Raw genomic sequence first — 288,358 nt, 5'->3', positions numbered from 1 at the left:
ACTACACCAACTAGCTGTCCCTCTTGATCTATTTTCCGTGTCAGTTTTTCCAATGAAATGTTTTACATTTCCTTCTATATATATATTTTTTTTTTTTTTTTACTTTTTGACTTTGTCTTGTTTCTTGATGTCTCATGGAGCCATTAGCTTCCACTTTCCGAATTCTAATTTTTTTTAAGGAATTATGTTCTTCAGTGAGCTTTTGTACCTCTTTTCCTATTTGGCCAATTTTGCTTTTCAAGTAGTTATTTTCATCAATGAAGTTTTATAGCTATTTTTGTTTTTGGATAGGAGGTAGAGAGATTGAATATCTTTTATTATTTCTTCCTTTAAAAAATGTGAAATTTATTTTATGTGCACAGATAATATGACTAGTTCAACTGAAAAAGGCATATAAAGTACAGAGGATACCTAATGAGTTATTTAACTTCTGTATTTACAGTATGGTATAGACAAATTTAAAAGATACTCAAAATAAGCAAATGTTCTTACTTATGTTGGATATATATATATATGTAATATATATCTCTCTATATATGGAGATAGAAAGAAAGAGAGATAGAGATAAAGAAGGGGGTGTGGGAGAGGAGAGACAGTGAGAGAGACACACATTAGAAAAAGATATTTCACAGATAAATATTTTCTTGTTTCCAAAGGTGAGAAATATATATATATATATATATATATATATATATATATATTTTTTTTAATAGCCTTTTATTTACAAGATATATACATGGGTAACTTTACAGCATTAACAATTGCCAAACCTCTTGTTCCAATTTTTCAAAAGGTGAGAAATATAAGCAAACTCATACATATTATTTATTACATAGCTTATGAAAAATCTGTACAGTTCAGTTACTATAAATATAGAATATAATAGTATCTGTTTTGGAAGAGTTATGTATTTAGTAAAAGGTCAGGGTAAGTCTCCATTTGATCCCAAAATGAATGACATAGGATTTGCATAATAGACTGATTTTTCTTCTTCTTCAGCTTATAACTTCCCTTCCTACATTCTCTTTGTAGCTAAGAGATTGTTGGTAGAACCTAGTTAATTAGAATAAGGTAGGAATTTTAAAGGTGTGTGTTAGAAGAAAAAGATGTATGCACCTAGTATAAATTCAAGTGGAGATTTTTCTGTCTTAGAAGAAGCACCCATGAAAAGCAGATAGAGGGCATCTGAGCTGCTAGAATGTTAGAATGCTAAACCCCAATTGATCTTGTTGACCTTTCTTGGCCCTATGCTGCCACTTGTTAGTTATGACTTTAGGAAAAAGTTTCTTCTCATACTGTAAGATTTTGTTGGGGATTTCTTTGGACTTTTCCTGATCTTCTTCCATTCTGCAGCATTTATTGCAATGGCAATTCCAGGGGCATCTACTCAATAGGTACCACACTCAACAGATGGTGTGAGAACAAAAACAATAGTGTTGATGATAGCATTTGCCCATGAAGACAGATACCAGCTTATCATAGAAATACAAGAAATATATTCACAGGGCAAGAATTCTTAGTTTTGCAACTTCTTAGGAAGAACTTCAGGATATCAGGTTTGGAGGAACCAGCATCTGGAGCAACAGAAATAGGATGAGTACCCTTGTACTCAACAACAAGGATCAACCTGTAAGGGAAAGACCAGACATCACTGATAGTCCCAGGAAAAAGCAGATGATCAGGTACAAGATAGTTAACCAACAGTAAGTAGATATGATTTCTTCTAGACTTTTTGGTTAGATCAACAGGCACAGAAATGGGCTTGGGTACAATAGGAAGACCCCAGAGATATTGAAAAAGAAATGGCATGAAATAATTCAAAGTGAATTTTTGTAAAGTATTTTTGGGACTAGCTAATGTAGTCAAGATAATAATGCTTGTGATAATATTGGAGCCCAAGGGTTAAAGAGTAAACTCTCTCAAGGTTGTTCACCCAAATAACAATCAGAGGATGAATTGCACAAGTGAACGTAGAGTTCCCAATAAAGATCATCCTATCACCTACAAAAATGATGTGAAGGAAAAAGGGAAGTCTGTTTTGATGGTCTTCTTAATCACTACAATAACTTGTCTCTTGAGCATATAGTTGAGGACCTTGAAAAACAAGGGCATAGGACTAGCAAGGAGGCTAAAAGAGGGTCCAATACTCAGATATGAAAGGTTGATGTGTTTGGACTTTGCAGTGTTACCTCTTTGGTCCAGCAGATACTAGGAGAGACACAATTTTCTAGTGAGGGAAGGGTAACATTGCATAAAGTCACATTTTAAAAACCCAAGCCTTTAGCAGTCTCCCATTTTTTGCTGCTCCATTTCCTGTCGCAGTCTCACCTATGACTTTTTTTAAAATCCAGGATGACTTTCAGAGGTTTGGAGGCTTCATACCTATTCTTAATATTAAAGAATTTCACTATGACATTGTGAGATGGTTGAGGTATTCTGTGATCACCTCTATAGGCAGCAGCACCAGTTCTAACAACTAATTAAACTAAACAACCATGAACAGTAACTCTTACAAAAGCCCTTCTAAATTCATCTCTGATTCCAGTCTGTATAAGAACCACCACTCTGTTATTGACGAAAGTCGCAATATTGACTCCCTGATAGCGGGGATTGCTGCCTTTACTGAAAAGAGTAAAGAAGACACTGCCTGGGGATGATAGATGTGGATGTGCTTAAACTTCACACCATGACAGGAATTAGCATGTAAATCACCAAGGCAGCCATGGGGTTGTTCACCATTGAACCATCACACAAAATCTCCTTAGCTATTTTCATCTATCTAGCTCTAAAGCTCTGCTAAAAATGTCTAAGGAATTGACCGGAAAGTAGAGAAATCCCAGGAGAAGAATCATTTTTAGGAACCTTTGAAAGATAGCATTTCCTTAGGATATCTCTTTCTGACTACTTAATCTCTAAGTCTTTAAAGTTAGGCATGTCCTTGTAGTCTTTCTCTCCCACAAGCTCTTCAATTAGTGCTATAGTAGAATAAGGTGAGAGAAGTTCTATCTTGCTTTCAGAGACAAGGGAATCATTGTTGGAGATGGGGGAATGTTCTTTTATCTTTCCCAGACATAGTAGATTGTTGCATGAGGAAATGTTTGACGGATTATTCGGATCAAAGTGGGAGTTTTACAATTTAGGTCAAATTGCCATGAATCATCATCCATGTAGTGAATCCCTGCAAAGCAGAGCTTTGTGCATGGAAGAAAAGAGCAATCTGATAGCCAGGTGAAAACTTCCCATTGGCTCTCACACTCTCATTTTCTCAGACATCAGGGACCATTCTCATTCCATTCATAAGTTTTCCCAGGAGTTATGAATAAAAGTCTATACCATTGACAATTCTAGAGGCTCTGAATGTTTTGTGGCCTTAGAAAGTTCCTTCTAAAAAAAGGATGGAAAATACACCATTGTTCTCAGCCTCTTTTCTTGTACCTTTTTTCTATTTGGCAAATTCTGGTTTTTTTTGTAAGGAATTATTTTCTTCAACATATTTTGTGCCTCTTCTTACCAACTTGTTAATTATTAATTATTTCTTCATAATTTTCTCTCTGTGACTTTATTCCTTTATTTAATTTTTGCTGTATTATTCTTATTTGGTTTTAAAAGTAATTTTAGCTCTAATTCTCATTGGGCTTGTGTCTAGTTCACTTTTTTCCTTTGAGGCTTTGCTTGTAGTTATTTGGACTATATTGTCTTCTGCTGAGTTTGTGCCTTGATCTTCCCAATCACCATAGTAACTTTTCCCCCATTTATCTACCCTTTTTCTTGATTTGAAACAATGTTAATGGTAGACTCTGTTTCCAGCATGGTAGGTGGAAGGGTACAGTCTCAAATATTAGGCTTTTTTACATTACTGTTTTCACAGCTAATTCTGGAGATATGGAAGTTTTGGGTGCTTCTAAGATGGTGTGATCTAGAGAACGATATGGTTACTCTTCTACTGTCCTGATCTCTGGTCCTTACCCAGGAAGGGCTCTTGATCTCCTGAAATTTTTCTTTTTGGATCACAAGTGATATTGTTCCTCAGTGATATTGCCTACTCCCTCCTAACCAAAAAAAGCTTCTCTTCAAATACCATCTGATCCTCCATCTCTATCAACAGCATAGGATTTCCCTGTAATCTCTTTCTGATCAGTAACCAGATCTTCTTATTATTTTTGGCATGAGAGCTCTCAAAGTTGATTGCTTGTCAGCACAACTTAGTCCTATGCGTGGTGTTTCATCAACATGAGCTCATGTAGATATTTTTGACTTCTTAAATTGTCTTGAGCTGGAATAATGTCTCAGAGATGTGACCTTTTGTTGGCTCTTCTACTCCAGAATTCAATTTGAGAAGTTATCATAAAGCTATTTAGAGAAGAATATTAGGAGAGCTTGGCTCATTGCTTTCTTTACTTCTCTATCTTGGCTCTACCCCCAGAAATTTCCCCACTTTCAAAGATGAAAGGGAAATGAATTTTCTTGATGTTGCTTCAGTATCAGATTTAATCATCATAATTATATAAATTTCAATTTCATTTTTAAATGATTTCCATTTATATTATTGTAGTAATTTTGAACATTAATTATGCTTATTTCATTTTGTAACAATTCATAAAAGTCTTTCCATGCTTCTCTAAATTCTTCACATTTGCCTTTCCATATTGTATATGATGTTCCATTAAATATGTATATCATTTCCATATGTACTTCCCTATGTATTTGGCAGCCCCAAAGGATACTTAAATTAATTTAAGGCAATTTTCCCATTCCTAAATATGTGGGTATGCAGTTTATTTACAGTTTTTTGACACCAAAAAATTGGTTGCTATGAATACATTGTAATGTATAGAACCTTCTCTTCTGTCTAAATATAGTCTTCTTCTCAATACACTATTATCATATTAACTCTTGCAGAGATTGGGTTTTTAGGGATTGAGAAACAGAAAAGGTAAGCCTAATAGTTGAATCTGTAAGTCAAAAGACATGTTCATTGTAACTACTTACTTAACGCGATTTCAAATTGCTTTACAAAATAGTTGGTCCAATTTACAGCTCCACCAAAAGTTTATTGTTTTTCTATTTTCTCACTGCCCCTTCAGCATCAACTATTTCCATTTTTTTGGCATCTTTTCCAATTTCTAGTACATCTTTTTCTTATTTGTCATTACTTCTAGTTCCTCTGGAATCTTCTTTCATTCCTGACTCATTGCCTGTGTCCAGAAAATGGAGGAGGGTCTTTATTCCTACTGAGTTTTTATAAATGTGTGGGAGTGGATCATAAACCTCCAAGTTCAGTTGTAACCATTGAGTTGGAAGAAATGGGTTAGATGCAGCTTTGCTCTTGATGAGCCTGGTCCAAAGAAGAGTGTTGAACCATGATATAGTATCTTCTTTGCTCTGTCCCTACAGCGTCTTTTCCAAGTTCATTCTAGGCTTTTAGGGAGACTACCTATTCTACTTTTTCTGTTTGTAGATTGTGGTATTATAAGAGTGATTCAAAAGAAGAAGATGAACCACAGACATGATCTCCAGAGGTTACTAATTCATCCCTAGGCTCCAAACAAGATTACATCCAAATTTGAATATATATTACATATACATATATAATATACATATATTTACACATACATATATGTATATATGCATGTATATTTGTCCTTTAAAATCTCCAAGGATTGACATTGTATAGCTGTAGCAAAGCCTGAGGGGACAATGCTAAATTATGCAGCACCTTAGTGTTCTTGGATTAAAACTACACACAGGAAAAAAAATGTTAAATCCAGAAAACCAGGGAAGAAATGCTGAGATGTTTCTAAATAGTGAAATAGTTTTATTCTAGTAACAGAAATTCTTTTAGTGTGAACATATTTAAAGCTTGGCTATCACCAAAGAGAAGTATGTGTCACAAATAAAACTGATGGCAAGGCAGTACAGACTGGGATCTGAAATAGTAACCAGCCTGCTTTAAATAGTCACAATGCCAACTGTTTCGGTGCCAGGCTTATTGATTTTTTTCAAAGCTATGTTACAAAGAAGCACAGCCCTCCTCTTGGGGCTTTTGTCTTCATGAATAATGCACCTATTTGGGCTGAATAGATTCAGAATGTGCTGGTTGGAAGCTAGGTAGATTTCTCTGTCCTCAGGCCCTTAGAACTGATCAATATATTGTGACACATCTTCTTCCCCCCCCCCCCCCTTTGCTCTCAAAAGTTAAAAATTGAGCCCTGGTTCTATAGATCAAATGAAATTGTGTTTAAAAATCCTATATAAATGCCAGCTATTATTATTGTAACAGTGGTGAGGTCTGGGTTTTCTCAACTGGCAAGAAGGACCCTGGGGCACCTAGCTATTAATCACTCTACCCCCCATCTCCCCAGGCTCTTTACCTAAGAATATGTGTCATTTATGACAAAGACTCAAATGGCTCTGCCTTCACATATGGGACATGACTTTTCTTTCCCAGGCCCAGAATGTTACTTTAGTCATTCACTCCTTTTCAAGTTCAAAATTTAATTAGACTGGATAAAAGCATAGTAAAATTTAAAACAACAGACATACATGTTATAAATCGCAACTTTTTCCCAATTTCTACCTCCCTTCCCCAACTGTCACAATGGAGTCCTACTATGAAGAAATAATATTGTTCACACTTTTATCTCAATGCAATGTTCTCTTCCAGCCTCATGAATGAAAGCTTACCTTTCCTGTTTCTCAATCCCAAAAAATCCAATCTCTGCAAGAGTTAATATGATAATAGTATATTGAGAAGAAAACTATATTTAGAATCAGAGAATCTTGTTCAACTCCTTTCTAAATTGCTGACTCTCGATGTGATCTTGGACAAGTAATTTGAAATGTCTGTCCTTTAGTTTTCTCATTTGTAAAATCAAGGAGTAGGATTTTATGATCTCTAAGGTCTCTTATAACTCTATGTTTTTTGACCTATGATAAATTAATTCTCATTGAGAAGATGCTGATCTATGATTCCACTGGGGGTAATGAGGGAGGAAGGGCTCAACAATCATGGTTATTCCCTAGTTGTCCCTAATCTGAGTTTTTATCTCACTGATAGATCTACTTTCTTTGATTTATCTTTAATCTTCTCCTTCTTGTCCCCTATCTATAATCTACCCACCTAAATAATGTGCTTTCTTTTCCAAAACCTCCATTTAACTATTTACTAAATCTATTCCTCTGTTTCCTACAAACAAAAACAAAAAACCCAAAACAAAACAACAACAACAACAACAACAAAAAACCCTACAGCCTTTGCTCTACCCAACAATTTTATTTGAATTTTGGAAGTAACCTATTTGTCTTCAGTGAGGGTGTGAGCATATTAGGATTTGAGAAGTTTAGTGAATGAAGCATGGGGGGAAAACAAATAGTTATTCAAAAACAATCCATCTTTTACTTAGATTTGGACTAAAAATTTGTGCCAGTCACACAGGTAGGTCTGTATTTCATGGTTAGACAGATAAGCATATTATAGAAGGTCACCATAAATTTAATATTATTTTATTTACTCTAAAGCTTCTCTATACCAAAACCCTATACCAATATAGGTTTCAAATTGAACATAAAATAACATTAAATAAATCTCAGTAATTGCTTAGCAAAGGAAATTGATCTGTATTTTATATGCTGTCTTGCTACACATTGTCTTGTTACAAACTAATGAAATTGATTCCATAAACCATAAATAAAAGTAAGTGTCATTATTTTATGCTACTGATCAAAAAGTTGTTGGTTTATGTTGAGCCTATAGATGTCTATGACCATCAACTCTTTTTCTGCAATGATTGTGGGGAATACCTTCTAGTTTTTGTAGATGATTTTTTTTTATTCCTAGAGTCCCAGAATTGAGTACACTTAAGAGATTTTTTTTTAAATGGAATTTCTTCTTTTATATGTTCAGCAGAGATTTGAATTTACAATACTGTAGGATGAGGATAGAAAGTCAGGGGACTGAATTTTTACCCCACTATTAATTCCAAACATTTAGGTTTATCAAAGCCATACTTTCTAGTTAAAGAATGAGAATAAAAGACCAGACAGAATAAAAAGGTATTACTTATAGTCAAGATATGCTATATTTCCCAATATTTCCCCCCTCACAATTTTTGTTAAAATTTAGTCTTTAGGCTCCTCATAATAGCTCCCAATTTCAACCATGATTTCAAGTATTCAGGATTGAATAAAAACAGAAGAGAAAGAAAGTCCTTTTGGTAGAAATTGGGAAGTCAACAGCTAGATTTTAGGGAAAGAGTATGAGCTCAACATTAGACATGTTGTATTTGTATTAACAGTGGAACAGCCAAGTAGAGATTTCCTCTAAGCAGTAAGATATGTGCAACTAAAATTTGGAAGAGATTTCACAGCTGGTACTATTCTGGTAGAGGTGATAAAAGAGCCATGGTAGATGAGTTTTCCAAGCTAAAGAATAAAAAAAGTAAAAAAGAGGATTAAAGACAAGATCCTCCGTAACTTTTTTTTAATCTATAAAATAATAGGTTTAGATGCAATGGCCTCTGAGATCTCTGCCAGTTCTAAATCTAGTATTTGGCAATGCTATAATTCTTAAGGGACAGGACAAAAATATTGTGAGACTTCGTTATTTTTCTGATGGAAAACATTTGGTGGCAGAATCCAAATCACCTTTTCTAGGAACTTTTTTTCCCCCTTTTCTCTTATTTCATTCTCTAGCTGGCGTCTCTCTCACTCCAAATCCCATTTAATCTCTTCAATGTGCATTTTTAGCAGTGGTGCCTGATCCACATCCCTTGCTAGTCTCATCCATGTGTCATCCATCTTCTGTTAAAGGTAAAATTCAGAGTGAGGGTTGAAGTGCTGCATCTGGACCCGCATTCCACCAGTCATAAGAGTGTTGAAGACATTCAACATAGAAGTACACCATAGCATTTGCCAAAACTCTGAAATTGATAGTTCTCTCTTAGTTGCTAGATGCAGACCAGAATACATCCCTTTGGGACATTAAAGGGACCATCTGGCATTTTTCAGACTGAGTGATAATCCTTTGCTTTTAATTTTGCAGAGAAAAAATTCCGCCTTATTTCTTCACTTGAATAATTTGAGAGACACACGTTTTTTCTTTCTTGTTTATAACCTTTGTGAGAAATTAATCACAAATCCTCCATTAATTAGTTCACTAATTCAGTAAACATTTAATAGATACCCTACTATGTGCCATAAAGGGTGATAGATTCTTGGAAAGATACATTTTTGCGCTCAGCTTTGGACAAATAGAATCATCTTTGAAACTGGCATGGATCTATAGTGCTAGTGTAGCCTGAAAAATTAAGCCACCCCTAAACATCCTTCTATTTAAAAACTTTACCCCCCAAAGAGTAAGTAGAAAAGTATGCAGAGAAGTCTTTTTACACTTTCAAAAGTGAAGACACGGCTTTTCAAGATCTCTTATAACTTTTCATTGTAGCAGAAAATAACAGGAAGAAGAAAGTTCACTGACTTTAGGGTGTTCAGTGACCTATACAGCTTAAGGTGCCAAATTTTTTTTTTCACTGAATTCTATTTCTTTTTGGTTTTTACCTATTGCTGTTTTACTTTCTTCCCTATTCTCTAACATTTCCAAGTCTTTTTTTTTTTTTTTTTTTTTACTGTTACAGTGAATACTTTATGGGATCTTTTTTGTGCTTAAGCACTTTTAAGATGAATACCTTATGGCAGAATAATAATAATAAAAAATACAAACAAAAGAAGTTTATTAAGAGTATAAGTAAGGGTAGGAATTGAAAGTGGAGGGGGCATCCCCTAGTATAGTCTTTATGAAGGAACATAAGAATGGGTTTGGAGGTACAGATCTCTAGCCTAAGTCCTTTTAGATCAATGAAAACCAGTCTCTCCCTAGATGCTAATATTTCAACATTAGTAATATCATTATATGTTGTGACATTAAGATGATGATTCACTGAATCCAGAGCAAATGTCATGTCTATTACAGAAAGTTCCTTTTACATTCTTCACTCCCCACCCCTCAAAACTTCTCTATATATAGTATATTCCTACTCTGACTTCCATCTACACTGAGCAAATAGTTCTATTCAGTCCATTTGCTTTTCCCACAAGATCATTAAGATTTCCTTAGGTCTCAAGTGTCTAAAAGAGATTGAATGAAGGCCACTTACCAATACATAAAGATCCCTGTGGACTGAACATTGATTTAATTTTAAAATTTAATGTTATCTATATTTAATTGTATTTAAATTTTTAAAAATTACATTTCCATCTGATTTGAGCTGTTCTGGAGAATATCGTAGGCTGAATCAATGGCCATGTATTTGACACCTAACATCCATTTTAAAGGCATCTGTGAGGTATTAGGGACTAGAGCTTACAAACCCAAAAACAACAGTTTTATTTCTCAAATAAGAGGTAGCATGGTATAGTGTGAGGTTTTTTCCATGACCCCAAATTTCTACCTGAAACAAAGGCACATGTTTTTAACACCAGGTTTCTTCTGCTGATGCCACATGGCAGCAAATGAGGGAACAGTATAGTCTCTAAAGGAGTAAAATCAAGAATCACCCAAAGGTCAATTGTAATGTTTTCTGTTCAGTGTTTTGGGGTCTCTGGGAGCAGCCTTTATTTCAGTTCAGTAACCACCACAAGAATAGCCAGGTGTTAAAGTCTAGATTCTTTATTATCTCCTTCCTGATGCTGGGCAGCTTTCTGGAGAGCCTTTCAGACCGGTCTTGGTCTTAGTAGAGAAACACAGGAAGTCAGGCCAGCCACCAGGAGCCTGACTGAAGGTGAAATGAATTTCTGGCTCTTTGGCTTCAAGAGCTTCTAGTGCACTTGTCTTCGGTGGCTCTCAGTTCCTGCTTATATGCTCCACGCTGAGTATAAACCAATCATTATATCTCTAGGAAACCATTATTTGTTGTAAGAGTAAATCAATCATACTGAACCATGCTAAACTAGATAACCATTGTCTCATTAATTCCACTTAGTATCTTATAAGCACCCTTGTTTCAAGTTCAGAGTTCTGGCCCATAACAGTCAATGGAGAGATAAATGGGAGTTAAGAACAGACCAATATGTTGTAAATGAGAAATGTTGCCAGAGAAGCAGAATTAAGGATTTTATCAGGAAAAAAAAATGATCTATCAATCAACAAAGATTTATTAAGTTTTATTTGAGGCATTGGAAAAGCAAATACAAGAAATGAAATAATCTATAAGGAGTATAGGTTCTAAGGGAGAAACAGTAAGTACATTTATAAATTTGTATAGAATAAAGAAAATACGTGCAAATAATTTCAAATTAGTTAAAATGTCTGATCATGTCAGAATAACAATAGCTAATGGGTAGCTAGTGCTTATTATCGTAAAAATAATATTGCATAGGTTTTCTGTGTTGAATTTAGGAGAGAACTTAATAGGATTTTGCATAGAATGAGAGAATGTAGGTGGGTTGCAATATGTATTATTAGAGCAAGTACCCACATTGATGAAATCAAAGATCCCTTGAACACTATATATGTGTGTGTATATATACATAGACACACATGCATATATATATATATATATATACACACACATACACACACACACTGACTTCGGAGTTAATGATGTAGGTTCAAATACCATGTCTAATATTTATTATTTTAGGTACTTTTACTTCTCTGGGCCTCAGTTTCTTATTCTGTACATTGAGGAGGTTGAAGACTCTGAGATCCCTTTCAGTTCTTGATTTAAGACTCTAGTTACTAAGGAGCTGTGGTTTAGAGATGAGATGTATCTATATATGTATACACATATATGTGTACATGTGTGAATATATCGTTATATATGTGACTATATCTCCATATATGTGTATGCATGTGCATATACAAATACATTTTGGAATTTTTTATTTCATCTGTCTGAAATGGTTTAATATGCAAGCTTCCAAAAATAATTTTATACTTATAATCTATGTTTCTTTTGGACCTCCATCTATCTCCCTTTTTCCATAGCTGATCCTACCTCCTCCAGATTCTTATAAGCTGATAGAACACACCCCAAAAAAGAAACACATAATTCTGCTTAGAGCTCCCTCCTAAATGATTGCCATAGAAAATGGAACTAAAGAGAAGAGATGGAAGACAGAGTCAAAGATCTCTCTTTTATTTCCACTGTCTGTTTCTCAGGCCTGCCCTGATTTCTCCTAGCCTGTGGGCTTCTGAGTCAATGTATATTTTCATACCTGAGAGATAAATGTAATTTTCCTTGGAGACTAGAGGGTATGAGGTAACTTCTCCAGCTTCTTTTCAGAACTTTAGCTCTATGAATTCATTCTTTTATTTGAGAGACTGCATAGTGTCACGGCATGATGGCAGCCTTGGATTCACAAAGTCGTGGTTTAGATTCCAACTCTACTACTTAGAATCTGTGTGACCTTTGGCAGTTCACTTTACCCAAATAGCTGTTTATTCATCTAAAAAGTGGAAGTCCAGAGTCCAGGATTCATCTTTGGCAAGCCCCATGACAGCTTGCCTGCCCCCTTTCACTTCTCCCCCTAAAGATCAAAAGGACTTTTGATTTATCCTGACTCTGGCTGATCCTGAGGGAGCTAGCCCATACTTTATACTCATGGGATTATGATTAGGAAAGCACCATATAAAAATTTAATTCCTCTAAAAAGTAATGTGTTACATACATTTTTGTATAATAAATATATAGCATTTAAACCTCTGATTTCATTGGTATGAAGAACTCTTGCTACTGAAATTTATGCCATTGATCCGCAAGTTCTTAATAACTGGGGTCATAAGTCTAGAGCCTGACAGGGACTCTTTATTATAGGGACCAAGAATCTGAGGCCCAGAAAGCTTAAGTATATGCCAAAGTAAATATCAGTACAGGTTTGGAATCCTTTGTGACAAGAGTTCTATTTCCACAGTTGACGAGGCACTGAGAGGCAAATTGACTTGAGACAGGTCTTGAATCCAGGTTTTCTCTTTCTGTGCTCACTATCCCAAGCTGCCTTCATATGGCATAAGATTTCTTGCAAAAGATGTGTGAGCTGTTCTCTATAAATAGCTCCCAGATTTTATGGTTGTGAGCATTAAATTAGACTGGATATAATGATGAATTCCTCTGTAGTTCTCACACCCTCCCCCCAACACTAATTCCTTTATCTTTTCTTCCTCCAGACAGGTTCATTCATTTTATCTCTCCTTTCTAACCCCAGGTAGTTGATAGGGACTAATAACCAAGTAGTAAACATCCATATCCATGTTGGAGTCCTGACATATTTTCATTCATGATTAAAAAACAAAAAGAAAGAACAGCTATTACCAATATATATTATATTTATTGTTATGAAAGATTTATTATGATAAGATTTATCAAGCTTTATTATCTCCTTCTAGGTCACCAGTCTCTTCAGAAGATCAAGGTAAGAATCTGTTTTTACCAACATTGACATAGGATTAAGCTGTGAAGTTGTTCTTACCTTGGCTCTCCAAGTATTGGAAAGAGACTGAGCAGGTGATTGGGTAGGGAGAAAAAGCCACAGAGATGGAACCCCTGTATTTTTCAGTTTATAAGCACCAATATTTCTTTTCTAAACTTAGTCTGCATTAATTATTGGGGCTGCAGCTAGCTTCTATTTTATTAAATTTATTTTGCTTAGAAAAATGACCAGACTAAGTTTTTTTTTCTTTCTTTTCCTTCCTTTATACACCCAGTTCATGTGGGACCTTATAAAATGCTTAACTTAAAATATGTTGGGTAAAATCAAGATTGAGACTGAGGATCTCCAAGGTCCGCTATGGTTTAAACATTTTAGAATTTATGAACTATACAATTCTATCAACATTAGTGTTCAATTGATGGGTGGAAATCCTAGATGAGAAGTATTTAGAATATTAGGATGATGAGATAAATTGTTTTGACAAATCAGCCTCAATCTAGTTCCAAAGAACTGAACTAAAAGATGGTTTATCTTCCCAAAAAAATTAGGCAATAAATAGTTTGTTAGTGTAACTACTAGATAAAGCAGAATGTTTTTGGAGGCATTCCTCCACTGGAAATTTGAAGACATATGGCTTATTTGAATGTTAGAATATATCTAAGATGGTAAAAGATATTATTGGTTAGAAACTAGCAGGTGATATGAAGTCGAACCAGGCTATACTTTTCTAAGTGCATTAAGCAGGTTTGGTTTCTATACAAAATTGTGAAGTTAACTCATGTCACTGCCTTCTTCCAACCTTTCAATTAAGGGTTTCTCCACTATTTAGTAATACTTCCAGGTGCCCCTTGTGTTAAGGCTTCCCCAAGGCCTAGATCTTTCCATGTGCTGAGGTCATTTCTTCCTTCAAAGTTTCATTAAATATCTAGAGCCTTAGAACCATAGGAGTCTGTTCTGTTTTCTTTTAAGGGTTATTATTTCTCTTCTTTGTCATAGATTCCTTTGTAAAATCTATGGACCTCTTCTCAATAAGTCAAAGCAAATCAACAAGCATTCATTATCTTTTAGGCAATAAACTAAGTTTTTGTTATATATATATATAAAAGAAAAGTCCCTGCTGTCAATGAGCTCACATTTTAATTAGAATATTCATTAGAATATTCTTATGTCCTCTCTTAAAATCCCATATGAAATCTGAATGGAGGGTCATTGCTGAAAGGTTTAAGAAAGACTTCCATGACACACTGAACATACAAGTTGGGCTTTAAAGCAAGGTAGGAAAAATGGGTGATGATAGACAGAGTTTCCACATTAGTGAAAAAACGCTAGGCGTATACATGACTATTTGTCTGCTGAGAGTAGCCAGCTTGTCTGGAATAGAATTCTTAGAGGAGATTGGAAAGACAAGGTAATATCAAATTTTGAAAGGTCTTAATTGATGGTTCAGGCAGCTGAATCCCTTGTCCTTTCCATAGTTTGAGCTATTTTATGCAATAAAGACTTTCTTCATGAAGCCTCATAACAAGATGACAGAATTTATGTCATTCTGCAGCCTTTCTTAAACCTTTCAGCAATGACCCTCCATTCAGACTTCATATGGGATTTTGCTTTGCACATCTTTCTCCAGTACTCAGTATATGCTGTTATATAGCATTAAGTATCTGTGGCTATGTCTTATCTCTCTGCTATAGTACTTCCATTAAGGCAGCATATATCATATATCTCTTATCTAAATTTTGTAATCTCCTACCCCTTCCATGTTTAGCACAATGTTCAGTATCCAGTTGGCCCACAGTGAATATTTGTTGGATTTAATTATGTTTTGATGATAACCAGGAGAAATATTAGACAGACTTTGTGCTTTTAGTAACATTGACCTTCCATCATTCAATAATAAAAATATATTTAATATTCTATCAGAGTCCATTGAAGAGACTAAAAAGATAGTTGGAATAAAAAACACTTTTATTTAACATGTTTCTGGGAAAACAAAGTGACTTGACTTGATATACCCAAAGTGGTACTAAGAGGGAAATAGGGATTCTGGAGGAAGGATACTATGTCACCATCTCCCATCTGCTCCCAAACCCACACAGTCATTGACACTTCCAAATTAGAGGAGCCTCTACACATTGGAATCAAGATTGACATCCCAGACTCAATTGATGGGAGGGGGGCTGACATTTCCAAATGGGAATAAGAAAGGCAGAGTGGAGACACAACTAAAGATTTTGTTAGATGCCTTAATGTCTCTCTCTCTCTTTTTTTTTTTTAATAGCCTTTTATTTACAGGTTATATGTATGGGTAACTTTACAGCATTCACAACTGCCAAACCTCTTGTTCCAATTTTTCCCCTCCTTCCCCCACCCCCTCCCTCAGATGGCAGGATGACCAGTAGATGTTAAATATATTAAAATATAAATTAGATACACAATAAGTATACATGACCAAACCGTTATTTTGCTGTACAAAAAGAATCAGACTCTGAAATATTGTACAATTAGCTTGTGAAGGAAATCCAAATGCAGGTGGCAAAAATATAGGGATTGGGAATTCAATGTAATGGTTTTTAGTCATCACCCAGAGTTCTTTCTCTGGGCGTAGCTGGTTCAGTTCATTACTGCTCCATTAGAACTGATTTGGTTCATCTCATTGCTGAGGATGGCCAGGTCCATCAGAATTGGTCATCATATGGTATTGTTGTTGAAGTATATAATGATCTCTTGGCCCTGCTCGTTTCACTCAGAGATACTATAATCTTTCAAGTAAAGGAAACCTGGGAATCTCTTACAAGAAAATGCTTCCAGAACTTGGCACTTTGCTACAGCAAGATCTTCCTGGACAGCTCCTGAGTTAATAACTTTTATTAAGCATTTATTATGTGCCAGGCACTATTCAAAGCCCTGAGAACATATAACTAAACAAGATAGTCTATGTACTAAGGAGCTTACATTCTTTTTTTTTCCCCAATTATTCTGCTCTTAAGAAATAGAATGCATCTCTATAACAGCAGAATAAAGAATAAAAATCATTGGACATGAAACTGCAAATCTATTTTGTACAACTTGTTATTCTTTTTAAATATGTAACAAAAGTATCAAGTAACTTTTTCCTTTTCTCCCTTCCCCCAACCTTAGAGATAGCTACCATTAGATACAAATATGTATATATATATATACACACACACACACACATATGTATATATTTGTATCTTATATGAGTTAGACCATTCGATATGCACTTCTAGTGATTACTTCTTTCTCTGGATATAAATAGCATCTTCCTTTATGTGTTCTTTGCAGTTAATTTGAGTATCTATAATAATCAAAATGACATCACTCAAATTTGTTCTTAAAAACATTACTGTTACTGTACAGAATATACTCTTGGTTTTCAAAAATTCTGATTGATTTCCTACCCTTGAAGTCACAGGCAGGCAGAAATCAATAAATTATATAACTGAAAATTATGAACTTAGAAATTTCTAACTATAGACAATTTCATAGGGATGGAGGCAGAAAAAACATCAAGGAAGAAGGAAAGAGGTATCAGGAAAGAGAAGAAAGTGGGACAGGAGATAGAAAGTTTTTTAAATGAAGATAGACTAGGCTCCTAGAAATCAGAAGTTTTTCTACACAACATACTCATATTCAGCCATACTTCTGAACAAGATGTAAGGAATATATTTTTACTACACATACACAACTTTATCACAAATTTATCTTCTCCTTCATACAGTGGAAAGAGCATTAAGTTACTCATGATCAAATCTAGCCTTTTTCAATTCCTATCTCTGCTAAATTCTTCAAGTCATGTAACCTCCCTGTGCCTCAGGTATACAATGAGGGGGTTGGAGTAGATGGTACCCAATTTATGATCTAGAATCTGATATCAGTGTGATGATGATCCTGCAGCCTATTTCTGCTGATGCACTGAAACCATTCACATTTTCCTTTGAAACATGAGAGATCAGGCTTCTGAAATGTCTTCTACCTGTTAGCATCTTTCCACTCTTGGAGAGAAACAAAATTTCAAAATGGAGTTCAATTACCCAAAGTTCTTTCCAATGAATTTTTAAGTTTTTGTAGGACTCCCGAGTCCTATGATCTTATGAGTGGCTTTTTGATGAACTTTCTCTTTTTCCTTGTTGTCTTCCTTTTACAAAACAAAATGCCTGGGCTACAATCTACATGTTGCTGCCTTCCTAAGTGAAAAGTTTCTTAGGATTGCTATTTTGTACCCCCATCAAGATACCAATTGCTGGAAAGCAAATGCCCAAGTTTCATCAGTTGTCCAAATTGTATCTTGGTGGTTGTGCTTCAGGATTTAGTAATTGCCATACTGGTTTATGTGACTTGTTGAAGTAACACCATCACAAAAATAAAAGGCTTCCCAACTGCTGCTTTGTTTGACTTTGAACGCTTTTTATTTAATTCCATTCTGGTTTTAAAATGTTTTAAATAGATAATATAAAAGAATTGTATTAATCTGCATATTCTAAAAATTTGGTGGGTAGTATTTCCCTTTTTTATTTCTCTTTGGAGAGAACAATCTTTCATTATCATCATTATTTTTCAAGTATCCTCTTCTTTCTTTATATTGTCTTATATTCAACTAGTTTATGGTAACTAGTTAGTTGTCATACAACATTCTAAATCTACTTCATTGATCATCTCTAGCCATTTCATTTCTAGTGTTCACAATTTATGTAGTCCAGATAATCTCTTTTTATAGACCCAATATTTTTATATTATACTTGTTATAGAGGTATGCAATAGTTTTGTTCTTTTCCTTTCTTTTTTATTTTCTCCACTAGATTTGGGATTTCATCAGTTCCCCATGATGTGTCTCTCTCTAGCAAAGCAGTTTATCATGTGCTCTGCAGTTTACTATTTAAAATTACTTGGAACACTGAGGTGAAGTTACTTGCCCAGGATCATACGTCAGACACAGGAATTTATTTATCCCAGGTTCTTTTCATGTTATAGATGAAGTACAAAAGCAGAGGGAAACTTGACTATGGTTACACATAGAAAAAAATTTTTTTTTAATTTTTATTGTTAAATTTCCACCATCAGTGTTAGCTTTATCTGACGGATTTCTTTGACAAAGAGACCTAATTCAGTTTCAATGGATGCCCATCTATTGGAGAATGGTTGGGTAAATTGTGGTATATGAATGTTATAGAATATTATTGTTCTATAAGAAATGACCAGCAGGATGAATACAGAGAGGCTTGGAGAGACTTACATGGTCCCTGGGTTAACTACAATAATCTTTTCAAAATTACAGATTAGATTTTAATTCTCTAAAAATTCTAAAAATGTGACAGTTTGGCAGTCCATATTTCCTCATCTCCCTCTCATTAACAGAGAAAATCTAGATATTATAATAAGTACATGCAGTGGTGTATGATTGCATTTATGGTCAGGATAATATTACATATGAAAAAGAACTGGAAAATGTAAGCTCCTGTTTGTAGGCTAAAATCTGAAGAACCTCATCAAAATTCTGTTAGAGAGGAAGGAGGATCTTGGACCTGTGGTGCAATAAATGAATAGATGCAAGTTTTCCTGAAGCAAAAAGAGGGTTTTTTGTTTTTGTTTTTGTTTTTTTTACTACAGTATAAATACATTTGCTCTCCCATGTTCTAAAAAAAACAAACAGCCTTCCTTCACCCAGGAAATTATTTTCTCTTTATATTAAGGAAATAGAAACATGTCTAGTCTTTCAATTTATTGGGTGTGTTTAAAGCTTTAGGGAAACCTGCCAGGCTTCACCTCCCCAAACTCGCCTCCAAAAATAATCCCACTAGAAACATTGAATTTTAATATTGTGTTTGAAATCTTTACTTGTCTAAACATACACTTGTTAATGATATATGATACTGAAAAAAATTCTCTTATATTTATCCTATTACCCCCTCATTTTAGCTTTTCTTTGAATTGAGGTCAGTACATAGATAGCTAGACTTCATCCTCTCAGCGCCTACCCCTGACCTCCCCTTCTCTGTTTTTCTGGTTACTTTAATTGGATTGCTTTTCAATTCATCAAAATTTCTCTCCTATCTCAATCACCTGTACCAATACCAATATAGCTGCAGCCTTCCTTGCCATCAGGGTTTCCTGTCACTTCCAAAGTAAAAGATATTTCATAGTTGTCTTTGAAATGGAGTGCTGAATCAGAAAGCACTAATGATCTGCTTGCCTTACCCCTGGGGTGTCTGAAGCAGGCATCCATCTCTTGCTGTTTCCCAGACCTGTTAGTCATAAAAATTCACTCCATGTCAAGTCACCTCAGCAGCACAGTGATGTGCAAAATAAAACCATATGACAAGCAATTTGTAACATGATAATGGGGGTCACAATGATGGAACTACTTTTAGATTTTGGTCCTGCTGCAATAACATTAGGGCTTTCAATACTAAACTTGATCTAAATTTCACATACTGGGTCACAAGCTCTTTGAAGTTCTGATAATAAATAAACCATTTTTGATCATGAGATAACTTCCTTTTCTCCACAACATCCTTTCAGAACTTTTGTATAGGAAAGCAGCCTGATATGTTGGAAAGATTAAGACTGGAAATCAGAAAACTTAAAGACCAGTCTACCTCAACCTCTATTATTTTTTCCATCTATAGGACTAATGGCTCAGATGCTAAGTCCCTTCAAGGTCTAACAAATGAATTCATATTAACACTGCTGTGGATAGAGTTTTTTTGTTTTTTTTTAGCAAAGATTTGCAAAGACATGGGTACTTGCTAATGTTAAAAAACAATGATTAGAAATTATTGATCATAAATCCTTGATGTTTAGATAAAAAATTCAAACTGATATTCCTAATTCCTAACTGATATTTCTCCCCCATCGTAAAGTATGATACATACTTTACACTGTCATTTTGAGGGCTTAGTATAATTTTTATCTATTTTTCTCTAGTGAAATTCAGGCATAATAAATAAATGTATCAAAAGTGATCAAATTAAAGGAGTTTGATTCTTAATTTTACATTTTTCTAAGCCCAGTTCTCTTCAGATGCTTTACATGTCCATCTCCTCCTAACAATTCTGGTCTAAAATTTTCTATATTACTATTTCCAAGAAATTCTATTGTATAAAGCATCACTTTGTTTCTTTGGGATGATGTCATGTAATGCTAAAATGTTATTTTCAGCATTACTTGATATGGGTGTTAGCTTTGCTGAACTCTTTTATTTTCCCTCTTTATGATTTTTTTTTACAAGGAATATTTCAGTGGTAGGAGAAGAATAAATGCAGAAATGAAGGTGATATTAAAACAAAATATATGAATAACATTTAGATTTCTTAAAAAATTATATCAAGCCATTAGAAAGAAATTCATTAGCGGGAGAATGAGCCAATTAATCAACAATGAAGCACTTAGGAAATACTAAATATTATAATAAACATAAGGATACAAAGAAAAAAGTGAAATAGTTCTTCTGTCTTCCAAAGGAGCTTACATTTTAATGGAGAAGCAACTTGCACACATGTAAAACTTCAGTAAGACTGTTCTTAGAGAAATTCTATATGATACTTCCTGAGCAGTACACTTAAATCTATTTGTTTCAGTTTCCTCTTCTGTAAAATGAGCTGGAGTAAGAAATGGCAAACCACATCATGAAAATACTATTAAAAATAGTTCAGAGAGGGGGATAGTAATAGCTGGGGAACCAGAAAAGGCTTCAGGCAGAAGGTGGCACTTGGTCTGAAACTTGAAGAAAAGTAGGGATGAATGAACCCCAAAGAGTTTTTGTCATTGAAGTAATTTAAAAATAAAATGTTTAAATTTTCAGATGATGAAATTGAAACTATTACCACTCATATGAAAGAGTGTTCCAAATTACTATTAATCAGAGAAATGCAAATTAAGATAACTCTGAGATACCTCTACACACCTGTCAGATTGGCTAAGATGACAGGAAAAAATAATGATGAATGTTGGAGGGGATGAGGGAAAACTGGGATGCTGATGCATTGTTGGTGGAGTTGTGAATGGATCCAACCATTCTGGAGAGCAATCTGGAATTATGCCCAAAAGGTTATCAAACTGTGCATACCCTTTGACCCAGCAGTGCTACTACTGGGCTTATACCCCAAGGAGATACTAAAGAAGGGAAAGGGACCTGTATGTGCCAAAATGTTTGTGGCAGCCCTGTTTGTAGTGGCTAGAAACTGGAAAATGAATGGATGCCCATCAATTGGAGAATGGTTGGGTAAATTGTGGTATATGAATGTTATAGAATATTATTGTTCTATAAGAAATGACCAGCAGGATGAATACAGAGAGGCTTGGAGAGACTTACATGAACTGATGCTAAGTGAAATGAGCAGAACCAGGAGATCACTATATACTTCAACAATGATACTCTATGGAAATGAGCAGGACCAGGAGATCATTATATACTTCAACAACAATACTATATGATGACCAGTTCTGATGGACCTGGCCATCCTCAGCAATGAGATCAACCAAATCATTTCCAATGGAGCAGTAATGAACTGAATCAGCTACGCCCAGAGAAAGAACTCTGAGAGATGACTAAAAACCATTACATTGAATTCCCAATCCCTATATTTATGCCCACCTGCATTTTTGATTTCCTTCACAAGCTAATTGTACAATATTTCAGAGTCTGATTCTTTTTGTACAGCAAAATAACGTTTTGGTCATGTATACTTATTGTGTATCTAATTTATATTTTAATATATTTAACATCTACTGGTCATCCTGCCATCTGGGGAGGGGTGGGGGTAAGAGGTGAAAAATTGGAAGAAGAAGTTTGGCAATTGTTAATGCTGTAAAGTTACCCATACATATAACCTGTTAATAAAAGGCTATTAAATTAAAAAAAAAAAAAAAAAAAAACAATGATACTCTATGAAGATGTATTCTGATGGAAGTGGATTTCTTTGACAAAGAGACCTAATTCAGTTTCAATTGATCAATGATGGACAGAAGCAGCTACACCCAAAGAAAGAACACTGGGAAATGAATGTAAACTGTTTGCATTTTTGTTTTTCTTCCCAGGTTATTTTTACCTTCTGAATCCAATTCTCCCTATGCAACAAGAGAACTGTTTGGTTCTGCACACACATATTGTATCTAGGATATACTATGACATATTCAACATATATAGGACTGCTTGCCATCTAGGGAAGGGGTGGAGGGTGAGAGGGGAAAAATGGGAACAGAAGTGAGTGCAAGGGATAATGTTGTAAAAAATTATCCTGGAATGGGTTCTATCAATAAAAAGTTATTATAATTAAAAAAAAAAATGTTTATCAGGACACCAGACTGAAAAAGTACATGAAGATATCTGAAGACCTTTTAATTAACATACAAAAGACCATTTCTAATACCTCTGTTTCCAGGGATAGGGCTGCAAACTGGGTAATAATGAATCTGAGTTTCTCCTCCTCAAAGCCAATTGATTATCGCTATTTACTGGGCACAGTCCAGTGCTAAGCCCTTAGTGTAACTGTAGAAGAGAAAGCACTAGTGATTGGAGAGAAAGGGAGCCAGGAAAGATCTCCTACAGATGGGAGCTCTTGAAGCCCTTTCCTCAAGGAATTTCCTCAAGGAAATCAGAAGCTATTAAGTAGTAGAGTTGAGATGGGAAAGAAGAGGCATGGATGGCAACCAGTACAAAGACATGAAGATGGGGAAGTACCATATATGAATAACAGCAATTAGGTTGGATGGTTGAGTGGATGCAGAGGAACAGTGTGTAAGAAGTCTAGGAATACAGAAAATGGCTGAGTTTTGAAGAATTTTTACATTCCAGATGGATTTATCTTTGATCCTATAGAAACAGGAAGTCACTGGATTTTATTAAGTGGGACATAGGAGAGAAGATCTGTTATTACTGTGGCTTTTAAATTAAATTACAATATCGCCTTACTCTAGACTCTCTGGTATTGTAATATTGCCAATATCATTTTACTCCTTTCTCTCTTGCCATGATAGACACACCTCTGACTCTTGCCTTCTTTGGGTCATTTGACCTTCTTTCCTGCTATCTATCTAGCAATTTGCCTTCATTACAACTTCTCCCAGTCTCTTCTCATGAATCAGTAGTTATATGATGTTTCTGACCACAAGTGAAATCCAAAGATAAGCAGTGATAAATGTAATTAATAAATCAAAATTCCCATTAATCTCTCTCCCACTTTTTATTCACTTTTTTCTTGATTCTAGTCCAACCTTTCTTCCATGTATGTTATGAAGTTTTTATTTCAATTCTAAGCCTAATAAATAGGGGATTTTTTCCAAATTCCTTATCAGCATTCTAGCATATAACTGATATTTACTGCACATCTATGTTAAAACTGATTTCCATAGGCAGAAAATTATAGTTTACCTGTATGCTTTCAGCTAATACCACTTCTTCCCATTCCTTTATATCAGGGGTCCTCAAACTTTTTAAATAGGGGACCAGTTCACTGTCCCTCAGACTGTTGGAGGACTGGATTATAGTAAAAACAAAAACTTTGTTTGGTGGGCCTTTAAATAAAGAAACTTCATAGCCCTGGGTGAGGGGGATAAATGTCCTCAGCTGCTGCACCTGGCCCACAGGCCATAGTTTGAGGACCCCTAATTTATATCATCACTAATGTCAACCCTGCTATTTTGTCATGTTATTTTTAAGGGTCAATCTTTTGAAAATCAGTCATGGAAAGGCTTGTATTATACCTGTGGAAAGAAGTTCTTCTATTAAACTCACCTCCATCTTCATTTTAATATGATCTCAGAGAAGAGCTGGATTAAAATAATCTCAGTGCTGCAACATCAGCACCTCTTGCTCCCCACACGTAAAAAAAAATTCCTGTGGGGAAAATGCTTTCCATTGCTCTGGTAAACAAAAGAGGCTATAAATTAAGGTAGGTAAAAAAAATTCAGGGCAGCAAGATGGCACAGTGGATAGAGTGCTGGCCCTGAAATCAGGAGGACCTGAATTCAAATTTTACGCCACACACTTAATACTGCCTAGCTGTGTGACCCTGGGCATGTCACTTAACCCCAGTTGCCTCAGCAAAAAAAAAAAAAAAAAAAAAAAAAAAAATCCTAACTCCTGATATGATAATATTAGCTTTGTAACTCTGCTTGTGGAAAAATTGACCTTGAATTCACTTTAAAAACAAATTGTTTTCTACAAGTCTTTGAACTTTGAACTTAATTCACCAAATATTTTAAGTACCTATTATGAAAAATAACATGGTCCTTGCATTCAAGGACCTTGTAATCTAGCAAAAATTAATATGATATAAAATAAATCTGATAAAGGCAAAGGAAAGAATTAAGTAAAATAGTATAACAAAATTTTGAGGCGGTAAAGATCATTTTTAGCTGTTGATACTGGGAAAGGTTTCTTGCAAGAAGAAATATTTAATCTGAGCCTTGAAAGAAGAAAAATTTCAGTCTTTAGATGTGTGAAGGGATTGTGGTCCAGGCAGAGGAATTTCTTTGGGAATGAATGGAAAGGGAGGAGACCTGTTGAACTTGGGGAACAGTTCATGATTCAGTCAGACTTAAACAGAGTATATGAAGAAGAATCATGTGTTAGAAGCTAGAAAAGTAGGTAAAAACCAGATTTTGAAAGGTCTGAAATGTCTGGATGAGTTGCTGTTTGACAAATGTTGTTGTTATTTGCCCTTCATTCTTCATTAGTTTTGTTTGTACAAAAACTTTTCAGTTTGGTATAATCGAAATTTTCTATTTTGTGATCAGTAATGATCTCTAGTTCTGCTTTGGTCATAAAGACCTTCCCTTCCACAGGTCTGAGAGGTAAACTATCCTATGTTCCTCTAATTTATTAATAATTTCATTCTTTATGCCTAGGTCATGAACCCATTTTGACCTTATCTTGGTGTATGGCGTTAAGTATGGATCAATGCCTAGTTTCTGCCATATTAGTTTCCAATTTTCCCAGCAATTTTTATCAAACAGTAAGTTCTTATCCCAAAAGCTGGGATCTTTGGGTTTGTCAAAGACTAGGTTGCTATATTTGTTGACTGTTTTATCCCTTGAACCTAATATATTCCACTGATCAACTAATCTATTCCTTAGCCAATACCAAATAGTTTTGGTAACTGCTGCTCTATAATATAATTTTAGATCTGGTACAGCTAAGCCACCATCATTTGATTTTTTTTCATTAATTCCCTTGAAATTCTTGACCTTTGTTTTTCCATATGAACTTTGTTGTTATTTTTTCTAGGTCATTAAAATAGTTTTTGGGAGTCTGATTGGTATAGCGCTAAATAAATAGATTAGTTTAGGTAATATTGTCATCTTTATTATATTTGCTTGCCCTATCCAAGAGCATTTAATATTTTTCCAATTGGTTAGATCAGACTTAATTTGTGTGAAAAGTGGTCTGTAATTTTGCTCATAAAGTTTCTGAATTTCCCTTGGCAGATAGATTCCTAAATATTTTATATTATCAGTAGTTACTTTAAATGGAATTTCTCTTTGTAACTCTGACTGTTGGATTTTGTTAGTGATATATAAGAATGCTGATGACTTATGTGGGTTTATTTTATAACCAGCAACTTTGCTAAAGTTGTGGATTATTTCTAATAACTTTTTAGCAGAATCTCTGGGGTTCTCTAAGTATACCATCATGTCATCGGCAAAGAGTGATAATTTGGCTTCCTCATTGCCTATTCTTATTCCTTTAATCTCTTTCAGCTCTTATTGCTATAGCTAGCGTTTCTAATACAATATTAAATAGTAACGGTGATAGTGGGCAACCTTGTTTCACTCCAGATCTTATTGGGAATGGTTGCAGTTTGTCTCCATTACATATGATGCTTACTGATGGTTTTAAATAGATGCTGCTGATTATTTTAATGCCCTTCATTCTTGATGAAGATCTTTGTCATCAAGAAGGAGATGTCATGACTTTCTAGTGAATTGGATTTAAGTGAGAGAGGAATATGCAAAGTCACCAACATCACTTTCTCTTCAAGAGCCCTCTGGATCCAGTGGCAAGATATAAATCAAAACCACTGGAAATGGCCCTGAATACAGTGGGAAATCTTGGTCTTTCCCAGTTCTCATTTTGTCTGAGACAATTCCCATTCAGTGATTAAGGCTCAGTAAGAAATAAGGCAAAGAATGGACTCTTATATAAATAAGTATAAAAATAAATAAATAAAATCAGTTTGGGATGGGAAGACCCTCAGGGATCTTCTAAATAAAGTGCCACAGGGATTTTGAGTAGTGTTTTTGAACAATATCAGACCTTCTCATTAGGAAGATTATTTTGGCAGCCTGGTGAAAGATAAATCAAACAGAGGAGAAACTGAAGGAAAGGTAGTTAATTAGGAAATTTTTTACAGTAGTTCAGGTGAGAGATAAGGGCCTGAACCAGGGCAGTATTAATGGAAATGGAAAGGAAAGGATAGACATTACAGATATTATTTAGATTTCATGGACAGGATTTGGAAACTGATTAAATACAGAATAACAGAAAGAAAAAGGAATTAAAAATGATCTTAATGTACTATGTCAGGGAAACTGAGGAGATTAGGATACCATTAAAAGAAATAGGGAAGGGCAGCTAGATAGTGCAGTAGATAGAACAGCAGCCCTGAAGTTAGGAGGACTCAGACATTTATAACTTATTATCTGTGTGACCCTAAGCAAGTCACTTAACCCCAATAGCATCACCAGAATTAAAAAATAAATAATCAAAAAAGAGAAGGAAATAGGGAAATTGAGAAGCACTGGTATGTTTTATTGAGAAAAGATTCAAATTCTGGGCATGTTCAGTTTGGTATGATGGGAGGTTATTTGGATAGACATACACATAAGCCATTTGGAACTGATTGGAAAGATTAAGGGCTAAATCCATAGATTTGGGGCTTCTTAGTATAAGGATGAGTGTCCATGTCATAAGCTTATATGATATTGTCAAGGTAGATAGAATAAAAAGGAATGAGGCCAGACTGTTAGTGAGTAACCATGCACAGGTCCATCAAAGAATATTGAGAAGAACTAATCATAAATAGTTGTGTTTTTTAATCCACTATGCTACTCACTTTTGTTTTATGGGAAACTTCATCCCATTCACATTCACAGTTATGATTACTTGTTTTATATTTCCTTCCATCCTATTTTCTCTTGTGTATGCACTTTTGTTCTCTCTTCCCACCCAGTCCTTAGGCTTGTGTTTGTTTTTACCTGCTCCACCCACTACCTTATCTCCTATCACCTCTCCCCCTTCTCTTGGTAGTTTTTTTTAATCCCATTCTACCCCACTACCTTATCTTCTATCAACTCTTCCCTCCTTCTCTTACTCTTTTTTTCTCTAATGTTTCTGCCTTCCTTTCTATCCTGTCCCTCCCTTTTCTTTTCCTTTCTCCTCCTTCTTCTTTATAGGGTTAGATAAATTTCTACACCCAACTGAATGATTAAGTTATTTTCTTTTATAGCCCAAACTGATAAGATCAAGCTTCAGACAATGCTCATTCCCCCTCCCTTTTTCCCCTGAATTGTAATAGGTCTTTTGAGCCTCTTGGTGTGAACTAATTGTCCCATTATACCTTCCTTTTCCTCTTTTTCCAGTACAGATCTTTTCCCCCCAGCCCCTCCCCCAGATGGCAAGATGACCAGTAGATGTTAAATATATTAAAATATAAATTAGATACACAGTAAGTATACATGACCAAACCGTTATTTTGCTGTACAAAAAGAATCAGACTCTGAAATAATGTACAATTAGCTTGTGAAGGAAATCCAAAATGCAGGTAGGCAAAAATATGGGGATTGGGAATTCAATGTAATGGTTCTTAGTCATCTCCCAGAGTTCTTTCGCTGGGTGTAGCTGGTTCAGTTCATTACTGCTCCATTGGAAATGATTTGGTTGATCACATTGCTGAGGATGGCCAGGTCCATCAGAATTGGTCATCATATAGTATTGTTGTTGAAGTATATAATGATCTCTTGGCCCTGCTTGTTTCACTCAGCATCAGTTCATGTAAGTCTCTCCACGCCTTTCTGAAATCTTCCTGTTGGTCATTTCATACCAAACAATAATATTCCATAATATTCATATGCCACAATTTATTCAGCCATTATCCAATTGGGCATCCACTCATTTTCCAGTTTCTAGCCACTACAAAGAGGGCTGCCACAAACATTCATGCACATACAGGTCCCTTTCCCTCCTTTATGAACTCTTTGGGATATAAGCCCAGTAGTAACACTGCTGGATCAAAGGGTATGCATAGTTTGATAACTTTTTGAGCATAGTTCTAAACTGCTCTCCAGAATGGTTGGATTTGTTCACAACTCCACCAACAATGTATCAGTGTCACCGAAGAAATCTCAAAAAGTGATATGAATTGGTCTCAAATCCAAAGAGGCTTCTTGGAAGTGCCCATAAAAGATTTTAAAAGGCAAACAAAAGAAATAGAAGGAAAAATGAGAGGAAATGAAAAGTATGCATGAGAGTATCAACAGCTTGGAAAAGGAATAATAAAAATTGTCTGAAGAAAACAACACCTTGGACAGTAGAATTAACTAAATGGAAAAAGAGATACAAAAGCTAACTGAATCTTATCAGTTTGATCTTATCAGTTTGGGCTATAAAAGAAAATAACTTAATCATTCAGTTGGGTGTAGAAATTTATCTAACCCTATAAAGAAGAAGGAGGAGAAAGGAAAAGAAAAGGGAGGGACAGGATAGAAAGGAAGGCAGAAACATTAGAGAAAAAAAGAGTAAGAGAAGGAGGGAAGAGTTGATAGAAGATAAGGTAGTGGGGTAGAATGGGATTAAAAAAAACTACCAAGAGAAGGGGGAGAGGTGATAGGAGATAAGGTAGTGGGTGGAGCAGGTAAAAACAAACACAAGCCTAAGGACTGGGTGGGAAGAGAGAACAAAAGTGCATACACAAGAGAAAATAGGATGGAAGGAAATATAAAACAAGTAATCATAACAGTGAATGTGAATGGGATGGAGTTTCCCATAAAACAAAAGTGAGTAGCATAGTGGATTAAAAAACACAATCTTACAATATAATTTTTACAAGAAACACATTTGACACAGACACATACAGAATAAAGGTAAAAGGCTGGAACAGAATTATTATGCTTCAGCTAAAGGAAAAAAAAATCAGGGATAGCAATTCTGATCTAAGATAAAGCAAAAGTAGAATGAGATCTTATTAAAAGAGATAAGGAATGAAAGTACATCTTGATAAAGGGTATTGTAAATAATGAAATAGTAATGATACTAAATGTGTATGCACCAAATGGTAAAGCTAGCAAATTGCTACAGAAAATTTTAAGCTAGTTACAGGGAGAAATAAGATCAAAACTATTCTAGTATGGGACCTCAACCTTTCCTTCTCAGAATCTTACAAACCCAACTACAAAATAAACAAGAAAGAAACTAGGGTGGTTAATAGTATCCTAAAAAAACCTAAATATGATAGACTTCTGGAGAGAATTGAATAGGGACAAAAAGGAATGCATCTTTTTCTTAGCGATATGTGAGACCTGTACAAAAATTGACTATGTATTAGGGCATAAAAACTTCATAATCAAATGCAGAAAAGCAGAAGTAGTAAATGCTTCCTTTTCCTACCACAATACAATAAAAACTATATTCAATAAAGGACCAAGGAACGACAAAGGACCAATTGGAAATGAAATCTGATTTTTATTGTGCAGCATGATAATTGTAGAAATATGTATAAAAGAATTGCAATGTTCAACAGATATTGGATTATTTGCCATACACATTTGTTTTGAAAATAAAAACCTTTTTTAAAAATAAGCACTTTTTATTTTCAAAATACATGCAAAGATGGTTTTCAACATTCGCCCTTGCAAAACCTTTGTCTTACATTTTTTTTTTCCCTTTCTTTCCCCAACCTCACTTCACCTAAAGGGCAAGTAGCCCAATATAGGTTAAACAAATGCATTTCTTTTCAATGTATTTCTATATTTATCATGCTGCACAAGGAAAAAAATCAGAAAGGAATAAAAAACAAGCAAACAATAACAAAAAAGATGAAAATACTATGTGGTGATCCACATTCAGTCCCCATAGTCCTCTTTCTAGATGCAGATGGCTCTCTCCTTAGAAAGTATATTGGAATTGGCCTGAATAACCTCATTTCAACACATTTTGGTAAAACTTTGCATTCCAAATTTTTCTCCCTCCTTTCCATCCTCTCTCATCTTCCTCTTCCCCAACTCAGCAAGCAATCTAATATAGGTTAAATATGTGCTATTCTTTTAAACATATTTCCATATTTATCATGTTGCTTAAGAAAAATCAGCTCAAAAGAGAAAAAAAATAAGAAAGAAAATATAAACAAATAGAATAGAAAGATGAAAATAGTATGCTTCAATCCATATTTAGTCTCCATAGTTCGCTCTCTGGATCTGATTGTCATTTTCCATCTCAAGTCTATTGGAATTGCTTTGAATTGCCACAATGTTGAGAAGAGCCAACTCCAATCACGGTTAATCATCACATAATCTTATTGTTCTGTGTACAGTGTTCTCCTGGTTCTACTCACTTCACCCATCATCAGTTAAAAAGATAAATTGTTGCAAAAGTCCAATGACTGGGAAAAGAAATACCAGGAAGAAGTGAGTGTCAGCGGATCATGGGGATTGAGATGTGCTATGGATGTGCTATGTTTGGAGAAGGTGACTTTTTCTTTGATATTTAACAAAATCCATGTGATAGAGAGTCAGGCTGAAATTGCACTTATCATACTGTCCTTCAGTGGTTCTTCTGCTATGGATGATTAATACTGTTTTGTTCATTTATGTAAAACTAGAGGTTTCTTCCCATATAAAATTAGCTTATAGATTTTTTGCCTATTAGCACACCTTACTGAGCTCAGTTGTATTTGTAATCTTATCTGACTCACAGGTAATGGTTAGAAGAGTTATCCCATGTACTACAAATAAAATTGCCTTCTCTACACATATCATTTTTCAACAATCCTTTTAAACCTGTGATGTAGTCATGGACCTTTGGCCATTTCTTCAGCCCAGTCTACTTGAAGTGATCCAATTTTATTCCTTGCCACATGCCAAGGAAATTCATCATCTTCTAACCTGTATATTGGCTAATATGTAACGATGGGGAAAATGAAAGAAGGAAGACGTTCCTTTATTCTCCAAACTAGGTCCTTCCTTTCTTAGTAAGTATGTAGTTGAATACAATAGATTTGAAGATCTGAATTCAAATCTTGGCTCTACCAAATGTGAGACATTGGATAAATCATTTCCCCTTTCTGACTATCTTCTGATATATAAATGATAGTAGCTCTCCCAGTAGCAATAAGCTTCTTGAGGGCCAGGATTGTTTGTGCTTTGTTCCTTGTATCTTCAACAATTACCACATAATCATCATTTAATAAATTCTTGTCAATTGATTATTATTTGATGAAGGAGTTGGATTCTATGATCTCTAAAATGCTTTCTGGCTTAAAATTTTATAGTCATTTTAACAGTGGGCTTCTGGAAACAGTAACTTAGGTATTTAACCTAATGGAATAGTTCTATTAATGGGACATGTAAGAGGGCTAAATGAGGTAATATTTGTAAAGCACTTTACAAATATTATGAGACATATTAAATATGTCTCACATATCTAATATGTGTGAGACATTAGATACTTAATAAATACTGATTCCCTTCCCCTATCCCTTTTAAAACAAGAAAAGGAAGGCACTATGACAGGCTGATGAGAACACTTTGGAAGCAGGCAGTCCTTTATAACAATCTTCAAATCACAGTACTCAAACTGCCATGTCCTTTGTCTAAAAATTGCCTTGATCTTAATCAAATAGCAACTATTTCAATGTATTAGCCATTTTGGAGAAGAGTTTAACTGAATTGACACAGTGCATGCCATTTTTATTGCCATACTTTTTTTTTTATATTTCTTGTATTAATAGGGGCAAACACATTATTTTTGGTGTTAACCACAAGGTACAAAGAGAATTGCTTGCCTGAGTCTGGCAACCGTGGGTTTGAGTAAACCCAAGTTTAATTTAAAAAATAGTTATTACACATCTACTAAAATCAAGGCACTTTGCTAGATATTAGAATACCTTATAACCTCTGGTTTCTTGGAGCTTATAGTCTAATTGGAGAAAATATAAACAATTAAGAAAAAAAAAAGAATCAAATAAGTATACATACTGGAGATTCTGCTCTAATTGCTGTAAGTCTTAGGGAATCATACCACTAGGTTGAAGTTAAATTTCTAAGCTCTCTTAAATGTGAGTCTGTGTGTGTATGAAAAACATTCATTAGAATTTTTATTATTACTTTATTTTATTTTTAGTATCTCCACAATTGAAAATAAACAAATGAGATTTTATATTATGTACCACTCTCTGTGCTAAGCCACAAAGATATAAATATTAAAGGGGAATAGTTCCTGTCCTCTAGCAGCTTACATTTTAATGAGAAAGATCCAGATGGTTGAATGTTGGCCAGGAAAAGGAGTTATGGTCTGGAAAGTCACAAGTCATAAAGATGGTTAAGTAGAACAAAAGAGTAATCAATTAATGTGTCATTTCAAGAGACAGTGGTAGTATGGGTTTGATTACTAGATTGGAATGTTTGAACAATGAAATAAATGAATAAATGATTGGAAATGTAATTTTCACCTTGAGAGAAAACACGGGCAACTTGCATTCCTACAGGAGTTTCACATTCAGCTTACTTGCATGAGGTTCCTAACAGAATACCTTCATCCATTTCTTCTTGGGGTGACAAACCATGAAACTATCAGCAAACTCCAGCAACTAGCACTTTGTGAAAAGAGAGGAAATCAGCTTTGTAAATGAGTAAATGCTGCAGGCAGCTTTCCAAACAGTTAGTTTGCCTTAAAAACACAACACAACACATTATTGTTTAATTATGCTGCCTGCAGTTCTCTTCTAGCCAAAGCAAAGCCATGCTGCATGTTGATAAATTGCCTTGGGAGCCGCCAAGATCCTCCCTTCCACATTCCCCCTCAGTCCAATGACATTTTCCTCTACTCTATCACTTTGAAAAGTGACATTAATTACTCCTGTTTATGCATTAAAAAAAAAAAAAGACAGAAAGAATGGAGTTTTACAATACAATAAAGATGTCAGCCAAAATGGTACTGTTTCTGTTATTATTTTCTCTGCTTCTCTGATCATGTATTCAGGTTGATGGTATCTCTAGGCTGTATCTTGTTTCACAACAATTGGAGCTTTTCCTTGGCTTCTGAAAATATGGTCTTTCCTCTGAATAATCCAGAGCTTGTTCTCATCTAATCTGAGATTTTAGAACTAGTCATTTTGCCCCAAAACTCTCTTTTCTCAACTTTCTTATTATTACTGAGGATACCAGCATCTTTACAATCACCTATGTTTCCTACGTGTTTGTCTCCTTGTCACTTTCATCTACCCCATATATCTAATCATTTGCTAAATCTTGTTTCTGCATTCACATCGTATATGTTCAGCTATAATTAGAGTTCCAACTCCTCATTGCTTCTTGTTTGGATTATTGTAATACTCTTCTCTCTCCCACTTAATAGTATTTTATTTTTCCAAATACAGGTAAATATCATTTTCAACATTTACTTTTACAAGATTTTTATTTTTTCTCTCTTCCCTCCCCTCTCCTTAAGATGGCAAGCAATCTGATATAGGTTATGCATGTATAATCATATTAAACATATTCTCACATATAGTCATGTTATAAAAGAATAAGAATAAAAGAGAAAAACTGTGAGAAAGAAAAAAAAGTAAAAATAATATGCTTCGATCTACCATAATTCTTTCTCTGGATAGTCAGCATTTTCCATCATGAATCCTATGGAATTGTCTTCGATCACTGTATAATTGAGAAGATCTAAGCCTATCATAGTTCCTTATCCCACAATATTACTGTTACTGTGTACATTGTTCTCCTGGTTCTGCTCACTTAACTTTGCATCAGTTTATGTAGGTCTTTAAAGGTTTTTATGAAATCCTAATGTTCATTACTTTTTATAGCACAATAGTATTCCATGTAATAACCTTCTAAATATTTTCCTTTCCTTATTGCCAGTCCGTCTTTCCCTTATTTCCAAAGTGATTTTCTTAACATGGGTTATCTCACCTTCCTGCTCATTAAACTCCAGTGACTCCCTATCACCTTCAAGAAGAGATTGAACATCCACTGTTTGTAATATGAAATTGTTCATTTTTGATCCCTTCCTATCTTCTTCCATTTTACTTCCCTTCAGGTATTCTACTGCCCAGCTCCTTTGACTCACTAGCTATTTCTCATACATGATATGTATCTTTGAACTGGTTATACCCCATGCCAAGAATGTTCCACCTCCTTGCCTCTCTATTTTTATTTAAATTACCTTCCGTAGATTTTCTTTTTATCTTGCATGTACTTCTTTATGTGCATACTGATTCCCCTATTAGAATGTAAACTCCTTGAAGGTAGGAAATTTTTGTACCCTTCTTTGTATTTCAATGCTTAGCATAATGTAAGTTCTTAGTAAGTGCTTAATAAATGCTTGTTGACTAACTTATTTCATCACTGCCAGGTATCTTCATCTGTAGGAAATAGGTACAGGTCATTTCAAAGTGATTCCTAGGCACTAAAGTATTCTTTAAATTTCACAAAATCAGAAGAATTTTCTTGTTTTTTGTTTGTTTGTTTTTAAGATAAGAATGGTAAGAAGAGAAGAGGAATTTGAAGTGGGAGATGATGCTCTCATGACTTATGCAGGGGGATCCTGGGTTTTCCAAATATATGCCAGCAGAGGGCAAACTCTGCCAGGTCCTATGAAGGTTTCTATTGGAAACCTAGTACCAGACTATCTTCTTAAGACTAGTTTGGCCAAGACTAGTTTGGGAGGATCGTTATCAAAATATTGATTATCAATATTTTGATTCAAAGAATAAGAAGTACAGGGGAACTGTAATCTGAATTGGTGGAAGATGTAGCCACACTGCTAAAATCACAATTATTTTGAAGTATTGAATATTTAAGTAGACGATAAGATTGAGGATGCAAGATTCCTCAAGATAACTACAAGACATCCCACCTTTCATCTAGTTTTTCCCCACATTTTCATAGTAATTACTAATTCTCTTTTTCATTTTAAAATTTTTATTTTTTAATTCACAAGCAGTCTTTTTCTCTCCTCACTTGCCATACTGAGAGAAAGACAGACAGATAGACAGACACACACACACACACACAGATGGACAGACAGACATAGAGAGAGACACAAACACACACATAGAGAGAAACAGAGAGGTGGGGGAAAGGGGAGAAATAAATCCTTGTACCAAATATAAATAGTCTGATAAAACAAATTCCTATATCATTCATGTCCATGTGATCTGTAATATAAGATAATAATAGTACCTATCTCAATTGTGTTGTGAAGATCAAATGAAATAGTAGTTGTAAAGCATTTAGCCCAGTGCCTAGCATGTAGTATTATATAAATGTTGACTATTATTGCATTGTTTCTATTTTTTTTTTTTTACTATCACAAAAAGTGCTGCTATAAATATATTGGTGTATATAAAACTTCCTTATTTATCCATGGTTTCCCTGAAGTATAAGATCTCTAATGAGATGCCTGGTTTAAAGGGATTGCTTATTTTAGTCACTTTATTTTTAATACTTGCAAATTGCTTTCTAGCTTCTCAAATAATGTATTAATGTGCTTAGTATTTCACAATCCTTCCATCATTGACTATTGCCATTTTTTAGCCATCTTTGCCACTTTTTTGGGTATAGGGTAAAACTAAGGATTGTTTTATTATTTATTAATCATTTATTATTTATGTATAAATGTAATATAAATATTATTTATTAATCATTTGGAGGATTCTGTTATGTGGTTGTGACTACTTTGCAATTTTTTCTTTAAGAACTGTTTATTTCCTTAGGCACTAGTTGAGTGATTCTGGACAAGTCACTTAACTTCTGTTTGACTCAGTTTCCTCATACGTAAAATCACGATAATAGTGTCTTCCACATTTTTTAGAAATATGAAGTGAGATAATGATTGTAAAGTATTGAGTACAATGCCTTGCATGTAGTAATTGCTACAACTTTGCTGAAGCTATTGTCTCAATTAGTAACCTTGCTGATTCCCTAGAATTTTTCTTAGTATATTATATTATTAAAAAATAATGATAGTTTTAGTTTTCCTATCATTATGTCTTTAATTTCTTTTCCTTATCGTACTACTTTTGCTAGAATTTTCAGAATAAAATCAAATAATTGTGGGGAGAAAGGGTACTTTTTCTTCATTTCCATATTTATTGGAAAAGGTACTAGTAAGTTTTCATTGTGCATGATTCTTTTCATTTTAGACATTTGATTTTTATGACAGTAAAAGGTCTTTCTTTGCCTCTATTTTGAGGGGGTTTTAGCACTAATGAATGCTTTATTTTGTTCAAGGTTTTACCTGTTGCATCTATTAAAATAATTATGTGGTTTTGGTTGTTTTGATTTTGATATGATTAGTTATCCTATTGGTTGGTTTCCCAATATTGAACTATTCTTACATTTCTTATAAATTCTACTTGGTAACAGTGAATAATTTCTTGGATAAATCATTATAATCTGACAGAATTTTTTTTAAATGAGTCAATTTTTATTAATAATATTGGTTGCAGTATTCCTTCTGTGTTTTGGCCTTCCCAGGTTTAGGTTTTAGAACTATATTTGTCTCATAGACAGTTATGATAGGGTACTTTCTATCTCAAATTTTGAGCATAATTGTTCTTTAAATTTTGATAAAATTCTCCTGTTAATCCATCAGGATCAAGAGTTTTATTTGGTATTTCATTAACTACTAGTTCTATTTTTGTTTCTGAGATTGGGTTATTTAAGATCTCTATATGATATTTTAATAATTCATTTTATTTTTTGAAATTATTTATCTATTTCTTTTGTGCTTATTTTGTTAATCTATTACTGTGCATGATATATTTTTAGTATTTTTAAATTTTCATTTTATATCTTTTACCATGCCTCCTTCAGATCGGTGATTGTTCAATAAATGTTACTAAGTTAGTAGACAGAACAGTGAGGTGGCACAGTGAATAGAGTGCTGATTCTGAAATCGAAAGGACCTGAGTTCAAATCTGACCTCGAACACTTACTTTCTTTGTGACTCTGGGGAAAACCCTTAACCTTATTTGCCTTAGCTCCTCATCTGTAAAATGAGCAGAAAAAGTAATGACAAATTATTCTTATTATCTTTGCTAAGAAAACCCCAAATGGAATCACAAAATGTTGGCTGTAACTGGAAATGGTTAAACAGAGCAAGTAGTAGACAGATAAACTAGGTTTAAAGTTTACATATAACTTGCTAAATCCTTTATAATAGTTAAATGAGAAAGAAGTTGGTAGTGAACAGATCTGATTGTGGAAAGATAATGTGAGTTGATTATAGAAGCCACCAAAGAAGTCATCTTCCCCAACCTTCAGATGAAGGTACAGATGAAGAAAATGAAGTCCAATAGGATTTATCGATTTACCCAAGAACAAACAGTTGAAGAGTCTAATCCAGGTTGAATTTCTCCAAATTCAACACTTTCACTTTATTGTGCTGCATTGGTATGAGAGTCATGATACTTCTTAGTCCTGTTCTATGACCTGAAACTAATCACTTAGCTTTTCTCCAAATCCAGCTGCCACCTGCCTTGCATGGACATTAGTAAGATTAATGGCTTCATGTTTGAAAATAGCTCAGGTTGTAAATACAAGTTATGTTTCCAAATATCTCTTTGCAAATAAGGCTAGGATGAAGGAATTTTTTTTCTCCCATTCTCCTCCTTCCCTACTCCTAGGCATTACACATAGTGGTGAAATCATCTCCTGAGATGATTTCTTCTATATTAATTCTTTAGGTTTGTTTGATTTAGTCCTGTTGAAGAAAACTTTGTCCAGCTCCATCTGCTTTCTGAGTCAAACTGCCCTTGACTAACAATGATTTATTCACTAGAGTTTACTGATAAGGCTTGTAATGTGCCTCTGATGACCAGATGACCTAAGAGCTCATAATCTTCTTAAATATAAAGGCACACTCATCACAGCTATCTCAAATCCTGTCCTTGGAAAATAAAGATTGTGCTACTTTGATTCAAAACCATTTCCATCCATTTTGGGAGGGTTATTACTGTCTGAAATATGGGTATACTTTTTAGCCTAATTTATTTTTATAGGTATAAAGTATAGAAGTAAAAATTTTAAGATAAATACAGAAAAGGTAGCTACTTGTGATATAGTAGATAATGTGCTAGACTCAGAAGCAGGATATGGATTAAAATCATACCTTTGGTTCATACTAATTCTGTGACCTTGGACTTGATCTCTTTAAACCTTAATCACCTGATTTATAAAATGAGGACTATAGTTTCACTTATTTCATTAAGTTGTGAGGGGCAAATGAGAACACATGTAAAGCTCTTTTGCAAACTTTAAAGTGTTATATAAATGCTAGCTATCATAATTATCATATGGAAATGTCAAGTGGAAAATTTGTCTATATCTGAGTGGAGATAAAAAACTAAATCTTTGTTGTTTGGCTCTTAGATCTTTCAGTGAAGTTATTAAATATGGGAATAAGGATGTATTATAAAATCATTGACTCAGGAAAGAACATCAGAGGCTAAAGAATCTACTTTATTGTTAAATAAACTGAGATCTAGGGAAATTTAAAAATTTGCCTAAGATCACTAGACTTAATCAACAAAAAGTGCTGATTCAGGACAGCAAACACTGCTACTTATTGCATAAATGGCATTAGGCAAGTCCTTTAACTTGACATGAGTGACAAAGCAGAAGTACTTGAAAAAGAGTACAAAGGGATGTAAGGTAGTGCTGTGGATAGAATTCTGGAACAAGGGTCAGGAAGGTGTCAGTTCAAATCTGGCCTCAGATAGTAGCTGTATAACTCTAAGTCACTTAATTCTGCCTCAGTTTCCTCATTTGTAAAATGACTTGGAGATGGAAATTGTAAACCTCTCCAGTATATTTGCCAAAAAAATCCCAAATGGGGTCATGAAGAGTTTGACATGACTGAAATGACTGAAAACTAGGAGTACAAAGCAGATGAAAGATATAATCCATTCAAAGGGCATGCAAAGAAGTAAAAAGCGCCTTTGCCAGAACAAGAGTGTGTGTGTGTGTGTGTGTGTGTGTGTGTGTGAAAGAGAGAGAGAGAGAGACAGAGAGAGAGAGAGAGAGAAGTATTATGCCTTTATTATCTTATTACATTTATAGTGTGCTTTCATGAGAACTGGATTTCTATTTAATATTTAATTTGGGGCCCTCTTGCCTCTGGGGAGGAAGGGGAAAGCAGAGAGAAAGTCTATTCTGGGCACAAAATAGGGTAAGTTTCCATCCCTGGAGGTCCAAAGGGGAAATGACAGAAGACTGAATAATCTTTGATGGGGTGTGGGATGCTCAGAATGGAGTAAGATACTACCAGTATAGAAAGGTACTGTAGCTTGCAGCCAGATTGGGAGGGCTTTCTATGTCAACCTATGGAGTTTGTAAGTTATTCAGAATCCAACAAAAGTCCCAGAAGTTTTTGAACAATGTAATGACAGTCAGAAATCTTTATTAGGAACATCACTTTTGGCAGCTATGTGAACAAGGATGGATAGGAAGAGAGAGGAACAATTGGGGATAGAAAGTCTAGACTATTTTAATAGTTTAGGTGAGAAAAGGTAAAAAACAATGAGGAGTTGGACTAGGATGTTACTACTGTGAGTGGAGAGGAAAGGAATGGATAATTTAGAAGCAGAAATGGCAACTTTGCAACTGATAGGACATGAGAAATGAGGGGAAAGGAACAACCAAAGACTATAACACCTATTAAGAAGTAACTTATTTCAATTGAGATGTCCTAGACATAAAATATTTATGTTTATTTTAAAATGTGTCTGAATTATAAGTGTAGGAATAAACCTATGATTTGAAGACAAGGGAATTCTTCTATGAGCAAACTTCCTCCACTCACATAGGTCAGTACCTTCTCTCTGACTCAGCCTTGAAGCATTTCTTAGACATTCAGAGATAAAGTGTCTTGTCTTAAGTATGTGTCAGCAGTGAGACCCCACTTAATGTTTTCCTGGCTCTATCTGCCATAGGTAGTCTTTTTAAAACTTGTACATGCCTGGAATCAGGAGAACTCATCTTCCCAAGTTCAAATCTGGCCTCAGACTCTTAACTGACTGTGTAATCCTGGGCAAGTGACTCAATCTCGTTTGCCTCAATTTCCTCATCTGTAAAATGACCTGGAGGATGAAATGGCAAACCAATCCAGTATCTTTGCCAAGAAAACTCCAAATGGGGTCTTAAAGAGTGGGAACAAAAAGATGAGAGTGCAAATATTAATAATCAGTATTAGCCAATATGTGGAGGCACCTAGGCATAGAGGAAAAAAAAAAAAAAAAACTAGCTTGGGAATCAAATAACATAGGTATTTTTCTTGACTATGCTACTGATCAGCCATGTAATTTTGAACAAATCACAACCTCCCTGTGTTTCATTTTCTTCACCTCAAAATGAAGGACCCAATCTATATGATTATCAAAATGCCTTCCAGGTCTGAGTTCTTAATCTAAAAACTTGGAATTTATTTCCTACAGTATAAGTTTTGACAATGTATTTTAGTACAATTGTTTTCCTTTATAACCCTTTGACTTTAAAAACATAATTTTAAGAAAGGATTTATAGGCTTACTTAACTGCCAAATAAATGGGTCCAGGAAACAAATAAACAAAAAAAAAAAAAAAATTAAGAACATGTTGTAGCTCCTAATTTCAAATTTTTCTTACTCTGCCTTTACTGTAATTTTAATAATTTATTTAAAAAAGAAAAAAAAAAAAAAAACAAGTGATCCTGTACTTATCTATGACCTCCCATTTACCCATAGTTGCAGAAAAATTAAGAGTGGTCCACTCATCATAGATGGTATCCGATTAGACTTCACTTAGGGGTGACTCTTGGAATTTCAGGCAAAGGCCCTAAAAGAAAATAAACTACTTTCAAAATGTTACTACTCTTGATATCCTTAACTGCTAAAATGATATTATGTCACAATTCTCTATCTCCTTGCTCTCTCCAGGTAATCTTTTCCATATCCCTGTACCTGGGCTGTCCATTCTTCAAGACTCAATTGGAAAATCTAACAGTATTTCCCCTGCTCAGTAATCTTTACTCCATTAACAATTTCACTTTGGGAAATGTAGTTTTTTTCTTATGGGGAAGTTTTATAGCAGGCCAGACTCTAGAATAAGTGTTAAAAAATGGTTAAAAATAAGATACTCTAATCATAACAGCCTGTTCTTTCTTTGTTCTTAAGACTTTTTTTTTTCCAGGAGAAGTTGTCTGGAGCAGAATACTGAGCAATTTAGATTTCCTCTTTATTGGGAAGAAATCTAAAGCTTCAGTTCTCATAGGAAATAGCATTAGTCAGAAGAAGAGAAATGAGCTTTGTGCCAGTTAATGTTTGCATAATGGTTGCCCTGGGGCAGTGTGCAACTTAAAAATAACCCTTCTTGCTTCCCATACTGAAGCTTGGCACTCAGAAATTATTCATGATTACATTTGCTGCTTGTCTCTTGGAGAACTGAGTCTGGGCGGGAGTGAATACTCGAATAGAGATGATTAGGGATGCTTATACTGTATTCAAAAAGCTAGTAAGACAAGGAGGGAGAATGGATGCATTTTGGGGCATTTGTAGTATGGAGGTACATCTCAGGTTTCAGAACTGTTATAGAAACAAATTTATAGGACTAAATAGGTCATGCTTGAAGTTTCTTATGAAGACAGCTTTATGGCATCTCTGAGACCAATCTAATGAGAAGACTGAGCAACATGCATCTCAGTGAGGTGGGGACATTTTCTATAGAAAAAGAAATGTAAATTTCTTTTCATGTTTTTTAATCTAGGGATTACATTTGAAACAGAGCAAGAGAGAGAGTGTGTGTGTATGTGTGTTATATTTCCCTCTTGTGTTCATCCCAAAATCTCTTGTGGATAAAAGATCAAGACATTACCAGAAAAAACAATGAATGTCATAGTTTTTCTTTTACCTTATGCCCTGAAATGCTTACTAGTGTTTACCCTCAAACATTGCATAGAGAAAAACTAAAAATCAAACACAAATAGTCTTAATGCCTTATAGGAAGGAGTCTAGTTATTTCTGTCATATATACATTCTCACAATATATCCAGCAATTGTGATGGTTTTCTCTAAATACAAATGGAGAAAAATTAAAGGAAAGAAAAATATTCAACATCCAAACCTCCATTTAAAAAATTTAAGATAATATCTTGGCAAGTCATTAAAAAGAAATGCTCCTGCTTTTCTTTTTCATAATCACACTGTCATTCTTATTACACACACACACACACACACACACACACACACATGATTTAAAGTATGCAGGCATTTCCTAATTTACTTTCCTCACAACAATCTTTTGAAGTAGAAGGTGTTATTCAAGGCAAATTCAACAAACAAAAAAAAAAACCACATTTGTTTTCAAATTATTTATATTCTGTTGGGAATAGGAAGAAAATGAGACAGGAATTCTGCATATAAGATAATAAACAACTATAATTAACAACAATTAATAACAATAGTTCAAATTTATCTATCACTTATAAGTACTTATGAAGTACTTGTCAAAAAAAAAAGATATTGCTAAGGGAAAAATGACTTTGACAGATGATTGGAGAAAAGATTTTAAGTAGAAATACCCACCAATCAACTATTATAGTAGTTCATGTGTGAGATGATAAAGCTGTTGCACCTGGATGATGACAGGGTCAGAGGAGAGGAGTGTGCATATTAAACAGATGTTATAAAGACAGAATCAACAGCCCTTGTTGATAGATTGGATATGGGTACTGAGAGTGAGAGACAAGCCAAAGCTGACATCTAGATTGCAAGCCTGGGTAACTGGGAGTTGAAAAGAAGACCCAGGACAGAACCCTGGGGGTATCCACATTTAGAGAGTTTAATCCAGGGAAAAAAGAGACTAAGGAACAGTTAGATATATAGGAGGAAAACTAGGATAGAGGAGTGTCATGGACACCTAGAAATATCAAAGGATAAGAATGCAATCAATTAGGCCAAAGACAGCAGGAAAATCAAAAAGGATGCGGATTGTGATAATTTGACAATTAAAAAATCATTGGTAACTTTGAAGAGAACAATTTCAGTTGAATGTTGAAATTGGAACCCAGACTATAAAGAGTTGAGAGAATAAAAGGAAGGGAAGGTGAGGTATCAGTTGTGTCTCAGGCTAGGGATTAAATTCGAAACAGAGAAGGAGTTATATTTCTGTTATGTCATCTATCATGCAAGTCCCAGAGCCTCTTGGGGTTAAAAAGGAGCCAAAAGACAATACATTGAGGCATTATCAGAAAGGATAATGAATGTACATTTTTCTTTTATTCCCTGAAATGACTAATAGATTAGTGTATACTCCCAAACATTGCATAGAGAAAAACTCAAATCAAACACAAATAGTCTTAATACCTATGGGAAGGAGCCTAGTTGTCTGTTTCTCTTTGTCACACATACATCTCAAGTATAGCCTCAAAAAATTGATACAGAATGGCATCTAACAGTATCTTTACCTGTAAAATGGGGATAAGATGAACAAGATGACAGTGCAAAGCATTTTGTAAACCTTAGGAAACTATATAAATGCTAGTTACTACTATGACAAAAATGACAACTACTACTTCTCCTCCTCCTCCTCCTCCTCCTCCTTCTCCTCCTCCTCCTCCTTCTCCTCCTTCTCTACTCCTCCTCCGCCTCCTCCTCTTCCTTCTTTTCCTGCTCCTTCTTCATCTCCTTTCTTCTTCTTCATCTCCTCCTCCTCTTTCTTTCTTCTTTTTCTTCTCATTCTCTGCTCCTCCTAGTTCTACTACATTTACCTTGCTGAATCTCTAGTTTTCTCCCCTTAGCTAAGATTACATTTTTTAGAAAAAATCATTTGATATTTTGATTCACAAGTCACTGAAATCCAAGACAAGCATAAATGAGAAGGCATGACAATGATAAACTCTAGGTATTAGTATCATATACTAATGAGTATAAAGAAGCCAAATAAAAAGGGTATAAAGTGCCATGGGAAGGTGGCTGGAAGGGGTAAAAGCTAAGAATAGGATGTAAAAAACTAATCAGTTTCACAAATTTTGCCCATTTCTGTGGTTCTTCCACACTTCTTCCTCCTTTGTCCTTCCTGCCCTACAGTTATATGTATTTCTGGAAAATGAGGTCTCTATTCCTTGAAATATTTCAAAAGGAGGTCTTAGAACTAATAGGAAGTCTCTCTTTTGTCTCTTACAGCACTTGTACAGGCAGTCATAGCTGGAGATCTAATGAAGGTAAGAAATATTTTTTAAGAACTATAAACCAATACCATCCATCATTCCAAGCCACCAGGCTTCTGTCATGAGCAAGACCCATCTGCCATTTGCCTTCTTTGAATAAGTTTTTTCCATCTTAACAAAAAATATGGACTGCTAAGATTAGAGATGGGCTGGGGGAGAGTATAGCCATAGTTCCCACATTTCTTATTGGGAGAGAAACTTAAGTAGCCTCCTTAACACAATTACCTTGATCAATTAAAATAGATGGAGTGCCTGCAGAAAATAATAAGCATCCAATATAGTCTCTAATCTCTGAATATGCTTGAAAGACAGAGATTTCTTTTTAGAAACCATCATGATGTGTTTTTTCAGGCACTACCCAAACAGTCCCTGAAACATAGTCCCCAGAGGGAAGATGGATAGTCTAGGATTATTTCAGCCTCATTTTGGGGAGGGAGGGTGGCAAAGCTTTGAAAGACTTGTCTTCCCTCTTGTGGGAATAAAGTTGACACTTGGTAATTATGGTACAGGTAAAATTTGCTTAAATGTAGAGGAAGCTTTTACTTCTGGCTTCAAGGCAAAAGGTTTTTGGTTATAGGTTCATAAAAAAATAAGTTAAAAAAACACTTCTCTCCTCTTAGGAAAAGAGGGGAAAGACCTCTAGGGCAGAATGCTATATATGTTATAATACAAGGTTGTTTTATCTGTTATTTTTATTTAACTGTTTTTCTTTGTTATAAGGGAGGATTAAACCAGGGAAGGATAGTACATGCAGAAACACAGTGATATAAAATCAAAAGAAAGCAATAAAATTTTTTTAAAGCCAGCAAGTAGGTGTTAATCTACATTTTCAGCAATTAGAAGAGATCTGGGTCTGCCTACAGTATAAACTATGCCCCCTACCACTTTCCACTGTATAAGAAATGCATCCTTTTCTCTCCTTTTCATTATTTACAAGCTGTTATGTGTGGGAGATCCAGTGGACAATATGTGCCATCAGGCTGAAACATATAATAGAGCTTCTCGGAAATGACAATTCTAACACAATTATTTGAGTCTAGAAGCAAGAAAAAATAAATGACTTATGGAAAAGGACAGAGAAAACATCAGAGGGAACTATGACCAAGAATCAAAACAAATAAGCAACATCACCATTGGAATACATCCTCAAATCTACATTGGATGTGTTTCATTCCATCCACATTAGCCTTGAACAATTCTAGGAGCATACTTCTGAAGCTTCACATGAAAATTCTCCTCCTCCAGGATGCCCTCCCCTAATATCTAAACAACCATGCAGAATTTTTCGCTTTCTTCACTTAATGCTCTGTCTTTTCCAATTCTTTCCTTCCATTATTATAGTCATGAATTTATTTTTAAAGCCATCTCATCTTTGTCATCAGTTATCATGATTCCTACCCACAATGTGGGCCACAAAAATTTTTAATAACTAGGGGACTGGATTCAAAGTCAGGAAGATAAGGATCCATGACTCTTTTAGTCACAATGACTAGGAGATAAACACAAAATTTGGAGTTAACAGAATCAGGACTGAGACACTTATTAATTTTGTGACTTTGAAAAAGTCACTTAATCTCTTTGTAACTCAGTTTCCTCATCTAATTTTTTTGGAGGAGGGGATTAGACTCAGTTTCCTCAGAAGTTTCATCCAATTTTCAATCTGTGATTCTGTAAGTTCAGTCTCTGACACATATAAGCTATATGACCACAAGCAAGATCCTTTGCCTTTCAGTAGCTCGGGCTTAAAAAAAGACATATAAGATATCAATTCTCATTGATAAAGAGAACCAGAAGTTCTCTCTATATATGAAATTTTAGACTTGGGCATATATAAGAATGCTATAGAATAAAAAGCTTGAAAGTATAGTTTCCCTTGCACATTTGAAAGGTGTAGTGTCCAGGACCTAGCAGCATACCTTGCATATAGTAGGTGCTTAATAAATGTTTCTCTAATCAAAGTAAATCAAGTTTAGAAATAGCCTTTAAGGAATGTTTTTATTGTGTTAAACTAAGGTACAAATGTGTTTTTTTTTAAAAAGCAGGGTGCTATTTTTTCTTTTGATTATTTTTATTCAATTATATTTTTATTTATAGGTCCATTATCTCCTTTTCACCTAAACCTCACCATCATTGAGAAAGCTAGATAAATGAAATATGTTACAAGCACAAATAATCAAGAAAAGCAAATTTCTTCATTAGCCATGTTAAAAAAAAAAAAAAAAAAGGTTTCATTCTGTACTCCAAGTCCATCACCTATCTATTAGGAAGTGGTTAGGAAGCTATTTTTTAAAAGGTAAATTTAGAACCAGCTAAAAGTTCAAAAGCTAAATGATGGAGATATTGGAGTGGTTTGCCATTTCCTTTTCTAATTCATTTTACCAGAGGAATAACTAAAGTAAATAGGGTACAGTAACTTGCTCAGGGTCACATAGCTTGTCTGAGGCTGGATTTGAAGTCAGGAAGATAAGTTTTCCTGATTTCCAAATCAGTGTTCTATCCATTTCATTATATTTGTATGTATATGTAGGTATAATAGTTATATTCACCTTTCTCTGTAGTAATCAAAGTATGCTAATAGTATTTGTTCTTTAGTGAACATCTCTTTCAGTGATTCTAGTTTGCATGCTGTCCTTCCTATAATTAGATTAGGCAGCTAAGTGTAATAGTGGATAGGGTTCTGGATTTAAATGTTAAGAAAAATTGAATAAAAATCTTCTCTTAGATAATGTCTAGCTGTGTGACACTGACCAAATCCTTTAACCTCTCAGAGGTTTAGCTTCTTTATCTATCAAATAAAGCTAATGATAACAACTCTCTCATAGGGATGGTTAGAACATGGACTTATAGTCATGGAGATATGAGTTAAAATATCAGAGACTTATCAGTATGTGTGACCTTGGTTAAAACACTTAATTTCTGTTTGCCACAATATCTTCATTATGAGGATCAAATGAGATTGTATTTATAAAGAGCCTTTTAAACCTTAAAGTATTGCAAAAGATTAGTTCTAATTGTTATATACACAATTGAACACAAATGGTCTTTTCAAACACAGGTTCGAAATGGAATCTACTTTCTATTATCCCAAACCTGCCACTCCTCCCATCATCCCTTACTAAGTTGATGGCAATTTGATGCGAAAATATCAGATGTTCTTTTACTTTTCCCTCTCCCTCACCTCACTCCACATCCAATAAGCTAACAAATTCTCTCCATTCTACCTCCACAGTATCTCTGAGACATCTATACACACACACACACACACACACACACACACACACACACATATATATATTTCTTCATAACTGTTCATACAGCAACCATTATAATTCAAGGATTAATCACTCCTGAGGTAGAGTACCTTGTCTCTCTCTGCCTTTGGTCTGCCCTCCTCTCTATTCTATCATTTACATAACAGTCTAAATAATCTACCTAAGGCATATCTGAGCAGACTGTCCACAGGTCAAAAATCTTTAGCTATTATCTAGTATAAACTGCTTAGACAGTCATTTAATTGCATTGATAATCAAGTTCCAATATAATTTGTTTCTTATTTTCTTTTACTTCCTTTCATGTATTCTATATAGTCAGTTAATAAACTTTTATTTCTTACCTATTATGTCCCAGGCACTGGGCTAAGTGCTAGGGGTACAAATAATAGATAGATAGATAGATCTATATCTGTAGACCTATATATAAAAAAAGATAGTCTCTGTCCTCAAAAAGCTTACAATTTTAGGAGAGAAGAAACTGCACAAAAGGAAGCTAAAAAATGTGTGTGGAGAGCTTCCAGGGAAGATTTCGTTTTTAGGGTCATGGTAGAGGAGTTAGAGAAGCCTTCAAATGGTACAGCCAGAGAGCTGTTCCAAGCTTAGCTTCCTCCTTAAATGGAGCCTTTGGAATTCATGGCCCCAGTCTCCAATCAGAGAGGCAGGGGCCAGTGAAGGAGGGGAGTTCAAAGGCTGATGAGATTATACAGGTTGATGAAGTATCAATCAAACATATGTAGCCAGGCTGTTTCTCTATCTCATCCAATTGCCTTCCCTTAGCTCTGTGCAGTAGTGCAGGTCTATTTCATAACAAAAACATCACATTACCATGTGTTGAATCCTTTGCCTTTAGGGATTAGCCCAGTACCATGTGCTCATAAAGACTGTGCTATTAGCTCTCCAAACTGAATACCACCTCCTCATTCCCTCTCTCCTCTCCTCTCCTCTCCTCTCCTCTCCTCTCCTCTCCTCTCCTCTCCTCTCCTCTCTCTCCCTTCTCCCCCTCTCTCCCTTCCTCACATTTTCCTGTTACACCACTTTCTCTGTATTTCTTCTTTGTACTATATCACATTCTATCTTTTATCATTAATGTTTGCAAACTTACATGTCCTCCTAATCGTGAACTTCTTAAAGGTGAAGGTGGTTTAATTTTTTCACTTTTCTATTCCTGGTGCCTATTATAGTGCCTTACAGATAATAAATAGGTTATTAAAAAGGTACTAATTGAATTGAAACATGAACATACTCTTAAAGTTTAATTTATTCTTGCTTTGGGGAATACATGTCCAGTACATACACCACTGTAAGCCAGGGATAAATAGGACGTTCCCCCAGTAGAATGTAAGCTCCTTGAGGGCAGGGGCTTTTGTTTGTGTTTTTATCTTTGTATTCTCAGCTCCTAACACACACTTTTCATGTAATACAAACTGTATTGGAACTACATTGTGGAAAAATACAAAACTTGCCCTACTTTCCATGGCTTGCATATTTACAGGACATATTAATTTTGCATGAGAACATAAGAAATATCTTCCTGAGTTAACCTGAGGGCTCAACCAGCCTTGTATTCATTTATTTTATTTCCAATTGAGATCTCATGGGGCAGCCCATAGTTACCCTTTTTGGTGTGATATTAAGCTCAGATCTGTGCCACTCTTTCTCCCTAACCTAAAATATATTTTGCTTCTTCATATTAGCCTAGTCTGTATATATCATCAATGAATTATTATCTTTATTAAATATGTGAGTATGTGTGTCTGCATTATATATAGCCTCTCTGGATAAAAGAATTATGTGTGTTTACTATCTACTGGATGAAGCAGAACCTAAAATTCCCTTTTCTAAACTTCAAAAAGGATTCCATAACTCTAGTAATCTAATTTTATAAATGTGAGTTTGTTTGCCCTTTCTTCATTCTTCCTTATTAGATTGTGTCATCATATTCCCACTTAGATTTCTCATCTTTCTAGATTTATATTTCAGATATGATTTTATTGTATTTTCAAAAAGTCTACTTTCATACAGAAGTTACTCCATCCACTGAAGGAAATCTTCACAGCATTTAGTATTCTAGTTTTTGGTATACCAGGGACACATAACAATATGTTAATTTGCCTTTGGCTTCTCATTCATCTTATAGGCAGTTAAATAATAATAACATAATGATAATAATAATAAACATTTATCTACTCCTTTGAGTTTTGCAAATAATTTTATACATTATCACTTTTAATCTTTACAGTAACCCTACGAGAGAGACACCATTATTATTCCCATTACTTCCTTTGAGGCAACTGAGGTTCAAGGTGTGGACTAAGTTACTTGTGTAGGTTCACACAGCTAGTAAGAGTCCGAGGCAGCATATGATAGCAGACCTTCACTGCCAATCCTTTTTGGCCAAGAAAACAAAACTCTCTTATATTATCCTGCCTCCCACTAAACTCATTAATGTTCAATAACTTTTTTATGAAGGAAATACACCTGGACCTGGAATCCAAGAGTTAGGAAGACCTAAGCTACTTCTTGCCACTGCTATACATTGTGACTATGTTGACTTCCCTAATGCCGTTTTCTCTTCTATAAAATTAAGATGATAATATCTATAGCATCTACCTCACAGGATTGAGAGAATTGACTAAAATAATGTCCACAAAGCACTTTACAAAAATTACAGTGCTATATAAATTATTGTTTGTACTTCATGCCATCTATGGGAGGCTACAGAAAACAAGAAAGCTTTACTCTTGGAGCAACAACTTAATTATGGGTGAATTCAGCTGTGCCTATTTCAACTAATCCTTCTTTCTTTTTTTCCCATCCAGAGAGTGGTATTAGATTTTTGTAGCATATATGTAAGTAGGTGTACAAATGCACATGCATGCATGGACACACACACATACACCCCTTTTAAAGTAGAAAAAAAAAAAGAGCACAATGCACATAAACAAAATAAAGAATAAGTAGTTAGGGGTAGCTAGTGGATAGAACAGACCTGAAGTTAGGAGGACCTGAGTTCAAATTCAGCCTTGGACACTTGACACTTCACTAGCTGTGTGATCCTGAACAAGTCACTTAATCCTGATTGCTTCACAGAAGAAGAAGAAAAGAAGAAGAAGAAGAAGAAGAAGAAGAAGAAAGAGGAAAGAAGAAGAAGAAAGAAGAAAGAGGAAAGAAGAAGAAGAAAGAAGAAGAAAGAAGAGGAAAGAAGAAGAAGAAGAAAGAAGAAGAAGAAAAAGAAGAAGAAAAAGAAGAGGAGGAGGAGGAGGAGAAGGAAGAAGAGGAGGAAGAGAAGGAGGAGGAGGAAGTGGTTAATCTCGTGCATACCAATTTTATTTTAGCTGTGTAGCAAATATAATTATCTTGGGACCAAGATAGGGATAGCTGAGCATTCTTGGCTATCTGTTTATTAAATGATGCAACTAAGGAATGGGATTTCTTTTTGTTTGGCTTCCCCTCTGGGTCTTTTGAGGTAGATAGCATTTGTGATTTGCCTCTTCTGCTCTACCACTGGATGCCTTACCTCCAAATGCTGGCTGAATTTCTGGGTTTCTGTTTTTCAGCTCATAGAATGCTATAAGAATGGAGGCAGTCTACTAATCCAGGGACCAGATCACTGTTCACTCCTTCACTACGCAGCTAAAACTGGGAATGGCGATATTGTGAAATACATCCTTGACCATGGTGAGTAAGCAGCGCTTACCTGCAGACAGAGTGGTTCTTACAAAGCCAACTTTGACTCAGGAAACTCTCAGAGTGGGATCTTATTAATTCTGTGCACCTCTTTACTGTCCATGCTCATCTTAGAGTCTTTTGCCATTTTGTTTGTAACATTTATAGGATTTTAAAGCTACCAAACCCTTTCCAGATATTGTCTTTACTGAGTCCTGCAATTTTCAGAAAATGGTATTTCTAGAGATATCTTTCAGGAAATAAGGTGTCATAAGCAAATGAAACAGCTTATGACTCAATTTCAGCTTTCTATGTCTGCACAATGTAGATCTTATGGAGATCACAGAAACTATCTGAAAGAAGTCATAGGATCAGGGCTTTATAGCTATAAAAAACTTTTAAAATTATCTAGTGCAAACTCATTATGCAGTTGAGAAATGATGAAAAACTTGCCAATATTCACCCAGGTCCTGAGTGGTATGTTGAGAATTTGTGACCAAGTTCTCAGCTCCCAATCCAGCAAACTTTCTGTACCATGTACCATGCTAGAATGTCCTGATACAAAATGACATTGTCAAATCAGAAAATCTCAAAGTTGGAAGGTACCTTACATGTCTGCTAGTCCAAATCATACTTGACCAGGGCTACCTTCTATATTCTATCATGGGAATTCAGTTAAAAACTTCCAGTGATGGGAAACTCATCAATTTCTAACTCAACCTATTGCAATTTTCAAAAGCTCTGAATGTTAGGATTTTTTTTTTCTTAAATCTCTTTAAACTTTGCCTCTGTCATTTCTATATGTTTCTTATAGTTTTGTCATCTAGGACCAAGCACAATAAATCTAATACCTCTAGACCATGATAGTCATTCAAATACTTGATCACAACTGTCATGTTTCCCTTCTTTGCCCTAATGAACTCTCTAGACATATCTTCCCTTCTTTAACCGCAATTTACATGTTTTAACATTTCTCATTTTAAAGTATTACCTCATTCCATCTGGCTCATCAGTTCTAGCCTTCAAAGGCAGGACATATGGGATTTTGATTCTAGATCTGTTACTTATACCTCTCAAGTTCATGCTATCTGACAACATGGTAAGTAAGCTATCTATGCTTTTATTCAAGTCATTGATAAAAGTGTTAAGCAGAAAAATGGCTAAAATTAGAACCTTGTGGTATTTCACCAACCTGTCTCAAGTCTCACATTAATTTACTAATCACCAGTATTTGGGTCTAGACATTTAGTTGCTTCTGAATCAGATTGTACCATTATCTAGCTCCTTTCTCTTCCCTTCAAGTAAAGAATTTTTTCTAAACCTTGCTGAAATCAATGCATATTGTGACATTGCCCCAATACTTTAATCCAGTGACTTAATCACAAAAAAGTAAATGGAATTAGTCTGACATAAAGTATAACTTGTCTTTGATAATCTTATCTTGTATTCACTGATCTCTATTTCTCTTTCTAAATGTTCATGATTCCTTTAACAATTTATTTTAACTTGTTATCAAGAATCAAAGTTAAATTTAGTGGGTCTCAAGTTTGAAGAATCTACCTTCTTTCTCTTGTTTTGCAAATTAGGACTGTGTTTGCCTATCTGTAGTCCTACAGAATCATTCTTTATGATCTTTTGAAGCTAATTGACAACAATTGAGAATCAAATCTCCTAGTTCTTTCCAGATTTTTATATACCTTTTATCAGGAATTGATGACTGCATCTCATTTAGGGCAGCTGAGTACATTCTTACTATCTCCTGGTCCCCGTTAACTACTTGGGTTCTATCCTTCTGAGCTTGAAGACTATCTCACCTGATAGAGAAATAACAAACAGAAGGTATCTGTTTTTCCTGTCTTTGGACTGCCTTTGTTATCACTTTACCATTTGGTGTCCCACCCAGTAATTTTTTCCTTTTTTGGCTTCATCTCACCTCAACATAGCTTAAAAACACCGGCCTATTGTAAATTCATCTTAAATCTTAGCTTATTCTACTCTTTTCTGGATACTTTTGTTACAGGACTTTGCTACACTTTGGTATTCTGCAATTATTTGCCTTTGCTTTCATTTTCTGTACTTAGTATTTTGTAGTCTGTTGGAAGGGAATTCTCTGTACCACCACGTTGTTATCTTTGGAAAATTCTTCATTTCGTTCTCATGTGAATTCTTTGTGTTTGTGTTATAAGAATTTTGCACTGAAGAGTATATACTATCCTTCTTCCCTTGGGGAATCTTAAGCCATATGATATGATCTATCCTTCTTCTGAGGTCTTGTCTATATCCTGTGCCTCAAAGTCTTGGTCAGATATTAGGCCATGCTTGGACTTTACTTCCTTACCTGCTACATTCTCTGAGGTAGAATTATCCCTCCTTCAAAGACTTGAGTTATTCTGTTTCTGCATTACATTTTCTCTTATTGGTTAAAATCAGGTTGAGAAAGATAGCTCCCTTCACTACCTCTTTCATCTTCTTAAGGGTGAAACTTTCACCAAGGTAAGTCAATCATTTTTCAATTGCTTTGCTTTTATCATAGGGAGACTGTTCAGATAGTTGAAGTCCTCAATCATTATTATATCATGTCTTCTTGCCAGTTTTTATAAACTACTCCCACAATTCATCATGAATGAGGCTCCTTTTGCTTAGGCAGTCTTTAATATATTTCCTTTAATATTACTTCTGTTTCTCTCAGTATTGATTCTTACGTAAATATGTTCCACTATATTTGCCCCCACTAGTTTTATCTTTTTTTTAATCTTTACCACTGAGTTAATCTAATCTGCTCATTTCAAGTATGATATACATTTCATACATTCTAGTCTTTTATCACCTCCCACAAGATTTGAATATTATTTATGCCACTGAAGTTTTTCTTTTTCCTTTACTTTTTCTAGCCATATCTTCAGGCTAGTATTCTGTAACAATTTTCAAGCCATGTGGATGGCATGTCTCTTTTGTCTTCACAATCTGTCCTTTTATACTTCAAGCTCCAAAAAGAGTAATCAAATCAATGCTACCATTACTGAACATAATGGTTCAATTCTTATTCTATAATTCCATTTACCACCCTTACGACTTCCTTGACTACCACTCCCATTTGTGTGGTATCTTTCCATATTAACAAGGTCTTTCAGGACAGAGATCTTATTTTGTGTGTGTTTATTCCTAACACTCAGCGCAAAGCCAAGCATATAGTAAATACTTGATAAGTACATCATCAATTATTTAATTCACTCATTGCATTAAGATCTTTGGCTCATTATTTACTATATTGTACATTTGTGTGTATTCATATCCATCTGAAACTATGAGTGTTTTTATTGCCATTCTTCAGGATATTGGTGTCTATGAATGACTAGTCACTTAGTTATACTGCTTTTATTCTTCCCATAGCATACCTACTCTTTATTCTCACAGTTGACAGTTTTTCTCCCTTTTTCCTCCTCTTTTCTCAACCATATAACAGAAAAACATACTTTTACCAATCCTTGTTCAACATACTTCATCTTTAGGACCTGCGTTATTATTTGCATATTAAATTACTATCCAGAAATTCAAATCCCATTCTCTGATCACACCATCTTGTTAATTGGCTATTGATTTTTCCAAATGTTATTTTTTTCTCTAAATTCCCTATTTTCAAACAACACCAGTTAAGAAAACATTTCCTATGCCTCTAACATCCTCAGTTTCCCATATAGGGCTTCATATTTCCTATCCTTCAATGGATTCATGTTCTCATTAATTTAGATATTACTTTAGAATATACAGATTACAGTCTATCTAATTCTTTCCATTCTGGACAATTCTTATTCATTCCTTTCCATAAATCTTCCATAGAGGACCTGCCTGAGTGCTAGAAGCCTTACTTTAGGTTTTTAAACATTTTGTATGTATTAGTGAAGTTCTTAGTTTGGCTGCCTGTTACACCCCATTCTTATTCCATAGCTGGCATGCCTTTTCTTCTTATCTTACATTATTTCCCTGAAGGATAGACCGTAATTCTTCTTTTTCATGTGACAAAAGTAACATGTTACAGCCTATTTATGTCACAGGAAACTCTCCATTCTCCTCTGAGTCATAAGAATTTTTGTTTCTTCAGATATTGAGATACTCCATTATTCACAACCATTTAACATTGTCAGGACCATATTGGTGCTATAAAAATGCTTAATAAAAACAGTTTTATTTCAGATGGTAGTTTGTTGAAAATGTTTTGTAATATCAACTCTGAAGTCAGGAGGATCCAGGTTCAAATCTGGTCTTAGACACTTAACACTTCTTATCTGTGGGAAATCACTTAACCCCAAATGCTCGAGCAAAAAAAAAAAAAAAGAAAGAAAAAGAAAATTCTTTGTAATTTTCTTTTTTTCTGTGCTCATTACTTTATTTTCTCAGATGTTGCTCTTTTTTCATTTTTTCACTTTTTTATTAAAAGGTTATTTTATTTTCAAAAGATATGCATGGGTAATTTTTCAACATTAACTCTTGCAAAACTTGCCATTTTTTTCACCCCTTTTCCCCACCTCCTCCCCCAGATTGCAAGTAACCCAATATATGTTAAACATGGTAAAATATATGTTAAATTCAATATATGCATACATATTTATACAATTATTTTATTGCACGAGAGAAATCAAATCAAAAAGGGAAAAAATAGAAAGAAAATAAAATTCAATCAAACAACCACCAAAAGAGTGAAATTGCTATATTGTGATCCACACTCAGTTCCCACAGTCCTCTCTCTTGTGTGTAGATGGCTCTCTTCATCACAAGATCATTGGAAGTGGTATGAATCATGTCATTGTTGAAAAGAGCCACTTCCATCAGAATTGATCATCTTATAATCTTCTTGTTGCCGTGTTCAATTGTCTCCTGGTTTTGCTCATTTCACTTAGCATCAGTTCATGTAAGTCTCTCCAGGACTCTCTGAAATCATCCTGCTGATCATTTCTTATAGAATAATAATATTCCATAAAATTCATATACCATAACTTATTCAACCATTCTCCAATGGATGAGCATCCATTCATTTTCCAGTTTCTTGCCACTATAGAAAGGACTGCCACAAACATTTTTGCACATGTGAGTCCCTTTCCTTCCTTTATGATCTCTTTGAGATATAAGCCCAACAAAAACACTGCTGGATCAAAGGGTAGGAACAGTTTTATATCCCTTTGGGCATAGTTCCAAATTGCTCTCCAGAATCGTTGCACCAGAATGGTTCACAACTCTACCAAAAGTGTACTAGTGTCCTAGTTTTCCCACATCCCCTCCAACATTCATCATTGTCTTTTCCCATCATCTTAGCCAATCTGAGAGATGTGTAGAAGTACCTCAGAGTTGTCTTAATTTGCATTTCTCTGATAAATAATGATTTAGAGTGCCTTTTCATATGACTAGAAATGGATTTAATTTCTTCATCTGAAAATTGTCTGTGACCATTTTCCAGCAATTTTCTAAGTGTACTATAGTGTACTTTCTTAATCCTATTCAATTCTAGGCCCACCTCATTGTCCATTGTCAGCGGATGTCCAAAATACACACACAACTAGCTCTCAGATTCATCTACTATGAATTCAAACTACCACCTACCAAACTACAAATTCAAACTACCATCCAAATTCATGTTATAGTCTGGGATTACCCCCACATCTCTGGATAGTATGTAATTTGTCAAGGCAAATAGGTACTACCATTGTTATTTTTTTCACTTGTAATATTGGTGTAAAAAAAGACTCACTTGATAAAAAATGTATTGCTAAATCTAGAGAAGACACAAAATGAGGCTGAGAGAGACAGAAACAGAAACAGACAGGATTGGAATATGTTAAATACACTGCATATTTTAATCTGGATTGGAGAACTCAGTGTGAGCATAGAATTAATGAGAACAAAACCTTGATTCCCATATGACCCAATTAGCACCATATCAAGAAAAACACTGTTCCCATGGCTATCAACCATACCCTGTGTTCCAGCCAGCCATCTCACTAATGTTAGTCTCATTGGTTACAAAAAGACTTGATAGAATGTGAATGGTGCAGCATAATTCACCGCCATTGTTCAAACAAACCAACTCAATATATCCCATGGACCAAAGTTAATTAATAAAAAGTGAAATGCGATCAGTGTTGATCTCAGATCCACATCCTGCCAAGTTGGTACATAATATCAGTTTCACCTTTAATGTCCATTTTACTCTGTCATTTTGTTCATGGAGCTGGATATGACAAAATCTGAATGTATAGATTCACCAGTATTTGATGTAAGTTCAAATTGACTCTTCACTTTCCATTAGGGTCTGTGAAGTAAAGTCTATATCATCTGTGGCTTTGGTAATAAATCACTGGAATCTCCTCCATGCCATCCCAAGTAAATTATTGTTCCCTCTGGGGAGGGCACAAATTGCCTAGAGCAAACCATTCTCCTTACACAGCAGGCACTCCTTAAATGCCATCTTATGATGAAATTAGCAGTTGTTTTCTAGATTAGATATTAGACAAAAGCTGTTCAATTTCTTGATTCCAGCAATGAAAATGGACTGTCTATTAAATAGCAGTCAGTAAGGCTATAAGATATGGATAGAGATTGAACTAATAATGGTGTAATGACCAAAGCTTTCCTTGACTTTGTGAAGAGCTTCCTTTCCCACTTTTCAATCTTACAACAGAAAATATACACTTTTAACAAATCTTATTTAATATACATGCATACTGAATCATATGCTGACATTAATATTATGTCCCAAGATAAATCGTTTAACCATTTAATACCACAGGCTTTTCTAAGGCTAAAGTTTCAGAGATTATGACAATTTGGAGGAAGTTCAACATTGATAGTTCACCAAAATGATGAGATTACTGAGTCACATTCTACACACACTCAAAAATATATATGCAAATTTAATCATTTAATTGAAATATGACTTGAAATTTGGGATAGAATCAAATTGGACAAAATAATTGAATGTTTTGCCTAATATACCTTAGAAAGAAGAAACAGATAAACAATGCAAAAGAAAAAAAGAAAATGGCATAGTTGGTACATTGGATCTGGAGTCAGAAGATATATATATATATATATATATATATATCCACTCTGCTAATTAATGCCCCGGTAACTTTGGATAAGTTCCTTGAAAACACCAAAAGACTCAGTTTCCACATATATGAAATTAAGGGATCAGAATAATACCCTTTATGATCCTTTGTAGCCATATTCTTCTGGAGCCACACAGTGAACTCTGACTCTTACAAAGGTTTTCTGATTTGACTTAAGTCACCATTATAGCTTAATATGGTCAGTATCCAAGGTGCATGTTGAGACTACCTGACTTTTTACAAAGACATCATTGATTATTGTAATATTAAGAATTTATCAGGGCCCTTTAGCAGTGAACAAATGACATGGCACCTGGTTCTAGCTTCAGCTACTTTTCATGCCTTTTTCATCATTACCACCCCAAGCCTCCTTGTCTCTCCTACCTCTCAATTGTGGTGTTTGTGGTTGGAGATTGTGGTCCCAATCAAAACTTCAGCTCACTAAAAATACGACTCCATTTCAAAAGGCAGAAATGAGAGATTAGTGACCCTCTTAGACTCAGTAATCAGTGATTAATTTCTCTTCCAAGGATTCTTTTAAACACCAGACTTTTGAGCAATGAGGCAAAGGGAGGGGGGCTCTGCACGGATTCCAGCTTGAAGGATGTAATACATTATAGGGAAGTCTATGAAATGTTGAATCTTTTTCTCCCTTCATCTTCTCTCAGACCTCTCTCATAGCCACAACCTGCTGCTTTCCTTTATGAATAACTCAAGTTTGGGTATTTGGAGGGCTGAAAAGGGAATCAAGGGAGAGGGGGAGTTAACAATTCCTCACAGACAGTGGTGAGAGACATTAAGGATGGAGAGTCATTCCAGCTGAGTTTACCCCCAGTGGTTCCTGCTTTTCAGCTCCTTTCAACCATATTTTCTACCCCCCTTTCCTCCTCCCCATTTGGCCCCTTTGAGAGACTTTTGTCTTGTTTTATTCTTTTACCTCCCCACACATTTTGTTCTTTTGTTTTTGTACCCCCCCTTCTTTACGCTCCCTGCTGTTTTCTGTGATAGAAATCTCACTCATGCATTTTCTTTTGGATTTCTATGGGGTTATTCTGTGGTCTTGTGCTGCCTTCAGTTTCTTTTTTCTTTCTCTCCCTCTTGTCCCTAAGAGAAACAGCCACCTTCCTGCTGGGACAGGATGACAGTGCTGTTAGCGTTCCCAGTGCCAGCTTTCCCCACATCTGTGCAGCTTTTGTCCCATGGCAGAGGGGGATTTGGAATGGTCGGGTGGCAGCGTCAGGGAGACTAATGGAAAATGAGGGCCAAAGGGAAGAAGGGGGCGGGAAGGTGGGAGGGGAAGCAGAGGGGATTTAGAGGAGTGGGTAGGAGACACAGGAGAAGCACACAACCCAGGACAGAGTTAAAGGGTCTTCACTACAAAGACTCAGAGTTCTGGTTTCACTGCAAGGAATCCAGCAGCCCAATGAATGCCCTCTTACAGGGCCTGTACAATTGCTACTAGATGGTGAAGCTATTTAAGGAGAAAAATTGATGTTTAGAATAATGCTGTCTTTATACTGGAAAAAAATTCTCTCAAAGGTATTGCTTTTTCCCTCAATGATTTTTTACCTGGATACCAATCTATTTTTATCCCATTTCACTTTGACCTCATTACCTTCCTTCCTTCCTTCATGATTCTTCCACTTTGTAGAGATCAATATCTTTGATCTTTAAAAAAAAACAAAACAAAACATGATATGGCTGTATAACAAGAGGACTGAATTACAAGGTCTCAGAGTGGAAAGCAACCTCAGTTTAACCTCTTTTTGAGCAATCTATCTCATAGCTTTTACAACAAAGAATTTTTAGGCCCCAAAATCAAAACCACCAGTGACTGGGAATCCATTACCTCCTTGAGTGATCCATCCCATCCTTGCAAAAACCCTAAATGATGTATTTCTTTTTATTAGGCTCTCCTTTGCCTCTCAGAAACTATCAACCAATGGTACACCTTTTGCACTCTTTGGCCTGTACTTTCTGCCAAATGACAGGTCATCACAAACTTGAAGACTGCCATCCTATGCTTCAAAGGCCTTATGTGCTTTGAGCTAAAAATTCTTTTTCTTTTCACTTGAAGTACCCATGGTCTAGTTTTCAGTCCCTCATCCTCCTCGCCATCTATATCCTTTGAGATCTTGAGAGATGCCATGTAGCATACTGGGCAGAGAGCTATAAATGGACTGAGGAAGCCCTGGCTTCAAACTCTGCCTGAGACATTAGAGGCCAGTTTCTCATCTACAAAGGTAGAGGTCTAGGACTCTGTGGCTTCTAACATCCCATTCCAGATGTAAAAATATAATCCTTAAGACAATTCAGTTTGTCATTATTGAAATATGATTCTTGGAAGTGACCTAGTACTCCGGGTGTGGTTTTATCAAGTTAGGTACATCAGGTGATCACTATCCTCATTCTGAAGACAGTGCTCCTCTTAATATAGTAGAAGATTATGTTCACTCAAATTTTGGTTGCCAAATAATGGCATCGGCTTGAATTGAGCCTTCTGATCTCTTAAATCTCAGCACTTTTTTGAAATAAATTGTTTATACTATCTTTCTCAGACTTAGATAATTAGTTTTTGATTACAAATGTATGACTTTATATTTATTATTAGTAAATGTAACCTTATCTGTTTAGACCCATCATTCTGTCCGGTAGAAGTTTAAATGGATTTTTAAAATCAAATTACATTCACGTAATTCAATTTAATTCAATGTATACTTATCAATTTCCTGCAGTGTACATGTGTTAGCAATGCATAAATAAAATGAGACATTCATTCATTAATTACCAAATATTTATTGAGCCTTTAATATGAATAAAGAGCTGTGCCAAATGCTGTGGAGGATTTAATGTTAAAAAGACTTTTTTGCAATTTAGGGTCTTACAATTTTGTCGGGGAGATAAAATATTCTCTTCCCAGATATCTTCATATCATATTGTTTTTGCTTCAGTCATCATCTTTAGGTCTAACAATTGTAATCTTGGACTCTGACAATGGGACCCTAGGCTCTGATAGGAGAACTAGGCCTCCACCCTACTTTCAAAAATCTCAATACCATACCATCTTCTTGTCTGTTTTTTCCAGATTCCCTTTTTATATATAGTTTTCCTTATTAGAATATAATTTCCTGTAAATTAAGACAACTCTGAGATAGCACTACACACCTGTCAGCTTGGCTAAGATGACAGGAAACGATAATGACCAATGTTGGAGGGAATGTGGGAAAATTGGGACACTGATATATTGTTGGTGGAACTGTGAACGGATCCAACTGTTCTGGAGAGCAGTTTGGAACTATGCTCAAAAAGTTATCAAATCATTGATCCAGCAGTGTTTCTACTGGGATCATATCACAGAGAGATCTTAAAGGAGGGAAAGGGACCCACATGTGTAAAAATGTTTGTGGCAGCCCTTTTTGTAGTAGCAGGAAACTGGAAAGTGAGTGGATGCCCATCCATTGGGGAATGGCTGAATAAGTTATGTTATATGAATGTTATGGAATATTATTGTTCTGTAAGAAACGACCACCAGGGCGATTTCAGAGAGGCTTGGAGAGACTTACATGAACTGATGCTGAGTGAAATGAGCAGAACCAGGAGATCATTATACACGGCAACAACAAGACTATACGATGATCAATTCTGATGGACGTGGCTCTCTTCAACAACGAGGTGATTCGGACCAGTTCCACTTGTTCAGTGATGAAGAGAGCCATCTACACCCAGAGAAAGAATCATGAGAACAGAGTGTGCAACACAACATAGCATCCTCACTCTCTCTGTTGTTATTTGCTTGCATTTTATTTCTTTCTCAGTTTTTTTTTTCTTCCTTCTTGATCTGATTTTTCTTGTGCAGCAAAATAACTGTATAAATATATATATACTTATATGGGATTTAACATGTATTTTAACATAAAAAATATAATTTCCATAAGAGCAAGTATCTTCTTCACTTGTAAGAACTTAACATCATTCCTGAGACATAAACAACTTAATAAATGCTCTCTGCCTCTTTCTTCATGCCTTTCTCCCTCAGTCTATTCCTTCCCCATTCTTCCCTGCCATTTCTACCTCTTGTCTCTCTGTCTTTGTTTCTATCTCTGTCTCTCTCTGTTTCTGTGTCTCTCTCTGTCTCTCTCTGTTTGTCTTTACATTTCTCTCTGTGTCTCTCTGAATAGCTACACTACAAGAATGTATGTTAAATCTCATCAGTGTTCTGTGCATTGACAAGAAAGAGTAGATTATTTCTGGGGCTGAGGTAACCAGGAAAGGATCAGAGAACATGGAAGATCTGTGCCTTCAAAGTCGTCTTTGCTTCTCAGATTAGATGATTTAGACAAGCCATCAGAGGATCCCAAGAGCATATGAAGAGTTAAAACCATCTTCTCTGTGCACAGACCAGCAGGGAAGTGATCTTTGTGCCCTATCTTTAACATAGGGCAAAAGCCCTGCTTTTAAATTTCATCCTTGCTCATTGATAATGATACATTTTGCCCTATACAAAGCCCTCTTCTTTCCATCCTTCTTCTCCCCCTCTTTCCTTTCTATTCTTGCTAAGAAAGAGTCATTTTGGGAGCAACTAGACAGATTATTGGTTCTGGAGACTGAGTTCAGATCCAGCATCAGGCACTGGACTTTGTGACCCTAGAAAAGTCTCTTAACTCTGATTGCCTCACCAAAAAAAAAAAAAGAAGAAGAAGAAGGAGGAGGAGGAGGAGGAGGAAGAAGAAGAAGAAGAAAGAAAGTCATTTTCTCTCCCCAAGAAGAATTGTTTTATTCATTTCTAATATTTTCACAACCGATTCTCTGTGCTATTGCTGATTGATCCATTCTTATTTAACCACTCATGTTTCTTCTTTGGCATATTTACTAAGAAGGGCCACCCAAACCATCTCTTTCCCATCTCAATTAGAAAAATCTCAACGTCCACTTTCATTTATATCATGGAGTATTAGAATGTCTCAAATTGGGACCCAGAATAAATCCATGAGTTTTTTAATGCCCAGAAAGTGAGGTAGGAGAAAAAAATGAAAAATAATTATTCAAATGTTAAGAGTACCCACTTGCCCAGTATCCAGTCAGAGAAGATGGAAGTTTAGAAAATCCTCTTGAACTTTTGCAATCCAAGCCAAGTTTTTGGCTAGGCTTATTCCCTTCCCAACACTGATCTTTTGATTTCTGCCTCTTTCCCTTGATGATCTGCCTTGTCTTGCATATTTCTACACACAGGGATATAAGGGTATTTTAAGAAAAAGTGTTATGTTAGAAATCTTAATCAGCCCTTGGTTCCATTCTTATTCAGCAAAAATTTTACTAGAGATACTAATCATTTCTGTTTTTTTCTCATTTCTGTTGAAGATGCTAAGGATGAAAGGGAGGTATTAGAAAAAAAAATAAGCATTTTATTGCAAAGAAAAGAAATCTCTCTCACAAATGATCAGAATGAACCTTCTCTTTGTTCCCTCTCCCCATTCCTTTCCTGTCTTGCCTCTCCCCAGCATCATACTACTGATACATTACACCAAGAAAATAATTTTGCAGGCTTTTTCCTCTTACTGGTGGGGAGACTTTAGAACTTGGCTTGTATGGCTTTGGCGATCTCACCAATTGAAACAGCCCCCACTGCCCCCAGTGATACAGCCAAATGAAGGAGGAAGCAGCTGCTTCAATAAGACATTGCTTCTGTTGCTCAAATATTTTTGCAATTAGCAGTAATGATGGGAACAGAACTACTGGAGAGATTGGATCACTTGTTTTTCTGCCTTTCCTTTCAGAGTGAATGGCTCCAGAGGTTAGCAGAGGGCGTCAGTGGCTCTTTAAAAGACTGTTGGACTTTGGAAACCTTCCTGCTCCTGGGTCTTGTTGAGGCTGCCCTGTCAAGAATGAATAGAATTAAAGTGGCTAGTTCTCAGGGACTTGTAATTTAAGGCACCAAGAGGCCTCATGCATAGTAGAGAGGAAAGGAGCCCGGTGGGGGGTTGAGGGGAAGCAGAGAGGGCAAGAGTAAGCTTTCTCTCAGGCTTCCTCCCCTTGCTGCTTATTGCCAACTGCCAAGATGAGGCCTTCATTATATGGGATAATCTTATTATTTGATGAATTTTTGTCAGTTCTAGCTCAGACATTTCTCTTGTGTCAGCATCCTCTGGTCCAGTTACATGGACAACACCCTAATTAGATCCTCATAACCTCTCACCTGAACTATTATAAAAGTTTTCTAACTTGTCTTCTTGGCTACAGGATCTCCTATTCATTATGTCTTTTATGATAGTTCAGGCAATATTCTTAATGTAGTAAAATCACATTATTCTTCTGCACAGAATCCATCATTGGTTCTCTTTCTGTTAACTGGATAAAATTCAGTATTAAAATATTTACTTAGGCTGGTATTCAATACCCCCTATAATCTAGGTCAGTGCAGTGGAGAGGGAATTGGTTTTGGAGTCTAAAGAACTATCTGACAAGATGAATAGTTAAAATCTGATTAGACCGAGGTCATTAATCCATGCATGAAGACTCCTGCTGTCTGCATATTTAAATTGTGATATTATCTATGTTTAATTGTATTTTTATTATTTTGTTAAATAACTTATTTTCATATGTACATAATTACACATGCATAATTGCATAATGTACATAAATACACATACATAATTAATTATTCAATTACATAGGGACAGCTAGGTGGCTGCAGTTCATAGAATGCTGGGCCAGGAAAATTGGGCAAGTCATTTATCTTTGCCTCAGTTTCTTTATCTGTAAAATGATCTAGAGAAGGAAATGGCAAAACATTCCAGTATTTTTGCCAAGAAAATTTCAAATGGAATCACGAATAATCAGACTTGACTAAAAAAGACTGGAGAAAAATTACATTTTGATCTAATTTGAGCAGCAGTCAGAAGTATTATGAGCCATGTGTGACTCACAGGCCATACATTTCTGAAGCAGGTAATCTCTAAGGTCCCTAAATCTTTGATTCTACTATTCCATCCTTCTCTCGCATGAACCTCTATTAGGCTTATTCATCTTATCTGAAATCATTTCCATTTGCCCTCATCTGATGAAAGTCAAGGAGCCACATGCTTTATTAACCTTTTCCTGATCTTCCTATCTGATAATTATGCCGCCTTCTTCAAATTTGTCATAGGATTCTTTGTCTCTCCTTTTTATGTAATCACATTCTATGTTGTATTATAGCTGTTTTTGAAAAATCTTATTTCCATATTAGATTGTAAGCTTAGGTCTGGGGTGTGTGTGTGTGTGTGTTTAATCTTTGTATTCTCATACTTCCCTAGTTTCTTGCATATAGTAGACACTTAACAAAAATTATTAAAATGAACTTAATATTAGATTAATCAATTTACTAATTTTAAGGCCTAATAGAAATATAATATGATTGAATAGAAAATCCTATTGATTCAAAGCATGAAGTACATGCAGACAGAATGGAGGAGATGTGACTAGAAGCAAGCAGTTCATGTACATAGGTCTTGGAGGGCAGGAATGAGGTGAGTTTAGGATGCTTTACTTTCCATTTTCTTAAGCAGGTTTTGGTAACTCTAGTAGTATTTCATGAGAACTTGGTCTTCGTGAAGACATATATAAAATCTTATGATTTTAGAGCCTTAAAGATCAATCATATAATTCAATTTCCTCATTTTATGTATGTGTACTTAGCCAGTGCAAGACAGTGGTGGAGTGAAATGTGCTTTATAGACAGAGGAGGGTACAAAACAAATAAAAACGAAGGATAGACGTAAATACCATGTGCTTTTTTGTTTTTGTAAAGGATCTAGTCTCTCTCTATATATATATATTACATATATGTATATATATATAATACTAAATGATTTATAAAGCAATGGCATAAAGATCCTTTGGAAGAAGAAATCACAATGGGCTAGATTGGCTTAAGAGTAGATGAGCAAGGTAAGTGTCAAAGTGGATAGAAGGGGAAATAAGGAAGACCTGAACTCAAGTATAACTCCAGACAGTTAGTAGCTATATGGCCCTGGGCGAGTATGTCACTTAACCTTCCTCATCCTCAATTTTTTCATTTGTAAAATGAGAGTAATTATAAGCACTATGTCTCGGGATTGTTATATCAAATAAGATAATATTTGTAAAGTGCTTTGCAAACCTTAAGATATTATGAAAATGTGAGCTATTGTTATTATTACTACCTCTAAGTATCATTGAAATCATCATTATATTAATAACAAATAGATAGGAAGAACACTAGGGAATGAAATGAGCAAATGAATGCAAATGATAAAGGATCAAGCATGGCTAGGATTTAGAAAGGAGAACAATTTGACCAGATCATACATTTCACATAGGAAAATAGGGAATGCCTCATATTGTTTTTAAAAGCACATTTTAAATGTTAAAAAAGTAAAAAAAAATATTTATCCTCTCTTAAAATTCCATTTTATTTTCTTCTATGTATTTTGGTCTTATTGATGGTCCTTTAGTTTTTACATGTTTAGAATTCTATCAATATTAACAACCTCTCCCCTGTACCCACTTTCAATAATAAAGTATAATTAAGCATAAGAATTTAAAACATTATCCATATTCAAAATTCATGTCTTATTCTGCAATGGTAGTTCATCACGAGACATGCAAGGTATGTTTTGTCAGCAGTATTCTTCTATTATGAACTGACTAATACCATTTTTAATTAATCAGAGTTTTCTTGTCTTTTAAAATTGTTTTTTTCTTTACATTAATTGTGATCATGTAACTTGTTCTTCTGGTTATTCTAATAGGTGCCAAGTTATACAGGTCTTCCTGATTTTATCTGGATCTCTCATTTTCATATTTTCTTAAAGTGTAATAAGATTCTATTATAGCAAATACCAAATTGGTCTGGCTATTCTGCAATTGATTCATATCTATTTTACATTTTCTAATTCTTTCCTATAACTCCAAAGTACTGATGTAAATCCTTTCTCTCTGTTTTCAGAATATGTATGTACTTCATAGTCCTATACTTGGTCCAAATATATGTTTTTTTTTTTAAAGAAAAAATTTACTATATTTCAGGAATTAGTCAAAGTGCTGAGGATACAAAGAGAGACATAAAATGTTCCTACCCACAAAAAGCTTATATTCTTATGAGGATGATAACATGTAAATGACTGTGTACAGGAGATGAATACAGAGTGGATGGAGGACAACTCAAGGTGAAAGCAATAGCAGCTGGGAGGTTCAAGGAAAGCCTCTTGCAGAAAGTGGGAGGAAGCCAGGGAACATGGATGTATATCTAAATTATTTTCTAGAAGATTTAGACCAATTGACAACTATACTCATAATGTGTATTTGATCTCCCAAAACCTTTCTCATAATAGCCGTTTCCCTCTTTGCCAATTTTGCCAATCTAATGAGTTAGAGATGGAAACTCAGACATATTTCAACTTTTATTATTGCTAATTTGAAATTTTTTATATGATTGTTGATAGCTTTCATTTCTTCATTTCTGAATTGTTTGTTCATATCCTTTTACAGTTATCTATTAGGGGACTGGTTCATGATTTTTTTTTTCCCTTTCCTGTGAAGTAAATTCATTTCCTTTTGTTCCAGTGTGCATAAAAATGGAGAGGAAGTGATCATGGAAGGAAGCCTCTGTAGAAAATATAGGGTTGCTATTATGCTTTCTATGATAAAATATTGCACATTCACGGAGGGCAAATATCAGAAAGAATTCTCCTTGCTATTAAGTATATCAAGACCTCACAGTCTCCATGGGAAAAGTTTATCTACAGTGTTTTCTATATCTTTCTCTGGGCGTTACTTTTCTTATTTGTAAATGAGGGGTTTGGGCTAAATGATTTCTGAAGGGTTTGGGCTAAATGATTTCTGAGGACTTAAGATCTAATAGTACACAGTATTATTATATTATTGCAGGGTTAGCTAATGGTGAGTTCAAAGTTTGCTATATAAGCCACCTAGGTCACACTGGTTTCCTCTCATCCTTGGATTCTCCCATTGCATTTATAAATGGAGTCATTAAATACTAATTATCAACTATTTCATATATATTAGTTTTGTAATATATATTATCTCACTATATATATATCTCACAATGATAATATATATTATACATATAATATATATTATCTCACAATATATATATCTCACAATGATTAGTGAGATCATTGGGAGAAGATATCATATTTTATACTTCTTTTATATAGCCCACAGATAAAATCAAGCTTGGAATTTAGTAGGAATTCAGTAAATATTTGTTGATTGATAGGGAAGGCAGATTTTGAGTATTCAGACTTTTTAATCTATTCTCCTCACTTCCTTCTAGTTTTCATTTGATTTTTCCAAGGAATTATATATTGGGAATTTCTATAATGTTACCTGCCTCTTGCTAATTCTTTTGACTTCTTCATGTAAATGTGTTGTTTCTTGTACAGGTCCTTCTGAATTATTGGATATGACAGACAGTGAAACGTAAGTACTTGTCCAGAATTTTATGACATTTGGGTTTCTTTTTGGAATATGGTTGGGAAAACGAAAGAGAGAAGAGTCTGTGGGATATTTAAATACTGGAGATACTTAGGGATACTTAGATACTGGATGACCTGGGTTTAAATTCCACCCTGATACTTATTAGTAATGTGGCCATGGGCAAACCATTTACTCTTTCTGTGGCTCAGACAATTCCCTAGGAGTTTTCTACTAAGCTGTGGATTCTACTAAGCATAAATATGTTATTAACAAATAAATATTAAATTTAAATATAAATTTTCAGTCAGTGGACTGAACTGACTAATACCATTTTTTGAAAGAAAAGAAAAACACCTACAGGAATAAGATACAGTTGAAAACAATGTATCTGGAGCAAGGTGAGATTTTCCCCTCCACGGTTAAAGTTCCTCATTGCTAATTTCTTCTCTTGATATGTGTTGGTGGAAAGACTTCCCATAAAATCACATCCAAAAAGTATCTGTGATATATACAGATTTCCTGATATATATGCACAATGATGTAGTGAAACACACAAAGAGAATATAGTATACAAAAAAGTTCATTAGACTAGGAATCAGATGTCACTCCTGGCTTATTTGTTAATCTTTTGGGGTCTGATACCTTGATATATCACATGATGTCCAGGTGAATGAACACCATATGTCCAACAGGGACAGAAACTTTCTGAGCAATGCTCTCTATAATTGAAATTCAATCCAGAAGAGTTCTTGCATCAAGAAATTAGGAAGAAATCTGAAATAAAAATGATGATCTAAACTAAAACATTATTTCATCGCTAGAAATATAAGGCAGGATGGATTTAAAGGAGCATATTCATCCTAGCAATCTCTGGGTCCTATAATTTGGATTCTCTCTCATAAACCTCCTCTGTCAGCCCACAAGCACCTAAAATTAGGATCAGTGAATCACAGAATTTTTAAAACTGGAAAAACCCTCAGAGATGTGCTTCAACATCTATATTTTAATAGACCAAAATTGTGGCATAATAAGAAAAAGCATTGGTCTTAGTCTTGGAAGCTGGAGTACTTAGGCTTGAAACCTTCCTGGAACATTCATTAGTAGAATGGCTCTGATGTATCATTCAACCTCTATGAGCCACAGTCGATTCATCTATAAAGTATGGGCATTTTATTATATTATTGTATAATATTATACACTCCTAGAGAGTTAGAGCTAGAAGGGACTTGAGAAACCATATCATCTAAATATCTTATTTTACAGATGAAGATGCTCAGAGAGGATAATGGATTTGTTTAAGTTCAGACAGCTATGAAAAGTTGGAGGTAGGGTTTGAACCTCTGATTCCTGACCTAGTGTTCTTTCCACTGGACTAAGCTACAGCTACTTCACATTCATAGAATATTCTGCAACTTTTCAGGTGCTTTCACATGCATTATATCATTGGCGCCTCCCCATATTATCTGCTGCTTACTGAGAAAGTCATTTCTTCCCATCGAGCCTCTCTTCCCTCATTTGTAAAATATCTTCTTTGAGATCTCTTCCATTTTTAAAGCTGTGATCCTCATTTTGTATATGAGAGAGATCTGGAGAAAGCAAGTATCTCTCCAAGGCAGTCCTAGATATCCAAGAAATTCTAGATTTGTCAGACCCAGTGCCCTTCAATCTAATTATCTCCCTACCCAATCCAATGACTTTCTACAATATGCTGCCTCCCTAGGAAGCATAAATACGTGTTATTAATAAATACACATTAAATTTATATATAAATTTTCAACCAGTGGACCAAACTGACCAATACCATTTTTTAAAAGAAAAAACTTTATACAGGAATAGGATACAATTGAGAACATTGTAATCTGGAGCAAGGTGGGATTTTCCTTTCCACAGTTAAAGTTCCTCACTGCCAATTTCTTTTCTGGTCTGATTTAGAGGAGAGACAGCATTGCATAAGGCTGCTTGCCAGCGGAACCGGGCTGTCTGCCAACTCCTGGTGGATGCAGGGGCATCTCTGAGAAAGAGGGATTCCAAGGTAACCTGATGAGTGAGTGGAAACATTCTCCTAGCTGGGCACGGCCACTGGCACCATAATCTTCAGTTGTGCACACAGCTAGGGTATCCTTTCTATGCCCATGGCAGTGCCTGGGGCTTTGGGAAAAAAAGGAGGAAAAAATAAAGTGCTTTATTTAGAGAAACAGCAATTTAAATCTATAACCACAAAGAAAGGGTGTGTGTTTGCATAGGTACATTTATAAATCTCCATGTGTGCCTGGCCTTATTTTGGCTAGTCTGTTACCTTGGCTGAGCCCTGGCAGCCAGACTGTGAGGGGAAAGATATCCAATGTCCAAGTATGGAAATGAGGGTCATTCTAGTGAGGTGATGGCATGGGTATGGAGTACTATTACCCTTCAGGGTTGTAGAAGGGAGCATGGGAAGGAAGACAGAGGAATGCGATTCATCATTCAGTCCAATATTTATGTGCTCCAGGGTTCATGGCAAAGAGTTACAAGAAGGAACATAGAATGTAAGTTCATTTAACATGCTTGTATAAGTAGCTACTATATGCAAAGCATTGTGCTATGGTTTGAAAAAAAATAATCTCTGCCCTGAAGGACTCTATATTTTACCCAGTTTTGTGGAGGGGGATAAAAAAATTGACATAGAGCAAATACAAAATAATTCATGAATGAGAACTGGGGTGGTATTGATGGTAGAAGAACATAATAACTGGAACAAAAGAATGGCCCAAACAATGAAAATCAATACTAAATAATAAATCCCTTTGTAGTAATTAAAAAGATTCAAGAGACATAATTTCTGGGTAATTTAATCACTTTATAAATAATGCCAGCATTTTAATAAAAGGATGGTAATTTAGCCATTTCTTTCTTAGATTGCAAACAATCATGGTGGGCTCATATATGCCCATTGGAAAGGGGGAGGGGGTGTTCCAGAGGTTAGCGATCAACTCTGATTGGTTAAAAATTAATGAAAGAACAAAAGCTGGACCTGAACTTTGATTATGTCATTTACTTCTAGGTTTGCTAGCCTTGGGCAGTCTATTCAAAGAATTGATTTTCACCAATCTGAGTGGAGTACAATAGCTGGGTCGCATAGGTGGGGTTTGGGCAGAAGAGAAGGTTAACTCAACCTTCAAAGACTGAGGTCCTAATAAAATGATAAAAGAAAAAGGGGAAAACCTGAATCTTTCCAAATCAATGATTAGCAGCTATTTTTTCACTTTGTATGTATGAAGTTAATTTTTTTCCCAAAATGCTTGATCATTTTTTATCTCTTGATTTCTACAAGTATTCTATGAGCTAGATAAGGTATATATTATCTCTATCTTACAGATGAGGAAAGTGAGACATAGATTGAATTTCCAAAAGCACATTTGTAATACACAATAGGTAGATGTGAGGCCAGAGACTAACTTTAGAAATTCCTAACTAACTTTCTAGATCCAGCAATAAGTGTAGGGGAAAGAATACTGGATCTGGGGTCAGAGGACCTAAGTTCAAATATTTATTACCTGTGTGTTGGTGGATAAGTCTTTGAACTTCAAATAATCACCTATAAAATGAATTTGTTGGATAGATGACCCTTCTACCTGTAACTCCATGATCTTCTAAAACTTTTAAGGGAACAAGTGAAGTTTTTGTTTGTATTGTGTTGTGTTTGTGAATATGGGGAAGATCTAAATATTAGGGCATTCAATGATGAAGAGAAATACTAGCATTCAGTAGCAAGCAGAGCACTGGTCATCTAATGAGACAGGTAGATAGTTGAGGGATAGTGTCAGTTTGTGAAGGAGTACTACTAACTTCCCCATTCTAAAAAATGTGTAGCAATAAAATAATGATATTGATTTTCTTATGTGGCTCAAACTATAAAGTCAACCTTATATATTGTAGAGGTGTATATGTGTGTGTGTGTGTGAGTGTGTATATATATATATATATATATATATATATGTACATATATATACATAACATAAAAATAATTTTACATATACTAAAATGTGAATGTGAACTCCTATTTTTCCTGTGGTAGGTGAAAGATGAAATGACCAAAGAAACAAAGGTTTGATTTATTAGGCAATATATATTAATTGGGATTAGATCTCTCCTTCAGTTTAGGATTGGATCCCCAGTACAGGAAGAGACATATTATTCTGCATTAAAAACAATCAAATAAGGCCAGTTAATTTAATAGAAAAATTAAATAGGATACTTTAGCTAACTTGATTTTTAATTGGAGGAAAGATTAGAGACTTTTCAAGTTGGAAGAGGGATAATTAATAGATACCATTCCTTGAAATCAGGAAAAGGTATCCCACTCACCTCAAGTGTCTGTGGTTAATCTGTATAGGTCTAATTTTCAGCTAATACATATGGAGTACTTGAAATGTATAATTGTGAGAAAACTCCTTGTATCAATCTTCAAGCCTTGTCTGGGTTTCAGGTCAACATAATTTAAGTCCTTAGTTAAAGGTTTCTAAGCAATATATAGGGGTGGTCTAGCTTCCCAGACATGCAGGACTAGGTTCAAATAATGCAATAAAGTTTTCTCACTGTTCCCACAATTGAATAAAGTTTTCTCACAGGACAGATATTGGACTGAACCCACGATTGAATAGACAGAGAACTGAGCTAGCTCCAGAGTTGAGTCACATGATGGAGTCAGTGTGGTTCACTCAATTCCCACTATCACTTACTTCCAATTCCCCCAATTCCTTCAGTATTTTTCTATAAATGTGTTTTTTTATATGTGCTGCTATTTTACTGAAAGGATAGCAAGAATAAGACATTCAGATGTGACCTTCATGACATCTTGTGAGTAGGAGTTACAAATGGCAGGGATGAAGAGTAAAAAAGGGAAGTTATATTAGAAACATGAGATTAAAGTATTATATGAGCTAGTTAAGGCTAGTTAAGAAGATTCTCAGTAGAATTGACCTAAAAGTTATGTACCCAGAAAAGGGAGACACAGCTTCAAGAAGAAGATGTGCTTGATAAAGGGGAACAACTGGAGTTTAAAGGGAGATAAAACCACCAAGGTGGGCTTCTAGTGGTTATAGGGAGAGAAGATTTGACATAGAACAAATAGGACTCATCAAAGAGACTCATCAATGAGTAAGCACATTTGGGATTTAGTTATTAGATAATAAAAAGAACAACCTAACAAAACTGAATTGAGCAAAGTACTGAAACTGTATCTTTGCCACCTAGCCCTATATACAGTTTGAATCTTAAGATTTCTCTGTGTCCACAGTGAAGGGATTCTGTACTCTGACAACTGGAGTGTGTCCTGTACTAAAGATATATTAAAAGGACACAGAAGCACTAAAGGAGAATTATGACCCTCCCAAGGATTTAGGCAAAAAAAAAAAATAAAAAAATAAAAAAAAAAGGAAAACCAAAGAGCTTTTTTTTTTTTTTTGGCTGCAGTGTAGACAGTAATAGTGAAAATGTGGAGGGGGCCCTTTGATTCGGGGTTATCCTGGGCCCATTTCATCTACATACCTTTAGCTGTTTAAATTTCTCATTACCATAAGAATGGGGTGGAGGGGGTAGGGGTGATGCAATGCCTGCAAGAACTAAACTTTATTGAAGGGAAGAGAATAATGAAGAGCTTGAAAGAGAAGATACTACATAAGGAAAATACATTTCTGAAAATTGTATACTTAAGCAAAGAGAGCATTAGACAATATTAAGGAAAAGGGTGAATTGGTTTCCATGGCTGCTCTTCATCTACTTTATGAGCCCTCCTACTCTATTTTGGTTCCAGTTTCTTTTATTTGAACTATGATATAGTTGGAAGAGCAATGCCTCCTTAGAGGCAAAGGAACTAGATTCTGCTTTGTCCCTCATTACTTGTATAACCACTACAAAGTTCTTACTTTTTCCATCTGTAAGTTAAGGGGGTTAGACTAGGTGCCCACAAAGGTACCTTCCAGATCTAGATCTATGATTCTGTTGTTTTCTCTATTTCTCTCTTTTACTGCTCACATTATTAGATAGATGCCCAGTGTTATTTGATTCAAGTGTTGTCTTCTGACCTTTGCTTCTTTTCTTCTCCATATGAAGCCATCAACACAAGTCAAAAAGCATTTATTAAGCACTTTCTATGTGCCAGGCAAATCATTTGTTCCCTCAGAGCTCTGTTATGTCACTAATTGGGTCTGATCGACCAAATTAAAATTAGGTGTTGATGGTAGATAATACCTCCCAGATAACAATCATATTCAGGGATTTTCATCCATTATTATGTTTCTTTTTAATAAAGGTTAAGGAAAATAAGTAAAAGAGAAAGGATAAATAACCCCCTACCAGCTGCTTCTTTTTGCTGTAGATTGTAAATACTCCCAGGCAACTAATGTTCTGCACTGGGAGCTCCATAGTCTTTTCTTGGAATTGACTTAAAAAATCCATCCAATTCAAGAACCAAGAGTATCTAAATGTGTTAGGAATATTCTAGAGAACTTTAAAATCATCAGAGAAAACTCCCATTCAGTCTTCTATGATCTCATTTATCCCCCTTAGCTTTTGTTTATTTCTTTGGAAAGCTGCTAACATTCATTTTCTGAGCAGCTACTGTATGTGAAGCTCTGTCCTTGGGTGTTCATCTGATATTCTACCTTTTGTCCTTGTGTCTTTTTCTTTCCATCTGTAACCTACAGGGCAAGACCCCTCAAGACAGAGCCCAGCAGGCTGGGGACCCAGATTTGGCTTCATACCTAGAAAGTCGTCAGAGCTACAAGATCCTTACCCATGAAGACCTAGAGACTGCAGTTTGACTCAGGTAGAAGGAAGAAGGGAACTCTAGTGAGAATATCGACGATGCCCCTTGGCAATCCGGCAACTCCTGTGGAAGAAACTGATGGAATCAAAGTGTCTATCTTTATCACTCAAGATATCTATCTGAGGACATGCCACCAGTTTCTAAGGGCTACTGAAATGCACCATGAAATACAGTAGCCCCAGGGAATGAGGAAGGATTCATGGAGGTTTGTGGAATACCTGGTCCACGAAATTTGATCCTTATTGCTTCCAGCAAGTAGCATGAACTTCTGTGTTCACCTGTATAATTTATTTTAAAGTCAGAAAGGATGTTCCTATAAATGGCACTGCTCCTCTTCCCCTTTTGCACAGAATGGTCCCCCACATCCACACAGCCCTACCACAACTATCTGTCAGTTGGTTTTAAATGGAAAGGATGTCTGTTCTCTTAACAGAAAAGCTTCACAGCTAATGTGGTTTCTGGAAGGACTTTCAAGGAGCCCACAAAGAAATGACTCTGCTTCAGTTTCCTATGACTAAATTCATCTAAAATATTTAGTGACTAGGGAGCATTCTCCCTTTTTTTTGCATGGGTTCCTCTCTTCCTTTTCCATCTTATGGGAACTGAGAAGTACCTCATGGATTGTGTCAATGGGTAGCAGAATTGGGTTCTGATAAATCTCTAAGCTAGAGTGAGGTAGCATGAAAATATGTCGGTTTAATTATGTGGTCAGTGAGCAGGGCTCCGGGGTACCTTACTAAGACACTCAGAGTGGTAGATTGGGGTTCCTGGTCTCTGCCAAATGTAACAAAGGAATGATTCAGCTTGGGCTTTTTTAATAGCTGAGTACTGCCTATGTATAGCCATTTTTGCCTTCTGGTGCAATGGAATTGAAGGATGGATGGAACAAAGGCAGACAGTTGGCATATCTACCTACTTCTAAGAGCTACAGCAAAAAATTGGGGGGAAGCAGACAATCATGAGTTTGGAAACGTGGGGACAGGGAAAGGAATATTGTGGCAGACTTTATTTCCAGACATTTCTGAAAATAGAGAACAGGCCTGTTTCATGGGGAGGTGTGACCTAAAGCACTGGAAAAAAAAATTACAATTTCTAAGAAGACTCATTAAGCAAAATGGCAGCCATTGGTCTTCTAACCAGTGCTACCCTAACCTACCATCCTGGGTACAGTAGTCTTAAGGAGCCTACTGTTAGGTATCTCCTCCAGCTTTTAGGTTTTTTTAATTGCTCTATTCCAAACATATTGCCCCCCCCCCCCAAAGTGAAAGAATTACAGCCTCTGTAACTTCTCTTTCTGTTTTACTGTCACAATTTGGCAATATCCAAGTTTCTTTTTTCCACACTGCATGTCAGGTACCAAAGTAGCATCTTTAATTCTCTTGGCTCATTGTTGGCACCATTAACCACCTCATTTTCCAGGAAAGAAGAAGTGCTTGGTATCCCTTTCTCTTCCTTTTCTTTCCCACAACCTGTCACTGGAGAGATCTTAGAAGGAGGGTGCATGACAGTGTTGCTTTCATCAGTGGAGTAGGGCTGTTCCATCTCTACCACCTCAGCTCATTCTGCGCACACAGATCTCTGTAGGTTTATACTGACCAGGATTTTAACACTTATTAGAGCCCATGAAAACACCTATGGCTTTGGGGCAAACACTCTTGGCTTTGCTTCTGTATGAGCTACAGACATGGAATGGTTCTAATTCCTTTACTGGGTGTGCAAAGACTTTGCTACTGCCTAAAAGTGACCCTGTCTTAGTCCCCATTTCATCCCCTCTCATTGGACATGAATAAAGTGTTTTCCTAGTGTTTCTGCATGTGAACTTAAATTATCGTCTTTCTATTGTTTACTTACAGGTCCAGTGGTGATGCATTGATCCACTGGTTATTTGAGTCACATTTTGATTATATATCACAATTTTCAAGTACAGAATAAATGCATTATGTAAAATAGGGGTTATCCCAAATAACTTGGCGATTATAACCTAAATCTCCCTTCAAATTGCATCATTGGCATTATTTCAACTATGGGAGAAACAGGAAGGTTGTGAATGATCTATTTCTATTTATCAGCCTTTACAAAATTGAGATTGGGGAGGATGAATGGAGAAATTGTAGTAAAATATTTCCAGAAGCTGGAAAAAAATTACTACAAAAGAATTGAATCCCTGGTGCTTCTCTGCTGGCTGGAAGTTTTTCAATTGGTAAGTCTGTAATAAAAAGGGAGTGATGAAAAATATAATTCAGTCATAAAACCAGTTTTGAATCTGGCTTTAGTGGATGCACTTGGCAATGTACTTGCTCCCATAACTAGCAGTGCTCTGTGTGTGTGTGTGTGTTTTTCAGATTTGTAGTGAGTTCTGACTACTGAATGTCTGAAACTATTCTATGAATGACTCCCAAACAGCTCCTTCATAAGTAAAGGGTACAAATTACTAAAGACAGCCTCAGTTCTAGAAGGAAAAAAAGTTTCTGTTGTGAAAACTAAATAAAGTATGAGGTCCTGGGATCTTCAGAAAATGTTCTTTATGAAACTAAATGCAACAAGATTTAGGATTCCATCTTATATAGTTGAGGAAATATTTTTTTTTCCCTTCCAAAATCAACACTAGGATTAGGTTTTCCAAGCAAACATGTAAGAAAGCCCCAATTTTAATATGACCATATCATTAAATTAACCTTCAGTGGTACACTTTGAATTATTTCATTAGTATAAGGAACTTTTTCATTGGGAATTTTCTCTACCAATACAAGTTGATCCTTTCTTTACAATATATAGTCTTAGAAGAATAGAGAACTAAGAGGTTAAATCACTTGTCTAGAATTGTGCAGACTGTATGTATTCATCAGACCTTGAATTCAGGGCTTTCTTGCTCCAAAACCATTTCTCCATTTCACCATGCTGTCTCTCACTTTCCATGGCATTTGTTCAATTGGACAAGTGGGTGTATCATAATACAATGAAACCTTGTGATTCAAGAATTTACCACTGACTGCCTAAGTATCTACATTCTCTAAGATGGGATATGTGCCAAGTGCCCAGGCAAAACTAACTCCACTTCCCTGGAAATTCATTTAAAGCTTAATTTAAGATACACACCTATAAAAATGACATTTCCCCAAAAGCACAGAGACAAGTCCTTTGGATGGCTCCAAATGCTGGTGGTATCACTTTGTGGTTTGTGTTCTAAGAGTCTTTCCTGTGGTGGCCTTATCAGCTCCTAAGTTCCATTTTTAGCTTGGACGAGATGGAGAGTTGAGAAATAGGCTGTTTTTATTCAAACACAACTTTATATAACTTTGAAGTGATGTTAGCTATTTTTGCAGCTTCTTGTTCCGGTATTGCACATTTAAAAAATAGAACCCAATGATATTGTATTTTTTCACATCTCTAGGGACAGGATAAAGGACAGAGCTGAGTGAGCAGGCAGGCAAGAAGGAAATAGACACAACAGGCAGAGAATTTTCAATGGAAAGTTCTATTTACCTACATAAGTGATGAGAAGCTGGGAACAAAAGCCAGCCTTCAAGTGAATAGCTTCACTGGCCACATTGAAACAAATTGAAAATATCATTGCCTTCAAACTTTGTCTGATAACTGGATTTGGTGTTATGAGAACTCTAATATGTTATTTAGCCCTGAAAAGGATGGATTCGCCTAGAGCATTTCTGAAGCTTATTTACTAAAAGCCATGCAGTACCCATATGTGAGGAAATATGGGGTTTCAGCCTATATTGATTTAGAAAAGAAATGAAAAGGCCATAATAAAGTCAAGATGTTACTAGTGCTGGATGGCATTGCCTTGGTTATGGCCTCGGAATCAAACAGCTAAGTTTCTAATATGTGTGGTTGAATCAGAGACAAGCATACTTTTCCATTCAGCTATGACATTTTAAAATATATTAAAATAACTAATTATTACCATCATATAGCACTACTATATTTAAATAGATTATTAAAAATTTAGATCAAGATATAGAGAAATGCAAATACCCAAGTAAAATTTAATATCTTTCTTACTACCTACCAATTATTCTCTTTTACAGCTTAATCCCACCTTCTTCATTTTCCTCAGACCTGAGCACCCTGACTCTCTACTTGAGTTGAGAAACTCTTAGGGGTTGTGTAACACTTAAGTACCTTTGGCTAACTAACTTCTTTGCATCAGATCTCTTTTCAGATGACTTCCTTCCAGTGTGTGATCTTCTGTCTATTGTGAGAACCCAAAATGATTGTTTATACCTTAAAATTTAGAGTGTTACCTTTTCATAGCTCAAACTATTTACACTATTTAGCCTCTTAAATAAAGGAGGGACAGGTCTAGCTGACCTATTTGATATCCCTGGTTATGTAGAAGATACCGTGCTTTCTTACATCTTACCCCTTACCATAACAAAGCAGAAAGGGAAGTCAGAGTTATATGGGATCCCATGATCATTTTTTCCGAATCACTCATTTTCCTATCACCCAACTCCTGAATCTAAGCTCCTGCTCTCATCAGTCACCTATCAAGGTGCTTATCAATAAATACACAGCTAAAATTTCCCTTGAAAACTATCACTTACAAAGTCAGTTTATCTCAGCTCCCTTATAAAGGTTACTAATCAACTCAGAATATAACTTTAAAAACATAACTAAGAAGATAACTTCTTAGAAATATATTTTTCCTTATAACATATTAGTAATGTGATATACACCAAATGTCCAAGTACCATATATTTATATATCATCCTCAGTAAAAGGAAAGCAATTATTTTCTGTGTCAAATAAATTTCATATATGCTTATAATTACCTGAGGTATCTGTAATCACTCATTGTGGTTGTGGTGTCCAAAGAAAAGTCAGAGCATGTAAAGTTCAGTTTCTTCAAGAGAAAACTCCTTTCTTTTCACTTCCCAAATTAGATAATTCCTTTTGTTTCAAGAGGAGGGCTGGCTACCATGGGATGAATATTTTTGGCTGTGATTATGGATGAACTAGAAAAAAAAGCTGCAAACAATTTTGCACTTCACATAGTGACTGGCACATAGTAGTTGCTTACTAATGTTAATTGAATTGAATTGAGTCTCTTACTGCTCCAAATTAAATCAATCATATATATATATATATATATATATATATATATATATGAAAAATTCAATTTTATATTCAAATTCAATTCAAATTATATTTTCCAAATGAATAATATATTACAGTAAATTACTCAATGCTTTGAGTGAACCAGAAAAAAACCAGGAAGTTAGCAGTGATAATCACCATAGGACAACCAAAGCTTTTCCTAAGGATATAATATCATAATTCCTATCAAAAGTGAATGAATTTTCTGTGTCTTGCCTCAAGGAACATTAGTAGGGCATGTTATAGTTACACATGCTTGCCTGTGTCTGTCATCATATCAACCCCATGGTGCTGCTTTCTCAGGCAACAGCTATGCTCTCTGGAAAGATTGTACCCTCAGTGAAACTACCCTCCAACAATCTTTAGGTCACAGTGCTCTTTCATTTGTGTCCCTAATTATCCTCTGTAATATCAGAGGTGACACTTAAATCCAAGTCTTCCTGGCTCCAAGGCTAGCTCTTTATCCACTGTGACAAACTACCTCTATATAATGACATATATTATACAAATGTCAAATGGAAGAGAAGAACACAAAGGCTGAAGTAGTCAGGGAAAGGAGTGCTATTTCTTAAAGATAGGATTTTAATAAGTGAAATAGAATTAAATTAGTTTGTGGTTTTTCATGTAAAAGAGAGACTATATTTAGCAAAGTATGAAATAGGGAGCTCTTGAATGTTTCTGTTGAGTAAATCAATATGTGAGCAGAGCATCAGTGGGAAATGATTCATACTGGGGAAACCACAAAGAAGTAGGACAAGAATGAGGTAATGTTGTCCTGGACTGAGGTGATAGCATTAGGAGTGAAGAGGAAAAGATGGATATGAAAATTTTCAAAGTAGAAAGCAGCAGCATTCATTGATTAACCTTAAGGATAGAGAAAAATAATGAGTCAAAGTTGATTCTCCAAGGATTTAATCCTAAATCCCTGGGATTTTACTTATGCCACTGACAGAGGGGGAGATAGATAGATAGGGGGAGAGAGAGAGACAGAGAGACAGAGACAGAGACAGACAGACACAGACACACAGAGAAAGAGAGAGACACAGGTGGGGAGGGGGGAGAAAGAACCAGAAAGTCAAGAAACTGGACCTTAGGGAATGGCTACAATTAGAACATGAAAGGAGAAAGAAAAGCAAAGAAGCAAATAAAACAATTATGAAGAAATATAAAAAGAGTAAGGACAGAGCAGAGAAGAAGAAGGAAAAGAAGAAGAAAGAAGGAAAAAAGAATAAAAAAGTGAAGAAAGAAGAGGAGGAGGAAGAGGAGAAAGAGGAGGATTCAGCGAAGATGTCAAGGAAAACGTGTTCTACTATTCTACTTATACTTTTAAAATATCACCCTATCATACCTCAAAACTTGCATAGCTACCTCTTTCACCACACATTCATGCAAACTACAAATATTTCTTATTATTTTTGAACCTTTGATGAATCTGTAATTTCATTAGAATGAATATTCCTCCCAATGGGGAGGAATTATAAGTTCTCCACATCTCCTAATCCTATGTGATTTTCATCCATCTCTCATATCCTTTGTAACTGCTCCAGATGGAACTCACTTATGCTGGTAGTGTTTCATTGGTTCTTTTACTTCATTGTATTTATCTGTATGAGAAAGAAACCCTGAAATTCATTGGAAGATGGAGACGTTATTAAAATTCCTAATTGTGCTTTTTAAAAACAATGGACTAACAATGGAATAAATATTTCTTTTAGAACTAAAAATCAAGCATTGGAAGAAGATCGAACATTGAGAATACCAACAGTTGTTATGTTGAATAAAATCTTCCCTTCTTTCTGCCTTGCTTCAATGCATAAGAAAAAAGCAACTGGGTAGGAATGAGGGTTGTTTTTCCATTTCATATATTATGATGGTCAATAAATTATTGGATGTCCAACTCTTTGGTTATAAAATACTACAGTATTAGAGAGAGACTTCATTAGATGAGGCATAGGTTGCCACTAAGCTTATACTTAAAGTCTTTCCAGCCTCATATGACCTACTAGACTTAAGTGGTACTTAACATGGGGGTCCAAGTATAGATAAATAATAGAGATAGCTATACATGTATATATCTCTATATTTATGCATATATACACAGAGAGAGTTATCTCTACATATTTCTGATATAGGATGTACTATTTTCTTGGTGGCTGAAACATAAATTGTTCTGAAAGTTTCCCCACTTCAACCTTTTTCTTATTTTAAAAAGAAAGTGTGGTCAAAAGCTGTTAGAACTCCCATGGATATTGAATACTATACTTTCCATAATCAAGAAAAAGGATTCCCCAAATAGTAGAGATTTGTTGATGACTTATCAAGAATATCAAGTATAGGTTGAATTAGATACCTTCTAGGGATCTAATCTTTGGGGATACCTTCAATCTCTGAGATACAATAAGTCTTTAAAAGCAATCCTTATGTAATCACATTGTTGTCTTTTCCCCAAGAGATAGCCAGTTACACACACACACACACACACACACACACACACTTTTAACAGTTCAGTTAATGGGGGAGTTGTTTAACAGGGACCAAGAAATTTTGATGTCAACCTTTTATCATCATATAGTTTTTCAAGACCCTAAATAGTCTTTAAAAATCATCTGATCCAAACAACTCATTATATAGATTAGGAAAGTGAAGCTTATTTGCATTTAATGATTTACCTGAAGCCCTAACAGCCAGCTGGAGAGTTGGAGCTTGAAATCTCATCTTCTAAAGCCTAATCTAAGATTGAACCATATTGATTTGATGTTTTTGACTTTTCTTCTCAATTTTGTGCTATTTATGTAAGAATTCATATGAATTTAAGAGGCCATATTTATACTTCAATTATTCTGAACCTGTGGAAATGAATTTAGTGCCTTTAACAATAGTTCTCCACTTTTTTGTATGTATGCCCAATTAATTTTTCATGAAGAACACCCAGCTTTCACCTTCTCAATCTTCTGTATTATAGGAAGGATGTCCTGAAGCCTATGAGAAAAGAAAAGTTCTTTGTTGTTCTTCTTTTTTAAGGGTCTAAGAATGTACTAAATATTGCTGTTAACATTTTGTTATGAGATTAACACTCTTATACATTTCTTAGCTAAGGCAAAGTAGACACATGCATTGCTTGCTTTCCACAATGGAAATTCTTTATTTTCACCCTCAGATTTAAGATACACACACACACACACACACACACACACACACACACACAGACACAAATCAAGTACCAGGGAAAAATCATTCTTAAAGGAATTTGGGGGCCAGAAAATTTAAATGGAAGAATGAAAAATGCGTTGGAACATATGCCAGCATCTGCCCACAATTCAATCCATATAAAATTGGAGCAACAAGAATCTAACATAAAAAAAGATATTTACGTCCATGGATTGGCTCAGAATTTTGTATTCTGTGAAATTAAAAGTGAATGGGAAACAAAGTTTGGGTTGATGATTTGACTGGTTTAATGATCTAAATGCAGCATCTTCTCTGCAATTTCTAGTTCTAGACAGTTAATTTTAGTAGTGGTATCAAACTTGAATAAAAAGGGGGCCACTAAACTATACAGAAGAATCCCTGTAAGCTGTATAGTAATTTATAAAACCTTATTGTAGCATTATGTTTTGTTTTTAAATTTGTTTTGTCAAATATTTCAAATTATATTTTTATCTGGCCCAGGTCACACTTGGTTTACCCACAAGGTTTGGTGTGTGATACCTCTAGCCTAGAACACTGCATGATTAAGTGATTTACTCGGAGTCACATCTGTAATATGTACCACAGGAATGGTCACGGGCAGTTCTTTCTGACTTCAAAGCCAGTTTTCTAGTCATTAAGCCACATTTCATATCTCTCACAGGTCTGAAATACCTTCTGCAATGACCCATATTCTTAATTCTAGACAGAATCTGTAGCGTTGTAAACATCTACTTAATACATTCTCAGGAATTTTTTAGCCATTGGCTATAGTTACTATGAGATGGCCTATTTCCAAGAACAGTTAGATTGCACAGTGGATAGAGCACCAGCTCTGGAGTCAGGAGAACCTGAATTTAAAACTGGCCTCAACTATTTGACATTTACTAGCTATGTGACCCTGGGCAAGTCACTTAACCTAAATTGCCTTGCTCAAAAAAGGGTGTGTGTGAGAGACAACTATTTCCAGTTCTGTAATTAAGTGCATTGAGAAATGACTTGTGCAAGCTCCCAGAAATAGCTATGGTCAGAGTTCAGAGTTGAGCAAGACAGTGAAAACACCTTTTTCAGATCTAGGTTATTTATTCTCTTAACAAGAGCATCTGTAATCCAAGATGGAATAAGAAAGTTAGATAGAAAATTGTAAATAAGAGTACAGGTTAGGAGGTGATTCAAATTTTAATTTGACTTCTTGTATCTTCTGCTATCTTGTTTTATAAAGCGCATGATCTTTACAGATTTTAAATTTTCTTCAGTGCTTTTGGTTATTTGTTCTAACTGCAGTTACAGAAGCAATAAGTCGGGTTTTGGTTTTTTTTTTTTTTGGCTATTGTTTGTTTATTTGTCTTTCTTTTTTAATTCTCTGAAATTACAAGTGTCACAATCCATGGGGATTATTTTCTTTCAGGGTGCTTCTCCTAAAACTCTGAAATTTGTGTTTTCATTCCTGCCACTGTTTCCCCTATGTGATGAGTTTTCCAAGAAAGTAAACACAATCTTAAGCTTTATTTACATAAAGAAAGGTTTCCTAGAAGTCACAGCTTTCTGATCATAGAATTGGCTACTTTTTATGAAATGATGAGTTTCATTATAATTTCTAAAAGAGACTTAATGACTATCCAATAGACTTACTTTGGAAGTGATTCCTATAATTGTTGGACAGCTAGAGTAGATGATGTCTGATAAATAAAAATTCTGTGATTTAAAAAAAAAAAGTTTAGGATTCTGTGATGAATCATTTTTCCTATACTCTAAGGACATGTGATTGTATTTGTGTGAACAGTCACCTCACTAATTGCTGCCCCTTTATGCCTTAATAGATTGTCTTTGTGAGTTCTTGAAGCCAGAAACATTTATCATCCATGCCATGATGAAACTCATTCTTAGTAGGAGGAGATAATGATGGACCCCATTTTTAGTGCCTAAAATTTTAGATCTAGAAGAGATTTGAGAAATCATTTAGTGCACCTCTTATTTTGGGGATCCAAACTTAAGATTTGGAGAGATGAAAATATTTTTCAAACGTCTTACAGTTACTAGCAGAGTTGGAATTAAAACTGAAAAATCCTGAATTCCCATATAAAGTAGTAAGACTGTATGGTGACAATGAATTCAATCTTGCTAAATAATTCTCCAAATGTCCAGGCAGCCATCTCACAGGATCACAAAGCTTAAATTGACTCCATCCTCATATACTTATTCTCTCCCTAGGTACTTGCCAACACCACTCATTTCTCTAGACATTGGTTCAATCCTTTCCACCTCTTTCTCCTAACTGGAGTAAATCATCTTACTCACCTGCTGTGGGAAAGGTGGTCATTGATGTAGAGCCTGAGATGGGAAAGAGAGTAATCACAATACCATCATCAATATCCAAACTCTGATATTTTGGCAGTGCTAGAGGATGGCAAGAAAAATTAAAATTAATTAAAGATACTAGGAGAACAATAATAGAAAGCATTTTACATTCTTTTTCTTCTTCTCCACTCTCCCAACTTTGTCCATGCCATCTACACTCATCTACATATATCTAGAACATGCCCTATAATTAACAATCTCAGATTCTCATGGAGGCTAAAATCAAAATCCCATAGAAAGGAAGGTAAAAATTTACTTCATTTCTCGTTGTACTTTTGCCAGGTTTGCCTTATCACACACGCAGATGCTTACTTATTTTCTAGAGCTAACCGTGAATCATATTGCTCATAGAATTCATCAGTATAGCTCTGGGTGTTTTCCTAGGTCTCCGACAATATATCTCTATGACATTGCTCCATGATGTACTGTCTCTGGGACACAGAAATTGAATTTTGCTCATAATGAAATGGATGCAAGGAAAATTAGTAGAGATAACATAGATTTTTTTTTTTTTTTTTTTTTTTACAAAGGGTTATATTCTTCAGTTTAGAGAAAGTGATCTTAGAACTCTTAAATCAGAACACAAAAGAATCAAGGGAAATTGTGAGTCTGAGTATTTCATGAATAAAAGAGAAGGTCTAAAGTGATTAAAATCCCTCTTTTTTGCCCCCCTCCCTGAAAAGAGAAGCTCAGAAAGAGATTGGTACCCTCAGGAAAGACATGTACAATTTTATTCTATGTAGATGTTTCATGACTATCCAGAGTTCCCATGCTTTTTCACATCCTCATTATCAAAGGCTATATCTATACCAGGAGTTGCAATGATGTCATAAAGGGTTCTTTCATGCTTTCTAATCCTACTGTCTCACCCTTTTAATAGCCATGCTACTATAAAGCTGCCAGCTGGCAGGTGGAGTCCGAAAAAGGTGGCAGGGATGGCATACCTATTAAAAACAAAAACAATAACAGAGTTTAGGTCATCTGCCGGGGAGGGAGAGAATGGGATAAGTCAGATGAAGGAGAATGAATTTTTATTTTGTTTCAAAGTCATAAAGTATTTTTCCCCTTTTCTCTTTATACAAAGTATCTTGATCACTGTGTTGCTGAAGACAGATTTTAAATTTGAGTCAATTTGGGACCTGAATAATCTCTAAAGGAAAACAACTGGTTGCAATTACTTTTGGGAACTGTGTGTTGTGACTTGTGAGATGTACAGAATAAAAATGAAATACAACTAGACCAGTCTATTTCTGTTAACTGTTGCGTGTCCTACATGTGAACATTTTGCATGAAATAATGCTGTTAAGTTGAAACAGCTGAAAGAATTGTTGGGACCTGGAGAGTAAATAGGATAATTCCAGTGATTTTGTATCATAAGAAAATTCTTTTGAAGTTTAGTTTCAGTTTATAAAAGGGTAGAACTAGTCTGTCATTTGTGAAAAACAGAATGTCATACTTGGAGATTAAGTATATGATAGTAAAAATTTCCTTTGGGTATAGATTGAACTAAGTGAAAGCTGAGATACCTACCAATTCTCAAATTCTGTGATCATGGGGACCAAGTTTTTGATAAATCATGACTCTGATTCTTTTTCACTGGCTCTGATTCCTTGTCTGGAAAATGGGGCGGGATTGTATCAGATGATTTCCAAAGCCTAGTCTAGCTCCACATCCTCGGGGCCTGTAATTAGTTTCCTTTTCTGTAAAATGAAAATAAGATTTGGGGCAAGGTAAAATAGTTCAGAGAATCATAATGTTTTTTCATGGTGAAGTTCCGGATTCATCTTGGAAAAGGCTATCTTAGAGTCCTTAATCAGAATTTACAAAGATCTAAGGGGCAACTATGAAGCTGAGTACTCACTGAATGAAAACAATGGCACCAAATGAGGAAAGTCTTTCCTCTTTCTTCCCCTTTAAAACAAAACAAAACAAAACAATCCAGAAAGACAATGAAAGTGAGATCAGCAAGGTTAAGTGAATTAAATATATTTAATTTGAGGGCTGCAATTAATTTTTTTAAAAAAAACTTATCCTGCCAAATTCAGAGTGGCATAATGAAAGTAGCACTGGATTTATAGTCAAGGATCTAGATTCCAATAGTAGCATCTAGGTGTGAAAGTAGATAGAATGCCAAGCTTTGAGTTAGGAAGACTGATCTTCTGAGTTAAAATTTAATTCAGATACTTACCAACTGTGTGACTTTGGCTAAGACATTTTACCCTGTTTGAGCTGGAGAAGGAAATGGCAAAAACTTCAATATCTTTACCAAGAAAACCCCAAATGGTGCAACAGAGAGTTGGATGTGACTGAAAGGACTGAATAATAATAATGCTATATGACCTAGAAAAATCCATTAAACTCATTGAATCTCATTTTCCCTACATGCAAAATTAATTTAATATTCTCTGCAATTTAATATCACTGTGTGAAGCTATGGGACCATATATTTTAAAAGTATTTACAAAAAGTAGAAATAAATGTCAGCTACCATTACACATCATAATAGTGCAAATATTTGAGGGTTGCTCACAAGCCTTCAAAGTTACAAACCATATGTGTTCAGAATTTGAGTTAAGAGGAACCCTGAAGTACAGCTACAAACAGGATGGCCTCTGCAACATATCCACAAATCAGGGACCCAGCCTTCCTTAATGAATTCAAGAGATGTAAAATCATCACTTCCTGAGGTAGCATTTTGGGACAGCTTAAATTATTAGGAAGTTTTGTTTTGTTTTGTTTTGTTTTTAAAACCATGACATCTAACCTAAATCTTTCTTCTTGAAACTTCCACTTATTGATCCTAATTTTGTACTAAAGGACCAAATAGAAAAATATAATCTATCTTCCCCCATGATGATCTCTATAGTGTTTAAAAATAACTATTATCTATCATTTAAGTGTCCTCTTCCAGTTAAATATTTGCATTTTTTTAACTTATCCATAAATGCCATGATGTCTAGTCCCCTGACCATCTGGTTCAGCTTCATATGGAAAGGCTCCAGTTAGTCAATGTCCTTTCTAACATATGGCACCCAGAATAGTACTCTATTTTAATTGTTTTTGATACTTGAAATTAGTTTTTAATTTAGGGGATGAGAAAGTACATGTAGTCTATGAACTCTCTTTCCTCTCAAAACAAATCTTTTTCATAAACTTGTTCATTTGACTGGGATTCTTGATTTGAGATTTTTGTCTAATTTATCTCACAAGGTATCATAAACCCAGCAGAGTACCTAGGACATATTAGATTAATAATCAGTGTACGTTAAAATAAACTGAATAAAATTTTAGTCTATACAATGGCAGCACTACTTGAGTGAAGGTTTAGGATATGGACAAAGACCTACAAAGCAACCCCAGGTATAGGAATCCCTTTAACTGGATTATGCTCATAAGAAGATATAATCATGGACCTACAGCTGGAAGATGATATAATCTTATGTATGAGGAAATTGAGATCCAGAGAAATGAAATGACATGACAAGGGTTACACAAGGGTAACAAGGGTTACAAATCACATGTTGGATTTGAACTCAGGTCCTCTGATTGCTTTTAAAATGCCCTTCCTTTCTTGGCTCTCTTCTTCAACAATTCCATTCAACAATTTATAAAGCAGCTGTTGCATACAAGGACAGAAAGAAAGAGAAATACAAAATTATTCTTTTCCTCAAGGAGCCTTCATTCTCAGTATTACAATACACAAGCAAATAAGCATATGCAAATATATAGAGTGAAATCAGAATTTTTAAAGGGTGAAAAGTAGACATAAGTGAAAGTATGGATAATAGGATAAGAAAGTCATCAAAAGAACATTGTATACCAGAATATTAATATTGTTTTAAGAACAACTTTGAGTAGATAAGTCATTTTGACTATTATAAATACCCGAATTAGCTCCAAAGGACATATGAAAGAAGATGCTATGTGCATCCAGAGAAAGAACTAGTAAAAGGAAGGACATGTAAAATGATTTTACACACACACACACACACACACGCACAAACATGTGGTGGTAGCCATCTCTGGGGGAGAAGGGGAAAATCTACATGATAACCTTATATTTTTAAAAGGAATAATAAGTGTACATAATAGATTTGCAGTTTCATGTTCAATCATCTTTTTAGCATATGTCATGAAAATGACTTTTTCAATCTATAAATTTTAAATTAAATAAATAAAATTAAAAAAAAAAAGAATGTCATCATGTAGAAAGAGATAGATACCTGTTTTGAACCTTGAAGAAACCCAGGCTTTTCAAAAGGCAGAAGTAAGGCTATGGGATGCTTTCCCCCAGAATATCCTTGTGTGTTTTTCAGAAAGTATCTACTTAATCCAAAGCCTGATCTTATAGTGGGGGCTTTACTAAAGCCACACCAGTTAGGCTTTCTCACTGCTACAGGTGATGATTATGAGACAAAGGCATAAGAGTTGCTTTCAATTATCTGAATAGAAAAATCAATGGCCTGAGTTTATGTTGGCTGAATGATCTGTACCAGGCCCTTGTAGGGAGTTGTTACAGCTGTTCCCACTGCCAATGAGAGTTTCATTCTTTGGATAGAGGAGGTCAGGAGGAAATTATTCAGTCTCTCTAGCATCAACTTTCCCCTATGTCTCTTCTCTTTCTCTTCTCTCCTCCTTTCACCCAAATAGTTCAGTGAGAAAATGTAAACTAATGTAAACTAACCACCACACTTAAAAGGTAGACTCTGAATGTTTGAGACATCTGGCTATTTGACCTCAAATCTAGATGAAGTAATTAATAATTTAGTCACACTATTTTTCTTGTGCTTAAAGAGGAATGGGGTAATGGTTGTCAGGGAAAACTGCCCTGAACATTTAGGTCATGGTGCAGTGGGAATATTATTGGATTTGAAGTCTGGACCGAGGTTTGAATTTGGGTTCAGCCACTTAGTGCTTGAGTGATTTTAAACAAATCACTTAATCTCTATGGATCTTCTTTTCCTCATCTATAACACAAGCAGTTTGCCTTAAATGGTATCAAATGTCCCTATCAGCTCAAAAATCTATTATCCTGTGATTTGGCATGACTCTTTCACTATATAGCAACTCATATCTCCTCATTTGTCATGCCAGGGAACATCTCTCAAAGAGAAGAAGGAAAAAAACATCACTGGACTATAAGTTAGAAGTCCCCACTCTTCCAAAATTACTCATCTGTGACCTTAGACTGTCCCTTCATTTCCTTGATTGCTTTCCTCACCTGCAAAATGGAGCTGACATTTACCCTGTATTACAATGCAGGTGTTAAGATTGAATGAACTACACCAGCCCTGGAATTAAGAGGACTTGAGTTTAAATCTGGCCTCAGACATTTAATACTTAACTAGTTGTGTGAACTTGGGCGAGTCATTTATTGCTTCAGTAAAAAAGGAAGGAAGGAAGGAAAGAAGGAAGGGAGGGAGAGAGAAAGGAAGAAAGAGAGGGAGGAAGAGAGGGAGGGAGGAAAGGAGGGAGGGAGGGAAAGAGGGAAAGAGGAAGGGAGGAAAGAAGGGAGGGAGAGAGAAAGGGTGAGAGGGAGGGAGAGAAAGAAAAGGAAGGAAGGAGGGAGGTAAGGAGGGAAGGAAGGAGGGAGGGAGAAGAAAGAGGAAGAAAGAAAATAAGAGAAAGAAAGAGAAAAAGAAGGAGGAAGGAAGGAAGAAAGAAAGGAAGGAAAGAAGGAAAAGAAAAAAATGAATGATCTATTTAATGGAAAAGTAGCTGGTAAACTGAAAAGATACACACATATACACATGGGAGATATTATAATCATCACCTTGGTGCTGTGGGTATGTATTTTGGGGCCTTATTGCTACATGGGGTCTTTGTTATGACACTGAAGAAACATCCCCTAAAACCACACATATGAGAAGAGTGAATGATTCAGGGCAGATCAGACATCTAAGATAAGCTCTTAGATGAGGTAAGCTCTTAGATTTGGTCCTTTAAGAAAAGAAAGCAGAGGTAGGCAGACTTGGAGAAGTGCTAGATAGAGAGAGATCCTAAAGACAGAGAAAGATGATAGGACCACAGATAGATTGGACTTGGTTCCTGATGTGATAGGTGAAAGAAAACCTAAATATCTTTGTAGGACCTCCCCAAATTGCTGAAATACAAAATTCATGAAAAGGAATTTCTGAACCAAGAATTCTGGAGGAAAGGGAAGTTCCTGAACAATGCCCCTGTTCTTGGCCCAGAGCCAGAGTGGAGGACTAGTGAGGGACAGAACTGTGATGTGGAGGAGCAGGCTTTATTTAGAGTTGAGGCTGCTTTCTCTCTATGTCCTTTTCTAAGTCCTTTTCTGCCTTTCTCCAGTGGCTCTCCATTTCTGTCATCTTTTTAAAAGTCAGATCCAAGGGTGAAGCATTAGCTGTGATGTACCCTTAATGATGTTAATTATTATCTTTGGATGAATGATTAAAAAAATAAAAACAAAATCTAATAATTATTTCACAGAAGCACAGAACTTCAGTGAGAAGGCATTTCAGTGTCCATACATACAAAGAATACACACCATTACATTCCAAGTGGATGTCACTTCTGTTGGTCAACCTCTAAAGAGATGGATCTCTGCATCTGTTGAAACAGCCCATTCCTCCTTGGGATGCCTCCAATTTTAGTGAGGTTTCTCTGACATCAAGATTATGTTGACTGCTTTTTAATTCCCTACTGTTCTTGCTTCTGCCCTCTAGAATCATAAAGAATAAATCTAATCTATTTTCCCCACTATTTCCTTACTTTCCTGGTCATCAAGACTCAGCTTAAATTCTACATTCTGCAGATAGTATTTTTCTCCTTATTGCTGGTGCTTTCACTCTGAAGTTAATTCTCATTTCCACTGCATCTACATATAGGCATATATGTATTTATTATGGAGATAGTGATCTCCTTGAGAGCTGAGAACATGTTTTTTCCTCTCTTTGAATCCCTAGTGCTTTACACAACACCTGGCATATGGTATACTTTTAATAAATGCTTATTGATTAATTTATTGATATGAAAGCACTTCAGATTTATAGTATGACAGCAGCTGTCATGTTCCCTGACTCCCTTAATTTTCTGTTATTCCCAACAAATTTCCTCAGTTCCTATATCTGTTCTTCACATGACATGAACTTAAAGTCCTTTACTATTCTGGTTCTTTCTCTGAAAAGCAACTTGCCTCCTTGAGGAAGATTTAGGAGACATCCTTCCATTTAGGTCCACCTTCTTCCTAACTTTTAGTTTCATTTATATCAAGAATGCCAAGGTTGATATAATTCACTTCATATAGCAACAGTTCCATTAATCAGTCACTGGACAGCGATCCTAAATTTGTGCTTATGGATAACCTAAAAACTTTATGATATTTACCATCTTCTGCCCATTTATACCCTCTTGACACTGTAGATATAAGAATTGAAGGGTTAAAAAGACTGAGAATCATTTTGAACTTTTCTTTGTTTTATGGGTTATTGTGGCCAAAAAGTCATCACAAAGGCAGTTTCCACTGATGATGAACTTTTCTGTATCAAGTCAATCAGGTGCTCAAAAAGTGATCAAAATTTTTTGTTAAGACTGAATTCAAAGCCTTTTCAGCATGGTAGAACCTACCAGAACCGGTGCTGCAATGGCACATGCTTCAAGGTAGTAGTGTCATTCCCATCCTACAATGAAACATTAGAATATGACTTTGTGGAAATTCATGACTTAGGGAGAAAATAAAAAGAATGCTTACCTGGAACACTACATGATATTTAAAAAATTTAACTATAATTAAATATGGCAATTTTCAGTTCAAATTGTTCCATAGGTTTGCTAAAATGTAAAGTATAATATGAGTAATGATTAAAGAAAATTACAAGTGTAAACCTTATCTCAGTGATAAAGTCCCTGAAACATGAAACAAGATTTTATCTTTCCAAGCTTACTTATAATAATCACTCTAATATACTTTACTGTGAACGAGAGTATTGAATGAGAAAGTATTATTAATCATTTACTATTTAAATGTCCAACACTTTGGTAATTATTGGGGATGCAAAAAGAAAAATCAAGAGAATCCCTGCTTTCAAGTATCTCATGTTCTAATTGGAGAAGTTAACATAGAAAAGAAACTTTATTTACAAGGTAGATAGAAAGCCCTATAAATCCTAAGGATTTAGTGGATGGTCAAGCCAAACTGGCCTTCTTTTGAAGTTATTTATGCATGGTTCATCACCTCCCATCTCTGTTCTTTGCATCTTTGTCCTGGCTCATCCCTGGTGCTTAGAATGCATTCTTTCCTATGAGTTCCAGGTGCTAACTAGAGCCTGGTACAAAATAAACCCTTAACAAATGGCTGATGAAATATTAACTTCTTCCTCACCTTTGTGGGTATGTCTGATTTCCTTCAAAAGTCAGCTCAAATACCACCTACAAGAGTCTTTTTCCTGGTCTCACTAGCTGCTAGTGTTTTCCCTTTCCCTTACTGCTTCCAAATGACCTTGTATCCATATGCTTTTTTTTAATATGTAAATGTTATCTCTCTTGTTAGAATGTAATCTTCTTGAGAGAAAGGACTATTGTCCTTGTCTTAGGTACTTAATATAGTGGCTGCCACATTGTAGTCACTTAATGAATGCTTGTTGATTAACTGATTGATTATATTTTCCATCTTTCCCCTAAGTTGACCCAAATATCATATAGACTAACTAGAGTTAGTCTTATAGAATCCATTTCTTCTAGTCCCAGGGCCTTTTTTATACCTAATTTTTAAGCTTCACTTTTCTCTAACTCAAGGCAATTAGGCCTCTGAACTTTTTGGTCTTTGAGCCCATTTGGCCCTTTAAGTTACAGAATGGCTGTCTAAAATCTGATTCCAAATTACCTTGTCCTTTGTCTTCCTTATTTTATTGCTAATGCAGAATCTTGATGTCAGTTCCTAGAGGCCACTGCTTCTTTCCTCTGAACATACTCTAAGCTATAAGAACATGCTATCTGGGATTTTCTTATAAAATAAAAGGGGTCTTCAGAAATGTCAAGGCTGAGATTGTTATAATAACCAAAAATTCATGGAATAAGATTATCTAGCTTAAATCAGATGGCACCTTAATCTTGTCATTTATATGTAGTTAATGTTCCCCAGACCTAGCATGGTCCATGATTTCCCTGATCTCCAGTCTTCTTCATTGCTAGCTATATTCTCTTTCTTGGCTCCATCATAAAGATGGCAAATCTTGCCCAGAGCACCCTAGCCAGTTTGTTATTGGTCCATAAAGGCACTCTGGGATGAGTTTGTTCTTTGAAATGCAAGCCACATTTACTCTCAGTCTATTATGAGTGTTCTTTATTTTTGGAAGATTTTTGTTATTTTTGCCACAATCTGATGTAATCACTTGGCTAACCGGTGCTTCTAGGCAAAATCTAGATTGGAATATAGTGGGGAGAATTATAACTGAGTAGGATCCATAACATTGATTGATTCCTCTGTTTGGGCAGTAGGGAAAAGAGGAGGAGAAGTCCTAGTGTAAGAGTAAGTCCTGAATGTGAATTCAGCATTAAGTATTAAGAAAAATGATTAAGGAAGGGTCAGAGTCAGGAGTGCATGTTTGAAGTAGAAAAAAGTATAAAAATGAGTCTTCTACAACTATGTCTGAGATATTAGTGCTGAAGCAAGTACTAGTGTTAAACTGCTGAAACATTGAGATAAACAGAGATCTAATTCTTCACATCATTATTCTTGTCCAAGGCCAAGCAGATAGTAATGGTAAAGCTGGGATTTGAATCCAAATTCTTTCAACTCCAGATCACATGTACTTCATGCTATATAATATGAGTTAATTCCCATTTAACTCACAAGTACACATAGAATAGCACGTATCCTTCTTCTGGTGTCTTCCTCTTCTGGCTCAATTAAAAAAAAATCTTTTCCTAGATCAATTCCATTTTTTTTTTCTTTACCAGTGTCTTTCAAATATGCTAACCCATCTAGACTGAACATAATGTTTAGTGGATGTAATCCGAGTGCTAAGAATGTAGCATCCTAAGATTCGTTTTGCTTATTTATTTTCAATTTACAAAAAATGAAAATAATATACTAGAATTGCTTTCTTTCAAGAGTTGGGATTGGAAACAAGCTGTGATTTTGCATGGTCTTTATGAATATCTGTTTCTTTAAATTTCCAATGTGCTGTATCTCACTTTGCATACTAGACAAGTATGTCTGCCAACCTCATTCTTGGAAAGTGGAGTGGTTTTTTTTTTTTTTTTCCTTCCTCAAACCATGCAAAATTAAAGCAAACATGTTGCAAATCATATATCCTCTGTCTATTTTCAAAGACAGCGTCTGGTTCAAGCCCAATGTAAAAAATACTAGGAGAAAAAGTAGTATTGAAAGCAACTGATTTGGGAGTTCAATAACCACTAAATAATTCAGAATCTCTAATGGAAATTGGATCCAATGTTTCCCCAGTAGAAAAATAGCCAATCCTTGTTCTTCAGTATGAAGGGCTAGGAACTTAATAGCTTTGGAGAACAGCAATGGAAAGAAAGGTAAAAATCTTTAAATGGTGGTCAGCTTCTCTTGTGTACTTTCCTGGAATTAAGTTCCCCACTTCCCGGCAGCTGCTGCTGTTTGGAAGAGTCAAAGAGAATGATGGGGGGCAGGGGGTTGGGAATCAATATTCAGATCTAAAGCAAGAAAAAATGGTTCAATGTGAGATGCCTGTATTAACTTGCCTGAGAAAAGCATGCACTGTCTTTATGAGGACAGAAGGCTTTCTAAGTAAACAACCACACAGGGCAAGGTTTAGTAATCTCATCAGAGGCATATTTCATTTAAATAAAAGGAATATTCATATGGCACCTTTTGTCTGGAAACCTCAATAATGGAATGAACTGTAGCTGAAAATGACATGTTTTGTTGTGTTTTGTTTAAAGCATAGAAAATTAATTTTCCCCTCTTGGCCACCAGTTCTATCCACAAACTCACTGTAAGCATTGAGATTAATGAGATTGTGTCACTAAAATCATGGTGGAGATTCTCAAGAGAGAACAACTGTATAAATAAAATAAGCATTATGAGTATCTTGGAGAAACATTTGAGAGAAATTTGGAGCCCTTATCAAAGGCTGTTGGTGCCCTGACATTCAGTGTTAGTTCTGAAAAGGTGGCTTTGAAATGCATTGTATCCAACCAGAGTTGGCTCTGGGCCCAGCATACAGTGGGACTTCTGGCCAATGGTCCCCATACAGTGGGACTGCTGGCTCCTGGCCCAGGGATTAGAGAGCTTTTATTTCTGTTCTCATTGATATTAGTCACAGAAGCTCCCTCTTGATGTAAAATCCAATATGGCAGGGATGGCAGGGGCAGGGGTTGCTACAAACCCAGAGCTTTGGCATCTCAGGAGAAAAGGAAATGTCTCCATTTCCAGTAACTTCTCTACTATCTGCAGTGTTACCCCCTGCATGCAGTTAGCAGGAAATGAATATTCTGGGTACATTCCTGAAAGAAAAAAAAAAACTGTTTTATGGTCATCAGATTCTTCCATTTATCTCTGAGAAAAGCAAGGGTCTGTTTCCTCTGAATACCATTTGTTGATAGATTTCTTCCATTCCTTCATCTTCTTAGTGTCCTTGTACAATAATGATATGCCTAAGTCATCCTGGTCCCTGAGACCTAAGCCATCCTGGTCTCAGGGAATTCTCCAGTTAGCCCCCAAGGATAAAACTTGGGAACTGCACCAATAATGCTGTTTTATTAGGTATTCCTACCCAAAGGACCATGAAAGCCGTTAGGTAGAGTGTAACTGAGATGATGAATCACTGAAACACAACTTTTATTAAAATGAGTCCCAGACCTTAGATACAATGTAATGAAGCATTGCATGTCAATACAATATAGACCCATGTATCCTTTGGCTGGTTCTGAAAAAATAAAAGTAGTCTATTGTTTGTTCTCAAGGAAACTAGCCCAGAGAGAGAAAACAGAAAGAAACTTTCCATTTTAGATTGAGTATGAATGTATACAAAGTCAGAAAACTATGTCCAGAGAGCTAATCCTAGAAGGGTACTCAAGAGCCTAGCTAGCCAAACCTCCTCATTTTATAGATGAGAAAACTGAGATCCCAGGAGAATAAAAGTTAGTTCATATTCACATACGTAAGGTCAAAAATGGCTTTGGAACTCAAATCCATTGAATGTAAAACTAATGCTTTTGTGAGGAATAGAAGGGGGAGAGGGAGAGAAAAGCTGGATCTCTATTGACTCCACTGATTCTTCACAGAGAAGACCAGTAAAATTCCTAGAGAGAAATGCTGATTTTATGTAGGATATATATTTATATTTATATTTGTTCAGATGTAGTATATTTTTGGATTTTAAGAAGAAAATTTTTTTTAAAAAATGTACTTCTTCAAATGGTTAGTCTTAGTTCAAATGGTTAATGACAGGAATCCAGTTGATTTCTCAAGTCATTGAGTCAGGATAATAAAAATTCCTTTAGTTTGCGTTTAATTTCAGTAATTAAATCATATAAATTAAAGGAGGTTTATGTTCATGAAGCATGATATAATCATCATCTAATGGAAAGAACATTGGGCATGGAATCATCACAACTTGATTTTGATCTTTCTTTAGGCAATTATCAGCTGTGTAACCACAGGAATAATTTAATTTCTCAGATCCTCAGTTTCATAATCTATGAAATGGAGGTAAAATATTTATATTATTCACTTCACAGGTTGAGGAGAAAAATAATTTGTGAATCTTATTATTTCATTAGTAGTTTGTCTCAGAATCAGGAATATTGGGGGGTAAAGATGGGGGAGTTCAAGTCCCATTTCTTAATCATTCTGGCTACATGATCCTGGGCAAATCACTCAATCCCAAAATTCTCAGCCAACTCTTTTAGATTTAGGAGTTGAAGAACAGATGCTGGTCTGCACAGGTAGTGGGAGCTTCTCATCAAGAGTACTCTAAACCAATGAATCACAGGTCCGGTGTCCCAAAGCAATATACACACACACACACACACACACACACACACACACATATATATATATATATATATACACATTTTATTGTATAGACAATGTCTTCTTGAGATTCAAGGAAGGAGTTATTAAAACCCAGGGAAGGATATTGTTGGTCTTGTAAAAAAAAAAAAAAAAAAAGATAGGATGTTTAGAAATTGAAAAGATGGGAAAGTCTATTTCAAAGTGGGAGAACAATATGATCAAAAATGGTAAGGCAAAAATCTTCTAGAAATAAATAAACCCCTTTATTTAAAGGCAGTTCTCTAAGAGGAGGCTAAATGAGACAAAGAATAGACCACAGAAGAAGACAGATTTGTCAAATCCTCTCCTTCAACACACTCTGAGCTTTAATTTTCTTCATCTATATGAGGAATGAATAGTGGTCTTCAAGAACAATCAGTGGATAGATTTCTAGGCCTGGAGTTTGGAGGAACTGAATTCAAATCCAACCTCAATTACTTACTAACAGTTGAACTCTGGACAAACCTATTTACCTTAGTTTCATCATTTGTAAAATGAACTAAAGAAGGAATGGCCAACCACTCTAATATCTTTACCAAAAAAGAGAGGTTACATTAAAAGAAAATTAAAAAAAAAAAACACATTGAATTTATAAGAAAATCTAATGCCCGTTTTAAAAAACCAACAACAATAAAAACCAATTAGAGGGAAAAAATCTTATGCAAAAAGAGAAAGGAAAGACAAATAGCTGATTTCAATAATGAAAACAAACAAAAAAAGAATTCACCTACAGATGAAGAAAAAATAAAGGAATTTATTAGGAACTAGTTTCCCCAATTACTTATTAGCAAAAAATGATAACATAAAATGGATGAAGGATTCAAAATATATTCAATGTATATAAAATATTGTTTTAGGGAGATTCATTAAACCCTAATAAAGTATATTTGAGGGAGGAGGGACTGAAGGTAAAGAAACCATTGGGGAGACTATCACTTTTGTCTCCTCTTCACATTAATAAAGAATTTGTCTATAATAGTGAAAATAGAAAATGAAGGGAAAGATGTCTGTGGAACAATATTATTAAGAAAGATGTGAAAAGATTTCTTGACAATGGCTGTAAAAGAAAGAAAGACTTAAAGGGTAAATGTTTAACAACTGACTCTGAAAAAATTGACTTATTCTCAACATATTTTTAAATTCAAACTGCATTATTCAATATTTTCTCTATTACATTCTTAAATCTAGACACCTGGCAAAATAAATCAAGCCCTAATTTGTTGTGATTGTTGGTTTCTAAGGTGTAAATGTTCTCATGGAAAATTTAATTCAATTCCTGTGAGTCAATATAAGCTGGTTTTAGCATACTCCTGTTTCTCAAACTTGGAGAATAATGGACATTGACAGAAATTTAGAAGCCAGGACCAGGGGGTAGGAGTTGAAGGGGGTAGAGAGTGGGGAGATAAACTGAATAACAGATTTTTTTTAAAGCACTATTGAATCTGAGATTGTGACAAGATGCCAGGTGAAGATACCTAACTGCAAGATAGAGTTTTGGGATTAATGTACAGAAAATTATTAATGAAAAATGAAAAAAAGGTCTAGATTTAAAAAGAACCAACTAAGCTGCAGCCATGAGAACTGATAACATTTTCTGAAATTGGAAGAAAAGAAAGAACATCCCAATTAAGGGATGGAAAGGTAGGTGAACTTAGCAAAGGTGACATAGATAGAAGAGTTAGAATTGTAGGAAGAGAACCTGGATGGTGTAATAACATAGAAATCAAAAAAGAAGGAAAAATCCTAGATGTAAAAAGGTGCAGAAGTTGAGGAGAATAGATTTAAGAAAAAATAATTTCAAGATTAGGAGCTCATCTGTGCTCCAATAGAGTGGTGGGGATGGGAATCAGATGTCAAAGGGTTAAATAGTAAATGAATTGTGAGGAAATGGAAGCCACAAGTATAAGTAATTCTTTTGAGAAAACTAGTTTTGAAAAGGATGAGAAAAGCAGTGCTTAGAGACATGGGCAATGCCTTCACTAGTACTACCCTATTCCAGTCCTAGAAGCCAAGCAATTTATCACATCCTTGAAACTTTTGTTTGAGACAGCTGATCCTAGTGGAGTAGAATTATAATAACTGGAACCAGGCCTTTGAGGATTGTCAATACTTTTTGGTAGGTCCACAGTGGGCCGTCTAAGACCTAATAGAATTTTAAATGAAAATATTTGTCCATTTCCCAGTTCCCCAGCTCTAAGGCCTTACCTTCCATCGTTATCTTCAATCTATGCTGTATTCATATTGTATATACTAATTTATTTATATTTCCCATTAGTATATGAATTCCTTTACGGCTGGCTTGGTTGTGCCTATGTCTATATCTCTAATACTTTAACATAATGCCTGGTATGTAACAAGTACTTAATACATGATGATTAACTGATTGTTTAATTGAATAAAACCCCATCAAGACCAGTTATAGTTTTTTTTTTTTTTCTGATATTTTAGCATTTCACCTAGAGCCCAAAATCCAAAAAATGGTAAGGCAAATGCTTTGTTTCATAATGGTGAACCCACAAAGAAGGGAGGATTTATAACTATGTGAGCATTCACATTTGTGTGTAGAAGTCAATCTGGACCTCTAGGTCTAGAGCTACTAGGGCATTTATGTAGAAAAGCTTCTCTTTTATTACTAATTTGAATGCTGTAAGACAGTGGTTCTCAAAGTATGGTCTAGAGAATTCTGGGGATCTCTGAAACTCTTTTAGAGGGTGTACTAATTCAAAAATAGTTTTTATTTCAAATATGGTAAATGTCTATAAATATAATCCAGATAAACAAAAATGCTTTAGAGAATTCCTCAATAATTTTTAATAGGATAAAGATACTGAAAACAAAAGTTTGAGAACCACTGCTATAAGAAATGAATTCAATATATTGCTTCAGGTCACTTCATGCTCATCATTGGAATATACAATTCAGGGGCAAAATGAGACATAAAATACCTATCCGATCAATGTATTTAGGCACAGGTAGCACTATATTCCAGTATTAAGGAAACCCCAGTCAAGATAAATCTATGACCTTCAGCAGGTTCCTTCATGGTCAGCCAGTTGGCACAGTAGTTAGAGTTTTGGATCTAGAGTTAAAAAGACCTGAGTTCAAATTGAGCCTCAAAAAATTAGTAGATCTGTGACCCCAGGCAAGTCATTTTATCTCTCTGCCTCAGCTTCCTCAACTATAAAATGGGGACAATAATAGCAGCTGTCTTCCAGGATTGTTGTAGTGACATTATATTTGTCTTTTGTTTTGTTTTGTTTTGTTTTATTATAACTTTTTATTGACAGAACCCATGCCAGGGTAATTTTTTACAACATTATCCCTTGCATTCACTTCTGTTCCAATTTTTCCCCTCCCTGCCTCCACCCTCCTCCCCTAGATGGCAAGCAGTTCTATATATGTTAAATATGTCACAGTATATCCTAGATACAATATATGTGTGCAGAACCAAACAATTCTCTTGTTGCACAAGGAGAATTGGATTCAGAAGGTAAAAATAAGCCAGGAAGAAAAACAAAAATGCAAGCAGTTTACATTCATTTCCTAGTGTTCTTTCTTTGGGTGTAGCTGCTTCTGTCCATTATTGATCAATTGAAACTGAATTTGGTCTCTTTGTCAAGGAAATCCACTTCCATCAAAATACGTCTTCATACAGTATTGTTGTTGAAGTATATAATGATCTCCTGGTTCTGCTCATTTCATTTAGCATCAATTCATGTAAGTCTCTCCAAGCTTCTCTGTATTCATCCTGCTGATCATTTCTTACAGAACAATAATATTCCATAACATTCATATACCACAGTTTACCCAACCATTCTCCAATTGATGGTCATCCATTCATTTTCTAGTTTCTAGACACTACAAACAGGGTTGCCACAAACATTTTGGCACATACAGGTCCCTTTCCCTTCTTTAGTATCTCCTTGGGATATAAGCCCAGTAGTAGCACTGCTGGGTCAAAGGGTATGCACAGTTTGATAATTTTTTGGGCATAATTCCAGATTGCTCTCCAGAATGGTTGGATTCGTTCACAACTCCAACAATGCATCAGTGTCCCAGTGTTCCCGCATCCCCTCCAACATTCATCATTATTTTTTTCCTGTCATCTTAGCCAATCTGACAGGTGTGTAGTGGTATCTCAGAGTTGTCTTAATTTGCATTTCTCTGATCAATAGTGATTTGGAACACTCTTTCATATGAGTGGTAATAGTTTCAATTTCATCATCTGAAAATGTGACATTATATTTGTAAGGCACTTAGCACAATGTGTAACCCATGGTAGATACTTAATAAGTATTTGTTTCCTTCTTTTTTTCTTCTGGCCTATTTCACCCATCTATTAAAATGGAGGAAGGGTAGACAAGATGGTTTCTAAGTACCTTTACAGGTACAGATTTTCTAAAACTATAATATAGATCTTATAGACTCCTGTTGCAATGATGATATATTTGACTACATTTCCAAGAGCAAACATTTTTGAGAAGAAAAATGGTAAAATTGGTTCAGAAACCACTGCATTTTCTTAGAAATGCTATCAATATGCTATGTGCAATTGGAGAATAGGGGAATTAGGAGGAATGCAATGGAAAAGTTTCTGGGTAGGCCTTTATTGGGGTTTTGGATTACAAAAATCACATTTCCTCCTTTAAGGAAGTCCTTTTAGTTTGCAATGCTCTGACATTAATGTATTGTTGATGGTGAAACTATGGATTGTTTCAGCCTTCTGAAAGGCAATTTGCCTATACCCCCAAGATCACTCAACTGTGCATACCCTTTGACCCAACAATACCATTACTAGCTCTTTGCTCCAAAGGGATCAAAGAATAAGGTAAAGGACCCATCTGTACAAAAACATTTCTAACAGCTCCTTTTGCAGTAACAAAGAACAAGAAACTAAGTATATGCCTACTGATTGGGGAATGAGTGAATAAATGATGGTATATTAATATAATGAAATACTACTGGGTCATAAGAAATGGTAAAAGAGAGACTTTTTGAGGAACCTAGGTAAATTTTTTTAAAATTAATGCAGTTAAATGAGCAGAATCAGAAGAATGATTCATAATAATACCAACATTATAAAGACAAATAGCTTTATAGATTTAAGAATTCTGATCAACTCAATGAACAAATATGATTGCAGAGGACCAGTGATAAAACATGCTATCTACCTCTGACAGAGAAATGATAAAGTTTCGGAAGATTATATACATATAGATAGATAGATAGGTGAATATCTACACACACACACACACATATATGTATATTTGGACATTGTATATGGATTTGTTTTGCATAACTGTGCATGTTTGTTGCAAAGGTTCTTTTAAAAAAATTTTCTCCAGTGATGGGGCATAGAATAGATGAAAGAGATAAAAAAAAAAAATTGATTTTTATTCACTGAAAAAATTCAATTTACTAAAATAATTTGTTGTGTTGGAGTTTAAGGACTCTGAGATTATTTAAGATAAGAAGCATCTAGATGGCACAATGAATAGAGCCCTGGAAGAGGAATCTGAAAGATTCCTATCTTTCCTCTCCCTTTTTCCAATCTAGCATCAGGCATTCCTCTTGAGTAATTTGGTGAAATGAACAACCTTTGTAACAGTGACCAAGTCACTTAGACTCTACCTGTCTCAGTTTCCTCAACTTTAAATGAAGATTGTAATAGCACTTACCTCCTAGGGTTGTTGCGAGGTTCAAATGATATATTTGTAAACTTAAAACATTATATGTTTGTTATTATTGTCATTACTATGATTCCTAAGATATTTCAATAAAATCCTGGGAAGTACCCAAGTTTTACTATGAAACCAAAACTAGGAATATTGTGAATCCCAGAGAAAGCGAAAGTCAAAGTATTATATTTGATATTAAACATCTACTGGTCATCCTGCCATCTGGGGGAGAGGGTGGGGGGTAAGAGGTGAAAAATTGGAACAAGAGGTTTGGCAATTGTTAATGCTGTAAAGTTACCCATGCATATAACCTGTAAATAAAAGGCTATTAAATTAAAAAAAAAAGGAATAAAGAAAAAAAATTACCGAAGTTCAACCCCCCAAAAAATAAATAAATAAAAAAAATTGATGGGGTGAAAAAAAAAACCCAACAAAGTATTATATTTGAAAGTGACAAGTTCTTGTCAAAATCCACAGAATTCACAGGTACAAAAGAATGAAGAGGTCAGTGGGACAGAAATAAGGCAAGGGTACAAAAAACCCCCCCCAAAACCAAAAACAAATAAAATAGATGCAAGATGCCTAAGGCAAGGAAACATTGAAATGAAAGCAATTCTGCTTCATCTAGTTTATCTCAAATCCTTCCTGCTGGGTGGAGAAACAATCTCCCAGAGTACCCAGCCCAGGGGCTTTAGGAATACAAATGTTAGGAATCAGTTTGACTGCATTGGAGAATTAAAAAGCCAGATAATCAGTCGATTCTGACACCATGGCTTCTGGCTCTCAAATTTTATTCTCTCTCCCTTAATGAGTACAATTATAAAACATCTCTAATATTGTAAATTATACATCACTCACCATACACATCTCTTTTCTTTCACTCTAATCAAACACAAAAATATTGTTTCTCAAGAATTCAATGGAAATAAGTTTTGCATGACTTCATATATTTAATTAGTATAATATTGCTTACCTTTTCAGTGGGTAAGGGAGGGATAGAAAAAGAGAGAGGAAATTGAGAATTCAACTTTTTTTTTTAAAAAGGAATAAGTAAAATATAATTATTAAATAAAAAGATTTCAACACAACAAGTACTTTAATTTTTTTACTTAATGTATGCTTAGATATCATAGGAACTATAAAAATATTAGCAAGATTTTTGCACTCAAAGAGCTTACAATCTTGATGAAAAGAAATAACATGTAACAACAAAGAGCACAGTGCTTTTAATATAGTAGGTGCTCACTAAACCTTGGGTGAATGAATGAACCATTAAATGTCAAACTATATAGTTGGGGTGAAGGTTGTTCCTATGCAGATTGGAGCCTAAAGAACAGTCATCACTTGGAATTTACAATGGAAAGATCTCTTCCCCATTACACAAAAGAGACAAGATAAAAAATACCGCTTCCTTGATGATGAAAGCTGGAATGGCTTATGTTGGAGCTTAACTGGTTCCCCCATCCCTAGAAGTCATCCAGTGAGATTGAATGAGTATTTTGAGGAATATTGTAGGAGGGATTCTTGTTCTGGGCACTCTGACCTTCACCAAGATCCCTTAATCCAACTCTGAGATCCATGATTTTGTACTCTTGAAAATAATGTTCAAACCACAATCTTAATTAAGAGAATGGAAAATGAATCTTGCTGTGGAAGATCAGAAAAGAAACAGGCCAATGTAAGTGGATAATATAAAAAAAAAAATCCATGGAGGAAATGGGAATTGAACTTGGTCTAGGAAAATAGACAGGATTAGGATAAGTGTCAAAAAAAAAAGGAGGGGCATTCTAAAAATGAGGGGTGTGTGTGTAGTGATACTATATAGACTGGGTCTAGTTAGGGGAGTAGTAGGTGACAACTGGTGGAGGAAAAAAAGCTAGAATACAGAAGATTTTAAATCCTAAATTGAGGAATTTACCCTTGATATTATTTTTAAAAATGGGGAATTATTATATGCTGAAGCATGAGAATAATGATAAATGATTCTTCATTTTCTTTTGTCTAATAACAATCCCTGCAGTCTGCCCATTCATGCTCCCTCTTTCCTAGTGAAGATCTTTTCTACCACCTAGAGAATAATGTACAATCCAATGCAATCCAAGTATCTTTTTAGCATCTTCAAGAAAAGATTCCTATTTCACCTTGGGGATACTTATAAACCGATATGTACATGTATACAGATATGTCTAAGAAGGCATGAACATATAGCTATGTATATTCACACACACAACACACATGTGTGTATATGTGCATACCTGGACATATATGCTAGCACACATGTTCACATGTGCACAAAATACATGTGTGTGCATGTATATACCTACATATATATATATATATATATATATATATATATCCCTGAAGTGATGGATTTAAAGTTAGGGAATATGGATTCTAATTCCAGCTCTGCCACTTACTCTATGAGCAAATTTAAGTCAGTCTCTCTTGGCTTCAGTTTTCCTAAGTGTAAGGAAGTTAGATTAAATGACCTATGACCCCCTTCCAGCTATACATTCATCACAATTTGAGTAGGGAAAGATTGCTACTCCCCCAATAGGCAGATTATGAAAGATTTCCCATAAGAGCGCTCCATGAGGTCAGCTTTCAAAGAAGCCAGGAATTCTAAGAAATAAGAGTCGATATATGAGATAGTACATTCCAGGAACCAGGAAAAAATGTGTAAAAATGTGTAAAAAAAATCTGTAAAAGTAAGAGAATATGTCTAGAATTGAGACTATGTGATGAGGAATGATAACAAATAATTGGGTTATATAGGTTGTGGCTTTTAATGTCAAGTCAAGGACTTTGTATTTCATTTTAGAGACTATAGGAAGCCACTGAATTTTCCTGATCCAGGGACAGACATAGTAGGACTTGTGCTTTAGGAAGATTATTTTGGCAGATATGTGAAAGTACGATAAGATAGGAGGTGAGATTGGAAACTGGAGGTCTGATAAAGAGGATATAATAATAGTTCAGGTAAGAAATGATGAGCACTACACTAGGTTAGTGGCTATAAGAATGGAAAGAAGGATTCAGATTGAGATTCTGTAGCTAGAATTGACAAGACTTGGTAATTATTTTGTCTATGGAAGGTGAAGAAAAAGGAATTGGGAAAAACTTTGGACTTGCAAACTAGGATAATTAGAAGGATGTTAGTATCTACTAAACAAATAGGGACAATTAAAGGAGGGGTAGGTTTGGAACAGGCAAGTTTCTGGTTAGTGAGTCTTATATTCAGTTTTCTCTAAAATCTGTCCCCAAAATCCTTTGCAAAACTTACTTTGTGATTCCAAACAATCTGATTTGTTTTTTGACTTCTAGACTGTTGCTGAACTTTTCTTTTCTTTTCTACCTAGATTGCCTTTATTCTTTTATTTCTATATATTGTCGGTCCAAGAAGTGTAACCAAGATGTTAAAATTGTAGGAAGTAGTAAAACAAATCTCTCTTCCACAAAATCCTTCCAAACAGATAAAGAAAATATTTCAGATTGATTATTAATGGGAAATACAGAAAAAAGTCATACTGAGTCACTTGTCCAGAGCTCAGAGTCCACAGAACATGGTGCAGGTGGAAGACTCTACAACCAGGGCAAGTGGTATCAGCCCCATATTGGGGCACTACCAGATCCGTATCACTCCCCTTTCTGAACTCTGATGCAACCAAACTGTCCTTCTCTCTGTTCTCTGCACATTACAGTCCAACTCTCATTTTCATTCCTTTGCACTGATCACTCTCATTCTTGGAATATACTGTTCTTACCTCTGGCTTATCAAATCTCTCTTCTTTCAAGATCCCACTCAAGTATTATCTTCTAAAGGAAGACTCATCTATTTAGTGTAACTTCCAGTGCCTTCTCTGCCCATTTACCTTATATTTGTTTTGTTTTCATTTTCTTTGTGTTTAGACTGTGCATATACACATAGCATGTACACAAAAATGCACATATGGATATGTGTGTACACGTATATATATATATATATATATATATATATATATATATATATATACATACACACACACACACACACATATATATATATATATATACTATATATATACACATATATATATTATACATATATGTATATTTGTCTACCCTAAGTCTATGATCTAGAACTGGGTAGTGAGCAAAAAAATTTCTAGTTAGCATTTTTGTTCCCATTTTGGGAAAAACATTACAAAATTATGAGCTATTATTATTTTCTTGTTACTTAGGTCTTAGTGGGGTGTTCCAAATGTTGGTTTTTTTTCTTTTACATTCTCAGATTTTCATTTTCTAGTCTAAGTAGGAAAAGCTTCAGACCCATCCCTCAAAAATTCCTGTGTGGCAAAGAGTTACAAGACTGATTATTCCCACCTATACAAATAAGCAGAATGAAGAAGGGCCTTCTCTAAAGACTTAGAACTAGTAAGTGAATTGAGTAAAGACTCAAACTAGAGAAGGCCTACTGAGTGCAAGTCTAGTGTCTTTCCATGATGCATTTATTCTATTCCCAAGGAGTTATATCCGTATGAAAAAGGATTGTCCAACTCCTCAAATACTGACATTATCTTTAAATGGAGTATAATCATGTAAGATCTTCATCTTAGGATGTTTAGAAAATGTTGCCAATCTATTTGATTCAACTGATAGATGAGTAAAATAATATCTTTGAAATAAACTGGATTGAGAAAAAGGAATCACTGTTACTATCACTATCATCACATTTTCAAGTCATGCAGTATCCATCAATACCTTTTCTGAAGAAAAAAGATACCAGTGAGATAGAGTAAATGATACGTGCTTTATAGACAGTACAGGTAAGAGAATTCAGAGATGGTACTATGAGAGTTCAAATGAAGGAGAGAGAATTTTAGGCTAGAATGGTCAGGAAAATCTTCCCAGAAGAAATGGGTGGGTTCCCAAAGCTCTCTCCTAGGTCCTTCTCCCCTTTCTAATCATTTTTTTGGTGACCTTACTAGTTCCCATGGATTTAATTGTCATTTCTATGTTGGTAACTCCCAGATCTATCTATCCAGACTAAGCTTCTCTTCTGAGCTTCAAACCTGCATCACTAAGTGATTTCCAAACAAATTTCTAGAGAAATCTGAAAAGCAAAATTTCCAAAATGGTCTTACAACAAAGCAATTGTTAGTAAATGGTTAATTACTTTTTGGTAAAGGATAGACCTCTTTCACCAGAGAAGCCAAAATTATATTGCAGCCATAATTATACCTCAAGAAGATTTTTTGACATGTGGTTTTCAGGCTGATTCTAAAGAATGAATCTATTCAAGCCTGGCACAAACCTGATTTGATAAGAGTAAAGGATTAGTGAATAAAGGCCAAGGCTATTTCACAATTGTATTCATCTCTAATTGAACAGAATGGCTTTGTAGATAAAAAGCTTTCTTCAGAATCAGGAATACTGGTTCTGCCTTTGACCAATACTGACTATGTGACTGTGGACAAGTCACTTAAGGTCTCAGGGTCCAGAAAATTCTAGTGACTTTCCTCTGCTCATTATTATTCCCAATAATCTTGTACATAGTGAGTTGGTAAGCAATTGTTTGCTTGGAGTCTCCCCCATTAGGCTGTAAGCTATTTGGGAGTAGGAATTATCCTTTATATTTGTTTATATCCCTAGTGTTAAAACAGTATCTAGCACTAACAGTCTGACAAGGTCTAAGATTTCAAATTATGCAGAGATTACATTAAATTAGAGATTTTTTTAAAAAAGTTAACTTCCTAGCAAATTATGTTCCAAAGGATCCCTAATTTCTCACCTTTAGTCGATGACTTTCCTTCTTAGGGTGAGAAGGCCCACTCAGAGTGACTTTCCTTAATTTCCCTTATTCTCTACCTCAAAATTTCTTTTTATCTTTGTTCATCTTGGCCTCCTCCTCTGCTTTCTCAGAGAAAATGATGTTCCTTCTTCTTAATAGAGAGGTAAAGCTACGCCATGGTCCTAACACCTATTCCTACTTCCAGCACCTTGCTCTACTAATTAATTATCCCCTTTCTATTGCACTTACTTCTTTCCCTCTCTAGTAATGGCTCTCCCTCTGGGAAAAAAAAATATGCTCAGATTTATGCTGTCCTTAACAAACATACAAAACCTTTTTCTTGGTTATATTGTCAACTTAAAGGTCATCTCTCTCTCCTTCCTTTCCCTTCAAAATTTTCATCAGAACAGTCCATTTTCTCTTTCTACCTCTTGTAATAGGATTTCTAATTCCATCATTTTGTGAAAACTGCTCTCTCTGAAGATATTGGTAAAGTCTCAACCTCCAAATCTTATTGTTGTCTCCCAGCGGTTTTTCATTTTGATTTCTGAAGATTTTAACACTTGACTGACTCATGCATAATAACACATCACCTGTAATACCCTTCTCATCAGTCTCCACCTGTCAAAATCCTACTCATCCTTTAAGACTCAGTTTAGATGCTATTTCTTTAATGAAATCTTCCTTGATCCTCCTAGTCATAGCCTATTGCTCCAATGAATTTCTATGGTACCTTTTTGTTCTTTATAACATGTGGGGTATTTTATTGTGTATTATATTTTTGTGAACATCTTAATCCCAGATTATAAACTCATTAACATCAGAAGCTATGCTATTTTATACTCTTTGTATCACCAAAAGGCTGAACAAAGAAGCTTGAACTTAGCATATTCTCAAAAAACACATTTTCAACAAGAATAAATTAGTAATTGTTCTTGGATGTTTGCATTCCTTTAAATTTTGCTCTGTGAAATTTACTTGAAATGAAAAAAAATCATTCAACTCAATATTTTATGCTTAGTTGTTTTTCACAGTCATTTTTAATATGAAATATAATTGAGGACATCAACTTTGCGTCTCTGTTTCTGCCTCTCTCAGTTTCTCATCTTTTCCTCTCTCTGATTATGATACTCACATTAACATCATTAATAGGCAGACTTGATCAGAAATTCTAGAAAGCTCACAGGCCTCTTTTGTCAGAAAGTTTATCTGTTGACTCATTTTAGAGTTCTAAAGGTCATTCACCAACTAAAATCTTGGGGGAAAAAAGTGTTATATTTAAAACGCTCTTTACATATATTTTCTCAGGTAATCCCACAACAACCCTGTGAAGTGGGTGCTGCTATTTCCATTTTGCAGATGAGGAAACAGAAGTGGTGTGGGTCACACTGCTGGTGACTGAGAGAGAATTAGAACTCAGTTCTTCCTCATGCTAAATTCCCCCAGTGTCTGATCCACTAAATCATCTCTCTGTAACCTTTTATGCTTCCCATTCCCTGGAATAGTTAATTGGTCTTTCTGGCCCTTCAGAAGTCCATCTATTTGACCTTCTTTGGGATCTCAGTAAAGGTATATGGGAAATTCTTTAAGGACTGAATAATTGAACAATAGAAACTGTAAGGAAGAAGGAATAATGGTCCTATTTAAGAAGATCTTTGGTCATTAGATCCATTTCTCCCCACCCCATCTCTGTCCTTTTTCTTTCTACTTTGTCAAGAAAATGGGGAGCAAAGTGACTGTCACAGAGTGCTAATTAAATTAAACTATTAATTAAATGCTTTTCACTTTTTTCACTTTAAGTGTTTGAGCCTCAGTCTCCTCAACTGTAAAATGAGTATAATTATACTTGAACCAAAAACCTCAGAATTGTTAAAAAAAAAAAAAAAAAAAAAAAGCACTTTATAAGTAGTAAAAGATTATGTAGAGGTAATTTGGGGGGTATATTTGTTTGAGATTATATTATCAATTTAGGAAGGTGAAGTTCACTTTGTCTGCAAGTTGTAGCCTGCAAATGCTGAGTGTTTAAACAACTTGGGTAAGGTCATATAGCAAGAGTATGTATCTGAGATCTTCAGGATCTCACAGAGGTGCCAAACACAGGGCCCACAAGTGCCACCCCAGTTAAAATGTAATTGACAAATATTCAACAAAATAAGGAAAAATACAATAAAACATAGATAAAATTAATATGAAGGCAGACATAACTTTTTTTTTTTTTTTTTAATGAAGATAGGTAGATGAAGCAACTGGATAGAGTGCCAGCCCTGGAGTCTAGAAAATTCATATTTAGGAGTTCAAATGTGGCCTTAGAAACTTACTGAGTGACCCTAGGAAAGCCAATTAACCCTGTTTGCCTCAGTTTCCTCATCTGAAAAATGAACTGGAGAAGGAAATGGCAAACCATTCAGATATCTCTGGCCAGAAAACCCCAAATGGGGTCATGAAGAGTCAGTTATGAATAAACAACAATAATAAATATTAAAATGTGTCTTTTCCAAGTTAATTCCAGGTCAGTAGGAATCTTTATGTATGGTTCGGTGATTCCTGGTTCTTTCTGAGTCTGATGAGACTGTAACACCCTTTCTGTTAGCCCTGCTATATCATGATATTAATTGTAACCAGAGATTCTGGGCCTCCTTTTAATTACCTTTTTGTCTAAACCTGGATAAAAAACTCAGTCTCCTGAACTACACAAAGTTTCAGGGAAAAAAATGATGTCCAGACTTCTTTTTTTCAAAAATTATTAGTTAAGAAGTCCAATTTGCTATCTCATCTTTTCTTGCAACTCCTCTTTATTTGCTTCTAATGGGAGAGACTGCCCCTTGAGTGACCTGCTTTTAATAAGCTTTCCAATCAGCTCACGAGTTAAAAGTGCCCTTGTTGGTGCTAGGTTCCTCACTTTGCCCACTTGCCTCCCTCCCTCCTTTCCTTCTCTTCTTCCATTCTTCTCTTTTTCTCTCTGGACTGTCAAGAGGCTTAATTGAGTCCAAAGGAGGATCAGGTTCCCTTGCCTTGGAGTCCAGACATCTTTCATAGCAAGTCCCAGCAGGGGAGGAAAACCACAGCTGGAAAGAGGGAAAGAGAGACAAGTGAGTGATCCTGTCCAGAAAGGAGAGGGAGCAGCTGGAAAAACAGCTTCCTCAGCAGCAGCGGCGGCAACAGCAGCAGCAGCAGCGGCAGCGGCGGCAACAGTAGCAGCGGCCGCGGCAGCAGCAGCAGCGGCGGCGGCGGCAGCGACAGTAGCAGCAGCAGCAGCAGCGGCGGCAGCAGCGGCAGGAGCAGCAGCAGCGGCGGCGGAGGCAGAGGCAGCAGCAGCAGCAGCAGCAGCAGCTGAGGCACAGCGGTGCTTCCCTGTCGGAGCACCAGTCTCTAGAATCCTAGCAGTCAGCCTCATCTCTCTCCATTGACCGACAGCCAGAGCAGAAGAGCGGAGATTCACAACTCCAAGTAAGTGGGCACAAATGGAGGAAGGTTGGATTTCCTCGGGTTTAATTTGGAATCATGCATTTCTCCCACCTCGCCTTTTGATTTTCTGACAGCGTTTGGGGGTTTGGTGGTGTACCTCCGCTTGGGGCGGGGGAGATGAGCGGGGTCTTGCAGATGATGAAAGGAAACTGAGGCAGTCACGGGTGGTAGTGCTTGAGGTCCATTTGTTCTCTCGGCTTCACGGATATTAGTATAGTTTTATAGGGCACAATCAGGATTACGGCTCAAGTGACCTCGCAAAAGGCTAGTGCTTAGCAGGTGGGTGAGGGGTAAGGGGTAAGGATGAAGGTAAGGCAGCCGGGACATCTGAAAGGACTTTCTTTTGCAGTCCATGCCCTTGCGTCTTTCTAGTGCTACAGAGCTCCCTAGAAGTTTAACCTGATGATCCTCCCTGACAGTTGGGGAAGGAGTTGGGGGTTCTTAGCGCGATGATGTTGGCTACTGTTCACAGAGCAGCTGCTGCTTTTTGGCCAGAGTTGGGACACTCAGCAGAGACAGTCAGGAGAAAGAAAACATTTTCTTCATGCAGTGAGCACTGTATTTGGAGTTCGAAAATCTAGGGGTTCCAGTTTGGGTGCTGACACAGCGCTGAGATCGTGGGCAAGTGTCGAACCTCCCTCAGCCTCATTTTCCTCATCTGTAAAACGGGAATAACAGTATTTTCCTCTTCCACTTCCCAAGTTGTTTGTAGAAAGCCTTAGCATGAAAATTCCTGAAGAAATTGTATGTTATTAGTGGTATGATGATGAAGTTTGGAAGCCAAAATCCAGAAGTTCCAAGGTTTTATATATATAAAACATTCCCTCTGTCTCCTATTTAATTGTAATTTTCACTAAGTTCTCCAAAGAGGCTTGAACTTTAGTTTCTTAAATACATATCCTCAAAGAATGGACCCAGTCAAACTCATCAAGTCCTTATGGGGTGTGTGGGGGTATGTGTGTGTGCATGTGTGTTGAATTGTTCCAATAATTATTTCTAAATAATTGAATGTCTCCAATAATTATTTTTAAAAGAAATAAAGGAAAAAATAAACATCTTACTTTCTCCTTCTCTCATTTGCTCCTTGACTCCATGAATTTAATACTATATACTGTATTGTAGTGTCTTCTGATTTAGTGACTGCTTTGAAAGTTTGAACATACCTGGGGGTAGCAGTTTGTGTCCAGGGAAATTGTGGAGGGAAATAAGGGCAGAAAATAATGGATTTTAAACTTCTTTTGAAAGTTTTCCACCCTTTTGTTGTTGTTTCCACCCCTCACTGGTTTCTTCTTACCATATGAAAGTTGAGGGGATGTGGCGATTCAGGAGATATCAAGGAGTTTTTTTTTTTTTTTTTAACTAATAGGATAATGGAGCAATTCCATCTTGTCAGCAAAATGTGGATTTGATGTAACAGCAGAATTCTATTTAACCACTTAATAACATCTGCTGGTCTTAAGGTTGATCAATACATAGAAATATAAAAGGATGATGGGCAAAGAGACAAAAAAGGGAGGGAATTCTCAATGTATGGGAAAAGAAGCACCCCCTCAACATCTTTTCATAAAAAATAAAACAAAACAAAAAACTCTAGTGCTCTTTATACAGGACCATGTTTGCTACCAAAGTAATGACAACATGTACACGCCTAATGGACCCAAAGGAGAATGGGGTAGACATGGTCCCTCTAACTGCTTGAATTTGCTTCCTTAGGATTTTAAGTCCTTTTAGAATAGAAAGAAATACAACTAATTTTGCATTTGTTAGGAGCTTGGAATTGTTGTTTTATTTTAGAATTAATGGCTCATTCTTCAAATGTGTTTTGTTTGAAATCTCTCATAATCTGTATGTATATATATATATATATATATATATATATAAAATCACATGTATTGATACATACATACACATATGCATTCAGGTGCATATACATAGGTTAAAAACACAAGTCATCATGACATAATGGATTTATTCTGCACACACATATGTGCAAACATACACATATGTATATATATTGTATATATGGTGATATTTGTATATACACATGTGCGTATATATGTGCACAATACATACATGTATGTATATCAGAGGTAGAATTTGAACCATGCCATATGTGTGTATATTCATATATAGATAGATACACATACCTGTATATGTACACATGCATATGCATGAATGTGTATATGTGTGTATATATGTATATATATTATTTATATATGAAGTTCTGTTAATTATGTACAAGCCATTTAACTTCTATGTACTTTCAACATATCCTTAGGATTTATTTATCTATTGAGAGTTCCCTAAATTAATGAAGCTGTAGATCCTTTCTATCTACAACTCTGTGTGTTCATGTATGTGTATGTACTTTATAGATTTTTTTTCATTTGATTAGGGAATTATCAGCAAAATCTCTCTGCTTATGCATATTACTAATTGTTCTCCAACTTACCAGCTTTGAGAATTGTCCAGGACTCTGTTAGAAAAAAAGAGACTGACTCAGGATCACCCAGCCAGAATGTGTTAGAAGTAGAATTAATTCTTTCCCTGAGAGACTTTATCTCTTTGGATCCACAGCACAGCATTCTCATCTGTGTATTCATAGGCATTCTTTCTGTACCTTTAAACACCATTGTGGGGTTTCTCCTGAGACCGTATATCTTTTGAGTTTCTCTCTTTATCCTTTACCTCAAATCATAATTTCATTGATTTACTCCAATTATTTTCTGCTGAAACAAATTAATAAAAAAAAAATGGTCTCCTTGAAGTGAATGATTAACCCAAACAGGAACTCCTTTTAATATGAACTTTAAAATTAAGAAACGAAAGAAAACTTCAGCTTTACATTGAAGTTTTATGGAGCCTGAGAAGGCAGAAGTTTGCTGTTATTTGGAATTTTATCTGGTAATACTGTACTTCAATTTTCTAATTTAAAAAAAAAAAACTTTTATTGATTTGAATAGTTGACTCTTCAGGTGGACTCTGCTGCCTTCTAAGAAATGATTCAAATTTGGGAAAATTACTGGATGTTTGAAGAATTCTATAGGAAATAATATCTAAGATGCTTTTGAAAAATAGAGGCAGTGCAGTGCCAGAGAAAGAACCTAAGTTTGGAGCCATAAGTACCTGGATCTAATCCTACTCCTTTCACTTAAAATCAAGGTGATCTCAGGCAAGACATTTAAATTTTCTGGCTCAATTTTAAGATGAGAGAGTTGTACTCAATGATCTCTAAAATCCCTTCTCACTCTAAATTTATTTTCCTATTATCATCATATTCATCAATTAAACCAACCTCAGTTGTCAATTTTATTCAGAGGCAATATTTTTTTCTTAATAATTCAACATTCATAAAACATACACTCTCTTAAATTGTGATTACATCCTTAATAAAATATGGAACCTATTCCATATTTTCAGTGGTTTTCAGAGGAGACAATGAAGGGAAAGATAATTAAATTATTTTTTAAAGAAATAGAAACTGAAAGGTCAGATCTTATATTCCTCATTTCTAGGTCCCTTCCTACTTTTCTCTCCTAAATTGAAACCTACCCTAAAAAACTAGAGTTGTCCCATTTTCTTTATTCTATTAACTTTATCTCAGGGTTGCTTAATAGTTAACCTTTTCATTGATTATTGAAACTTAAACTGATTCTATTTCCAGACAAAGTGAATTCTTCTGAGTACCCGAATAAGAATTCCCCTAGAACCAGTCTTCATTTGAGCATTGGCTCCAGTGGCCTCATGTTTTCCTAGCTGGTTTTTCTTCTTATGTACTTGACCATGAAGCCAAATGGGGATCAACTGGAATAGTAAAAAAAAAAAAAAAAATCACTTTCCTTTGATGGCTTTCCCAATGAATCAGTCAACAGAAGGTCTTTAGTCTCCAGGTGGGTACCAGGTCACTGAACACATCCCCTGAGTAATAAGAAGGCTCTGAATTGGGCCAATCTAACTCTTTACTCTGGCAGTACAATCTTTTTCCATCTGGAGCTGATTAATTTGCAAAGAATTTGGGCTGTGACCTCACCTTTTGGAAGCCATTCAGCATTCTTGATGTTTCTGGCAGACTCAGGCTCTACCTACAGGCTCATTTTCCATTCATTTAATACCATTTTTTGCATATGGCAAATTTTCCATAGATCATTTCTTTCTTTTGAGGTAGTAAAATCTGATGATAAAAATCTTGTTGCTTTTGGTGTTTAATTATTCCAAACATAAAGCTACTAGGAACTTAAATTTGGGACTTATGTGGTTATTAGATATTATCTATTATTGTACATGTATCTGTAATCTGTATTAGATATTGTACATTTTATTATGTGTGGTATCATGGTGTGAGTAGCAAGTAGCATGTATTTGAAATCAACAATTTGGACTGGAGTCCTAGCTCAGCCATAAACTATCTTATGTGACCATATATTAAATCACCTAAACCCTCTTGGTTTCTGTTTCATCATTATCAAATGAAGAAGTTAGACTAAATGAATTCTATGTTTCCTCCCAACTTTTAAATCTAAATTCTTTGACCCTGTGTGTATTATGGAAAAACAACTGATCCATCATTGATTCTTAACCTTATAAGGACAGGTAAAGAATATAGAAAGCAAATCTACCTCAATTTCAGAAGAAACAGGAATGTAATTGTAGATTATGATTAGCTTCACATTTCATTTTGACATAGTTTGAGAAATAATGAGAATACAGTTGCCCCCACTAGACTTCACTATACAAACTATTTCTTAATAGTTAAGCCTACTTAGTATTTAGCTAAAGAGAGATCCTAATCACAAATTTCCTAAAAACAGGATTCCTAGAACCACTGGATTCCGATCCAGAAAGCATTCCATTGTTGAATTACACTAACCTCTGAGGAAATGAGTCATAATAAAATCAATATTTATCCATCTTCTAGGAAGATGTCTGAGTAAAATCACCACTGTATAAAGAAAAATTATTAGAATGCAACATATTGATATTAATTAATAAAGCAATAAGTATTTATTAAATAACAGATTGGGTTGCTGCTGTCTTGTTGGTTTCTGACCAATTCCCATTTGTTTTTGCCTGCTTGCCCTCTCACAATTTTAATTTTCTATTTCCTTACTCCCTACATTCCCCCTTACTCTAAATTTCCCCATCCAAAAGGTTACACAATCTTTTATTATTTATCCTTCTGTCTTTATAGGGCGTCCCAAAAGTCCTGATGCAGTTTAAAGCTTTGATAGCTTAAAACTGCACTGAATAGTTTAAAATTGTGCTAAGACTTTTGGAATGCCCTAATTATCTGGGAAAGTCTGCTGTTTTTGGAATGTCTAGAAATGAATAAGTCTTAGCAATGAGATATTTTCTTATTATTGGACCTACTGGAAAGTGCTTTGAGAGTTCATGTAATCTTTCTCAACTGATCTTAGATTTTCCATCTAAATTAGACATTACGCCTCTTCATTTCTATATTCTGAGCATACTGGTATTTTTGCTATTCCCTAATACATGCTATCCAATTTCCTACCTTTGTAACTGTCACTCATTTGTTTGAATGCTCATCTTCCTCACTTCTAGCTTCAGCTTAAGTGCTGCCTTCTCCATGGGACCTCATTGATTCCTTGAGTTATTTGAAGCTTCTTCACATCCAATGTGAATTTATTTTGTCTATATCCTGAATTTCTCTACACATACTTCCACCCATGAGACTGCTAACTCTTGAAGGGCAAACCCTTTCACTTTTACATTTGTATCCTCAGTGTTTAGCAGAGTGACTAGCGCATAATGGGGACTTAATTAGTGCTTGTTGATGATTGTTTCCCATTTTGATTAGGGCATTACTGCACTCCAAAGTATACCATCCACTTTAGCCCTAGATCGCAAACCTAGGTAAGCTCAGCATTTATTCAGGTCGCCAAGAAAAAAAATGTTGGCCCCCATCCCTACTTCTTCAGCTTACTGCAGCAGAATGTACAACATTCAATTTCCACATTCATTCTCCTTTATATCCCTCTTCTCCTTATTTCTAGCCCAAACAAACCATGTTTTTCCTGTTGTCAACTGAGAAAGCAGAATTTGTTAAAAGCTTACTATGTGTGCCAAACTGTATGATGCACTATGAAACAGTCTTCTACCCTCAAAGAATTTATAATTCAAGTGATCAACATTTTCCCCAAAATATAAATAAGAATTGCCCAAAAGACATTTCATGAAAAGATCATAATTTAAGTCTGTTCTACTAAAACTGTACTCTCAAAGATCACTAATGTCTTCCTAATTGCATAATCCAACGGCCTTTTTGTCAGTTCACTTTTCTTGAATTTCTCAACAACTTTTTATACTCCATTCTTGATTTCTGTATTGACCTATAGGACATAGTTCTTTCAGGATTTGAAGGAGAGAGAGATCACTCAGAATCTCACCGCAGTGTTTGCTGTTGAATAATAACAAACAGGAAAAGTTATGCAGGGTACAAAGACATTTCACATTCCTAACCTCTTATTGGTTGCCTGCACCTGCATAGCCTGCTGGCCTCTCAGTATTTTTATTTTTTTAAAATAACTTGTTCAACATCTTATTAACATTCCTTCTTTGCCTCCTTCCCTTCCCTGCTCCAGCTCCAAATTAATTACTCTTCTGGTTATGATAATAACATCATTATGTACCCAGACTTGAAACCTTGGTATTATCTTAATTGCCCAGACAACTTTTATGCTAGATTCCCCACAGGAGGTCAACTTGTGCTTGTGAATAGGCTGGTCACAAGATGATGGAACTCCTCTTTTCTGGGGTAAGAGGGATCAGGTCTAAAATAATACCCATATGAGATGGTAAACTCAAAGGTTTAACTGTTAGGAACATTTCAGGAACAGGAATCCACAGTCCTAAGGGATGAGATGGAAGGAGAAAGCCAAAAGCCAAAGGAGAAATATGAGATCAAAGGGGTCTGTATGAATATCTGCAGACATAATACTATGAATGTCTGCAAAAATGACTCTTTGTCTGATGTAATATGCCTTTGTATACGACTTTGTTCTTTTATTGTGTTGGCCAATCATGCTTTGCTCTGACATGCCATCATACTCATGAGCCAACAGATGCACTAAATCCTTTTCTCAGTTACCATTCCAAAGTGTCTGTTAGGTCCACCTCTTTCACCTCAGTAGCCATCATACTGATTTAGACCCTTATTACCTTGTGTCTGGACTGTTACAATAACTTATTAATCAGTTTTCCCCACCTTTAATCTCTCTCTCCATTTGATTCATCCTGTCAAGCATCATCAGATTGCTATTCCTAAAGCACTATTCTGTATTACCCTCTTCCATGTCCATTTCCACTTTTTAAAACTTTAATATTTTATTATTTTACATAAAAAATACAATTACCTTAACCTGGTATTTAAGATCTTCCATGGTATGACATTCTCCTCCATAACCTCTGCTTTCAGGCTGTTCTTTCATTTCTCTTTCCTGAGTATTCTAGGATCCAATCAAATTGAACAATTTGCCATTACTCAGATTATCAAATGGTTTGCCACCTCTGTGATTTCACTTAATGTGTACACTCTTCCTAGAATACTCTCTTCTAAAATATCCACCTGTAAAAATGCTGCCAATTTTTGAGGATCCAGCTCAAACCTTATCTGCTCCATGCAGCTTTCCCTGATCTCATAAGCCAGACCTTCTGTATACATAATTTGAACCATTCTTATGGAACTTACCCCTATATTACCTTGCATTCATCATCTGTACAATGATTATATCTCCTCAATTGTATTCCAAATCCTGTGAGTGTAAGAACCATATCTAACTCATCTTTGAACCCCCTCAGTGCTTAGAAAAGTACACATTAGGTATTCAGTAGATTGTTTTTTAAATGAATAAATCATGGTTTTCAGTTCCAATTGCTCAATAATGAAGAGAGCCATTTACACTCAGAGAGAGGACTATGGGAACTGAGTGTGGATCACAACGTAGTGTTTCTGTTTCTGTTTCTGTTATTGTTTGCTTGCATTTTTGTTTTCCTTCTCAGGTGTTTTTTTTTTTTTTTCTTTCTAGAGCTGATTTTTCTTGTGTAGCAAGATAATTGTATATATATGTATACATATATTGGATTTAACATGTTTAACATCTATTGGACTACCTGCGATCTAGGGAAGGGGGGGGGAGGAAGGAGGGGCAAATCTGGAACAGAAGGTTTTGCAAGGGTCAATGTTGAAAAAAATTACCCATGCATGTATTTTGTAAATTAAAAGATAGTAATAAAAATATATAAAAAATAAAAAAAAATATATATATATGTCATGATTTTAAATGCAGTCCTCCCTGAAGGGGAAAGGAGTGCAGTGCATGATTATTTGAAATCCTAGTCTTTCCCATTTTATGTTAATTTCAAATAGACCAATCTGGATTTTTGTATAGTTTTTGGACTGTTTACTGAAACCACATACATTTTGCCTTCATTTCCTTTGACATTTGCCACAGTGGCACAGGAATGAAAATATGAAAAGTAACATTTGAATTTTTGTCTTGGCTCTGCAAAATGTATTATATTCACTTGATAACATCATCCTTAACTACTGGGCTTCTGGGCACAATTTACTTGTTAAATCACTCTGGTCATGAATTTTTTCTTATTTTAAAATTAAACTCTAAAGATAAGAAAAAAATCCTCTATCTTTAATTGTGGATTTGGGATGAAGTTCATATAGTGTCTAGGCACTCAGGGCCCTCAATTCAATGTTTCTCAAAGTATATAATCACATATACTTCCCCCCTCAATTCCCCAGTCCTCACTATCATAGAGTTGTAGGGATTATCAGAGATCATTTGCTCCAATCCATTCCTCAATGAACACTTCCTCTATGACATCTCTGATAAGTGATGAGCCATCCTTGAAGACCTCCATCAAAAGGAAACTGACTACTTATAATCAGCCAATTTTACTTTAAGATAGCCCTGATTATTTGTTTTCCTCAGTCTACATTTCCCCCTTTAACTCTCTCATCCCTCTGTCCACTGAACAAAGTAATCATTATTGATGCTGTGGTTTACATACTCTCATCTCTATTCCCCTCCAAATGCTATAATAGGAATCTTGCCAGAATTCTTCTTGCTCATTAATCAGACCTGACTTTACAGCAAGATCACTGAGGCTTGTTCTGAGACATTAAAAGCAAAATATTCCAAAAATTGAGTTCATCTTCTTTCCTCACCAAGGCCATTCCTAAGATTTCCTTGATCTTTTCCAGCTTCTCCATCCTACCATTGCATTTGTCCTCTAGTCCTGTAACTTTGGTGTTCATTTCCTCTTTGGTTGCTTGTGTACTTGTTCAGTTATAGTGGATTCTTTATTATTTCTTGTTAGAGATACTGGAGTATTTTGCCATTTCCTTTTCCAGCTCAATTTTTTTTTACAGATGAGGAAACTGAGGCAAATGGATTTAAGTAATTTGCCCAGGGTTAAACAGCTATTAAGAGTCTGAGACCAGATTTGAACTCAGAAAGATGAGTCTTCATGACTCTAGGTGCACACCATGACACCATCTAGCTGCTCCTGTGAGTTGTACATTGTGGTATACTGCTATTCCTGCCAAAAGTTGCCAACTCTTTCTTACTTTCAGTTACACCTACCACTTCAATTCAGCTTGGAATCACATCATTCCTACAGATTAGACCATTTTTGAATTCACATAACTTTCTCAGTTCTTATAACGCATAGCTTCAAGACTATGTATTCTTTTCAAGATAAAATTATAATAAGAGACTTTAGGCAGGCATAGCATTTTATTTCTAAAATGATTTCACATTTTTAAAAATAATATTTTGCTGATTTCTTTTTGCATAATCATTTCTGGATGTGTTATCTTCCCCTCACATACATACATACAGGATGAACTCTTTCTTGTAACAAAGAACAGTTAAGAAAAATATAGTGGATATATCGTATGAGATAATAATAGTATTTATAAAGTCCTTTAAGGGTTGCACTTTTGCTACTTCATTTAAGTCTCACAACAGCCCTAGGAAGTAAGTTCCATTTATTATTCTCATTTTACAAATGGGGAAGGTGAGGTTGATAGAAGTTAATTGATTTGCTTAGGGTCACACAGTAAGTCTTGGAAATAAGATTAGGTTTTCTTAACTTTAAAGCCAACGCTATGCACTGAGCAACCCAATTGCCTGGAGAGTATATGTAAAATGTAGTTCCCCATTTCTTTGGTTAAAAGAATGGGATAAATTTCCTCAGCTGTTTCTCATTTTGTCAAATGAGATAATATATGCAAATCACAACCCTAAATACTATAGAATTGGTAGCTATTTTATCATCATCATCATCATCATCATCATCATCATCATCATCATCATCTGTTCTCTATGGCCAAGATTGGTCTTTACAATTACTCAGAATTTGGCCTCATTTTAGCATTTATTTTTCATTTACATTCTTGTGGTCACAATGTATATTATTTTTCTGATTCTGATTACTTCAAAATATTTTATTAATTGATATGTCTTCTCATTTTTCTTTGACTTCTTCAAGTTCATTTCTTTCCATAACATTAAAAAAATTGTCTGGACATTGACTGTTGTTTCCATGTTTTATATTAAAATTTTTGGTTTCTTCTCTTTAAAAGTTTTATAGTGAATCCTTTGGTTCATAATACTAAGACAATATTTGTAAAGCTCTTAGCTTCCTGAGAAGGATCTTTCCAGAGTTAAGGAAGAAGAGCCCCGGTAAGACTTTTTAGTCGGGGTAATTAAATGGGCCAGTACATAAAAGGGCCTAGCCAGGAGACTGATGGGAGACTTAAATGTCTGCTCTGACTACAGTCCTTTTCTCCATTGGAAATAATAAAATAATATATAATATGTATATTACATATTATGTGTATATGTTATATACATATCTATTATATATATGTTATATACATATGTATTATGTGTATATGTTATATAATATATGTATATTATATATTATATATAATGTTATATTATTATATAATATATAAATAATAATAAAAATATATGTGAAAAATCCTAACTGTTGCAGAAATCAAATCCAGATATCTAACTTTAACTTAATGAACTTCTATAGCCTTCACCATTCCTCAACATCCTCCCACCACTCCCCAGCTTGTTTATTCTAATTAAGTCATGAAATTGTGCTAGCATTTCACCCAGGTTTCCTCTTGCTTATGATACTTGATGTATATTTATATAAAATGTCTTCTACTGTTCTCCAGAAAGCCTTTCCTAATCATTTTTACTTAATTATGGTCATGATCCTCATTCCAAGTTTTATGTTATCATCAAATCTCTTAGATTGTAAACTGTATTTTTCCCACTTGGTCTATTTTGCATACAAAGTATGTACTTAACCAGTGGATTTTGATTAATGAGGAGCACTGATGATTACTCTGATGTGAGGTTAGGGAGATAATTCTCTTTCTGGAGCCCTCTTTGGAGCTCTATCTATGGAGTCTAATGCCATTACCATAATCTCTTACAGTCCCATTCCTATGGAGCTCTAGTCCTATTTGTGACTTCTCACACTTCTATTTACAGAGATGAGAATGCCCAAGGCATTAGTCTCCAGCTTTGTCTTATAGAGGCTGAGTGAAAAGACTGTGAGGTAGAATCAATGTAAAAAGCTTGGAGACCAAATACAAGAGGACACCAAAAATCTGAAGCATCTAGAGAAAAGTCAGGGTCATGGTGAGAAGACTAAAACAAAATAAAACATGTCACATGAAAATCAGCTAAAGAAGCTTGAGTTACTTAGAATGGAGAAGAAAAATCTTGGAGGTGTGGAGGGTCAGTATTGTTGCCTTTAAAGAGAGGAAATATGGTACACTGGCTTAAATATCAGAGGATTTGGGTTCTAGTTCTACCTTGGAAGCATACTTCCTGAATGACATTGAGCAAAGTCACATTCTGATTTCATCTTCCTCATCTGTATAATTATAGCATTGGATAAGAAAACCTTTGAGATCCCTTCTTGTTCCAATGTGTTTAAAAGGCTATCATATAGACAAAGGAATAAGCTTGCCCTGCTTGCGCCCTTAAGAGGAAAAAAAAAATTGATTCAAAGTTACAGAGAGATAATGTAATTCAGTATAGTTAAAATTCTCCTAATAATTGCAATTTTCTGAAAACTGAATGGGCTGCTGCTAGAAAAATGATGACTCCTTTCAGTGCATGTGTGTGTTTATGTGTGTATTTGTGGGTATATTTGTAAATAAATGACTGTAGTATTTATAATTTTAGCTGTGGGGATATGTGTACATGAGAGAATAATGTAAAAATTGGTAAATATGTGGAACAATGGATAGAAGTGATAACTAAAATTCAGGAAGACATGAATTCAAATCCTATACTAGATACTGTTGTCTAATTATGGACAAATGACCTAATCTCTTTGCATCTCAATTTCCTCATCTGTTGTGAAGAATAAGTCGGATAAAAGATATAAAGTACTTTGTAAAACTTTAAGTATTATAGTACATGCTGGTTATTGTTATTACTCTTTGATAATTATGATTAAAGTTGATTTGAGAGGTTATAGGTATCTGGTAGCTGGCTTTTGACCTATATGCAGGGTGGCATTTATTTATTTATTTATTTTTATTAAAGCTTTTTATTTACAAAACATATGCATGGATAATTATCTTGCTGCATGAGAAAAATCGAATCAAGAAGGGGAAAAAAAGCTGAGAAATAAAACAAAATGCAAGGAAACAACAACAGAAAGAGTGAAAAAGCTGTACTGTGGTCCCCACTCAGTCCCACAGTCCTCTCTCTGAGTGTAGATGGCTCTCTTCATCACAAGATTATTGGAACGGATCTGAATCATCTCATTGTTGGAAAGAGCCCCATCCATCAGAATGGTCACCATATAGTCCTGTTGCCATGTATAATGATCTCCTGGTTCTACTCATTTCACTCAGAATCGGTTCATGTCTCTCCAAGAAAGTCTCGGACTTTCTGAAATTATCCTGCTGATCATTTCTTACAGAATAATAGTACTCCATAAAACTCATATACCATAACTTATTCAGTCATTCCCCAATTGTTGGGCATCCACTCAGTTTCCAGTTCCTTGCCACTACAAAAAGGGCTGCCACAAACATTTGGCACATGTGGGTCTCTTTCCCTTCCTTTAAGATCTCTTTGGGACATAAGCCCAGTAGTAACACTGCTGGGTCAAAGAGTATGCACAGTTTGACAACTTTTTGAGCATAGTTCCAAATTGCTCTCCAGAATGGCTGGATTGCAGGATGGTATTTAAAAAGTCTTTGTGTGAATGAGTATATTGGTGATAGATTTTCTGTTTTGTCTCAAAGATAATTTTGAAGTGTCTTGATGTTGCTCTTATATAAGAAGTTCCCATAGAACTTGTATGAACTGATGCAAAGTGAAGTGAGCAGAACCAGGAGAGCAGTTTATACAGTCGAAACAATTTTGTAAAGACAAACAACTTTGAATGATTTAGGAACTATGATCAATAGAATGGTTTACCACAATTCTGGAGGACTCCCAATGAAATATGCTACCTCTCTCCAGAAAGAGTAGAGACAGAGACTCAAAGATAGATTGAGATGTACGTTTTATTTTTTCTTTTTGACATGACAAAGGGGGAAATTTGTTTTGCTTTATTACATACTTTTAATAGAAAAAGAGACCTCTAATAGAGAGTTTTTAAAGCTCTTTTTCTTCTCTTTATTCCCCATCCTGTGAACATTAAGCAAGAATAGCACCAACTCTTCCTTTTCTGGTCCTTCTATTGTTTCCTTTTTACACAATTGGTGAGTTCTTCATTCATCTACTGTGAGTATGAATGTGAATGGGCAACATAGCATATAAGCAAGGGTACTGAAATGAGAAATGGGAAATGTGAGTTTCTGACCCAGAGGGCACGACTAGAAGTAAGGGAAAGAGGCAGATTTTAGTTTGCTACAAGGAAAGTATTTTTTTAATTTAATTTTTAATTTATGGAATAAAACAAGCATCTCTATAATATAGTACAAAATAGATAATTAAACATGAAACTGCAAAAGTTTGTTTTTTAAGAATTGCTGCTGAGTAAAAGTGGAATGGTTTGCTTCTAGCATTTGCAGGTTCCCTATAACTGGAGGTACTTAAGCATAGACGGTAGGGAATCACCTGTAAGAAATATTATAGAGGGAATTCCTCTTCACATAGGAGTTGACCTGAATGATCTCAGAGTTCCTTCTGGTCTAGAGATTCTAGGGGTTCAGCTTTTACCATTGAATAGCTGAATGGTGTTTGGCAAGTTATCAAATTTCTGTGGATGTCAGTTCTTTCATTTATAAATTGAAACTAGAGTAATTATAGAGAGTTTAGCTAGAGTGCTGGACTTGGAGTCAGGAAAACTTGGATTCTGCCATTTTTCTGGTAATTATTAGTTGTATGACAAAGTCATTATAGAGTACTGGGCCTGTCCTGGAGTCAGGAAATCCAGCTTCAAACATTAGCTATACAACCCTAGTCAAGTCACTTAACTCTGGTTGTCTCAGTCTCCTCCTCTATAAAATGAACTGGAGAAATGAATAGCAAATCACTCCTATATCTTTGCCAAGAAAATACCAAATGTGGCCACAAAGAGTTGAACATGACTGAAAAATGACTGAATAACAACAAAAATTGTATGACAATAGCAAGTCATTTAAAATCTCTAAGCCTTTTTTCCTCATCTGGAATATGGCAATAATAATACCATACAGTTTTTATGAGGCTTGAATGTATTCAAACAACTTTGTAAACTTCAAAGCACTCTATAAATTTTGGCTATTAGCATTGTTTTAATCACACATTATTTATTGATAATCTCATATGTCTTTTCTAGTTTTAGAATTCTATAAGTTTATAAATATTGGTCTGGAAACCAAAGCATTGTTGCCTTGGTGATTTTTGCTGAACAATGGGAATTCCAAGTATACACAGCTATTTTATTACAGAAAAATCAAGTAACTACATGGCACTGGGGGATATGGGTAGAGTGTACAACTTGTTTGGTATAATTAGAAGCAATCTAAGCTTCTGGCACATTACCCATATCGTCTGGAACCTCAGTGACCACTGTAAATGCATTTCCCATTTCTTGATGAGTAATTATCTTGGTAATTACAAGATTTTCATTAAAATAAATACATTTTGGAGTAGCTAGATGGTGCAGTGGATAGAGCATGGGTCCTATAGTCAGGAGCCCCTGAGTTCAAATTCAACCTCAGACATTTATTTTTTCCTAGCTGTGTGATCCATGGTAAGTCACTTAACCCCAATTGTCTCAGAAAAAGAAAAAAAAAAGATTAAAAATACATTTAATAAGTGAGGGGACAAGAGACCCCCATATTCAAGGGACCAATTGAAGGAATTGTAGATGTTCAGGTTGGAGAAAGGAAAACTTAGGGGAAATGTGACAAATCACTCACATATTGACTGGAAGCCCTGAAATTTGAGTCAGAAGAACTCAACTCTGCGACTATTTTTTAGGTTGAGCAAGTCACTTAAATTATTTAAATCTTAATTTCTCATCAGTAAAATAGAGGTGATATTACATCCATCAATTGTCTAGCTCATAGATTGTTTTGAGGGCCTTAAGGTACGATGTGTCTTGGAAAAGCATCAAAGTGCAATTGATAAGAGTTCTGGATTTGAGAGCTAGTCTACACCTGAGTTCAAATCCCTCCTCTGACACAACCTGTATCACCACTGGGAAGTAAGTCTTTTGATTTCTTTGAGCACCAGTTTCTTCATCTGTGAAATCCATCTGTGAAAATGGATTAGATTGCCTCTGAAGTCTCCTCTGGCTCTAAATCTCTGTTGTTATCTAAAGGGCTCTATAAATGTCAACTATTATTAAATTTGAAAGGCTGGCATGTGGAAAGAGGATTAGAGCTATTTGATGTGTCCTTTCAAGAGGGCACAAGTAAGAACAATGGGGTGAAGGCACTAACAGCTGCATACAATTTATTTATTTATTTTACAGTAGTATTTTATTTTCCCCCCCAATTACCATGGTATACAATTTAGAAGAAAAATAAACCTTCCTAAAATTAGAATTGTACACTAATGGAATGAAGGTATGGTAATTTGCATGTCCCTTTAGGTACTCAAATAGAGACTTCTTGTGAGGGATATTGGAAAAAAGAAAGAGGAGGGTCTTGCCCAAAGAAGGCTAGAGGAGATGTCATGTACTCTTTTCCAACTCTAGGATTCTATGTTCTAACCATTATAAGGTTTTCTGAGTTGCTATTTGTTCATGACTTTTTATTAAAAAATGTTGCTCTTGAATCATATGCTCCAGTCTTCTCTCAGAAAGAGAGCCCTACCATCACCTTTAAATAGTATGTTTATAGTTCCCAGGTTCTTCTTGAATTCTGTATGTGTGTATGTGTGTGTTTTGGTGCTATTAATCTAAGTGTTTCCTTATCTCATGTGATCCTCACATAACAGCTGTGTGGTACCATCAGTCCCATTTTCCAGATGAAGAAACCAAAGGTTGGAAAATTGAAGCACTTTGACCAGATTCACAAAATAATTAGCAAATGATCTGAAACTGGAACCCAGATAAATTTATTCTCCATATAATGCCTTTTCTCATGTTTTTCATTGACAACCAAAGCAGAAATCAAAGTTTTTAGAAGGGTTCATTTATTCCTCATAACTCAGAGCTCTCTTCAAACATTCATTGGGTTCTTGTTTCAGGCCCCAAAAAAGTGTCTGGATTTTTATCAAATCAGACATATTTTCTTTTGGCAGTAGAGAAATTAAAGTGTTTTTCGATGTTTAGACCTCAACTGGCAAGCCACACAACAAACTGGATTACAAACTTTCTTTTGAAGTGTTTAGAAGCTTTGGGGGCTCTATGGGGCTTTCTCAAGAGTTCTGATTATGAGGGAAAGGAAGGAATTTAAAATGACTTATTAGAGCAGTGGTTCTCAAACTTTTGTTCCCAGTATCTTCATGTTGTTAAAAAACTATTGAGGATCTGTTCAAAGAATTTTTGTTCACATGGGTTATATTTATAGCTATTTACTATATTAGAAATAAAAAAGTGATTTTTGAATTTGTAGACCCTCTGAAAAGATTTCAGAGACCCCAACAATTCTTTGGACTACACTTTGAGGACCACTGTATTAGAGATTTCAATGTGTGGGTAGTGTCAAATGTGGAAGACTGGGTAGAGCCATGGAAAGAATGCTAAAAGTGGGGGTGCGGTATTAACGTTCAATCAAAGGGCTGCCATCTGAATGATCTTGGCCAAATCACTTACCATCCTCATGCTTCAGTTTCTTCATCTATGAAATAAAGACTGTTGAATTAGATCAGCTCTATAGACCTTCCAGGGTAATTCATGATCCTATGCAAACTTGGAACTGATCTTCCTTCCATTTCCTCAATATACTCTTAGATTGGGGACTTGGTGAGAAAAGATCCCTGGTCAAGCTATGAATTCCTTGGTCTCTTTCAGAGCTATTTACCTCTTAGAGTCAGTCTGGAGGCCCCCAGCTATTTTGGACTGGTTGAACTTCCCTTCTGCTCCATATTCTTATAGGGTACTTGGTTTTCTTAGCCAGTTATTTCTTTGCTCTCTCATTGTCAGTGATACATACAGCACAAAAAGCTAGCCTGTAGGCTTGACACCCACATTCATGATTATAGAGGAAGACTGAAATACATTTCTATTATTATCTAACTCAGCATTAGGATTTCCACCAAAATGAATAATCAACAAGGAAAAAATCAGTCTTAGCTGGAAATGTTTTTTTAGGAATAAAGTCTGCCAATCAATCTTTCCATGATTAGTTATGTCATACATTAAAGAAAGATCTAGAAAAGTTGGCTCCACCATTTCTGAACTGTGTAATAGTGGCCAAATTTCTTCCTCTTTTAGGGTCTCAGTTTCCTCACATGTCAAATAAGAAGGTTGGGCCCAACAATCTCTAAGTCTTCTTAGAGAGCTGATATTCTGTGATTCTGAATAGTCCAGAGATGATTCATTAATAATAGGCTGACATCTTGAACTTCATAAAGAGAGAATTTGGAATCAAATAGTAATCCTGCCACTTACTACCAATGTGATCTCTGGCAAATCAGTTCTTCTTTTTAGACTTTATTTTCTGTATCTGAAAAATGAGATTTTTGGACTAGCCCAGATGGCTTCCAAATCTCTTTCCAACTTTAGAGTCATGATAATAGAATAAGGAATCTGTCATATTCAAACATATTTTACCCAATGCCTCACACAATTGTCTGTGACACTGTGTATATGTGTTTATATAGCTTTATATTCCTATTTATATCCCTATCTATCTGTCTGTCTGTCTATCTAACCATCTATCTATATCTTCCATACGGGATACTGGGAAGGGTCTTGGATTGAAAGAATCTGGAAAGATCTTTGTCAATTCAAATCCCATCTCTGATAATTACTAACTTTGTGACCTTGGAAAAAGAAGAAAGATGATGAGCATGTAAGGGAATAAGTTAAATTCTTAATGATGATTAAATAATAATAATAAGTCACATTTATGTAATTAGAGAGCTCTTCTCCTTCTCATATGATGCCAGTAGCCTTGCGATAAGGGTGGTACAAGGAAGCTGAAATAAAATGACTTGTCCACAAGGTTACTAAATACAGAAGTTGAGACTCAAACTGGGGTTTTCTTGATTCCATGTTGAATTGTAGTGCTCATTCTATTATATAGTGTTGGAAAAGTCCCGGGTCACCAAAAGGGAGACCCACCCTAAAGACAGAAGAGTCCCAGACGTAAGGGACACTTTCCTAATAAGGCTGATCCTTAGCAAATGACACTAGCCTTTCAGACCATTCTCTCCCAAAGGAGCAGGCTGACTTAGGCAGTGTTCATTAAGAGATTTCTCCCAAGTGGATTTGTTTTGTTTGTTTTTTAAATCTCCCTTGGCTCCAGATGCCTCTTGGCATAATATTCCTGTGAAGCCAAGCCAGCACTGTGTGTTGCTCCCTTGCCCCCTGCCTTTCTCTTTGCAAAGAAAGTGTTTGAAGACAAATTTTATTCAGCTGTTCTACTGAAATTCTCTTTTCCCCCCAAAAAAGAAATCTGACCTGAGAAAGGTCAGACTCATTGGTAAAAGTTTAGAAATCTGGGGGCCTTAGCTCATTTTTTCTGGGGGAGTCCTCATCCTCTGGTCTGTTGCTTCCCCCAAATAATGTCCCTTATTATGGACTCTGGGGGTAGTGTGTGTGTGTGTGTGTGTGAAAGAGAGAGACAGACAGAGACACACACACACAGACAGACAGAGACAGAGACTGAGAAACAGAGACAGAGAGACAGAGACAGACACACAGAGAGAGACAGAGAGAGGGAGGAAGACAGACACATAGAATCAAGAACAGCAAGAGAGAGAGAAACAGACAGCGATAGAGGAAAGAAGCTTACCTTTTAATTGATAGGCACCTGGAACTAATTTTGTCACTTTACCACAATAATTATTCCATCCAGAGTTGCCTTCTTCCATTTTTTCCCTCCTGGATCTTCTTCTTAGGATCATAGATATTAATAAGGTCATAAGAGTCTCAGAAGCCCTTGAATTCAGTCTTGTCATTTTACAAATGTGAAAGCGGAGAACCAGGGAAGTTGTCTAAGCACTTGGCTACCTAATTGGTAACAGAGTTAAGATCTTTTTCACACCCCCCTCTTCCTCTTCCTCCTCCTCCTCCTTCTCTCTCCTTTTTCTTTTCTTTTTCCCTCCTTCCCTCCCTCTTTTCTTATTCTCTCTCTGTGTCTCTCTCTTTCTCTGTCTCTGTCTGTCTGTCTCTCCTTGTGTTTCTCTCTCTCCTTTTCATCTCTCTCTCTTTTCTTCTTTCCCTCTCTCTCTCTCTTCTTTTACTTCCTTCTCCTTTTCCTTCTACAGTTAGGTTCAAGTTGTCTTTGTGATTTGCTATGACCATTTCCTAATTTGTTTATTCTACCTTGCTTTCAATTTTCACACATGTGTTATATAACATTGAAGTCAAAGTTCAAATTCAGAAGGCATTCTGAGACTAGAGACATTGAGAGAGGACTGTATTCAGTATTAGAAAAGCCTCAGTGTAGTACAGTGGAGTGATAGAGGAAGAAGAGCTTATCACTAACATTTCCTTTAGACCTGGGTCAAGTCACTAACCTCTCTAGGCTTCAGTTTCTACCTAAGTGAAGGAAGGACTCCTAAGTGGACTAGAAGACTTCTAAGATTCCTCCCAGCTCTAAATTTATGATATTATACATTATAGATGAATACAGACTCCATGTAATAGTTACCCTGCCTACATCAGTTGGTTTACCCCCTCAGTCTCAGTTTCTTATTTGTAAAATGGAGATAATGTTTTTCCTGCTTTACTCACATAGTTCCGAGAGGATCAAATGAGATACTAGGTTTAAAACTGTTTTGCAAACTATAAGCTCTAAAATGGAAGATATCTTGAATTGAATTCTACTCCCAAGAAAATCCATTTGTATATTAAAATATGAAGACTGTATATTTTTTTCCTGACACTAACATCCTTATTCTACCCATCCCCTCAATATTTTCTTCAGTTCACTCCAAGATAGTTTAGTTCATTATCATCAATTAGAATATATGTCTATCATTTTAAAAATGAGAATAGACCATTATAGAAAATGTGATCCTTAGTCTTCAGAAATTTTTCTTTGCCCTCCTTTTTACTCCAAACACTATATTCCTCCTTTGTGATTTTTATATTGATTTTGACTTCCCATTTTCTTGACCTCTTCTAAACCCATAACCTCATCTCTATTCTACTTCAGCCATCTATAGGGCTTGCTTCCTCTTAAATCTCAGTCACGCCAAGTTATTCTACCTGTAAGACCTTGAATGCTAAAATTTTCCTCTCTGATCACAATTTCCTCTCCTTCCCATTTTTCCTATATCCTTACTCCCTCAAACTGGTCTTTGTCTTCAGTAGGAACTTCAGTCCTTCAGTCTCCCACAGTACTTTCAGTCCATTAATATTCTTCATAAACTCTTGCACCAACCACAGTGTCATTTGTTGTGGTTAGGCATTTCAGAAGTTTTTGCTATATTAATTTGAACTGGTTTGTTTCTTTGTCTGCTTCTTTTTATTTGCATTATTGTGGGATAGAAAGAGCCCTAGAACGCAGGGGACTTTACAAAACTTCTTAGATGACTATGTTAACATGGGGAGATATTGTGAAACCTTGGAATGGTCAAATACAAACTAAGACTGCAATCTGGTTTCCTAAGAACTGAAGTAGTTAGAAGGAAATCTTTGATTTAATTGACCCATCCAGAGTACTGTGGGATTCTTTGCTCCTACCCAAACAGCTGTTCAGGCAGTATTTTACTTAATATTGTGTTATACTTTATATTTTTGAAATATTAAGACAATTGTGTTTATTCTCATTCAAAACACTAGAAGATCAAATGTTAACTTTCCACTTATGTGGAAAGGGAAACTAAGATTCCCAAAATGCAATTCTAGTTAAAATAAATACTAAATGCTGATCATGTACCAGAAATGGCCTGGGTTCTGGTGACAGAATTTTAAAAAAAATAACATCTGTAACCTCAGAGAATTTATTTTCTAAGGTGAGGCCGTATGACATTCACCAATTTTTGTATGTAATAGAAGGAAAGGAGAAATTCAGTAAATTGTTCTAGTAGAGAAAAAATAGATCGTTATTTTGCTTAGGTTTCTTTAGCCACCCTAACACTTTGCATGCATAGTGGATAATCAATAAATATTTTCACTGAATTTGAACAAGAAAAAAAAGTTATTAAATTGTAGTTTTCTTAAGTAGCTTCTTCAATTTCTCTGCTGGTAAAAAGTTATCAGAAACTCAGGCTTATCAAAAGAGTTTATGTAGTCTCTTTCCAGATTCCAAGGTCATCATACTATGTAGTTAGAAAGGGAAGGGCTTCAAAATGTTGCAATTTGACCCCAAGACAAGTTTCAGCTATTAAATGTAGGATATGACTGAGCTTAATGAAAAAAGTCATATATTCAACAATCATTTGTTGAGCAACTACTTTGTATAAAATAATGGGCTAAACATAGACAATGCCATAAATCCTTCTCCCAAGAATCTTATCATTTACCTGGGGAAAAATTTAGTTTACAGATAAAAATGATTTCAAGAAAATATGATATGTACAAAGGAGAAATCCATAAAAATACAATGATAAATTTGGAGTGAGGACTTGGCAATGGGGAGGAATTAGAGAAGGCTTTCTGGTGAGCAAAGGAAAGGAGAGACTTCAAAATACAGAAAAGCAAGAATTCATGTCAAGGAATGGGGAAATCAAGAAAAGCAGTATTATGGCATCATTTTACTGTAGTGTACAATTTGTTAGAGTAGTGTCTGGAGAATATTAAGTTTAGTTAGGGGGTGATTGCATGATAGCTATACCTCACAAAATATTAGTAAAACCAGATGGAAGATGAATGTGGCCAAAACAGGGAAGAACAATTGGTGAAGTCTAACTTTCCCAGATGCAAAATTAATAATGTTAGCAAATATTTCTAGAACTCTTTCGATGATTTTTTTTCCTCATCAGGGTTCTGGGAGGTATCACAGAGTTGGTTAGAACCTCAAGAGCCATCTAGTCCCTTAAATAATGTCCCTGAAAAATAGACATTCACTTTGTGCTTGACAGCCTCCAGTATTAGAGAACTCACTACTTTATTTATCTCTATTACATTATATTTTATTTGATTTGACTGATTGGTTAAATCTGAAATATTTTTCAGATCTTACTGTCCCTTTCAAGGTATTAATTGTTTCTATCACCTATATTTCATATTGACAAGTGTGTCATTTATAATCTTTCCAAATCATTGATGAAAATGTTGAGTATCACAGAGTTGAGGATTGAGAATATAGATTTATCTTTAGGTCATAACTGGTCCACTAATGATCACTTTGGAGGTTTGGTTAACCTGTCCTCTTCCGTCTTACTATAGTCTAGTCAATATTTTTCTATCTTATCCATAAGGAAATCAAAATAGGCTTCATCAAATGTCTTAATACTATCGAGCATTCCTTTTATCTACCAGTCTATCAATTCTATCATAAAAGGAAAGAGCTGATCTAGCATAATTTATTGTGAATGAAACCATATTGATTCTTAGTAATCACCACTTCCTTTTTACATGGTCATATATCATGTTTTAAACATCACAATTAATAATTTTGCTAAGAGTTGAACTCAAATTTAATGATTAAACTCACTGATCTTTAATCCAAAGCCATGATTCTCTTTCCTCCCTCTTTTTTTTTTTTTTGAAAATGAGGACGTTTACCTATGTCTAGTCCTGAGGCAGAACTAGATTTTCTCTGATTTTGCAGAGATCATCAGGAGTTTGTTCACCAGTTTTTTTCATTATTCTGGAAGGTGATTTGATTAGATCTTATAATTTTGAATTTTTTAAAAAGAACCCAATTGTTCTTATACCAGCTACTTATACATCCTTATTTCAATTACAGTAACTTAAATTTATATATCTTTAAAAGTTTATGAAGTGTTTTTCTTTCAACAGTTCTGTGAAGTAGGCAATGATAACTAACATTGAGTTCTTCAAAGTAACTTAACTATGTTACTTTAAGTGATCTTCATATTTAATGCAGTGACATAGGTATTATGGGTATTGTTATGATCCCATAAATGGTAAATATCAAAACTAAATCCTATGATTTAGGATTCCAAGATCAATAATCTTATACCAGGATCATATTAAAAAGTGAAGACCATTTGCTGTGATTTCACAAATAAATATTGTTCAAATTGAGTATATCAAGAGAAGGGAGCAAAGCAGTAAATCAACAAGATGTTTCAATGAGAGATATTGAAGAGAAGGAATATTTCATTAAGAAATATGGGAATTAAAATATAGAGATATCCTTTGTAGTAAAGGATATCTGACCAGTTTTTCCCAAGCTTACTAGAAGAAGGTTCTTAGGCTAGTATATCCCGATTTACTTGTCCACACAGTGGTACCTCAATTGAATTCTTAGAGAGCTAAACTACTTGATAATGAAATTGACTGTTAAAAGGCTTTATAAGTCATGTGAAACAGCGATGCCATTCTATAAGGATCATAGAGTTGGGTTACAAAGCTCTCATCAAGCAGTGTAGCAGTGTAACTTTCAGTGTGACCAAAACCAATTCTCTTTGTCTAAATTAAGTTGAGATTAGCAGACATGATCTTAAGCAAACATGTAGGCTTGAATAAATTTTTGTTCAACATCTCTCATCTTTTTTCCCTTGCTCTTTTTCTCTGATTTGATGGGAACTTTTGTTTTTGTTTAAGGGACTTAGTGCTTTCCAATAGAATATTGGCTTTACCTATATCAAAGCAGGAAAATCTCTTTGAACAGTCATTTAAACTTCTATTTGGTGTCTTCACCTGAGTCTCCTGAGAAAAATGAGCCTGGAATTTGTTCAGAAGCAGTTGATGGAAGATTACTCTTGGAAAGTATTGGAAGCACGAAACCTTGTTTCTCGTATTATCAGGTAGTGGTATCAAGCTCATGGGTGTAACCAAACATAAAGATTCCTATGAGTTGTAAATTGTCTTAGAAAATCATATATTCACATTATTTATGCTTTAGTGTATTTTTATTTATTTTTAAAAATATTTCCCAATCACATTTTAGTCTCTTTGGGGCTTCACTTCAGAAGTGTTGCAGGTCATGTTTGAAGCCTCTGTATGGAGGGAAGATGCATTGGATTTGAAATGGACAACCTGACTTTGAATCCTTGCTCTGAAATCTGTTCTCTATAGAACACTGGCCAAATTCTTTTCACTGTGTGAGCCTTCTGACTTAAATAGATATTGTTCCTTTTTATAGATAGGTAAACCTTTCTTTCTTTCTTTTTTTCTTTTCTTTGCAATTGGGGTTAAATGACTTGCCCAGGGTCACACAGCCAGGAAGTGTTAAATGTCTGAGACCACATTTGAACTCAGATCCTCCTGATTTCAGGGTTGGTGCTGTATCCACTGTGTCACCTAGCTAGCCCACCAGGATCCTTTTCTATGTCTAATTCCTATAAACTTCCAAGAGATGGAGTCAACTTGGCCGTGGCATGTGTCCACCCAGCAGGTCTCTTTCTTCCCCTCATCACTTCCCTTTTCTGCTAGAGCAGTAGTTGGATCCTCCTTAACTTTCTTTCCTTTGCCTTAGACTAAGAACCTCAGATACCTTCTGCTGTCATGTTGGTTTATATTTAGTGAGAATATAATTTTGCATCACAAGATTGACTCTCTCATATCTGGGAAAATGCCCTTATGACCATTATACTATTTTTGTATCTAGAGAAGAATTTTTGTTTGAATTATGGTTGAAATGCCTACTCATCATTATTTTTGCTTGTTTCTCCTCTGTATTCTCAAACACTCTATTTTCTTGTTCTAGTGGTTTAATTTTTCTGTGCTTGTACAGAGAGGGGGAAGGGTAGAAAGTCAGATTCCTCAGAGCAGAAGGAAAGATGCTCTGTTGGCCTCTCTAGCCTGATGTCACCTGACTAAGTTGTTTGTTGGGACTGCTGTGTTCCAGTCCTGGGGGAGCCCACAATGATGCTTTTGTTTGTGTGTGAGAGTCTCTGGCTTTGATTAGCAGCAGGGTACAGTACAGCTGAGCATACAATAGGGACCAAAGAGTAGAGTGAGAAAAAAAATCCTGCTACAATTTCCCATTGGAAGGCGATTGGTATCACTTTCAATGATCCCACAGGGCTGCACAGGGGGAGTCTGTTCAGAGCAGTTTGGAGAGGTGCTTGCTCTGACCAGGGACCAACTCTAAATGATGACTTCATTTATTTCCACTAAGGGTCAAGATCAAACCTCTGCCTGGGAGAATTTTCTATTAGTAAACTTGTTGCTTTTTGAGGGACTAAAGAGTTATGGGGGACAGGGAGAGGTAGGAGGGGAATGGAAAGCAGCGGTGATTCCCATGATATCAGGGGTCAGAGCAGTTGCATCCATTCATCTGTATTAATGGGCCAATCTCAGCATGGAAAAAAGCATTGGTCAACTGGCAGAGGTTGAAAGGAAGCATGGATCCAGTTTGGTCCTCATGATGATCCAATTCTATCACTTAGGAAGAAGGAGAGTTTGTCCTTCTTTCATTTAATTGTTGCCATGAGGCAAAGCCAATGACTTGTGAGAAGAACAAGATTCTTTGTACTTTATCACTGTGACTATATCTAATTTCTCTCTGTAAAACAGCTGCCCTGCTATAGCCTAATAATAAAATGAGTACACTACATAAGAATCTGCTAAACTAATCTATCACCTTTTTCTTTGAGAAGGGATTCAGTTTGACTTGAATTATAATCAATTGGTCTATAAAATATTTATTAAATTCCTTTTATGTTCAAGACACTGTGCTAGGTACTGTGGGGATACCCCAAGGCATAGTTCCAACATCAGAGAAACTTACAATCTCATCAGGGAGGCAAGACATAGATATATGAAAAAGTTCCATAACCACTAAGTGGTATTTTTTTAAATGGATGGGGCAGACAATATTCACCACAGGGTTCAGTGTAGACTGATCAAGTGTAGAAGGATCAAGGAAACCTTCACTAAAGATATAAATGAAAAACAGGCAAGGTTTAAGTAGGCAGAGAGGGGTGATCTTCCAGAAGGGAGAAACGACTTGAGAATAGCTAAAAGGGTGGGAATACCTAAGTTGTGTTTAGGCAAATAGCAAACAGACCTGTCTAAAGTATTAAAAAAAAAAAAAAAAAAAAAAAAAAAAGCGAGTTTTCAACATGTGATCCAAAGACTTCTGGAGATCTTCAAGGCCCTTTCATGGAATCTGAAAGGTCAGAATAATTTTTCATAATGATACTAAAACATTTAAATTTCTAATATGGTAAGTATTTATGGATAAAACCTACATAAACCAAAATTCTATGGATTTCATGGTTATAAAGGGGTCCTAAGATCAAAAAGTTTGAGAACTGTTGTTATAGAGTACATGGGGGGGGGGGGTAGAGGAATTAACAAGGGAAAATAAATTAGGTACAGACCATAACTGAGCAGGTTGGGTTTCATTCTGTATAGACAAAAGGGAATTATGTATGGTTTTGAAATAATGGGTGACATGATAAAACAAATCTTTTTTTAGGATGACTAATGTGGTAGCCATGTGTATGTATTGAAGTGGACCTAGATTAGGTAGGTGACCAAAGGGCAAGGAAATAAAAGTATTATTCCAGAGGCAGAGTAATAACAATATGCTTAAATAGTACTTTAAGATTTACAAGGCATCTTTCCTCACAATGACCTTGTCGGTTAAATAGTTCAATCAGTATACCCATTTTACAGACAAGGAAGTTGAGGTTCAGATTACGAAGAAATAACTGATAAAATGGAAACACTTATTCTGAGGAAGCAAGCAAACAATGATGACTAAGAATCCAAGGCTGAATGACTGAAACAACTGCCACTAGAAGATGGAGTGGGAGGGGCTGTTTGAATGAGAGGCAAGAGGAATGGTTAGTTATGTAGAAGTCTAAAGGATATATAAGAAAATGAATTTTTTTATGCTGACCTAAAATTCGCCCTTTATTCTTTGGGTCATAGGAACAAGAGATGGGATTTTCTCAATCCTCTTAGTTTTTCTAAACAAGAACAGAACACTTCAATCACAGCTGGTATCTAGAAGTTTGGCAAGACCATGATTATTGTTTAACCAACCCTAGGCAAGACATCTTAACTCTCTGAGATCATTTTTCAAGTCTCTAAAATTAAGGAATTGAAGCTATGGTTATCTAAAGATCCTTCTAACTCTAATATTCTATTCTATTCTTCTAGTAATAGTTACCTTGAGATGTCTTGGCTCAAAGTCAGCACCAAACAGTGACCAATCTAAATTTTGTAAGCCCCAAGTATGCAGATTACAATCTACTTCCCTAGAGGTTTTCCTAGTAGGATGAACTATGGAAAATTTAAGATTGCAATAATGATATCATATTCTGGAAGACATTTTATTTCTTGAACTATGAAATTTTTGCTAATACAAACCTCATTTTGGCTCAAGATTTTGAGAGCTGACGGAATATATATACACACACATAAATATACATACATACATACACGTACATATTAAGTATATACATTATATATGTACATGTATGTGTATAATATACATATATATATATATATATGGTATTTACAGACTTGCCAATTTGACTTGTCTGTAGAAAGTTTTTGGTTCTATGTTTTTGGGAAAAAAGCTGCTAAAATTTGCCTTAAAAACATACTCACCTGTTCCTGAAACATTCTTCCTGTTTTCATATAATTTTAGTAGCTGAATGTAGATATATGCAGGCTGGTTCATATAATTACTTGATTTGCCTGTAAAAACATTAATTTTTCTCTACTCTAAAATGTGCTGCCAAAATTATGTATGTAGGCATTCTTCTAGCCATTCAAATTCTGCTGGAAAATTTAGCCACTCCTGAAACTCAATACGATAATGTAAGAGACAGCCAGATTGTTACAATTCAATAAATGCCAAGTGATATTGATTAAAATATGTGGAGAAAAACAAAGTGCTAGCCCACAAAAGGAAGAAATAATCCCTTGTGGGTTCTGCTCAGTGGACTTCCAACCCTGAGAGGATATTTAATAACTCTCCTGTCTCTTCCTTATCCACAGTCTGCTCCCTTTCCCTCATATATCCTGCCAGAGTTTGAAGAAGCAATCATCACTTACAATATGCCCATTGTCCATCTGAAAAAAAATAATTCCCCATTGAAGATGGTATTAAGAGTAACAGGGGAATCATTTCCATTTTCCATTTTCAAAAATTATCTTTCGGTCTTAATGAAAGACAAGAAAATACAGAAAGTCAAACTTGTCTGGCTTCCAATTCCTAATTCAGTTGTGAGATAAAGGAGATAAAAAAAAAATTCCTGGGAATAAATTATCTTCCAGATTTTTTCCAAGGAAAGGTTAAAATGCTAGTATGCAGTGTCGGTCCGATACAGATTGATCAAAATGTCCTAGGCCAGAGAAATATGGGAACTATTAGATAAGCAACTAGAGTCTCTTGTAAAGTCCCTATCTCAAAAAATATCATAACATAGGAGAATCAACCCTGATCAGATGACATGGTTCAAATTCCAGTGGTGCTACTGAATAAATTTGTGACTGAAGTCACAAATGAAGTTTCATTTAACTTCTCTGGAGCTCAATTTCCTCATCTGTAAGGAGAAGACTGAATCACAGTGTTTAAAGTCCTTTGTTGTTATAGATTTTAAGATCTTTCGCTTGAAGTTGTAATCTTTCATGAATCATTAGCTTTTGGAAAGATAGTCAATTTGTCATCTGTTGTATCCTAAATGAAGATACACAGTTGGCCCCAATGATGGATTCAGAAATCTTGTGTTTGGTACATATTTAAGGAATCCCTTGACCCCCAATTTTGGTCTATTGTATTTCTACAATATCTCTCACATTTATTACCTTCTCTTCTTTTCTTTTGTTCACAAACCTATTATCCCTCATCTGGTTTGTTCCAGTTACCTCTATTAAATTATTTGTATCATTCCAGTTTTATTTCTCCTATCTATTTGACATACGACTTCAAGCTTAATCTTCCTAATGCATGATTCTATTCATCTCACTCTATTGCTCAAAAATTTTCAAGTTGCTCACTCTTCATTATTTAAAAAATACAGTAAAAATTCATAAATCACACACATAACTCAGGAAGGTACCTGGAAGGTTATGTTGTCCAGTCCTTTCATTTTAGAGTTGAGGAATCCAAGGCCTAAGAAAATGAAGTGACTTATTCAAAGTCAAATAAGCACTAAATATCTAAGGTGGGATTTGTTCTGATAATTAAGCTCATTCCAGCTGTAACATTTAATTTGTCATTTCTGTGGTCATGTGTGCTCACACATTCCTTTCAGTTATACCAATTCCTTAAACACTAGCATTTGAATTGAAGATACTAGATTTGACTAGTAATTACCACCTTCAAATCTCAAAGCCTTAATTTTAGCATCTATAAAATGAATAGGTTAGACTAGATAATCTCTAAGATCTTCTCTAGTTCTTGATCTTGGATTATTATTTTAAAAAATATTATAGTCTAAGGAGTATATGTGTGTGTGTGTGTGAGTGTGTGTATGTCATGTCTCCAATTTAGCTGGATGCATAAATTTTTTAAAAAGCGTACAAATGTTACACTAGAATAGGAAAAATTGGGAACTCATTAGAGTATTCAGTTTGCATTTCTATTATGAAGGAATGCTCACCTGATATTATTTTAATGATCTATATTCTTCTCTAATTATAAGAATAAATACTAATTAAGCATGAATGAAAAGCAAGATCACATATCATTAAATTAGAATAAGTGTTCAATATTTGTTTAATTGTATCATGTCTTCTAGTTCAATCTCCCATTTTCCAGAAGAAGAAATGGATACCTTTGAAAATTAAATTGATTTTTGAACACCAGACACTTTTTCATTTACTCATGATTTTTAAGAGCCTTATCCATGACAGACTTATTTTAAATCAATAGTTTAGTCTAGAGAATGAAATTGTAAACAAATGATTAGAAAAGTTTGGTTAATGCTTTTTGTTCTATGTATTCATTTCCTCATATTGGCACCCACCATCAGCATTACATTCTTTCTTTTATCATACAAAAGTATTAAAGAAAAGCAATCAATACAGCAATAGTATTTGGCAGTTGTGTGAAAAATTCTTTATCCACAAGGCCCTAAGACTCTGCTCTGTACAGAGGAGTAAAATTTTCATTTTCTATTATCCAGAACCAAGATTGATAATTTAAATTATTCTGAATTTAGTTTCCTTTTAGACTTCTCATTTACATTTTTGTAGTTATTGTGTATATCATTCTCTTATGTCTATTTACTTCACTTTGTATCCATTCATAGAGTCTACCTATTTTTATCTGAATATTTTTCTCATGATTTGATCCTATACAATAATATTCCATTAGTTCATGTACCACATTATTTCTTTTATTCTTTTATTTGTAGGAATTCAGTTTCTTTCTAGTTCTTTACTATTATAAATGGTGCTGCTATAGATATTTTAAATAAATTAACTAATTTTCTTCCAGACTCCAAGCATTAAGCTTTGAGACTTTGACCATTACCTGTCAAATTACTCTATAATTACTCTATAATACATTGTCACCAAGTTCATAACTTAATAAGGAACTAAATATACACATATGTTTGTATATATTATAAGTGTGTGTGTCATTGATATTTTCTTGTTTTTCAGAATTTTTGGAAAAAAAGAAAATGCCATGTTCCAATGGTCATGAAGGAATATAACAATACAATTGAACTTTCATCAGTGCCCAGCAACAATAGCATTGTTGTCAATGGAGTGCCTTCCTATAAAACATTTCATGAGAAACAAATTTTGAAAAAAAACTTCCCATCTGAAATAGACTTACTATTTTAATTCCAGTCATCAACTAGTCACCTAGTCAACTAGACCATGTTGGGTCTTGGAAAATTAACATGTTTAGATTCAGAAGGAGAGAGGCAGAATAAATAGCTGGGGGAAAAAGCTAAGCAAATACATAAATGGTCAATGATATATATATTCCAAATGGCAGAATGAGAAATTATACACGCCAAAGAGGGTAAAAAATTTCTAAAAATGTGTGTGGTTCATATCTTTGTAGAACCAAAAAGGGGAAAAACATCAGTGCTTCACTTGGAGGTAGCAGTGAAGGATTTCATTTTGGCAAACTTCTCTGTTGCTGTCAAGTTGAGCTTACGTAAATCCTTAGGCCTCTCCCTCTACATAAGATAAATGAGCTTCATTGAATGTAATAAATATTGTGTTATTCCTTTTGACTAGCTACATGAGAAGGCCTTACTAGGTACATAGCTTTAGTACTTGTTTGGCAGAATGTATATTTATAACTAAGTATAGCAAAGAAGATTAGCAGTAGAAATAAAGAGATAATGGATGGTTGTCTTGGCTTTCAGGATCTGCTAGTATTGGTTTTCCACTTGGAATTCACGGAAATGCTCTTTTTATGTCACATACTATCCCAGAAGTAATGAAAATTCTCCTAAATGCTAATATTCTCATTTATATTCTAATTTTTTGTTTGTTTTTTTTAATGAGAATAGGCAATCTAAAAAGTTTGCCAAAGCCAGATTGCTCTGCAAAGTCTCTTCAAGTGGTCTAGAGTGAAATAACAAGGTATTCTGTGAGGAAGAATGAGCTGGCACTGTAATGCCAGAGAAACTGAGGCAAGACAGAGATTAGAGTTTTTTAATATTTTAATAGTGGAGAAGTGGGACCAGCAGCCAAATAGGACCCATATCCAACCCCCCAGCCAGCTGAATGGGACTCCTGTCTCAAAGCATCCAGCAATGAACAAGTAATTCCAGAGACTTTTATAGGGCTCCAAGGATCAGAAGAACAAAGGCAAGGGGAGGGAGCAGAGCACTGAGTGAGTGGAAATTCCAGGAAGGACCATAATTCAGTTCTGACAAGTTGGAGGTAAGGATGAAAGATCATAAATTCTGATAAGAAGATGGTCAAGCAGGAATCAGAAGTCTGGATCAGAAGCTGCCCAAGTATTTGAGATAAGCCATCTGGAGTTTTATGAGTCTTTGGAATGCTAGAGTGGTCAGAGTTCTGCAGCTCTAATTATATCAGTCCTAATGGCCAGAAAGTGGGGTTGCCATCAGGGAAACTGAGGCAGAACAATTCAGGGAAGTTGAGGCAGGGAAACTGAGGTATTACAATTCAGGGAAACTGAGGCATAACAGCACTACTATCAAAGATAGAGACCAAGGACAGATAATGCTTCTAGAGAAAGGAGGAAAATTCATCAACAAATTCATGTCTGAGAAATTCAAGGAAAAGAGAAAGATATGAATAAAATCTTATAAAAGTACACAAATTAAAATGTATCTAGTTTTTAGGGAAAATGTGTAGGCAGCCACATTTCTTGACAAAGTTAGTCTTGCATCTTGCTATATCCCCCCCTTCTAATGAATAAACAACTGATTGCTGATCTCTGCCTTTTGAAGATTTTTGTTCAAGCTTTTAACATATACTTGACAGGGTTTTTGTGGTGCAGTCATTTCAATTATGTCCCAATTCTTTGTGACCTCATTTTGGGGATTTTCTTGACAAAAATACTGGAGTGGTTTGTCATTTTCTTCTCTAGCTCATTTTTACAGATGAGGAAACTGAGACAAATAGGGTTAAGTCACTTGCCCAGGATCATACAGCTCTAGTAAGTGTCTGATATTGGATTTAAACTCAGATCCTCCTGATTCCAGTGAACATTCTAATCACTACATTCCCTCCAACAAATCAGCTAAATTCTTAATATGTGAGGCAACACTTTAAGACTACAAGTTGCAAAAACAAGTAGCTGTGTAGCAGAGATTTACACTTTAAAAAAATCCTCTGCGTGGTCTGCGTTGTGTGTGTATATAGGTTTAAGTTCAAAACAAAAACATAAAAACAGATTGCAAATAAGTATCAGAGGGAAGTTCCACATTGGAAATAACACACACATTAAAAATCATAGTTCTAGACCAAACTAAGACAATTTATTTGTTTATATGTTGTCTATACCTCATGAGTATAAATACATTTTTTGAGGACAGCATCTTTTTCTCTCATTGCTTTTATATCTCTAGCTTATCTCTATATTATCTCTATAAGAGCTTATATCTCTAGCTCTTAGCAGTGTCTTGAACAAACAAATGCTTAATTAAACCTGTTACATTGTATTGTATCTCATGGGCATGAATACTTTTCACTATAGTATCCAGCTAAGAAAAGAATAATAGTCTCACTTTTCCTGGGACAGGCAAGAAAGAGGTGGGGAAAGAGAGGAGGGTTGATGGGAAAATTAGTTGTCATTGAATTTAATCTTCCAAAATGGTATTCTTCAGGAGACAGATTTATGGGCCCCACACATTATCTATGCTAAATAATATTCATAATCAGTATGCACCAGAAGCTGATAATTACTGGGGAAATGCTCCAGATATTGATTTTAAAATGCAACAGTTTTAAATGCAAGTTTGGAAAGTTCTGTCAATGCATTTTTCCCAGTGTAGAATTTGATTTCTCATCCACCCAAATCCCTTTTTCTCTCCTGGTCATACTTCCCACACATTTTGCTCATCTACAAATTCTCTTTTCTGCCTATCTCTTATTAGTTTAAAAGCTTAGTAAGAGTATGAATTGTCTAAACTTTGTATCATTCTCAACACTCAGCAAAATATTTTTCACATAATAGGTGCTTAATAATTATTTGTTGCATTGAATTAAACTAATAACTATTATTTAAATCAGTGAAGGTCAAGGTAGGAAAGGCAGCTGAGTGCTATAATGGATAGTGGATTGAGCAATGGAGTCAGCAAGACCTGAATTCAAATCTGGCCTCAGACACATACTAACTCTTGGACCCTAGGAAAATCATGAATTTCTGGCTGAGTTTCCATGTTCATAAAGTGGCGATAATAATATTACCTCCCTCCCAGGATTGTTAGGAGAATAAAATGAGATAATATTTGTAAAGCACTTTGTAAACTTGAAATGCCCTATAAATGCTAGCTATTTTAAACAACAATTAATCATTGTATTGTGCCTTGAGACATGGTTAGTAGCTTTAGAGAGATGAATTAAATATCCAGGAGTGCAGGAACTCAATTAAAATAAATCAAAAATCAAGTAAATATATCTCCTAATCTCTTCTCCCTCCCCCCCATTTTCCATGCTTCATAGCCTCAGTATCTTTTAGAATCAATTAAATTATGAGATGTGCTCCATATAAGAGCCTCTACTGCCTCATGGAGGTCTTAGAGTGATGGAAGTGGTTTTCTTCAACCGCATGGGCATTAAAACATAATGTGAGGGTTGCACATAGCATTAGATCCTTAGATAATGGAAAATAAAAACAAGTAAGGGAGAAAAATTGGGTTTTCCATTTTCATGACTACAGCAGAATCTGGGTAGCCAAAAGAAGAAATATAAGTAGTGCTGTGTAAGGGGGAATGGAATAAAATGAGAGTGTAAAGATTTGCTTTTAGTACTCCTTGAATGGTTTAATTCAATGGTAAAATTAATGGAATTCACCAAAAAATTATTCCAGGGACTGAGATATAAAATCCCTTCTACTGAAACAGTACTTACTTAGAGAAGGCATACATAGAAACCCTTAAGGTTTGGTGAAAGAGATCACCAGACCGAGTTAAGAGGATGATGGTAATCATTAAATTCAACTCAATAAATCAAGTAGACACTACTTATTGATAAGTGCTAATAATAATGTCTATAAGGAGCTTACCTTCTGTGGGGGATGGGTCTAAAGGAAATGCTACATAAAGGCAATTAAATAAATAAAAATATGAACAAAATAAATTAAGGAAATGTTTCTGATTCCTGTGGGAATGTCTTTCAGTATACTGACAATTGAAAGCTTTGGAAGTAGTTTTATAGACTTGCTACCATTGGATCAGTCTTGTAGGTAGGCAAAGTAGATGATTTCTCACTGGTGGGATTCCAAGAATACTGAAAATATTCCCAAAACATGTCCTTCATTTGCGTCTAAGGATGTTTAAAATACTAGTAGAATCATCCCTCAGTCAATGGTCGATTCTTGCCTTTTAGAATTAGAAAAATATTTAGTGTTTGATGGAACTTCAGAGATCATTTAGTGTAACCCCTTTTATTCATTGATGAGGAAAGTATGCCTCATAGAAGAGTAAGGATGAGACTATGGAACAAATCCTGTGTTGTTCAGTGAGGTTTGTTTTTTTTTTTTTTTTTCATCAAATCTCCATGAGAGCTAATGCAGTCTTTCTAGGTATCTGTGATCTTTCCTTCTGAAAAGTTATGAAACTTGTCATCTGCTGTTGATCATAGATCATCAGATTTAGAAGTGAAGGGAGCCTAAAGGTCACCTCGCTGAGTTCACTCAACTTACAGATGGGCACAGTGCCTGGCATATAGTAAGCATTTAGCACATACTTTTGACTGACTGAAGAAATTGAAACCCACAATGGGAAAAAGGTTGCAAAGATGATAAAGCTGGAATTTGAACACAGTTCTCCTCTCTTCAAATCCGAAATCTTTTCCATTCCCTACTTTATCTCTCACTTATATATTGCTTTTTACTTAAGATGGGAAGGAAGAGGATGTTATAAAGCTGTAGTAGATTTTAAGATGGGGAGTACTTGTAAATATGCTTTCATCTTCCCTAATCTCCGTCCATGTCCCTCATCTAAGTGAGGGAGCATTTCCTATTGAATAGGGGAGAAGTTGTGCTTATCTAAAGAACTGAGAGACAGAGGGACATTCTTAGAGAGAATGAGAGAGACAGAGAGACAGAAATGAAGACCCACGGAAAGATAGAGACAAAAAGACAGAAGGAGAGAGAAAGACTATGAGAGAGAGAGAGTCAGACAGAGAAACAGATGGGGATGTGGGGGTAGGAGGGAGGGGGAGGAAGAGAGGAAGGAAGAGGATCGGGTAATGCTGTAGGAATCAGAAATAGAAGACGGCTATTTAAAGTGTCACCCAGGAGAGCAGTTGAAACTGATGCAAAATTTCAAGGTATATAAGAATGTTTTTGTCACTCACCCTCTTCCCTTTTCTGAAACAACTATGTCTTCAGATTTCTAATGCCATCTTATTACTCTATGGGTTTGCAAAGACCCCCAAATCTATAAGGTCTGGCCCCCATTTCAAGAAGAATTGTAAGATTCTTCCTCTTTCCCCCCTCACATCAGTCGTAACTTCTATTCCCTTATAAAAAGTTACTATTCCCAGTTGGGTGTTGATCCCATTATCTAAAAAAGGTAACACGCATTAAAGTGTGAATGGGGCTTAACTCTCTCAGGGACCATTTGAATTTTAAAAGAAGGGCCTTCTTTCCAAATTACCTTACTACCACCAGTACTGTACTTCCAATTTAACTAGGTTTTCAGGCAATAAAATAAGTGAAAACCACCCCCCAAAGTCCTATCGGGCAATGTTAAATAAGACAGAATTATGTTCGTAGGTGAGAGAGCTCTGGCTGATATTGCATAGACAGACTATTACTCTGTAGTACACTGTAGTATTCTTACCTTATCTAGAATATGATGTGATGTCCAACTTCAGGCCTTAGATTTTAGAAAGGATGTCTGCTTTCTGCACTACATTTAGAAGAGAGATGACCAGGATGGCAAGGACACTAAAAGTCATTTCATATGGGTTTCAGGCTGAAAGAACTGGGGGTGTGTAACATGCAGGAGATACTCATATCACAAGTGTTATCAGATACCTAAAGCAGTCATGTGTAAGAAAGACTAAACTTGTTTTCCCTTTCACTAGAATAGGATTAATAAGACAGAATGACAGAAATTGTGGGAAAGCAGATTTTGATTTAATGTGAGTACTTGTTGGAGTGTTCCAGATGGGATTCATGATTTGGGTATGGCTTCATAGAATCCTAGAATGGAAGACCTCTGATGTCATGTAATATAACTTGAACGTCAACTGGAATGCTCTCTACAATACCCTGACAAAAGGTCATCTAGGATTAGAGACATACAACAAGATCTAGCTTGGAGACTTACATTGAAAGGTGACTGAGCATTCTGAGTTAGTCCATTTCACTTTTGGATATGTAAGGTTTTAAAAATTTGTTTTAAAGTCCAAGTTGGCATCTGTCCCTTTAAGCTTCTACTCACTTTTTACTGATGTTCTCATAAATAACAGGTCAGAAAAAAAATCGAATCCCTTTTAGGAAACCTTCAAATGCTTTGTCAGCCATCTTGTTCCACCTAGATTTTCTTTTTTTCAGATTAAATATTTTCAGTTCTTCCAAATGATTCTCACACATCATGGTACATTCCTAACTCATCTCAATTATATCTGGGAATTCACTGATGTAAATGAGCCTCCAAACAATACAGATAAGCGTCCATCCATTCCTGTCCCACCTGTGAACCTCTTGTCCAGCTCTTCCCACTGGTTTGGGGCTGGGTATCCCTCCAAAATTCTGGGGATCCTCCTCATTTTCCCCGACATTATAAGAATATTTGCACGCAAATTTTCTCTTGGTTAACCAGCATTTCTTCTTTGACATTTTTTTGAAAGTTAAAAAAAAAAATCAACTTTAAGGTTAAAATTCCTTAAATCAAGAATTGGAACTTTTGTTTATAAAGCTTATTATAAACATATTGCAACTCATGCCCCTCAAGGGAACTGGGCAGCAGTTCTAGGCATTCTTTTCTTTTAGATGGAAATAAATTTTAAGATGAGGAAATTAAAACTTAGAGTGGAAATAACAAACCAAGATTCACTTGGGGTTGGAATGGAAGAGGTGAAAATCCATAGAACCAGAGGTGGTGAGTGAATAGAATAAATTTAGGGTCTTTCTCTTCTATGAATTATTAGCTATGTTCAATTGATTCAACATATTAAATTATTTACTACGATGCATTCTAGGAAAAGCAAAAGCTTACTCATTTGTTTTCAGATGAATTTTGCACTGTGCATGTGTAAACGTGTGTGTGTGAGTATGTATATGTGTAAGTGTGGAAACCCAGCCTTGGGGAAATACTCTGGGGGAATCCTACCCTAAATCTGGGCAGGCCCAGCTTAGTGACTGACAAAGCAATTCATTGTGTGCATTCCCATTAAGGGCCTTGGGAAGCTAGAGCACAGGCGATCCATTGTGACCCATTTGGCAAGGGCAGTGCTGGCCTTGCACATTTCAGCATCCTAGATGGTCCAACACCTGGATTACCTCATGAGTGCTGGCCCTGTTCTTGGAGATTTATGATATTTACCAGGCCTGGCAGCTGGTTAATTTGCAGGAAAGGTAATGCTTTAGGGGCCTATTTCTTGAAATTCTATACTCCCTATGAGAGCTTTATTCCCTCTGCCTTGACGTTCTCTTTCTATTATGAGCTTGAATTGTGTTCTCTATGGAGTATCAGTTCTAAAACAAAGAAAAGAGTCATTTCCCCATCCTTTATTATCCTCTTATATTGGATGGGCCATTTAAAAAAATACTTCATAATTGAAAAAATGAGGCTGCAGTTTGAAATAAGAGGTGATTTTGGACATCATGTAAAATAGTCTTCTATTGCATAACATCAGCTTATGCAATCATGGAAAATACTTGATAGAATTTCACAGGAACTTGTTTGTGCTCATGGGAGCTATCCTAGAGCCTTTGTGTATCCTTAAATTGAGAATATCAAGTGATATGACAGGAAGAGAATTTGGGCTATGACAGTTATGCTCCTAACCTGCCACTTAATAATAGAGCAAATAGATTTGCCTTTTGGGATTTCAGTTTTTTTATTTATAAAATAATGGGGAAGACCAAGTATTCCTTGAGGACTTTTTCAACTCTCACAATTCTAAGTGTCTGTGTGTATATGTGTATTCATGTGTATATTATGTGTTTATATATATATATATATTCCTGCTTACGTGTACATATGTTTATTATATATAGGATGCCCCCAAAGTCTTAATGTTAAAACTTAGGGATATCATGTGCATGTGTATATATGTATATATATATATTTTGTGTGTGTATGTATATATGTTATATATATGCATATATATTACATATTTTTGTGTGTATATATGTTATATATATAGACCTACAGAATCAATGATGTTTAATTTTGCTTATTTGCTTTAAATATTTATTTAAATCTATCTATATGAATACAACAGACAAGTTATTGATCTATATTAGTACTTCCTCTTCATCATCATTAGAACTTCATCTAGAAGTTCCTTACATTGAGAAAATCATAGCTCTGAATAATAATAAAGAAAATTTTAGAAAAAACCACTAGTAGTTAGTGTAGTATCTTGACCATAGTAAGAATTTGATATATATTTATTGAATTTGTTCAATAATGGATTATGAGAGTTAGAAGGAAATTTAGTGATTATTGAATCCTAGCTTTAATTTTATAGTTCTTATTCAGTTGTTTCAACTATGTCCCCATTTGGGGTTTTCTTGGCAAAGATACTGGAGTAGTTTGCCATTTCCTTCTCTAGTTCATTTTAAAATGAAGAAACTGAGGCAAAAAGAATTAAGTGACTTACTTAAAGTCATATATTTAACAAAGGTTGGAGGCCAGATCTGAACTCGGGAAGAAGTCTTTTGTTTTTGGGCCCAGCACATCATCCATTTTGCCACCTACTTGGCCCTTATTTTATAATCTGGTATACAGTAGATCCTTAATTGGTGCTTATTGATTTATCATTTTATTGAGTATATACCTGCTATCTTCCATTCCTTCCAACTGAGTCGAGTGAGTCCTGCCCATTGTGTTGAACTGTTTCAGAGCTAATAGTAGAGCTGTGTCATAGTATCCTATTTTTAGCACTCAGGTCTTATGACAGGGTTTAGTGTAGAAAATGAATTGGCTCGTGATCTGAATATGATGTTTGTGACTCACTGCTAAAACCTCAGTCTAAAGCCTGATTATTTTATGAAGTTAAGCCTAGGTTCAGAATAATAAGGCAATGGGCTACTGTAAGTTCTAGTAGATCCTACCAAGCTAAGAAGTATTATGGATAGGTTCAGTGACTACAAGAACCAGCCTATATAGGGGAGGACAGGCTTGGCCATTAAGGGGACCGAAGCAAATATTATGGTGTACTTAGGGCTTGGTCAGACATTGAAGACCCTGGGCCATCACTGGGCTTTCGGACTCTTGTCCTGCCCCTGGACTTCAGTGACTTTGGAAGAGAAAGGCAATTCCACCTTACTTGAATCTAATTCATTCATGAGTCAAGATGTCACTTTGGGATGCCATTGGTTTTGTTCAAAATTGAAGAATGAACAACAAGTAATTGATTTTTGTAGCAACTTGTAAGATCATCTACTGAAATATGGAGAGATTTCAGTTTTCAAGGCAAGGGGAGATACACGATGATCTTTGAAGAATTGAAATGCTATTTTTGCATGTAGGCTACATAATACATTTGTTCTATATAGCTGTTGAAAAATTGTGCATAAAAACCTTAGCTGCAGGAATTAATTTTTAGATCTTTGCTATTGAATGAATAAATGGTTGTCTCGGTTCACCCTCTTGTTGACCCTTCACATGGGCCCTGAGAAAATTCTTTGATCTAAACAATACTAGTTGGCCTTTTCTCAATTCATGATAACAAACTGTCAGGCTCATAATTGAAGGGACCTTCAAGAGTGGAATGTACATGAACAAAGATCTCTTCTGCACCATATCCTACAGGTGGCCATTCAGCTTGTGTTTGTTTATTCTCTTTTCTTTTTGGAACACACTGTTCCCAGAAACAGGCCATTCCCTTCTCAGGTTGTTAAAATTTTCCTTATACCGTGCTTAAATTGGTGTCTATTTCTACCATTACTCCAAGCTCTTACCTCTAGAGCCAAGCAGGGCAGCTCTAATCTATCTTCCATGAAAATGCTATCATGTTTTTCCAGAACCTTTCCTTTCCCAGTCTAGACAGTTAAGTTCCTTCACTAAGCCTAATGTAGCACAGTCTCAAGTCCCTTCCATTTCTGGGCCATTCTTCTTTGGGGAAAGAGAATTCCTACTTGTCATTGTTTTGTGTATTTTCTTCTTAATTGAAGATACAGTGAAGATGCACTCATGGGAGTGCATCTGAACAAGGAATAATGTCTGCATGGGAAGGAATAAGTTTTTAATGGTGGAATTTCAGGCAACAAGCAGCAGACCTGAAGATAATTTTGGGCCATGGGGGAAAGAGGATATGAAAGAGACATATCCCACTCTTGCCAAACTATTGTGGTGACCTGCTGCTTAGGTGTGAGACAAGCCTTTTGTTCTTTTTGTGCTTCTGGGCCTCATAGTACAAAAATTAAGTGCCTCAGACCTTAAAGTCTAGGACCACCATATAGTAGTAATCCATTGGTTTCTGGAATTTTCAAAGGTTATTTTCCCGAATTCACTGGTAGTGCTGGTCTGTTTCCAGTGCTGCACCATTAGAAAACCACAGATAAACATATTGGTAAATTATAGATCAGATGGAAAATAGACAGTAGAATTGCTGATTATACCAGGACTTTGGCATGCTAAGAGATTATAAAGTTGGAAGGGGCTTCCCTGCAGGGTATTCTCCTTCTTCTTCCTGTTCAAAACAACTTGCTGAAATGGTGAGGAAGCTAGTTTAGAACTGGCCTAATGTATACTTTTCTTTTAAGCTTTTTATTTTCAAAATATATGCATAGATAGTTTTCAACATGCACTTTTAAACTTTGTGTTCCAAATTTTTTTTCTCCCTCCCTTCCCCTCACCCAACCCAGAAGGCAAGTAACCCAACATATATTAAACATGTACAGTTCTTCTATACATATTTCCACATTTATCATGTTGCACAAGAAAAATCAAATCAAAAAGGAAAAAAAAGAAATAAAATAAAAAGCAAACCAATAACAACAAAAAATTGAAAATATTATTATTTTGTGATCCCACTCGGTTCCCACAATCCTCTCCTTGAGTGCAGATTATTCTCTCCACCACAAGACCATTGGAACTGGCCTGTTGATATTGCAAAGAGCCAGGTCTGTCAGAATTGATTTGTTGTTGTCGTGTACAATGATTTTCCGGTTCTCCTCACTTCACTCAGCATCAGTTCATGTAAGTCTCTCCAGGAGAGACTTTCTGAAATCTTTCTGCTGGTCGTTTTTTACAGAACAATAATACTCCATAACATTTATATGCCATAACTTATTCAGCCATTCTCCAACTGATGGGCATCCACTCAGTTGCCAAGTCCTTGGCCTTATGTAGACTGCTGAGCACCATTGTAGATGGAATATTAATTATATGTGTATATATGTGCTTTATCCAAAAACACATAAAATACATACATGCATGTATATACATATACATGTGTATATATACACAAATATATACACACCCACGTTTGTATTTACTTATACATTTTTATAGTCTTCTAAAGAATGTAAGTTCCTTGAGAGAGAGCAAGCAATATTTCATTTTTTGTCCCTAGTGGTTTGTAGAACTTCGGGTCTATAGTAGGTGCCTAATATATGCTTGTTTATTGATTTTTAGATCCGCTTTGATGCCCCATAGGAAAGCCAAATGCTAGAGTGAGAAGGACCAACAGTCATTTGGCTCAGTGTTTCCCAACTTGTGAGCTACAGGTTCTGGAGGAGCTACACTTATCCGATTGGCACTCCATCCTCAAGTCTTTGCCCTGGCTGTCTCCCATGCCAGACAACTTATGCCCTGTCTTCTTTCAAGACTCAGTATTATTGCTATTTTCTATGATAAGGTGTTAAGGAGTCCCCTGAACTTGTCTTTTTGAGTTGCCATGTTTTCCAAAAACAGTGGACCCAGAACATGCTAGAGAATATCACGGGAGAAGCACCTCCTGAGCTGACATAATTTATTGTTGCACCCCAAGCTGGACACCCTGTGTGTCCTTGGGAGATAAAATGGGCATCAGTCAGTCTGTTTCAGACTGCAATAAGCTTGTGCACCTTGGATCCTTTGGAGATAAGCAGATCCTCCTATCTTCATAGTATAACAGTTCCTAGGAGAAAAGAATAAGGCATTTACCCACCTCCTGGGCAGTGGTCTTGTCTTTTCCCCATCTTTGCTGCACCATTCCCCCATGTCACGCTCCTTCCAGGTATCCTCTCTTCCCCTTGTCCTTCTATTATAAAAATGGAAACTTCTGGGAAGACTTTGGGATTCCACAAGCATGTTCATTTCTCCTATAATAAATCTGGTTTTCACAAAGGTCTCCTGTCATTGTGATTGCCTGTTGACAAGAGCACTGCTTATTTCTGACTTTCTTTGTATTCATGGTGCTTAGTACAATGCCTGACACATCTTAAGTATTTAATAAACGTTTGTTGATTGATTGATTTCTCAGTTAATGAGTACTGATTATAACTTCTATGTTATGAAGGTTTCCTAAAGTGTGGGGCTCTTTAACCTTAAAGTAGTTTTCCTATTCAGAAAGGTCAGGAATTACTCTTTTCAAACCCTGAGGGTTTGAGCAAACTGAATCCCAGAGAAGCAGAATCACATCTTAAAAATCCAAAGAGACCTGAAGGGTCAATTAGTGTAACTACTGTATTACCTGACTGAGCAATTTTCTCTACATTATCCCTGACAAATTCAATTCAATTTAATTAACATTTATTAAGTTCTTACTATGTGCCAAGCACTTAGATGCTAGATCTAACAAAGACAAAAATGAAATACTGGACTAGGTCGTGAGGTTACAAAGAAAGAAAAATACCTATTGCCCTCGAAGACTTAAAAATTAAAATTTTCCTGAGAAAGCACAACATTTATTAGACTAAATGAAAAATAATATAATGTAGGGAGAAGAACATTAAAGGCAAGAGACTAAGGGGGGTGGGGGATATTGCATAACTAGTCTACAATCCCATTTCTTAATCCTCTTCTATTGATGGAAAATTCAATCTTTGTTGTCTACCTTCCTCACCAAGGAAGAACCCTATTCTAAATTAGCTGCAATTAAGAATTTATTTATTTTATTGAGATGGAATTTATGTCCCTTGTAATTTCCACCCACTGGCATTAGTTCTGTCCTCTGGAACCAAACAGGATAAGGCTAATTCTTCTCCCTCATCACAGGCTTCAAGTATTTGAAGATTGTAGTTTTAAGAAAAGCAAAATATATATTATAGAAATCTACTATTTCATGAACAAGAATACATGAACTGTTCTACTATGTATATGGAAGTGCCTATTATATTTGAAGTTTAAATTCAGAATGAACAATAAATATACACACATATATAGCTACAACTAAATATATGTGTATTTATATCTTAACATATGTAGATATGTGTGTACATGTCTGAGCCTATAAACATTGCAGTCATCTTGCCCATTAGTCTTCTCCTAGGTAAAATCTTCCAGTTCCTTCACTTGTTCTTCAAAATAATGTACTTTTGAGGCCCTTGACCATATAGCTTATCCTTTTATGGGCAAACTCTCATTTATCAAAGCCCTCTTAAAATTTGCTTGTCAGTTTTACACCAGTTCATTTACATGATTATTTTCTAGCTTCATTGTTGCCAGATTGATATGAGAAATACTGTTTTATCTGAAAGACTAGATAATTTCAAGTTAATTAATAGTATAGGCTTGTGAGATAGAGGCTATTAGATGAGTAAACTGGGACTCAGAAAAGTTGGATCTCCTGCTGCTAAGTACCTAATACTGATAGTATGTGAAAACTTGAGCATCTTGAGTCTCAGGAAAGGGGAGAAGGGAAATCAACCAATTAACCAACAAGCATTTATTAATTGCCTATTAGGTACCAGGCTATAAAAATTATATGTCCATACCCATACCTATGTGTGTATTCATACATATCTGTGTCAAGCATCTATCTATCTGTCTGTCTGTCTATCTGTCTGTCTGTGTCCATTTAACTTAAATAGGGAGACACTAGTAATTTAGAGCATGGGTGGGAAGGGATTGGAAAAAGGCTTAATGCAGGAGATTAAATTTGAGCTTCCTTTTGAAAGACACCAAGAATTCTAGGAGGTAGAGGAAAGGAGGGAATACACATCAGACATGAGAAAAAGCTAGTGCAAAGTAAAGAGATGGGAAATGAAATGTGGAAGACCTAGCAGGTGAGGGGATGTACAGAATCATTACTGTATGCAAGCAGTGTTATGGTCATTGGCATATGATGAAGAGGAGAAACTAACAATGGAAGTAATAAATGAGCTCTTAACACACTCCAAAATCCTGGGGAACACTGAAACTTGAGAGCCTTTGTTTTCCTGGATCCACATTTTCTTTTTTGACATTAAAAAAATCATTGGGTTAAACTGTGTAACCATCAGCTCCAGCATGTTTTCAATAGGCTTTTTTCAGTTTGCAAAGGGTCTCATTTATTCCCAGATCTCTCTGCTCCCAGGAGGCTGGAGCCTGAGCCAGGGTATCTTATTTATATAATTAGCCTTTGCCGAGTATGGATGACCTTCCCCTCCTGAAGGAAGAGGAGGTGAATTGGGGCGAAAGCATTCTTCTTTTATCTCTCCACCCCCTTCTCATTTGAAATCTGATTTCCTAAGGAAATAATGATTCTAAAATCAAATAGCGATTTTTCCCTTTAATAGCTTTCAAACAGAAGGACTTAGAGCCCATCAATTTCATAATAATGGGTCTCTAATAATGAGCCCGTTGGTGTCACTCTCACCCAAATCCCTATTTAGAGATGTAGATTGGGAGGACAAAGGCTAGTGTTTCAGGAAGGGCAGATTTAGGTTAGACCAGCCATGAAAATAAGCATTGGCTCACATGTCCAGGGCTTAATGAGGATCTGGCTGAGGGCCTGAAAGGAGTTGAATCTACTTTGCTTCTACAATCTCTTCTATTTTTGATTTCTTTTCCATGGGAAGCTGTGAATTGGAGGATGTGAGGTGAAGGGAACCAGGATTCAAGTATATTTATTACAAATAGATGCTTGTATTTTAATTTCATGGGTAGATGGGATCATTTTTGATCGTATGGGATATTCACTCATGTTGTTAAATTCCTCCTCCTCTGACTGTCATCAATGTAGTGAAGTATAAAATTAGGAAGTAACTGTGTTTTCTTTAGGAATTCACTTGTTGGTGAGAATTGAAGTCTGGAAAATGATGAATTCATAGTTGGTAGAATTGGGCTCAAATTCTGACATTGTTACTTGCTTTCAGTATAAACCTGGAGAAGTTAAAATTTTTGAGTCTATGTTCTCATTGTTAAAATAAAAAATTGGACTCCCGTTCTTCTCCACTTCTAAAATTCTGATCTTGTCTTGCTTTTTCTTAGCATCCTACTGAGACCCTCACCTCCATTCTAACTTCTAAAATCTGGAAACTTAGGTTTCAGGAGATGATAAAAAGTCAAAGGCACCGGTAGGTATAATCTCTGAGTTTTTCTAAGTTAAGGAATGTAAAAGCTTATGCTGGGGTTGAAAAGAGTGGGGTTTATCCATAAAAGCCATCCATCTATAATGTTATAATGAGACTGTTTTGATTGGCAGGGAACTGAAATAAATGGTCTACAGAGATCTGTAAACACCCCAAAGTTAATGATTTTTAGTACAAGAAGTAATAGTATATCATGATAGAGGTTTTATAAGGGTATATGTTAGACTAGATGGCCACTGAAGATTCTTCTATCTTTAAGAATCTATGTTAACTGAATTCCAAGCTATTCAATCACAGATTTAGAGTGAGGAGCTGCTTGAGAAGTCACTTTACAGATGAGAAAACTGAGGCCCAAGTTAATCAAGTGATTTAGTCCAATAGCAAGTAAAAAGCCAAAGCTGTCCTTTGATTTCATGCTCAGTTTCATTCCATTAAAGGATGGCAGTAAAAAGTAGAATAAGTTCTGGTTCTTGAGTCAAAGGACCAGGATTCAATCTAACCTCTGGTGCTTATAACCTGTAGGAACTTAAGCATCTCACATAATCTGTCTGGAGCTCAATTTCATCATCTATTAAGAGTCTGGTGCAGCAGAAGCACTTTCTGGCTTGTGATCCTTTAAATCAGGATTTCTTTCTTTTGAATTAGATGATTTCCAATACCTCTTTAACTTAAAGGGTTATCAATTGTTTATAGTTCTTTAACCCAAAGATAAAGTTTCTTGTTTGAGTATTTAGCTGAAGGATATTGTTTGTTTTGATCAACAGATTTTTTTTTTCTTTTTTAAACATATTCATGTAGAATAGGCTATCTTTCCATCTGGTAGATAATGAGAATTGCTGGAGGAAACTTTGTCTTCAATGCTTAAAAGAAAAAGATATATCATTTGAATGCCAGTAGATAATTGCAACCTACAAATTTCTGCTTTCTATTAAATCGTCAAAGTTGGATTCCTATTTCATTCACACATGGAAGATAGTCATTTCTTTAGGTGCTTCTTTAGATAATGAATAGCTTGGGGTTCTTGTTATCTGATTGATGGTGATGGGGATTCAAGATTTGGATCACATCCCTTTTGATAATGAGATACAATATCATGCTAGGCCACTGAAAAGTACTTGTTGAAATCATGACTGAGTGGGTGATTATACCTGCACAAAGAACTCATCTGCCATAACTTGCTCCTACAAGCATAAATGGATTTTCCTGAGGTTCTTACCTTTTTGTGATCCCATTCATTTTACATGAACTTTTTGTATCTAAAATAGGAGATGTGTGGGAGAGGAGGTGGCAAAAGAGCAAATGAGATTAATTTTATCTAAAAATTGATTTAATCTAGAGAGCAAGGAAGTGATTTACGGGTAGCCGGCATTAACATAATTTAACTCTCTTACCATGCATTTAAGTTTCTGTCCCATTCTTTAAACTTCTCTTTATTTAGATAAATTCAAGTCAAGCATGATTGTGTACATCAGTAAATCCCTGCCTCAGAGGTGGCTGAAGCTAGTGGATTGCTTCAATTTAGGGGTTCTGAGTTGAAGTGGGTTAGCTGATAGAGTGTCTGCAACATCATATTGACAGCTTTGGGCCATCAGACTCCTTAAAGAGAAAGGGGGAGAGGGAAAGAGATAAGTATTTACAGAACTATTAAGTACCAGATACTGTACTAAATATATATTTTTAAAATTTTTTCTCATTTGACCCTCATGACAACCCTGCAATGTGGGTGCCATTATTATTCTCATTTTATAGTATATGAAATTTAGAGAATTAATTGACTGGGCCAGGGTCATTCAGTTAGTAAATATCTGAGATTGGATTTAAACTCAAATATTCCTCAAATATTTTTCTATCCACTGTGCTACCTAGCTGCCTGAAACAAACCAGCTCAGGTTGAAAGGTCCTTTGTCAATGGGTAGTGAGATTGAGCTTGTGGGAAACTGCTGCAGTTTCATCCTGGGTGAGATAGAGAAATTGAGTTAAAAACAAAACAAAACAGATAAAGTCCATCCATGGGAAAAAGGAAAGATATGAAGGGGATAAACCACTTGTATTGCTCAAAGGTAGACTCCAATTTGGCCAGTAAAATCTTATCATGAAGCAGCTTAGGGGCAAGAACATTTGAGTAGATTCATCAGGATTGTGATTGTCAGAGTATCTCAGTAAGTAGATGACCTTGTTTTTAATTGAAGGTGCAGAGAATTGAAGATGTCCTTGTTCAGCCAGACGCTGTTTGAAAGGTAGGTAAATGAAGGCTTCTAAAGTCAATGCCAGCTCTAAAACTGTGATAATGGGATCTAGAGTTGGAAGAAACTTCATAGTCCATCTATTCCAGTTGTGATCTTGTAAGAAAGTGAGATTTCTCTTAATAATTATCCTATCTGCAGGAAAAATCAACTAAAAAAAATTTATTACATAAAATAGTGAGAAGTTATGTTCAATAACAGTATAACCTATTTTATTTTAACTTATCTTTATTTCAAAATTAAATCTTATGTACAGGGGACTCAGCTGTTAGAAGTGATCCAGGCACTTCTGCTTCTCTAAGATTCATTGGTTATAGTGCTATTGGTTCATACTCTTAGCTGGAATTCTAAATCTATACATGAATCTATAACTCTGCCTACTGAACTCTCTTTAAAAATGAAGACCTTTCAGGTCAATGCCAGGTCTACAATGATTTTATTTTAATGTATCTTCATTTTCAAAAAATATTATATACAGGGGACTCAGTTTTTGGAAGCAGAATTCTCAATTTATGCATGAGTCTATAAATCTGATTACTGAGCTCCCTCCTCACTCTCAAATTCTGTGATTCCACAGCCTTCCATCACCTAATGCTACTTCTGAACTATGGGACAGCATAGATGAGCTCCTCCATTCCAAACTGTTTCAGGAATTCAGAGTGCCTGGGGCAGCCAGCCATGGCTATCTCTTTGAAGTCCAACATAGCTTCGCACTCCCATTCAAAATCAATAGGTTACCCAGACCATTTAAGCAAAAATTCTGGGCAGCTGCTCTGTATCCAAGCCTCTGCCTTCTTTGCCTTTTCATTCCCCCAATCTTCTTCTATGTAGAGGATGTTCTAAGGATGTGAACACTTTCTCCATATAATCCATTTTTTGGAAACTAGGCACTCACTTTCTTTTTTATTTTCTTGTTCAACTTGCATAACATTTTTTCTCTATCATGTGCTCCCTTCCTGCTATCCTTTTACCCCTCTCTATTTCTCTGGCTTTCGTCCTCTCTCTCCCTCTCTGTTTCTCAGCTTGCTTTGCTGTGAGTAATGCTTTCTCCATCTCCTGCTTGTTGATGAATGAGTTTCATTCATCTTTCTCTCGGGGGGCTCTGTGAATAGCTTTAGACTTCACTTGCTCCCATTTTTCCACTTGGCCATTCATTTCCATGGAGATGGAAAAAGGATGGGAGTGTCAGAGTGGGTGGCGGCAGGGTCAGAGGTCAAGAGTAGCCACTTTTTGAATTAAAGTTTCTGATTTCCACTAGGGACAACACATTGTAACCTCGAGTAACTCTGTAAAAACTTGGCTGTCAGAAGATGCAAAGCAAAGAGAGAATCAGAGAGAGAGAAGAGAAGGATGGAGATCAGAGAAAGGGGAAAGGATGAAAGTCCTTCTTGTCAGTCAACAACACTTGGAATGTCAAGATAATGTGTAGTGACTTAATATAAGAGTCATTATTTGTGTAAATTGCACAAGGGGCCTTTCCCAGGCTTTAGGATAAAAGACTCCGTGTTAATAGAGTGTGTAGTCTATATAGGAATGACTTCAGTTTCTCTCTTTTATCAGGAACTTTCCTGAATAGCCTTTATGGGGGCAGAATGCCTTCCTAGTGTTAGGGTATTATTTTAATTGCATGTGCTGCTTATTTCTATTTTATTATAGATTTTCATATCAGATTTTTTCAATGTTCAAGAAGAGAATATATATATGTATATGTATATATATATACATATACACACATATAAACACACACACACACATATATATGTATATATATATATATATACATATACACACATATAAACACACACACACATATATATATATATATACACATATATGTTTGTATATATGTGTACCATATTTATGTATAGGTTCTTTTGTTGTTGATCTTGTTTTCCATTAAGGAATTTTCACTCATATGTAATCTGCTACTGCCATCAGGCATGTGAGGGAGTTTTGTCTGTGACTTTACACTATACAGACAAGCTTCTTAAAGGTGTAATTAACTGAAGGGAACACTAGTTGCTTTTCTACTCAAGGGAAAACAAAATAAATCCCAAACAACAAAAATAGAACTCCATTAAAGCAGCTAAACACAAATATTTAAAAGTACAGTATTTAGTACTAAAGAACAAATTTAAAATAAAATATATAAACACCTCCATACAATTTAGTGATGTTCTCACTAATCCTCAACTGTTTTCAATCCTTGCCTAATCTAACTCTAATTTTCTGCTCAGGTTTCAGCAGAAAACATCTTTCAACTTGATGTACACTTTTTAACTTCTAGTCAAAATGTCTTTAGGATGTATTGACAACTTAGGTACTATTTAAAGGTGATAAAGCTCCTATACACATGCTTAAATTCCATGTTTTTTTTTTTTTTTTTCTGTGACAATAAGTAGATTCTTAGTATTTTAGAATCTTAGTAGATTCTAAGAAAACAACAACAACAACAAAACCCTTTTTTTTCTTGAAAAGCAAGAAATATAATTCCATGTCATCTTCCCTCGCTGATTATGTGAATTTTCTGAGGAGACTTTATGCTTATTTCCTTCTAGGTGTTTACTTTGAGTATATATTCAGTGGTTCTCATAATGAACAGCTTTACTACACTGAGATCAGACACAAACTTTATATGAAAAGAATTATTTTTGCTGTTTTGTTTTATCATAAAAGAAATAATTTTTAAACACATTTAAGTCCAATACTTACAGATACTTTTATGAATCTGAGATTGAATCAGTCTCTTACCATCTTCCCTTAATGCAGATTGTAACTCTTTTTTGACATTTCATCTTATGCTGTTTCCTTTGTATATCTTTCCATAAGTCCTCCACTGGGAATCCACTCAATGCACAAGAGGACACTCTTTAGATCTTTTAGTATCCTGAGGATATAAATGCAACGTGTATGTAATCTGTTTATTTTTCATAGTTAGTACATCACGGGACCACTTCCTTAGTGGACCAATGCATTTTATCTATGTCTTTTATTTTTAGTATTTCTCATTCTTAAGTCATAGTTGGTAATGTTAGATTCTGCTTCTACCTACTGGGCATCTTTCTGTTGACCCTCCATTTATAATTTTGGTTCTTCTGAGAATATAATATTCCATGATTCACAGCTCTGTAAATATCACTGGGAAAATATTAGTTTAGAAATATGCATTTATGGTGATGAGCAGCTTGACAACATTAAATATGCTTAAATATTATTAAGCAGGTTCCCAAGTATAATCCAAAATAATGAAGACAAAGAGTAAAGTTCATAGTGTCATAGAAATTTAGCTGTAAGGGACTCTAGAAACCAGTTTAATCCCCTCATATATTAATGATAGGAAAACTAAGAGACATTGTGACTGGCTCAAAGTAGTAAATATCAGACTTAGCTCTTGAAACCCAGGAACTTAACTCTAGTTGTGGCATCTTTTCTGCTGTATTATGCTTCCTCAAAATTTTAAAAATGAGCTCAGTTTATATAGCATTTCACTTTTATTTGTAACATCGAGGATATATGAATAAAGATTAATTTTTCCCCTGAAATCACAGAATGTTAGAGTTGAAGAAAGCATTACAAGTCATTTCATTGTATCTTCATTTTTAATAAAGAAAATAAGAACCAGAGAAAGTAAGGATGGGGCTCAAAATTCATAGAGATAGTAGGGTGAGACAATCAGCACTTTGTTACAAAATGATGAATTTAGAAGGAACTGATAGCTGTCAATTAGTCAATAAATAGTTATTATTGAAGAATATTTGATAAAAATGGACATGGCCTGTACATGATTGGAAATAAGGTAATAGCATTTAATTGACACCGTAGGTAGAAATAAAACAGCACACATGAATACATTTAGCACTTTGTGGTTGACAAATTATTTTGGTCTAGATAAGCCGGATTAGTTGTCTTCACATTGTTTGTATTCATTAATTCAAGGCAGCAAATATTTGTTGAACGCCTACTCTGGACAGAAAATTTTGCATGCTTCAATGATATGGACAAAAAGACAAAAACAACCTGGATTTTTCCTCATGGAGCTTAAATTGGTATTTGGAGGCACATTTAAATGATGTGCCCCCTCACAATCTCAAGGTTGAAGAATAGCAAGGTCAGAACTGGAACCCAGAACTTCTGACTTCAACTCAGGTTCTTTCCAATATATCTGTTTTCTTAAGGGAGTACATGTAGCTTTGGCAGGGGCTTTGGATAGAGGGAGAAATACAATGTTTGAAGTATTCAAAATACTTCAGATCTAGGCTGTTTTGGTTCTTATGTTGATTAACTGACCATTAACTATGTGCTAATCACTATCCTACACTATTCTAGATATATAGGAGAATTCAATTGTAAAGATGTGGTCAAAACTATCCTGTTTGATTTTATCCTGATAATTTAACTAGATGAAAAAAAAATGTTATTCATTCATTTATTCAAGAGGCTTTAAAATATTGCAAAGAACTCCCAAAGCATTTTGATAAAGTAAAATGATACCAAATAAGAGGTTTGCTCCATTTTGACCTTGGGATTTCATTATAACATATAAAATATCCAGTTAGCTGGAATAGAAAATTATTCCAATAATTGGAACATGTGTAGCTTCTTAGCACAAATCTGAGGAGGGTCCACTATGGGATGGGTAAAGGGAATGGAATAAGAAGCTTTGGATAAATCTCTTTCCGCAGATCTCTAATTGTGAGTAGAGTAGGACATTCAAGCTTTAAAAGATTAGAGAGGCTGCACAACCAGCTCATTTATGATCATGCAAGATATTGGATTTCTCTTGTTCCCATTGGAGTCTGCGGAAGTACCCACAGATAAGCCAGCAGCATTTTCTGCATTGGGAACTAAAGACAAACTGATTTCAGATTCATGAGCTAAATGGGAATTTTTTTTTGGTACTTTATAAATAGGAGAAAGGGACTTTAAACAACCAAGACCTGTGAGTTTACCCTTTATTATATGGACTCTCTAAATTCGAACCCACTTCCATTTGGACCCTACAGGTACTTGGGGAAAAGGTATCACAAAGATTTTTGAGGAGTTTGTACCAACTTTTGTTATGTTGCCACATTAGTGAATATCCTTTTCTATAAATTTCTTAAGACTGACTAATTAACTTGATTCTCCAGTGACCATCTTGTGAGGAAGCATACCAATGAAGACTCAAGTCAAGGCCATTGGAAAACCACATCTACTTTAGGAATTTGCTCTGCTTTAGGGAGTACACCTAGAACTCTTCTTTCCTGCTAATGGGATCACTGTAGGCTAATGGCATCACTGTAGGAGGAGGTAGAGTGAACATTGGCCCCTGAGTCAGCAAACCTTGATTTTAATCCCCTTTCCATAGGAACTAGGTATGTGATCTTAAATCATTGACCTCTGGATTTCAGTTTCTGACTACAACATTCACTGGTTGGAAGACGCTTGAGATAATAAATCATTTAGGATACACAATAAGCAAAGATTATGTGCTCTTTGTCTTAGGAGGTTCATAGACCACATAGATAAAGAAAGAATGAAATAACAAAAGGGAAAAAAAGAACATAACATGGTGCAGAAAATATACATGTAAAGGGAATTCATGGTAGCAATGTGATTGAGGCAAGAGTGGGATCAGAGGAAGCTTTGTAAAGTTGAGTTTTGAACCAGATTTTTGAAGAAAGCAATAAATAGGCAAATCTGGCATAGAAAAATTTGGAGTTGCACCAATTGGTGACACTAGTATGATCAAAGAACTGGATGTGGAATTTGTCTATACAGAAGAGATTAGAGCTAAGTCTCTAGGACAGATAAAATGTTTTGGGAGTGTCCAAATTTTCTCAAAAACTGGGAAACTATCATAAAGATGCCATCAGACCAGTATGCAAATCGATAGATTTTAATTATGGTATATTTTAATTACACAAGGGAAGACTAAAGATCTAATATAACACCTGGGGGGGGGGGGGCAAGGCAAGAGAGACTGGGAATAAGAAGAGAATCCAAGGCAAAGGACTGCACAAGTTCTTTTTAAATTTTTTTTAAGGAGAAGATAATTGCATTTATGGGTAGCATCTCATTTTCATATTATAGTCCATAAAATGGGATTTTTTTTTCTTTTTTGCAAGTCTCTATATAATATGAGTAATTTCTATGGATTACATCATGTCCAGTAATGAAAGGAACAGAGATTTGAAGATGGAGGACAAAATAATTATTAATTAGAGCACTTTCTGGGATAGGAGAATTTTTCTTGTAAGCAACTCAATATTGCACAAAGTATCCATTGAGAAGAATTGATCTCATACATTTTAAAATTGTCATAGTTCAAATGCATTATAGAAATATTTTCTATTTTAGAGAATGAAAAAAACCTGTACAAAATATATTTCCCATTACAGTACAATGAATATAAATAAGAATCCTAGTGTTTGAATGATTTGAGAAAATGTAGATTTGGAACAAATATCCTTAGAATATTCCCTTCTTTTTAAAATATATATTTTATTTTCTTAAATATTCCCAAGTGCATATAAATTTTTTGCACTTTCAAATTCTTTCCCTCCCTCTTATGCTTCCTTAAGAAGTCAAGTAATTTGATATTCATTATACATGTGAAGTCATATAAAATATATTTACATATTAAGTATGTTGCAAAAGAAAACAGATCTCCCCCCTCCAAAAAAAAAGTTTTAAAAATGCTTCAATTTCCATTTAAATTTAATTGGTTCTCTCTCTGGAGGTGATTAGCATTTGTTTTCTCCATGGATCTTTTGGAATTGTCTTGGATCATTGAGTAGCTAAGTCTTCCATAGTTGATCATCCTTTTTTTTTTTTTTTTTAAATTTGTTTATTTAATAGCCTTTTATTTACAGGTTATATGTATGGGTAACTTTACAGCATTAACAATTGCCAAACCTCTTGTTCCAATTTTTCACCTCTTACCTCCCACCCCCTCCCCCAGATGGCAAGATGACTAGTAGATGTTAAATATATTAAAATATAAATTAGATACACAATAAGTATACATGACCAAACCGTTATTTTGCTGTACAAAAAGAATCAGACTCTGAAATATTGTACAATTAGCTTGCGAAGGAAATCAAAAATGCAAGTGGGCATAAATATAGGGATTGGGAATTCAATGTAATGGTTTTTAGTCATCTCCCAGAGTTCTTTCTCTGGGCGTAGCTGGTTCAGTTCATTACTGCTCCATTGGAAATGATTTGGTTGATCTCATTGCTGAGGATGGCCAGGTCCATCAGAACTGGTCATCATATAGTATTGTTGTTGAAGTATATAATGATCTCCTGGTCCTGCTCATTTCACTCAGCATCAGTTCATGTAGGTCTCTCCAGGCCTTTTCTGAAATCATCCTGTTGGTCATTTCTTACAGAACAGTAATATTCCATAATATTCATATACCACAATTTATTCAGCCATTCTCCAACTGATGGACATCCATTCAGTTTCCAGTTTCTAGCCACTACAAAAAGGGCTGCCACAAACATTCGTGCACATACAGGTCCCTTTCCCTTCTTTATAATCTCTTTGGGATATAATCCCAGTAGTAACACTGCTGGATCAAAGGGTATGCACAGTTTGATAACTTTTTGAGCATAGTTCCAAACTACTCTCCAAAATGGTTGGATTCGTTCACAACTCCACCAACAATGCATCAATGTCCCAGTTTTCCCGCATCCCCTCCAACAATCATCATTATTTTTTCCTGTCATCTTAGCCAATCTGACAGGTGTGTAGTGGTATCTTAGAGTTGTCTTAATTTGCATTTCTCTGATTAATAATGACTTGGAGCATCTTTTTTTTTTTTTTTTTTTATTTAATAGCCTTTTTATTTCGGATATATAATGGGGTAATTTAAGCATTAACAATTGCCAAACCTCTTGTTCCAATTTTTCACCTCTTACCTCCCACCCCCTCCCCCAGATGGCAAGATGACTAGTAGATGTTAAATATATTAAAATATAAATTAGATACACAATAAGTATACATGACCAAACCGTTATTTTGCTGTACAAAAAGAATCAGACTCTGAAATATTGTACAATTAGCTTGCGAAGGAAATCAAAAATGCAAGTGGGCATAAATATAGGGATTGGGAATTCAATGTAATGGTTTTTAGTCATCTCCCAGAGTTCTTTCTCTGGGCGTAGCTGGTTCAGTTCATTACTGCTCCATTGGAAATGATTTGGTTGATCTCATTGCTGAGGATGGCCAGGTCCATCAGAACTGGTCATCATATAGTATTGTTGTTGAAGTATATAATGATCTCCTGGTCCTGCTCATTTCACTCAGCATCAGTTCATGTAGGTCTCTCCAGGCCTTTTCTGAAATCATCCTGTTGGTCATTTCTTACAGAACAGTAATATTCCATAATATTCATATACCACAATTTATTCAGCCATTCTCCAACTGATGGACATCCATTCAGTTTCCAGTTTCTAGCCACTACAAAAAGGGCTGCCACAAACATTCGTGCACATACAGGTCCCTTTCCCTTCTTTATAATCTCTTTGGGATATAATCCCAGTAGTAACACTGCTGGATCAAAGGGTATGCACAGTTTGATAACTTTTTGAGCATAGTTCCAAACTACTCTCCAAAATGGTTGGATTCGTTCACAACTCCACCAACAATGCATCAATGTCCCAGTTTTCCCGCATCCCCTCCAACAATCATCATTATTTTTTCCTGTCATCTTAGCCAATCTGACAGGTGTGTAGTGGTATCTTAGAGTTGTCTTAATTTGCATTTCTCTGATTAATAATGACTTGGAGCATCTTTTCATATGACTAGAAATAGTTTCAATTTCTTCATCTGAGAATTGTCTGTTCATATCCTTTGACCATTTTTCAATTGGAGAATGGCTTGATTTTTTATAAATTAGAGTTAATTCTCTATATATTTTGGAAATGAGGCCTTTATCAGAACCTTTGACTGTAAAAATATTTTCCCAGTTTATTGCTTCCCTTCTAATCTTGTCTGCATTAGTTTTGTTTGTACAAAAACTTTTCAGTTTGGTATAGTCGAAATTTTCTATTTTGTGATCAGTAATGATCTCTAGTTCTGCTTTGGTCATAAAGACCTTCCCCTTCCACAGGTCTGAGAGGTAAACTATCCTGTGTTCCTCTAATTTATTAATAATTTCATTCTTTATGCCTAGGTCATGAACCCATTTTGACCTTATCTTGGTGTACGGCGTTAAGTATAGATCAATGCCTAGTTTATGCCATATTAGTTTCCAATTTTCCCAGCAATTTTTATCAAACAGTAAGTTCTTATCCCAAAAGCTGGGGTCTTTGGGTTTGTCAAAGACTAGGTTGCTATAGTTGTTGACTGTTTTGTCCCTTGAACCTAACCTATTCCACTGATCAACTAATCTATTTGTTAGCCAATACCAAATGGTTTTGGTAACTGCTGTTCTATAATATAATTTTAGATCTGGTAGAGCTAAGCCACCTTCATTTGATTTTTTTTCATTAATCATAGTTGACTAAGCCATCTTCATTTGATTTTTTTTCATTAATCATAGTTGATCATCCTTAAATATGTTTCTGTTAATGTGTACAATGTTCTCCTGATTCTACTTAGTTCATATTGTATTGGTTATTATAAGTCTTTTAAGGTTGTTTTTTTTTTTGAAAGCATTCTGCTCATCATTTCATATAGTGCAGTAGTATTCCTTCACAAATATATATCTTGATTTATTTGGCCATTTTCTAATTGATTGATTGTTCTCCCAATTTTACTTCTTTACCACCATAAAATAAAAGCTGCTATAGTAGTTTTTTTTTTTGTGGCAGTAGCAGCAAATATTTTTAAGTTCTTCATCACTGAAGGAGAAAAATAATATAGCTTATTCTCATCTACTTAGGGGTAGGCTCAGGAAACATTTGGGTTTAATGATCTTCATGAAGAAGCAGGAATTGAGGGAAGGTGAGAAGGGAATTACCCATAGTCTTTCAAACTTGATATCATCAAAAGTCTAGTTGGGAAGATAGGCCATGAAAACAAATAACTAATGAAAATTAGAATGTGGTGCATTAGAGGGGAGCAAAAAATGCTAGACCAATTTGAGATATTAAATTCCATATGTCTTAGATCCCAAAATAAGACCTCCTACCTAGCCTTATTCCTCCATGTGTTGCTACTGCTTGGGCTATATGTTTGGGAAACAGAATCTATTGAGGGACATCAGCTTTTTGCAAGGATGATCCATTTCTGGAAGCAAGGAGCCAAGTCCAAATTGTAAGCTCTTGAGGTATATGTGGTCAAACTTTTATTTATTCATCATATATTGGTAGTTATCTTTCCCCTAGTATCATAGTGTTAGTTCACTTCTCTGGCATTCCTAAGAGAAAGTATTTCCTGGAACAGAAATCTCAGCAATACAAAAGTCTCAGAGGCTTGGATGGGAGGGAGATTTTTATTTTCAACATTTCTAATTCCATTTTAACTCTTCTTGCCAGCAGTTCTTTGGGAAGGTTGTCAAAAGAGAAGTTCAGACTCCTGTTCAGAAGGCAAAATGGCAATTGTCTTCAATTGCACATGGAAGAACACTGGGAAGTTTCCCAGGCACAGTGGCTATTTGTGTGAGGCCTTATGCAGTTCCATATGCATTATGCAGTTCTTCATGTCAAGTTCCCCTAGCAATATCCTATGGACACAGTTGGATGGCTCAACAAATCAACTTGATCTTCACATAGCTATGCAAGGTCTCTCACCACAACATGGGGTTCCTTTGCCCTGGTTGCCCTAAAGGAGCCTGATTTGCATCACAATAACAAGCATCCTTGCAGGACCTAGCATTAAGGAAGAAGGGGACCATGAGATAGTAACCTGGTCCAGGAGGAAGTTATCAGAGAATAGCATAAAATTCTGGATTCAAATTTTGGGTGGATGTAATAAGTGGTTTATAGAGGAAATGGTGTGAAAGAGGGTTGAGACACTATTAAATGAATACATGGATCCAGTCTTCTTGTTATTACCCTTCCTTATCTAGGCACATACTGCCTTTGATGAAAAAGACACTAGCTGAAATACTTTAGTTACTAAGCCCCTTCCATTGTGGAGATGTTTATCCTTTAGAAAGGTTGTGAGTGAAGAAAGTATTCAAATCTCAAGGGGATTTAACTTGTTGAATTTTTTGTTCATTCATTAAGTTGTGTCTGATTGGAACCCATGAACCATAGCACACCAGATTCTTCATATTGTCCACTATCTTCTGGTCTGTCCAAGCTTATGTTCATTGTTTCTATAACACTCATCTATCCATCTCATCCTTTGCCATTCCTTTCTTCTTTTGTCTTCAATTTTTCCTAATATTGGGGTGTCTTCCAGTGAGTCTTGTCCTCTCATTATATGGCCAGGTCAGGGTATCTAATCTTCATTTTTAGTATTTGTCATTGAATTGTCTGAATTAATTTCTTTTAAGTATTGACTAAATCAATCTCCTTGCTTTCAAAGGAACTCTCAAAAGTCTTTTCCAGCATCACAATTTGAAAGCATTTATTCTGCTGTCTTCAGCTTTTCTTATAGTCCACTTCTCATAGACAAATCTTACTAGTGGGAAAGCTATTGCTTTGACTATATGGATTTTTGTTGGAAAGGTGATGTCTTTGTTTTTTAATATGTTGTCTAGATTTGTCAAATCTTTTTTTCTAAGGAGCAAAGTTCTTTTAATTCATGGCTGCAGTTTCTGTCTACTGTGGTCTGAGCCTAAGAGTATAAAATCTGACATTGCTTTCATTTCTTCTCTTTCTATTTGCCAGGAAGTGATGGTCCCAATTTGCAATGTTCTCCTCTTTCACTTTCATCGAAAAATTTCAATTCTTCCTTTTCTGTCATCAGAATTGTTGACTGCATTTTTGAGATTTTTAATATTTCTCCCAGACACCTTAATTCTGGCTTTTGATTTGTCAGTCTGGCATTTTGTGTGTATATATATATATATATATATATATATATATATATATATACACACACACACACACACACACACACGCATATATATATATATATATATATATATATAGTGACACTATATAGCCTTGTTGTACTTCTTTTCCAATTTTAAACTATTCAGTTGTCCTATGTTCAGTTCTAACTGTTTCTTCCTGATCTCCATACAAATTTCTCAGGAGACAAATAAGATAATGTGGTAATCTCATCTCTTTGAACAACAAAATGTGATCCACAAAAAGGCTCTAGTGTAGTCAATAGAGCAGAAGTAGATGTTTTTCTGAAACTCCATTGCTTTTTCCATAATCCAGCAAATATTGGCAATTTGATCTTTAATTCTTATGCACTATCCTGTATTTCTGGTAATTTTCGGTTCATATGTTGCTGAAATTCAACTTGCAGAATCTTAAGCATAACCTTCCTGGTGTGTGAGTTTGAGTTTAGTGGTGCAGTAATTTAAACATTCTTTGGTATTGTTCTCCTTTAGGATTGGGAGATTAATAGATCTTTTCCAATCTACTGGTCACTATTAATTTAACTCACGTATGGACAAACAGGGGGCATTAGAATCTGAGTTCCTAAGTAATCTTTCTTTAGCTCTTGAGTTTTAGACTATTTGATCTGGAAAGGATTCATGGGAGCCCATTTGAATGTATTTGAGTTGAATGTATTTGAGTATTATGAATAATGATAAAAAAAAAAAAAACTGTAGGTCATTTCCGTTGAAAGACAGCAAAAGTAGAAATATGATTGGATATTTCTACCTTAAGTCTCTACACTAATGAAATCAGTATTGGCCCTCATAAAAGAGATGGAACATGGCAGGAGGGAGAACCAGCTCCCAGAGAGCCAAAAGAGCTTGGTGCTACCCTAGTGCACCCTCTGGTGTTGTATGGCTTGTACAACCACTGGAATAAATGTCTAGTTAATGGTGACATCCTTCTTGATGAATGGGATGACACAACTAGTAAGATACATTCTATGATGTAATATTTGCAAAGTTTCCTATCCTCCTTTTTTAGTGAAGGTTACCCTTTATTTTAATTCACAGAATGGGAAAAAGTTCATTTAATGCTTATTATATGCTGGGAATCATACAAAGTGCTTTTAAAATTTTTATTAAAACTTTTTATTTACAAAGCATATGCATGGGTAATTTTTCAGCATTGACCCTTGCAAAACCTTCTGTTTCAAATTATCCCCTTCTATCTCCCATCCCCTCCCCAGATGGCAGGTAGTCCAATACATGTCAAATATGTTAAAATATGTTAAATCCAGTATATGTATTCATATTTATCTTGCTGAACAAGAAAAATTGGATCAAGAAGGAACAAAAAAACTGGGAAAGAAAACAAAATGCTAGCAAACAATAACAGAAAGAGTGAGAATTCTATGGTGTAGTCCCCACTCAGTTTCCCACAATCCTCTCTCTGGGTGCAGATGGCTCTCTTCATCACAAGATTATTGGAATGGATCTGAATCATCTCATTGTTTCTCAATCTCAATGAAAGAGTCATGTCCTTCAGAATTGGTTATCATATACTCTTGTTGTTGCCGTATATAATGATCTCCTGGTTCTGCTCATTTCACTTAGCATCAGTTCATATAAGTCTCTTCAGGCCTCTCTGAAATCATCCTGTTGGTTGTTTCTTACAGAACAATAATATTCCATAACATTCATATACCATAACTTATTCAGCCATTCTCCAACTGATGGGCATCCACTTAGTTTCCAGTTCCTGGCCACTACAAACAGGGCTGCCACAAACATTTTTGCACACGTGTGTCCCTTTCCCTCCTTTATGAGCTCTTTGGGATATAAGCCTAGTAGAAACACTGCTGGGTCAAAGGGTATGCACAGTTTGATAACTTTTTGAGCATATACTAAGTGCTTTTTACAAATAACTTATTTGAATCCCCATAACAACTTTGAAAAGTAGGCTATCTTTATTCCTCTTTTACAGTTATAGAAACTGAGGGAAACAGGTCTATATTAACCTGTATTTAAGTATTTATTTAAGTATTTACGTATTTATTTATTTTAGTATTATGACTTGAATTATGAGTTAGCATAATGAAAGTTAATGAGAAGCAGGCTATTCTTTATCTTAATGCCAGTTTTGATTAGTCAGATGGTTTGGTAAATCCCACAAAATTCTCTAGGGAAATGAACTCTTGGTTCACTCTAGAAAAGACAGAAGGATTGTAGAAAAGGGAATGAATCTTCTCCTTGGCACTTTGCTAGTCTTTAGCCCTGAAGCCAAGTTCTTTTTCTTGCTCCGCCATGTACTACCACAAATCTTAGTTGTTGTTTTGCTCACTAGTTCAGCTGTGGTTGAGAGACTCAACTGTAAGAGTCTTAGCTTCTCTGAATTCTTTGCAATACAAGCCTACCCCCTATGGAGAAGTGGTTCTCAGAATAATGTGGATTAAACTAAGTGGGGATACTTAATGCTATGTCCCGCAGGGATGCTAGTCATTGTGATGCAAATCAGGCTCCTTTAGGGCAACCCAGGGCAATGGAACCCTGTGTTGTGGTGAGAGACCTTGCATGGCAATGTGAAGTTCATATTGATTTGTTGAGCCATCAAACTGTGTCTACAGGATATTGCCAGGGGAATTTGGCATTAAGAACTGCATGATGCATATGGAACTGCATAAGGCCTCACACAAATAGCCACTGTGCCTGGGAAACTTCCCAGTGTTCTTCCATATGCAATTGAAAACAATTGCCATTTTGCCTTCTGAACAAGAGTCTGAGCTTCTCTTTTGACAACCTTCCCGAAGAACTGCTGACAAGAAGAGTTAAAATGGAACTAAAAATGTTGAAAATAAAAAATCTCCCTCCCATCCAAGCCTCTGAGACTTTTGTATTGCTGAGATTTCCTTTCCAGGAAATACTTTCTCTTAGGAATGCCAGAGAAGTGAACCAATACTATGATACTAGGGGAAGGATACCTACGAATATATGATGAATAAATAAAAGTTTGACCACATATACCTCAAACATATAGCCCAAGTAGTAGCAACACATGGAGCAATAAGGCTAGGTAGGAGGTCTTATTTTGGGTTCTAAGACATATGGAATTTGATAATATCTCACATAGGTTTAGTATTTTTTTTGCTCCCCTCTAATGCCCCACATTCTAATTTGTATTAGTTATTTATTTTCATGTTCCGTCTTCCCAATCAGATTTTAAAAGACTAACTATAATTTCCCATTCTAATAATGTAATTGATAAATATTTTCTAAAGATGATGGGATTAGTTTTTATCTTTCATCAACTCTATTCATGCATAATATATTATTTTATTATAGTAAATATATTATTTATACATATATATGTGTGTGTGTGTGTGTGTGTGTGTGTGTGTGTGTGTGTTTTCCATTAGAATATAATATCCTTGCAGGCAAGAAATATTTACAGGATCATGTAATCATAGATTTTAAACTGGAATGATTTGTAGAGACTATGTAGTCTAACCTCATATTGTAGATGAGGAAACTGAGGAATGAGAGGTTGAATGACCTATTCTATTTCATAAAGGTAGTGACAGATTGAATTTTAACTCAGGTCCTTAAACTCCATAACTATTGATAATTTCACACACACACACACACACACACACACACATACATAATTGTTACCTGAAAAATTACAGTAGTGGATGAGATCGGCCTTGTTCATATCCTTGATCATAACTGGTAAAGACATTTGTGAGATGATTTGTGAAGTGATTGATTTTCAAAGCAATATCCCATATACTCAGTGATATGCTACTAAATATTTAATAGTTGATTCTCCAGACCCCCCCCCAAAAAAAAACCCCCAAAGTTCACACAACACACTTTTATGTATAATCTGTAATATTGATATTTTCTCCATCATTTTTTAAATGGACAAAACAATAAAGCAAGCCCTAATTTGTACTATGACTGGTTTCAGAGGTATACATTCTCATTCTGAAAATTTAAAAATTGTTTGGAGCCAATATGAGCTGGCTCTTTTACAGTATTACATACATTGCTTATGTGAATCTCATAGAAGCCTTTTGAGGAAAATCACATAAAATAAGGCAGAAACTATTATCCCTTATCTTTTGGGTAAAGAAATGAGATTCAGGGAGAGCAAGCTACTTCCCCATTGGCTAGTAAGATTCTTGCATTATCTTCCTGGAAGGATATTCTTGAAGCTTTATATAAGCAAAAGTCATTGCCAATCTCATCCTTGTATCTTGCCCTGCACAGAGCTCGGTACCCAGTAGATGCTTACTAAATGTTTTTTGAATTGAAAGGAACAAAAGTAGCTGTTTAATCCTTTTCAATTTAATAGAAACCAAATCTCAGGCTCCATTCCAAACTCTCTCTATCAGTTTTACATTAGCATTTATGGCTGTCATAAGATTTTTTGGAGAACCAATCAAAGATTTAAATTTTTTACTTTCTTCTTTTGTCCTACATTCCATAAATGAAGAAATAGTTACATTTGTATCTGGGGAAAATATGCATATTGTATCTCCCTCATTCTCTCTGTCCCATACTTAATATTGATAGTTTTCCTTTTCCAGGCTACATAGTTCACTTAAAAAAAATCTTTCTCTTTCCTCACATCTTTACCTTTTATCCTAAAATAATATGACATTTGCTTTTGGTATGGGACATATGTGTTTAAACTTTCCATTAATTGGTTCATTCTATAAGTAGTACCATGCACAGTGTCACTGGATATGAGATTGCTGTTACTGAATGCAGTTTCACTGATTTAATGATGAAACCAAGTTTCTTTCTTCATGTTTGAATCAATAGGGTTACCTTTTAACTTGCGATTTAGGTAAATAAGCTACATCTAAATAGTGGTAGATGTGTTAGGTCGTGTAGTACAAAGCTCAAAATATAATGTTTGCTTGAAATTCATAAGTGTATATGTAGCTTTCCACAGATTTCTATTTTTTTAATACTTTACTCCAAATATAGTTGTTCATTGAAGTTCTTAACTTAAATATTGTAAAACATCCTTTTTATTTTAAGATGAGCATTTTAAAAGCAAGATCAGAAATACAATTTTGTACCCTTTTCATTAATTCTTAATGTTTCTCATAGAAATTCTCCTTAAATTCTCAGCCTATAATCAAAATCTAAGATATGTTCTGAAAGTTTTCCTTGGTTCATTATGAAAGCACCCTTGTCTTTCAGTTACTGGCTATCTTCTTAATCCCCCTGTCAGCTGTCAAGAGAATAAACTACTAGAAGCATTGGAAAAAAAATATCATTCCTTTTCTGCTATCCTGTTTTCCTTTGTTCTGAATATTTTCTTCTTTGTAAATAAGAAATAGGAAAAAGAGAACTACTATTTCAGTTTATGCTGCTATCAAGACATATAAAATTCCTCATGACATACTGGAGGGTAGTGAAAAGCATGTTGGATATAGGGGTTCTACCATTTACTAATTTTGTAACTGGATGCTCATCATTTGAACAGGATCCAAATTTATTCATTTGTAAAATACAAGCGTTGGACTGGATGTACTTTCAGACTTCTTCCAGTCTAAATCTACAATCTTATGATTCTTTCCGATGGCAGAATTTTTTTTAGTGCTTCCATTTTGTTTTTAGAAGAATTTGTTCAGCTCTTCTGCTGTTTCCTTGTTGCTTTTTGGAACTGGAGATATAACATAATAAGTTCTGTAGGATACTTCTCTATCTGCCTATGACCATTGATATTTGTTTTATTGGAAAACATATCGGCCGCTGGTAATATGCTTTGTATGTAGCAATTATGTAATAAATTGTTGTCAAATGGAATTGAAATTGATCATCCTTGCATAGGAAAGAATTTTTTTTTTTTTACAAAAGTTAGGAATGATTTTATAGATTTCATGAGGTCAGGAGATGGGCTAGCATATGCCATAAGTGATAATGCTATCATTTTCAAAAATTAGAGAACATCCTTGGTAGAGTTCTTTATTTGATGGGAAAGGAAAGGGAAAGGAAAAGAAAAGAACAGAAAGAAAAGAAAAAGAATGAATATTTATGTAGTAAATTTTGTGCAAGGTACTGTGCTAAGAACTTTACAAATTCCATCTGATACAATAGCCTTTTGAAGTAGGTGCTAGTATTATTCCTTTTTTACAGTTAAAGAAACTGAGGCAAATTGTTTGTCTGAGGTTAAATTAGTTGCCTAGGGTCATACAGCTAGTAAGTGTCTGAGGATGGATTTGAACTCAGGTCTTTCTGAAATTTAAGGGCATGGAAGATAGGAGCAGATCTAGGAAAGGTAACATAGCAGATGGAACAGAACACTTGGCCTGAAGTCAGAAACCCTTGAGTTCAAATCTGGCCTCAGATACTTACTAGCTGTATTACCTTGGACAAGTGACTCAACCTTGTTTGCCTCAGTTTCTCCATTTGTAAAATAAGCTGAAGGAAATGAAATAAAGATACTCCAGTATCTTTTCCAAGAAAATCCCAAAAGAGGTTACAGAAAATCAGATATAACTGAAATGAGTGAACAATAACAAGAAGGAAAGAATTTGGCAGTTTTGGAGACTGTAGCTTTTACTTGGAGGTGTAGAACAGTTGAACTAAAGAGAATGTTTTTTGACTAGAACAGATGAGTTAATGAAGTCCTCAGAAGTGAAGAGTAGATGGAATGGGAGGATAGAGCAGAGAATATTCAAAAAAATTCTCTGGGTAATATGAGGAAGCTGTTACAGCAATGCCTATAGTGTCTAACCTTGCAATTCTTTCCCTCTTCATTGGAATATAATCACTAATAATTAGAGAAATGCAAATAAAAGCAATTTTGAGGTTAACCTCATGCCTATAAAATTGGCAAAATAAGAAAGGAAAATGATAAATATTGGAGTAATACAGGAAATTATGTATATAGGTGAACTTTTGGTGGAGCTGTGAATTGGTCCTGCCATCTTGGATAGTAATTTAGAACTATGTTCCCAAAATTATTAAAATGTGTCTGTTCTAGAAATCAGTAATGAGGTTTATAGACCAGAGAGACTGGTGAGGAATGGAAAGAATCCATATATACAGGAATATTAATAGCAACTCTTAGGAGGCAAAGAATTAGACCCTAAGAAAGTACCACTTAATTGCATAAAAGCTGAACAAATTGTATCATATGTATATAATGGAATATTATTATGCCATATGAAGTGATAAAAGAAGTACTTTCAGAATAGCTCAGGTATACTTGTATGAACTGATGCACAGGGGAGAGAGAAACACTGACCAATGTTGACAATAGTAAGATTGTAAAGACAAATTTGAGAGGGTTAAAAATTCTGATCAACCCAATGACCAGTTATAATTCCAAAGAAATGATATGGGAAAGTTCAGTCTACCTCATCCCAGAGAGATAATGATCTCAAGCTTCAGAATGATATACATATTTTTGAACAGGCTAAAGTGGGGTTTTTTACTTCATCTTTCATATTTGTTGCAAGTTTTGTTTTTCTTTTTTTTCTTTCTCAGTAAGTTGAAGATAGTGAGAGGCAGAGAAAATAATACTTACAAGCTGGAAAAAAATTCAAGGCACATATGAAACAAAAACAATAAAAAGAATATAAGCACTTTGAGGATCAGGACTGTTTTGATTTGGCCATTTCTCTTATCTTAAAAGCCTGTCACAATTTATGGAACATACTGTAATAAGTGACTTGTTGACTAATTCATTGTGCTATCAATATTGTGTGTGTGTGTGTGTGTGTGTGTGTAAGAGAGAGAGGAGAGGAGAGGAGAGGAGAGGAGAGGAGAGGAGAGGAGAGGAGAGGAGAGGAGAGGAGAGGAGAGAAGAGAAAAGAGAGAAGAGTAGAGAAGAGAAGAGAAGAGAAGAGAGAATAGAACATATGTAGATGAGCTTGTCCTCAAAAATAATTGGAAGCCATCGCTTCTTGATCCTTAAAACCTATTGAAGGGATATGACTCTTCCTCATTAAGATATCAATCCTCTTCAGTACAGATTTGAGTTACTTCTACCTACAACAAAAGAATCCCACATTGGGTACACATGTCTTTTAGCAAAGGATTAAATGTTAGGCTATATATACTCCAACTCCAATGATAGCAATAATTAAACAATAAAATCAGACTCAGTCTAGCCTATCTTTCAGAACAGTGCAAATTGACTTTCCTTCCATCTTCTTTTCCCTGGTGAAGGATGGTGAGGGAAACTCAGCAATCTAAAAAGTGGAAAGGAAGACTAGGCTTCAAGAATAATAGAATAGGATTTGAGTTCTGTTTTCTATGAGAGGTGGTAGTAATTTTCTTCTGCATTGAAATATATGAAAAACTGCTTTGACAACCTCCAAGGAGGTAAGAAGTGAAATACAAGGCAAGACCTTTTAGTGCCCACTTGAGTTGCTTTTTAAAGAAGCAAGATTTTATGCCCCATATAGCCTGTGCACAAATATATTAGCAAATGGTACAACCAGATTTGATTCTCATAACAATTGTTATTTGATTTTCTAGAGACCCTGCCAGACCCAGTGAGTGAACTGGGAAAAATGGTACTATATAAAATGTCATTCCAAATGAAACAAACTCCAGAGAACTTATTCTACTATTCTGGGGATTTAAATGAAAATTTTGTTTTCTTCATCTCTTCTTTAAGTTCAGCAACTGGAAGCACACCTCCCCCCCCCCCATTGCTTTGTTCTCCCCATACACTCAGTCCTTCCTTTTTCTACTCCACCAACTGTGAAAATGCCTGATTCTTTTCAAAAATAACCTTCAATAAGTATTGTAAGTCTATCAAGGCATTGCTAGCAGCAGGGTCATACAAACGGTTAGGATTCCTTTTCAATATGTTTGAGAAATTAGATGTGACTTGGCTGGTATACTTAGCTGCCCACCCTTTTTTGGATTATCTCTTCTGGAATCTCTTTCTGGTGTCCCACAGCTATCTTCTTTGTTAGGCTATTTTTTTGTTGTTGTTGTTCAGAGAGATTCCAAGAAAGGACATGAAGGACTGGAAAGGGAATAGGCTGGGATTTTGGTCTTCTCAAACCAAAGAAAATGAAAATGTCTTTTTTCTTTCTATTTGTTAGAGCAGTAAACTGTATTCTCTTTTAGGGTCTAAGAGATAGTTTTATTGACTGGTAGAACTTCTTTGAAAAGAAAAACAAAGCAAAACAAAATAATCAACTCTATTTTGTTGGGTTTTTTTTTTGCCAGAACATTAAATATTATTATCCTGGCCCCTGAAAAAGCAAGGTAGATGGCGAGGTTATGATCCCAGCATACTTATAACAAAATAACCCTCAAAATGGGACCTATGGGTTGATTTTTCTTTTCTAGAACTATTTTTGGCTTTGCAAATAGGTTAAAATAAACTGCACTTTTGTAGCTGTTAGCTTAATCACTGGGGCTTGTTTTTGGAAGAAAGCTGCCTGAAAAGTCTAGCTGAGAGGGGGGGGGGGGGGGGGCGAAGATACAAATAGGATGGAGCCAACATTCAGCATGCTGCACTCATGGGGTGGGGATTAGGTGTCAGAAAAAACTTTTCATGCGGGCACATCCACAGAATTTTTCAAGCAATGCAAGTGTATACTGAAGATGACACAAAAAATGTAACTTTGATACTCTGCAAGTCACTCATCCTTCAAAGAATGAATGTTTCTGGTATGACAGCCTTTAAATTAGTAAGAAACCTGACTGTTCAGGCTGTAGGGGGAAAACAGAAAATAACTTATATTCTTCAGAAAAGTATAGGAAATAGATGATTCAGCCTGACCCTACATCATTTGGATGATACTTGGATTTGTCTTATCTATCAATATATTGTCTCATTTTAGTCATGTTGGCATAAAAAAAAATATCCTTGGAGATTATATTGCTTTGTGGAGAGGAAAAAAATTGGGGATAAAGAAACAAAAATAATTTCAAATGAATGTGTTTGTAAGCTCTGGGGATATGAGTATGTGTATATTACAACTAAGTATAACATTTACATATTCTAGTTGATTAAAAGTCAAGTGCTAATGAGTCCTAGTTTACAAGGTTAACCTCAGAGTTGGTCCATTCTGGTCCACTCTAATGGACCAGAATAAAGAATAAAGAAGGGAAAAAAAGTTTTCTGTTTTTGAGTTAAAGACTAAGCTTGCTCAGTTTTCTTGCATATGTGGAAACAGTCATAATATGTTGTCAGTAGTTAGCGCTATCAGATACATCTCTAGAATGCGTTAGAGAAAAATAAAGTAAAATTTCATGTCCTATTTTTGAGTTAGTTGCTTTACATCCCTCCCTCTATCCTTCTATTTGCTCTGGGGTCTTTAATATCTCACTTAATTTCCATCCCTTTCAATTAATCATAGTGATAATTATATTTCACACTTTAAGATCCTATACATTAACTTTTCTTTTCCATAACCTGGATTTTTTTTTCTGCCTGCAAATTTAGGCCTGTGTCCTTAAATTGAAAAACAATGTTCCTTTAACCCTTGCTAGTCTTTCAATTTCCTATTCCATGTTTCTTTTCCCAATCTTCTAACATCTATACCCAGTGTTTCCATTTTATCATCTCCTCTTTAACCCCTTATAATCTTGTTTTGACCTCCATTGAATTACAGAAATTGCTCTAATATCAGGATTAACTTCTTATTGCCAGCTACTGTGTTTTTTGCTAAATTTTTGACCTCTATAGCTACTTGATGTTATTAAACATTTTTCCCATGAAACTAGCACTTTTCTTGTTCTCTATGACAACACAGAGTCTTTCTCTTTCTACTACTCTGATCATCCCCTTTTTTTCCTCCTTTGTTAGATACCTTTCCAACTATAATCCCCTAGTCCAATGTTATTTACTATATTCACTCTCTCCTTTGAATTCCCATGTAGTATCAAATAATCTATTACTACTACTACTAACTACTACTACTACTACTACTACGAGAATAATTCCCATTTTATATATATACATCTATATTCTCTTTTTGAACACTGCTCCATAATCTTTAAATGTTAGTAGGACACTTCCACTTGGATGCCTATTGAATTCTATTTACTCTTCATCATCTTTAGCCATAATTTAGCTCTGCCTCCTCATTTTCCTATTTATTTAAATATCATCTTCTAATGATCTTATTATCAAATTTGGGTGTTATCTATGATCTCTGTTGCTCATTTTGTATATCTAATTATTCCTCCATATTCTTCTTTCATAATTTCTCTTATTTCCATTCTATTTTAAGCAACTGCCTTATGTTTCCCATTCTTTCAGTCCTTCATGGACTGCTTCAAGTTCCAGTTTCTCCATGAGACTTTCACCACCAAGTTAAGTTTGTGTGTTATCTTCCCCTATAATACTATTCCTTCATCATTTAACATATATTATCCTGTACTATTCTGGAAGTAGGTTCTTAAATTCCAGGAGGACAAATATGATTATATCTCTTTGAATATTTGATCATAGCCTGCTGTCCTTATATTTTTTCTTAGTCTGTTTTTATCTTTTTTTTTTTATCCTTGTCATCAAACTAAGTTCCTCTCTTCTGACCACTGTTAACTGAGTAATTAAGAAGATTAAATTCAAATTAATGCCATATTTAACAATATGTTGTCAAATGAGTTCAAAAAACCCAATCTGTTTCTTAATTGCTTTGTCATTATCGACTAGTCAACTAATACTTTTCTCTCCCATCCAGTATTGATTTTATATACAGCCAAGTCCATGATGCCTTCTTCTCCATCTGTAAATTCCTTAGTCCCTTGACATAATCAACATTTCTTGGCTGATAACTCTTAACTTTGGGTAGTTCTTACCATCTGTTTCTTCTGCGCCTATTCTTATCCTGTAAAGCAGTGCAAGGAGAAACCATGAAAACATACTGTATGGATATATAAGAAACATATTCCATCTAATTACAACTAGGCGTTGTTGCATGCTAATAATGTTATTAATTTCTTCTTGACTTTCTATTACAGTCTCTCAAATAACTGTTCTAAATCTTCCTTGAACTTCTCAACCCAGTCCTCCAATATTTACCTTCCTCTTTTTTTACTTCCCCCTACTGAGGGAGATGGGAATAATCAATTTGGATGCCTTATCTAATATGGTTCCCTATTTCTTGATAACATCACCAATTTTTTTCTTCCTTTTCTCTAATCTCAAAGGATGAGATCAACTTTCTCTTTGCTAAAGCTAATTCTTGCCAACCATTTTTCAATGATATTATTCCATCAATAATCACCTGCCCCATTTCTATATGTTTTCAGCTTAAATGTTTGATGTTATAGTATTTTTGGTAATTATGAGAGCTATATACTGAAGGGGAAAATCAGGAATTGGGTTGAAATTCAGATGATAATCGAGTGGGGACATATGGAGAATGAATAAACAGAAAAACATTTCCAACTGCATCTTTTTGCCAATTACTGGGGGTGCTAATAATACTAATATCAAAGTAAAGACAAAAGCAAAAGAAAAAAAAAAGAGCTAAGAGGGTCCTGCCTTCAAGGAACTTATATTCTAATAAGTATTGAGAATTATCATTTTTAGTCAAGTGGAATTAATGAATTTTTCTCCATTCAGAATCATCTTTATGTGTGTAAACCTGAAGAATTGCTAAGGTTTATGATCTTCTTTTAAAAATCACCATTTGAATGTCAGGAATAACACCTCCTTTTTGGTGATTTTTCATTATATCATTTTCCTGTGATGTTGCTCATTTCTTAAAATTTGGAAGAGAAAGATTTTCCAAAGCTCTTAAGATCTGAAATAATTCTATTTTAATCCAAGATATCATTCTCTGTATGCATTTCCTCAACAATATAGCCAACATTTTAAAAGTGTCTATATGAAGGGACATGTTGAGGGATATAAAGATGCAAAAACAGGAGGACATAACTCCTATCTTCCAAACATTATTCAGTGGAAGAAGTACATTGGTTCTGGTTCTGGAGTCTGAGAGTTCATATTACTTTTTTTGACCTTACCATCTGTTTGACTTTGGGAAAATCAATTAGCTTCCATGAGTACAAAATTTCTTCTTCTTTAAAAGGAGGGGTTGGATTAGTTGGCTTCTGAATTTTCTTCCCAAACTGGAGGTCTGATTTCATATACACAAAGATAAGTCAGAATATTGTTAAGAGTATAGAATAAGTCAAGTACAAAAGCATGAATCAGATTCACAGCACCATAAATTTAGAATTTCAAGAGATGTAAGGGGTTATTTATTCTAGCCCCAAACATTTTGTAGACAAGAAAATTATGTGTTACAGATTATGGGATTGAGAACAAATCTTTAAATAACTTGTCCCAAATCACACAAGTCTGACATGGAAGAAGGATGACTTTTAACTCAGAAGGTAAGTCAAAACTTTCTAGCAAATGTGGCACCAGGACACTTTGAGGAAGAAAAATTATTTCAATAAGTGAAAAGATTCTGTTCTTAATAGTGATTAGAGCATTGAGCCTGGAGTTAGGAAGATCTGAATTCATGTTTGATCCTTACTCACTTACTAGCCACATCACCCTGAGCAGGTTACTCAAATCTCTGTTTGCCTCAGTCTTCTCAACTATAAACTGATAATAATAGTTCCTACATCAAAGTGTTGTTGTGAGGGTTAAATGAAATGCTATCTGTAAAAATCTGACAATAAGTTCTATACAAATGTTTATTTCCGTCTCTTCCTTGTTTCTAGACAAGAGTATATGCATGCATGGATTTAAGAATGCAAGCACTTAAATTGGACAGTGGTAACAAATGTAGTTTTCTTAGAATGTGGTATGTGGGGAAAAGTTAAAAATATGGGTTGAAACCATTTTATGGAAGTCTTTGAATGGAGTTTGTATTTTATTTAGGTAATGAGGAACCCCTAAAGGAGCCCAAGAAAAAAAAAAATGATTTCTTGGAGTTCTATTCGTACTTACCATAAAATAAAAATAATCCTGGTATTCAGCCAAGAATAACAGTTGGTAGTGTATGTACATGGACGAGTCCATATTTTTCTTCACCAGAAGTCCCCAGATAGTGTTTGAATATCCTTTTAGGTATATAACCGGAATTGCAAAAACCACTTAACACTTAATAAAACTGAGAAGTTCTGATATAGTCCTTATGATATGGGTACTTAGGAACAGAACTGGGCATTAGGCCAAGAGGGGTTCATGTTCAACTGTTTTCACTATCTGCACTTATCAACCAATCAATCAAGCAACATTTATTAGGTGCCTGCTATACTGTCACACCCATACTTACATAGATATGCTTCCTAAAAACCACCTGAGTCTGGATGCACTTTACCTTATAAGGATAATTATATTTCCTTTACTCCAGTTCCAATCCAGGTGGGAAGAAGAGTCAGCATTTAATTTGGCAGATTAAAGCCAGGTCAGCTATCATCTCAATAACTTGGAGAATAGGCATTTTTTAGTCATTAGGGCTGAGTCAATTGTGTTCCAAAGAACTTAGTGCAACATAGAGAAGAAATTGGATCCTACACCTACCAATTTGGAGGAGACCCAAGAGACTGAATAGTATTGGCCTTTATAATTTATAGCCAGGAGAAATCTTCTTAAAAAGTCATTTAATCCAACTGTTTTATGGATGAGAAAACTATGTCTGGCAAAGTTCAGTGCCCCTTCTTTATGTTATGGAACCAGGCAGTTACCTTTTAAAGTCTATGAATCCTTCTCAGAAAATAATAATAACTGCACAAGATAAAATATATAGTATTACATAGGAAGCCAATTCGACTGAAATACAGTTCTCAAAACAGTTTTATTTTTAAGTTCATGGACTCTAGTTTAAGAACTCTTGGTTTAATACAAAGCAAAAAAATGTCACTCAGCAAGTAGCAAAGGTAGAAATCACAATCAAATTCTCTTATTCTTTATCAAGTACTTTCCATTGAGTTCTGCAATGCTAACTTTCCACCCTAACCTTTCTTTTACTTTCTTTATTTAAAAAAAATCAGATGAAGAAACTAAGGTTCAGGTAGTAGTTTAATTTCTCAAGATCACATAGCTTATAAGTAAATAAGTTTGGATTGAACCCAGAGATGCTTGATTCCTCATTGCTACTGTAAGTTCTACCATGCTATACCTAAAATCTAGTGATATCTTGATTTTAATTTTTTAGATATGCCACCTTCAGTTGATATTGATTTCACTTCCTCCTTTGTATCTCCAATTCTTTTGTGTCCTTAACATCATTGATCAAATCTGGAAGAAATTAATTTTGAATATAGTCAGTGACTCCTACAATAAACATTTTGAAACCTTAGAAAAAGTTCAGTTTAGCATCAGTTTGGTCTGGTTTAGTTTTATTTTAATTGAATTTCATTATAACCTTCAAATGTTTTTATCTTTGTTTTGACTTTGCTATATGAGTCCTTCCTCTGGATGTTTTTTAAAGCAACTGTTCTGGAGTAAAAATTCCATGAGAAGACCTTCAGCTAATTAAACATCACAAATCCTACTGGGAAATAGCTATACACTATGCTATTGTTAGTATTTACATACTCATACACACATATTATGCTTTTTGAATTCCCTTGATTAGTAGGTTAGTCTTGTAATACTGTTAAAAATTAAATTAAAATAGACATGGATTATTTGTAGGCAATTAAGTGGTTTAGTGGACTTAGTGTTGGGCCTAGAGTCATGAAAACTAGTTCAAATCCAGTCTCAGATGCTTACTAGCTATGTGACTCCAGACAACCTCTGCTTGCTTCAGTAATAACTTTATAATGTTGTTGTGAGGGGCAAATGAGATAATATTTGTAAAGTGCTTACTACAGTGTTTTGTACATAATAGGTGTTATGTAAATGTTTATCCTCTTCTCTTTCTGCTTCTCCCTCTTGAGCTCATCCTAGTTAATAGTGATTATTTCTTCCTACATGCTCATAAATCTTGCATTTAATAATATATGTAAAATTTTTGCCAGGAATTAAAGTCAAATTCACTTTTTAAAACCAATATAGCATTTGCTCACCTCTTATTCTGCAGCATATCCCCCCCCCCCTCCCAAACTCCATGATTTTTCAAAGATTGCTAGTTTCACAATCCAAACTTAGAAATCCCATATATATTATGTTATTTAAGTTATCTTGAAGCTTTCTTGGTGCTAGATATTTTTTTTTCTATTTGGGGGTTCAATCCTTCATTACCATTTTTCTTTTATATTTTCTGGTAGGGAAATAATTTTTCTTAGTAAGCATGCATATTGAAAGTTAAGCATTAAAAATATTTGTAGAAGCTTTTTCTGTAGTGGCAAGGAACTGAAAATTGAAGGGACACCCATTACTTGAAGAATAGCTGGATAAGTTATGGTATATAGATGTAATATAATATTCTAAGAAATGAAAGTATTGCATGAACTGAGGCTGAGTGAAGTGAATAGAACCAAGAGAATATTGTACACAGAAGCTACATGTGGTGATCACCTGTGATGGACCTGGCTCTCATCAACAAGAAGGTGATTCAAGGCAATTCCAAAAGATTTGTGTTGTAAAGTGCCATCCACATCAGAGAGAGAATTATGGAAACTGAATGTGAATCAAAGCCTAGTATTTTCACCTTTGTTATTGTTGTTGTTTTCGTGTTTTTTCCCTATCTCATTTTTTCCTCTTTGGTTTTCTTACACAGCATGACGAATATGGAAATATGTTTAGAAGAATTACACATGTTTAACCTATAGTAAGGAGGGGGCTAAGGGATGGGAGGGAGAAAAATTTGGAACACAAGGCTTTGCAAAGGTTAATGATGAAAACTATATTTGCATATATTTGGAAAAATAAAATAAATATTATAAAAAGAAAAAAGAAGAAAGTTAAGTAATTCTTGCCTTCTTTCTGAAATTGATTTATTATCATTGTTTTATTGCTTCTCTTAATATTGTATATTTGGTAAACCATAGGTGTCCTATCCTCTTGATTATAAACTCTTGAGGGAAGGAATTGTATGTCATTCCTAACTAGTCTAGTCTAGTATTCTGCACTCATTATTAGTTGCTTAATCAATAGGGAGTAAGGATTGAACCTGTTCATGCTGTAGAGGAAACTTCCTCTATCAAAGTAGGTTGACATCTTCTATGTAATGTTCAATTTTATAGAGTTTTTAGAGTACTGAAAAGTTAAATAATTTGATTTGCATTTAATCTGGGAACTGTAGTAAATAATGGTTCAATTCCCTCATTTGCGAAGTTATGCAAGAGTCCCAAATACTTAATACTACAATGTTACTTCTAATATTGTATCCAGAGGTTTTATTTCAAGGCTTTTTATGTGGTTCATCCAGAGATTCTAGGAAGTGTGTCTTCATTGCAGAGAGATGGATGAGAGTCTCAGGATCTAAAATCTTTCTTCTTGTTCTAAAAGTAAGATTGTTTTGGTTCCTGATAACTAAATACTTCGGTACAAAATGAAGGAGGAATGAAGTGTGATGTAGAGTATGGAGAGAACCAGAACCCTTTAAAGACTCTCATCCCCTTCTATTGCCCCATTCTTGTTTAAGAAGCCCCAGAGCTGAATCAGGTAGCCAGTAGATGCTACAGATAGGACTTGAATCCAGGTTTTCCTGAGGATCTGAGGCCATTTTTTATTCATTATGCCATGCTGAATATCCCAGTGCTTATATTTATACAAGTAACCTGAAGCTACCCTAAATCTAGTTATCATTTGTTTGGGTAAGTGGTTAATATCTAGCTCTCCTTGAGTATTACTTTCTGTTGCCATACTTCAATATTATCAAAGTTAATTATTCATTCTCCTGGTTGTATTGGTAGTTGGTATGATCTTTTTATTGCTAACCTAACCCCTTTTGCCCTCACCAAGTCTTCCATTCTATTCCTTCCTCATTCATTCCCAAACACAATTGCATTTAATTTGAGAACTGTAGTAAATAATGGTGCAATTCCCTCATTTGCGAAGTTATACAAGAATCCCAAATACTTAATACTACAATGTTACTTCTAATATTGTATCCAGAGATTTTATTTCAAGACTTTTTTTATGTGGTTCATCCAGGGACTCTGGAAAGTGTGTCTTTATTGCAGAGAGATGGATGAAAGTCTCAGGATCTGAAATCTTTCTTCTTGTTCTAAAAGTGAAATTGTTTTGGTTCCTGATAACTAAATTCTTCAGTACAAAATGAAGGAAGAATGAAGTGTGATATGGAATATGGAGAGAACCAGCACCCTTTAAAGACTCTCATCCCCTTCTATTGCCCCATTCTTGTTTAAGAAGCCCCAGAGTTGGTTTGCAATCAGCCAGCAGAGGGTGATGGTGTAACACATTAGCATTTAGTTGAATCTAAATTTATGCTCATAGATTAAAATTTAGGAAGGATTTTAGAATTCACCCAGTCCAACCCCTTTCATATTACAAAAAGGGAAACTGAAGCCTTTACAGTTTTTGTAACTTCCCCAAGATCATACAGGTATTAAGGAGCAAAACTAGAATTTGAATCAAGTCTTCTTGATTACAAGTCCAACAATTCCCCCAAATGAACCAAATTGTGATCTAGAAAGTATAACTCTCTTTTGTTCACTTGGATCTCAAGATGAGCCCTCCTCCTCCTCCTCAACATCATTTTAGAGAGATAATGTGGCAACCCTAAGCATCTAGAAAGGACATAGAAAATCTGTGCCTTTCTCTCAGTTTGAACTTTTTTTCTACCTGCTCTCTCTTCTTTCTGGTTCCCTATTTCTTATTATTTTATGTGTTTGAAGGGCTTAACCAGGAAGTCTCACTAGATAAAGAGCTATATAACTGAAAGCATTCTTCACATAGCAGAGAAATCCCAGGTGGGGAGAAAGACAGATCTGTTTGCATTCAGTGTTTCACTGTAAAGATGTTTTAGTATAGTCTATGAAAAGTAATTTTTTGTCAAATGTTCTTATCAGACCTTATACAGGGCTCACAAAGACTATACACCAAAATGCCTGTTAAAGAAATGTTGGGCCTATGTTCACATCAGAAAATTCCCCTCAGGGCTCTGACAAGCTACAGGTGGTGTTAGCAGCTCTTGCTGCCAGTTTAGCCAGGAATTAAAATCTGAATTGTGCTGCTGAACTGAAGGTGCCTTTATAGAAATCACAGAAGCATAGATTTAAGAAGGGCCTTGAGATATTATCTAGGTCATTCTCCTGTCACTAGTTAAGCCTGTGCTTGAACCAACTTAGATAAATCTTATTGATTGCTTCAACAACTGAGACTTCATTATTTACCTTGTGTAACGTTCTTTACTGGAATTTATCTTTCCAACACCAATGTAACTTTCTGCTATTTAGCTGTGAGCCATGAAATGCCACAAGTTCCCCTCAAAATCGAAATTGTAAGAAGGACCTAAGCCTCAAAAGGTTGACCCGAAGTGTGATGGAAACATGGATGTTGAGTGTAAGTAGTCTACAATAGATTAAAAACAACAACTTACATGTAAAAATATATATTTAGGATCTTAGAACCAGAGAGGAAAGCTTCCTTAGCGATCATCTAATATTCAAATCTCTGATTTTCCAGAGAAATGAAAATTAAGCAATTAAGTACCTTGCCTTAGGCCATGAGGAATAAAACATGGAAGAAGGAAGGATGTGAATTCAGGTTCTTTGATTCTATAGCAAATCTTGCTTCTACTTTTGTCTCACCAAGTACTCAAGAACTTCCTTTACCATATTGAAAATTAGGGCCAAGATATTAAACTCCCTCTAATAACAGTTAACTATCCAACCCTGCCAAGAGACTTCATTATAAAATGCTTTTCTTCAACATTTTTCCCCTCAATGGCATGAGTTCATGCTTCTGTTAGGCCATTACTTTTCTTCTGACTATACCCGAATATTGGTCCTCTCTCTATAGCAGAGGTTCTTAATTTTTTTGAGTCATCAACTCCTTATACAATTTGCCAAAAATCTGTAGACTCCTTTCTCAGAATATATTTTGTTGCCTACATTCATAATTGAAGAAAATGCTATATTTCAGTTAGAAGTTAATGGAAATAAAGATGTGATTTTTCACTATCCAAGTTTATGGAGCCTCTGAAATCTATGCTTGTACCTCTTTGTAGTCTGTAGATTTCAATTTAAGAATTTGTGCTCTTGACTTCATCTAGGAAATGTTTGATTAGAAAAGTAAAGAGTTCTAGTTATTCCGTGAGAGCATGGGAAATTTTCTTAAATCCTTTTGACCATATTTTCCTCATTTATAGAAAAAGGGAGTTGGATTAACTGATCTTTTAGGATACTGATCTTTTAGGATCTCCTTCGGTTCTCTGACTGTATGGTATATTCAAATGCAGCTATCATGATTCTCTTTTTTTTTTAAGTAAAAATTTTAATCAAGATGAAAACAATTAGCAATGGAGACAATCCTCATTAGGGATTTCATTCTAATCAGTATGCCTTGTTAGGTTCAATGCAATTTAATTCAATAAACATCTATTAAGTAGCTACTATTTGCCAGACAGAAGGGCAAGGAATGGGATACCGGTGAGAGCTGTTGATGGAAAGTAGGAATAGTAGTATACTGTGCTAGACACAGTCACAAAGACATGGGTTAAAATTCTGCCTCACATTCTCTGTGTGACTTTGGTCATGTTGTGTAGGCTTTTTTAGTATCAGTTTTCTTAACTGTAAAATTGAAGTCCCAATAGCACTTCCAACTTGATGTATCTAGTCCAAAACTCCTCCTAAACATCTTCTTCCCTATTCTGGGAGGAATTTCAGAATCTGATGCAAGAGCCTAAAGGTTCAGAGAAACTATTACTATACTAAAAATTTCTCCCATTGTTGAGTTCCTCTCAGAATCTCCATTTTGAGAGAACTATTCTGCTTCTTTTATACTTTTAATGCACTCATTTTTTCTAGTCATTCATTAGATGATATGATTTTCTATATGCTTCACAATTTTGATGGATTTCCTTAGGACAGCTTGTATTTTGTCAGCAAAGATGTAGTATATAGAATTTTCATTCCAGATATGTTCTATCTAATTTAGAGCAAATATAAGAGAGTATAAATTGTTCTCTTGGTTCTGCTTTTTTCAATTAGTATCAGCACAGTGAAATTCAGGTGATGCTCACTTTTCCACTCCTTTCCTATTTACATAGACTTCTAATACTCAATGCCTGGAAAGTCTCAGCCTTCCTGAGCATAATTTTTCTTATCTGTTTTAACAAGGGGGCTGGGTTAATTGACTTTTGAGGTTTCTTCCAGTCCTATGATTCTATGATCTGTCCACTGACCTTCAACCAAATGCTCTTCACCATGTTTTCCATAATGGTTCTTGGATTTCCTTTATTAATATAGCTCCTTATAATTCATCAGCCACTTTATTTAGTCTCTTCCTTTTGAATAAGGTGAATCTTTTCTGAGTCATATTCCAGGAATAAGCCCTATCTCACTATGTCTCAGTGCAACTTTTGTCAAATTTATTTCCTTTATTTGGGGATATCTAGTTCATTTTGCTTGTTTCTCATGCTTTGTACATTTATTTATAAACACTGAATCTAGGTGTACTATTATTAGCTGATTTCTTGGCTTTTATATTCTGTGAATTACTAGGTAATGCTGCAGTTTTTCGTCCTCAGGTCATAGGGTCATAAGAGTTAGAGTTAAAGATACTTTGCAGTCACTTTATTTTTTGGAAATATTTTTCCAGCAAGACTTTCCCATACTATTTTTTTGACTCACAATTCATGATTGTGTATCATTTTACCTACTAGATTTCATTGACTCTCATTATTTCTAAAGATGGGCACAGAAACATTAATGCCAATTTTTAAAAAATGAATTATAATATCTTACATTCAAAAGGAATCTTACTAATCATAAAATTTCAAGTATAAAGCATGAAACCTGTTCACATTATTTCCAATAAAATGATTATTCAATCTTTGTCTGCTACTTTAATATTAAGGAACTTAATCACTTCTTTAGGCAACCCATTCCATTTTTTCACAGATCTAATTTTGAGCAAGCTTCTCTATAAATTTCATTAAAATATACTTCCCTGTAAATTTTTCTCATAACTTATCTTCTAAGATCAAGTAGAGTAAGTCTAATCTTTCTTCTATGAGAGGTAGGTAGAATAAAAAGGAGAGACTGGGGAAGAAAAGTTGACTGACCAGCAATATGACTAGCTATAATCAGAATTTAACACTCTAAAATATCTGAGTTCTAACAATTCTCCTTTATTCTGTATTTGATCATATTTTCTCATGATCCAGTTTTTCATTTATAGTCCAAATGGAGTTTTAAAATAAGTGGACAAGACTTAATGGTTGAACATGAAGTCTTTGAGTTCATAATCAGACAAGCTTGCCAGGTTTGTAACAAGACTTGCCCCTTTCTCAGAGCCACCCTTTGAATAAGCAATCAAGCCTTTTCCTTGATTTTTTCCCCCCAGTCAATGAGCTCAGTCCTAAATAAAAGCTGGAGGTTGTATGAGCTGAATCCCTTGGAAATGGTGGGTGAAAGGCGTGCAAATCAAAATTGGCAAGTTTCACCTCTTCCGCTCCTGATAGAGAGGTTCTCTTTGATCCAAATAGCTTCCTGAGCAATTGTGCACAGATTCCCGGGCTCTTTCCCTCAGACAGGCCAAGGCATTAATAACCCAGCCTTTCACCAAAAAAATACTTCTCTATGTCAGGTTTCCTTAGGACCTAATTTGGCCATTTTCTAGTGGTGTGGGAAACATGGGGGAGGGAAACCTGCATCTCCTTGGAGTGGGCAGCAAACATTGGACCCATGAGTTCTTTGTGTTGGATGGACAAATTAACAGACAGTATTATGGGGGAAATATGTGCATCTCATTTTTAATCACTTTGGACTTATAGTTCTATGATAACACTCATTGAAGTATGATAGATTAAATAAAAACAAGACATATAAGAAATTAAGGAACTAATAAAAAATAGTACATGGCATATTCTGACTTTTTGGAGTAAGGGTTATCATTTTGGGAGGCAAGAGGAATAGAATGGGTGTTTATAGGAATCTATTCACACACACACATATATACACATTTATCTTGAAATATAATATACCATATTTTCAGGGTATAATTATAGGGTATGTATGTGTGTTGGAACTAGATTTGTAGAACTATAGAAAACAGGAATAGTTTTGGGGACAAATAGAGCTTGTGAATGTTGAATGGACTTTGGAAATAATTTACAAAGGTGAGTTATATATAGATTTAAGAGTATTGTTCATCCTAACTCTGGTACAACTTTGTTGTATGACTTTTTCAAAGTTGCTCAAAGACTCTTGAAGATTGAGATCACTTTTCCTATCTAAATATCTATCTTTTTCTACCATTAAAATAATCCTAAAGAGAAGATGATGTGTGAATTGACTAATGACAAAAGCACTTGGAAAATTGTTAAATGCTATATGGTAATAGTTATTGCTTTTCATTTGAAGCTTCAGGCTTCAGGCTACAGATGGCAAAGTCAAAGATTAATAATAGAGATAAAGAGAAAATATGATGGTTGAAACAGACACAAAACATTAAATTTTCACATTTGTATTTTCATTTTTAACATTATTTAAGCCTTTATTAATGAGAGTATAAGAAAGGGAAAAGGAGAGCTCAGAGGAAGGACTGTGAGAGTGGTAGAGAGAGATAGAGAGACACAGAAAAGATGGAAACTTGGAGGAGAGATGAAAAATTTGAGAAAGAGAAATATTCGCTTTCCTTCCATAGCATTAAATGACTATACTTTTTAGTGTTTAATCCTCTCCTCGTTAAGAGATTTTTCAGAGAGAAATAGGATGCTGTAATGGTATTTTTAAAATTTCACTTTATCAGTTTGAGTCTGTGAGACAAACCCTCCTAACTATGTTTCTTCTGTTGTACAAAGTATATAGAAAACCTATTTTTGAAATATAAATAATATAATTTAATAGGCATTTATTAAATCCCTAGTGTATACAAGGCACGCATTTGTGATTGTTGTTGAGTCATATTTGGTTCTTTGTGATTCCATTGTGATTTCCTTGGCAAAGATAATGGAGTGGTTTGCCATTTCATCACTAACTCAATTACCCATGAGAAACTGAAGCAAACAGGGTTAAGTGGCTTGCCCAAGGTCACACAGCTAATAAGTGTCTGAGACTAGATTTGAACTCACAAAGATGAATCTTCCTGACTCCAGGTCCTGCATGCTATCCACTGTGCCACTTAACTTCCTTAACATTTAAAAATATACTAGGTAATCTGAAGAGGGAGGCTATAACTAGAACTTGCATAGATAAGGGGAAGCTGAACTATTCAAATTCTTTACCATACCTTCAACTGTTATCAACCACTGTTTAAATTAACTCTATTTCTATGCTAGCGTTATTTAAAACAATTGCCTTTAAACTTTCATTAGTGTCAGAAGTGTTTTAGGTAACTTGAATATTTTTTACTGAATATTTGGTACTTTGAGGTTTTAGAGTATCTAAATTTAGATATTTATTGGTCAAGGTTTTTAAAGCCACTGGTAGAGTTATCCTCTTCTTTCCCATTTCCCCATGTTTATTACTTTAGGGTTAAGTCCAATTCCCATTCCATTTCCTTGCTTCCTCTTCTCTTCAAGGCAAAAGAAAAAAAATGAAGAGGAAAACTTCAGACAATTAACAAAATGGCACAAATGATTTCAACATCAAAGATGCATGTGAAATAATGTAATGGTTTCATTTCAATTAAGAAAATTTTTTTCCATACCAGAATCCTTTGCCTTTATTTTGAAGACAGTGGCAAGAGTAAACAATAATTTGGTTATAATTTTGTTGTTTTTTCCCTTCCTTTTTCAAGTCAGTACATTGTCCCTCTGATTAGTTTGCTTAATCTACTTTTATGCAATTATATATTCCCACAGTTTCTTCTCCCTCACTTCCCCCATTTCCATTTGTCATCACTACTCTTTGTCTTAGAGTTTTATTTAATTTATTGATTTCTTCTGCTTCTTTATTTTTAGTTACTTAGTTTTCTCCTCTTCATCTCCCTTCAATTAACTGGTTAGTAATGCCCTTCCCCATATCTTCCCCTTGAATTTATTTTGTTTCTTAAATTTTTTTACCCTTTGTCTTAAGAGGATTTATTTTATTATCTTCAATAGTCATTTTTATTTTCAGATAAATTTTATTTGATTAATCATACTTATGATTATTTATTCTAATATATCATGCAATAAAAGCTTCTGAAAGTACAATTTTGACTTCCTTTTCTCACCAGTTTCTTTCCTGTTTCTTCCATATACACCATCATCCTTTTTAATTGATGTGTCTCATTTTTAGAAGTATCACTTCATAAGTGATACATAATATTAAGGATAGAAGTACTGTATCAGGGTAGAAATTACCTTTTGACAAGAACTCTCTGGTCCTTTTAGAGCCCCTGCTATTTGTATGATCATTCTCTTTCCCATTTCCCAAGTAACTTCATTTCTGGGTCCAGTTTATCTACCCTTTTGGACATTAGTTGTCTCCAGGAACTATGGGGCCCATTATTAGGACACAGATGTTGTTTCTGGGGCAGCAACACCCTCTCAAAGGAAACGATCTCATTGTGCACCAGTACCCTTCAGAAGAGATTCATTTTTAAATTCCCCCATCTCCCATTATAGACAAGTAACTCTTTTCTTGTGGGACTGTTGTTCTGAGTCCCGTTAGCTCTGTTTAGCTCCCAGATGCTCCTTTCATTCTTCCTATTTCAATCCTTTTTTCTTCCATCTTACCTCTCTTTTATTCTCTTCTAATTGAGAGACTTCCATTATACACCCATGGACCTGATTAGGATACCTCACACAGTATCATCCTCCACCTTCCCTTTCCCCATTTGTACATCCTCTCACTTTGCAATTTTGTCTTACAAAATACATTGATTGTCTTTTTTCTTTCTTTCTTTCTTTTCTTTTTTTTTACTTCTCCTTATTTTTTACCTTATGGGCCTATCTTTTTTAAAAAAATGATCTTTAGAGATGTGGCAGTTTATTCCTCTTCTTTGTAGCTGTTTTTATTTACCATGCAACAAAAAGCCTGAGTCTCTCCTCTTTCCTCCTCCTCTCCTTTCTGGGCAGAATTGCTATCTGCTGTTTGTTTGAACAGGATGAGAGATGAGTAAGGAGTGAGATGTACTGGCAATATGTCTTTAACAGGAGGAAAATCCTTGAGTAGGTTCCAAGCACAAGCCTGTGATGCATTTGTGTACTCTCCAGGAAAGTGGAAGCTGGTGAGGGAAGATTGCTGAGTGAGTATATTTAGGCTCTTTGTTACCTTGCTGGACTTCTGGTTTGCTTGTCTGGTGGATTTAGTTGCAATTGTTCTACTTCAGGCACATAATTCTCTTGGGGGAGAGGATTTTAAGAGTGAGGACTGTTTAAAAAAAGTCTAATCTGACTAACTTTTTTCGTGACAGAACCTTCTACAACATCAATTTAAATAAAGTATTAGAGATTATCTATTAATAACTCATTTAGATTTCTAGCTTCTTACAGGTCTACTTCTAATTTTAAGCTAGAAGTCAGATTCACTTTTTCTCCTAAAATTGACTTAAAAAACCCCTCATGTAAATAAAATAATAGTGTCTTTAAGCAGCAGTAACACTATTGCTTCAAATCTTGAAAGCTGCAATAATTTGAAAGATCATTCCTTTAAAAAAAAATCCCATTGATCAGCTGTGAATGACTTTGCTATTCTCAGTAGTACAATGATGTATGTCTAGTCTGAAGGACTAATGATGAAAAATTCTATCCATTTCCAGAGAACCTAATCTGTCTGAGAGGCATTCTCTCTCTTTCTCTTTTGAAAATTGTGCATTTTGCATAACTTCACATGGCTTTCCTAATAGGGGTTGGGAGTAGGTATGAGGGAGAGAATCTGGAACACAAAAGTTTTAAAAACAAATGTAAAAATGGGGAAAATGTTAAAAAAATAAATTTAAAATATTAAAAAATAAAAATATCCCAAGATGATATTTTTAAAGGGACTTAGCTATGCTTTCAGTAAGCTTTACAAATAAATTCTTTATAATTATCCTTGACTAGGTTTTTGGTTTTATTATTAATACTGGGGGGAAAAGAAGGAATGCTCCTAACTCATAAAAAACTGATCTGCTTTTATAAATAGGAGTTGGCACTTATATTATAATCCTTTGATAAGATTATATTTTGTACTGACAACCAAGAACATCTGCACAATATCAGCAAATTCTGAAAATTTTATTCCTCATCAGCATATGAACTAGTTTGCAAATGTACATAAGTATGGACAATCTTGCCTTTATTTTATCCAGAAGAATGTGACTCACTCCTTTCCTAATTATATTTTAATTGATTCAGTTTTCTGAAAAGGAATAAAATAGAAATGCCACAGGAATAATCTTATTTATTTGCAAATTATTCTAGAATTTTGGAATAGTGGAAATGAATACTTAATTTCATTTTTCAAGTCAAATTTGAACTTGAACATTGATGTTACTCAAGGCTTGATATTTTGTGTAACTTTCTATTGAGGTCAGTACCTGGGTAACCAATATTAGATAGTCTTGTTTTAAGAAATATATTTGGTTTATAATACTTTCTGTGCAATCTCTTTGTTATCAAACAAGGATGGAAGGAAAAAAGGGAGAAAGGAAAAAAGTGAAAAAAAATAAAGGAAGGAAAGAGGGAGAGAAGAAAAGAAAGGCAGGAATCAAGCAAAGAATGAAGAAAGAAAGAAGGAAGGAAGAAAGAGGGGGGAAGAAAAAAGGATGGAAGAACAAATGTAGGAAGGAAGAAAAGAAGAAAGGAAATAAAAACCTAAAAAAAACCATTCACTTTGGTCCAGGCACTATGCAAAATATGCTACAAATGCATATTTTTTTATTTGGTCCTCCCAACAACCCTGAAAGGTAAATGATATTATTACAATTTTATAGTTCTGGAAGCTAAAGGAAACAGTATAGTCACTTGCCTGAGGTCACATAAAATTAGTAAGTGTTTGAGGCCATATTTGAAGTCTTGTCTTCCTGACTCCAGGCCCAATGGATATTATTTTTTTTTCAAGATACTTCTATGCTTTTGTTATGAAACGTCATTACATTTAGCTTAAATACTTTATCTTAGGAGGAAGAATACGTAGGGAATCTTCATTTGACAAAGTGTGATATTGTTCAAAGAGCATTGTGCCTAAAGTTGGGGAAATTTGGTCTTTATTCTTATTTTTGACATTAAAAACTATGTGACCATTTCATGTTACTTAACCTCTTTAAGCCTCAGTAGTTTCATCTGTAAAATGGGGGGGATAACACTGTTAGTACGCATCTCACAGGATTGTTCTTAAATCATCAGTAAAAATGTATTTAAAGCCTTCGGAAAACCTAAAAGCCTAATATAAACGTCATTTATTGTAATTAATATAAAAAAACCTTGCTGTTACATTATGCAAATATAAGCCTTACCTTTCCTTACAATCTGGATTATTAAAAAAAAAAAAAAAAACTTAGTTCAGCTTATAATTGTGCCTTTGGAAGTTATTGATGATAGGGTGATTATATGATAGAAGATCAGTGAGAAGAGAATGATAATGAAGTGATAAGAAAAAATGTACAATTTTAAATTATTATTTATTAAATTTTCTGTCAAAGTAATATTATTGTTGAGAGGAAACTTTAATTCCAGTTTAGCCAACATTGAATTTTTCAATATATACGGCCCTAAGTAGATGTAAATTAATGGAGAGCTGGGGCTATGTTGTCCATTTCTTTCTATCTTCTTATCTGGCTTAGAGAACTATTGAGGTAAACTATTTGGAGAGAAACTACTGGACTTTTGATTAATAATATTTAGGCTAAAGCCCAGTGTCTGACACTTAACTGATTTGTCAGTATATTCACTCATGCCCTTTGGCCTTAGTTTGCTCATCTGTCAAATAGAGATAATAGTATTTACTTTAAAAGTTTTCTGTAAGAATCAAAAGAGATAACATATGTAAAGTATTTTGAAAACTTTCAGCATTCTATAAATAATAGATACATCATCATTATTATTATATTATGGATTTTTATAAGGTTCAAGTGATTTAATACATGAAGAACTCTATTTAAATATGAAATATAAAAGTTAGTTCTTATTAGTTGCACACTGGTTTACCAATAGTAGGCATTCAGAAATATTTGTTGGTAAAATAATTTTTATTACTTATAAATTTGAATCCTATGGTAACTAGTCCTTTTACCATTGTTATAATAATGGTTCTCTGATCTGTGTACTGTGCTCTATATTTTAAATATGTAAGTGCTACCTGAACAGCAAATTTCAATGAAAACAATTATAAAATGTCCATTTGAAATTTTTTTCTGCTATTATTTCTCTTTAAAATGGAGGCCTGACTCCACGAACAAACTTAATGAAATTCTTTAAAAGTGAATCCAGCTTGGTGAAAACAGTCAAATACTTCAATAATTATCATGGAACAAATACACAAAAGAGAGTTTTTTAGTGATCATTTTGAAATATACCTCATTTCATTCATCTAATGAAATAAAATCGTACCACCCATCACAAACCTGTCAAAGTTCATATTTTTGGTAACAAGAAACACAATATTGCCATAGCCCTTAAAAATAATATTGAAGAAACATCAACATTTTTTTTTTTCCTCTCATAAGACTCAAAAGAGAGAGCAGCATCATTTATCCTCTGGGGAATGACTGGCAAGGTGAGTATGAAGTGGATGAAGTAGTCCCAGAAAAGATAGCTGCAGCATTTCTTTGTTCATTCACTTATCTTATGAACCTAATATACATAATTGGGTATTTTGCATAATATCACAGAGTTACATGGGATCTTAAGGATTATGTCCTTCCATTTCCTCCCTTTTACAAATATGAAAGGTAACAAACACTTAGGGAGAAAAAGTGGCTTGCTTACATACATACAATTACTTAGCCACAGAACCAGGTCTAGCGCCTGATTTCCTGGTTCCAGTTTAGAGAAAACAGTATTCATAAATAGTAAATTCATTAAAGGTTAGATAAAAGGAATTCTTTTGTAGTTCAAAAATAGTAATTACAAATGAATTTTTATTCGTTTCCACTAAATGCATACTCGAATACAATAAAATATTGATAACACTGATTTTCTTTTCTGCAAAATGTCCTATTAGATTTAGTGATTTAACAATACATATGTACAGAGATGGATAGCAAAACTTACAGTCATGTAGCATCATTTATGATGGGGTTATACAATTTCTCTCTCTCTTTCTTTCTTTCTCTCTCTCTCTCCCCCTCCTTCCTCTCTTAGTTTCTCTCTCTCTCTCTCTGTCTCTGTCTCTGTCTCTCTCCTTCCCTGTCTGTCTCTGTCTTCGTGTCTCTATTTCCATGTCTTTGTCTCCATCTATCCTTCCCTCTTCTCCCCACCCTGCTCTTTATTTCTTTCTTCCTAGCTCACTCCTCTAGTTCCATGATAAAAGGTTCTATAGGATTGTGAGTTGCTTTAAGTATATTTGTCCCTGTGTGTATAGACAGTTTTATATATATAAATACATGTGTGTGGGTCTATGAAAAAATGAGTTCAGCTGAGCTAATTTGAAGTTCATGTCCTAAGGTCAGGAATGAGAAACAAATAAATACCGTCTAAGGAGGCAACATAGCCAATTAGAAGTACATTTCTGGGGCAGCTAGGTGGTGCAGTGGATAGAGCACCAGCTCTGAAGTTAGAAGGATCTGAGTTCAAATTTGGCTTCAGACACTTAACATGTCCTAACTGTGTGACCCTGGGCAAGTCACTTAATCCCAATTGCCTCAGGGGGGGAAAAAGTACATTTCTAAGATGTCCATGTATAATTCAGTCTCAAATGCAAAATATTTGCTGGATAAATGAATTCTAGAACTATAATGAGAACTGACAGTGTGTCAGCTGAAGTGCTCATGAGATGAGGTTATTGGGTATGGATACAGAGTGTTGAGGTTAAACATCCCAGGTAGTAGCGGTATATTCATGTATCTGAAACAGATGGTTTGACTGACTCCTCTGACCTTTGGTGAGTCCCTTGTTATGAGATATGGACAAGAAAAATCCTTTGAAAAGAACAAACTAATCTAAGAACCTCAAAATATCACCAATATACAATTTAGAGAAAGCATCAGATTTATTAAGAATATAGTGATTAGGCCTGAGACCTACTTTTCTGCTACTGGGAGCATTTTGAAGTATTTTTCATGGTCTAGGGTCTTTTGTCTGCTGTAGTCTTCTCTTTTTGACTTTGTCACTACCCTTCTTTCCCATGCCTGGAGATCCTTAATGTCACCTTCACAGGTCCGAGAATTGGCTTCTAATACTTTTTTTTTTTCCCAAGAATTTTACAATGGCTAATGGAAATGGGCTACAATATCTCACTTGTCCAGCAGGTGCCCCTGTAGTATAGAATAACCTCTCTGTATGTCAGCTAAAAAATCCTTTACATCTGAGGCTTTGATTTCTGTAGAATGAATTAGGTGTCCTAGTTTACCAATTCTGCAATCTTGAAATTCTGAAAAGAAATTTACTTTAAAGAAAGGATGTTTGTACATTGTCAAACTTTATTTCTGGATTGCTCTGTCTGATTGCTTAAATGCAACTACGTGACCCTGCCACACTAAAAGAGGCTGGCAGACTCATCAAGGAATTCCATTTCTAAAAAGGTCTATTTAAATGAGAATTCGGAATCTCCCTATTCCCCCTCCTTAACCCCCAATGAAACAAGGATAGAGACAGACTTTTAAATCCATAAGAACCTTGAATAACTGAGGAAGATATGGTTGGGAAGAAAGAATCAGTGAGCATCTGTATGCAGAGCACACTGCCATTCTGTTGAAGGAGATGAAGAAAATGTAATAAGGAAGTAAAAAAGAAACAGCAGATATATTGGGTCATTATTTGCTGTTTGATAACTGGGTCCTGAGAAAATATGGTTAATTCAGATCCTACAGGACTCTCTGTTTCTTTTGTGTGAAAATTGATTTCAAATATATTTTCCAAAAATTAAGTCCTTTCAACATAAAGAAATATGATCACTAACATCTAAAACCCCGTTCCCAATGCATTTACCTTTCTACATTGTCTTACAAAATGTCCCCTCCTTATATTTACTTTTCTTCCAGCATGATGCCCCACTCACTGAGTTTGCTTATTAAAATATCCTTATATGCCATGATGTCATGATCAGTCTAATCTCAGAACTTCAGAGATCAGCAGGACAGTAAAATAAATTCATATTTGCTTATGAGTATACAATAATTCAAGGTAATCCAAGGCAATGTGAATATATTTAAGTTATTTAGCTATTTAGTTAAATTTTGAAGTTTTCATTGGCATTACAAAAAAATTCCTTTGATTTACCACACACATTTAACCAAACCCAATAATGACTGGAAAGTTATGCTTGACTTCTTGTTATAGAACTGAGAAGTATCTGAGTAAAAAGTAAGAAATTAGTCAATTTTTTTCACTTCCCAATGGCATGCCCACCTTCAGTTTTTGAAGTAGGAAGGTCCCAGTAGCTCTTCATATCCCAAACTGTGTAATGAAAGATGTGTTCTGACAGTAGTGAAATGCTAGTTTTGCCCTGTGTTTATACTAGACTTTGCACCATATATTTGCTGCTAATCTATTCTCCCTTTCATGGTAGGGAAGTAAGTAGTCTGATGTATTGTCAAATCACATGAATTTTATCTGGTGAGAACCAGATAAAACTATAACCAAAACCCATCACCAACATTTGTCCCCATTTACTGAAATGCTAAAGAGACATTGTTAGCATTTTTAATATTTAAGTAGCAAAGAAAAATTCACTTTGGCATTCAGTTAAAAAAAAAAGATGGGGGGTGATGTGTAGTAGAGTGCTAGGGCTGAGACAGGAAGATTTCTCTTCTTGAATTCAAATCTGTCCTCAGACACTTCCTGACTGTGTGACCCTAGACAAACCACTTGATTCTGTTTGTCTCAGGTTCCTTATTTGTAAAATGAGCCGGAGAAGGAAATGACAAAGCATTCTAGTATCTCTGCTAAGAAAACCCTAAATGGGGTCATAAAGAATTGACCATGACTGACATACCACACTCCCCAACTCTTCTCTCCCTATCCCCACAACAACAATAAGGGCTTACAAATTAAAACAGGAAGCTCCTCTATAGTCAGTCTCCCTTCCTTTTCTGGCTTCCTATGTGAGCCATCAGCAATCCAGTCCTACTCTGTTCCTTGGGTCTTTGGACTATACTCCTTTCTGAAAAAGCTTACAGGTTTTCTGGAGTCTCTGTGGTTTCCTCAATTTCCTTAACTGAACCAAAGTCAACAAGCATTTACTAAGTGCTTATTATACTGTGCTAAGTACAAAGAAAGGCAAAAACCTGGTCCCCTGTCCTCAAGGAATCTGAATTCTAATGAGGAAGAGCAGTGGAAAACACATTGTATATTTTCTCCCAGGAGACAAGAATTTCTATTTAAGTTTTTGCATTTAATTATTAGTTCACTGGTGATGTAATAAAAGAGGAATCACATCCCAGAAGACAAATCGAAAGCACTGTCTAGTCCACTCATCAAAGAAATCCCCAGACTCCAGACCCAGAATTCTTTTCACTGCAATGCTACCACCAGTCCAAAATCGATGCAAGTGAATGTAATGGTTAGAAAATGAATGACAGAGGTTTGAAATGAATTCAAAGAAGGGAGAACAGGTGCTAGAGTTAGTGGACAAGGGCTTGAGCTAGATAGGAAAGGTTTAAGTGAATGCAGAGATGGTGAGAAGACATTCTCAAAACCCTTTATTCCCAAAGTTATTCCCGGATTGCTTTTTATTTATAATGAATTAAAGCAGCAAAAAGGCATGCAGTCAAGCTCTGTCCTTTTTAAATGAATTTAGCTTCCAGAAAGGACTTAATAAACATACCTTCTTATCACAATCATCTCATAGATGGAAAACAAAATCCATTTACACAGTATACTTGTTTCGCTCGATTTAATTTTCTCTCTTTCTTTTCTTCATTTTTCCCTGGTGCTCAGAGACTTTCATTTGAAGTAGAGAGGCAATTTCCAAGAAAAATAAACAGAGGCCCACACATCTTTGCAAAGATTAATAAGGAGCAGAGGTAAAAGGCCACATGTTTTCAGTATAAACAGATTTTCCACTAAATTGCAAACAGCAAACGTGAACAGAAATGTGGGTGCTTTGACTAAATAAAAGCAAGAGTTGGATCTATTTTTCTTGGAGAAAAAACATTTATTTCCTAAAAGTTGAAGGGTTTTTGGAGGAAAGGTGGTTCATTGTTTTTTTATGCTTTGAAATTAAGAGTTAATAATTCTATGCCTCTATCTCTGCAGTGTCTAGCCTAGTTAAAAGTAAAGTAGTTCTTGGGTTGACCAAATCAGGTTGTATATCTTGTAAATGAGGATACTCTCAAGTTATTGTTTTGGACACACACTCAGTCAAACATCTAGAGCAATGAGCATAACCAGAGAAGAGAAGATTAATCAGGAGATACATAGACAGACATTATGATGTACACATTATGGTATAACGGATGGATGGATGGAATAAACATTTATTAAATACATATTATAGGCCAGGTACTCTTCTAAGTGCTTTACAAATATTGCCTGAGGTAGGTGCTATCATTATTATTGAGGCAGACAGGGTGACTTATCAAGGATCACATAGCTATTAAGTATCTGAGATCAGATTTGAACTCAGCTCTTCCTGACATTTGGAATCAGAAGTCTGAGTTCAACTCCTTCTTTAAAAGCATCTTTAAAAGCAGACTTTAAATCAGTAGATTTAAAAGATCTACAGATCCACATCTGATCCGTAGAAAGTTACTTGAACTTTCTGGGCCTTAGTTTTCTCATCTCTAAAATGAAAGAGTTGAAGCAGTTGGATTCTAAGGTTCCCTCCAGTGCTAAGTTTGTGGTACTATAATTATATCAAAGAGTCGATAACAAATTTTCTTTGAGAATGAAACTCGAAGTATGAAACTTAAGAAGCAAAATTATCATAGCTGAAGAGATAGAGAGATGGAGAGAAAGGAAAGAAAGAAGGAAGGTGATAGGAAGGAAGGAAGAAAGGAGAAAAAAGGAAGGAAGGAAAGAAGAAAAGATGAAAAGAAAGAAGGAAGGAGAGGGAGAAAGGAAAGAGGGAAGGAAAGAAAGAAAGAAAGTAAGAAAGAAAAAGAAGGAAAGAGGAAGGAACTAAAAAGATGAAACAAAGGGGGGAAGGGAGAAAGGGAAGAAGAGGAAGTTGAATAAAGGTGAAATCTTTGGAAGAAAGTATTCAAATGATTAAAAATGTCAAATCCAGAACATTACTTAATAATATAATATGTAGGGGAGCCTTCTTAATACAAGGAATGTAAAATACTAGACTTGGAAGAAGAAAAAAGTAGCCACATGATTCCAGCTGATGAGAAGCACTAGATAATAGTTTTGTCAATATCTGATAATCATTGAGCTTTCTGTGGGAAAGAACATAGAAAGTCTCATATATTATCTGCATTGTACTCCTAAATTATATTAGAATCACAAAGGATAAAGGGAATGATATATTTCTTAGATTTAGAAGTAAGTAGATTGTAATGGGTTAGTAAATTTGATGCCTTATCAAACTATCATCATCATCATCAGCAGAAGATATTTATTGATTACTTAGTGAGCTGTATTAGGTCTTATTCTCAGTCTATTTGCCTCTGTAAATAGAATTTCTAAAATACCACTGTTGCTGCTACTACTACTACTAGTATCTCGTGTGTTTTTTTAAATAGAATTTTTAAGGACAGCAGGGTCCTTTCCTTATAATAACCCTATAAGATCAGTATATGTCCAGTTTGTTGCAGCTATTAGGGAGGGGAGTTGGAAATTTTTATAGAAGAAACTAATCCATCAACAATGCTAAATAGACAAAAGTCTTTATTGTGGACACATTTTATCTGAAATAAGGAAAGTCACTTGACTTAGATATGTAGGATGTAATGAAGATGGGAGGAAGGGATGGGGAGAGCAAAAGTTAAAAGTACACCCAAAGCACAAAGTCCCCAATTTAATTTTGATGATCTTTAGACACTGCAAGAAGAGGATAAGGATTGAAGATATGAATTAAAGGTCCCCTCCTGTCCTGGTGCCTAGCTTTTATCAAGCTTTTAGTCAATCCTTCAAATATTCCAATTGAAGAACACATCTTCCAATTCTTTCTACGCAACAGGGCTATTCAGAACTGGTCCAGGTATTTTAGAGAAGGAAGGAGTCTTCTTCAGCCCTATCTGATTGGTCATCCATTTCTAATGGATGCAAAGGGATTTATACTTCCAAGAGTTTTTGGAAAATGTACCATTTTTTTCTGAATACAAATTTCAGTTTCACATCAGATATTGGGTATTTCATTATCAAAGATATTTATTGAATGCTTATTGTATGCAAGCATGACATAGTCCTTGGTGTGTTATTATTATTGCTATTCTTCCTTCTCCTCTTCTTTCCCTTCTTCATATTCTTTCTCTCATCCTCTTCCTCTTTCTCATCCTTTTCCTCCTACTCATTCTCTTCCTGCTCCTCTTTCTTTTCTTCCATCTCTTCCTTCTTTTCCTCCACCTGTCTTCTCCTCTTCATTAGGGACTTACATTTACCAATACAGATTGCTACCTTTCTAGATTTCATCATCTTAGAGAGCTGTCTGGAACACTGAGGACTATGTCATTCCCAATATTCATATAGTCAGTTTGTGTTATAGGTAGAAGTGGTATTTAAGTTTCTTTGATTATCAGTTGTTTCTATACCATGTTTTTTCTGATTACTTTACCATCTATATATATATATATATATACATATATCTGTATATGTATATGTATAGATATATGTATATATATATGTGTGTGTTTATGTTTATGTATATATATATATATATATATACATATATATATTTGCAAAGGCTTTACATAGATTATCTCATAGTATAAAAAATGTAGCTCATGAAAGGATCTGTTATCTATTGGGAATATAATATTGGATGTCATTGTGTATATGTATGTGTATTTATGTGGGTACATTTGTATTTAAAGCATGTATTTTGAGTTATTATTAGATATCTACTATAATATAAATTCCTTGAGTGCAGAGTCTGAGTTTCGCTTTTGTACTTTCCCTGAACCTAGTAAAGTTCTAGGCACATAACAGACAATAAGTGTATGTTGATTACTATATATATGCCTTAGGCACTATGTGTGTAATGTTTGTATTGATCACCAGTAGATGGTACTTCTGTTAACTGTGGACCACATTGGATCTATAATCCATCTCTTCTGGACAATAGGATTTGGAGAATAATTCAGGCATATCAACCATGATGTTAGGTAATTAAACTGTTGATTGAAAACATTTAGCTGGATATATATCCTAAGCCAATCTTAGAAGATACTAGAAGAGATAATCACTTTAAAAGGGTCTTAAGTAAACAGCAAACTTGACTGATGCATTAGAATGAACCAATGACCTTGATTTCAACAACAATGCCATTCTCTAACTAAGATAATGGCTGGGATGATCATAAAACTTATTTTTAACTGATTCAGTGATTCCTTGAAAGTGTTTCAGAAAGTTACAAGTAAAATAGATATTGTTAAATTAATATTAATAAATGGATGAAACAAAATAGTCAACCTTGACAGAGAGTAAAAATCTTCTTTAAAAGAATTAGCTTTAAATTCTTCAAATAAAAGTTGGTCAATGTTTCATTTTTCAAATTTAACTACCTCAGGGTTGGCTACCTCCACTTTAGAATTCAGCCTCTTACCTCATACATTTAGAAACTGGTTTTCAGATAGACCTAATCTAACTTGAGTAAAATGTTTGGTATGCTATTTCTTCAAAATGTACTAAAGGAATTACATGCCAAGGTCTCCCAGCATGACCGTAGTGTTCTTGCTCAGGAAATCCTGGGTCAGAAGCTTTGGCTTGGTATGTAATATTTAGTAATATGTAGCTAGAGAATGATTGTCAGCTACTGAACTAACAGCCAGAGAAATAGGTCAAGTCCAGATTAGAAGTGTGAATGATTATCTTGGTCCATAAAGTTAGAGGAGGGTAATAAATTCAGAAATTGGGGTCACTAAACCATACATAAAAATCTATGCAGACCTCATTGATTTAGAAAGAAACACATATTAATGTCATCTCTGTTATGCTGTATTTTGTTTATTTTGCTGATTATTACCCAATTACATTTTAATCTGGTTCTCACTTCATTCATGCATGATACAGTCTGTTTGTGTTATCTTTGGTCTAAAGTAGTAATGTTAAACTCAAAGAGAAATGGAATCATTAATCCACAATAAAGATCTTCTCAGATCATATATTAATTTAATTTTCAGGATAATATTATCTATATTTTGTTTTCATTTACTTTGTCAAAAATTTCTCAATTACATTTTAATATGGAATCTCTCTTGTTTTTCTCTCTCTTTGTGTGTGTGTGTGTGTGTGTGTGTGTGTGTGTGGATGTCTGTTTCTCTCTCTCATTTAGTCATATTAGGTTGAAACTACTTTAACTTCTCTTAAATCATATAGGACAGCTTTTCATGATGGTGGGAAACATTTCCCTTAGAATAAGGTTATCAAATTTATTGTACTCAGTTACCTTTTATACTCTTAAAAATTACCGATGACTCTTCCAAAAGAGCTTTTTGTTTGTTAGGGTCACACTGATATTTTCCTTTTCAGAAATTAAAACATCTTTGCATTATTGTAAAAAACAATTTTGACTTTGGGAACTTCATGAAAGATTATTAGGGATCCCTGAATCTCCACAAGAGAATTTTAGAATGGTTGCCTTATAGGAAACAGGCATCTCTAAGTAATTTCTGATGCTTGGACTAACTAATAGATTAAATATTTGTAAATAAGAATAACATATTTTTTTAATCACAAAGCAACCATCTAGCATAGTTACACTAGAATTTGGGATTGTGCCTTTTACAGAGGAAGCACTTAGTAAATACTTGCTTAATTGAATTTACTGATTTGCATAGGAGCATTTATCTGGTTTAAGAAGCAAGATGTATTGCTTTCAAAGTAGACTACTCACAAAATCAAATTTAATTATCTGAAGTTTCCTTTGGTAATACTAGAATTACAGTTTTTAAAATGTATTTAAATATTTTATTTTTAATATATAAATATCCTTAGTTTCTTTTCATTTAGGCATATCTTTATTTCCCAAAGTATTTCTCCTTTTCCTTCCCCCTCCCAGAGTGCCATCCTTTAAATAATATACTGCTATTATAATATTAAATTTAATCAAGATTAAAAATAAAAATTAGTGATAAAATTAAAGAGAAAAAATGAAAATAGCTAAAGAACACACCTAGAAATCGGGGGTCATTGGTAATGTTTCAGAATATTCTTCCTTATTTCTTTGGACAAAGGCAGGGCCAAGATTGATCATAATTTCATAGCTTTCAGTTTCAAATGTTTGCTATTTTTCTTTCTTTCCATTATCATTGTTGTAATCATCAAGTATACTGTTTTGTTATTTTTACTCACTGTATTTTGCATCAGTTTAACCCCACTCCCTCCAACTTCTAGGTTAATATCACATGAATTGTTTCTCATAGCAGAGTAATAATTTCTTTGAGGCAGCTTGGTAATGCAGTGGCTGCTGGGCCAAAAGATTATAGGGAATCACTAGAATTTACTGAATAATGGGCATAATATGGGTAACAATCCACCAGAAAAGAATGATACATCTTGAGGGAACAGAAAATTTGGAGGAAAACAAAGAGTCATGTCACGAAAACCCAAAGGACTGTCTAACCAGGTGGCAAAAGACCTGAAAGTTATGACTTTCACAGAGTTAGGCAGATCCATGCTACTTATCAATTTAGGTTGGGTTGAAGGTTAATGCTAGGGGCTCCAACTGTCCTTTAGCATCATTTCATTTGGGGAGCAGGAAGGGTTAAGGCATATGCAGTGAAGCTCTTGCCTTCCCTTGGTACAGGAGACAAACATGCAATCAACTATGCAAATATCCTAAGCAAGGGGAAGTGTTATCTATAACTAAACTAATTAGTCCTTTACTTAGTAGAACAGAGAAGCCTTGGGCCTGTTAATTGGGTATTGTTTTGGCTCTCTTGATTTTTAAGAGATTAAAAAAAATAATCGTTCTGCTCTACACTCCCTTTCCCAAACTCCTTTCTTTTAAATAGGCTTTATTGCAAGGCTTTATTTTCTTTACCTATAAAATCACAGGAAGGGTTTATCCCAAGAGTGAGATAGGAATATGAAAGGTTTTATGATTCTTAAACTTAACACTGCTCATGGCTCTACTGAATAGAGAGCCCTGGGGTGATGTAGCATAACTGGGTGGAGCTGGATAGCATCTTATTCCAGAAAAATTAATTTATAATTCAATTAAGTTTTAGCAAGTCTGTTCTTTTTGCAAAGCACTGTGCTAGGCAATGTCCATACAAAGACAGAGAAATATGGTATAGACCCTGCTCTCAAAGTGCTATGTCGTGAACAGAGTGCCAGACTTCATTTTAGGAAGACCCAGCTTCAGATTTTACCATTGACATTTCTTTGTTATTTGAGCTTTGAGTTTTTCCTTCTGTAAAATGTAGATAATAGCGACCTTTCCTTAGAGTAACACTTATTTCATGAGGTCATGTTTATTATACCAATTTAAATGCCATCATTATTAGTCAAGGAACCTAAGACAAACTCAACACTTTTTTTTCAGATTCTGTAATTCCCCAAATCAACACAAGAACCAAAAGCATTCTTTCATATGACTTACTTCTCTTCTCCTTATTCGCCTCGGCCCATCTGGACATGAAAAGAATCCTCACTGTAATATGTCCACTAAGTGATTATAGGATCTCCAGATTGCAATCTCCCAATACCAATTCAGAAAGCTTTAAGCAAACCCACATGCTGCCTCCACTTACCGTGGTGTTTCTCATTGGAGCTCAATGAGTTCAAGAATTAGATCCCAGGAATAATGCAAAAAATGTAAATGAAGGTGACCTAGTAGTATCAAACTTAAAACTGTTATAAAGAAAAAGTCATCAGAATTATTTGGTACTGTCTAAGAAATAGTCAATCAGTAGAATAGATTAGGTTCACAAGACCCGACAGTCAATGATTATAGTAATCTGGTATTTTTAAATCTAAAGACCCCAATTTCTGGGATAAGAACTTACGAGTTGACAAAAATTGCTGAGAAAATTGTAAATCACTATGGCAGAAACTAGGCATTGACCCATACTTAACACTATACCAAGATAAGGTTGAAATGCGCTCATAATTTAGACATAAAGAGTGATACTATAAGCAAATTAGAAGACCAATGGATAGTCTATCTCTTAGATCTGTGGAGAAGGAAGGAATTTATGGCCTAAGAAGAACCAGAGTATATTATGGAATACAAAATGGATAATTTTGATTATTTTAAGTTAAAAGGTGTTTGTATGAACAAAAACCTATGCAGGTAAAATTAGAAGGGAAGCAGTAAACTGGGAAACGTGTTTATCCAAGGAGTCTGAAAAAAACGTCATTTCCAAAATATATAGAGAATTGATTCAAATTTATTAAGCATACATACAAGTCATTCTCCAACTGATAAATCATCAAAAGATTTGAACAATTTTCAGGTAATGAAATTAAAGTAATCTATATGTATATGAAAAAAATGCTCTAAATCACTATTGATCAGAAAAATGAAAATTAAGACAACTCTGAGGTACCACTATACACTTCTTAGATTGGCTAAGATGATGGGAAAAGATGATGATGATGGTTGGAAGGGAAGTGAAAAAACTGGGACACTAACATATTGTTGGTGGAGTTGTGAACTGATTTAACCAGTCTGGAGAGCAATATGGAACTATGCCCAAAAGGCTGTCAAACTGTGCATACTCTTTGATTCATCAGTGTCTCTACAGAGCTCGTATCCCAAAGAGATCATAAAGGAAGGAAAGGGATCCACATTTGCAAAAATATTTGTGGCAGTCATTTTTGTAGTGGTAAAAAATTGGAAACTGAATGGATGCCCATCAGTTGGAGAATGGCTGAGAATAAGTTATGGTATATGAATGTTAAGGAATATTATTGTTCTATAAGAAATGATCAACAGAATGATTTCATAGAGTCCTGGAGAGACTTACATGAACTAATGCTGAGTGAAATGAGCAGAACCAGGAGAACATAGTACACAGCAACAAGATTATATGATGATTTGTTATGATGGACGTGGCTCTTTTCAACAGTGAGGTGATTCAGGCCAGTTCTAATGGTCTTCTGTTGGAGAGAGTCATCTTCACCCAGAGAGAAGATTATGGAGACTGAATGTGTATCACAATGTAATATTTTCACTTTTTTTGCTGTTACTTGATTGTATTTTGTGTTTTTTTCTCATTTTTTTTCCTTTTTGATATGATTTTTCTTGTACAGCGTGATAAATATGGAAATATGTATAGAAGAATTACATATGTTTGATATATATTGGATTACTTGCCATTTAGGGATGGAGATAGGGGGAAGGGAAGGAGAAAAAAAATTGTAATACAAGGTTTTGCAAAGGTGAATGTTGAAAGCCATCTATGCATATGTTTTGAAAATAAAAAGCTTTAAAATAATAAAAAAAAAGATTTAGATCTCAAGTGAGTCATTTAGCTTCATCATGAGGCCACGAATTATGTACCCCATACTCCAGGCAATTTTCTTTAAAAGGCAGATTATTTTTTAACAAATCTCTAAAGGCAGCTAGATAGGAATATGGGGAAGAGTAAAATGTCAGTCTTCAGCTGCCTCCAGTGGCTTCAGGCTTTGGGAGATGCTTCTGAATGAAGAAACCAGCTCACTGAGATTTTGGAACTCTTTCAAATTCTACACGTGTGAGAAATGCGCTGTGGGAAGTCAAGAGATTTAGAGGATTTCTAGCACATCCAGGTCTTCCAGTGTGTTTGTCTTTGCTACACTGGAGAAAGATAGTAAAAATGAAAATGTAAACTAGGCTTTTCATATGAACCTCTGGATAACATTTAAAAAATGAAACACATTCAAAGCCTGCCTCTCTCTTTGGGAAAAACAAGAATAAGTGCTTATATATACATAATAGTTTTCTTGTCCCAAAAGGATTCAAAACATTTCACCTATTTTACCTCTTCAGATCTTCTGTGAAATTGTCAGGGAGAACAGAGCATCACAGATGCAGAGCTACACAGGTCCTCTAAAGGTAGCTGTCATTTACCATTTAGGAAATTGAGAACCAGAAAAGATATGAACAATTATTCCATCTCACTACAGGAAATACCAGATAGGTTATGACCTGTCTGTGATTCCCAATGTAGTCAATATGAATGCCAAAGGTAGTCCCTTAAGTCTCTTAAATTCCTTTCACAGGTGGGATCAAAGTTACTTAGAGTACTTAGAGGCAGAATGTGATAGGAAAGGTTCAAATTCTGCCTCAGGTATGGTACTAGCTTCATAGCTATGGGCAAGTTACCTAAATTCTCTTAGTATGAATTTCCCCATCTATACTAATTGTACCCTCCTCACAGGGCTGTTGTGAGAATCAAATCCTGGGATATGCATTGCAAATCTTAAAGCACAATATAAAAGTTATGGATTTGCTATTTTCTCATCTCTTGCCTTCTGTCTTCCACTTTTTAGTTCATCTGCCATTATTGAGATGCTAGGGACTAAAGTTATACCTCCACATGCAAAATAAACAAGATATCCTCAGATGAGCATATATTTTGCTCATTAAAATTACAAGTGAATTACTGTTCAATCAACATAAATGCCATGATGAACTTGGATCTGTGGAACTGGAAGGGACCAAAAAAATCATTTAGTCCCACTATCCCATTTGACATCTAAGACTCAGAAATATTGAAGTTTGTCCAAGGTCATTCAGGTAATAAAGTGACAGAACCAGCATTTGTATTTAGTTCTTTTGAGTCAGATTTCAATGTACCATAGATTGTACCATGTTGTCTCTAATTCAGCGTGAGATAGGGTGCCTCCTCGTCATACTATTGTCTGAGTTTGTTAACAGAAGGAGTCATGGCTTTACAAAGAGGCCTGCAAGATGGCAGCTTGAGCAGATGTCATTGAGATCTCCATGTTTCTCTTAGTAGAATGTAAGCTTCTTAAGGGCAGGGAATATTTTTTTCTTTGAATTTCTAGTGTCTGGTATAAAACCTTGCACACATAGTCACTTAAGCTATGCTTATTAAATTTAATTGACTTCTGTGGCAATGAGCTAGCAGGAGAGGAATCAATATACAGGGAAGAAGCCCTCCCATTAGCACCTTTTTAGTCTCTGAATGCTATTTAACAAATGGCTGTCTACAAAGTCACATATAGGGAATGTATTGCATTCTGCGAAAGAATACTTAGCTGATTGCAGAAGAGCTCTTGGTTCACTAACTCTCATAGAGAAAAAAGAAGAAAATTGGGCAAATATAATTAATACCAATCTTTCTGGGATCTAATCTTCCAGAAATGGAGAGTGAAATTCTTTCATCATGGAGTTCAATCAGCTCCCCTGTCTGACTTAAACTGACATTGCTTTCTTCTTGTTTCTCTGTTAATCCCCAGAATGCAGCCACAACAGCAGCAACAGCAGCGTCGAAAATTTGCAGCTGTCTTCTTGGCATTCATTTTCATTTTGGCAGCTGTGGACATTGCTGAAGCTGGCAAGAAAGAGAAAGCAGGCAAGTAAAAGATCCTCTTGGTCTGAAGGAGATACTAGTGTGGGTAGCTAGTGCCATTCTTTATTCCCAATGTCCTTTCTAGCACAAAAAGCTAGGGAACAACAGTCTTTGTTGGCATGATACTACATCAAGGAGGAGCAAAGATTTAGAACTGAAGGGACTTTAAAAGTTTTCTAGCCCGGAAAATTTCCCACTTATGACCCCTTTTAGCTCAAGAAAAATTTTAGGAGTCCCTGAGAATACAAATCAGACATTTACTGATATTAATCATAAAGAAACTTATTTCATAATAATGAGATGGATATGTTTATTTATTTTTACATAATGGACTAAATCTTGATGAAATATTTGATACCTTTCACTGACCGATTTTTCATGATCCCTACATTCAGTTATGTGACCCCATATGGGATTGAAACCCTTTGGTTAAGAAATTTTGTTCTACAACAGTCTCCCCTTTATACATATGGAGAAACCAAGTCCCAGAATGGTGACATGATTGTACAAAGTCACACAGGTATTGAGATAGAGAGGATTTGAATTCAAGTTCTTTGACTCCAGTAAATCATGCTATTCTGAACATTGAACTGAATCCTAGCAAAAGGAAAGTAACTGTGACAGTGAATCTGATGGCAGGCATTGCTTTCTTTTTAAGTGTTGACTGCTTTGGATTGCTAATTTTAAACATTGATCATTCCCACCTGATACATTTTAATGGGATCTTTTAGAAGATCTGGAGGTATTTGAGAAGACTGTGTGCTTAAAGCTTATTTGAATTCTGTTTATTTCCCTTCCAATCCCTCCAGAAAAAAAGGTGAAGAAATCAGATTGTGGGGAATGGCAGTGGAGTGTGTGTGTTCCAACCAGTGGGGATTGTGGGCTGGGTACCCGGGAGGGCACCCGGACTGGTGCAGAATGCAAACAAACCATGAAGACTCAAAGATGTAAGATTCCTTGCAATTGGAAGAAACAATTTGGAGGTAAATATAAGCATTTCCCTTTCATTTAATTTCACTATTTTATTTTCTAATTTTTTCTGGAATTAGAGTATTTTTTCCCCACTTATCTCCTTAATATTTTTTTTTGGTGTGATTATTTAATGGTACAGTGATTCATTATATTAATCTAATTTTTGGATACATTTTGTTTTTCTATCACAGTCATTTCTGAACAAACTTCTCTTTCCCTTTCCTCTAACTAGCAACATTTCCTTTATAATATAATTAACAGAAAAGAAAAAAAAGTCTAACAAAACCCATTAATATACTCAGTGTATCTGGTGTTTGCAACTCTGACATTCATAATCCCTCACCTCTTCCATGAAAGGAAAAATATGTATTCTTTTCTTTTTTTTTTCTATATACTACATAATACCCACCTTCATTTTTTTGTTTTATGTCATCACAGTCTCCTGATGGAAATAATTCAGTTAGTATCTCTGTGTTTTTCTGTTCAAGTCAATTCAACAGAATTTTTGAACTCTTATTTTTTATATCTTATCCGATTACAGTGATGTAATTTTTAGCCTTTGCCTAGGCAATGGGTACTTACTTTATTTTCAGTTCTTTGCAACAACAAAAACAATAAAGCAAAACAAAGTAACAAAAATATTATACATTTGAGGCCTTCCCATCTTTAAATTATTTAATGGCACATGATAGAAGTGGAATCTTTACAATCAGAAGGGGAATTTTAGTCATTTTTAAAAGCATAGTTTCAAACTGATTTCCATAATAACTGGGCCAATTCATGGCTCCACCACGAGTATTACTGTGATATCCTTCCCATAGCTCCTACAGCATTAACTATTTCCATCTTTGATCATCTTTGTTAATCCAGTAATTATTTAAAAAATGTCCTGACTGTAATATTTAAAGTAATCAAACATCCTCTTTTAGGTGAGGTAAACCTGGTTTACCACTTGTCAATAAGTCCACCCAAAAATGTGTGTGTGTGTGTGTGTGTGTGTGTGTGTGTGTGTATACTCTGATTCTTGAATGGACCCTTCTCTTCCTTTTTAGTTTTTATTTTCCCTTTCTTCTTGCATTTCCCACTGATCCTTTCAATCCTTTCTCTTCTCTTTTTCTCCTTTATAATATCCTTTTCCTTTTGTTTTAATTTTCATTTACTCAGAAGGTTAATTACTGAATCAAATGAGAATTTTACAACTTGTTCTAGCTACCTTTCCCACTCTGGTAATATCTGGTGGTCCTCACACTATCTCTTCCTTTGTTTCATAGGCTGAATTTCTTAATCATTATACTCAAGTCTAATGTTGGACCTCTCCTTTATCTCCAAAATCTGGAGTCCTTCCTAGCCAGGGGGCATAAGATTAAACAACTTTTCTCTCTGGTCCTTTTTATAATATATATATTTATTTCATCATTTCAGAATGAACCCTGCACAAAGTTACCCTTTATGGATGGAAATACTGTACAAAAAATGTGATTTATTGACACTGAGCACAAGGATAAAACAGTCAGAGAGAAAAGTGGGGCATCTTTGTGCTTAAATTCCTTAGGATGAGAACTAAAGAGCTACCTGTTAGAAACAGAAATATTTCTTTATATTTACTCTGCAATAGTGAGGTCATTCTGAAATGTCTTTTTGGTCCCTTTCTGGTTTTTAGCAGAGTGCAAATACCAGTTCCAGGCTTGGGGAGAATGTGATGTAAACACTGCCCTGAAGACAAGAACAGGAAATCTGAAGAGAGCTCTTCATAATGCTGAGTGTCAAAAGACTGTCACCATCTCCAAGCCATGTGGGAAACTTACCAAACCCAAGCCACAAGGTAGATTCTTACTATTGCAATAGAGCCTTCTGTGTTTATGAAATCAAATAAAATCTGGCTCTGGGAAAATCCATATAGTTTAGAGAGAAGTTTTAGTTAAAGAAGAGCTGGAGGATTCCCAAACAGTAGTGAGATTGTGGATAGTGTTGCCAGATGACAACCTCATGCAAATGCAAATCTTTTCAGGCTGTCTTATATTTTGTGATTCTCTTCTACATATTTTAGACAAAATAGAGAATGGCAAATACATTTATAAGGATACTTATATTTATATATTTATATGAATCCTTCATAAAGTATAGATATATAGCATCTTGAAGATCTCTTCTAGTTTTTCTCTTTAGCACTTTGGGATTTAATAATGTCCAATTCATGCTGTCCACATGTCCTATTGAGAGATCATAATTAGTGCATTTTCTTTTTTAATCATGCATCCTCAATAATATATCCTATCACTTCTGATATGTTTGTCATTGATCATAATGGTCACCCTATTTATGCCCATAGCGGAATTTTCCATTATTTTAATTCATCTGAGATCATGGTGTTTCTTAACAAGCAACTTATAAAAACTAATTTTATAGCACTTTGCTAATAATATTGCAAAACCAAAACTAAAGCAAGGCTCTAAACTGGAAAATAAAACAAAGTAAAAACACCATGAATGGTGTTTTTCACACTTTTGAACCTATTTTTTCCAGGTAGGTTTGCGAATTTCTTGCCATTTCCCTTCCAAATTTCATCAATTTCAAGCTGATCATTCCAGACAAGTGAAGGTTTTGCTTGTTTATAGTGATTGAGGGATTTTGAAATTGACCTCAGACCATTCCTGGTAACTGATTTATGTGTGTGTATTTTGCAATGGACATAAAAATAATATTATTTATGCCACTATTTCTAGACATATTATCTAAACAAATAAAACAAGATTTATTGATTAACTATATAAACATGTACAACATAAATTTTTAAAAACCACCAAAGGAAAGGTGTAGAGAAATTCAGCTTGTTGCTATGGAAGTCAAAAATATTAACAGGCCTACTTTGTTGTCCTCATAAATTATATGAGACCAATTGTGATTCAATCAACAAACAACTTTTATGTGTACACTGCTGTGATAGACACTAACATAATTGATCAATGTATATTCCACTTAGAGGATCAGTGATTGTCTTGGTGTTTGGGAAAGAAATTATGAAAGATATTAAGTTAGAGAAGAGTATTCAGGGGATGGGGATGAGTAAGTAGATGCAAGGAAAAATGAGAGGGAGAAAGATTATGATCCAATAGACTCATGGAAGGGAAACAGGGGAACTAAATTAGAAAGGGCATTCTAGGGTACTGACTTGATGAAATGAGATTCCCTACTTTGAACTGTTGAATATTTCCCAATTTTCCTTTACTTTTATAAATTTCCAAGGAAGATGCTTTTTGTCCAAGTGCAATATACTATTAAAGTTACAACATAGGTGAAGTTTTTTGGTTCAGCCTACCATATTGGAAATACTCATAGGAGAAAATTTTTCAAATGGACTTATTTTTGGTTGTTTTCAATATCTTTTGATGGAATTCAATACAGAATTGCTTAGAGTATCTACACTGAGTTAGACCTAGTGTTTGCAAAGTTATGGTTATACTTGAAAGAGACAGGAGAGGGTAGTGTAGCATCTCCAAATACACATAATGGAGCAGTTACTAATTTTAGTCAATCTTCTAAGCTCAGAAAGTAATTCTCCTCTTTTTTGTCATAGACTCTTGTTAATACCAGACACTCATTTTTCTCCTAATCAATTGAGCTTACTAATGAATTCTGTTACAGCATCAGGCACAAAGTACTGGGAATAATTTATACTGGGAGTAGAGGCAGTGTAGTGTCTCAGATGATTTGCTTCCTGGCCATCAAACAGATTTCCCACTGTACCAGATTTTTTTTTTTTTAAATTAAATAGTCTAACATGAAAGATAACATAGGTAGATTGTATATTTATAATAGTCATATCTATGAGTGAAAACAATAGTCTTTAGTTTTTTTCATTTTTAACATAAGGATTGACTTTAAATTTTCCCAACATATTTTTTTCCCTTGCTCTAATCTACAAAAAAAGAAAAAAATTTAAATCAACCATAAGCACACATTCTTCTCCATGGATTTTTTTAATGTGGTGAAAATGTTAAAAGCCTCTTTAGATTGTGGAGGGAAATAATTTGTTAGACTATTTGGAAAAATTTAGTATATTGTTTAAATTCAACTTTATGTGAGTAAATGTTATCCATAGCCAAAATGTAGCATGAGAACAATAACTCTTTAAGAATGCCAGGTAGGTGAAGACATTTCCAATTCCCCCAAGCTCCAGATCTATCTAAAACATTCCTTTTTTGGGTTACCATACCAAGGAGGTCTTGGTGGTTCATCCCAAGCTTCTATTTTATGTGACATATTTATTTTAATCTATCTTGCTATCAGGCTACCCTCTTGGCAAAATTGTTTAAGTGCATACCTGGGGTACATATAGTATCTGTATGGGAAACCTTTGCCAAAGACCTATATAATGTAAGTCTTCCAGAACTTGGGTAAGGAAATTCATTCCTTTTTTGGCTTGCTCGTTACCAAATAAACTACTAAATTTCTCTCTAAAATTATTTCAGATTTTGGGTTTCTTCTCATGAACAACAGAATTTTAATTATGACCCTGCCACTGGGCTTTCACCTGGTCATTATTTAATACAGGGCAAGTCCTTGAACTACTCTGAGCCTTCATTTCTCATTTGTTGGGCCTTAGAAGTTGGGCTCTGAGGTTTCTTTCAACTCCATAATTCTATGACTTTCTATGCAAGTCAAAGTGCTTGGTTTATATCTCCCTCTCTACTTGTGCAAGTAGGACCATGTGAGAAGGATTGATGGTCAGTATTTTCTATCCTTTCTGACACTTCTAGTTGCTAATAAAATATAACTCTATTTAAGCCTGGGGAGAATAGGAATTTTTCATTGCCATTAAATCTGTTAATACAGAGCATAGAACATTCTCTTTCTATTTAAAGAACTGGGGGACTATGGATATGGAATACTGCATGTCAAATAGGATTGTATATGTATACGTGTATAATGTATATGGTGATTGACTTTATTGAACTTTTTTGTTTCTTTTTTATTCATTATTATAAGACATAACTAGTAGGAAAGAGGAGAGGAATATGTTAGAAAATACAGTAGAGCATAGTCATAGAAACTGAGCTTTTAGAGGGTCATTATAAAAACAATTAGCCCAATAATCTTTAATTTCTATTCAAAACCACTCATTTTAAAAGTGCTACCAGGTTTTTTTTGTTCTTTTTTTTTTTTTTTGAATTTTGCCAATTTCTTTATTTCATCTGACTTTTTAATGGAAAAGATCAAAAGATTAGCAAGTACTTGAGTTCAGGGATGGTGTCTTTCCAGTTTATAGGGCATAGCATCTGGTGGACACTCTTAAATAACAAGGAGGGATAATAAAAATGATTGTTGATATTTTTTCTTTGCCAAGAGCTGTCTTTTCTTTGAAAAATAACAGAAGAGTTTCACTGCCTTCCCCTTGCATTGTATGAGCTTTGACATCCTATAGGAATGTGCACAGTAGTCCAGCTTAAATGGTATATGATAGCTTGAGAACACTCAAAGTCTCTTAAAGTTATACTGACAATTTGAAGAGACAAGCATTTTTGCCAGATTCTGATGGGCAGAAATTCCTGCAAATTAATCCCCATCTGCTATTCTTTACCTTGGCCACTGTTGATTATTCTCTTTCAACCAACAAATGGGACAGGGTGGGACTTCCTTAGGGAACATTTTGTTCTTTGTTAGAGGGAGACACTCAATCTTGCACCTACGTTCAGGATTCTTTTTCTTTCTTGTTCTCCTGATGGAAATAATTCAGTTGTATCTCTGTGTTTTTCTGTTCAAGTCAATTCTACAGTTACTTTCTTTTCTTTCCTTTTTGGCTCTTATATTTTAACAAAGTCCTCATTGTGTTTCCTCCTTTTTTCCCATCCCAAAGTACTCACGAGACCTGGATACTATCTATCATATTACTTTGTGCTATTTCCCTGCCTCTTATGCCCTCACTTTCCCTCTGTCTTTCTAAATCTGAAGATTTATAGAGTTCTATAGAGTTCATCTTAAGTTTAGCCTTCATATATTCTTCCTTTAGTACTCTAGCTGTCACTAATTACTCTCCTTCCAAAAGACCCAAAGAGTTAATGTCACTCTCAGATATCAAATTGTGTAATTCTACTCCATTTAGTACTTTCCCCATATGTGGTTACATTTTATAGTCTTCTAAATATCTCATGCTGGTAAAACTCAACACTCTAATCATATAATATTCTTGGTAGTAAGAACTGTCACATATTTCTGTTACTCTTCACAACATCTAGCATAATTCTGGCACTAAGTGAATCCTTATTACGCTAAATGGAATTGAATTAAGACTAGAACAAATTTCCATCCCATCTGTATAGCCATTAGAAAAGGACCTTGATATCTTTTTTTTTCTATTGAAAACTTTCCACCCCTTTATAATTAATTTTGAGGAATTATTCATGGAAAGGAAGACCAAAATCTTCCTCTTTTTCTATAATGGATATCTCAGGTGTCCTTCTTGTATTCATGTCTTTTCTCCTTATCCCCTAAACACACATACATATTTGGATATTTGCAGAAAACTTCTGAGGTTACAGTAATGTGTCAATATTTTCAAAGTACCTTTGTCATGGAGAGGCATACAGGTAGCAGGTAGGATGTTGGACCTGGGTGTAAGGAACTCTTGAGTTGAGATCCAAAGTCTGGCACTTACTAGCTAAGTAACGAATCATTTAATTTTTGAGCCTTAGTTTAATGTCCCTAGAAAAAGCACCTTGTATGTTTTAAAAGCCTATTATAGATGTATACCATGCATGTAATATGCTTCATCCTTAATATGAGATAGATTTCTCTGGACTCTATTGAAGGTCAATCTAAGATCCTTTCTAAAGCAAATTTCTCCTCTGTATGTATGTGTTCATTGAAGGGGAAATTCAAGGAAGTCCACATCCATTATCAGGGTAAAGATCTTTCAATATAGAAATTCCATCCATGCATACAGATCAGTAACTTGCTTGTGACTTTTCTAAATCAGAATCTGAAAGTTAGAAGAGAACTTAGGCATCATCTAGTTTAACCCATAATTAAGAATGAAGATCAGCTATAATAGCTATCAAATATTTATGTAGGCTCTGGCTGAAGAGCTCTAATAAAGAATATTTTACTACCTGCGAGGTAGTTTATTCCCCTTTTTAATAATTATGTTAAATTTTTTTTCTTATGTCAATCCTCAATTCGCTTCTTTATAACTTTGCCCATTTACTTTGATTTTACCTTATAGCTTCAAAAAGAACAAGTTGAATATTTCTTCTATATTCTAGCATTTCAAATACTTACAGTGTTAGAACAATCTGGATCATCAACATATACGTTTTTCACACATCTCTATGTACACATGCACACACACATATTTATACCCACATGTATACATATGCATTATATACATACATATAAACACAAACATTTGATTAATCTGTGTGAGAAAAACTTTCATTGTGGAAACTCCTTCCTCAAAAGTAGATCATTAATTTTGCAGTAATAGAGAGTTGCTTCAGGGAAATGGTAGAAATTGAACAATTAATGATTTCTCCATGGAAATTAAGTTTGATTTCATCAGAGCTTAAATTCAAAATTAAGTCTTGTAGCTCCAAAACTGACAAAATCATTCTCTACTACATGTACCACATTCCTTCTAGCTCTTAAATTATCTCTTTAAAATTAAACTGAGGACTAAGTGATGAGCTCAGGTATGGCCAAATAAAACCAAGACTACTAAATTGGACTTTTAGTTATTGCCCAAAGTGCACTGATGATACATGGTTGAATACCTGCCTTTTGCTAGGAACTGAGAAGCTTACCTCAAGGAAGCTTCTGGATGTTGTATTCTCATCTTTATTCAAGAAGTCTTGTTTCTAATTGCTGAGAAAGATGCAAGAACTGGGAATTGTCAATGTCTGTGGGGTTTAAGTGTAAGTTTTAGGCTGCCTTAATCTCCCTTGGTAAATTCCAAGCTCCGAGCCTCATTAGCCATACACACACACAGTTATACAGTAATTAGTATTAAGGAAGGTTGTGTCATAGAACATTGCTCAAACTCATTAGCTGGTGGATTGAAGGAAATTTTATCTTCAAAAGAACTGAGAAAGGGGAACAATTGTACTACTTTACTTTTAAGCTAAATCATTCCTCAAAATATTTTCCTCCCTTTGGACAGTGATTTCTTTTGAGATTTTCTCATATATATATATGTATATATACATACACACACACACACACACACATATGTGTGTATGTTCATGAGCTTCATGTTGTTTTATCATTAATATCAGCTAGGTGACTCAGTGGATAGATTGCTAGACCTGAAATTAGGAAGACCTGAATTCAAATTCTGCTTCTGATATTTATTAGCTGTATGATCTTGGAGCAGTCACTTAAGCTCTGTCTGCCTCAATTACCTCTATTGTAAAAGGCGGGGGGGGGGGTTAATAAAACTTATTTTATAGACTTGTTTTGAAAATCAAATGAGAGATTATTTAAAAGTGTTTAATACAGTGCCTGACGTAGTAGATATTTGATTTCTTTCCTTTGGTAGTGTCAATTTTTGAATACCCATATCCCTACTCACTTTAATAATATAAAGCCAAAATCTGATTCTCTGCAATTTCTATGTATTTTTCACTTTTGTCCTTTGGGATAGATATTGGATCTGAGTTTTCATTATTATAGGAATCTTTACCACGAGGAATAAACTCATTTGACTGAATCATATTGGTGCTTTCTCTGTAATTTATACTCATGCACAGGGTGGTGGGAACTTCTCCAGAGCAGTACATGAATTCAGTTTTTCCTGATTTCAAGACCCACTTTCCATCTACTCTCGCACACTCCTCTTCCTTTGAATCAAACATTTTTATATTATTATTATTGGGAGATAACTAAAATTAAGTAACTTGCCCAGGGCCATACAGCTAATATTTGAGACCACATTTGAATTCAGGACCTTCCTGACTCCAGAACCAGTGCTTTGTCTACTGTGCCACCTACCTGTTCTCTCATCTTCTTTTCTGTAGCTCACATGACCCTCATGACCCAGATAAAGAAACTAGGCAGCGTTAAGTGACTTGCCCAAGGTCGTATAGCTAGTGTGTGTCTGAGAATGGATTTGACATTCAAATGATGGATTCTTCCTTACTCCACACCTGGCCACAATGCCACTTAGCTGCCTTTCATATTGTATTCTAAGCAATTCCTGTCACACACTCTAAATACCTGTCACATTGTTTCACTAGTTGTTGGGCGGTTTGGTTCTTTTCTCTCATACTTTCATTCATTCAAATTTCAGTCTATCATGTTTGAAACACTTTGACCCTACATCTTCATCTCTTGAAGATCCAGTTGAGGTCCCCTTTAGAGACTCCATGAACTTTGTGCCGATTCCTTCATGTGAAATGATTTCTTATTTCTCAGATTATCTCACAGTACTTTAGATTTTCTTATCACAGTCTGCCTTATAGAACAGAATATTTACTTGTATGCATTTTGAATCCCTTCATTTGTATTGGGAAATTGTCAGAACTTGTGTCATTTTAAAACTTTTTATTATACCCAGGATATAGATCAATACCTTGCCTACAGTAGGTGACTGAGAGATGTTTGAGGGCAACTAAGGGTCAACATGGATAGAATGCAGGGCCTGGAGTCAGGAATATTCATCTTACTGAATTCAGCTCTAGCTTCAGACATTTACAGTGAATAAGCTATAAAATGACCTGGAAAAGGAAATGGCAACTTATTCCAATGCTTTGCTAAGAAATCCCAAATGGGATCATGAAGAATCAGTCAGACCTGACTGAAATAACTGAGAACAACAAAGTACTTGATAAATTTAGGATCATAAACTCTTAGAACTAAAAGTGAACTTAAAATTCATGTTGCTCAATCTTTTACTTAAAGTTTAAATAACTAGATAATATATTGTACAAGCCTTTTTAAAACAACACAAAATGGCAAAACTTTCAATATTATCATATTTATATGTATGTATGTGTGTTTATATACATAATAGCTACAACTATAAATCCATAATAGATTTTTTTTTTTGTTACTTAAGTTCCACTGGACTCTTCCATCACCTTAGTCCTTCTTTTTTGGTTGCCTAGTTGATCTAGATGCCTTCTAATGTCTAATATGTAGATATTAACTCTACACATCTTACATATGTATGTTATAAATATTTAAATATGCTATTTAAATTTAAGAAGTAATATTGACTATAAATTATATTTAATTTCACCAAATATTACTGTAGTGATTATTTTTCCTTCCTTTGGTTTTTATAATGGTGGAGAATATAGAGAATTGTGATACAGAAAGGACCATAGAGAAATAAGAAGTCTGTCTGACAGTCAATATAAGCATTTATTAAGAATTTACCATGTTTGAGGCACTGTGCTAAGTGCCATGGATATAAGGAAAGGCAAACAGACAGATATGATATGTGTATGTATGTATATATATGTACATGTATAAATACTTGCATATATAAATATATACCTAGAAATAGATGTAAATTATACATATACATGTGTGTATGTAATAAATTGATCATTATTCTTTCACCACAGGCTTTCCCCATAATCAGACTTAGCATTTAGAAGTAGATTTGAAATTTCCATGGTCTGTATTTTTCTGAGAACAATACAGGATATTAGTTCAATTCCATATTTCTACTGGCCTAGATGAAGATGTGAATATTACATTTTTCCCTTTTTGTTACAAAATTTTTCCTTTTAGTTGAAAAATAATGTCCAGGTTTCACATATTCCTAACATATTTTTTTAGTCTAAAAGTGGTAATCTGAAGTGAGTAGTTAAGTAGTCTGAAACAACTGAGAACAACAAAGTGTTTGATGAGTTTAGGATCATAGGATCATAGTTTCCACAGCTTATGGATCAATTTTTAGACTAGTTAAAAAAATCATCACTGGAAAAAATAAAGCTGTACATTTTTCTTATTTAAATGCTTGGACCTCCTGAGGTTTTAAAAATCCCAGGTTTAGAGAGTAGTTTAGGAAACATGTGGATCACAACATTTAGAGTTTGAAAGAATTTCAAATTGGGATGTCTAGCCTCATTAAGGTCAAAGAATTATAATGACTTGTACAAGATCCAACAAATCCAGAAATGAAACAGGTTTTTGAGTTGAAATCCAAAGTTATTTCCATTATGCCATAATGTATCAAGAATAAAAGAAATGGGAATAAATGTCCTCCTCACATACATCTTTTCCTTTCTATAGATTAGAAAATACAAATATGTTTTCAAAGAGAAGGAAACTTGATTTAAGATAGCCTCTAGACTTTAGTAAAATGGCAACACACACATGCATACATATACACGTGCATACACACACACATACACACACACTCACACATACATATACACACACACCACTCACCCTACAAAACTCATGTTTCCCTTGACCAAAATATTACTTGAAGTAATCAAGAGTAAATGCATCAAATATACAAGCATGAGAAAAGGGTGTGGGATTTAAAATGTTTTCACACAAAGTAGCAACTAGGAGCTTGTGCATAAATATCCTTTTGCAGAAAAGCCTACAACATGATACAAGTGCAGATAGGTATAGTCATATATTTCTCTCTGTCTCTCCAGATCCATTTGTTAGTATATCTTAACCCGTATATATAAGTACTACATTAAAATAATTACAGTAAGCTCAGGAGCAATAATAACATTTCAATAGTACATTAAGACTAAGAAATTCTTTCCTCAAAAAAGAAATTCTGTGAATATATATATATATATATATATATATAATTATTATACTAGCTGACCTTTACATAATGATTTAAAGGTTTGCAAAATGCTTCTAAAACATTACCCTTTTTATCCTTACAAGAATCCTGAAAGGTAGGTGCTATTAGTATCATCATTTTTATAGATGAGGAACTAACTATAAATCCCAAATTATATATTTTGATATGTATAGTGAAAGAGCTGAGACACAGAGAAAGAAGAGAGGGAATAAGGATTTATATATTACTTAATGTGTGCCAGCACTAAGCACTTTTTTCTCTCCCATCCTTCCTTCCTCCTTTCCTCCCTCCTTCTTTCCTTCCTTCCTTCCTTCCTTCCTTCCTTCCTTCCTTCCTTCCTTCCTTTCCTTCCTTCCTTCCTTCCTTCCCTCCTTCCTTCCTTTCTTCCTTTCCCTCCTTCCTTCCTTTCTTCTTTCCCTCTTTCCCTTCTTCCCTCCCTTCCTTCCTTTCCTCCCTTCCCTCCCTCCCTCCTTCCTTCTTTCCTTCCTTCTTTCTTTTTTCCTTCCTTCTTTCCCTCTTTCCCTTCTTTCCTCCCTCCCTCCCTTCCTCCCTCCCTCCTTTTCTTCTTTCCTTCCTTCCTCCCTCCCTCTCTTCCTTCCTTCCTTCCTTCCTTCCTTCCTTCCTTCCTTCCTTCCTTCCTTTCTTCCTTCCTTCCTTCCTTCTTCCCTTCTTCCTTACCTCTCTCTCTTCTTTGTTTCTTTGCTTTTTCCTTCTTTTCTTCCTTTCCTTCTTTCTTTCTCTTTCTTTTCTTTTTCCCTCTCTTTTACAAATATTATTTATGTGACTCTAACAATAACTGTACAAGATTTTACATTTGAAGAAACTGAAGAGGCAGAGATTGAGTGACTTGCCCAGGGTTACATATTTTAAATTCAAATCTTATTGATTTTAGGTCCAGGCTGAATCCATTGAGCCACCTAGTTCTCTAGGAATTATTATTTCCATTTAATATATAAGGAAACAGAACTTCAGAGATATTAATTGATCTTCCTCTATTCACACAGTTCACAAAAGTGGACAAGCTAGCATGCTGGTAGATATACTCAGAAATATACATGTATGCACACGCAAGATGTATATTCTTAGATATAGAGTTTTACAACCAGATCCACAGTCACATTGGTACCTACATTTATTTTGACATTGACTTTGACATCTATATTTATGTCTAAATTTATATCTATATGTGTACATATTCAACACCCTGCTCCAGAGAGGTAGGTGGTTGAAAAAGCATATGATCTGGTTAGTAAAAGAGACACTGAAAAGATCAACAGATGGGAAAAAGAGTCTGTAGCTATATAGAGAGACTGTGTGGAGAAATGCGAGGAGGAGTTGTAAGCTAAGTGCCCAGAAAATGCTAACATTGCAAAACTTAGTTTTTCTATTGAATAATGCATTCCATTAATTTTATTACTGCTAGCCAAGATCACAACTGTGAGGGTGAAGTACAGCTGTGAATACATTAACTCAAATAGTAAAAAAAAGTGCATTACTCTCCACCTGCAATGTAATACTTGGAAAGGTTAATGTTTTCTTCTTGAGGTTCAAATATTAGGGACTTCAGCAAGTGGTATCATGTCATGGCACATAGCCATGTGATAAGATTTCACATCATTCCATGTCTGATTCAATACCCATCAGATTATCACTATGTGCATATCACGGGGCTAGTTTGGAAGGGTATATTGGTCAGCTGGATCCATGAAGGAGGGGATATTTTTATGGAAGTTCCAAAATGATTAAGTACCCTAAGGTCTTAGAGAACTAATACATTCAAAGTACAAACCAAAAGCTCCTAAAGCCTACTTTCCTCCCAGGTATTTATACTGTCAGTACAACCACTCATTGAGTTTTAGATTGAGAATCACAGAATCTCAGTATTTGAAGGGATCTTAGAGATGATTTATAACAATCCATATCCAAACATGTATCTCCTCTAGAAGTGGTTACCCCAACTTTACTTGTATATTGTTAGTGATAGAAAAGTAATAAGAAACACTGGCTCACAAGGTATGTGATTATTATTACTTAAAAATTATCGATGCCTTTTGATATTACATGGCAGTAATTTCTAGACATATCTTCTTTTTCTCCCTACTCCAACAGAACCCAATTGAACTCTCACTTATAATTATTTAAAACAGTTCATCAGAAACAACTAATAAAATGATGACATTAGAAATTGAATGCAGTTATCTGCCATTATAGCTTGACACCTCTATGCTGAGGTGAGAGAGGTACATTTCATCATTTTATCTCTGTAACTAAAATTCTGTTCCACTTCTGGGCCTAGATCTGTCCTCTATAGCTGCACAGAATGAATTAATTTTCTTCCACAGATAGCTTTTTTCTTTTTTTTCTTTTATTGAAGCAAAAACAATTTGTCTAGTCATACAGCTAGTAAGTATCTGAAGTCAGATTTGAAATTAGATTCTCCTGAATCTAGCAGGGGTCTTCAAACTACAGCCTGCAGTCCAGATGCAGCAGCTGAGGACATTTATCCCCCTCACGCAGGGCTATGAAATGTCTTTATTTAAAGGCCCACAAAACAAAGTTTTTGTTTTTACTATAGTCCGGCCCTCCAACAGTCTGAGGGACAGTGAACTGGTCCTCGCTTTAAAAAGTTTAAGGACCCCTGACTAGGGGCTATCCTCTGTCCACAGTGCTACCCAGCTGTTTGTATATAAGAGAGGCTTTTTAGGAAGCTAGCATGTCCCATCTACATTTTCTTCTCTCCATTCTTAATATACTGAGGTCCTCTAGTGCCTTTACACTGACCCTAATTTTCAGTCTCCTCACTAAGTTGATCATTCTTTTTGGATATGATACAACTTCATGATATGTCATGTTGCTATTAAATGTCTGAGATAGAAATAGAATCATGGCTCTCTAACTACAATATTAGTGCTCTTCCACTGTATAGAACTACTTTCTTAATGACTTTTCAACCCTTCCAAAGTTGATAAAGCAGGACTGGCATCTGTTTTCTATTTGATTGATTCAACTAATAATATAGGATCAAAGGGAAGAATGTGGTAATCATCCAGCACACTCAAATTTCTGTTACATATTTTCTTTTAAAGCTACTAAGCCTTTGGTGCCTGTGCTATAGGAAGAAATAAAGAAAACCGATGTTATATGGTGCTTTAAAGTCTGTGAAGCACTTTTACATTTACCATCTCATTTCAGTCACACAACTCTGTGAGAAAGGCAATTTAATCAATTTGATCAATCAATTGACAAAAATTTATAGTGTGCTTATCATATATGATGTACCCTTCTGGATATAAGAGGAGGAGGGAAGAAGAGAGGAGAACAGAGAGGAGAAGAAAAAAGAAGAGAGAAGAAGAGAAGAAAGAAGAGGAGAATGATGGAGAGAGGAAGAGAGGAAAGGAGAAGAGAGTGGACAGGAAGAAAAGCATAGAAAAAAAAGGAAAAATGGATGCAAGGGGAGGAGAGGAGAGGGGAGAAAGGGAAAAGCAGAATGAAGATGAGAAGAAAGGAGAAGAAAGAAGGGAAGAGACGACTCTGGGGCTACTCATACTAAAGGATTCTGCAATGGGTGATGCTTCAGCAAAGGATATTGATTAAAAACAACAACAACAGACAGACAAGGACTAGGAATTTAGGGTTGTCTTAGCATCTGAAAATCATAACCTCTAACCTTTCTCCCATTTCCTTACCATATCTTTTTGGGACTCAGTAGGAATTGTTGACTAACTATGGTTTCTGGTAAGCAACCTTGCCTTTTAGCTGTCAACTTCAATAATGCCAAACTCAACCTATCTAAAAGGTATAAAACAAATCAATTTTAAACCCCCTCATCAAACCTTACTTTATGAAGAACTTTCCAAAAATAATTTGTAAGCTAATTGTTTAAAATTCAGAATATATTTTCTCCCAGAAACACTATTATAGATGGTAGTTAAGCAAACCTGCAAGTGTTATAATAAATTGAGTTATAATAATAATAGTTATTATATAATGACTATACATAGTCATTATATAATAATAAATATAATAATAATCAGTTATAATAAATCAATTATGTCCCTGGTTACTTCTCTCACCCCACTCCCACCAAAGCCTATTAAACCAATAAGATACAGGAATGTGTGAGCTAGACCAGCACCTTGTTCATTATTAATTGCACTGATTTATGTGTGTGATCTGAGTTCTAACTTGAATCTTAAGAGCAGGGTGAAGACAATTCACCAAGCATGTTTCTTCATGTCTAAACTGAGGTAGTTGTACTTTATAATGGTCCCTCCCAGCTCTAAATATAAACAAAGAATACTGCTCCATACTGTAGTCAAGGTCATCAAGAGCTACTGGCTGGAGAAGAAATATTTCCCAGGCCCACAAATGTCCTTCCTTAAGTTGAGATTTTCTCTAACAGAATGGTAAAAAGAGAACAAGCCTCCCTTTAGGAACATACTAAGTCATGGCAAAGACAAGAACAAAAATTAAACAATCCTTGTTCTTGAGGTGCTTATATTCTACTTGATGGGAGTAGAGAGGGGCATTGAAGAGATTCATTATTTGAGGAAGAAAATCTAATGTTATATGGGTTGCTCTGCCCACCATCCCTACTCTCAATAGAATTGAGTAAGTTCCTTGAGGTCAGACAAATTTTCTCTTTCTATTCCTGAAATTAGCACATAGTAGGTTCATAAAAATACAGACTCATTGATTTAGCATTGGAAAGGACTATAGAGGCAATCTTGTCTTGCCCTTTCTTTTTATAGATGACAAGACAGAATCAGAGAAGGTAAATAACTTGCTTAGAATCACATAGCTCATAAACTTACTGATTCTTTCTAACCCTATGAGCTACACTGTATCCACTCCATTGTATTACCTGGTACATGGCTTTTCCCTGTTGTCAATGATTAGATTGTGTGAGTCACCTTTGCATTTTTGCAGTAATGTCATTACTTTAGATTGCAACATCCTTCTGTAACATTTAGCCTTCCTAATTTGCAAAATAGAATGTCAGATGGTATCTTGTAGGGACCATTACTTCAGACTTCTAGCTTTGTGTTTCCTTCACTGACAATGTGTTTGTATGTATTTATTGCATGCACATTGCATATACATATGGGCATGCATAAAACTTTCTTTATTGATGAACTGCTCTATATTAGTAGATTTTATTTTTATCTTCTTGTTTTCAGCCAATTACTGTTTTGTTTTTTTTTTTGGCGGGGGGGAGGATTACAATGTAGTGATTTAATACACAAACTTTTGTTTTCATATTCTAGTCACTTAGCAGACTGGTACAGAATAAATGCTTAATGAATATTTGTTGAATGAATGAAGGAATGGATAATGTTCTAGCTGTTAATGTTCTTTTCTTTGATATTATTCCCATTTGTTTTGCATAAATCTTTCCTCTATGTAGTTGAATCCCCATTAGAATGTGAGGTGCTTGAAGTACAAGATTTATTTTTATCTTTCTTTGTATCCTCAGCACTTAGCTCAATACCTGGCCCAGAGTAAATATATAATAAATGCTTGTTGATTGGCTGATGGATTGACTTTGGCCTCTGACTTTGAAACAGTATTTATTTTATATTTGGTGATATGATTATGATATTGATTTCTGTTTTCTGATGGACATAGACCAGGTAATTATGTATATTAATAATAATTAATATGAACACATGCATACATACCACATGCATACATATATATCCTTTAGCACTTTACTTTAGATATTTTCTTTTGTATCTAGGAGAGTAAGACACATTCCATTTCCCCCTTGAATTTTTCACCTTGTCTTATTGTCTTAATGCCTTTTTTGGAGGCAGAGAAGGTTCTTGTATTTATGTAATTTAGTATTTTAATGTTTTTTTCTTTTCTTTTTCTTTCTTTTTTCTTCTTTTGGCTACTACAGCAGAATCCAAGAAGAAGAAAAAGGAGGGCAAGAAACAAGAGAAGATGTTGGACTAAAAGACAGCAAGCTGGGCAGAACATTAAAGGGACATCGGCAAACATGATCAGTTAACAGTTTTATTTACACCAATTGTAGGGGTCCTATCCTAAAGTTATTTATAGCTTAATTATACAATAGGAAGAAAGAAAAAAAAAAGAACTTTTTTATAGTAGTATTTTTTCATGTATAACCATAACACTGTTAGGTGCCTGTATTAAAAGACTGTAATTCCATTTAGAAATTCATTTCTATCATACAATGAACACTATATAAAAGCTTAAAGTCAATTTTTCAAAGTCATGCACAATTTTAGGTATAAAACCAACCATCTTTTTATATTGTTTTTCTTTTAGTGGGAGTTAAGATTTCATGATGACTGAGTAAATGAATTCTCAGGTTAGGTGCCCTCCCTGCTCCCTTTTCAAATTTGAACTTTTTCCCAGGCAAAATAAATTGAATTCTTCTTCCCATTTATTATAGGAAGAAATACCATCTTTTCAAACATTAAACTCTTCTTTGCTTTTAGTCAGTTAAAACAAGAAACATCAGTAATCTTAAACCTTCTCCCGTGCTCTGGAACAAATGCTGTTTTTTTTTTTTAAAAGCAAAAATAGTATTTTGTATTCAAAATGATTTCCTATTTTGGCAGCAATCTTTGTTTTCTAGGCAAAAGAAATTTTTCCATATGAAAAATTACCAGGAAGAAAATATGCTGTTTTATTAGATAATTCATTTCTAAAATCTTCTCCTGTCTCCCACTGTACTGCCCCACTCCCGTTCCACCCAGTCTGATCTATTAGTAATGAAGATTTATTGCTTAGATATAGTTAAAAGACTTCTGTACATAAGCAGAAGATTTATTTTTAGTGATGCTCTTTTCCTTGACATTGATTATTGGAAAGTGTGATTAGATTGGTGCTATTGGCCTCAAACAAGGCCACATATAGGGCTGGGTTTGGGGAATAGGAAAGAAAGAATTACATTTTGTAATGAAAAGGTTTACAGTTGCAAGGCACATACCAGTCCTAGAGTAACAATGTGAGAACTGGAAGAACATGAATCCTGTGTCTCTGCCAGGCTATTTGGTTACAATAGATATCATGTGAGTGCCAAAGACCATGTGTGTAACACCTTTATCTCTTGGCCCTTCAAGGGGCATTTATAAAGGAAGCAGAGCTATAATTAGAAATTTAGGGGCTCAGGAAAACAGTACAAACTGTATCCCCCCCAATAAACCTTGAAATTCATGATATGCAAACAATAGAATAAGCAATCAGGATGAAATCAGTTGAAAAGGGAGAGTTAGTTATCATAGAGGCTCACAGATGGGTGCTATTAACATTATTTGTGAACTTGTAGCTTCCTATTTTAATTTTTTTTCATGCTAACTAGGTAGTTATAAGTTCCTAGTTTGTAATTTCTTATTTCAATCTGTAGGAAAGCATGTGTAAAATCTTTATACTTTCTAAATATTGGTGCCCTGGAGCAAAGCCTCAATCACACTATCTTAGTTATGTCTCAATGGAAGATTTCTCTGATTTTATGAGAAATATAAAGTTGTTTGACATTATCTAAGTTCAAAGTTTTGGTCTTATCATAATCAGTTATTCTGTAAGACAGAAGATTAAAATTATTACTATACTTATTTTAAAGAAGGGACATCTGCATATTCCAGTCATCTTATAAAGACATGAGATCCATTCCCAGAGTAGTTCTAACTTCTAGGGAAAGTTTCCCCATTAGGGGGATCTGTGTTCAATTCTGTCTTTACACTAAATGCCAACTTGCAAAATGAATTATAAAGAGGTAGGGACCATGCTTTGAGATTGATTCCTGTTTAATAAAAATGGAATGCCCTAGAAAATTCAAATGATAGCCAGATGTATAGGAAAAGATTTCTTTTTTTTTTTTTCAAGATGATCTAAATCAAAGGGAAAATATATGCACAGGGGGTAGAAAGATGAGGTGAGACAAATATATCACATCCAACTTTTTGTTGGCTGTTCAGAATTACAACAGAATGTTGGGTAGTGATGGAAAGGAGCTGCACTGTATTCTATTAGCTTGTCATCATCATTGCTTTTGCATTAGCACTTCCTACAGGTACTAGCCAAAAACAACATCCCATGAATCCATAGTGAGTCAGAATAAGATCTCTTAAGTGACAGCCTAGTAAATATCCATGCCATACTCCTCTATTGACAGGACATTATGAGAAGCCAAAGAAATGCAGGAGATTTCTGTTGTTTTATCTCCAGCCCTTAACAAATCGTATAATTGACCCTCTGATTCTTTCTCTTGTTAGGAAAAAAAGGTCAGTTTGTATAGCAGGGCTGTAATCTCAGTTGCATATGTGTGAAATTAAATTTCCTTCCAACTGCCAGAACTATCTTACTGAAACTGGCTTTCTGACTTGCTAAATCACAATGAGAAACTGCCGAGATAAGGATCAAAAAGAACAAACTACAAACTTGGATGATTATTGCAGTTGTTGTTGTTGGTGAAACAACTGATGGTCCCAATAAATTGGGGAGTTTCAGAAAACACAGGGGAAACCCTTTCTTCAAACACTTTTCATTTCATGAGATCTTAAACCTGCTAGGCTTAGAGGGAAGGAGTAGTAATATGAGAGATTTTCTTATACTTTTCAAAAGTTTAAATTCAAATATTTGCCAGTTGCATGAGTGGAAGAATATGGTAGGCATGAGGTTTTTTCACTGAGCCTTCTTGTAAGTTAAAAAGAGGAACCCCATGAAAAGGTCCCCAGTAATCAGGATTTAGTGTTCAGGAGGGTTGCTATCCATTGATTTGCTAACAAATATCTACTTTCTTAGTTATTCTGATATATTATGAAGAGATATGACTCTTTCCATCTCAATCTGTGCAGTTTGTGAGGAAGAGGAAGAAAAGATTCATTGAAATGAGACCTTCATGTTTGGGTAGTTGGTGGCAAATAAGTTCTTAAAGGCCAAGGCCTTTGATGACAGAGAATTCCCAGTCTCTGAAGCTCTATCAGAGGATGGTTCTTTGAGAGTTACATTCTTAAAACCATTTCTGTTTAGATTCATATAGGGAGCTGAAAGACTGTATATTTCATGGTAAAGAATATGATTACTTAGGAAGAAGAGGAAAATTCATTTTGAAGAAGAGCTTTCTCTGGTCTCATTTCTAGAAAACCACATTAAGGAATAATTAAAAGCAAGCTCCATCTCATTATCTAAGTTCATGATTACAGGAATAGAGAGCTATGTTTAGGGTTGTCCTGAGATTGAAAGGTTAAAAGATAACTTTGTAGAAAACCTGGGTTGCTTTTGAACTAAGGAAACTAAAGAATAATAGTGAGTTCTGTTTAATTCTTACTTTCTTTTTATATTTATTTGAAAACAATTGAAATTCGGTTTTACTATTGTCAATTTTGACCCACAGGTGCTTCAAAATCATTCACAGTAATGAGTGAAAATCTTATTTCTAGGTCACTTCCTATATATTTTCTAACCTAAGGAGAGCTGGAATTTAGTCAACTTCTTGACACTTAAATGTTTGACTGGCCTGTGGGAAAGGCTATATAACTTTTTCCATTAAAAAAAGATAATCCAGTTAGCTTAAGTTTTTAAAGTGAAGAGTAAAGAAGTTAAGGTGACTTTTTGGGGTGAGATGCTTTAGGAGGTAAAGAGAAGGGAATATTTTGCACCAGATTTTATAGTCATAACACTATTTCAAAGTGTGAAAATTCAAAACTTTGCTAGAATATTGTACATGGTTTTAGTTCGCTAAATGGGATGGAGGCAAAGAATTTCTCCCTTCTTAATCTTTTTCTATAATGACAAGGGCAGAAAATGAGTCCTGAAAGTAGTTCATCAAGGCACTGATTCCAGTTTTAAAAGAAACTATTGATCTTTTTTAATAAGTTTGCTCAAGAGGGAAGAAGGTCCTGAGTGTGTAGCAAGTAGTGCCTACCTCATACTTGTCTGGAATGCTGGCTTCCAGGGGAAGGACAGTGTGGAGGACACTTCAAAAAGGGTGACTAATGTCCCTTTGCTACAGTAATATCTCTCTCTCATTGCTTCCAGTCACCCATTAGGCCAAGTAGAAACCAAAGTTAAAATATGCCCTCAGGGTGATCTGGCAGTGCCTGTGCAGGGTAGCCAATGAAATATCTCCATTCAGGAATGTTTTCATGTGAGGAAATGATGGTCTAAATGACTTTTCCATTTGACTAGAAAAATATCAACAAATCTTCCACTCCCTGCACCTATAACTTTGCTCTTATAACTTAAAATAAGAAAATATGTTCAAATAAAAACTTAGCAGGCACAAAATATTGATGAATCACATGTATATACTATACCTATTAAACATTATAGTACCAAGTTACTCATGGGGTTGGGTGAAGTTTGTTTTTAAATTTCTTTTTGTATATTGATTGTTAGAAGCATTTTATCTTTTGGTCTTTGAAAATCTGCACGAAAGCCATATATCTGCATAATAGAATAAAAACATGAATAATCCTGATATAATATCCCTATTGGTTCCCTAGCCTCCTGTGATGGGATGCCTTAGAGAATGTATACATTTATTGATTGTATCTACCTACTTGACTTGCTCTTAGTGGAGATAAAAAATAAAAAAAAAATCTAATCAAAGAGAACTTGGCTGTTGTCTTTTGACTCTCAGAACTACCGGACAGAATACAAATTGTCTTCTAGGAGTTTCCTAAAATCCTGAGAGATTTAGAGAAATAATTCAGTCATTTTTAAGTGGTCATGGATTTGGCAGTCTGCAAAGATCAAATTGATGTTTAATTTTTAAAGTGCCAAAATATTTTTATTTTATTCATTGCTTGATAAAAATGATAAATATTACACTATGCTATGTTTTTACAAGTAGAAACACTGAACATAATTTAAAACTTTCCTTGATGACTCATTATCTTGATGACCATCAGTTATAGTACTGGAAATACAGGGGATTTGCATGGTGTAGGATATCAATTGACTACTGAGTAATTGGATTTGATTCCTTCTCCAAATTCATGCTGTCAGTCTCACTCATTAAGAATGTGTAGTTGATTTACTTTTCATCCAGAGTAACATGACTGCCTTTCTGCAAAATCAATTTGTTAATCAAAAGCTGAGCAGCCTTTTCCTAAATGGTTTTGTCACCTTCTGTAAACCGATCCCACTTGCCACAGTTATTGACATTGTCTTTATAAATGCCTTTTCGCACTGTTTGCAAGGGGGTATTGAAAGTTTGGGTTTGTAGTCAGGTGAGACCTATGTTCAACTTCAACTTTTGACAATAGCTGATTAGAGACAAGTCACATCATTATGGATATGATACCTTTTTGTAATTACCTCAGAGCTCTTATGAAGGACAAATAAAATAACAGGCATTTCAAAGCTGCATATTACAAATACATAGACATGTTAGAACGTGTAAAAACTTTGCTCACATAATCATTAAAACTGCAGAATCGTTAAGCCTTCCTAAACTTATTGATGGAGTACAGACAAGGAATATCTCAGATCAATTAAAAAAGGTAAGGCTGTGTATTTAAGAAAGTGTTATTGTAAAGATCATGCATTCTTCCTCCTTTTTATCATTCTTTTTCCCCCTGTTCATTTGCGAAAAAAATACTTCTGAAAACATAATACCTAGAATAAATTTTCTTTTAATCCTGGTTAATATTTGGTTTTTATAACTCTAAGCCACATTGTGTTTTTAATGTTATCATGGAATAGAAAGACTTGCAAGGTGCATGATGGGTAGATTGGTCCTCTAAGTCTTGCAAAATATATTCCATGATGTTTTTTTTCTTTTCATATTCTAAATAGAATACTACTTACTGGTTTATTTAGTGAAGTAACACTGTAACTTTTAAAATACACACACACACACACACATACACAGAAGTTTAGTTTATTTACTCCATTATACTTTGTCTCTTACACATATTAGCTAAGTAACCATGGCAAGTCACTTAACTACTAAGAACTATAACCCATGCTTTAAGAATTCAAAGTTATAGGTGAATAGCCAATAGAGAGTTTCTTTGCCAGGAGTTCTTTATACTGATTAAATCCTAAATACTGAACAAAGGCCACCAACTTCCCATGACAGATGACTATTTTCTTTCTCCTTCTGAACGTGTTTTACTTGGTAGCTTTCTATTCATACCTCTCTCAAATTGGTCCATTTTCCCTTAAGGACCAATTGCAAGTTAAATCATGAAAGAATTTTATGCCCTCTGTTGCAGAGACTGTGAATTATTGTCTTCTTTCAGAACACTGGAAAATCCACCTCTTAAATTTCCCTCACTCATGTTGTTTGTCATTTTAAGGCCCTATTCTTTTGGAATATGTCATATCTAAAACATCAAGTCCAGTAGTAATCTGGAGACTTTATTAAAATTGTGTATAATGAGGTTAGTATTACACTATTAGAGTCTAAATAAACTTTTTGAAAATTAAAATTATAATTTTATATACAATCTAGAATAATACATTTAAAATACATTATCAGTTGGAATGTACATCTTTATCTTTTAAAATGCATTGTTATTTATTTCATTAAATATTTCCCAATTACATTAAAATATATGTATATTTTTTAAAAATTGAAGTACAAATTCACTCTTTACCATCCACCTCTCCCAATTCCATGAGAAAGCAGGCAATATAATATTGATTATGCATATTAAGTCATGAAAAGCAAATATCCATATTATTCATGTTAAAAGAAAACACATACAAAAGAAGAGAAATAAATTGAAAAAATATGTTTACTTAAAAAAAATTAATTCTCTCTATCTTGTTTGGTCATAAACTCTTTCCTTATCCATATATCTGACAGGTAAATTTTTCTATGCTCCCCTAATTTATTTATATTACTATTTTATAGTTAAATTATTTCGTTTTGACATTTATCTTGATATACATTGTTAGAAGTTGGTTTATGCTTAGTTTCTCATAAATTACTTTCCAGTTTTCCTAGAATTTTTGTCAGATGGTGAGTTCTTACCTCAAAGCTTGGATCTTTGGGTTTATCAAATTTTAGATTATTATGATCATCTACAATTGGGTATTGTGTGCCTAATCTGTTCCACTCTATTTCTTGACCAGTACCAGATTACTCCTTTGCAATATAATTTGAAGTCAGGTACACTGATAGGATGCCTTCCGTCAGATCTTTTTCATTGATTCCCTTGATATTATTGACATTTTATTCTTCTAGATGAATTATGTTTTTTTTCTTGCTCCATAAACATATTCTTTAGTAAATTGGTATAGAATTGATAAGTAAGTGAACTTAGATAAAAGTGTCATTTTTATTATATTGGCTCAGTCATCCTTATCTCTACTGCTTTTTCTTTAAACTTCAAGCCCACACTTTGCAAGATTGAATATTTAATGATCTGCTATGATTTGGAGAGAGTGGTCATTGTTATTCCAATTTTGTAGATGTAGAAATTGAGAGTTCATAATAAAGAAAAATATGAAAATAATTTTATAGGAGTGGAGGGAAAAAGTGAAATAAAGAATTTTTCTTCTTCTATTGCATCTATCTTTCCTCTCATATTTCCTTGCCTGATTTGTCTACTACATATTATTATCAATGACAGTCAATAAATATTAAGTATTTACAATGTTGGTAAAATAGCAAATTATTGATTTAATATTTTCAAATATGATATAATCAATTCTAACATTAGCTTGTATAATACTGTCTTGAAATCTGATTGCCTCTTTCTTCTTGAAGGAACAATGCTAATTGCCTATCTTCTCCCCTCCGATATCTAGGCATAGAAATAAGATTTCTTTATTGTTTTTTAATTCAAATGAAATATTTTTTTAAAGTGTTAAAACCCACTTGGCTGAGAGTCTTGTGAAAGAAGAACAAGAAAAGGTTTTTTCTTTTTAAAAAAATAGAATGGGAAATGGGAATAAAAGAGATATTAGACAACAGAAGCATGAGTGCTTATTAGAAGTGTAAAGAAGGATATGGCAAGCAAGACTGCCAATTATGGGGAAAATGTGTCATAGACAGATATATTTGCATTCCCCTCACCTTTCAACTTGCTTCTTTCCTCATTTGGTCATTTGATAATTATTTCTTGTATGTCTGTTATGTGTGAGATGTTTCCCTAGGCAAACAAATAAGACATGATCCCTGACTTCATGGAGCTTCATAGTTAATGATACACAAATAATGGCAAGATCAAAATATTCAGATTAAAGAGAAATACCTAGATTCAGGGACTTCTTTAACACAGTTGTCATTTTTTTTCTCATTTAATTGCTTTACTTTTCTATCATTGCACTGAATCTTTCATAAAAATTCTCCTAATGGTTTTTAAAGTCTTTTGTCTGCCCAACTTTGGGAATACAGCCATCTATGAAAGTTGGAGTTCAAAGAGAAGTTACTGTCCAGAAATTTCCCCTTCATCTTGGTGATGTAATCAGTTACTTACTTTCATGTTAAACCTTTTTTTTCTTTACATCTACTTACATGAATGAAATATTCATGTTACTTACCAACTCCCAAGATGTTCTCCTTTCTTTACCATGTTCAGTGCATGTCTCAGTCTTTCCTTCGCAACTCTTGCTCTCATACTAGAGGACATCAAAATTCATATTGATTGTCCCTCAATCAACTTCTTGGTTCCTCAACTTATTATTTTCTCCATCCTACCAAAAGTACACATAGAGATAGTCTTATCTTTGATTTGGTCATCAAGCACAAATTCACAACTTGCAAGTTCATAAACTCTCGAATCCCTTTATCTGATCACAACCTGCTGTCATCCTACCATTCTCTTTGCATTGAAACCCAAACCCTGTTCTTCACTTTCACTATGACTTCTAATTCTTCCACTTCTCAGTTCTTAGCCCAAGTATCAACCTTGCATGGGCTATAACTTTCTCTCTTCCTCATCATGAATCCTTGGTGAATCAATTCAATTCTGTACTGTATTCTTTCCAATCTCTTGCCCTCTTATGCTATTACTAATTTTTTCCTTGTCAAGCTTCAGCTTTGGATCATTACTACAATCCACTGCCTTCACTCTTATTCAGAAGCAGCAGAGTGAAACTAGAGAAAATAATGAAATTATACTGACTTGCTATAGTGCTGTGACCTCCTTGAGAAAAGGGATTGTTTCACCCTTTCTTTGTACTCTCAACATTTAGCAAAATGGCATATAATCAGCATTAAACAAATGGTAGTTGACTTATCATCCTACTCTTCCTCCTCCTCTCCTACCCCCATTCTTCCCCTTCTCTTAAATTTCCTCAATTCTCTCCAGTTTCTCTTAAACTTCCTCAATTCTCTCCCCACTCCCACCAATATCTGCTAGCATCTTTTCTTTTGTCTTCAAATTTGAATATGTCTATCTCTTCTAAGTAGAAGTGGAGGTTAGAGAGAATTCAAGCAATCAATAATAAAATGCAAATAATCTTTCCCTTAGTATTTAATATAGAAATTTTTTTCTCTTCATATACCTGTCATATTCCTTAAACGTAAACCCCATACTCAAATCTTGTATTTCCTTACCACCTCTTTTCTTTAATCTTATCAATTTATCTTCTGCCTCATTATTGTTCCCTGACTATAATATTATCACAAATATTTCAATGATAAAGTTCAAATGATAAATGCTCGAATTTGTCTTCATTTTCTTTGACCTCTGTGTCATATCAAATACTACTTACTGCCTACCTCTTATTTTTTGAAATTCCCTCCATACTTAGACTGTAAGATACTACCCCTTCTTGATATTGCTTCTGTAGTTTTAATTTCTCTTTCTATAACTCATTTGCTAGCTCTTCTTCCTCTACATGATTCTCTAATTATGGGCATTCATGAAGTATATTTCTCAGTTCTCTATTCTCTCATTACTTTCTCTTTCTCAGAAAATTTATTCTTGGTCAAACTGTCACCTATATGTGAACGAACCTAATTAACCATCCTTTATTTACTTTGTGGAACTTAATCATTCTTTTCTGCATTGTTATTTTGCATTTAGGCATTTGTAAAAAATTGTTAAGTAGGGCTATGGAGGGACTATTCACTATGAGTGAATGTCATCATTCTGAACTCAACAAAGTGAGTGCAGTAAATGATAGGGCTAAAACAGGTTTGAAAATTTAATCTGACCTAGTTTGTATTAGTCTTGCCAAACCTTGCAATGAAGTGATAAAATGGGATCCTGTATTTAAAAAGGAAAGAAACAGAAAAAAAACTTGAAATGAATATGAGATCAATAATAAATGGAGTCTTAAGCTTGGATACCAGTTTGATGAGAACTTAAATAGTTTACCTTATTGATTACCTATTGCTACTTAAATATATGTTAAGTAGTGGGGATATGGAAGGCACATTTCTCCATGTGGGGATATTGCATTAGCTAGTAAACAAATGGTACACATTGTGTGCCAGATTCCTAATACATTGCCTGGATAAAATGAATTAAAATGCATTCACTTCATTAAGATAAGTGTCCAAGGTTCAAAAATAAACCGTGATGCTTTGTTAAGTCTGATTTATTTTAATTAGCTTACTTTAGTTTTAAATAAAATTAATTTTGGTGAATTCAACCTTTGTTTTCATTGAACTGGATCACACCTCTCAAAAAGCTCTGTTCCCTTGCCCTTTAAGATGAAAAGTTCTTAATGTTTTTTCTTATCGTAGACTCCATTGATAGTTTGGTAAAACCCATGACATCCTTTTCAGAATATGTTTCTTATATGATTGAAATATATGATTAATTTATTTAGATATTATTAAAGATAAAAATGTAATATTTTTCTCATTCAAATTTGTGGAGCCCCTAAGATGTATCCCTGGACACTTACCTGTAGACTGCAGTTTAAAAACCCTTGTTTTAGTTACTTTGTACAACACACAAGAGTTACAAACCAAGTAACAAAGAGAGTACTACCTGTCAAACCTACTAATTATCCAGGAAACCTTCATCTATTCAAACTCTAAAAACATATTTATTCAATTACAAAAATAATACAATGAGGAATTGACTCCTTCTAAGCGTGCTCTTAATGATTAGCTCTATGGCCTCTGAGACTGGTAGAAAGTAGGCTTTATTAAACTGATTGCTATTATGTAGCTGACCAAGAACTCAAGAACTCTTTTAGAAAACAATGTCTTACTAATACACTGTTGGTGAAGTTTTGAATTGATCCACTCATTATGAAGAACAATTTTGAACTATTCCCAAAGGGCTATCAAATTGTGCATACCCTTTGATCCATCAATACCACTATTAAGTCTACATCCCAAAGAGATAAAAAGGGGAAAAGACTATTTGTATAAACATATTTGTATCACCTCTTTTTGTTAAGAATTGGAAATTGAAGGAATACCCATAAATTGGCTGAGCAAGTTGTGGGTGTGATTGAAAGCAATATTATTGTGTGAATGACAAGCAAAATTTCAGAAAAATCTGAGACTTACATGAACTGATACAGAATGAAGTGAGCAAAACAGAACACTGTACAAAGTAACAGCAGTATTTTACAATGAATAAAAATGACTTAGGTATTCTTAGCACTTCAATGATCCAAGACAATTCCAAAAGACTCATGATGGAAAATGGTATCCACTTTTAGAGCAATAACTGATGTCCGAATATAGACCTAAGCACACTATCTTCATTTTTTTCTTTTCCTTTCTTTCCTTCCTTTATTCTTCTCTTTGCCCCTCCTTATTTCCTTTGTTCCTTCCTTCCATCTTTCCTTTCTTTCCTTTCCTTTCATTGCTCCCCCACAAAATGATCAGTATAGAAATATTTTACATAATTGTATGTGTAAAACTTATATCAGCTTACCATCTCAGGGAGCAAGAAGAGGATGGAGGGAAAAATAGAATTTGAAACTCAAAAAGGAAACTCCAATGAATGTTAAAATTGTTTTTATACATAAAGAAAAATTAAAAATTAAAGAAAAAAAGAAAACAACATCCTTTAGAACCTCCTTCCAGAATAAAATAGGGAGAATGGGAAACTCACTCAACGAAACAGAGATGTGGTTTCCTATATTGATAGGGCATCAAAATAGTCTTACCCTCTTCCTCCTTTTGTCTATTTATGCTAGTATTCATTGTTTCATGGCTCTTATGGATCTCAAATTCAAAATCATTCCTCTTATATACTCCTTCCTATATCTTTGGCCTATTCATGGACAATGTTTTTCAGAATTTGAATGGGAATAAAGCAGGTTTGGCGGGCTAGGGTAGAGCATGTTTATCTTGAAGTCCAAGTCAAAATGTCCAATACCCTAATAGTGAAGTTCATGAATGAAATTGGATCTGAGTATATAGATTTGTGATTGATCTGTAGATAAATGATAAATAAACCTTTGAGAACTGCCTTTATCACCAAGAAAGAATGATAGAGAAAAGAAGGTTCAGGATAAAGCTATGGGGTGATGCCTATAATTTAGGCAGCAAGCTATGGATGCTGAGCCACCAAAAGAGACTGAGGTAGAATCAAATAAGTGGAAGAAAGCCCCAAAGAGAGCATAATCAAGAAAATTCAAAGAGAAGAGCATATTTAGGAAGAAGGTTTGGACAATAATATCAAATGTAACATAGTGTAAAAATGATTAGGACTGAGAAAAGACTTTCAGAAAAAAATATAGACTGGAATTTTGATTCTTCACTATTAAATTTAATGAAAATACATAACTTTTAAGACTAGATTTGTGATTTTTGCTGACATCCCATATCTAAGTCAAGAAATTCCTAACATGCAGGCATGTTGAAAACTGCTCTGTGACATGTACTCTTATGTATTTTTTCTTGGGGACACTAAGAGGGTAAATAATTGACTTAAAATAGCCAATATGAGTCAGAACCTACCTCTTTTTGAATCTGAGCCCAGCTTTTCATCTATTGCCTCTCAGAATATAAATGCTAAATTGGATATAATATGAATATTAATCACTTAAATAAAAGAGCAGAATTTTGGTACTGATGATTTTAATGATAGCTTGCTTTATGCAGCATCTTAAGATTTAGACTTCATATTTTTCCCATATCAACAATATAAAATGAAATTAGTGATTAGTGATTTGCTTCTTATAGCACGGCTAATATGTGGTATAACACAAGTTTCCCCATGCCAAGTTCATTTTGCTTTCTAATCTATTATTTTTACAGATGAGGTAACTGAGACCCAGGCATGATAAAGTGTTTCCTCAAGGTCACACAGCAACATCTGAGCTCCATTATCATATAAATTAGTGCTTGGAAGTTACCAAAGAATAGTCGCAGGAGTGAGGACTGAGTATAAAATAAAAGCAATTGCAGATTAATAAGTAAGATAACATCATTCAGGTGCTGTGCACATAAGCTACCCCTCAATTATACTTGAAGATTAACTAAGGCATTAATAGCAACTCAGGAATGAAGCTCATTATGTTTCCCTTCACTGTGGAAATATTTCTTGCTTTTGTTTTAAATATAAAGGGATCATCTCCCTTTTACTGATAAGAAGAAAAAATGGTGAAAATCTGGTTAGAATGAATGTAGGATAGATATCTGGTTCATCAAGCAAATTCAAGGATAGCACACTAGGGAGGTCAATGAGAAAATGCACCACTACCAGCACAACCTAAATAATTAAAGAATGGAATATATTCTTTGCTTAGATTTTAAACATAATAATAATTAGAGATACCCAGGCACTATAATTAACCTCCATCATCCTTTCAGAAGAAGGAGGAAAGCAGGATATCTTTTCCAATTTTTTCCCCTTGTATAGCAGTTCTTTCTTTTCAACCCATTTCTATCATTGCACTATTTTTTTTTTTATGTTTCACCCATTATAGATAGAAAAAAGCCTCAGCCTCAATTCTTTCATTAAAAATGTTCAAAGATTAAAAAAAAAACCTAATGAAATCAAGGAAATGGGGGTACTACTTCCAAATGGTTATGCTTGATGAAATTCATTTCCAATGTAAAAATGAGAATTAATTCTCTTTTGAATGTTATCATTCACTTTCTGCATAGACCTCATAAAGTTCAGTTATACTGTAAACATTGACTTTCAGTTACCTGATGGCCATGATAATGTATTATAGACATTTAAATTTAATATATTCAAAATAAACTTTTTATTTTCCCCTTTAAATCTGTCTCTCCTGTAACTCTCCCCTGTTTTTTGTTAAGTATACCACCATCCTTATATTACCTATATATCTCCAAATGGGGTCATACATAAACACACACACACACACACACACACACACACACACACACATTTGGTAAAGATACTGGAGTGGTTTCCCATTTTCTTCTCCAGCTGATTTTACAGGTGAGAAAAGAGGCAAACAAGATTAAATGACTCCCCCAAGAACATGGTGTTTATTAGTAAGTCTCTGAGTCTGAATTTGAACTTAGAAAAATGAGTCTTCTTGACTTCAGACCCTTCACACTATTGATGGTGCCCCCTAGCAGTTCATTTTGCTAGGAATCTCTGGAGAGAGTCACTTGGATTTAGGAAGATACTGGTTTATAATGATCCCCAGATTTATCAGTTGTGTCACTCTCTGTAGTAGAGTTTAAATTCTTTGTGCTTTAACTTCAGAAAAGATCTAAGTGTCTGGTACTTTATCTGGCCAAGTGCTCTTCAGAATATTCCCAAGATGATTCAAATGGATATGGTTTAGTTTTCTGGCATGAAGTTGGAGACAGACCAGGTTTCACAACAATATCAGTACAACAGACCTTCAGTAGACCTTCAGTTTGGTAGACAGAGTCTTCATTTTCAAGGTCTTTCTGAAGAACTTTGGAATTGATTGTGAGATCAATGGAAGGCACTGACACAGGACCATCCAGCATGATGTATCTGCATCAAAGAAGATGCTGTACTTTTTGAATGAACCAACTTGAGGTATATTTAAGTAATGTGATATGTTCAAATAGAGAGATATCACCACTTCGGATGTTCATATGGATTATTTTTTCTGACTTTCTGTAGAGCTTTCTGAACTCATATTGTTCTAATCTGTCATAGTTAGACACTTTAACTTGACTCCAACTTAATATCATTGCATTTCTTTTCAAGAATGAAGGACAACAACCAGTTGTACTATCCAAGGCAACAATTTACAACAACTTACTTGCTCTCCTCATCTGCAAAATGAGAATATTAATAGCATTCTTCTTTTCAGAGTTATTGTGAGAATCAAATGAGATAATAATTATTATTTTTATTAAAGCTTTTTATTCACAAAGCATATTTCCAATATTAACCCCTGCCTAATCAGTTGCAAATTTTCCCCTTCTTCCCACCATCCCTTCCTCCACCTGGCAAGCAGTCCAATACATGTTAAATATGCTGAAATACATGCCAGATCCAATATGTGTATACATATTCACACAGCCATCTGGTTATGCAAGAAAAATCAGATGAAGAAGGAAGAAAAATTTAAAAAAACTGAGTAAAAAGAAACAAAATGTAAGAAAATAACAACAGAGAGAATAAGAATGCTATGCTGTGTTCTACCCTCTATTTCCCTGGTTCTCTCTCTAGGTGTAGATGGTTCTCTTCATCACTGCACAAGTGGAACTGTTCCAAATCATTTCAATGTTAAAGAGAAACCACGTCCATCAGAACTGATCATCATACAATCTTGTTGTTCTCCTGTATAATGATCTCCTGGTTCTGCTCATTTCACTTTGCATCAGTTCATGCAGGTTTCTCCAAGACTCTCTGAAATCATCCTGCTGGTCGTTTCTTACAATTGTATTCCATAGCATGAATATACCACAGTTTATTCAGCCAATCTCTAATTGATGGGCATCCACTCAGTTACCAGTTTCTGGCCAATACAAAGAGGGCTGCCACAAACATTTTTGCACATGTGAGTCCCTTCCCCTCTTTTAAGATCTCTTTGGCATATAATCCCAATAGAAACACTACTGGATCAAAGGTATGCACAGTTTGATAACTTTTTGAGCATAGTTCCAAACTGTTCTCCAGAATGGTCGGATCCATTCACAATTCCACCAATAATGTATTAGTGTCCCAGTTTTCCCACATCCCTTGCAACATTTGTTATTATCTTTTTCTGTCATCTTAGCCAATCTGACAGGTGTATAATGATATATCAGAGTTGTCTTTATTTGTATTTCTCTGATCAATAGTGATTTGGAGCACCTTCTCATATGGCTACAAATAGTTTCAATTTCTTCATCTGAAAATTGTCTGTTCATATCCTTTGACCATTTATCATTTGGAGAATGGCTTGATTTCTTATAAATTTGAATCAATTCCCTATATATTTTAGAAATGAGGCCTTTATCAGATCCTTTGGATGTAAAAAAATGTTTTCCCAGTTTATTGCTTTCCTTCTAATCTTGTCTGCATTAGTTTTGTTTGTACAGAAACTTTTTAACTTAATATAATCAAAATTATCTATTTTATGATCAATAATGATTTCTAATTCTTCTTTGGTCACAAATTCCTTCCTCCTCCACAAATCTGAGAGGTAAACTATCCTATGTTCTTCTAATTTGTTTATAGTATCATTCCTTATGTCTAGATCATGAACCCATTTTGACCTTATCTTGGTATATGTTGTGAGGTGTGGGCTATGCCTACTTTCTGCCATACTATTTCCCAATCTTCCCAGCAGTTTTTGTCAAATAGTGAATTCTTATCCCAAAAGGTGTGGCTTTTTGGTTTGTCAAATATCATATTGTTATAGTTATTGGCAAATGACATAATTTTTAAGCACTTTGAACCACCTAAAATATTATATAACACGAGTATTATGGAAATATATTAAATATGATTTTATATATATATAGATATCTATCTATATCTATCTATATCTATATCTATATCTATATATATATATAAAAACCTATATCAGATTGCTTGCCATCTTGAGGAGGGAGGTGGGGAGAGGAAGGCAGAGAAAAAAAATTGGAAATCAAATTCTTAGAAAGTGAATGTTGAAAACTAAAAAAAGAAAAAATAAGAAAAATATATAAAAATAGAGACCAGTTATTACTATTAATTACTACTGTAATTAATTCACTCATCTATCATATTTTTTCAGTTGTCTAATCTTGCTGATTCTATCTTTATTGCACCTCTTATGTCCATTCTCTTAATTCTACTTACTTAGTAGTCGCTCCAGTTCAGGACCTTTTATAATCTATCACTATTAAATTAGTGATAACCTCTATCTATAACCTCTTAATTCTTATAATTTCTGATACCTGATTTTCAGGCAAAATGTTTCTTTATTGGTCTCACTGCCTCCTATGCATTCTCCCCATAACTGCTACAGTGACATTTTAAAAACCTAGACCTTATCATATCATTCCCTACTAAAAGATGCTTCACTGTTAGCTTATTGCCTATGCAATGAATTATCAACTCCCATATTTGGTATTTAAAGATTCTTATAATTGGACTACTGTTAACTTTCCCAGGTCATTGCACATTGCCCTTTCTCTTTTTTTCCTATATACTCAATGATCTAGCCAAACTGAATTACCTGTTGTTACTCCTTACATCTCCCATCTTCTCCATGCCTTTGCAAAGACTTTCTTTCATGCCTGGAATGCTTTCCCTCATCCCTTTTACTTCTGGGATTAACCAGTCTTTTTTTAAATCTTCATATCTAGAGCTATCACTTTCAGAAGGACTCTATTAGTGCCATCCCATCCCAGACATTTAATTAATCATTTACTGATTGATGGTCATATTGAATTCTCCAGGAAAATGTAAGCAACAAATACATAATAGGTACCTAATAAATATTTGTTGATGGATTAAGTGATTGACTTACATTCCTGCTTTATTCTATTTTGAGTTGCTGGATTGCCCAGTGGATAGAATATTAGGTTTAGAGGTAGGAATTATTTGAGTTTAAATCTAGCTTCAGACATTTAATAACAGCTGATATTTGCCTCAGTTTCCTTATCTGTAAAATGAGGGGAATAATAATAGCATCTATCTCTCAGAGTTGTGAAGATCAACTGAGATAATGATAAAGCACAGTTCTTGGCATGTAGTAAGTATTGTTGATCAATCAACACTTGGAACAAAATGTTCAATTTGTAGATGCCATAATTTTGGAAGGAAATTGACAAAGGAGACTACATTCTATTTGTCCTGTGGGTCAAATTTCCTCACCATATCTCTTGCTCATATCAGCCCTAGGGGATAGATTGATAGATGATACATAGGCAGGTAAATGAACAAGGAAAATAGTATTATTTCCAACTTACAGAGGAAGAAACTGAGTTTCAGAAATGTCAAGTGCATTTTCCAAAGACATAAAGCCAATATATGTCGTGGCCACAGATTGAAACCAATTGCAATTATTCTAACTTTAGTTAACTTGTCACTGTTTTCTGTAATTTCTGGTGCCTTATTTTCAGGCAAAATATTTCTTCCTATATTATCGTTCACCACATTGGCTACCTCTTCTTTATGAATACTTTATGATGCTGTAGGAAAACAAAATATTTTTGAGCCCTTAACTTTATTCTGATATATAACATTTGGAATTTCAATTAAATTACGACTATGGGCAGCATATTGTATAATTAAAGCATACTGGAACAGTAATCAGTTGTTCTATATTGTTGTCTCTACAGCTGTGCTGTGTTTCATCAAAAGATAGAATTTAATATGAGAAGGCACTTGAGAGATCATATTCTTACCTTCTCATTTTACAAATGAGAAAAATGAGCACAGCGAACGTCAGTGACATGCTCAAAAGCATAAAAAGTAGTAGAGCTAGGATTCAAACCCAGATCCTGTGTGATAAGCAAGTTAATTCCTTATGTGGGGCTTCATTTTTTTCATCTATAAATTAAAAAAGTTAGATTAAATAATATTCAAGCTATTTTTCCTGTTCTAATATTCCATGACCTACAATTCTGTAATCAGGTATCATAAGACCTTTGCTCAAATCCCAATTCCACCACTTTGGAAGCCAGGTGAGTTAAGGAAAATCATCATTGCTAACCTTTATTATCTTTTCAGCAAAGTTGAGGTGATGACTACCATACTTGCATCATGGGATTTGAAGGATAAGATGGGATCATAATTGCTTTGAAAACTTTTATACACTATACAAAGGTTAGTTATTACATTTATTACTCTCACTATTAACATATTAGTATTGATAGCACATAAAGCCCATTAACAATTGAACACATCACTAAGAATAATTCTTCATTCCTCTAACATAAGCACTTAATTACCTGCACCATTCCTATAGCTCCCATTGGCTGGATTCTGCCTTAGCTTGTAGTTACTTGTGTATATGGCTTACCTTGATTTCCTTCTCTTTCCTTGATTGCTCTTCTTCCTCCTTCCCTCCAATATTTTCTTCTGAGTCTTCTTCTGCCCCTTCTATTTCTCACTTAGTCATCTCATCCACTTCTCACAGCTCTGACTGATACAACTCCTCTTTGAGTAGAGAAACAATGAACCCATTCAGTCAAACCTGGATTTTAATCAAGTCCTATTCCAATCAGTGACCAAACGTTATCTAAAACAGCCACTGAACACATGAAGAGTCAAGGCCAGCATTTGTTTAGTGTTATCACCATGTCTCAGCCTTGCCTGAAATCCAGACCCTGAATTCTCAAAGGGGCAGTCTGTCCCCATTCACAATGCCTTTGTATAAACCATGTAACCAGCAGTACCATTTGAAACAAGGAGTCTAGACCAAAGACTTCTTGCCTTAGGATGCCAGCTTAAGCTCTTTGACAGGCTGAGCTCCCTGTTCCATCTCTCTGATGGTCATCAGGACACTAATCCTTTTAGACCCCTTTTCTTTTCAGTGGTTTTGGATGGATTTGTTATGCTTGGGCTTTCAGACATACATATAAGATAACTACACAGAGTTTTAGAACAAACATCATGGTAGTAATATAGCAAATATTATCTCTGATGGGTTTTTCCCTAGAATTCCATCCTTCCCAGAATACTGAATATTTGTCATATGGAAATGATACCAAGGACTTCCATAAGACGCCATGTGCCAGGGGAAGATATATGCAGTCAAAAACTCTTCACATTTGGTTTCCCTGGGAGTATGCACACAGAAGAATGTCTCCTTCACTGTTTCCTATATTTGTCCCCTTCTTTCTACCTTGTAACCTTGGTTCTGGTTCTCTTTATCTCTTGCCTAAGCTAATCCATGCTACATACGCACAGAGGGTAAAGTGATTTTCTTAACTTGCAAGTCTAATGGAGTCACTTTGCTCATGCAAAAATGAGGTCCTAGTCAGGCATAACTGAGATGACTGAATAAAAACAAATTTATACATATATTGCTGTCCTCAATGGAGTATATATCCTTTCATTTTTATCTTCTATCCTCAGATCCTAACATAGTGCTTAGCACTTAAGAAATATTTAATAAATGTTTTCAGATTGATTGACTGGAAGACATAAAGATTCACTCATTTTAGGGAAGTTTCTTCTTAGGGAACCTAGGTATTTCAGTGATGGCTCTCTCTTTGTCTCAGAAGTTCACCTGTTTATTGCTTTCACCCTATGGTCAATATAAGAAGTTTAAAGGGAGAATGCTAGTAGTCTAATTAAATTAAGCAATACGTTTTTTTTCTCTCTAAATATCACTGGAAATACCATCTATGCAAATAAATGCAAAAAAATGAAACATAGTTCATTCAGGAAGCTCCACTACTATCCACCACCTCAGTGCTGAAACACTTAACTACTTTCCTTTTCACCTCAGTCAAGGCCTGTGGCTTTGATTCTTTTATAATAATAGCATCTATTGCTATTGAAGGGTGGAACACCAGCACCATCTTGGTGGTTTCCTCATAAAAGGAGGAAATGCCAGCCCTAAGTCTTCCCAGTTAGATACTCCTGGATTGTTGGCTCTGTGATTAGGACTTCTTCCGCCATGCCCATGTCTCTCAGAACACTATAGTCTCAATCTCTTTCTGAGTCCCAGGCCCAATTTTCTAGTAGCCTGCTGAACACAAAACTAAGCATATTCAAAAAAATTTCACAATTTCCTTGTTCCCCCCAATACTCATTTCTAGTCTTAACATTGTGTTTATGACATCATGAATCAAAATTTTAGAGTCATCTCTGATTGACTTGTCTGCCTTAACTCCCGTATCCCATCACTTTCCACATATTACTGATTCTATTTTGGAACATATAGTATCAATTTTATTTGAGAATATCTTTATCAAAACAAGCTTTACATATCAATTGTCACCAGCCTATCATGTCCTCTGACTCTGATGATGGCAATGACTATCCATTGAAGAGAGTTAGTGTACTGACTAATAGGCAAAAGAATCTATCTTGAGCATAGAGGTTGCCAGAAAAATGATGATTTTACAAATAACTACAGCTGCCCACTCCTTGACTACATACTGATTTCCCCAGATTTAGACTGCTGCCACAAACTCTTTTGCTGCATCCTATCTTAATTCTTTGATGAACTCTTGTATGAATTATTTTAGTAGTCTTCTAATTGGTCTGTCTGTCACCAGTTTTTCTCTCCTTTTCAATATGTCTTTTCTATTACACCCAAACTAATTTTTCTTTTTTATTAAAGATATTTATTTTTCAAAACATATGCATAGATAATTATTCCATATTAACCATTGCAAAACCTTGTGTTCCAATTTCCCCTCTCTTTCCCCACTCCCTCTCCTAGTTGGCAAGTAGTCCAATATATGTTAAACATGGCCGAAATATAGATTAAATCCAATATATGCATACATATTTATACAATTATCTTGCTGCATGGGAAAAATGAAATCAAACTGGAAAAAATGAAAAAGAAATTAAAATGCAAGCAAACAACAACAAAAAGAGTGAAATGTTATGTTGTAAACCATATTTAGTTCCCACAGTCCTCATCACAAGATCATCGAAATTGGTCTGAATCATCTCATTGTTGGAGAGAGTCATGTCCATCAGAATTGATCTTTGTATAGTCTTGTTGCTGTGTATAATGATCTGCTCATTTCATAAAGTAATTTTTCTAATGGACCAGTTTTAGCCAGCCACTATCATGCTTAAAATTTCTAGCAACTTCCCCTTTCCTACAGGATAAAAGAAAAATCATTTATTCTGGAATTCAAAGTTCTTTACTGTTTGGACATAATTGAAGATAATGACAGAACCTACTGCTCAGGATTGTGAGATTTAAATGAGATATTTGTAAAGATCTTAGCTCAGTGCTTGCCACTGAGTCAATATGCAATAGATGTTTGTTTCCTTAATTTCTTTTCTAGCCTTTTAAAATATTAATTTCTTTTATGGCATACGAATTCTTATTGAACAGAATTAATAATGATTCCTTTATTTCCTACTACCTTTTTTTCTTTCTCTGTGCATAATTTGCTCATATAATATCCCATTTCTTGAATGGATTGCTTCTTCTTCTCTACCTATTGAAATCACCCTTTTCATCAAGACCAAGATCAGGCACTAACTGCTCCATGGAGACTTCTAAATGAAGAAACTTAAACCCAGATAAATTAATTGATTTGCTCAAGGGTCAAATATTATACAACTTTAAAGTAGAAAAGTTGAGATTGAATCTGTTTTCCCCTTAATTCCAATGTCCCTTGTACTCTACTGTTTCTATCTCTTCTCAATGCCTCTGTTTGAAGATTTTTATTCATTATACCATCTTGAATTGTACTATGCTTATTTATGCATAAATAATATATAAAATGAGGAGGGTGAATTCAGTCACCTAAACAATTTCTTCCAGCTCTAAATTTATCCTATGATCTATGGTACTGTGGTCCTAAGATCTTTTATTTCCTCCCACCTAAATCCTAAACTTGAGGCTTGGAACCATATAATTTTTCTTCTCTCTAACTTTTCTAAGTCCTAGCATAATACCTTGGACATAAGTGCTTTGTAGGTTCCGATTAAATGTAACTGAATCTTCCTTACTCATATAAGCTACTGGAAGTCAAGGCCTACATCTTAGATTTTTGTATCTCACATGATATATAACAACATAGTTTGAACATAAAATTTATTTTAGTTATGTTTGTTGAATGTATGATTTTATAAAACCATAACGTGCATATGTGTTTTTACACATATGGAAAGCTATGCATGGAGAATAGGGACAGTGGGTAGGAATAGAAGAAGAGGTTTTTGAAAAGGAAAAGAAGGATGAATGAAAGAAAACTAATTTCATCCACTTACTATGTCTACTGAAAGTCATTACAGAGAGATAATAATATATACTTTTCTCTCATGTTAAGCAAGCAGGTGTTGATCAGCAGAGTCATGTGTACAACATGATAGCTGTTTGATTCATTGTTGAAGTTGATTGTTATCTGGGAAGTACAATAACTTTATCTCCAGGTGCCTTGATCCCAGCTGTGAAATAATATTTCTTCCTTGGAATGCTTAAAAATTCTGTGCTTTACTCTCTTTGGAAAATGAGAACAATATTTGAATTTTTTTCAGTTTTATGTACAAGAGTACAATCTTGTTCTCCATGATCATTCATAGATCACTCACAATGAGTGGCTCATCAGTCACATTTTCTTTGTTCTTACAATCTCACTTTTCAGGGATGTGTAGTCCACTGAATCTGATGACTTGAATTTAAAAAAGGAAAAATGTACAATTTTACTCTCTCTCTACTTATCTTTATTCTCAACTCTCCATTTGCCATGTTTGCTGAAACCATACTTGTACAAAAATAATTTTCTTTATCAGAGAAAACACAAGCCGACTCTGAATCGAGCAGCTTTGCCTTCCTTCCATTTCAATGATAGTTTTGTAATCATCTTACATCAACACTTCCAATAGAATTTTACATTATCTGATTCTTCCTAAAATATGGTATTCTCATTGCTTAATTATCTCCCACATAATCTTTTTCTCCACAACAAATATGTAGTTTTTTTGGTTATATTGTTTATTTAGACATTGATATAATTTTAATTTTTCTATAATACATTGTGGTTCATATCATCTTAAATCTTCATGCCTTGACCACTACACACTTCTCAGATTGACTAAGATGACAGGAAAAGATAATGATGAATGTTGAAGGAGATGTGGAAAAACTGGGAAATGAATACATTGTTGGTGAAATTGTGAAGTGATTCAACCATTCTGAAGAACAATTTGGAACTATGCCCAAAAGAACTATTAAACTGTGCATAGCCTTTGATTCAGCAGTGTCTCTATGAGGCTAATGTCCCAAAAAGGTCATAAAGGAAGGAAAGGGACCCACATGTGCAAAAATATTTGTGGCAGTCTTTTTTGTAGTGGTAATTAACTGGAAACTAAATGGATACTCATCAGTTGGAGAATGGCTGAATAAGTTATGATTTATTAATATAAATCATTAATAATGATTATTAATGTTATGGAATATCATTGTTCTATAAGAAATGATCAACAGAATGATTTTGGAGAGACCTGGAGAGACTTACATGAACTGATGCTAAGTGAAGTGAGTAGAACCAGGAGATCATTGTACATAGCAACAGCAAGATTGTATGATGATCAATTATGATGGACATGGCTCTTCAACAATGAGATGATTCAGGCCAGTTCCAATGGTCTTGTGATGAAGAGAGCCATTTGCACCCAGAGAGAGGACTGTGGGAAGTCAATATGAGTCACAATATAGTATTTTCACTCTTTTTCTTGTTTGCTTGCATTTTGTTTTCTTTCTCATTTTTTTCCTTTTTGATCTTATTTTTCTTGTGCAGCATGATAATTGTGGGAATATGCATAGAAGAATTGCACATGTTTAACATATATTGAATTATTTGTTGTCTAGGGGAAGGGATGGAGGAAAGGGAGGGAAAACAATTTGGAACATGAAATTTTGCAAAGGTGAATGCTGAAAATTATCTATGCCTATGTTTTGAAAATTAAAAGCTTTAATTAAAAAATAAAGATGAGGGGAAATATCTTCATACCTTGCCTCAACTCCAACAATGAGTTACAGAGAAACTAGTATCTTTATAAGAACCTGGGTGGACATTTAGAATAGCTCAAGGAATAATAATCTTTCTTATGATTAAAAAAAATCTTACTGTCTTATCATTAAAAATCTTTCTTTGAGTATACAGATTCAAAGATAACTTGTTCAAGAATCATATAGTTTTAAATCAGAAAGGACTTTAGGCATCATTTAGTTCAAACTCATTTTATGTATGAAGAAGCCAAAGTCTAGTGAAGTCAAGAAACTTGTAAGAGACATAGCTCTTTTACCTTCCTCCTCTTTCTCCTCCTCCTCTTCCTTATAGCTAATACTATAACTATGATGTTGTGGATAGAGCACAAGTCCTGTGGTCTGTAAGACTTGAAGTTAAATATGACTTCAAACATTTGTCTGGTTGGTTGGTTATTGTCTCTCATTCTTGAAGAGGACAAAAATGATACTGCAATGTTTGTGTGTCCAACTGTGGCTGATCAGAACAAAACAAAGCTCAGAAGGCTTTATCACAGGTTGGTACAAATAGCCCACTATGAACATTTGGAGTGGATATGTCACTAAATGTGTATATCTTACTTTTCTTTTGAACTCTTGCAATTTCATTTAACTCACAGAGTATAGCACCTTCTTTGATCCAGAAATACCATGCAGGGTGGTTCTGTGCTACTGTCTTTTTTATCTATAATCAATTCCAAAGTTCTTCAGAAAGACCTAGAGAGTGTCCCTCTTGCTTCTTTTGACATCCATGTGAACACCTAACTTCTATGAGTTCTCTGTAAAATGATCTTTTAGGCAAACATATGTTTGTCATGTCTAGTACTTTATCTTGTCAGATGATCTTCAGAATATTCCTAAGACAATATAAATGAAAGCAATTAATTTTCTTTTAAAAAATTTAAATTAATTTTTCTATCATGGCACTGGTATACTATCTGCATATAATAATGAGTTTAGCATAACATATCTGTAGCTGTTTAGTTGGTAGGCGGCCAAACACCTCTTCTCTACCTCACTGTTGCATGGAGCCTCCCAAACATTGAGCCACCTCTGGCAATGTGTGTGTTGACCACATCATCCATGTGTACTTCCCTAGAATGTATATTGGCAAGGCAAGTGAACTTATCCACAGTACTCAAAATTTCTCAAAAGAACCCAATAGTTTCACATTTGGACAGTATGGTATGGGCTGGTAGAGAGCCTATGTTTTCTTTGTGTTAATTGTTTAGCTAAGATTAGCACAAATAGTAGAGAATCAATACATACTTTATTGCATCTCAGCTTCAGAGGCTGAACTAAGTGCACATTAAGCTGCCAAACAAAAAATAATGCATCAACTCTTCCCCTACTTTAGACTTGGCTTGTTAAACAATTTACCATCAGTGTGGTAGCTGATCTAATGGCATTTTATGCCTTATTGAAAATCTGACAACATCGCTGAAAACATTATGCTAAATTTGGAATTACGCCCAAAGGGCTGCAAAACTGTGAAGACCCTTTGACCCAGCAGTCCCACTACTGTGTGGCAGGGATTTTGAGTGAAGTGAATATAACCAGGAGAACATTGGACACATTTACAACAGTAAAATTGTAGGATGGTCAACTATGATAGTTTTAGCTCTTCTCAGCAACACAATGACTCCAATAGATATGGGATAGAAAATACTTCCACATACAGAAAAAGAACTATGAAGACTGGATACAAATTGAAGCATACTATTTTAACTTTTTCTTCTTTTCATAGTTTTTCCCTTTTGTTTTGATTTTTTCATGATATAACTAATATGGAAATATTCTTAAAATGATTGCATATGTATAACCTATTTCAGATTGCTTGCTGTCTGAAGAAGAGAGGAATGAAGGGAGAGAGGGAGGAAAAAACTATCTTTACATGAAATTGAAAAAATAAAATACTATTATGTGAAAACAAAAACAAAAACAGCAACAACAACAACAAAACCCATCATGCTAAAAAGCATAGGAACAAGCACCCAGTATGGCTTCACTTGTTTGGTGAATAAGAAAGCGCGAGAGTATCATCCATTATTTAGAACCTGTGCAAGCATGCCATCATGGAATTGATATACAATATTGATGAACTTTTCTGGGCAACTAAATTTTGATACAATTTTCTACAAGGTATCCTGACTGATAATATCAAAGACCTTGGTCATAACAATGCATGTTGTGTATAGACTTCTGTGCTTTCCTGACATTTCTCCTGGAGCTGTCAGGCAGCAAACAACATATTGATCATTCTTTGGCACTATCTAAAGCCACATTGGCTTCAAATGCGTGGCCATTCTCTAAAAGAAGAATCAGTCTACTAAGGAAGACTCTGGTAAGAATCTTCCAGCAATGAATAAGAGAAAGATTCCCTCTATGATTGTCGCAGGGCAATCTATCTCCTCTGCCTAGAGCAAGATAATGGAGGCACCTTTGAACTCCTGGGTGGGGATAACTTCTTCTTGTCCTATAACCCAGAAAATTTTAGTCAGTTTTTGTTTGACCCCTTGCCTTATAAATCTCAGTCAGAACAGAATCAGCACCAGATACTTTGGAACCCAATGGCATTTAAACTTCTTTAGTTGGAAATTCATCCGGGGGGGGGGGGGGGAATTAACCTCAATCTGAATTATACTGTCAATGACTTGAGCATTCATTGATGATGATCCATTGAAAACCCTATGAAAGCATTCAGTCTATCTCTCCAAGATTGCATTCTTATCATTAATTAATGTGATTCCATCATTACTGAGTAATTGAGATGTAACATAGGTCTCTGGCCTATAAATACCCGTCAGGGCATCATAAGAGCACTTTTAATTGTTACTATCAATGTAAAATGGAATATCATCTGCCTTCTTACTGAACCAAAAACCCTGCATCTCTCTGTTTCACTTGTACTTTATTTTTTTTTTGTAGAATAGTTTTCTATTTTTCAAAATACACACAAAGATAATTTTCAACATTCACCCTTGCAAAACCTTATGTTCAAATTTTTTCTCCCTCTCTTCCTCCCACACCCTTCCCTAGACAGCAAGTAATCCAATTTAGATTAAACATGTGCAATTCTTCTAAATATATTTCCACTTTTATCATGCTGCACAAGAAAAATCAGATCAAAAAGAAAAAAAATGAGAGAAAAAACAAACAAGCAAGCAACAGCAACATAAATGATGAAAATACTATGTTGTGATCCTTAATATTCTTCTCTAAAATTTAATATTCTCTTGGAAGCTTCTGGAGGCAGCCAGTAATCACCACAAGTGCAGCCAGGGATTAAAGTCCAAATCCTTTATTGTTTCCTTTTAAGTCTTGTCTGCTTCCTGGGGCCCAGTTAGCTTTCTTAGAGGCCTATCTCTCTCTGGTTCTGAGAGCTCCTGCTGCTAGTCCTTTGCCTCTGCCAGTTTCTGCCTCTAGCTTCCTCTGAATGAGGTTCTAGTGGGCTTCTGTGTCTGGCCCTTAGAGCTTCTTGTTTATATGCTGTACACTGAGTACACACCAATCATTATATCACTAGGAAACTGTTATTTGTTATAGGATTAAATCAATGCTAAACTAGAGTTAATCACTGTCTCCTCAATTAAACTTGACTTAACTTAATTTTCACTTAACATCAGTTCATGTAAGTCTCTCCAGGACTTTCTGAAATCATCCTGCTGATTGTTTCTCACAGAACATTCATATTCCATTACATTCATACACCATAACTTATTCAGCCATTCTCCAACTGATGGGCATCCACTCAGTTTCCAGTTCCCTTTTACTACAAAAATGACTGCTACAAACAGTTTTGCACATGTGGGTGCTTTTCCCTTTTTAATGATCTCTTTGGGATACAGATTCTGACTGTCTCCACTCAGAGAAATACTCTAATCCATTGACATCCAGTCTTCTGATAAAGACACTGCTAGATCAAATTGCACAGTTTGATAACCCTTTGTACATAGTTCTAAATTGCTCTCCAGAGTGGTTTGATCTTTTCACAACTCCACTAACAATGTATTGATGTCCCAGTTTTCCCACATTCCCTCCAGCATTTGATTATATTCTCTTGGTATCAGTCTGAGGGGTGTGTGAAGTTGCACTTTATTTTGAATGAATTAAACATTGTCTCATTAGAGATGGATGAACTATCTTGCTTGTTCTCATTTTTTTCATTTATCAGTTTCTGAATTTCCCTATCATTTTCATTAACCCAATATTGATGTTTGTGAGTGTACTGGCCCAGATGAGTACAGAGCTGTATGCTAAATGTCTGAAAGCTTCCCACTCTTTTTCTACTTTAACAACTTTTCCTCCAATCTAACAACAAACTGTCTCCACTCAGAGAAATGCTTTAATCCATTGACATTAAACTCCCTCATAGTGTTCTTTCCTTGAAGCTGGAGATTTTATTGAATTTGAATATTTAACTTGGAGTGGATGTGTATGATCAGTTCAGCATTTTGTGCCATACATCATCTTTGGTCACTCTTTCAACTTGGGTGTTTTTTCTCCTTGTAATGATAGTCTATTAAATGCAATGTTTTCTCTGACAGTGAATCCATAAGTTTTATTGCATTAGGTAAATGAGAGGCAATGCTGGTGATGAGGTCATGAGATTTACACTTTTCAATAATAAGTGACTACTGTTGCTGTTTCCAATTTTATTCTTCCCAAAGACTCCATGCCATGTCTAGTGGTCTATGCCTAGTCTTGCATTAAAGTCATCCAGAATTTAAAGCTTGTTTTCTTTTGGTACATTGATAATAAAGGTTTCCAGGTCTTCATAAAATTTTCTTTTGATCTTATCAGAGTTCATCTTTGTGGGAACAAAGATACTCATGATGGTGGTATCTTGCTTTCCTGCAAGTGAAAATTGCATTTTCATGAGCATCCTCTTCATTCTTTCTGGTAGGCATATAATCTTGTTGATGAGATTAGTTAGGGTTTTAAGACCTGTAGCAGCTTCCCAGTAACCCCCTTCACTGTGACCATTCCAGAGAAATGTATATCTAGCTCTGAATTCAGAAATCTGGTCTTCATTTGTTGGCCTTGTTTCTCTCAGTGATATTATTGGCATGCAATGAATACTGAGTTCTCTTGCAACAAAAGCTGTTCATCTTTCAGATCTACTGGATTTCATGTTTTCCACAAATGTGCACATATTCTATGTGTTGATGGTGAATGGAATCATCTTTGCAAAAGTTTTTGTTTGGTATTTTAAGTGCAGGCTGGTAATCCTACCTATAGCAGTAAGTGGGCTAGGGTTGGTTGGAGTAAATTATTTTTGGGTTAGTTTTTTTAGTCCCTTCCTCACATTAGGAGCAGTGTGTTTCTTCATAAAGGCTGATCAGACCCTCACTGCTGCTTCAGTCCAGTAAGAAGATGACTTTATGGCCAGAGTTGCCTTGTGCAAGTTTATGACTACAGCTCTAAGGGTGTCCATATCTGCTGTTTCATCACTTGTCTTTCACCACAGGACTTTAGAATAAGTAAAAATGGTAAAATTGTATGGATGGTGTCTTGATTTGTACATAATTTAAATTTAAGTGAGGCAGAGTTTTGTGAAGTAGACAGCCTTACTCTTTCTTTTCGAGAATTATCAGAGTTCAGTGGCAAAACAAAGTCAAGAAGACTGATGATGATTCAGGATGCAGTGGATGGTTTGGGGATCTTTGATGTCTGTCTGAGATCTAAGTGCTCCATAATACCAGCTTTCTTCACTTTTGTGGCTGTTGGGACAAATTGTTCTCATGCCCCGCCTTTTCCCACTGGAAGTCTTCACATTTTGGGAAGTTGACACCCTGTTAACTCAGTGGAGGATTTGAAACTCCTTGGTTACCTACAACCATCTGCCATCTGCCAAAATGGTTTACTGGGTGTGGCCAATGAGTATTCTACAACTTCCTGGAGGCACAGGTGAGAGGTGTGTGAATCAGATGGAAAACAAAGATAGGAAGCTTTCCTGAAAAGTGTTTGGCAGCCTTCACACCAGAGATACTGGTCTTCCCTGAACACTTCTTACACTTCATTTACTGGTTCTATTACTCTGAGCAAGTCACTTAGCCCTGCCTGTCTCAGTTTGTTTAGTTTGCTTATCCTATAAAATGAGAATAGTAATAGTACCTACCACACAAAGTTGTAATTAGATAGAATTAGTTAATATTTTTAAAGTGCTGTGTACATATTATTATTATTATTATTAAGTAAATTGTTATTGTGCAAAAAATTAATGTGTGTAAACTATTTTCCTCTTCTTATTTTCAAGGTAGTATATATACTCTTTTATTTATGATGATTTAATGTTAATTCCTTATAAATTTTTATTAACAGTTGCCCTAAAATAGCATAGGGCCTAAAACAGCAAACATCCAAAATATATTTTGAAGTAACAGGTACTTAAATAAATGAATACTTTAACTATATCTTCATAATTAATTATCTCTAAGCAAATGAACTAAAAGAGATTAATCTGTAAAAGGAATCCTGTGAATCATTTTCTAAATCCCTTTGTGATGTGAGGAATAATGAACTTGTAGAAAATCTATTTTGTAAAAATTTCCTCTCTTTATAGTTCTGGTTCTCTATGGTATGACCTACTTTTAGAACAAGAAAGGGAACAGACTCGTGGCTGATGTCAGTAATTTCTTAGAGAGTCATCACTAAGATGTAGAAAACAATTATCAACTTCTTGTTAAGTATTATCAGACATTTACTGGACTGCTGGTAAAAAAAAGAAATCCTAAAGCAACTATCAACAACTAGGTCCTACTTTTTAGTAAGCTCCAAGGTTTGAAGTTGGACAAAGATAAGTTAATTATAAACATTCCATCCAATGATTTACTGTAATTTGTTCGTAATTATAAAAAGGTGAACAATTTTAATGCTCCCCTACCCCAAAGATTGCTATTCTGAGTTAGAAATGATTTCATTGAAAAGACATCAGCTACTTCATAGCACCTTTGGAAAACACTGTAGTAAAATTTTCCTTAAAACTAGCATCATGAATATGGTCTCCTAGCCCTACACAATAAGAAATATGATTAATTATTCCCCTACTGTTATTATATTGATAGTACCTAAGGGGAGCAGACATGTTCACAGTCACAGAGAGTTTAGTATTCAAGTATTACTATGTTGTGGGGTTAGGTGGAAGGAACTTCAGTTCCAAAGGGATAACAATGCCTCTGTGTGTCAAGGTAACCAGAGTATAACAAAACAAACTCTTTGGTTTAGTACTCCTTTGAACAAATCTCTCTAGGCAAAGTGATCTAGGCAAAACATTTCCTTTTAGCAATGTTCTTTCATTGACTTAGAGGTTGGACTTAGTGACATCCAAGGTTGAATCTATTTTTGAGATTTTATGGTTTCCATCAATCAACAAGATGCCCAAAATAAGCAGAATGTCTAAGTTACCAGCCAGGGACCACATAAATAGTTAGAGATCACATAAAATGTGAATTATGGCACTGTGTGTGAATTGCCAGCTAAGGTCTGAGTATCTCAAAATAGAGTAATATCCCCAAATCTCCCAGTGTAATTATGTTCTGGTCATTCTGAGGGCCTTGGAGCATAAGTATTTTTTAAATATCTTTTGAGAATTTCTTTACTTGAAAGAGATGGAAAAGTGAAGAAATCACCTTCTTGGTTTTTAGGGATGTAGAGAAAAGCAAAGATAGTAGGGTGTGGGACAGCAGCCGACAAAACTCTCTCTTTAGACAGAGGAGTTTTCATAGCAAGAAAGAAAATTAGAAAGAAAGAAAAACATTTGACAAGAAGAAAAGACCAGAACAATTATAAAACAAAATATATGCAGAAAGAACTACATATAAATAGTCACAGGTCTGGGTTTAATCAATGCTACTCATTTTCTTATCAGAATATTTCCTTAAATAAGTTAAGTGGTTCACTATTCAAGGAGGCATGAGGAATTCAGCAGGAACATGTTAGTGGGTATTTATCAAAGCATCCCTGTATTTCTGATGCTCAGCCAAATATGAATGGTTCTGGAAAAAATTAGAATGAAATGAAACCAATCAAAGCTAACTTTCCAGTGCATTATCAAATTGTTCTATCTTGCCTTATTATAGAATAATAGATTGTTGTGGATTTGTTTCAGTAATGCCCAACTCTTTGTGACCCTATTTTGGGTTTTCTTGGAGTGGTTTTCCATTTCCATTTCCTTCTTCAGCTCATTTTACAGATGAGGAAACTGAGGCAAAAAGGGTTAAGTGACTTGATCAGAGACACATCCCTGGTTAAGTTTTTGAGATTATATTTGAACTTAGATTTTTTCACTTGAGGCCTAGTATTCTATCCATTGTGCCACTTTCCTGCCCATCGCCAAGATGATAGATTTCCCTGTTTGAAAAAAAAATTTCCCTGTTGGGAAGAAAAACAGTGTTTCAATGTTTTATAATCCCAAGATAACAAGAATTATAGAACATTAGCTCTGGATTCAGAAGATTTGGATTTGAATCCCAGCATTTCCATTTCCTGTGCGACACTGGGCAATGCAGAATCCTCAAATTTGTTATCTATAAAAACAAGGAGATTGGATTGGTTGATTACTAAGGTTTCTTCTCTTCTAAAATCCATAATAGCTCACATTTGTAGCATGTTTCAAAAGTCTTAATGAAGTTTTTTTTTAATCTTATGCATTTAGTTTTATTTTAAGTTTTACTTGCTTAAAATTATACCAAGACTTTTGGAATACCATGTATCTGTATATACATGTAAGTACATGACACATACTGTAAATGGATAGATAGTAGATAGGTTGAGTTTTTCTCACAATAGTATTGTGGCATTAGGTGTGCAATTATTATCACCATTTTATTGAGGATCAAACTGAGACTTGGAGAGTTTAGTGACTTAATCTGTTTCTATATCAGTGTCAGAAAAAGGCTTTAAAATGAGAGCTTTATTACTCTAAGCCAATGCCCTTCAACAAAACAAAACCATTTTTTTATTTATGCTTTTTTAACACTATAATCATTTCCCACTCTAACCCTCCAAACATAAAACCCCTATAATAGAGAAAACTAACTTATAAAATGACTCTATTGGACATTACATACCCATAGATCCCACCTCTTGACTATAAGGAAAGATCTGTACCTTGAGACAAAGATTGGTCAATGTAATTAATTTGAGTTTGACTTTCTTTTAGTATGGCTTTCATTTGAATTATTGTATATAATTCCATTTCCATAAAAAAGAAGAGGCACTATGCAAAGTAGTCATCCAGGCTCAACTCCTTCTATGATTTTATTTGAGAAGTTAGGGTAAGTTCTTAGGACTACCAACTATTTTTCCTTTACCATCTGTCATTGATGTCTGAAATTGTACCATTACAGAATCATTCCTTTGAAGGAAGAGACTAACCTCTATGAAAATGCACAAGACAACAGAGCAGCAAAAAGATACTAGGTACAGGTACAGCAGATCTGGATTTGAAATTTATTTCTATTACTACATGGCTATGTGATTTTGAGCGAGTTCTGTAATCTCTCTGATCCTCAATTTTTTTCTGCTAAAATAGAGGATAGTACTGGATGATCTCTATGGCTCATTTCAGCTCTATATGATTCTGTTAGGTTTACAAAATATATGGCTTGGTAATGTGTAAAAGTGAGATACAAGGATCAAAGGTCATTTGACTTGAGTTAGTTGTGGAGATTTCTAGTAAAAAAGATAAAGATATATGCTGAATCGATCTATAGGGTTTGTTAGTAGAATACAAACTGTTAAAGTACACACACACACACACACACACACACACACATATACACACACACACAAGATATGTGAGTTTTCCTCCTCATTTCCATTCTCAGGTACTGCTTTGACATGGAATGTTGAAACTTAATCTCATGTATAGACAGCTAAATCTCAGGAAGCTAGTTTGATCCAAGTAGCCTTTAGGTTCTGTGCATTTACAGATGATAAGAGACTATGGGATTACATGTGTGGATACATGAGAGACATGGAGTATATTACATATACATCAATCTAAGAAGGCAAGTAGGAAGAGGTAAGCACAGAGATTAACATAATTCCTTTGGGATGCTCAATGTGTCATCATTAGTTCTTTTAGCTGCCTCTTTCTGCATATTCTCTTTTCTTCCTGTGGGTGAAGAATACTAATTCACTATAAGAATACAACCTCCCAAGAAGTAGTGCTATCTAAAAATGCCATGGATTGTTGACTGGGTGGGAGTTGTCCATTGTTAGACATATTTAAGTTAAAATTGGACAACCATCTGCTAGCCCATCATGGATAGTAATTGTGCTTCAAGTTTAGACTGGAGTAGATTACTCTTATAATTCTGAGCCACAATAGTTGGTCTTTTTAATCTAATCTGTTAGACTAATTCTACTGAGAATATTTTCAAGATTTATCTTTACTTCTATCCTATCAGAACCTTGCCCACAGCTTATATTCTGTTCTATTGTACAAGTCATTCGTTGGCATTGTGATACATACCTTTCATAGCAGATAAAGCCCTCTCCCTTCTCCAACCCTGTCTAGCCTAACTAATTCAGAGATAGAATATCTGTTTCAATTGGGCTTAGTCAGTCTAGAGATGTTTCTTCTCTGCCTGCCTTGTCACTTCTCTGATTGACTTGGCAGGCAGCCCCAGAAAATAGAATATATATATATATATGCATATATATAAATATATACACACACATATATATGAACACATATACATATAACATATAGATATGTACATATATATTGTATATATGTGTATATGTATTTTTTAAAAGTGCAGGTATATATTTTTCTTCTCTATTTTTAAACTGACAAACTATTACAAATGAAACTAAGAAAAGGAACATTAAGAAAGCAAAATTAAACTCCATCACTTAGGCAATGTTCCAAGTTCAGTTCTCCCAAATCAGCTAGGTTTTGTTCAGATCATGTTATAACCTTTTAAAGGAAGAACAATCAATCAAACAACTGATCCATCAACAAGCATTTATTAAATGCTTTCAATGTTTCAGGCTATGCATTAAGGGATATAGATCCAAAAAAAAAAAAAAAAAAAAGTCCAAGTAGTCCCTGCCCTTAAATTCTAATGGAGGACATGACATTTACATTAATTTGTGTTATTTATTCTTCTCAGTCATTCCCTACTTTTGTGACCTCACTTGGGATTTTCTTGGCAAAGATATTATAGTGATTTGCCATTTCCTTCTCCAGCTCTTTTTATGGTTGAGGAAACTGAAGAAATAGGGCTAGTGATTTGCTCAGAGTCATATAGACAGTATGTGTCTGAAGTGAAATTTGAACTTATGAAGTTATCTTCCTAACTCTAAAGTGCTCTGCTCTATTTACATATATATATATATATATATATATATATATATATATGTAACCTGAATATATATCCATATATATTGGATATATATTCAGGTTACATTCAGAGGGGATTCAAGATAGTCCTAGAGAAGAAGGAATTGGCATCCACAGATTATAGAAAATGACATTTGAGGGAAAGGGTAGAGTAAAAAGATAAAATAGAGATACAAAGTGAGGTTGGTTGGTCAGGTAGCAGGGAGGTTATCATAATATATCATGAATAAATTTTACCAGAAATTTATTAGAATAAAATTTATTAGAAAAAGTAGGGGTAGTAAATAAGAAATATAAACAAACACAATAACAATAAACATGAGTAGAATTTACTAGAAAAAAATGGGAGTAGTAATCACTAATTTCAGACAAAGTAAAATTTTAAGCAGATTCAATCAAAAGAGAAATCTATATTACATGTCAGCCATTTGTTATAGATGTATATATATATATTTATATGTGTGTATGTATGTAGATGTATGTGTGTATAAATGTATATACATACATACATACATAAAACCTTACATTACTATTTTTCAAATGTTTGTGGATATTTGATAATTCATAAAAAAGTATTTAAAGTAAAAAAACAAAACAAAAACAAAACCATGGAGTTAGGAGAATGAGCATCATCATTATTAGGAGCAACAATTAGCCAATATGGCTAGACAAAAATACAAAGGTATAAGAAAGGATTATTAAAATACTTTCATATTTCCTCTATTTTTCCTCTATCTTAGATATTTTAAAGGCTTTAGCTACAAGTACAGAGATGAGACCTTCAGTTAATGACTTTCGTACTGGTGAGATGGAAACAATTTAATTGAAAACTTGGAAAGGGGAGGATTCTAAGACTTCTGATGCACAGAGAGAAATACTATTCTTGGCGATAAGACCTCCATCCTGTGGAGTCTAGTGGAATTGCAGTCCAATTCACTTTGCTGTGTAAGGTATAGAAGATGTTAGTTTAGCATCCAATGATGCATCTGTAACTAGAATAACTAATCATTTGGTCAGTTACTTAAGAAAAAACATGTCAAAGCTAGAGTGAAGGGATGGATGGAAAGGCTTGTATTTGTGAACAGATTAAAGGATTAATTTTCTTCTGTCTGGAAAGATTTTGTAACATTATGCAGAATTAGGAAGGGAACTTGGAGTTCATTGAGAACAGCCCCTGGATTTCACAAAGGAAACTAAGGTCAGGAGAGGTTTAATAACATGCTCAGCTGACTTAACAGGTAAGCAGTTGAACCACATATGAACCAAGTCCAATACCCCATGTTGGAATCTTTACAAAGTGTTAAGCCATTGGAGTTGATTTGATCTTAGAAGAAGATATTTTGGGTCAGAACTTGAAACAAAGTACTAAGTGGAACTGATTGAACAATGCTTGTCTTCATACCTTTAGAGAGCTCATAAGTATCTAAGTACTCAATGGAGTTCACATGTTTGGGAGATTTCAGAGAGCATGCTGGGAGATATCCCACAATCCCACTCTCAGAGAAGTAGCATAAATACAGTTCCAGTGAGCGACTCGAGGGAGTTCTGGGGAACTTCAACTGGGGTTGGAGACAGAGCACTCTGGGAAATACAGAAGCCTTCTCCCCTCAGTTGGAGATGGAGAAGCCACGGGTCGGAGCTGGCTGGAGGCTGAAGAAAGCAGAGGCAGAAGCCAAGGACAAAAGCTGCAAAGGCTCAAGCAGAGAGATAGGTCTCTGATCTAACCGGGCTAATTTGGAAGGAGAAATAAACGTTTGCATTTTTATCAGCTAGCTGTGATTTTGGAGTAATTATTTATTTCAACTGAGACTAAGGCTGCCTCCAGAAAACCTCCGCAACCCCACCCACTACTCCAAACTGCCTGTTAAGACAAAGCTTGAGAAGGGGTATGAGCAGTCATTGAAATCATGGAGTATTTAGACAGGGTATGTAAAGACTTTACTGAATAACAGGACATTATAGCTAATGTGCATGGGATGAAACTTAAAAATTTAAATAAGCTGAGGATAAATTGAAGTGTGTGTTACTTGCCAGAACAGAAGATTTTTAGAACTCCTGATAGATGGCACAGATTTAACATGGAATTGAGTTCTACAGGGTGAGGGGGGGAGCTAATATATTATATTCATATGGTGGGAATTCAGTCCATGTCTGTTTTTAAATGAAGAGAACACATTATTAAATAAATGCAAAATAACAACAGAGATTTTATACAGCTAAGTATATTTTTCTTTATTTTCAAATTTTGCCTCTGTCTCTGTTATTCCTAATAAGAAAATAACTGATCTAATCAATTAAAAAAAAAGCAAATATGTACCAAAAGCTTATTATATATCAGACACTGTGTTAGCTATTCAGTATACAAAAGTAAAAGGGAAACAGACACTATACTTAGGAGCCTTTATCATATTAGTAATTTAACTACTATGGAACTCTTCAACAAAATGAATTGTAATGGATCTATTTGGATTCAATGGATTGGATAACACCTACAAGATTTTGGTCTATGGCAAAATTCTATCATTATGATGACAAAATATGGGTAGGGCATGGCCAGTGGACAAATTTCCACTTTCTTTGGCTATTTCAAGATGTTCTGAATCAAGAAGTCAACCGATCTTCAATTGTTATTATCTAGCATGATGTATCTTTCCAGTTGTTTAAAGCTTGTATTGATAAAGCAATTCAGTTATATGAATCATGGGTAGATTTCATTATATATAGCATGGCATAGTGGACAGACAGACCTGAATTCAAGTGTTGCTCCTGAAACACACTGTTTTTGAGTCTTTCCATCCAATTATCAACTAAGTGCTGGATTTGGAGTCAGGAAGACTCATCTTCCTGAAGCAAAATCTAGCCTCAGAAGCTTACTAGCTGTGTGATACTGGGCAAATCACTTTACCCTATTTGCCTCAGTTTCCTCCTCTGTGAAATGAGCAGGAGAAAAATTCCATTACTCTAATTGTCAAGAAAATCCCAAATGAGATCAGAAGGAGTTGAACTAAACAGCTACAAAGCCAATTATTGAATCTTTGAGTTTCTAAATTTCTAATTTGGTATTTAATTGGAGTATTTTAATTTGTTCTCTGTCTAACTTTTTTAGTTGTATGCTTAATTCATTGATCTCCTTTTTCTCTATTTTATTTATGTGCTATTTAAAAATATAAAATTCCCCCTAAGAACTGCTTTGGCTGCATCCCATAGATTTGAGGTATGTTGTCTTATTATTGTCATTTTCTTGGATGAAATTATGAATGGTTTCAGTGATTTGTTGTTTGACCCACTTGTTCTTTAGAATTAGATTATTTAATTTCCAATTGGTTTTTAGTCTATCTTTCTCTAGGTCTTTATTGAATATAATTTTTATTGCATGATGATCTGAAAAGGAAGCATTTGATATTTCTGCATTTTTGCATTTGATTGTGAAGTTTTTATGCCCTAATACATAATCAATTTTTGTGTAGGTACCATGTACTGCCCAGAAAAAGGTGCATTTCTTTCTATTTTTTTCTCCAAAGGTCTATCATATTTAGGTTTTCTAGGATTCTATTAACCTCCCTAGTTTCTTTCTTATTTATTTTGTGGTTAGATTTGTCAGATTCTGAGAGGAGAAGATGGAGGTCCCCCACTAGAATAGTTTTGCTCTCTATTTCTTGCTGTAACTGGCTTAAAAATCTTCTCTAGGAATTTGCTTATTCTACCACTTAATGCATATACATTTAGTTTCATTACTACTTCATTATTTACAGCACCCTTTATCAAGTTGTACTATCTTTTAATAAGATCTATTTTTACTTTTGCTTTATCTGAGATCAGAATTGCTACCCCTGCTTTTTTTTTTTTAAACTTCAGCTGAAGCATAATAAATTCTGTTCCAGCCTTTTACCTTAATTCTGTATGTGTCTCCTTGTGTCAAATTTGTTTCTTGTAAACAACATATTGTAGGATTCTCTTTTTAATTCGCTCTGCTATTCACTTCTGTTTTCTGGGAAAGTTCATCCCATTCATATTCACAGTTATGATTACCAGTTCTGTATTGTCTTTCATTCTATCTTTTTCTTTGTTGTTATCACATCAGAATCCATTCATAACCATATCCTTGGTCCATGTGATGCCCCCTTTTGTCTGCCCCCATATCAGATACAGTTTGCAAGGGTTATAGATATTGTTTTCCTATCTAGGGATGTAAACAGTTTAACCTTTAATATATCTACATTTTCCCCTGCTTACCTTTCTGTGATTCTCTTTTTGTGTTTGTAGATTTGTAGATTGAATTTCCTGTTTAGTAGTGGTTTTTTCCAAGATAAATGATTGAAAGTCCCTTACTTAATTGAAGATCTATCTTCTCCCCTGAAATATGATACTGAGTCTTGCTGAGTAATTAATTCCTAGTTGTAACCCCAGGTCCTTTGCCTTCTGGAATGTGGTATTCCAGGCCCTTGTATCCTTTATTGTAGAAGCTATTAGATCCTGGGTAATGCTGACTGTTACTTCCTGACATTTGAATTGTTTTTGTCTGGTAGCTTGCAATATTTTTTTTTTTTTTGAGTTTATAGTTTTGGAGTTTCACAGCAATGTTCTTTGGGGTTTTCTTTATGGGATCTCTTTGCAGAGATGATCAATAGATTCTCTGAATGAATATTTCACTCTCAGTTTCTAGAATATTGGGACAGTTTTTGTTAATGACCTCTTATAGAATGCTATCCTGGCTCTTATTTTGGTCATGGGTTTCAGGTAGGCCAATAATTTTTAAATTGTTTCCTCTGGATCTTTTTTTCCCAGGTTGGCTGTGTTGCCAATGGAATATTTCACATTTTCTTCCATTTTTCCATTCCTTTTAGGTAGTTTGATTGATTCTTGCTCTCTCACAAAATCATTAACTTCCTTTTGCCCTGTTCTAGTTTTAATGTGTGATTTTCTTAAGTTATCTTTTGTATCTCTTTTTCCATTTGTTTTATTCTATTTTTTAAGGAGTTGTTTTCTTCAGACAATTTTTTTCTTCCTTTTCCAAATTGTTGACTCTCTCATGCATATCATTCATTTCTTTTCTTATTTTTTCTTCTACCTCCTTTATTTGCTTTTTGAAGTCTTTTATGAGCATTTCTAAAAAGTCTCTTTGGGCTTGAGACCAATTTATCTCATTCTTTGAGATTTCTTCTGTGGACATTCTGTTCTCTTCTGAGTTTGTTTTTTTGGTCTGCCCTGTCACCGTAATACCTTTCTATGGTCAAGTTTATTTTTTGTTTTTTGGTCATTTTCTTTCCTTTTCTTTTGGTATTGCTTTTTTTTTTTTTTTTTTTTTTTTAACTTTTAAGGTAGAGTTCTGCTGCTGGAGAAAAGGTGGCGTTGTACCAAGCTTCCTATGCAACTCTGAGTCTTGACTTTGAGCACAGGGGTCCTTTATGTTTGGAGAAAGTAGCTTTGCCTATTCTTTTTAGGAAACAGTCTGGTTTCCCAGATTTTGTTTTCTGAGTTGGGGCTGAAAGCTGCCCTTCTGATTTGCTCCTCTACTGAGCCAGGACTGAGGGTTTTAGATTTGCTGTGATTAAGAAGACCTTCTCACTAGTTTTACCAGAGTTTCTATAACCTGTCATAAACAACTTTTTCACCCCAGTGAGATTGATCTTTCTTGAGTTTTTTTAGTCTATCTTGAGCTGGACAGTGGTTTGATTCCTTTAGATTCTGTCCAGAGGTTTAGTTTCATGTGGTTTTTTGAGGGAAAGTCAAAGAGCTTGAGCACCTTCCTGACTTTACTCCACAATCTTATTCCACCTCAGGAACTTGAAATATGTAGTGAATTGGCAAAAAGAGTTTCCTCACTTGGAAGTTCCCTGCCCCAGGGCTGGTTCAATATTAGGAAAACTGTTAGCACAATTCACTATATCAATAACCAAACTAACAAAAATCATGTGATTATCTCAATGGATGCAGAAAAAGCACTTGATAAAATCCAACACCCATTTTTATTAAAAACAAAAGAGAATATAGGAATAAATGGACTTTTCCTTAAAATGATCAGTAACATCAATTTAAAACCATCCACAAGCATCATATGTAATGGGGACAAAGTAGAACCATTCCCAATAAGATCAGGAGTGAAATAAGGTTGCCCACTATCACTGGTACTATTAAATACTGTGTTAGAAATGTCAGTTTTGGGTATAAGAGAAGAAAAAGAGATTAAAGGAATTAGATTTAGGTAATGAGAAACAAAATTATCATTCTTTGAAGATGATATGATGGTATTCTTAGAAAACCCTAGAGAATCAATGAAAAAACTATTAGAAACAATCTACAACTAGCAAATTTGCAGGATTCACATAAATCATCAGCATTTTTGTATATTACCTATAAAGTCCAGTAGCAAGAGATACAAAGAGAAATATCATTCAAAATAACTGTCAATAATGTAAAATATTTGAGTCTATGTGCCAAAGGAAAATCAGGAACTATATGAGCACAACTACAAAACACTTTCCACACAAATAAAGTCACATTAATAAATTGGAAAAATATCAAATGCTCATGGGTTGGCCAAGGTAATATAATAAAAATGACAATACTCCCTAAATTAATCTTCTTATTAGTGACATACTAATAAAACTCCCAAGAAATTATTTTACCAATCGAGACAAATGATAACAAAGTTCATCTGGATGAGCAAAAGATCAAGAATTTCAAGAGGATTAATGAAAAAAAATGCTAATAAAGGTAGACTTGCTGTGCCAGACCTAAAACTAAAACAATATTATAAAGCAGCAGTCATAAAAATCTTTTGATACTGGCTAAGAAATAAGAGTAGTCGATCAATGAAATAGATTTGATTCACAGGAAAAAATAGTCAATGATTATAGCAATCTAGTGTTTGACAAACCCAAAGATCCCAACTTTTGGGATACAAAACCACTATTTGATAAAAACTGTTAGGAAAATTGGAAATTAGTATGGCAGAAACTGGGCAATGATTCATACTTAACACCATATAACAAGATAAGATCGAAATGGGTTCATGATTTAGACATAAAGAGTAATATAAGCAAATTAGAAGAACATAGGATAGTTTACCTCTCAGATCTTGTGGAGAAGGAAGTAATTTGTGATCAGAGAAGAACTGTAACCTTTAATTGAACACTAAATAGATAATTTTGATTATATTAAGCTAAAAAGTTTTTATACAAACAAAACTAATGCAGACAAGATTAGAAGGGAAGCAATAAATTTGGAAAACGTTTTTACATTTTAGGGTTCTGATAAAAGCCACATTTCTAAAATATGTAGAGAATTGACTCAAATTTATAAGAATTCAAGCCATTGTCCAACTGATAAATTGTCAAAGGATATGAACAGTTTTTAGATGAAGAAATTAAATCCATTTCTAATCATATAAAAAGGTGATTTGGAAATCATTATTGATCAGAGAAATGCAAACTAAGACAACTCTGAGATACCACAACAGACTTCTCAGATTGTCTAAAATGGCAGGAAAAGAAAATGACAAATGTTGGAAGGGATGTAGGAAAACTGGGACACTGATACATTGTTGTTGGAACTATGAATGGATCTAGCCATTCCGGAGAACAATTTGGAACTATGCTCAAAAAGCTATCAAACTGCATACCCTTTAATCCAGCAGTGTTTCTACTGGGCTTATATCCCAAAGAGATCTTAAAGTGGGGAAAGAGACCCACATGTGCAAAAATACTTGTGGCAGCCCTCTTTGTAGTGGCTACAAACTGGAAACATCAGTTGGAGAATGTTTGAATAAGTTATGGTATATGAATGTTAAGGAATATTATCGTTCTATAAGAAAGGATTAGCAGAATGATTTTAGCGAGGTCTGGAGAAAGGAACTGATGCTAAACGAAATGAGCAAAACCTGGAGATAATTGTAAACAGGAGCAACAATATTATACAACAATTAATTGTGATGGACGTGACTCTTGCAACAATGAGATTCTTGAGGACAGTTTCAATGATCTTGTGATGAGGAGAGCCATTTGCACCCAGAGAGAGAACTACCGGAACTGAGTGTGGAGCATAACATAACATTCTTACTCTTTTTGTTGTTCATTTGCATTTTGTTTTCTTATTCATTTTCTCTCCTTTTTGATCTGATCTTTCTTGCACAGCAAGATAATTATACAAATATATTTACATTTTTTGGATTTAACATGTATAACATATATTCTTTTACTTCCATCTAAGGGAGGAGAGAGGGGAAGAAGGGGGAAATTTGGAATACAAGGCTATGCAAGGATCAATGTTGAAAAATTATCCATGTATATGTTTTGAAGAGAAAAAGCTTTAGTAATAGCAATAAAAAACAAAACAAAAAAAAAAAAAGAAGTTCCCTGCTAAATGAAATCCCAGGAATTTCCCTTCCTTTCTCTCTCCCTATCAAATATACTTGAAACATTGCTGAAACAAATAAAGGAAATGCAGGAAATATTCTGTTGAATTGTGAAAAATCATTACATGAAATTAGTTATTAGGTATTTGATTTGTTCTGGTGTGATTTGCCAACACCATAAATGTCTTTTACAAATTAGATTTGCTTATTATTTTTATAATCATACAAAATGAGGCAAAAAGTCAAAAATATAACCCCTTATTCATGATCAACCATTCTAATAACTCATGAATGCTGAAACCATTGCTTTTTAGTATCTTTTTTTTTTTTTTTTTGGTGTCTGATTTTTTATTATGTTTCCTTGGATAGAAAGAGAGATTAAATTACTTTCTCCATAATTTGACTATATTCCACATATATAAGTAATATGTTCATTATATCAAATGTTTTAGAGGAAGTCATAACTCAGACTTACTTCATGGAAAGAAAAGAAAGGTTCTGAGTTTGGATTCTGAAATTACATATATATACATATACATATACATACATATATATATATATATATATATATATATATATATACATATGTGTGTGTGTGTGTGTGTATGTATACATCAAACGATCTGCTAATGCTATACATCTTTAGATGGAAGACAAACAGATATTCTATTGTAACATTTTAATTCATATTCTTGATAGTTAGAGAATAGTAAGTTTAATGCTTGTCCTTGAAAAATTAAACATGAATTATTAAATAGAAATTTGTGGGGAAATCAGCAAAGTATATGGAGATTTCTAGGAGATAGCACGAGTTCCCAAATTCATTAATCTCATCTAATTTTTAAAAATATGATTGCATGGTTGATACATAAGTGAAATATAATTACATGTAATATATCTTATTTTGACCAATGCATACTATAAAGTATATCAAAATATCCAAGTTGAAAAAATGGTCAAGTATGGGCTAGGTGATAATAGTACTACATGGTTCTATAAGTGGTTGAATATGAAAAAGACTGGTTCAGTCTCATCATGGAGACAATTTTTAGAATATAAATAAGTTCTTTTAGATAAGGAGCTATTTTTTTTATCTCAAGCACAAATAGGTGCTTAATAAATGCTTAGCACATTAGTTTGAACTGTAACAAGGTTATTCCTTTGTCCTTTCAAAATTTTAGTATCACCAGCAGGAAGATGTAGAAGACAAGCTCATCAAATTTGTGGATGAAATTAGGCATAGAAAGCTAGATGACTAAAATCAAGATTCAAAATTATCTTGACAAGATGGAAAGTTGGGCTCAATCCAAAAATGATGAAACTTAGTGAGAGTGAATGCAGTCTTGTTCTTAATTTTTAAACTTACAGCAATTACACAAAGTACAGAACATGGAAGAAATTCTGCTTGGATAGAAGTACAAAATCAATTAGAAAATAATTATGTAGAAATAAATAGGCTCTCAAGTTGATAAAGCTTAACATAAATTGTGAAAGTTAATTTATTTTTTTAAGGTTTCTTTTTTTGACAAAAAGCCAGAAAAATGTACTTAAGATATATAACATCTAACAAATTTTGCATGTCCTCTTTGTATAGGACCATATTCATTTTTCTGTATCATATAAGTTTTAGTATATTGGATGCTGAAGTGAACACAAGCAAATGCTTTCTTAAGGACATGGGTGCATTATGAAATTAAATGCTTTATGGGTCCCACATCTTGTATATGTCAGAATATACATTTGAGTCCAGGATTTTCCTTTTTTAAATTCCCTCTCTATAATAGTAAGCAATTTGTACTGATAGAGTGAGTTTATTTATTAAGAGGTCCTTACATCAATACAATAACTGGTCTGGACTTTCTATCCCCTCCCTCAATGAAGTTATGCTAAAACAATTATGACATTAAGTTCATGAGAAAATAATATCTCCCCCTTATTTGGTATGGAGACATTTTATGTGATATATGATTATATTTAAAGGATGCTACATTGTTTATTTTTATTTGAAACTAGCAGACTTTTATGACTCTCAGAGCTGTCTGGAGAAAAGTGAAGCAAAATGGGACAATGTAAGAATGCTAGAGATTAGTTGTGATCCCATTTTCAATATATGATGAGAAAAATAAGAACTATAATAAACAGCAATTTTAATTTACATAATTCTTTAAGGTTTGAATGCTATTGGATCTTGGACTTAAATCTGGAAGAGAATTTAGAAGTCATAGAGTTTCACTCTGTCCTTTTACTTATGAGGAAATTGAGGTCTAGAGTTATGCATACAGGGATGCCCAAAGTCACAAGAGGTAAATGTCAAAGCCAAGATTTGACCTCAGATCACAAAGTTCATCATTATTTCCATGGTACTACATAGCCTCATTTTTGCCCAATAATTCTTTGAATTTGAGTAGATGATTTGAACATGTCCCTTTTTTTTTTCAGAAAAGTAAACTGAGGCTCAGAGAAGTTGGATACCTCACTCAAAACCTTAGGCAAAAAGTGGTGGAATTGAGTCTTGAACTCAGGAGATTGACAGTTTCCTGACTCCAGTTGTAATAGTCTTCCCACTATGGTAGTGAGTTAAAAGATACTTGCTGAATGTATTGAATTCCAAGCTAAAGTGGTTCTATTGTCTGCTTTTTCAATCCTAAAAGAAATGAAGCACTTACCTTGTGAATCAGCAGTAGGGGAACCAAGAGACCTATAGGAATGCTAATGAAAACAGAACTTGCAATGAAATCACATCTTATCCCAAATAATTTTACTTTTATTATGGTAACCATTTTCTCTTGCCCATGTCTCCCTTGTCTATTGAATTCAGTCCATGTTCAGTTTACAAATTGATTAGTTAATGAGGGGGTATAATCAATCACCAGCCTGGCAGAACGACAAGGAAGATGTTCCAGCCCAAACTGTCTGATTTTAGTGGAAAGAAAATTTAATGTAACTGGTAGCTCGCCAAATGTACATTTTCTTCTAGCATTAGACAAGGAACTTAGATGTCTTTTCTTATTTGTGTCTTTCAGTTATCCTCAATTCCTTTTGAATTCCCTGTAGTAACAGATTTCAAATTCTAGATTCTCTTCTCCCAAGATGTTTTCTGCCCACTTGTATTCATTTTTTTCTCTGTGCCAAAGTCAAATCTTGCCAAAAAAAGAGATAATCAATCTCTTGAAGTAGGGAGAGATGGTTATATTCAGAACTATTATGAAAGAGCAGCGGAGTTGGAATAAAGAATATGTAACTTTGAATTCTGGCTTTGCTACACATGTAGCAGATAGCAAATAACTGCCCCATTTGAGTCTCAGTTTCCTTATTTGTAAAATAAAAGCTGGACTAGATGATCTCAGTTTCAAATTATGTAATTCTACTTCCCAAACATAATTCTGATGCATCCCCTTCTTTCAACTCTTGGCAACCCTTATTCTAGGCCCTTATCCCACATGGACTATTGAAATAGCCATGATTGAGCTCTTTGCTTCAAGTCTCTTGCCTTTGCAATCCATTCTCCTCACAGCTGGCAAAATAATACTTCTAAGTCATCACTCAGCCACTCAATAAGCTCCAGTGCCCCCTATTATCTCAAGGACAAAATATAAACTTCTTGATTTGTCATTTAGAGCTCTTGACAATCTGGTTCCAGACTATTTGTCCAGGTATTTCACATACTATTCCCCTCCACAAGTTCCTTATTTTAGTCTAACAGAGCTGCTTGGTATTCCTTCTGATGAGGTCTAGATTTGGGGTACCTAAATGATATTAGGGTTTAATTGAGGTCTAGTGGCGGGTTCGGGGTACAGGGAGTCAAATAGAGCTTCCCTACAACCCCTTTGGATTCAGTGCAAGGATACGGAGTTAAATGAGATCTAGTAGCAGAGCAAGAGTCCCCTGTAAAGGAATTTATAGACCCCAAAACTTAGATTGATAAAAGAGGTTTATTATGGGGTTTGGAGGTAAGGTTAAAGTCTAGTTAAGGAAATAGGTGAAGGTAGAGATAAGAAGGCACCGGAAACAGGATTCCAGTGGGAAGAGAGTCTTTGGGATGCCAAGCATGGCATAGCTGGCATGTTTTGACCCTCTGCCAAGAGAGGGCTCCAGCTTGACTCTTTTATAATGAGAGATTTAGCTAAAGGGGCCTATGGGTGGAGTCCCAAGTTGGTTCCTCATTGGGTTTCAGTGAGGCTAGAGTTTGTTTGTTGGGGGTTGAGAAACCTGAGCAGATCATTAGAATGGAGACTGGGATAGCCCAAGTTGGCTCAGATCCTATTGGGGCTGGGGCAGGCCCGGATCTCCTATTGAAATTCAAAGGGATGCTTTTGACCAGGATTTGTGAATCAAAGGTCCTAGTTTCCTGAATTGATAATGCATCAGCTAGGAGGGGTTGGGAATCAGAAAGGAATAAATCA

At 34.9% G+C, this 288,358-nt stretch overlaps 2 protein-coding genes across 4 annotated transcripts in view; both read left to right on the top strand.

Moving 5' to 3' along the window:
- The window catches only part of DGKI (diacylglycerol kinase iota), a 552,148-nt gene extending 475,984 nt beyond the window's left edge, over positions 1-76,164 (top strand). The window contains exons 29-34 of the mRNA XM_031939143.1: positions 13,382-13,407; positions 44,825-44,862; positions 51,698-51,818; positions 69,331-69,367; positions 71,297-71,396; positions 76,048-76,164. Coding sequence (XP_031795003.1) covers positions 13,382-13,407; positions 44,825-44,862; positions 51,698-51,818; positions 69,331-69,367; positions 71,297-71,396; positions 76,048-76,164 — 439 coding nt within the window. The remainder of the gene's footprint in view (positions 1-13,381; positions 13,408-44,824; positions 44,863-51,697; positions 51,819-69,330; positions 69,368-71,296; positions 71,397-76,047) is intronic.
- A 38,402-nt stretch (positions 76,165-114,566) lies between these two features.
- PTN (pleiotrophin) lies at positions 114,567-243,923 on the top strand. Of its 3 annotated transcripts, none has more exons than XM_031939142.1 (5): positions 114,567-114,735; positions 220,477-220,592; positions 221,399-221,572; positions 223,222-223,383; positions 239,240-243,923. In XM_031939142.1, exons 2-5 carry the CDS (start codon positions 220,478-220,480, stop codon positions 239,293-239,295), a joined length of 507 nt encoding a protein of 168 aa, XP_031795002.1. In that variant the 5' UTR covers positions 114,567-114,735; position 220,477; the 3' UTR covers positions 239,296-243,923. The 3 variants fall into 3 exon arrangements, with proteins under 3 accessions (XP_031795002.1, XP_031795001.1, XP_031795000.1); XM_031939141.1 differs by lacking the exon at positions 114,567-114,735 and adding an exon at positions 163,945-163,965 and having other exon boundaries at positions 223,225-223,383; XM_031939140.1 differs by lacking the exon at positions 114,567-114,735 and adding an exon at positions 163,948-163,965.
- Positions 243,924-288,358: the final 44,435 nt, after the last annotated feature.

This window comes from Sarcophilus harrisii, chromosome 5, assembly GCF_902635505.1.
Source record: "Sarcophilus harrisii chromosome 5, mSarHar1.11, whole genome shotgun sequence".
NCBI classification, from domain to species: domain Eukaryota; kingdom Metazoa; phylum Chordata; class Mammalia; order Dasyuromorphia; family Dasyuridae; genus Sarcophilus; species Sarcophilus harrisii.
This window is presented reverse-complemented; position numbering and strand designations above follow the sequence as displayed.

What these genes read in the sequence shown, in the direction of transcription:
- PTN (XM_031939142.1), top strand. Translation starts at nt 220,478, where the DNA reads ATGCAGCCACAACAGCAGCAACAGCAGCGTCGAAAATTTGCAGCTGTC. An exon ending in TGGCAAGAAAGAGAAAGCAG is followed by an intron (nt 220,593 to 221,398) that starts GCAAGTAAAAGA and finishes CAATCCCTCCAG; the next exon opens with AAAAAAAGGTGAAGAAATCA. An exon ending in TTGGAAGAAACAATTTGGAG is followed by an intron (nt 221,573 to 223,221) that starts GTAAATATAAGC and finishes TCTGGTTTTTAG; the next exon opens with CAGAGTGCAAATACCAGTTC.